This window comes from Maylandia zebra, linkage group LG11 (assembly GCF_041146795.1).
Source record: "Maylandia zebra isolate NMK-2024a linkage group LG11, Mzebra_GT3a, whole genome shotgun sequence".
Lineage (NCBI taxonomy): Eukaryota > Metazoa > Chordata > Actinopteri > Cichliformes > Cichlidae > Maylandia > Maylandia zebra.
In genome coordinates, this window is record NC_135177.1 from 34,969,848 (window position 1) to 35,258,205 (window position 288,358).

At 40.7% G+C, this 288,358-nt stretch overlaps 7 protein-coding genes and 1 long non-coding RNA gene across 10 annotated transcripts; 7 read left to right on the forward strand and 1 right to left on the reverse strand.

The window, feature by feature from the left end:
• Positions 1 to 5,681: 5,681 nt before the first annotated feature.
• On the forward strand, positions 5,682 to 8,595 carry LOC143420975 (uncharacterized). Its single transcript, XR_013100713.1, has 3 exons — positions 5,682 to 5,810; positions 6,639 to 6,684; positions 8,367 to 8,595. It is a non-coding gene; the product is annotated as an uncharacterized LOC143420975 (long non-coding RNA).
• Positions 8,596 to 22,194: 13,599 nt separating this feature from the next.
• rbm8a (RNA binding motif protein 8A) lies at positions 22,195 to 27,362 on the forward strand. 2 transcript variants are annotated; one of them, XM_004568573.4, is made up of 6 exons: positions 22,195 to 22,319; positions 22,835 to 22,894; positions 22,987 to 23,064; positions 23,953 to 24,089; positions 25,691 to 25,827; positions 27,047 to 27,362. In XM_004568573.4, the coding sequence occupies exons 1-6, from the start codon at positions 22,259 to 22,261 to the stop codon at positions 27,093 to 27,095; spliced, it is 522 nt and encodes a 173-aa protein (XP_004568630.1). In that variant the 5' UTR covers positions 22,195 to 22,258; the 3' UTR covers positions 27,096 to 27,362. The 2 variants fall into 2 exon arrangements, with proteins under 2 accessions (XP_004568630.1, XP_004568629.1); XM_004568572.4 differs by having other exon boundaries at positions 22,211 to 22,325.
• Positions 27,363 to 30,908: 3,546 nt separating this feature from the next.
• otud7b (OTU deubiquitinase 7B) lies at positions 30,909 to 78,410 on the forward strand. Of its 2 annotated transcripts, none has more exons than XM_004568575.4 (12): positions 30,909 to 31,243; positions 58,277 to 58,536; positions 59,871 to 60,041; positions 60,858 to 61,085; positions 62,624 to 62,725; positions 63,154 to 63,281; positions 66,248 to 66,354; positions 66,684 to 66,811; positions 68,565 to 68,714; positions 69,762 to 69,876; positions 72,088 to 72,166; positions 72,908 to 78,410. In XM_004568575.4, exons 2-12 carry the CDS (start codon positions 58,452 to 58,454, stop codon positions 74,375 to 74,377), a joined length of 2,763 nt encoding a protein of 920 aa, XP_004568632.2. In that variant the 5' UTR covers positions 30,909 to 31,243; positions 58,277 to 58,451; the 3' UTR covers positions 74,378 to 78,410. The 2 variants fall into 2 exon arrangements, with proteins under 2 accessions (XP_004568632.2, XP_076746358.1); XM_076890243.1 differs by lacking the exon at positions 30,909 to 31,243 and adding an exon at positions 39,604 to 40,275.
• A 4,929-nt stretch (positions 78,411 to 83,339) lies between these two features.
• Positions 83,340 to 122,447, forward strand: mtmr11 (myotubularin related protein 11). The gene is made up of 17 exons (XM_004568576.4): positions 83,340 to 83,880; positions 94,340 to 94,409; positions 104,694 to 104,830; positions 104,991 to 105,060; positions 105,945 to 106,084; positions 106,213 to 106,297; positions 107,989 to 108,136; positions 108,451 to 108,538; positions 108,995 to 109,083; positions 110,420 to 110,547; positions 112,478 to 112,556; positions 112,884 to 112,954; positions 114,659 to 114,831; positions 115,053 to 115,223; positions 115,433 to 115,651; positions 116,259 to 116,585; positions 120,259 to 122,447. Exons 1-17 carry the CDS (start codon positions 83,824 to 83,826, stop codon positions 120,709 to 120,711), a joined length of 2,505 nt encoding a protein of 834 aa, XP_004568633.1. The 5' UTR covers positions 83,340 to 83,823; the 3' UTR covers positions 120,712 to 122,447.
• Positions 122,448 to 122,476: 29 nt separating this feature from the next.
• Positions 122,477 to 125,638, reverse strand: LOC143421127 (uncharacterized). Its single transcript, XM_076890244.1, has 2 exons — positions 125,268 to 125,638; positions 122,477 to 123,390 (listed from the first exon to the last, which is right to left on the reverse strand). The coding sequence occupies exons 1-2, from the start codon at positions 125,348 to 125,350 to the stop codon at positions 123,042 to 123,044; spliced, it is 432 nt and encodes a 143-aa protein (XP_076746359.1). The 5' UTR covers positions 125,351 to 125,638; the 3' UTR covers positions 122,477 to 123,041.
• Positions 125,639 to 131,031: 5,393 nt separating this feature from the next.
• Positions 131,032 to 179,562, forward strand: sv2a (synaptic vesicle glycoprotein 2A). Its single transcript, XM_004568577.5, has 13 exons — positions 131,032 to 131,393; positions 151,331 to 152,123; positions 164,811 to 164,991; positions 165,784 to 165,935; positions 166,130 to 166,263; positions 167,893 to 167,982; positions 168,488 to 168,595; positions 169,733 to 169,821; positions 171,225 to 171,389; positions 171,881 to 172,014; positions 173,982 to 174,188; positions 174,817 to 174,976; positions 175,400 to 179,562. Exons 2-13 carry the CDS (start codon positions 151,514 to 151,516, stop codon positions 175,581 to 175,583), a joined length of 2,214 nt encoding a protein of 737 aa, XP_004568634.1. The 5' UTR covers positions 131,032 to 131,393; positions 151,331 to 151,513; the 3' UTR covers positions 175,584 to 179,562.
• A 2,201-nt stretch (positions 179,563 to 181,763) lies between these two features.
• On the forward strand, positions 181,764 to 183,550 carry bola1 (bolA family member 1). Its single transcript, XM_004568578.5, has 2 exons — positions 181,764 to 181,902; positions 182,584 to 183,550. Exon 2 carries the CDS (start codon positions 182,605 to 182,607, stop codon positions 183,055 to 183,057), a length of 453 nt encoding a protein of 150 aa, XP_004568635.1. The 5' UTR covers positions 181,764 to 181,902; positions 182,584 to 182,604; the 3' UTR covers positions 183,058 to 183,550.
• A 44,003-nt stretch (positions 183,551 to 227,553) lies between these two features.
• On the forward strand, positions 227,554 to 255,439 carry nr2f5 (nuclear receptor subfamily 2, group F, member 5). Its single transcript, XM_004568579.5, has 4 exons — positions 227,554 to 228,770; positions 246,537 to 246,817; positions 249,014 to 249,260; positions 252,876 to 255,439. The coding sequence occupies exons 1-4, from the start codon at positions 228,404 to 228,406 to the stop codon at positions 253,193 to 253,195; spliced, it is 1,215 nt and encodes a 404-aa protein (XP_004568636.1). The 5' UTR covers positions 227,554 to 228,403; the 3' UTR covers positions 253,196 to 255,439.
• Positions 255,440 to 288,358: the final 32,919 nt, after the last annotated feature.

The window sequence follows — 288,358 nt, forward strand, 5'->3', positions numbered from 1 at the left end:
CTGCTGGAGGTTTCTTCCTGTTAAAAGGGAGTTTTTCCTTCTCACTGTCGCCAAAGTGCTTGCTCATAGGGGTCATATGATTGTTGGGTTTTTCTCTGTATGTATTATTGTGGGTCTACCTTAGAATATAAAGCGCCTTGAGACGACTGTTGTTGTGATTTGGCGCTATGTAAAGAAAACTGAATTGAACTGAATTGAAAGTTTATACTTGGTTTGTCAGAATAATTGTTTAATATTATTGCTTTTTTTGCTAAAGGTTACCTTTAATTTGTTACTAGGTTTTTAACATTTAGCTGCTGTCCACCTAGTGTGAGTTACATTTGGAGAGGTTATTTTCCGTTGTGGAAACAGCCATCAACAGACTTTAAATACTGAAAATTGAAACAGTTTTTCCATCTTGTGTCCATGTTGATTCCACATGAATACAAAAAAGTTGGTGAAACAACTTTGCAATTCATGAATTCTAACAACCCAAGAAGCCACATGAATGCAGGGAAATTACCTCTGACTTTCTAAGATGTTTTTCCAACCTGGAGAGGCCACATTCATTTTCCCAGTGGGAAATCCATTTCTCCCATTACCTGACACCAAAAGCACAAACATCAGAAGAAATTTGTTTTTAGTAAAGTAAAAAACTTGCAGAGCTCAGACATACAAGCACAAGCATCATTCCATGTTCACCACCTGCACTCATGTATATATCATGTATATATCTATCTATCTACTTAGCACTTTTAATTCTTATTCTTATTTTTATTTTCATGTCTATTTAAGCTTAATTTATAACAGTATGTTTGCACTGAAGCACCGCAGCAATTTCCTAATGTTGTAAACCCGCTCAACATTTGGCAATGAAACCCATTCTGATTCTGAAGAAGCTCATGGGATAAATACAGATAACAGTAAACATAGTTGTATTTATAATAAAATTAGCTTATAAAAGAATAAAACAAATACTAAAAAAGGAAGACTGTATAGACACATACTCGAGTTTCTTTGAATAAGCGGGCCCATCACTTTAGTTGAGCAAAGGTCTGAAGAAGCCTTTTGCATGAGAGTGAAAGTCTTAAAAAACAAAACAAAATATAAAGCAGTTCAGTCACCTTAGTTTTTCAGCTTCTTGAGACTGTCATCACGTCCAGACATTCAGCCGAGCACAACAGGAAACTCCCCCCCACACACACACACTAGACACACTTAGCTTGACAAATCGACCTCCAAATTCAGAAAAAGCTAATGGCTCAGTCATACGAGAATAAGCAGAAAAATAAAATATAAATATAAAAAATATAATGAAAATATAAGAAAACAAATTAATTTGCAGCTCGTCTTTATAGAAATGTTTTCAGCTGCTTTTTTAATGAGTCAATAAAGTCTGTACAGCATAAAGACACCTTGGTTCCACTGCCTGAAAAGCCCGATCCCCACAGGTTCTAAACCTAGCACGTGGGGCCAACAGCAGCCTCTGACCTGAAGACCTAAGTGCTCGGGAAGAAGTATGAAGTTTCAACAGTTCAAAGACATACTTCACCGTGTAGAGCTCTAATAGTTAAAGCTAAAATTTTTATATGAAACCTAAAATTTACTGGCAACCAATGAAGAGAAGTCAAAACTTGAGTAATATGGGATCTTCTGTTATTGCTAATAAAATCTTACTGCAGCATTCTGTACAGTCTGAATGCAATCTAAAAATGATTTGTCTGTTGCAGCAATCCAAATGAAAAGAGATAAAATCATGAATGATCATCATTTTGTCTGCTAAAAAGTGATTGCTGATGTTTGTATGAGCTTTTTTAAAATTCTAATATATTTCTTTATATTAGTAAATGGGCTTTAGTCAACAGGATGTATGAAGGGGTAATACACAGTGGCCTTGAGAGGTCAGTGCAACTTCAGAAAACATCAACCAATTGAAAATTGCTGCAAAACCACACAAAAACAACAGGGGCTGAATAAAACACAGCAGAAGTAGAAAGAAAATCTGAAAAACACAATTTAAGTATTTTGGGGGGAGACAGTAATGTGAGGAACAGCTGTGAAAATGACAGAAACCAAAACATGTGAAAGACTGTACTGAGAAACAAAGAAGCAGAGAATTATGAGTGTTGTGAGGGAAAAAGACATGAAATATAATGTGTTTTAATGATAAGTCAAATAATACTGTAGATACATTAGCTGCTTACTGTTGGCTTCTGCCACTGTCCTGTCATGTTACGGTCTCCCCAAAAAACACTTCCGCTGTGCTTTGTGACTGTTTGTGCCATTTTTTGTATTTATTGTAGATACAAAAAATATATCAGCTCTCCTTTGAAAAAGATATTCGTCTTCTACAGCCGTATTTCATATACCCTGCCTGGGGTGGGGTACCTGACTGGGCGTTTTGGTTGTGTTGCTCGTCTGCTACCTTGGAGACTGTGTTCCAGGGTGGCTTGGGCCTCTTTGTTGTGCGGTGGGGGCTCTGCCGGGTGTTGAGCGGTTCTGAGAGGTGCAAGTCCCCATCGTTGGCTCACCGTGGAGTGGAAAGCATGCAGTGGGGTCGGCTGCCCACTGCCTCTGGCCCCCTGGTACTCCCACCCTTGACTGTGGGAGCTCAGGCATCAGGACGTGTACCCTCAGATTGTGAGCTCTCCTGGGTGAGAGCTCGGTCTGCAGCAGTGGCCCAGCGTGTCTGTTTGCTTCACCCTCCTCCTTTTCTCTTTTTTGTTCTGTCCCTTTTCTTCTTCTATTCCTCTGCTTTCCTCTTCTTTTAGCCAATCTGGCCTTCACCCCCAGTCCGCTCCAGCATAATATCCCCACAGGCAATAATATGAATAATAAAATAAACTTAATAAATAAAATAGAAACATTAAGAAGAGAGAGTCTACAGAGAGTGTTGGAAAAGCAAATGTGTTTGGCACAACAAAGCATTCAGACCATGATTCTGCCTACAGGACAGGTTTAAAAAATAAAAAATAAAAGACATTTGTAACGTCACCTCCGAAACAGGTTAGTTTGTAGCATAAGTTGCCATGGTGATATACCCGGTAAAAAACTGAATCACCTTCGTCGTACTGAAAACCCGGACTTAACCCTAAAGGTACCCGGATAAGATTAAATCCTGCTTTGTAGTGTAGGCCTCTGGTAGCCTGCTACCACTCAATCAAGAACCGCGACCTTTGAACTGCAGCATCATGTGGTAATAACATCCTAATGTAAAATAATAATATAATATTCCTATCGACTTACAAATATGAGCACACTTCTTGACATTCCCGTTCAAATAAAACTGCCACTAAACAAACCTTCACTGAGGGAAAGGCACTGCTGCTGCCACTTAGCAGGCTTGATAGCTAATTAGCTACTCCGCTGCAGCACAGCTTGAAAACTCGCTGGCAAATGTCACTTCAGTCCGTTTAAAAGTTGTTGTGGCTCTTTCAAAAACCAGAAAGTCTAAACAGAAGTTTGGAGTTTCACACTTCAGCCAACTTTGCTAATATATTTTTCGCTCTTGTTTCCTTTTTCCTGCAGAGCTTTCAGCTGTCCAGCTGCTATCAGTCAAACACTGACTCTTTCGCTAAGAAGTAATGAACAAGGGCGGATGGAGATAAAACCCACCTGTATCCTGGCAAAGACTAAAAGATTGTGCGTGCATGTGTGTTTGTTTGTTTGGGGCGTGGGGACATATTTTGTTGCATATTTGAGATGTGCACATTGATAAGGTTTCAGCCTTTAGATAGTATTCTGAAGTTGTCTTGTATGCATTGATTTTATTCCTGTTTCATATTCCATTAGCTTTGGAACTAAAGCCAGGAGTGGCAGGAAAGTATGCCGTTGATGCAGGCCATGTATGAGGATAGTGAGACAGTAGTGGTGTGCAGTAGGAGTGACAGATGGGGCTGAGGTTACACCTTGCAATAGTGATTGACAGATGAGGTCAAAAAAGGGAGTCTCTGTGGACTATAATGTTCACAGACAACTTTGTGATCAGTTGTGAGATTAGAGAGCAAAACAAGTTTAAATACCTGGGGTCAAGGTACAGTGCACAAGAGAGGTGAGGAGCATGCAGGTAGGCTGGAGTGGGTGGAGACCAGTGTCAGAATGGTAGCAAGAGTCAAAGGAAAGATGTATGAGCTGGTAATGAGACTTGCTATGATGTGTGGTTTTTGGCACAAAGAAAAAGACAGCTGGAAGTGTTCTGTGGGATGGACAGAATTAGAAATGAGTATACAGGGAGACATACATACAGAGGGAGAGCTCATGTTGAACTGTTTGGAGAGAAAGTTAGAGAGGTGAGCCTGAGAAGGTTTGGACATGTGCAGAGGAGGGATCATGAATATATAAGGATGTCAAAGATGGAGCTGCTAGGCTGGGGGAAAAGCGGAAGACCACAGAGGAAACTGAGGGTGAGATACAAACACAGAATCCACTTTTTTCCCTTAAGAACCATAAATCATAAATTGTGTTTATTTTATTTTATTTTTACAATTCTTCTTTATTACAATTAAACGTCTTTTAATGAGCCATGCACTGCATTTATCAGGCAGCAGTGAACACACACTCAACCTCTTTGTAGTGCCTGTCCAAACTGCTCACACAGGACAATGTTATCGTGAATAAATACTCCAGAACAGAAAACGCCATTTCAGCACCTACAACCTTGATCTCTATAAGATCATCACATTTTTCCCCTCCATTTTTTTAAATCCTCTATTGTTTTCTTTACCTTTTTGTTATTCTGGTTATCTTTTGGAAAGTTTCCTGGTTTTAATATTTTGTTCTACTATGAGCCTGGATAAAAGATCCTTTTATATTGCTACTAGCCTGCGATACAGTGGTGTTAACCGCTGGATCTACTGAGGAACTTCCCCTGAACTGTGACAAATGATTGAGAGTAATGTCTAAATTCCCTCCTGGGGAAATCCTAATTGTTATCGTATTCTGAATCTGCATAGGTGAAGTGTTAGATATACACTATATAAGGGAGTGAGTAGCTCACAACTGTACTCAAGTACAGTACTTGAGCAAGTTTACGTTCCCTGAAGTGGTGACTATGTTCAGATTATTGATTCATTAGCTGGTTGATTGGGTGGATGTTTGATGAGAGAGGCAGCAGGTAAATGGTGATATGCAAGGACGGAGCGGTGGATAAGGAAAAATAACAGACAGATGGAGGGGCAGACAGCCTGCCAGACTGATTGTTGCTGTATTGACCATGTGATTGGTCAATACATCGCTCTGTCTGAAACATTATCTGCCACTATCGGGTTTTCCCAAGCTGTGTGCAAAAACAGAAAGACCTCTCAACTTGTGTTTTCAGTACGTGCATGTGGCACGGTTCATATATGCACAGATGTGTCCAGGACGTATCCATGGATTTGATTTCCAAATACCAACAGATTCCTGCCTGATCAACCCGGTCAGGAGCAGGTAACTGCAATATTTCGGTCGAGCGTCTATGCATAGAGGTGCACGGCTTCACTTGCACTCTCCTCCTCCCTGCATCGCTCCGTTTTGTGAGTTCGTATATATATTTGTGTGTGTGTGTGTGTGTGTGTGTGTGTGTGTGTGTGTGTGTGCCTTCGCTCCTGTCAGTCCACTTAAGGGCCTTTGGTTTCAGAGGAGGCCATTGTATTTCCTCCATTGCCTAGCAACCATCACCAAGGCCAGCAGTCCATTGTTGCGGAGGCTGAGCACCTGAATTGCCTGCTGCCTGTTTCTACTTTTCAAAATTGTACTGTAATTTCACAAAGTGGTGTTTCAGCATTAGAGCGAGAGAGAGAAGGAGCAAGAGAGGCAGCCTCGCTCCAAATTGGAGGGTTATGAAAATTAGGGTAAGCTTCGTTTGTTGGTTTCACATCAGGAGCTGCGTGCATTTTGCAAAAGCCCAACAAACATATTGTGCCGGCGAGGAATGAAAACAAACACTCAGTGATTTGTATAGTGTAGTGTGTTCAACCTATAGTGTGTGCGTGTGTGTGTGTGAGACAGAAAGAGAGAGAGATGGAGGCAGATAAAGAGATTGATGAAGACAGGAATGGAAAGATAAAGAGATTAGTTTAGGTTTACTGCAAGTGTTTATGGCCTCCTAGTTTGTTGAAATGCACTTTATGGACTGAGAGGCTGATAAAGCGAGAGCTAAACCCACAAAGATAGTCAGACAAAGAGCGCAGAGATGTGGAGATACAGAGAGAGAAAAATGGAGAAAATGGGAAAAAAATATGAACAGAGCAACATGTAGTGGGCGGAGCTTAAGTGCTGAAAAGGTTTATGGGCTAGATTTTTCTCAGTGACGTCACTTTTACACAGTTTCCTTGAATAGCACCTGTGTGCATGGGGGCTGTCTGTCTGTCAGTCCTGAGTAAAAACATAACCCATACCAGCAAAAACACATCTATCAGTGTTCTCCACTGGGCAATGGAGACAGACTGTGCCTTTTTCCTCAGAGGCCAATACAGACTCTGTTGTCTTTAGATCTCACCGATTGGCCCCCTCAACGCTTCCATTTTCTCAACCGCCCGCCCCCCCAACTCAATCATTTCAGCATCTTTTCTGAGAGCCTTTGAAATTTTTTTCAATTCTCCTTTATAAAGTAAAGGTTTTTTTCACCTTCCTTCTCTTCGTGCAGTGAAATTGCTCTTTTTTTTTTTTTTGTGCGCCAGGAATCGACGCCCTTGTGGATGACCCCAGGTGTCTAATTCAGAAATGGTAAGTGCCACCAATTTTACCGTGAAAGAAATCCGTGTCTCATTACACTGAATATTCTTGTATTGTTTTTCTTATCTTTCGTTTGTCGCTTTTTTAAATATTTTGGGTTTTTAGCCTTTCCGTTGCAGAAATCTAGGTTTGCTTTTCCAAAGACTAATAATTTGTGACTATCTTGCCATTGTGTGTCAATGTCACCGACTTTCTCTTATTGATTTTCAATTGTGCAACTGGTCCATTCTGTGTCTGCATCCTCGCATTTGGCATCAAATTGCTGCACAGAGATGTAACATCCTGACAAATCAGGCTATTCTCACTTATTCACTATGAGAGGCGCTTAAATGCACTAATAATACTGTCTAAGACACACACACACACCTAAGACTGGCATGCATCTTACACTCTGTACATGTATAACCCATACACACTCAAGCGAATCAGGTTTCATTGTATGTATACACACACATACACACACTCAGATGGTCTGGTGAGATGGCAGCGCTATTGGCTGATGTGCTCTCAAGTTTCAGTAAATACTTACTACATTCTCTGCATAAATAGTGGGATTTAAACGTACTTGGAATCAGTTTACACACTGAAATTTTACACAAATTGAAGGGGCAGAAAAAAAAAACAAGATTTGAGCCATTTAACTGTTTTTATCAGCTTGAACTAAAGAGGATAATCTCACAGCAAACGGCTCTCTTTCCCTTGCAAGCATTTAAATATATAGGCTTTTTGCTCTAATATAACAAATAAAGTCAAAGCGATGGTCTTAAATAACACGAGCGTCTAACATGCCCATGTAATTCATTAACCGCAATGTTTCCATTGCTGTAATATGTAATACACATATTACATATGTGTAATATGTGCCTATGCAGCTAAAGCATTAACAAAATGGCAATTTGCCAATAAGAAAAGACCGTCCGCCCTCAAAAGCTGACTGCAGAGGTCCAAAATGCTCCTACTGATGTTAAATTATTGATCATTATCAATGACATTAAAAAAAAAAAAAACTTCCCTGCATCCCGCAGACTTTGTTGACTTTGTGGAACAGAGTGCAGCGTTAAATTAATGCAGTTGGTTGATTCAGGGAGATAAAGGTGTTGTTTTTCTTTCTCATGGAAAATAACACACATATTTTTCAGATTCCTAAAGTATTTAACGAAAACTGACGGAAAATGAAGAAAATCCTGTGGCGACGGATCACACAGCCTCAGTGTTTGCGTTTGTTCCTGCTTTCTTATCGATTAATCTGGAGATTATTTTCTAGTTTGGTCTAAACAATGAAAGAAAATATTGGAATATCCTGTTTTCTATGAATTGTTCATTACGTGATAAGAATAGAAGCTTCATCTGATATTTGAGCAGAGATTTGAAATTTTTTCCTTAAAAATAGACTTAAAGCAATTACCAGGCACACTGCTGCTCTCCTTCACACTGCAGCATTTTACAGTACTCTGTTGTGAAGCTGCTTTTAATCAGAAGGGATTTTTTTTCCAATTGTTGTGCTAAATGTTTCAAATCTATTCATATCATTTCAGAGGAGTCCTTACGTTCTGAAATGCCATTCATTTCTTGCAGTCACATTGCTGATGGACAGCTGAGTTTATTCATGTTGATGTTGGTACATATGAACACCACGCGACAGCTGGTTAGAGGGTGTTTTCTCTCTGTTTCAGCTTGCAGGGTGGTCAGGAGCCGCGCTGAGCCTTGGATCACATAGTTTGTACCAGGCAGATAACCCTGACGGTGACCCCGGGCGCTGCCTCAAACCTCTGTGCCTTCGTCCATCCTTTTAGCCTCGTCCTTTCTCCAGAACATCACGCTCGCAAACACTTAACCCTCCGCTAGTTCCATATTTAAAGAGAGAGAAACTGCAGGAGTAAAATTGTACTTAATAAAAAAAAGTTAGAGTCAAAAAGGAATGAAATTCTGTATTCAAGCCAGCAGAGATGTAAGATGAAGGCTTTGTGATTCCTGCTTTCAAATACGAAAAATGGCAGATGAAAGATAACGGTCACACAGAGATAACTGCAGTAATTGAAATAATAACCCACACAATTTGTCTATTTTTTTTTTTTAACCGTGTTTCTTTTGATACTGGTTTCAAGCACTTTTACAGATGGTTTCTTGACAGGCTGCCAACTGAATCATTTAATCTCTGTGAGCACAAGGAGAAGGCCGCCAAGCACAGCCAGTTCTGCTGTGAAGCTCCGGCCTTCAACTGAGGAAACTTTGGGTTGAAGGTGGTTTCCCTGAAAGCTCCTTCAGCCCGCGCCTGTCTTCACAGGAAGATTTGGATTGTATGTTAGCTCAAGGAGGCCACCTTGAGTATGACCCAAAACTTGGCAGTGACACATCAAGACTAGAAGAACCCAACAGTGTTAACTGTGTTTCATTCAGATGTACTTAGCTGCTTAACCCTGTGATTATTTAACTGATGCTTTTTGCATCAGGAACGAAAATTATTGTATTTGAAGTTAAAGAAAGAAGCTGCGTGATGGGTGAAAGAGGTGAATCCCTTAACTGTATGGATGTGGAAGTCCACAGCAGCATGGAAGACTAGTGATTTTGTTGTTTGTTGTTTAAAAGGACAACAAATCATTGTCTCCCTCATTGCTGTGTGACACAAGCTGCAGGACTAAGTCATGTCTGTACGTTTTTTCAGGGCACGCAGATTTTCTTTTGAGACACTGCATTTTAAAAAAAGTAAAGTCCTCCAGTCTCCTCCATAGAAAGCGAAGCACTCTGATGCCTTACTATTGTGTGCAGCAGACCTATTAGAATAAAAGGAGGTTGTGTAAACCTTTATCCCAATTTAGAAATGGCACAAGTTTGGATCACAAGCTTAATTTTTATTATAACTGGGACCCATACTGTACTGTTTGCAATAAAACTCATTCGTAGCATGCAAAATACCAATGCTACTGGGAAGATGGAAAGGATATCAGCCTTTTTCTTTGCTATTGTCAAGAGTTTATATTCTATTTTGTTTCAGAATGATATCTATATTTAAATGTCTTTTGTATAAGGATTGAGTCCAGGCCCATAAATGGAGGGCGTGTGGAAGGTGATGTATTTTTCCTTCCTTTCTGTTTTGATGTGAGATGATTACAAAGAGAAAGCACACAAAATGTTGTTCACTTAAACTTATTAGAATTGCCTTTTTATCATAAACTGTAGTATTTCAATAACAAACTGCCTTAAGTGTTAAAAATCATTATTGCAGCACATCTTTACAGTGCATTGCTTCGGAAGCTTGTTGTGAACATATTAATGAAAACATTTTTGGTATGTATTTCAATCTAAAACTGTCGACATGAAAAATAAAAACATCTGCTACCTCTTTACATGCTTGTGGAGGAGAATTTTTTCTCTAAACCTAAAGGTTGCTGTGCTTGAACAGATGAGTGCCTTTTTAATTTAATTACGGCTCTAAGGATTGGTCACTGAATCCACAGATGAGGGTTAAAGGATTATTTAAAAAATTTTAAATAGCAAATTGACTCGAATTGACTGGCTTTCAAACCTGTTAATAATGGCGTTCTCTGAGTGGATTAGGAAATACTGTTATTTCTGTAGATAAAATGGCCTTAGTTTAGGTAGCAACACACCTCAGTTTAGGTGGAGTCTAGTACATCACCTGCTGAAGGTTCTCCAGTGTGTTGAACCAGAGCTTTGACCCGATCCTGCAGCACTGCAGTGCTTTGGCCTGTGTGCTAAAGAATATTCAGTCTCTCAACCAGAGGCTGGATGCTGGACCTGCTGATTGTGAGAAATTACTTTAAAAATACGAGTCACAAGAAAGAGAGAAATAATAAGTTCAGACTACAGCGATGATGTCAAGAAATCTGACAACAGGGTGAAAAATGCAGGGTTTTTTTAAAATATATAAATAAAGATCTAGATTACGTTCATTCATTTTACAATGATTTATGGGGTTTACAAAAAGGTCTATAAAATTATAGTATAATGGTAATCCAACAACTATCAGGATTATATGATAAACCTTTTGTAACGTGGGACCCAAGAAACATACGCTGGAGCGAATATGATGACAGCAGAACTTTTATTTAATACTGTGGTTTGTTTACTGGGACACAGACACTCCCGCTCTGTCTCTGCTGTCACGTCCGCTTCCCCCCTCCGACTGTCACTGCCAACATATAAAGAGACAAAATCACTGTCAGATCCTAGCACACCTGTTCACCCTACCCCTGCGCCGCCCCGGGAGCTCACTGCATCACCCCTCCTCTGCAGCTGGCCAGAGACCACACCCACGCCACACCTTTCAAACTGTTTTTTTTCTTATAGTGAGAACCTATCATTGTAGAGACCAGTGTAATGCTGGTAAATGCAGGGGCCAGTTCTTTCATTTAAAAGGGGAATTTACAGTAATTCACACATTAATTATGTAAAAGAAAAGTTGAAATGTAGACGCTGAAATATTGATTGGAAATTTTGTTTCACTTATAAACTGATTATCATATATTATGGTGGATATTTGATCTTCAACCATTTACATCATATGAACTCTGTTGTAATCAGTGGAAATATACATCTTACTATGTGTGTGTGTGGGGGGGGGGGGGGAGTCAGTGAGGCAGTACTGAATCTAGGAGAGATTACATAAAAATGGAAGCACACTGCACAGAATCACAGCAAATGAAAATAAGAAAAACATGAAAACAGAAGAAAAAGACAGTCAGTATGTTTACTTTAACCATACAAGCAATACCATCTTTGTCTAGAGACATACAAAGAAACAGAAACAGAAGAGAAACTCTGCAAGCAGAGGAGCGGGGGACACACCTTTGTCCTTGGTGTTCTTGCACCTATCAGTCCTGGTTAACAAGAGCTTGGTAACAGTGGGGATAAAGAACTTTTATTTTAACAGGAAGACATGTCCAACAGAACCAGCAGTTAACTGTCCATTGACAGGGATGGCAGAAGGGACAGAATACAAACAACAAGGGAGTAGACAGATGTTAATGACATGCAATAGTGCCATTTAAACCTGTGGAGACTGACAGAACTGCCCAGTACATCAATGGAAGTATCCCAGCAGTAGTAGCATAACTAAGAAAATGGTGCAGGGTCACCTGATCCAGCCCTAAATATAAACTTTATCAAAAAGGAAAGTTTGAAGCCTGATCTGAAAATAGAAAGAGCCTGATCATTCGGGACATTTTGTGTTTCAACTCCTTGTTTATACCTTCACTGCAGCATTTTAGATCAACTACATGTTACGTGCAGGCTGTGTGCAGGCAGGAATGGGGGACCCAAAGTGCAGACGCTCGGAGGCACAATGTAAACTCAAAACAGCTTTAATGCTGAACTCAAAAAAGGTAACAAAACTGAGACTCCAAATAAACTGAGACTCCAAATAAACTGAGACTCCAAATAAACTGAGACTCCAAATAAACTGAGACTCCAAATAAACTGAGACTCCAAATAAACTGAGACTCCAAATAAACTGAGACTCCAAATAAACTGAGACTCCAAATAAACTGAGACTCCAAATAAACTGAGACTCCAAATAAACTGAGACTCCAAATAAACTGAGACTCCAAATAAACTGAGACTCCAAATAAACTGAGACTCCAAATAAACTGAGACTCCAAATAAACTGAGACTCCAAATAAACTGAGACTCCAAATAAACTGAGACTCCAAATAAACTGAGACTCCAAATAAACTGAGACTCCAAATAAACTGAGACTCCAAATAAACTGAGACTCCAAATAAACTGAGACTCCAAATAAACTGAGACTCCAAATAAACTGAGACTCCAAATAAACTGAGACTCCAAATAAACTCAGGCAAGCAGACAGAACACACAGCATGGAAACCGGTAGATCGCACCACAAACACAGGGCTTAAATACACAGAGGGAGCAATCAGGGAATGGGTAACAGGAGGGAAACACAGCTGGGGCAAATCAGGCCTAACGAAACAGGGGAAGCAAAACCAGATACATTAACATCAGACATGGACCTTCAAAATAAAACAGGAAACAACACAGACTGAACTAAAGACACAGACTCACACGCAGGCACTGCAACAGAGGGAACCGAGACGTAAACCATAAGACAAAACACAGACAAAGAAACCAAAGACTAGAAATGATAAATAATATAATAAACTCAAACCTCTGGGTCAACGACCCAGGCATCCTAACACTACAGGCTTCTCAGGGGGCTTTTCAAACAACCTGATAATGAGGTGTTGTAGAATAGTCCGGCCTCCAAGTAACAAATGCATGCACTTGTTTTTCAGGATTACCCTGAGGCAGATGTTACTAATTTTATCAATATTACACAGACAAAAGAAGGAAAAAGGTATTACAAATTTGTTAAATGTGCACGGTTATGAAAACATCCTGGCCAAAAATTACCCCAAGGTTCCTCATAGTAGTACTGGAGGCCAAGGCCAAGGTAATGTAAAGGTAAGTTAAAGAAAACCTTTTAAAGAATAACCTTATCCTGTCAGTCTTTGTGAACATTTGAAGTTGTATTTTTCTTTTTTCAATAATCAACATTAAACTATATATTACCGACAATATAAAAATATGCAGTTTTGATTATCTATGAATACGAGACCTGACTAACTTCATTGGTGAGATGAAGTTAGTCACATCTGTCTACTAAACCTGGGACCCCATGCAGCATCATCAGATGATGCCTAAAAGTGTTGAATCAACATTAAGCTCAGACATTTCACTTTTTTTCACATTTTATCACTAACAAAATCAAATACGTATGTTTATCCCTGTGCTATTTATCCATCTTAATTCTTTTGCTGTGAGTTAGCCGATTTAAAAAAGGTACCATCTGTAGTGATATCTGTCTTTTGTAACTGGAAATATATGGAACTTGCAGTGCTCAAACACCATGAAAAATGCAGCAGCAATGTCATTTTTCCAGAAATCAAGATACTCAAATGAACAAACATAAAAATAAACATGCAGCAACCTGTGTGGCGGAAAAATGAAACATCATCAAAGTGCTAAAAACTGTAATTCTTCAAATGCCCACTCCAGGAGCTACCCAGTGTCCACAGACTCAACTTTACAGCAGGAACAGACATGCTTATAGCCCGGTAATTTTAGACATTTTAGACTTCAAATTCACCTAAATGGCAAATATAAAAGGGTTAATTTTTTTAATAACTTAATTGTTTAATTTTCATTGGGACTTACAGTTTGTTATTTGGGCTCTGGAGCTTTGACTGACAGGCGGATGTCAACACAAAGCGCTGGTAAGTCACATCAAAAGAATCAAGATGGGGATATGTAGCAACACCTGCACAAGAGAAAGGGAAAAAATACGGCTCCTTTAATCTCGCTGAATAAATCTTTGGACTGTTAAAATTATTTGTGAAGTCTTATGTTTTTCTTTAAATCCATTGTGCTCCCTTTTTCACCCTTTATTGTTACAGCAGCACGCAAGGTTGGACATACTGTGTCTGTAGTGTCACTATGGCAACCTGCATATCTGCCTGGCTTTGTACCTCCTGATATTGCACTGCACTCCTTTGAGCATAATAAAGTGATTACAAAGAAACTTTCATATCTGTATCATGTAAAAACTGTCTTTGTGATGTTTGCTTGTGTTAAGTCTGATGTGTTGTAGCGCCCAAGATGCTTTGGGTGTTATTTTTTTCTTTCAAACCACATTTGTGTAGAATGACCACTCGGTAGCTTCTTGTAGCGCTGCTTTATTGAACGTGTATCCAGCATGGGTTATAACAGCACAACAACGTGTGTGACAGCCAAGACATAGAACTGGATATAGACAGCCCCCTGCCGCAAAGCAGGTCCTAGTGGCGTAAAGCCGTAAAGCCCAGTACATGACATCTCCCCCCTTTTCATGTTATGTCCAATAACAAACCCCAAATAGAACAGCAATGACACAATGATAACATGCGACACTATAATAGCCTCTGGGCGGTTCTCTTAGGGTCGAGCACAAATGGCGTACTGTCAGCCTGAAGGGCAGTGTCCACAAAACAGGACTCATGAAACATGGCAAACCTTTAAGGTAATTAACTCAACCAGGTAACAGCAGTATTGGTTGCAGCTGAAAACATAAGTGCAAAACAGCAACAATACAACATTCCCACTCCCCAGTCCTTCCTTCTGTCCCATCACCCCAATGTCTATAGATCCAGCCTGCTGACTGGCTTGCGTACCCGGCCGCACCTCGTGCGTAGCAGAGTCGGTACGTCAGCGTGAGTGGGTGCGAGCGTTGGGGCAAGACTAGGGGCCAAATGTGGGGTCTCTGGAGTGGACGCACCAGCGCACTGAGGTGGCGGCTCCTCAGCGTCCACAGTGGGTGTTGGAAGGGGTTGTGGCATAGCCCGTGGAGACGGTTCGAGGCGGAGATGGCGGCGGTTCCGTCGCAGCAACGCACCTTGGGGTGTGGCAACGAGATAGGACCTCGGAGTGACGCTCTCCTTGGAGATGATGGCCGGTGTTGCCCAAGCCTTCTCCTGGTCCAGCTTAGTTAGGACAGCATCCCCTGGATGAAGTGGAGGTAGGGGCTTAGCACCATGGCGGCGGTCGAAGTAGAACGCCTGCTCGGCCTTCTGACCAGTATCCCTTCGTCTAACTTCTCTTTTGTTTGGCCATTTAGGTTGAAGATTCTTCTCCAAGGTAGGCAGGGTTGTCCTGATCCTCCTCCCCATAAGAAGTTCCGCTGGGCTGAAGCCTGTAGTGGCACAGGGAGTAGACCTAAAGCACATTAGCGCTATCAGTGGGTCGTCGTGCCGGAGGATTTTCTTTGCAGTCTGTACTGCCCTCTCCGCGTGACCATTTCCCTGTGGGTGGTGGGGACTAGACGTTACGTGGGCGAAATCCATCTCTCTCGCGAAGGCCTGGAACTCAGAGCTGGAAAACTGAGGGCCATTGTCACTCACCACCACGTCAGGGATCCCAAACCTAGCAAAGGTCGACTTCAGTTTCTGAACAACTTGGCCGCTGGTCGTGGATGATAGGTGAAGTATTTCCAGAAAACGTGAGTAGTAATCCGACACAACGAGATAATTATTCCGGTTGTGTTCACAGAGATCCAGGGCTATCCTTTGCCATGGACGATCTGGCAAAGGTGTGGAGATGAGCGGCTCCTTTGTCTGCGTTGGCCTCTGGGCCAGACATGTGTGGCACTGCAGCACTACATTCTTTAACTCAGTGGAGAGCCCCGGCCACCACACAGATGAATTAGCCCTATCCCTGCACTTGGTGAGGCCTTGGTGCCCTTCATGTAGTTTGTGTAGAATGGCTGTTCTCTGCGACTTTGGAATGACGATTCTGCAGCCTCGTATAACCAGGCCGTCAGCCTCTGATAGCTCGTTTTTCACTTTCATGTACGCTTTAATGTTCAATGGCACACTAGCTCCGTGTGCAGGCCAACCCCTGCGAATGTACGTAATGACGGTCTGTAGTTCAACGTCCGTTGCAGTGGCTGCTTTAATGCTTTCCATTCGGCTTGGGGACGCTGGAATGCCCTGTAACACGGTGGCTATGTAGCAGTCCACTTCACTGTGAGTGCTAGTGTCATCCTCAGCCCGAGTCTGTGGACTCCGTGACAACGTGTCGGCGATGACAAGCGTTTTGCCAGGGACATAGACGGCCTCCGGCTTGTACCTCATGAGCCTCATCAGGAGGCGTTGACACCTCAATGGAACATTGTCAAGGTCCCGGCTATTGACCAGGGGTACCAAAGGTCTATGGTCGGTCTCAAGCCTGAAGCGATCTAAGCCACATAGATACTTATCAAACTTCTCGCAGGCCCAAACACTTGCCAAACACTCCTTTTCGATTTGTGCGTAGCGTGTTTCAGCCTCCGTGAGGCGTCTAGAGCAGTAGGCAACAGGTTTCCACTCTGTGCCATGAAGCTGAAGCAGCACAGCCCCAAGCCCGTAGCTACTGGCATCGGCAGATACGGCTGTGAGTCTGTTGACATCATAGAAGGCGAGAACAGGTGCTGATGTAAGCGCTCTCTTTATGTTCTCGAAGGCTGCCTGCTGTGGGTGATCCCAGGTCCAACTGTTTTTGCTTTTAAGCAACTCGTACAGTGGCTGGCATATTGTGGCAAGAGCAGGAATATATCTGCCCAGGTAATTAACCATTCCTAGGATCCGTTTAAGCTCTTGCACATTTTCTGGTGACGGCAGCTGAAGAATGGCGCTCACTTTCTCAGGGTCTGGCCTGACCCCAGAATGGTCGATCAGGTGCCCTAGGAAGCGAAGCTGGCTCTGTCTGAAGGAGCACTTCTCTCGGTTGAGCTTCAATCCTGCTAGCTCAATGCGCTGCAGCACCTTCTCAAGTCGGGTGTCGTGTTGTTCCATGGTGGCTCCATAGACCAGGATGTCATCCATAAAGACCTCCACACCTTCGAGCCCCTCTAAGGTCTCCAACATCTTTCGCTGAAAGATCTCTGGTGCACTCGTTATCCCAAAGGGCAGCCTCTTAAAGCAATACCTGCCAAATGGCGTGATGAATGTCGTTAGTTTGCAACTCTCGTGATGCAATGGGATCTGCCAAAATCCACTGGCTGCATCCAGCGAGGAGAAGACCGTTGCCCCACTCAACCTGGACATCGTTTCCTCAGGGGTAGGCAAGATATAGCGCTCTCTTTTGACAGACTTATTCAGTTTTGTCAGATCAACGCAGATCCTGGCCTTTGCTGTGGTCTTCTTCAAGACAGGCACCATTGGGGCACACCATTCGGTAGGTTGGGTCACCCTCTCAATGACACCATGGTTCTCCATTCTTTGTAGTTCCTCCTTCACTTTCTGCAGCATGGGGAAAGGCACACGGCGTGCCGTATGCACCGCGTATGGCACAGCATCGTCCCTTAACTGAATTTTGACTGGCTCAGTTTTTAGTGTTCCGTGTTCACCGTAAAGTGGTTGGTTCCTGGTGGGTGTGATCGTTGCTTCATCAATTCTTCTCACCAGGTTCATCTGCACTGACAAGGAGCGGCTGAGAAGGTTGCTGACTCTGTGTCCACGAACCACATACACCTTGGACAGGTAGTCTTTGCCTTTATAACTTATTGTGGCTTTTAAGTAGCCGAGACATAACAGCTCTCCTCCGGGGCTATCTAGAGGGCGATCTGAAGGCTCTAGCGTTCTCTTATGAGCAAGAGTGTGCAACGTGTCCTCATTTATGATAGTGACATCTGCTCCTGTGTCAATCTTAAATTCTATTGGGGCAGAGTCTAGCAGTAGCTGCACAGTCCATGCTTCATTATTTCCGTTTGCATTACACACTGAGCCTAGAAAATATGAGGCCTGCTCTCTTTTCTCTGTCTCTGTAACCTCATTCACTGATCTGGTGTTACGGCACACCCTGGCCCAGTGTCCAAATTTTTGGCATCCATGGCAAACAGATTTTGCTGCCGGGCACCTTTCATCCCTGGCATGCTGTGTCTTCCCACATTTACCACATTTTTTGTCACGCCCCGCCCATTTTGTTTTCGCGGGTATCCTACCTCGCTGTTGTTGTGATTTCCAGTCCATGCTTTTCCGTTTATCCCGTACCTCCTGTACTGAGCCTCCCGCATCTCCCTGCAAGCTGACCTGCGCTGCGACCTCCTCTGACTGTCTGACGATCTGGGTCGTTTGTGCCAATGTGAGGTCCTTCATCAGCTGTAGCCTGCGGGAGAGGTCCTTGTCTCGTATCCCGACCACAATACGATCGCGGATATTTTCCTCTTTACATGCACCAAACTCACAGTGCTCTGAGAGGTCATACAGGGCTCGGATAAAACTCTCCGCCGTTTCGCCTGGCCGCTGGACTCGCTGGTGAAAACATGCTCTTTCATGTATAGTGTTCCGCTGCGGGAAAAAATACTCGTCGAACTTCCTCATTACGACGGCGAAGTCGTCATGACTCTCATCGGCGGCGAAGGTGAGTGACTTGTAAATGTTCTCTGCTTCATTTCCCATTGCGTAGATTAGGCAGCTCACCTGTACCTGTCCTTCGTCTTTGTGGAGTTTCGTTGCGATCCGGTAGCGCTCGAAACGCTGTTTCCAATCGGGCCATTCCGTCGGCTTATCGAAGGGGAAGCCCGTCGGGGGATTAAACTTAGCCATTCTGCTGTTTTCTCCCCTATGGCGTTATTCGGCGATGGTCCGAGCCACTTCTGACACCATGTAGAATGACCACTCGGTAGCTTCTTGTAGCGCTGCTTTATTGAACGTGTATCCAGCATGGGTTATAACAGCACAACAACGTGTGTGACAGCCAAGACATAGAACTGGATATAGACAGCCCCCTGCCGCAAAGCAGGTCCTAGTGGCGTAAAGCCGTAAAGCCCAGTACATGACAATTTGCACTGTGAGAAACTGCAACAAAGTCAGCTGAAGTCAAAATACGTGGTGATCTGGACAACTGGAACTGAACAAATGCAGCTTATCGCACAGAGGATTTGCCTTTAACCTCCTGGGACCTGGCATCCACATATGTGGAAATCACATTTACGGTCATTTATACCCAAATACTCAATTTTCCTCTACATTATACTGCAACTGTTCTATCGAAATTTTAAACAAGTATCCTAATTTGTGGCTCTCATTTTTCTTAGAAACAAAAGCTGTGTAAAAAGAAATCTGGTAATTCTTTGTTTTTACATTCATCAGGCCCCAATATGCCCAAATATCAAAGAGAAATTAAAAATGCATGCTGTGGAAGAGTTCAGGTCTTAGGAGGTTAATGTTAATACAGAGGTAGGTTGCACAAGCTCAGCATCAGAGGTCTAGAAGTTCAGTTCAGGTTTAAGTTTAGGAGGCCTAAAAACTTTGAACCTGTCATAGCCTTGGTTTGTGTTTGAGACTGGAGGTAGCCATCACTTAAGTATGCATTTATTTAAAAAAAAAAAAAAAGATTTGATCTTAAGTGGGACTTTTTTTGCAACAATGTCTATTTTTCACACTCAATTTAATGTCATTACATGTACATTAAAACTTATGGATCACAGTGAAATTATGCTTTCTTTTCAGCAATTTTCACACTTTGCAAAGCCGTCCAAGGCCAGACCGGACCCTTTGGTAAGCCTGCGGAGCACATGTTTGACACCCCTGTTCTACACAATATTCACATTAGTGTACTTAAACGAATCCACCATCTGGCAGATCTTACAAATGCTTTGATTCCACTCTGAGTACTACACTGGACTAGCTATAAAGACTCAAATGCCCTAAATCATATCCAAAAGGAGTTGCTCCCCGCTGGCCCTTAGAGACAGTGCAGGTTAAAGGGACTACCACACTTTCTTTTAAATACAATATATGCTTACTATGGGGCTTTGAAGGGTGGCTGTAGCTCCGGACGTAGACCAGGTCACCTACTGATTTGGTGATTGGCAGTTTGATCTCTAGTCGTTCCAGTCTGCATGTCAACTATCCTTGGGCAAGATACATGAAAGCATAGAAAAAAGTGCTCATATGAGTGAATGAATGAGGCTTGTTGTATAAAGTGCTTTGAGTGCTGTGCGAGAATAGAAACGCACTATATAAGTGTCAGTCCATTTACTAAAGATGTTTATCAGAACTACTTTAATCGTTCTACTATTTTGCTTTTACCCTTTAACCAGATTACACATTGCTTGAAGTCATTTCTCTACCAACACTTGATTTCAGTTCACAGTAAGAATAGCTTTCAGTTTACCATAATGACACCAGAAAACCAACATGAACAGCTTTTATATGAGTTTCAAACACGTGGGTCAAAAGCGCGAGTGGATCCATGACTGCCCCCTGTTGGTCTTGTAACGTTTTTTTTGTTTTGTTTTTTACAAAAACCAAAACTCAAACAAAGATATTCCTAGTTCCTAAAAGTAAAATTCAACAAACTCAACACATAAATCCTCAAAAAAAAACCCAACAACAACAACAACAACAACAAAAAAAGCCTAAAATATGGACCAAGATAAAGAACAATGCTGCTCTTTTCACCTTCGCCTTATCTTCAGCAGCAGACTGTCACATCTTATGTTGTAATTTATGACAGGGAACAGCTATTCCCTGTAAACTGGGTAAGATTACATATGATGCAGAAGTCATATTAGAGCCAGTTCACACCAGTAAGTGTAATATAAGCAGACAAAATTATTAAAATTAAAGACACACATTCATCTCCTGTCTCCAGGTCATACAGTGAAATTAGAATAGCAATTGAAAATGAGTCTGTGTATACTTATGCCAAAGCATAAGAGTAACTGAGAGATAATGGGATGTGTTATCGGAAATCACAGCATCTCTGTCATAGAGACTGAATGAGCATGGATTTTTGAAGATGTGAGTCAAAAACCTCAGGCACACTGTCTCACTATGGATTGTAAGCACAATTAGATGACAGTGTAATAAACACAGGAAATGTTTAAATTCAGGATGTGAGCACAAATAAACAACAATGTTTTCCCTCAAATGTGACGTGTTTAACAAGTCTTCAGATTACAGACGGCAAGTGAGTGAATGTTTCTAATCGTCTCACCAGAATCTAAAAGAAGACAATTTAACACTAAATAAAAAGTTTTCTACAAAATCCTAATGTACTCAGCAACAAATCATTGGAAATGGCAAGAAAACCCTATGATATATGTAAAGTGTGTCTATGTCATGTCCCATTGTTTGCCTTGCTAAAATCAAAGTATTTGATTTTTTTTTTTAAAAACATCATTTTTGTTTTACATGTACAGACTATATGTAATTATTACCTACAGTTCTCAAAGAAATTAAGTAAAAAAAATAATGAGATACTGATGATCACATTCAAAATTATATGGACAAAAATGGCTTTGTAAAGTTATTCCAAAACACGCACCTTTAAAGTATTTAATATTATTTACCACGTGTGCTGAAATATTAGCTGCAGTGTTATAGGTTTATTCTAGATAAATCATACACTCCACTTGCAATGGAAGTGAGTGGAGTCGGGTGGGGTCCTCGTAGATGAATCAGGTTTCTTCTACTATCACTGCAATTTTTGCTCATTGCCTCACAGCACATTGCTGCAGTTGTATTCGAGTCTTTGGGGCTCTGGTGGTTCCAAGAAATTAAGAAGCCTGGAGAACTTTTCCTGAAGACTATTTACACAAATGACAAGAAAGGTGCCTAAGAGAGTTCAACTAAATAAAGGTGGTTACACCAAATACTACCTTTCAAGCTTGTTAGTTGTATAAACTTGTTTTTGTGTGTGTACTGTATTTCCATGTATGTTTGCACATGTTTCAATAAACCACTGCACCAGTTTTTGTTTTTTTTCCAAACAAAATATGGAGAAATGACAAGTTGCACAGGGCTGTAAGTGCAGGTATCTTAAAACTACACCATTATAAACCTAAATGTGCCTGTTTGTGTAAATTTATTTGAGCCTTTTTACTTTCTGTGATAAAAATGATAGTTTTTTTTTTAAAAATTTATAATTATTTTCATCTTTATTTAGTTATTCTGTGTATTTTAATATATTGACTTTTATTTTATACAAACTGGCAACTTCCGCCTGCCTCTCAGCGCTTTTTGCGTACGTACGTTACGTTGGTCAGACGCATACACACAGAGACATCATGGCGGACGTGCTGGATCTTCATGAAGCGGGAGGCGAGGACTTTCCTATGGATGAGGATGGTGATGGTAACACTATTATGTTCACTGTTAGTGGCAAATACTTTACTGTCCCCGCGTTCAAATGATGTGTAATTATTGAGGTCCGAATCGCAGCCGCTATGTTCGTAAACGGAACAAAAGCTAGACTGCGTGGTGGCAGGCCCGATAAATGCTAACATGCTAACGCGAGTTAGCGCCGTATAGTTGATCTATTCAGTCGCTCCGTAAAAGTTAGCGAGGCTACGGACATAGAGATGTTTAAAATTCACCTGTTTCATTTCGAAGGGGAAATTTACTTGGCCGGTGACTTAACTCTCATTGTGAGTGTTGTTAGCAGCTGCTAACACGCTAGTTCGCGGTTAGTGCAGCTAACGGGTAATTGTTTTTGCGGATCGAACTGGGGGGAGCGGGCATGTTAAACATATTCCCAGTCAGTTGAATTAAATTGGCGAATTTTGTTCGTTGTTAAACTTGTAATGAAGCGAACATTGCAGCAGCGTGCGCTGGCTCTGACTTGTTCATCTTTCATTCATTAGAGAGCATCCACAAGCTGAAAGAGAAAGCCAAGAAGCGGAAAGGACGAGGCTTCGGTTCAGGTGAGTGACCCCTGTGTGATGGCGATAGTTTACATAGCCTCTCTTACTTTAGCTATGCAGTACAGTAAGTGTTTCTTTGTCGACATTTCCAGAGGAGGGAGCCCGGTCCAGAACCAAAGAGGACTATGATACTGTGGAGCAAGATGGGGATGAGCCAGGCCCTCAGAGATGTAAGTAAAGAAACAGTTTAACAAAGGATTATGTCACGAACTTGAAACGGCAGCCTGTGGCTTTGCGGTGATATAGCAGAAAGTACCACTGGTTTTCTGGGTAGTCTTACATCATTTGCTGTTAATGTGATAATCACTGCTGGGTAGAACATGTTAGAACATATTTAAATACATGTTCTTAATTGTAATTGTCTTAATACTTAAGCACAAAATAATTTGTGTGTTTGTCCTCGTTACAATTGTGTGGTGCAATTTCTCATGATTATCAATTTATAAACCTTTCACTACAGCACCACAGGCTGTGTTACAGAGTAATGCAAAAGTAAAATGATCAAGTAACTTGTAATTAGTAAAGTAGTTTGTTACTTTTCTAAAAGACAATACCTGTAATGATAAGTTTGGTCAATAGTATAAAGTCCAAGCTACATGTGTGAATAGAAATCTCAGAGTTAATCAACAGCAAAAGAAGAAGGATTACGCTGGTACCATTGAAATCCATTCAGATTTACAAAAAAGCAAACTTGCTTCCAAAAAAGTGTCACTACTGTTATTTATTGACTTAATATCAAAGCAAAACTTTTTATTTTACATTAAATGCTTTATTGCAATGTAGCACCTTTGGCATCACACTATCAACAAGTAGAATTTTTTTTATTTATGACTCAAATACAGTGTTTGTTTGTTTTTTGTCTTTTTTAAGTTGATACACTTGAAAGTGCTACTTGGTAAATGTCCTGTATTTGTACAGCACTTTACTCAGTCATCCACCCATTCACACACACATTCAAACACTGGTGATGGCAAGCTACATTGTAGCCACAGCTGCCCTGGGGCGCACTGACAGAGGTGACTTGATTCATCACATGCTGATTCCTTTCCTTGCTGCAGCTGTGGAGGGCTGGATCCTCTTTGTGACGGGTGTACACGAGGAGGCCACAGAGGAGGACATCCATGATAAGTTTTCAGAGTTTGGAGAAATCAAAAACCTCCATCTCAACCTCGATCGCAGAACAGGTTACCTTAAGGTAAAAAAATACAACAACAAGAACCACATGCTATTATTGTTTGGGTTTTTGTGTGTGTGTGTGTGTGTGTGTGTGTGTGTGTGTGTGTGTGTGTGTGTGTGTGTGTGTGTGCGTGCGTGAGCTGATAACCCTGGCTAGTACAGGGTTGCCGTCTGGTGATACCTGATTCTAGCCCGCTACTTGGAGTTGAACCTCAGTGTGGTTTGCAGCTACACTTTGAGGAATGAGAGGCGTGCGGTTGTTCCGTAGATCTTTCAGACAGGTTGATTGTACACCCCAAACAATGCTACTGTTAAATTGGCTCTTTTTGTTTTGTTTGACTGGTTTTTACATCCATTTCTGTTTGAGTGGAGGAAAAAAAATGGCTTGTTGAAAACATTGCTTCATTCTGGGGTAAAGGTGGTTTGAGCCCAGACAGATCACTGTTGCCTTCCACCTGCATACACAACACCTGGCTGCATAACATGTTTGTTTGACTCTTAACGATGACACCACGATGCCATCCATGAAGAATAAACTCAGAAGTCAGAGCCATGACCATCCACTGAGTCACACTTTAACTGATTTCATACAAAGAGAAGTGCCAGTGTCAAGTTAGTTACCAAAAAAGTAACCAACATTTCTCTGGTCTAATTATTGCGAAACAAAACCCTAAATCCAAAGATTTTTAATACTGCAGATGTCCTTAATGTGTGTAAAGGATTATGTTTTGGTCTAACAATCCCATCTCCTCTGTCTGTGTGAAAATGAAATTATTGGTAACCTGCTTGCTGGTTTTCTGATCAGATTGTTCTCATTTTTAACATGTGATATGGATCAAACTGGAAATTTTACACACAACAAATTTTTACTAAAAGCACATTTCATTGTCCTTTTAGTGTTTTGTTGTTGTGTGCCGTTTGTTTTTGTTTTTTTATCATCTCATAAGTCAGTTTAACAGTGGCTTGTGACACTTTTTTATAGTTGGGTTAACTTAACCAAATTCAAACCAGGAATATACAGATATTACACATTTGTTTGTTTATATTCCACGCAAATGGTAAAATAGAGAAAGATTGTTTATGCAGCCAAACTGAAACAACTGCATGAATGCAAAGGAACAGCTATTTGTAGAGTCCTCATCCCACCATTGTCATTGTATTTCAGCTGTGTATAACACTTATTCCATGTGGGAAAAACACTTGTGCAGAGGATGCATACCTCTTCTCTCTTTTCCAGTTGTATTTCAGGGATGCAGACATCCTTCAGTAAGGCATCCTGAAATAAAATTTATTGGGGGCACAGTCAGGTCTAACGATGGGGAACTAGATTAGGGCAAAGAGGTGCAAATTAAAACTGTTCCTTTTAAATATAGAAACACATCCTCTTTTCTACCACACGGTGGCAGCATTGTTTTTGATGTAAAGTAGGACCAAAGGGAATTCTACCCCAACCTCTTGTCAGCTAAGAATGGAGAACGTGTAAAGTTTTCCTTAAAGGCGGTTTGAAGCAAAAACAGATTGTTGTACAACAAAGTCAGAATGTGTTCTACCAATAACTGAAGTATTTGATTTTACTGTGTACATAAATATGCAATAATTCACACAGTCTTCTGTCCCCAGGGTTATGCACTGGTTGAGTATGAGACGTACAAAGAGGCTCAAGCAGCCATGGAAGGGCTCAACGGTCAGGACATGATGGGCCAGCCTATCAGTGTAGACTGGTGTTTTGTCAGAGGGCCTCCCAAGAACAAGAGAAGGTGAGGGTGGTGTCTTCATCCATCTTGGAGCAGAAACAAGCTCCAGTGTTTGAAAAATCTACAGAAACATACTCTGTACATTCATTTCAGTAGGATTTTGTCATCATAAGTGATCGTTTTTTTCCCCTCTTACCATGCAGCCACTACTGATGACATGACTACTCAAGTTTTGTAGATAAGATATAATTTAGTTTAAATGTCTCTGTGACAGATGACAAAACATTAAACACAGCTCAGAAATAAGTAGCGTAAAGTCGAATTGTTTTAAAAACAAACAAACATAGAAAACAATATCCAAAACACAGTGGTTCAATAAAGTTAAAAAAACAAAACCAAGAAATGAAGGGACTCAATAATTAAAAAAGAAAAAAACCCACAAAAGTCAAATTACGTTAAAAAAAAATCTTTATAATGGCTGACTATAACACATGTAATATTTAAGTAGAATTTTATTATGTAATTGGTGATGAATTTTCCTCTTTCTACCCAGCACTTAGTCTTTGCATTCATATTTGCAGTAATGACAATATAGATGTTACATTTTCTCGTTACATTGTTACTGAAAGGTTTCTCTTCATTTATTTATTTATTTGATTAGAATTCAAATCTCTCAATGAATACAGAATAAAGATCTACCACAAAGAAAGAAAGCACGAGATAAAGCTAATCAAAAAGGTACTGACTGGAGCAAATGCTTATAATGCCAACCCTTTTAACAAAAGATCATTTAGGAAGCAGCTCATTTACAAAAGAGTAAAACAAAACGAACAAACAAACTTTCCATCTTAGATAAGTAAGTAAATTAAATTTCACAATAATAATTCGTAATAATTCGATAATCCACGTGAAACAACCAAGACTTTCTGTATTATTATTAATATTGCTCTCTTCATTCTTGATTAATATATTTTTCTAATACTCTAGTTTGTTTTTAAACAAGAAAAATAAACTACACCTTTTTAAGTCACTGTCACAGCTATTCCACAAGTTACTATAAATATACTGTATTTATGCTGTAGTTAATGTTAAAGCAGGTAAAACATAAAACACAGCTTAATAGGGTAATAAATAAATTACAACAATAAATATATTTTTTTTATGTTACCACCCATATTGAGTTATATGTAGTTATTTAAGTGAAACTCTGATTTTTGAATTTATTTATTAATTAATTAATTTTAAGATTTCCCTTTTTGATTTAATGTGTGTTTTGTTTTAGGGCTGGTGGACGGAGGCGCAGCAGAAGTCCAGACAGGAGGCGGCGTTGAATGGAGGAAGTCATCACTTTGATAACCAGTTAATAGGCTTCTAATGCCTTCCTACGAAGCAACTTTTGGAGTTTTTGTACAATATTTTCAGTAAACGTTGTGTAGCTGGGCAATTGGTTCTAACAGAGAATTTGTGCTTTTACTTTCAGACAGACATGTACATGTTTATGGTTTTCATGAATCCCTCACAGTGCTTTCTGTTTGCTCATTGTAACTTGGATTTTATTTTATATAGCCTAGGGAAAATTAAAAATTTTAAAATGTAAACCTATGATTTGTTTGTCTTTTTGTTTTTAAAATAACAGTTAACAGAGAAATCAGCCTACCAGCTCATTGAGCATGAAATTATAGATAGATAGATAGATAGATAGATAGATAATATAAGCATATATAGACATCATATACATATGAAGAATGTAGAAAAGAACATTTAGGATTTACATATATAATACTTTATGAAAGGGAAAATGATAATGTATAGGTTATCTTTACTTTCGAAATGAGTTAAATTTACCTTTCATGTTAAGTGTGTAACTTAGTGTCGTGGTGTGTAAAAGTTACCTCTTAATTTCTTTATATTTATTCAAGGGTTTGGGTTTTTTGGGGGGGACATTGGCTCCTTTTTTTTTCTTTTTTTTTTTGCCTGTCCCGTTTGGTTCTTTTGCCATCAGAATTATTGTCTAAAGGCAAAGAAAGATGCCCAACGGATTTACTTTACCAAATGGACCATCCCAGCCATGCCATATTGGTCTATTTGAGTCACCTTTGCTTTTATTGTTTATTTTATTTTCATTTGCTGAACACGGGACAGACTTGACTGGGGAAAAGGAAAAAGGAGAAAGAAAGGGGGAAAGAAAAAGAGCGGGGCAGAGGGATGATGATAAAGGGCAAAATCAGACACAAAATACATATATCAATCACCTGTTGAGAAAGAAAAAAGAGAACAAGCAAAGAAAAAGAGCAATATAATAAACAACATCATCTTGATGATCTATGTGAATATAACACTGAATATTAAATATTGTGCAGCACGTAAGATCGACAGCGCAGTGAGCTTTGAAGTAGCAGCCAAAAAGGGTGTAGTTTGTGTGAGCACCTGTGTGTACACCTGTGAGCGTGAGCACGCTTGTATTTAAAAGGTTCCTTCATGTAATGCTCTGCTAGAGGGTGTGGGGAGAGTTATAGCCCCGTCCTCCTGGGCATGAAGCAGGTATGGAGGAGATCAAGGCTCCAGACCAGGCACGTGGGGGGGGGGGGGGGGGGCTAGAGGGGCTTGAGCACCCGCCCCTTTCCTGATGGGTGCCCTTTTGTTGAGGCAACTTTTTAAAAAAAAATTATTTATTTTTTTTAATGTGTGCGTGCGTGCGTGCGGAGTCCTGTCTGTGCCCCTCAACAATAATATTTAACTATTAATCACAGTTTTGCTAAATAAAAGGATCTGGCTTGCATCAGTCACATGATCACATTTAACCAATGATCGCCCTCGACGGCAGAACGCGCTGGTTGCGCGCCGGGAACGAGCTCACAAAGAGCACGCGCATTTTTAGCGGTCCGGAGCTGTAGGAGAAACACAAGTTAACTCAGAGACACAGACTGATGCCACAAAACCAGTAAGTCGGTGTACAGCGCACACTGTAGTGTGTAGCACACAGGAGTATTAGCTTATTACGTACACGTTGGTAAGATGTCTTGTTGCAACTGACGAACTGAAACAAACGAGCGAGCTGTGTGTGCAACAGCGCGACAAACATTACCTGTCCTTTTATTAACTGCACAAGTAGTGCTGGTCATAGCTGCTGGCTACCTGGCTGTCATGGGTCTGTAGCTCTGTCACCGTTTTAGGGAACATATTTAGTTTTAAAGTATTTAGAAACATATTTAGTTTTAAAGTAAGTTTCCGGGCTTTTCCTGCCTTTCTGGAGGGATTATATTTCACTAAAAAACGATCTAATATGCATGTCCACATAATAATTATAATATATTAAAAAACACAAGCTGTAATTTAAAGAACATACATTAAGAAGCAGATTATATTAGATTTATATTTTAAATAAGACAAAATTTGGATTTTACAGCAGTAAAATTATTGTATCTCTACAGTTTAAAAATGTAATAAGCTTTGCCCCTGCACAGAGTGGATAGTGAAACAAATGGAATCATCATAAATACATTATTTCATATTTATTACCCCCTCCTCATTGCTTTATTATTGTAGCTCTAGTAATGAATAATAATGTAAGGATGCCCATAGTATATACAGTATTCTGAAGAAGGTCTAAAATGTCACTGTGTGTGCGTGCATGTGTGTGTTTTATTTAGATGGATTTAAAAAAAATATATTACTCATGATATAACATTGTCCAGACATGGCTGGTAAGGACATGAGGAGGAAACAGCAGGAGCTGTGTGAGGCTACTAAAGGCAGTGCTATAACATTTTTCTGTCATCATTTTATTATAGATTAAGTGCAAGAGTTGTTAGGTGTGGATAATTAGATTATAGTTTATTGCAATAGCAAGTTGTGCCTTGTTCTCACATAGCAAGTGGAGAGTGATATATGAAATGATGGGATGGAAGAAGAGAAGCAAAGAGTGATTCACAGGCAGAGCCTAAATTATTTCTCACAGTTTTTTGTTGCCTTATGGTTCCAAGCGCTGTCACCAATCTTTGCATTTTGTTATTATCTCATGACACTTGTTTAATCAGCTACCATCTCTCCTATGGACTTTTTAATGTCTACAGTCTCAGATCAACACAGCCCTGCCCTTCCCATATTAGATTCTTGATGAATGTGTGTTGTTGTTATTCAGCCTGGTTCAATGTGCCCCTTTTTAACTTTGAGCACCCGCCCCTTTAAACCTCTCTGCACGGCCCTGCTGCTGGCAGCCAGCTGTGCCAGAGTGACTGAGCCCCAGGCCGAGAGGCCAAGGGCACCCCACCCCCGAAGGAGCCTGAGTAAGCTCCAGGCTCCAGGCGCCGACAAGCAGCCACCAGGAGTGAGCCGGTGGGTACCTGGACGCCCATCCCCGGACACAAAGAACCACCAGTGTCTGAGGGCGTCTGCCACTGGTAGGGGAAGTGGTGGAGGGAGATAGGCCTCCATACCATGGAGGGCCTGAGATGTCCCTAGAGAGAGGTGGCGTCAAACAAACAGGCACACACAGATACAAACATCCATTCCCACCCTCATGCTCTCATTGGTTCCTTTTCTTTCACTCAGTTGCAGTGCAGTCCTTGAACCTGATTATTTTCAGAGGAAGCCACTAAACAATCCCCCATGAATCATTCAAGGGCAAGGAAGAGCTTTAAATGTCTTTTAAGAAACCTGGTGAGCTATTCCCTAAAACATCTTAACGAAACACTAAGTTTGTCTTTCATGAGTAGAAAAAGTTTGACATGTACTTCCATTTATTTTTGAAAACAACAAAAAAACGTTTTGCATGCGAAAATTGACATTAATGGTCATGAAAAGTACTGAGACCTATAAAAAACAACTCTTAAGCTGCAAGCAATATTAACCATGCTAAATGTACACGTTTTGTCACAGCTTATTAGTGTTTGTACAATTCCAGAAAAGATGGATTACGGTCGGACGTGTTCCCTGCTGCGTTTTATTTAGCATCGCTAATGACGTAGGGTTTACATCATCCTGGATGACCTCATCCCGGCCACGGTGACGCCCCAGCTATTTTGTTAACTCCAAAGCACCTGTCACTCTGGCCTGAGTGCCGCACTGTCATTGGCTGCGGACACAAAAAACCCACTGGCCTCTCATTTTCTTGCAGCCAATTGGCAGGCGGATGTTTGGCGTTCTCATTTGGTGTTTACTCTAATGGGGAACGTCACTCAAAATGTTCTAGCCCGACCATTGGTTCTGATAAACGTCAATGAAAGAAAACTCCCGCCTCTGATTGGCCGAGTCCTCTCGGGGGCCGTCTGAAACCTTTGGTTGACGTTGTTGTTGTAAGTGGTGGAGAAATTACTTTGTCGCTGGTGGTCCGGTTTGGGATTTTACGCACCGTTCTCCATATGAGGACACTAAAAAGTTAGAAGTCGTTGGTACTGGAAACGTATTTGCTACTTACAAGTTGGCACTTGCTGGAAAACTGAATGGGACGATGAAAACAACATCTGCGAGGCCGCTAAAGGTAAGCAGTAGAGGGATACTCCAGCTCCTAGCGTTAACGTAAGCTACCGTTAGCTTGCTGCTGATTAGCCAGGCTTGAAGTAGCCACTTGCTAGCCAAAGGTAACGGTTCGTTCTAATAACTGAAAAAAATGTACAGGACTTCTTTATGGTGAGCATTCATGCGCATGTCTGGCAGACTTTAAATGGACGATTATAATTACTAATGGGTGCAAATAAAGTTAGTGGGATATGTTTGAACGGTGCATGAACCTCATGCGTTGAACGCCTCAAATGCGTTTATGTAAGCATGTTTATTGTTCCCTGATATTTCTTCTTCAAAGAATAGTTCTAGCCATTAAAAGCTGGCTCAGAGTCAGCAGTGGGGACAAGCCATCATCGTGTGTAGCGTTAGGATTCAGCGCAGAGCAGAACTGGTTTCTGAATACTGCCTCAGCTGTCAGCTAAGCAGTGTGAACACTGATATCAATTTCAGCTGATCTCTTTAGTAGTTGTGCATCTGCCTGTGGAAGTAAGTTAAGTCATCATCTCGTTTTTTCTGGGAGCTTCTAGTCACGATCCAGCTTATCGGAGTCCGCCTTTTATTTAAGGTGCATGTGTGATGTAACATTGACTTAAAAGACCAGCTCACAGGAAATTACCAGAGCCAGCTCTTCACACACCACAATTTCTAACCAAAACAACTGGGTTTATTGAGTCTGAATAAGCATCTAACTCTGTGTGAGGCTCCTGCCTGAGCTGACGGGTCACAGGGTTCACTGCTTTTTACTCATTCTGAAACTAGAACTAGGTTTATTTGGCATATTTTTCTCTACATCACCACAGCGAGAAAGTATTAGGTTGCACTCTGCCTTGAATTATTTAGGTCTTGTAGTTGTGGACTCTTTTGTTTGCAGGGACACCAGGACAGACAGCCTATATGAAAAGTAGGACAGAGGTACAAGTTCTTCAGTGTATTTGGCCTACAGCAGGGGTGTCAAAAGTAATTTTAGTGAGCAGGGTATGTACAGCTCACTTTGATCCAAAGCTTGTTTGACGTATAAAACCACTGGATAATATCCTTTATATACACAAAATGTCTTTGTGTGAAGAAGTATGGGTACTTAGGAAAAACATTTGCAAATGATAAGCAGTCAAGGATCTCTTAGGCAAAAGGAGTGCAATTAAAACCAGTATTTCCACATTTCATCACTCTATTGGTGTTACATGTATTTTAAAATATATAGTGGCTATTTAAAGGCACATGACCTTCACACATGTATTTTGGATCTCAATAACACAAGTATTTTACTTCTGTCTGTAAAAGCAGAGAGAATTGCAAGTGTCTTCTCTGAAATTTGCACGCTTTGCAAAGCCATCCAGAAGGCCAGGCTGGGTGTGCTTTGACTGCTGATTTTGATTAAAAACAAAACGCACACTGTAATAAACACACAGCAGTGAAGAGGAAGCTCGTTGAGAAGTTAGGTATGGTGTAGTAGGAAAAAGAAACACATTCAGCCCTCCACCCATACTCACTGTTTCCAGTGGCTGTGAAGGATGATGCTTGAAATGTAGGACACACAAGCAACTGCTGATCAGTACCAGTGTGGAAAGTTGAATGAAACTACCAGTGCACTTTGACTGTAATATTTGTCTTTTCGCGAGTGACTTTTGCAGCTCGATCTGATCTGATTTGATCACAGCTTTTGGTGTGTTAATTTGATCAATTTCCAAATCTTATTTTCATGTCCCTGAATTTTCAAGTCCCCATATGTACTGATTTGTGTCTATATACATAAAGTAAATATTTTTCACCTCTAAAGGGTGCAAGAAGTCTACATTTAGAGACTGGAGGGGTTGGTGGTGCTGTGAATCATTAGGATGGTTATAATTCAACAGCATTATTTTGATTATTCAAACTGCTTAATTAAAAAAAAAAAACAGAATTAAACTACAGTGGTTGTCACTTCTTTTTAGCTTAGTTTTCTTGGTTGTCAGCATGACTATGCTGGACAACAAGCCGTAGACATGAATCCTTCTTCCTGTTTAAATGCGTCACTCTCAAAGCTTTGCTAACTGTCATTACGAAAGTAGCCCAATTTTTGGCCATGAACGTGGAAAAATAGATTTTCTTCTCAACAGAGATTTTTTTTTTTTTTCAATTTTGTTTTTTTGTTACGTAGTTTAAAATGTAAAGAAAGAGAAAGTGTTGAAAATATAGATTATAAACTTCAAGGTGAGCATTTTAATTGTTGCCTTCTTAGTGTTTTAAAACTGGGCGTGATGTATCTGACTAAATTATGCCAAGAAGTTGTTAGATAACAACCTAAATGATCCTTTTTTTTTTTTTCTAACAATGTCTGTAATTTGAAGAAAACAACTTTGTTTTATTCAGGATGAAATCACAGGGATTCATATGTTGCTGCATTGGTCAACTAATATGAATTCAATGAAGGGAACATTTATCAACATTTTAAACATTTTTATTTTCATAGGTGCAGTCAGTGAAGTTTTTGACCGCACCTCATATTTGCACCCATTATCTCACTGTTGGTAATTAAAGTGATAAAGCTGCCCAACAGTTCATGGTGGCAACTATTTACCATGATGCTCAGTTTTTCTGAGGGTTTGTGTCAGGTTTCATTATACAAGTCCTCAACACTTGAAGGAACATATTATATTGATTCATACAGCAGCAGAGAGAGCACCTCAGGCGAGTATTTTAAGAGGGGTGTAGCATCCTTCTGACTGCAAGACAGTTTCCAAACTGGCAGGGTGTAAAAGTAAAAAAAAGAAAACTGAAAACAAAAAGTGCTCTGCTGCTTTGTAAATATGTGGATTATAGGCACAGGTATGCAGTCTATTAAATTGCCTTCTCAGTGCACTAAACAGGCAGTAGCTCAGCCTGCATCCAGTGGAACAGAACAAAACAAACATTACTGAGTTATTGCTCTTTGATTTCCCTCGAACCATTTGAATTTGGTTGATCCAAGTTTAAATATGTGGTTTGTAATCTGCAGTGTATCATATGCATCAGATCTCTTAACAGGATTCAAATGTTATGTGGTTGGGAGTTCACAGTAGCCTCGGGTCACAGTGACACTGATGGTGCCCACTCAAGAGGTTTTGTTCTCGAAGGGAAATCACCAAGACCGGGGCTAAAATGTTTTTAATTGCTTTTTTCTAAAGTTGGTTTTAGTTTGGCTAACTTTAAAATACATTTTGCTTTATCAAAAAATAACAGGACAATGCTTACATTTATATCAACCAAAGACCTTTTACCTAAACTCAGTACAAAGCAGTCGCGCTTACCTTCATATTGACAAAGGCTTTGTTTGAGCCAGCGTGCTAAACTGTATCTCACTCAAATTTAGTTTGCAAGCTCTTTTATTGTTAATGAACGATTACAAAACTGTGTGGAGTGGGACATGAGCTTTTTCACCTTCTGAAGCATTGCATGCCCTGCTGTCATCCAAAATGATGAGATGTAACTAGACACTTATATTACCTGTGTAACAGGGTTTGTCATGACTCTGGCAACATGAAGTTTTATGAGCTGATGGTCATGGGCTTATTTGCACACTGTTTTGCAGTTACATGTGGCAATAAAGACAGAGCAGCAGTGACTCTTGATTTATACTTCACATGACGGACAGCCAGTTGAACTTGTTTGACTTTCTGTATGACTTTCTTTAAGGTTTTGTGCCAGTTAGTGTGAGAGTGCTGTAAACATGTGTCACACACTTATTTTGCTGAATATCCTTTGTGGCTGTCTTGGTGAATATAATGTTATACAAGCTAACCTGTCTGTTTCAGCCATGCAGAGGGTATGAAAATTTAAATTTTCCTCTCGCTGAGTTCCCCCAAACAGCTGCTCACTGTCAGCGGTGCAGTGTCAGTTACACGGCCAGGCCCGTTTGGCCTACTCCCACAGGAAAACACGGTCAGATTAATAAGTAAGTAGATGAGGTTAGTAGGACAACCAGATGATTTTTTTCCTGTTAAGTGTGCATGTCCCACTGGTGGTAAGGCATGAACTAAGCCTTGTTTTGTTTGGACTCTTTGCAGATTTCCAAAAAAGACTTAAAACCCACATCCATCTGTGCTCTTATATCTTTAAGTAGCACTATTTAGAAACACAGGAAGGGGATAAGATAAAAGGCAAAAACAGTTTTAGTCTCTGCACTGCCACAGCGACACGAGGATCAATAGGTGGCTTGTCTCTAAGAGGTCTCCATGTCCAGACAGCAACTCATAAAACTCTTTGCAGCCCCACCCTCCCCACCATGGCTGGTTGCCTGCCAGTCTTGTGACACAGCAGCTAGCCAGTGCCCAGGGCCATTTGTGTCCAGGATGGGTAGATACTATGAACTGAGGTGCTTACCTGGGTGCCAGCAGCTGCTTTACTTTGAAAACATGCATGTTTGAGTCCAAAATTTGTCATTTTATACCGTTTCTTCGTTTGTTTATGAGTAAAATATTTTTATTTGTGTAAAGAAAAACACAAAAATCAGGCATCTGTTGACACTCATTATATACCGTAGTACACTATACTATAGTATAAACTATATTTGATTTATCCTCCAAACTGGGGAAACTCTGTAGTCTTTGACAAAATAGCTATGACCATTAGAGGAGTTTATAGTTCATAAAGGTGAAGTACACTTTATCAAAACAAATAAGACATTTCACTAAAATAAAAGCTAGTTTGAAATCAAAATAAATGTAATTTATATTTAAATAAAAATACTTATTGGTAATATAATTTATAATTATTATTTTAAATTCACCCAGCAAAATACTAAATGTAGAAAAACAGCATAGCAACTATGAGATGACATTTCAGCCGGTATATGTAACAGTAAAGGTTTGTCTTGCATTTGAGAAAAAAAAGTTTTTATTTATTAAGTGGCCAAAATACAGTGCATACTTACAAAAACTCATTTTAAGCAGGTATTTGAACAGCATTGACATATACATATATTAAATACAAAATTGTTCTTAGGCTACAAGTGCAACTTGGGGATGTCACTGATACACTGGTTGAAACTTTTTACATATCAGATGATATAAGTTAAAAAAATATCAGTAAATAGATGCTGGCCACACAGGTCCTCACCCCATGTTCCAGGTCTCCACTCTACACCCATGTTAAGTTGTAGATAGCAGGATTATGCCCGGTCTGTGTTTAGTTAATTCATGCGGTTGACAGAATAGAGGCCAACGCAAACTAAGGTGTAACAGTTTTATTTGTTCCACCTGAAAAACTATAATCCAATACAGCATGGGCTGCCACTCCCATGAGAAAAGCTGTGGTAGTGAAAGCTTGTTGTATCACTTACTTTGATCACTGTACCACACCAGACTCAAGAATTTATTACAGCTGTACTTGCCAGAACCTCACAGTCTTATCTGTCATCACCACAGTGCTATTTGTCTTTCACTTTTTAAGCAGTGGTTGTTTTATCTATTGTTGCAGATACAACTTTTTCCTTTATGATAGGAATAAATGTTTTCAGCCGATTGGTCTTTGAGGAAGTTTATTATGCTCATTTCTAGCTACATGGTTTTGTTCTTTGACTCTGCAAGGGTAGCTTTGCATGAGTCACAGTTTCAAAAAATCCTCAGTTGTTTTATTGTCCTGTTTTCTCTTCTTTTGGCTGTTCATGGTAAGCAAAGGGCTTTAACAGTGTGTGGGTGGGGCTTGTGTACTCGCTATAATATCATCCAAAGCCAAGTTTAGAAAAATAGTTTGAAATGACTGCCCTATTTGTACGCTGTGTGCGTGTATGAAACTTCAGACATTTTAAAGTATTCTGGATTGTTTGGACTTCTGAAGGAGCTGGTGCACTGCAGCTGATGCATGGTTAACGCAGACCAACATAGAAGTGAATTAAATACATTGGCCCGTTTTAATCTGTACCTAGAGCTGGGCGATATGAGATTTTTTCATATCACGATATGTTTTTTTCATTTCAGGCGATAACGATATCTATCACGATATAAGCCAAATAACTATATTTGTAAGATTTAAATGTGCCGTTGCTCACAAGTAAAATGTGAAATAATCAGCAGCTTGTTTTTATTTAAATATTTATTTCCCATAATAAGTTCAACAGGGTAGATGTACTTAAGGAACATGAGACTTTTTCAGATAAATAAAGGCAAATATTGCAAACTATACAAAAGGCAGCCGCTAAAGCGTTTAAGTTTCAAAATAGAACAAACAAAACAGACTAAATTGTCAATTCCACTTAGAAACAAAATATTAATTCTAAAAATAAATCTTAGTTTGTTTTACAGAAGAACAGACAAAACTGACTAACTTTTGTCAATATCAAATAAACTGAGAACTAAAAGGAAATTCTCAACCTCTCCTTGTTGTATAGCTGAGCTTTTCAAACAGTTTTAACAGTTACTTTAGTCTGACAAAAGCCGAATGACGAATTAGCGCTTCCAGTCAGAGACTGAGGCTACGTCCACACGTACACGGGTATTTTTGAAAACGGAGATTTTCCGTTTACGTTTTAAAAAATAATCCCGTCCACACGTAAAGGCAGAAATGAAGGAAAACGCTGCTATGAACATGCCAAAGCAGCAGGTGGCACTAGATTCCTAACCGTGCAGAAATGTTGGCCAATCAGAAGTCTAGAAGCCTCGGTGGGAAAAAGTAAACAAAGCTGGGGCATAGAAGCAGAACCGAGTCGTATGTGTGGACGGACAGTAACTGTGTGTATATGTAAGCATTTAAACACTGCAGAGAGTAGAATTAACAGTAACAGTATTGTAGAAATTCATTTCACCGAAACAATAAAGTGGCGCACAGTGTGACGCATGCACCAGTTTATTGTATTTCCAGACTTGCTTTCAGCACATTTACAGTGAGGCTACTCTATTTTTTGTCAGACTTGAAATAGCCGAAATACCTTCACACTACGGAACTTCTATGGCTCTTCCGTTCGACAATCTCTCCGGCATTGGAACCATCATCTGTTTTCTCTTCGGTCACGCTCGGTTGATTTTTCTAGTCGGCACACTCATTTCCTCCATTACCCGCTGGCTGCTTCCCAAACAAACACACGTGCGGCTTGGCACTTGTGCTGTATGTAACAAGTCACGCGACGTGACGCTGCAGCTGTGATTGGTTCGGCTCTGCGCTACTTAATTTGGATTGGCTGACCTTTTTTTTTTTTTTTTTTTTTTTTTTTTTTTTTTTTTTTTTTGAGGACAAGAGCGGCGAGGTCTATCGCGATAGCTTAATTTCTCTATCGAGTAAAAGTTATATCGCGACACATATCGTTATCGTTCTATCGCCCAGCTCTGTCTGTACCATATTTATCTTTTTGAGTCATTAGTTAATTTTGGACTTTAAAGTACTGCAGAACCATGCTGGTTCATGCAGCAGTCATGTGTCCTGTATTCCACCTTAGGGCTTCATGACGATATAAAAACATCTATCGTTGTATTTTACACTATCGTTTGTATCGTGGTGTCGCAAAATAAACTGTTTACGGCAATATTTTTTTCATTGTTTTGATGGTCACTGTAGTGGCTATATTCATTTCTTAAAGTTCTCTCTTTCTCTTATATAACCACACGACTGACGGACAAGCGCCTCTTTTTATTCGTTGTCGTTAGCAACAACAACAGTAAAACCATCACGTGTCTGCTTATTTTCCACAAAGTTTTCACAATAAAGCTCAAGATCCTGTTGAGACTTTCCAAAATAAACTGAATCACGTGAAAGAGCATGCAGACTATTTACGGATGAGAAGCAAAAAAGAGCCGTCAGGCGCTAAAAAATAAACCTTAGACTCAAACGTTAGAACAGGCTTTTCCCCGCAGCACGCCGTGTAATAAATACTCACAAAGAAAACGGCGGCCGTTACAACTTATGTCTAAAAATGTATCGTTTCATGCATCGGTTAAAACACTCGACTCCAGGTACACGACGCCCAGCTGTAAACACTTCCTGCAAGTCGAGCTGCCCGAGATTCACAGAACTTTCAGAAAATGTAAAATTTTTGTGATTTATATCGTTATCGGGACGATAGATGTCTTAATATTGGGATATGAGATTTTAGTCATATCGCACAGCCCAATTCCACCTGGTAGTTTACATTGTTAGATCACAGAAAGGCACAGAGGCAGGTGGTGTCATAGTGATTTAGAAACAAACGTTAACTGGGGTTGCACATTATTGTATGGATACAATATGGATAATTAGTTTAACCAGCTATTATTTTTGCTGCTGACTAGTGAGAACAGAGATCATTTAGTTGACTGTTCCACAAAATCTAAAGGTTAACAGGACTCCATCAGGACCAAATGAGGACTTCTGACTGACGGATTCTGGTGTTTAGGTTGGCAGCTGTCTGAAATACTGAAACAAACTCCTAACAAGTGAGGTGATTTCTATTAAATTCTGTCCTTCACAGCTAGAACAACACTAACTGTAAGGTGGGTGGCAGTAAAGCTGGACTCATTGATCAGCATCAGTGTCTTTAAGTGGATGTTCAGTTTGGTAAATTCGGCAGTTGTAGTAAATCACTCAACATGTTCTTTGAGATTAATGTTTATTTCAAAGCATATTATTGGGCATGTGCCTTTTCTTGTGCAGACTAGGGGACATTATCGTCTCCTGCTCTGCCTCGTTGATCCAGGACATCAGGAGTAATCCCACACACAGCCCTAATGAGGAGCCTGTTCCCCCAGGATGACATCATATGGGGTGTGACGTGAAGTCACCCTGCTGTGTATAGCGACTGGCCTGCAGCACGTGGGGATTCACATGAGCATTAGTGCTGCATGCCTGCAGAGGCTGGTGCTTGTTTAGCCGCTGGCTTTAGATCGGGCAGGGCTTGGTTGGCTTCACATTCAGCCTGATTTAGTAGATCTTCACTGTTGTAGGTATTGTACTTGCAAGTCACAGATCCATTTTGTTTCTTGTATTAAGCAGTTTCTAAGCTCTTTTATTTACAACAGTTTTTGTATTGCAGGACTGGAACGAATGTGCTTAATTTTAAAATGGCGCAGCCGAAGATCAAGTTGGAGTGTAAGAAATGTCTTGTATTCCTTGAGGGTTGATATGCAAATGAAAGCAGTAGTCATCTCACTTGCCTTTTAAATGTGAATTATGCAATACTAATTGTTTAGACATGAAGCAAAAAGGATATTTTGGCATCAGTGTCATCCCTGTAACATCAAATATTGCCAGTTTATTTTAAAATTAATGCACGGATCAAAGCAACAGAGGAGGTGATTTTAGTCATCTTTAAGATTGGTTAGGCTTGCCAAAGCAACTTTAGACTTATCACCTTTGGTCAATAATCACAGCTCAAACACTGTAGTATGTGTTATTGTGTAGAAGTGCTTGCATTCACATTCACTTCACTTGGGTAGGACCCACAGGTACAGGGTCATCTAACTATAATTGGCAACGCCCTCTTTTTTTCCCTGCTCTTCTTTTAAAGTCCAGTTGCTGCTAATCATCTACTCTGACCTTTCTCATGTCATGTTTACTGGTAAAGTCTTGGTTACTTGGTTGGGCGGTCCTCCATGTCATTCAGCTGTATCACCAAAGATGAGCTTGTGTCATGTTTGGACATGCACATGGGAATCCTGTGCTATTATTGTAATCATCTTAATTAATTTTCTAGAGGCAAAACACACTTTGTTATTTACTGTGAAAATTTCCAGCCTTTAGAATATTTAGGTAGGCAGTTTTAAGATGGATGCAGAGGCTTGTGCTTCTTCACAGAGAATACAAATCACTGAGTCCACCAAGGCCAGCTGAGGACTTTTGTAAACCGGTTTAGAGTTTAGGATGACAGCTGCAGGAAGCAATTTATCCATCAGTCTCTGTGCTGATGTCCTTCAGAGGCACAGCAGCATTTCTCGCTGGATGTTCAGCAGCACTGGACCAGCATTTGTGTGTCTGTGCACCTCTTTTGGTCTGCAGAGCACAGACTTCCATGAAGTCATGCAGGGGTCATCATTCTTAATGTCTTATTTTGGGTTTCTTTTTGTGTGCGCCTCTGAACCAGTAATGCATTGATGGCAGATTAGCTTCCACTTCCCCCTCTCACTTTGAGGATCAAATACCCTCATTACATTTTCTGCTGTTTCAGTCACCCATCGCACTGACCCCCGTGCACAAAGCAGTGTGGTCTCTGTGTGGTATGTGGGAATGCCACTTATAGTCCCCTAAAGCCCTTTTCCACAGCCGCCTGCTTCATGTGGGGTTGTTAATTATCGCTCCTTGACTGGTGATTACTGAGCCTGACTGCAGAGACATGCCCCGGGCATAGCCTAGGACCCTCTGAGGTCTAGTAAACCATCATAATGGACAGGAAAGGAGGAAATAAAGATTGGCCTGCACCTGTATGTAAATGAGTAATCATAACTATCTCAGCATTAATGCTACATGTTACTATATTAATTTCATGATAACACATGTACAGGTACAGTTAAACTAATCAGTTATTTTCTTGGTTAATCTATTAATTATTTGTCAAAACTTTGTCAGTTACTAAAAGTGAAAAGGTTCATCTGCTAAGGATGGCCTACTTTTTTGTTTTTGGAATATTTGAGTTAGGGCTGGGCGATATGACCCAAAATTCATATCTTGATATTTTTTAGCTGGATGGCGATATAAGATATATATCTCGATTTTTTTTTTTTTTTTTAAAGCCATAAGTTAAGAACAAAAAGAGAGTTCTTAGTCACACTGTGTCCCAGATGTCACACGGGCACTTTTCAGTTCAGTTCAGTTCATTTTTATTTCAAACATTTCAAACATGTGCCTTCACAATCATTACAAAATATCATTCCATTATTTGTTTGAAAAGGAGTAGGCTGAAGTATTTACTTATTTGTCCCTACCCCCTCAAGTTTTACCTCTCATTCGTTTAATTTTTTTTTTTTGTCTTAAATTAAACAAACAACATATGAAACATATAAACATATGAAGTAAAACAAAACATAACATACATAAATCAAAAACAAGAAATTAGCAAGCCCCACCACAGTATAGTTTCTTTCATATGAAAAATACAGAATGTGTATATTTGCAGATACACAAGTTATGGAAAAACAACAAAACAAAACAAAACAAAAAAACATACAGCGTAGATGTACATGAAGAAATTACTCAAAAATAAATTATCAGCATTTATTAAATAATCATGGTCCATAAATAAAAGAAAATGTTGTTTTTGTGCATAACAAAAAGCTCACAATTGTGCAGTCAAAATGTAAACTAATAGACGCTGAGCATAATAACAAAGAGACAGATTTCACAGCTGCACCACGTCTCTGAACAGGTGCCATTTGTGGTCCTTATACACACACAGTACGTATCACTCCGCGAGGCTCCTCCCCGGTAGCCATAATCCTCCGACATCAAGCCGTGCAGCTCCGTAGCTTAGCAAAGTCATATTAAAAAATTTTTTGACAGATTGCTGAGCGCTGTGTACCACATAAAATCGGTTCGTGGTCAGTAAGCACAACCAGAATTCATACATAAGGCGCACTGTCGAGTTTTGAGAAAATGAAAGGATTTTAGGCCGTGCAGCCCCTCCGGGCTGCATGTCGTTAGCGCGGTTAGCTCGTTAGCGCGGTTAGCTCGCTAACACGTTGACACCGTCCAGCCCCACGCACGGGGCCATCCGCGGTAATTCGCTAACGGAGATTTTCCGCTTTCATCTTGTCATTGCCTTGTCATTGTCAGGTGAAGCTATGGGGGAGGCGGAGTTGTGTTCAGTGAAGGAGAGGCGAGGCAGAGTAACGTTGCATAGAGACAAAAGTGGACGAAAGAGAGGCAAACCTGCGGCTCCACAAGTATAATTATAACGTAACATAGACTATGTCGATATAAACGATATTGTCACATCTTATATCTCGTATGAAAATATATCGATATTTTTAAAAAACTCGATATATCGCCCAGCCCTAATTTGAGTCAAGACGTTCTTGTGGATTTAAAGAATTAAATGATTAAACTTTTTCCTTTGTTTTCTTACTGGTTTTGTACATATTTAGTTTTCTAAATTTATGTAAAAGGACCATTCAGGCAGAATCTTAATGACCATGGATCAGAAATCACTTGCTGCTGTCAATTAAGCCATATCCTGTTAAAGAGGAAAATGTGTGCTTGTTTATTTTCATCGAGAAGTTGTTGATGCCACTGTATCCATTATATAAAAATCAGCGCTCACGTTTCTTGTTCTTGTCCACTGATATGTGAGTCGGGTGATTCATGCTGTGGCATTCAGAGCAGTATTTTAGAGGAAAGTGGACTAAGTGAAGTCAAACATCTCTCCTACATGCTCTGCTACACGATGACATCAGCTCTCAGACACTTTGATAAACACTTGTGTTCAGAAGCTAATACTGCCCATTTCAGCTGGCTGGACTTGGCTATTATTACTTTGCTCCAGTGAATATCAGCAAGAGTTTACGTATGACTGAAGAAAAAGTTGAAGCTTTCCACTGACCAGGAGACATTTTGTCCTAAACCATCACTGTACCTCAATCAGAACGCCTCTGTGTGCAGACTACATACACTACATGCACTTTGTGCTTACTTGCGTGGTGCATGTATACAGTGTTGGGAAGGTTACTTTTAAAATGTATTCCATTACAGAATACAGATTACATGCCCCAAAATGTATTCTGTAACGTATTCCGTTACGTTACTCAATGACAGTAACGGATTCTGAATACTTTGGATTACTTAATATATTATCATGCTTTTTACAACAACGTGAATGTACTATTGCTGTGTGATTTATTACTGTTACTGAAGGTCCGCGACTCCGAACTGTAGTAAAGGGACCTCTGACTAATACGGTGGGTTCTGTGTCGGGCTCGTAGCCGAAAAATAGCTTTACTTTGTTGTGTGGGTCAACTTTTATTGACAGAGAGAGGCGTTGAAAGACTGCTCCAACGGAACTTATTGTTTTCGGAGGAAAACACGAACACGGTGTACAGTCGAGTCTTAATAGCTTACTTACAACTGGGCTCGTCAGGCACTCTTCTTGGCTGAAGTGGTTATTATTATATTTAGATGCTTCCAGCTCCCGTTTTTCCTCGATGACAACTCGTACCTTTCCACTCCCCTTTTTCTCCCTCCTCGCGCTCACAGACCCATAACGTGTATGGCAGTCCATTCTCCCTGCAACACGGACTACACTGCCCATGATGCTACATTCTTTACGGTGTGTTCACACCAAACGCGAACAGCGAACACCGAAGCTATGCTTGTAGCATTCTGCCTGTTAGCTTAGCACAACAACAACGAAAAGGCGCTCTCTCACCCAGGAAACACACAGTCGCAGAGAGAGAGAGAGCGTCGCCCTCTAACCATGGCAACCGTAAAGCTGCCGCCTGGAACAACAGAACGTAGCTGTCAAACAAAACCCAAACAGTCCTGACCCGCGACAATATGAAACAGGAAAGTACCGCAGTGTAATCCATTTATTTCAACAAAGTAACTGTATTCTGAATACCACCTTTTTAAACGGTAACTGTAACGGAATACAGTTACTCATATTTTGTATTTTAAATACGTAACGGCGGTACATGTATTCCGTTACTCCCCAACACTGCATGTATATCAACAGGGTAGTGTTGCCTCAAGTCTAACACAAAAGGTCATACACTTAACTGATTTTTGTATACATGCAACGTGTTGGTTTCTGACCAAAACTTATGCTAAAGTCTTTTAAAAGCAACAGTTTACCATGCATGAACAGCAAATAACACCAAAATGTGTGTAATCTCACTACTTTTTACCTCCTGCCTGAAATTTGGTTGCTGGTCCCTCCTCTTAAATTACTTAAATTCTGCCATTTTGACAGTTTAATAATTAACCACTAATTAGCAGATGTCAGTGTCTGTGCATTGTACCTGTACAGATTTGAAACCAAGCTAGCTGTTTGACATAAAAAATCTGAAATGAAAATCAAGTAAATACAGTCATAAAACTTGCTGTAGATATTACATTTGTAGAGGTTGTATTTAGGACCGGACCAAAATCCAAAGAAAACAGCTTTACTGTAATGTGTGGTTGAAAAAAAGGAAATGTATATTGTGGTAAGGAATATTACAGTGTATTGTTGCGTGGTTATGTTCCCATCTTGAAAGCTCTTTATAGGAAAAGGAAAAGTCCAAAAATAAGAGATCATTTTGGTATTGTTAGGCCTTTGTTAGGCCTAAAGAGGTCTTTGACAAGCATTAATTGAGACTTTTCTTTTTAAACAGGAAACTCTGAAGACATGCATTCATACAAAGGAAAGGAAACATAAGCATACTCTAGCTTATTAGGTCATCCACTCTCTAAAAACCTTGCTAACTGGTGTTTTGTGTTTCAGTCAGCTTAAGGACCAGAGAATGATGATTCCTAAGAACAGTGCACTTTCAAAAAACATAAATGGTTTTTGTTAATGAAAATTAGCTCTGAATGATAAAGGATTTCATGCTTTCAGAAGGAGAAGATGACGTCACTGATTTGATTGTCTCTGATTGAAGCATTACACGTTCCTTGGGTTTTGTCCCTGACAGTGTTTAAATCTTAGCCATCAGCTGTTTTTGAGCTCTCGACTGTGCAGACTTTCTATGTTTAAACTGTGATTAGGAGTGGATTATTTTTAGGCTATCTGAAACAGGAGGTTGCTCTAATTCTGGCAGCTCAGATTAGATGGTAACTCTCTGTTTGCATTGGTGGTGGTGCTTACACAGTTGTTATTGCTCTGGTTTAGATGTAAAGATAGACACTCAGAACAAGTGCGCAGCTGTGTAATGGACATTCACGGACCCTGTTTTCATGAACAATGCTAATAGTTGACCTAAATGTCTGTGAATGTGTTTTTCTCCCCCTTATTACCAGTGTCGCACTATTTTTAGACCAGATAAACTGGAGGAATTTCTTGGTTCAGTCATGAAGTTTAAAACGGCTGCAGTGTGCAACTCAAATGTGAAAACTGTGATCAAATGATCTGTAAGTAAATCCTGTTTTCTTCACCTTGTTTTGCCTTGAGCACTCATCCAGGGGAAAAAACAGAGGTTCACATGGATCAGGTTTGCCTGTTTCTGAGCCAGCAAATGGGATAGGCAGGCTGTGAGAGGGACATTAGACTTTGCATATTTTTTGTTTGATGACTGGACAGCTTTTGGACTCATCCAGCTCAGGTGGCACGGCCTGGAGAGGGCGGGCATGGTGTGGAATCTCTGACATCAGCTGTGTGTGCATTCGGGATGGTGGTGTTGTCTTACGCATTACACACACAGACACCCGCAGATGGTGGCTAAGCCAGCAGGGTTGAAATGTGTTTTTATTTTCCTTGCAGGGAGGCTCATCTCGCCTACTTTGTTTAATTTTTTAAATTCCTGACTTGTTTGTAAACATTCGTTAGACCTGACACTTCTTGCAGCGTACTCTTGCAGAGACAAGCCAAGTGGAAGAAAAATAAGTAGGAATGCAGCTATCCAGCTTTTTCAGTTCTCATACCTTGCTTTCTGATCCAATACTGATCCAGTACTAGATTTACATTAAAAAGCTGGATTCCTCACTGAATCATTCTTGTTTATGCAAATCAGCTTTTTTTTTTCTTGGATCAAAATGGGTCTTTGGGTCGTGACTGTACATGAAAGCATGATTGGTCTGCATATAGTTAATTTGTTGAAGTGTATTCATTTAACTGTTCTTTCTGCTCATTTGATCAACTAAAAGTGTATTTTATGATTATTATATTTACCCAAATGCTGGACTCGATTTAAACATTGCTTTGCCAGTGTTGTAAAAGAAACTAACAGATAATTAAGGCAACAAGAAGCGTTGGTCTGGACCTCGCACCTTTGCACCTGTCGGGACTTTATATCAGTATATAGCGGTCTTACAGGCCTGGACTTTTGCCAAGTACTGTTGGCTGTGAAAACAACAACAACTAAAGTCTCCTAAACAGAATGAGGGGGAAATGTGGTTCGGATACTTCTTTAGTTTTAATCATTATTAGATTCTTTAGATTTACATTCAACATCATACTGCAAATTGTTATAGACCCTGAGCAGGTGCTGAAAGCTGAAGCTCTGTTGTGGTGGCACATTTTGCAGTTAAATCACAAAGTACTGCAAAGACATTACAAAAGGTTGTTGGCAAATGAGCTTGAAACTCTAAATCGTTGGTCCTCCTTGCTATTTTGGCTGTCCTTACTGCAGCCAGTGGACTAAAGATACAAAGTAGGATTGTATTGATTAGATCACCTCTGTAGATTGGTTCATTGTCATGGCATCTCATATAACTTTTTAAGGCAGTATCAGAACGTATCGACATATCAGAGTAGTGTGCCTCTAAATAAAATCAATAACCTTATTTGGAAAGACTATAACCCATCTTTCCTGCAGCTACAACAGAGCTTTTGCTGTTTTTAAGACAAAAGACACTGTCTGAGTCTGATGAAGAAGCTTTTTCTTTTCTTTTTTGCTAATGGACTTGAACTGGTCCACTAGTCCCCATAATTCATATGTCAGCAACATGCCTGTGCATTTCCCCCTGAGCTGTAGTTCAGTGGGATTATTGATTTTTCTCCAATGACCAGCTTGCTAGCATATTTCCTTTTGTCCAGGGCAATAGGCACACTCAAATTTACTCTATTGATTTCTGAGATGTAACCCAATAGCAACTGAAACCATACGTCTCTCCCTGAGAATGCAGCAGTTTAAAGTCCTAAATATTGTAATTGAATTGTGAAACTGTTTTTTTTCTCTTCAGTGATAGTAAATTAGTTAAAAGTGCTTCATAAATGAATTAAGGGAAAATGAGAATTGATGCAGACCATGTCTGCGGCAGCCTAGCATTAGCTTGAGGCTGTTTCTGCAGTGCTTCGGCATTATACAAGCCCTTGGAAAGTGATGTGCCTACACTATTCCTATGATGCATCCATTTGCCCTTGAAGATGGGGTCAACGTAGTCGCAAAAGAAAGCATTGCCCGGCCCTATAGAAGGATATTGCAATATAATGAGAGGATTTTGCACCGCTCTGCGCTCTGTTTGCTTTGCTGTGCATTTTCTTGTCCAAGACTGTTGTCTGATAAGGCCATTCTGTTTTTTTAAGCCTTCTACTTATTATGTTGAGGAGACTGAAGCAGCACTTCCTATACACAAGCAGCAGAGCCATTGTGCTGCACCCTTCATATGAGGGCAACTTTGGAAGACCTAGGTGAAGATCTCGATTTTCCTCCATTCCTCAGCCAGGCAATGATCAGCCTCCTTCCCAGCTGTAGCTTTCTTATGTAATGAGCCAGTGTAGGCTGACTGAGCTCAGTCAGTAACCAGATTACAGCACTCCACAGATTCAGACAGCTGAAGGACAGCCATCTCACCACACCTTTGTTTTTCTTTCTGCTGGCTTCCTTCAGCAGCATGGTTGGTGTTTACTGTGATTGATTGTTCGCAGCTTATCCACCCTGTTTCTGAAGCACTTAAAAACTGGCTTCGACTCACTGAGAAGAAATCGCAAGAAAGCCATTGCTCTGCTCTGTTTATATGCATGTGGCTGTTTTTTAAGGACAGTATGCTATGCTTACGCCTTGCAGACAATTCAGAGCTTACTGTGACTGACAAGTCAGACAACAAAAGAGTGATTGAGACTTGAGCACATCAGTCATATGGCTATACAAGTATTTCCTAAAGTATCTCTCTAAAGTCCCCTTGTTAGCTGCCAGGATAGCCTGAGTAGTATTGTGTTATTTAAGCTAATAAAGATCACTGACAGGGTTTTTCCTGGATATATCATTTATATATCAAGGTTTTAGCCTTTTAATTGTAATTTAAAAAACAAGAATATTTTTGTTGATCAAATAACCAGATGTAAAAGGAAAATTCCTAGTTTTCTAAGTGTGTGACCAGTCATGCTTACATATTGAGTCAGGACTCAATCCAAAAATAAAAATCCAGATTGATACCAGAGTTATCCACAGATACACTTCACTTGGATGAACCATGCAAGTATATTAACAACCAGGGAAGTACGTGGTTATGTGTTTTGTTTTGTTTTTCTTTTGTTGTTTGTGTGTTTTTAGTTTGGTGTCTGCTAAACACCTATTCCTGGTCTAGTCAGGTTGCTGATGATGTTGTCTTCTGTTCCATTAAGCTGCTTTCCCATAGAGCAGCGGTCCTCAACCCCCGGGCCTCGGACCGGTACCGGTCCGTGAGTCGTTTGGTACCGGGCCGCGAGAGTTGAGGCTCAGGTGTGAAATGTATGGTTTTCAGGGTTTTCAGCGTTATTTTGTTATCGTTTTTATCATTAACTCTGTTTTCCTGGGTCTTTTCACGTGTGTTATGAATAAATCTTCTTTTTTTCGGTACCGGTACTAGTTTTATTTTGTTGTATTTATCCGCGACACCTTAAAGACCGGTCCGTGAAAATATTGTCGGGCATAAACCGGTCCGTGGCGCAAAAAAGGTTGGAGACCGCTGCCATAGAGGATCTAGTCCCAATCAGCCAGTGTTTCAGACTGCTGCTGACTGCTCTGGTGGTCTGCATATGAACGGCCGGAGAACTGGTTCATGTGCTGTTAACGATGGTGTTGTTTTTGTATTGCGAAGAGTGTTTTTCTGAGGTGCATCAGACCTAATTAGTCATTTCTGCACTTCTGCTGTAGTCACTTATTGGCAGGTGTGTACACCGAAGCAGATGGAACTGCAGTAATCTGGCCGGTTCATCAGTCTAGCTTTAGCTGCTAGTGCTCACTGCTCTGTCCAAAGACTGGAAGTTTTTTCTTTCTATCCCACCATCCCTCTGTGGTCGAGATGAAGCACTTAGTCACACTTGACACTCCTGCTTCGACTCCCACCAGCCACATCGCCTCACCCTGTTTGTTTACCTTATGCCCTTTATCTCATTACTCATGTGGTTTTGCCAGGCGGAGAGGGTGTGTTGTGCATTTGCTGAGATCACAGGAAAGGTTTATGTGATTGAACAAAAATAGAACAGGCACATTTCTAGACACTGTGTTTTATCACATACTGACCATTAGAGGGGAACAACTCGGCCATCCTCATCTGGTGAAGTCTCAACATTATTTAGGTAAAGCATACTATCCTCATTCTTTGTGTGACAGCTTCTTTGTCTCTTAAATGTAGAGCAAAGCTTGAGTTTCACACAATCAAAGAAACCTTGCAGAGGAAAAACATGAGGCGGTGAATCTCCCCCTTCACAGGGTTTCAGTGAGAAAGAAAAAGCACAACCTGTGATGCAAATGTAAATATCAGCATTACCAAAAGTCAAAACACAGAACCTGTTCTGCCTAAAGAAGTGGCTTCACTTAACTAACAACTCACTTATTTTTTGCCTTTAACTTAATCTCAGTGCTTTACTTTGCCAGTGTCCATTCAGGCAGGAGTGGAAAACATTAGTATTTGCATCTGTACTGTAAAAATGCATCAGCTGTTATTTATTTAGCTTTTTACAGACAAACAAATTAGATGAGCGATCACAGTTGTAGAGTAGAATTACAGAAGCACGAGAATGAGGCATAGCTTTACTGAATTCTGTCACAATTGGACAGAATTGTTATGTCGATTATTTAACATATTAATTTATTGCACTTAAAGTGTCTTTCTTAAAGGTATTTTCTTAAACAGTCTTGAATGGCCTTAGGAAAGTTGCAGACTTTTGCAAGTTGCATCATTGAGCTGAAGTCAAAAGCCAGCTTTGAGAATAATCAATGCAAAGATATGTGTGCTAAGAAAAAAAAATCTTGTGAATGATGATTCAGACATCTGGAACCAGATTAGCCAGTCATATGTAGAAATCTCCTCGTTTTGTTGTAATGCTGCTTTTCCTTTTACATATCTTTTAAAAAAAAAAAAAATCATTTGACCAGTATTCATACAGCATTTCTTTCCTACAAATGATCAATTCTCTGCATGTCTGTTAGTGTAGACAGTCAGACTGCTCTGTAGTTTCAGGCCAGAGGAAAACGTGGTTCATAACTCGTGGTTTGCAAACAATGTTGCTGAGCGAGTAATAAGAAGTGAAGGCTTTTGGAGAGTGCGAGATGGAAATTTACAGCAATGAGGGCAGCTCGATGTTTTTGTTTCAGTCGTTTTTGTTTGTCTTACCATAATAGGACTCCACACCATCCCAGCTCTGCCACAGATCTGAGAGATTTTATGCTACATATATATTTTAAAAAGTGCTTTTATCTGTTTGCTTTTTTCAGAAATCAGTTTTTAGGTGTGGCAAAGCTCAGCTTTGTTTTTATTTTGAAATTAGATTTAATTTAACCTGCATTCATGGTAAATTAGTCCCAGTGAAGAATGTGGCAACCATTGTTTCTGGGTTGAGGAAATAAAGAGTAGGGAATAATTTAGCCTGCTGGAACTGGGGAACAAAAAGTGGACAGATATTAGCTGAACAGCTGGAGGGGCATGGTGTTGAGTCTTAATATGCAATCTTAATATTATTTGTTAACTTTTTTGAAAGTATTATGCAGTTATTGAACCTAAAAAACATGCCATTTAAGATTAATTTTAATGTTAATCTATAGGGCTGGGCCATATCATACCGTTCACGGTAATACCATTATAACCTTAGGCAATGATAAGAAAATGAAATATTGTGGTAGAATATGGGTGAACCGCGCATGCGCAGTGCCTTTTTTTTCATACGCACATGGCAGAAAAAGCATGGCGGCGACGGAGAATGAGAAGGGTGAAATAGTTGAATGAAACAGATGAACCAGAATTGGTTTGTGAAAATGCTGCAACTTCAGTGATGTGGAGCTGGTTTGGCTTTCGTCTGTCAGATACACACCAAAGCACAATTTTAGGTAGAGCATGTAAGCGGGCCGTCATTATTACAGTGTTTTTTCTGAAAATACGTCGCTTTTAAAATCCTTTTATTTTCGGAAAAATCGACAGTGCCCCTTATAATCCGGTGCGTGATAATGGTGATAAATATTTTTGGCCATATTGCCCTTCCATATTAATCTATAATGAAAAACAAATCAATATATGAAAAAAGCATTAACACCGTCAATATCCAGTAGGGAATTTTGTAGCCCCACCACACAGTGGCCACCACAGGTCCTCCTCCTCCTCAAGAGAAGTTTATGGTTTCAGACTGTGATGAATTAAAGACGTAGGCAGCACTCAGGAAAACTACCTGGTAGTCACAGCAGGAGTAACGGAGTCAAAAGTATACCAGATGAGAAACAGTTTGAAAGCAAGACCTACTGATAAATTCTTCTACTGAAATATTTTGAGTTTTAAATATAGATCTTTTACACCAAGGGCCCCTTTCAGTCATCTTGTTTGGAGCTGAAGTAAACAGTGAGTGAGACCGAGCTTTTAGGGAAGGACAGAAACGCAGAACTTTGAAGGAAAATGCGAGTATCCAGTAGGACAGATCGAGTGGCAAATGTTTTCCTCTGGATTAAACGTTCTTTGTGATAAAGACAATATTGAAGAGAGATCAGGTGGATGGATACAAAATGTAATTAAATCCATAAAAAGCACCAAAACATGATAATTCAAAATGACAAGATATAGATGCTAGAGCTGCAGTTCTCAGAGTTTTGCCAAAATTCACGCAAAAAAAAAAAACAACAAAGATTTTATCCCAATTATTTTGCTATCATAATCATACGAAGCCAGCATTGATTTATTACCAATTTAATATTGTAACACCATACTACTTCAGGGCTCGCAAAATCGCTAGCCCGACGTCCCGGAGCTAGCGATATCTCTGGTCAGGTGACCAAAATCTATCTCAGCCCCGCCCGTCGGGCTATATGATAACCCAACGGGTGGGGCTGAGATAGATTTTGGTCGCCTGACTGGAGATATCGCTAGCTCCGGGACGTCGGGCTAGCGATTTTGCGAGCCCTGTAACTTGTAATTTCACCATAACAAGTGGATAGTTTGTTTGTTTGTTTTTTGCTCACTTTCCACAGCCCTCGTGTAAAACCATAAAAAATGTGTCCTCCTTAAATACTGTAAAGAACAGCAAAGCAAACTTGCAGTCCCAATCCAAGCAACAAAGTGACCCCCTCAGCCCACCAACGGCTGACGCAGTGGGCTGCGGTGACCTCTCCGTCTCCCTCCGTGATCCAGGCCGTTCTCCTGCCCTCAGCTCAGCACCCACGTGTTGTCAGCAGCTCCTGTTACGTAAGCGCTCCTGCCAGACAAAAGCTCAGCCATCCCTGATACAAATCACTGGCTGGCCCATGTTGGCAGCAGCGATAGTACTGCTCAGTAATCCACGCAGGGTCTCTCTTGTTGAGAATGTTTTTTCCCTGGCTGCCAAATGGAAATTTTTGACAATGTAATAATAGATTTTGAGGGCATGAAATACAAGGTATTTGTTAGACGTCATGTTTTGTTGTTTTAAGCCCGCTATGACCTTAAAGGTGAACTCTGGCTTTGTAATTACCTTTGGGTGTCAAACTCTGGTGAAGTTTCACAGTGTGCGCCAACACCACAACAATTGATGAGCATTTGATGGATGCCATAAACTTATGGCCTCCCACACTTCCTCTTTCCCTTCAGGGTGTTCAGTGTCATAAACATTTTTATTGCGGTCTTAATGACTTTAATTTCCGCCATAATTTAATCCTGTGTTATCACTTTAGTTTTATTGTACAGCACCATTAAAAAGTTTTACAGTTAAGAAGTAACTGTGATCGAAACGGTTGATTCATGAGTGACCTGATGCGCTCAGATCTTATCCAGCACAGAATAAAAAATAAAATATGTGACTTTTATTATAGTGTAATGCGAGAAGACTTGGAGGACACAGACTGTCATTTTTACCAACTTGATCCTGGAAAAAAGTGTTTTTGAAGGAGGTGCCATTTGATGGTTTTAGTTTTACACATCAGCAGCAGCTAGGTTTCTATTAGTGTGCGAGAACATTCTGTCCACAGCCCTCTGTTTATCACCCTTCCACTTTTTTTTATATTTAATGGCTCTGAGTACTTTTTGCCTGTGCTGGGAGACTATACATCACATAATGGCACAGGATTATAAGAAAACACAGATTTACATCGTAACTAGACGACCTCTGTCCTCTGCTAAAGCCATCATAGTTGGTAAAACGTGTTGATGCTGCTGCTAAAGCCATCACTGTTTAGCCATCAGAACTTAAGGTGCAGCCTGTACATCTACTATGCTGTGGTATTGTCACAACTTAGTAGCTTCCTGTTTGTATGTTTTAATCTGCTTTCTCCTTTTTAAACGCTTTCATTTCTGTCATTATTATACCAGGGAAAAAAAAGAATTTGCCAGAAAGCTGCGATGATAATTTGAATAGTTCAGTTTTCTTGCAGTGGGCCTCACTTCATTTACAGCATGTCCCTGTCAGTGTAGCAGTTATAGTAGTTATGCTATATCATTTTTTTTTACTAATGCAATAAAATTGCCCTAATTTGTTTTGTTTTATAACAAAGGCTTGTTAGACAGTGACTCAAAACCTGTCGCAGTGATTCCCAGAGTGTCGGTCGTGGCTTCTGGTCGGCCACGAATGTGCTGTTGGTCAGAATACAGTCTAATCTACGTTTCTGTATCAGTTCAAATGAGATCTCCGCCTGTTTCGTTACACTGCGTGTATGTGGATCAGAAGATCTCACTTAACTGACAAACTGCAAGAATATTGGGAGGCCCTGCAGAGGAGACTGTCGAGCCGCTGACTTTGCAAAGAATGCTCTAGAAATACAGTGCTGCCTGAGAAAGTCTGTTTCTCCCCCGTGTGCCTGCGTGCCTTTAATAATGATAAAGAAACCGAGGGAGGCAGGGAAAGCGAGAGAACGGTGGAGAGGTGTAAGAAGAGTAAACTCGTGACTCATCAGGCACAATGGAAAAGAGTTCACTGAGTCAGATGAAGCAGGAACACTAGGTGGTGGATGAGCCATGAGACTGATGGGAATAGATGACTGTAGGTATTTTATTTTGGGAGTCAGCAGTCACTATAATATATTATTTTGCTCATCAAACTAGTGATTTACAGGCATATAGAGTAACATTTAAAAAACAAACTATCTATAGTTACATTTTATTTCCTTTTTGAACCACATTGATCAGAAAAAAGGGTGGATAATAAGGCTAGGCCATGACAGATCCCTGCTAGTAGTTTGTACCTAAATCACTACTTCATTCCTCCTCCTCATGCTGCTTATCAATAAAATGGAAGTAAAGTGAATAAAAACTCTGCACCACACTACAGTGGATAACAGCATAATTCCCACTTCCTCTTAGTGGTAATTTTTCTTCTTCTGTTACGCATATTCTAGATGATACTGAAATATAATTGAGTGTATTATGACTGTATTATAAGAAAATATATAAAAGAGAAATTGTTTGCCAAATGTTTGGCAAAGACGGATGGAAGCCCTCTGAAGACATAGTAAAGTGCTTACCAGCTCTGTATTTTTAATGTTGGACTAATTCTTTTTTACCTCATAGTGGCCATTCGTGCAGCCCTTCAGTTAATTGTTTGTTTGAAACTAACTGTTGTAGCTCCCCCTTTTGGAAACAAGGTCTTGACAGCAGCTGGATGGAGCTTATGTCTTCACATCCAAAGTTGTGTGGCTTAGATGACCATGTCATGGGTATCTACTCTCACCAATATCATACAGAGCCCAAGAAAAAACAAACACACAAAAAAACCCCACAGTGAAGCATCCTGAGACCTGAGCTTTTGGTGCACCGGGTTTACGTATGCACCCCTCAAACATTCACTAAGGGTGAAAGGGAAAGCATTAGAGATTTTTTTTCTCTTTATTTCGTATCTCCAACTGAATATTTTTGGTTAATTGATCACGTTGGCTACAGCACCAAAACAAAATAGAGGCCCCTTTGGTTTGATTTGGTCCCAAATTACATCCGTCAGACCAGGGCTACTTTGATTCATAGTCTTTGTCTGCTGTGCATCGATTGCCCTCTATATCCTTTATGCCAACGGCCCGTCGATCCTTACTCTGTCTTTATTTCAGTCCCGATGATGTTTCTGTATTGATTTTAGTGCCAAACTGAAGCTTGCTCACTGTGGGTCCTTCGGCTCTGCCATTGAAATTTGAAGACTAATTGATTTCAAATGAGCGAAAGGCACGACGTGTTTCCTCATACCAAACCACTCCCTCAGGCTGTACTTGGATGTGACACGTCTTCACTTCTTTTACCTCTTGCTTTGCCAGACAGTTATTTCTTTGCTTTATCTTAAATTTATCTTAGTCTTTGCTTAATCTACACTCGATGTACAAGAGTAAATATAAAGTACAGATGTGGCAGCACTGGACTTCAGCTTGTTGGTTCCACAGATAGTATAAAAGATGGCAAATTACCAGTTGGTTAGTGAAGTCTGGTGAGACTTCAAGGTGCCTGTTTTTGTCACCATCCTGGTGTTTTGAAACTTCCTTTCTGACTCCTGATGACCATGAAGGCAATTTAAAAAATGCCTTGGGAATTTTATTCAGTAATACCAGAAACTAGCAGTTCAGTAATCTAGTTCTTAAATGCATCGGGGAAAAATGTTTACTGAGAGCATAGTTCCAGGAAAGATGCATGCACAAGTTGTCCATTCCCATCTTTTTAATTTCTGGTTGAACAACACTTTCATAGCAACAGTTATGAATAATTTGGAAAGTCGCCATTCTCGTTTGTTGGTTAGTAGGGATTTTCTTGGTAAAAGCCATGACCTTTTCCAGTTAATGTTTTCAGAAATATTCATACAGGGTGTTGGTGTTGGTATTTCTGTGAACAAGGTTTCCCATTATTTTCTTGACTGCTTGCTGACTGGTCATTGTGGAGCAATCATAGTCATAATCATTGGACTAAACGAGTGGTATGAAGTTTTATATGTAGGTGAAGATGCTGAAATGCTGTCTGCATCAACAACAATATTTTCTGCATTTTACAGGAAATGAATAGCAGCTGACCCAGGGGCTGACAGTTACTACCAATCAAAACAAATCTTCTTTTTACATTAAATGGGAATAAAATTCTTTTGAAGAAACTTTCAGTTAAGATGGTTTAAATGTGAATAAGATGAATCTTTCACATATTTTTTGTTTTACACAACAGCACAACTAAATTAAAAAGTTGGAATAAGAAGCTCTACATGCAGATCAACTCTTTGTCTAGTTTGACACAATTTACATTTGATTGATTTCTTTCTTAATTGCAAACATACAACAACCCTGCTTTCTAGCAGAGATAAGTGCAGCATGCAGGATGGATATATAGATATATAAATTACAAAAAATATATAAATTCTAAAAAGTACTATATTTTTATAGATAAAGGTATCTTTTTTGATGGGCTAGTAAATATCTATAGGGCCAGTAAATTGCTCAATAGCAAAAATGCAGTCTTGGTGTATTGTAGATATGTTGCAGTTGCGCCGTAACAGAAAATGTTGAACAACGTTAAACCAAAGTAAAATTTCCACCAAGCACACCAATCAGTTGTGTGACACTCCATTCTCTCTTTAGATGAGATGCGGAGACACTTCCTCAAATAAATGTAGTTTAGTGGGAAACCATGTAGTAAATTATACTTGGTGCACACTCATTTACTCTTTCAGCAGGTCATATTTGCAGGTGTGATTGAAGCACTTGTCTTGATTCCAGATTTTACAGGGATCATGAGACATGACTTTTAAATTTTTAACTTGTCAGCTTTAATTAAAGAGTCTTCATAAAAGCAGCTGAAACCACACAGTAAAGTTTCCCACATGACAAACATCACACCTCGCAGAGCTACTCGACTTGTCATTTGACTCCCGTTAGTTTCTGTTCAAGCAGTTAGTGAAACCTGTGCTCTTTGTGTCTCTGCTGTTTTCATGGGCGGGACAAGTGACTGTGAAAGGTGTCAAGTTCAAAAACATCCAGGCCACAACAGGTTTATATTCAAAAAGGGGTTGAATAAGGTTATTATATCACCTTTTGCACTCTTTTCATTTCTTATAAGCTGATTAATGTGGATGTTTAAACTCTGATGGGTTTTTACCTGCAGCCTTAATCTTACTTTGTCGTCTTTCCCCCCTTTTTTTCAGGTGTGGCTGACAGACTAGCTGAAGGTAGAGGCCGACTCCACCTTATCCATTCACTTTGCTGCCCTGTCGGGGAGAGCAGAGTACAGTCTTTTTTGTTTTGTTTTTTTCTTTCTCTCTCTCTCTCTTTCTTTTTAATGCCTGGATGCAACCCGCCAACTTGTGAATTCATGATCACATGACCGTGGATATGGACGCAGTCCTGTCCGACTTTGTCCGTTCCACTGGAGCTGAACCGGGATTGGCCAGAGACCTGCTAGAGGGTGAGTTACTGAGGATAGTAGAATTTCATTATTAACAATATTGTAAAGCTAAAGTGATGAATGCAACATGACGTTTCCTTTCCCCTTCCTTAATGGATGTAAGTTCAGACTGAGCCTTAATTTAAAGTATAGTTTATTGTTTAAATTAAGACTTGAACTTAAATATTAAGACTAAACAAGCAGCAGTGTTTTAATGATGTATTTCACGATGTATAAAATAGTTGGTGATAGCTGGACCCAGGCATAAAGCTTGCTTTGCTTTATATTTATGCTTCTCGCACTTGTGGTTTGATGTGATATTTATTAGCTTTTTGACTGCAAATAATTAGATTGAGATTGAATTAATGAGAGCTGCTGTTGTCACTTTTCTTTCACAGTAGTGCGGTGATTAGTGCTTGGTTTGAATCTTCTAACGTGTTGGGAGTTTCCTGTGTGGAGTTTACATGTTTCTTCTGGCCCTGTGCAGATTTCTCTGTGGGTTTTCCAGCTTCCTCCCACAGTTCAAATAAATCCTTTTTTTAAGTTGATTGGTGGTTCTAAATTGGCCAAGGATGTGAGATAAACAAAGTGTGTGATGATTATGGAATAAAGACGTGTATGAATGCGGCTAACTGTGGTCGAAGGTTCCTGGAGTTGTAAGGCTAAAAAAGCCCTATAAATGCCATTTCTGTTTCCTCCACCTGAGTTCACGCTCTCTATCTCAGCACAGCTTTGTTGCATCACCAGCGTTGCGTTCCAGCTGTGTTTTCCACATCATTAGAAAGCACCACTTTCTTCTAGTAGCTTCCTTCAATGTGAAAATACAGATGTAAAGCGAAAACTTATCAGATCTGTTTGTCTTTACACTTTGATCCCTTCTATTTTTAATCTATTAATTTCATTTCTGCTTCAAGTGAACTTAAAAAAAAAAAAGCAGAAGTGGGGATGTAGTTATAGGAAGTTAACTGGAGATGATATTCCAGGCAGTGGACTCAGTAAGTGCTTTTGGCTTTTTACTGTTAATTATGCTATCAAAGTCTAATAGAACGTAGGTATTACTAGTGTCAGCAGGGCTCCTGTTGCCTAGCAGCAGCACAAGTTGCAGATAAGAATATGGGTTAAAATGTAATGCATTGCAGCAACATCAGCAAGACAGCGAGCTGAGGCGTTTATCCAATAAAGGAATGTGTCAGCGGCCTTTGGGTACAACAGAAAGCCCGTGTTGCATTGACTTGTGGTAAATATTTAAACTGATGAGGAATCAGTCATTTGCTGGCCAAAAAGATTCAGGTAGTCCTGTTGGAGCAGTTAACTCAGACAGATGTTTCTGTCTCTCCCTTCCTCTCTCTTCCTAGGCAAGAACTGGGATTTCACTGCTGCCCTCAGTGACTTTGAGCAGCTGCGACAGGTGCATGCTGGGAACCTGTCGTATTCGTTCACAGAAGAGCGAACGTATCTGGCCCCTGAAAAGGAGATGGCCCGGGTAGGACGGCCTATACTCCATCGCCAAGATGAGGTGGTGCAAGGTGAGGTTCTCAGGAAGTGAGTTAGTCCAAAACATGAGTTCAGTTTGCAGTTTATTAGGTGCACCAACTTAATCTAAATGTTTTGACTACAACAAACATGCAGTGACTACATATCAGCTGATAAAGTGACAATTACAGAGGGTTTAAACCTCACAGTATTTTTGTAATCTGGTGCTCGCAATGGAGGCTTGAGGCTCGAGCGTGTGAGTTGGTGCAGTTTAGGAACCCAGATGACACAGGGATGTAACTGCAAAGGTTGGAAAAGATGAGAAGTTTAAACTTTCTGTATTACTTTTTCATGGTTAAACACTGATATATTATTTTTTCTTTCTTTTTTCCTGAATAGCGACAGTGGTTTAGGAGTAGACTGCAGTAGTTTCAATATGAGTAAAAATGGTTGCAGAGCTGGGTTGATGTCACAGCTTCTGTGATGACCACGGTGTAACGCTGACAACAGCACCAAGTCAGCAAGCAGTTTTCTGATAATAAGCCCTGTTGGTGTTTCAGCTGTGATATGCAAAATTCTACGTTACAATTTACATTGGATGTTTGGGCGAAAGTTTAGTTGAGCTGTCTCTTAGTTTAGGTGAGTCCACACTTTTTAAAATGCAGGCATGTCCCCCTGCTGCCAAAAATAATGTATCATTCCCGAAAGGTTACTAATGCACAGTTTCATTCCTTATCAAATAAAAATACTAGCAATTGTCCTACCGCTTAATATTCTGGTCTACCCTGAGACTAAACATAATAACTACAAATCATAATGTGCAAATATGCACTTCGTGCAACACCTTTTTTTTCTCTCTCTCTCTGTAGCTACAGAGAAGCGTTTGTCGAGGGGTATTTCTCATGCTAGCTCTACCATCGTTTCTCTGGCCCGCTCTCACGTCTCGAGCACCGGCGGTAGCAGCAATGAGCCTCTTCTGGACACGCCCCTGTGCACTTTCCAACTGCCAGACCTCACTGTGTACCGGGACGACTTCAGGAACTTCATTGAGAGGGACCTTATTGAGCAGTCCATGATGGTGGCCTTGGAGCAAGCTGGTTAGTATAACTCTGTACCATACATGAGATTTTAGGCTTGACTTGGTTGCAGATAAAAGACAGTTCTTACCCCCCACGTGCTTTTGAAGTGACACGAGTGTTTGTTGTTTCTATTCCAAAATATATTGCCTACTCCTGCATTTATAAGACAACAGATCTACTGCTTCTGTTTTAAATATTTGGATTTAAAATCACGACATGCTGTTTTAAGTGATGTTTGTTGTGACTAGTTCATGTTAAATTACCAACAAGGGTAAAATGCTATTTTGCAGTGGTAGCTTGGCCCCTTTGAAGAACTTGTTGTGGTGTTACTTTGACCCGCCACTTCCAAATGTAAATTTTGTATCCAGAGTGTCAGCTGGTGGTTTTGTGAAATATATTTTGAGACATTTCTTGTTCGGTCCTTGCCTCTCTGTCTTCCGTCTTCTCCTTGTCGTCACCTCGCTGGGCAGGCAGCATGGACAGCTAAGTTTGTGAATGCCATAATTCGAGAATGAGTCGAGCTTCAAATTTATACCATAGGTGTATCTACTAAACCTCTTTGACAAGTTCGAATCTCAGTGACCTAGACCTAAAGGTCAAAGGTCAAGATCCTGAACATTTGTAAATGTGATAACTTGAAACCAAGGTCTTCTAATATGTGTCTTCTAAGACGCTGAGCGGTAACACTGTCGCCAGTATTTTTAATTTTTTTTCCCTTTCTCCAATGGCTGCCCCACCACGAGTCTAGTTGTGCTCGAAGTTTGTTAAAAGGTTCTTCGTTCCCAAACTTGCCAACTGCTACTCAGAACAGATAATCTGGTTATCGAGTAGTGCTGGGCGATATGACGATATATATCGTGTGGACGATAGAAAAGTGTATTTCTTGCCATTTGTCTTCTATTGTTTCTAACCTAATTTTATAAATTATTACATAAAATATATCATTAACCCTTTAAAACCGGTCGGAGCAGTCACACTCCGTTTTGCCTATCTATTTTTGAATCCCTGTAGAACTGGAACCACATAAGCTAGCGCAATAATTTTTTTTGTTTTGTGTATGAAACCGGAGGAGTTGTACTTACATCTTATGCCATTAGCTTTTCCTAGGTCAAGGGCAATAAAATTGAATCACAATTTGTGTTGAATTTCTTATTTTGTGCTCACCTCGTGTGTGCAGCTAGGGCAGGAAAATAGACTGTTTTCAACATCATTATATTAAATTGTGACAGTAAACGTATAACTCATTCAAACAGCTCTGACAGTTGTAGCAAAATCTGAATACCTGTAAAGGCAGAGGTGTTGTAATCACTAACTCATAATTATAGGCTATGACTTTTGAAGGTGAATTGTTTCATTCCAAAATAAGACAAAATGACACACTGCTAAGACTGCTGACACGAGAGGAAAACCTTCTCTGGAAGTCTTTTGACTTGAAAATCACATGTTGACACAAATGACTATCTTTTTGAGGACTTGCACAGCAGTTGTTTTGGATGAATACTTCACCATATTTGTCATGCAAACATGTGAGTTAAACATTTATTATTCACCTGCAGGGCGGCTGAACTGGTGGACAAAAGTGGTTTCAAACTGCCAGAGTCTGCTACCTCTGGCAACAAGCGGAGATGGAAATTGCCTGCTGCATGCAGCCTCGCTCGGTGAGTATCACGGGCCTTTCAAACAAGACCCCAATACAGTGTAGGTTCACACTCCATTAGCATTCATTAAGGGAACTCCAGTGTTAGCTTAAGCACTAATTGCATTTTACAATGTTGCCGTGCACGTTCACTTTGCCTTTACAGCCCACTTAGGACTCCTAGCTCAGAAAATTAATAATGCTCCAACTGTGCAGGCATTGTTCTAGACTTTTATAGTAGGTGTGAGTATAATATTCATGTGCTTAACTTGTTCTCATTAAAAGACAGTTAGACCCTTTAGCCATTGTAAGTTTGTAGTTTTTTTTTTATTTGGGACATGACAATACAGAAAAACCCCTGAAACATCTGCACACCTATATGATTAGATGTGGTTGTACAAAAGATTCTGTTGATGTGTGTTTAACGACCTGATTTTGTTTCTGTTGCAGGTATGTGGGGCTTTCACGACCGAGACTTGATGCTGCGGAAGTCCCTGTACGCGCTGATGGATCACGGGTTGGAGAGAGAGGCACTGAAGCGCAGGTGGAGGTGGCAGCAGACCCAGCAGAACAAAGAGGTCTGTCACAGAGGCTGCACATTAGTCTTGACTATCTTTGTTATTCCCATGACTGTATTAGGGCGGTGCACAGAGAAGTTACTAGGCAAGTTGAGGCTTTTCACATGCCTTGCATGCCAGATAAGTCAGCCTGCATAACATTTGATATTTAACGAGTAGCATGCAGTTCAGAAGATGAAGGGGCAGCGCTAGTGCACAGAATAAGATAAACAAGATGTAGTTTGAATTCTGAATCATTAGAATTTAGTTTTCGTTTTTATTTAGTTTCCTCCACTACTGCTACATTTTTAACTGTAAATACTTTAGCTATGGACAAGACTGTCTTCCTCACTCGAGTTTTGAAAATTCAGTTAACTTTGATTTACAATAATTAGTAAAACAAGATATGGGGTTGCACCAGGAAGGGCATCTGTGGTAAAACTGAGAAAGCCTGTGGTGTGGGAGCAGCTGAAAGGAGTAAAACAGGTACTTTCGATAAATTGTCTTTTGGCCTTCATTTTCATCAAAAGAAAACTTTTTTTTTTTTAAATATATTTTTGTAAACCCCTTACCTTCCTGAATTCACTCTGTTCCTGGTTGTGTTATGTTTAGTTTAGTTATTTAAGTTATTCTTTGTTTTTTTCAGTTAAATTATAATTAAAGTACAAAGAAATGGAAACTTGTAAATCTATTTTCCCGCATTTTTGACCAGTATTTAGGATTTATTATTTTATTTTTTTAATTTATTTTTAATTGTGCAGCAGTACTCTGGATTAAATTCAAACATTTTTAGCAGCGCTGTTGTATTTAAAAAAAAAAAAAGTGGCACTTGCAGGTTTACATATCAAACCAAATTCCCATGTAACTCATTATTGGTTAACTAACTTTTGAAAATTGTTGTTTTTACCATGAAAAGTCACCTTTGTCCTTTTTTTGCAGCCATAGCAACATGACTGACGGCCATATCAAATGCAAACATTGATTCTGAGATGTAACTCTAAGCACAAGTATCTCCACCTTTTTTCTTAGTTGCGTGCTGATAACGCTTTTTCGCAATGTGTCAAAAACAGGATTTTAGAGCCTGTTTTACAAAACACAACTTTTATCCTCATGAAAGCTTAAAATTGTAGCACAGCAAGTATGTTTTTTTTTTAAAAAGTGGATGCAGACAGCATGCACATACCCACAGTAAGAGGAAACCACATGAATGACTGCATAATGTTCACAGCAGAATATCTGAGGCATCCTCAAGCAAATCACTTAAACCAAACACGCTCTAGTGGAGCTGCTCCGTGGGCAGTGCTCGGGCCTGTGGCTGCTCTGTGTGAATTTAGGTCATTGATTTTATTTGGTGGCTGTCAAAACTGGCCAAAAATCAAGTTTGACCATTCATTTAAACAAAACATTTGAATATCGTACTTTGTGCATTAATTCCTCACGAGTACAAAACCAGAGTGAGATATAACTGCTTCTATAGCTTCTATATTTATTTCAACATAGAGATGTCCTTTATAAGCTCTATGTAGCATTAACAAATACAGTTATTGGGTTAAGCTATAGAAGAATGGCCGGTTGATACGCTGAGTAAGCTCTGCTGTGACAAACATGGAATAATCTTTTCCTCAACATAAAATTCAAACCTCCAGGGACCTGCAGCGCTTGAAGTTTTTATCACTCATCTATTCATTACTCAGTAAGAAGAGTTAATGTTCCACTATGCTAAGTTTGTAATGTTTACAGACAGGGCTCTGAGTGTTAATCACTCTGTGTTTAGCAGTGTTGGGTTGTGAACTATTTACCATCATTATCACACAGTTGTTATTGTTACTTCCTGTAAGTGTGGCAGTGACAGAGACATTAACATCTGTAATAGGTCTCTTTAATTTTCTATAATAATAATTTTAATATGCAGCATAAACACGTGTCGTTGTTAAGCAACAAGGTAATACCTCTGTGAAACAAAATGTAATATGCTCTAATTACCTCTGGCTTGCTCAGTTTGCTAATGTGATAGCTTGTCTGCTGTCAGTGTAGACCTTTGTGTTTTTCTTGCTTTGCTCATAGTTGGTTCTGAAGTCTTCTCTCCTTCCTGCATTTTGTTAAAGTGGAAGCAGGAAGGAGAAGAATTTAAAATTATTAACTCCAAGTTTGAAATGAAAGCTCACTTTTACTTGTGATGGCAGAGCAATGCAGACGCACCAGCACAGGTCTATATGCAAACGGCAATGTTGACCACTTATAGCAGGAATTAAACACAGTACTATAAATTTAACCTTTGAGATCAGCAGCTTGGACAGAGTTAAGTTCACATCTATCCCTTACATCTGAATTGTACTTCTGGGTCAGAGCCATGTTATAACCAGAACAGCTTTTTAACCCTGCACCGCAATATTCAACGTAACCTGACGTGCACCTCCCAAGAAATGGAACTACAAATCGGGTCAACGCATACCCTGACGTCTTGAATGGCGTGGAAGGTTGCAGTGTAGGGACAAAAGGAGTTTCCGGTTACTACTCAAGATTTAAAGTCTAAATCAAGCTTCAAGTTTGCATCTAAAGGTCATATGGAGCTTTAACCTATTTGGCATCCCTGTCATTTAACATACTCTGGACGCGTTTGCCTTGAGTTGTTCAGCTGATATTTGTCCTCTTATGTTTCCTAATTGTCAGTTTAACTGCACACTCGATCACTGCTCTCTTCTCATGCCAGCAGCAGTGCAGCTTTTCCAGATTTTCCACAGATGATTATTGATTCTCGCAAACCAATGGCAGTTTAATTTAATAAAATTTAGAATATGTGTTGACAGCTCTGCTCTGTCGCTACTGTACGAGCGACAGTATGTTTCTAAAGGCTCTAGGCTCAATTGTCTGCATGTAACCTTGAGGTGAGATGCCATAACGTCAGTACATGCTTTTGTGACATTTGACACGGCCTCTCTAAATGGCAGTTGTGTTTGTGTGTGTGTGTGCCCTTCTTTTCTCCTCAGTCTGGGCTGGTGTACACGGAGGAGGAGTGGCAGAAAGAGTGGAATGAACTGTTGAAGCTCGCCTCCAGCGAACCGAGAATACACTACAGCACCAACGGCACCAACGGGTAAGGCCTGGCCCGGACAATGCAGTGACTGTTAACCCAGCACACTTAGTCACAGTCATGTTTTTATTCATGAACAGACAAGCACACTCACAGTCACAACTGAGTGACCGGCCCTCATTAGTCCATCTGCTTTTTTACTGTGGCAAAAAAAAGTCCACTGGGTCGAATGCAGTGACTGTAAAGCTATAAAAACCAAAGCCACACTAACACAATGTGGTTTTTAAGTTTTACTGTTAGCCAAAGTTTCAAGTTGGTAGTAATAAACTGTTATCTTTAGTGTAAACAATCATCTCTGATAAACAAGAAACTGTTGCTGTCGTTGTTTCCAGAGTGGAGTCTTCAGACGAGCCGGTTTATGAGAGTTTGGAGGAGTTTCACGTCTTTGTCTTGGCTCATGTCCTTAGAAGGCCCATCGTGGTGGTCGCTGACACCATGCTGAGGGACTCGGGAGGAGAGGGTAAATAAGCCTGAAAAGACTTTTCATTATTTCACTTTCAGTTTAGTTTTATTGTTTTTCAATGTTCCATTTTCATTAGTTTCCATTTTTAACCTGCAGCCATGAAAGTCTGATGAGGGATTGTTGTCAGCCCTCCAGGCGTGCGGCGTGAACACCCAACTTTCTGAGCACTCTAAGCCGAGATCGAGGGGACGTAGGATTTTCAAATTAATGCCTTAGCTACATTTACTAAAACTCTTCGATGTTTGAATAAACCTTTACCTCAAGGTCAGAGGTCAGGTTTTTGGAAAATCTCGTGAACACAATGAGTTAAAAAAAGATGTCACTGTAGATTTTTAGGTTTTTATTAGATGCAAGTTGTAAGTAGTTCAGAATACTTATTACAATACACATGTAAAGATGTCACAGTAAATATACACTCAACTGCCACCTTATTAGTTACAGCAGAAATTAACTAAGTCTGACAACATTTACTGGCTGTCAGGAGTGGCACACAGTGTGGTCCTCTGCTGCTGTAGCCCGTCTTCTGTTTTTTGTTTTTGGACCATCATCTGTAAAAACCTTAGAGCTGCTCGTGTGGGTCATCTTCACTATCAGTGGGTGGGATTGTTGATTTGACCAAACTGACAAAAACTACGGTACAACTAAAGGTGTTTCCTGTATGGTTTTTTTTTAAATTCCCAATGACCCACTGAAGCCGTGGTCTGCACATCGACAGTCTTTCTGTGCACATGCTGCAGCTTCAAGCTAACAGGCTAGCTGAGACAGAAAGCGATGAAAGCTGTTGATGGAAGACACAAAAGTGGTGTTGCCGGCCTCCTTACACAAATGTAGCAGGGCCTGTTTATTTTCTGTCCACTTATACCCAGAAAATGTATTTTTCCCCTTCAAAGATCATAATCTGTCTTCATTTGGATCCTCGAATCTCCAGCTTATGAAAGATATGAAGTCACAGACCAGAAATGGGCTTTTCATAAAGTCACGGAACCAGAAAACATTAGCAGCTGCAGCACAACAATCTCAAAGTGATGTAAAGGCTAGTTTTATTTGTATGAGCAGCCAGTTTATGAAAAACTGTGTTTTCCAGCGTTAGTGGAAATTAGTTGGGTACATTCACGTGGGATTAAGATTCCAGATGAGCTCAGCTTTTTTTAAGACTATTTTTCTGTGAACAGGAGTGTAGATGTTTGTCATTTACAGATTACAAAACTGAGGCCAAACAAAAGCTTTGAACCAGATAATCCGTGATTCATGATTGCAGTATTTCAAATGAACTCTGCCCTTCTGATATCTTAAAGTTAAAACAAACAGTATGAACTCCTGGCAGCCTTTTATGTTTTCCCCGTGCTTCAGAGGGTTTCTCTGGTTACAGCTGGGCTGTGACGGCTTGCCTGTCTCGTCCCAGGACAGGTCTCACAAAAGACTCATCTTAATAACATTAGAGTTTCACTTCCTTGTAGAATAAGGTTAAATAAATATATTGGAGCACTTTGTTTGGAAAAACAAATGTGAAACCAGCATTCTTGGGAATAAACTGAAGCATGAACAGTTTGCTATCTTTTAGTAGCTGTTGTTGTTTTTTGATAATGATCTTTTCCATTTCAAGTAGATTAAAAATCTTCCAACAAGTGAGGTATTGTCCTTGTATATCTTTATTGTTTACTCGTATGTTTCTGTTGTGCTTTACTGACTGAGAAACAGAGCTGAGGTCCCGTTTCGCAGATGTTTAATGTGCTTATTACTCACCCTCCAGCTTTTGCTCCCATCCCATTCGGAGGCATCTACCTACCGCTGGAAGTGCCAGCTGCCAAGTGCCACCGCTCTCCGCTGGTCCTGGCATACGATCAGGCGCACTTCTCTGCTCTGGTCTCCATGGAACAGAAGGACAGCTCGAAAGAGCAAGGTGATGCTCTCCATCATCCTTTAAAATGATCGCATAAATATTGATTCCTTTTTCAAGGGCTGGTAGTAAGCAGCTGATATCTTAAAGCCATAAAGGCGAGTACATCAATCAGGGGAATGCTTATACAAATATTCCCCCAGAGAAGTTGATGAGTTTCTAGTAAGCACTAGGGGTTTCTTTCTTACTTTACAGCTTGGTGCCGCTGCTTGATGGGGAAGTCCTTTTTGCGTATTGTTCTTGATGATTTATTTGGGAATGATGACTAAAGAGAACTGGGCTTCCATGATCCATGGAGCTCAGCTCCAGGTTGGGCTAAAAATACAAGATGAAAGATGTTATCAGGGGTCCAGTAATGATGCTAACTGGGATATTTTTAAAATGTGTTTTTGTGTTGTTGTTGTTTTTAAACAACTGGAAAAAAAAAGATATTATTAACACTAGAGCACCAGCACACTCATGTGTAGATTGGTTTTCCATTTAGTCACAGCTCTCTTCTCTTTTTGTAAGTACTGCACTCTCGCCTGAACTTGGCTAAACTACGGTGAATGCCTCTGACAGTATTTGCACACTAAAAAACTGCCCACAAAAAAACCCCAGTGACCCCAGGAATCCAAGGCTGTGCTTCTGGCTCGGACGTGGCTGGTCTGCTCCTTCACTTTGTGACTTCTTTGGCATGCAGTGAATCTTGGGATAGGTCGAGTCACATTTGTGGGGAGCCTTGTTTATACTACTCCTGATGCAGCCTTGGAAGGATTTGCAATCAAATAAGGACGCAGCCATAGTCTGAATTCCCATGCTAATGTCAATAGCATGGGAATTCAGACCATGCAGTGATTTAATGTTTTCCGATTGCAAGAGTGGAGTCTAAATCCTGATTTTATGCACAGTTCTATACTTGAAATTCACTGCACAGAAAACTCAAAACCATCCAAAGCCAACTGCTAAATATTAAATAGGAGATGAAAGATGCTGTTTGCCCACAGTCCTCACTTATGTAGGTGTATTTTTTTATTGTTTTCTGATGTTTATTCTTGTTTCCACCAGCAGTTGTGATCCCTCTCACTGACTCAGAGCACAAAATGCTGCCACTGCACTTTGCTGTGGATCCAGGGAAGGACTGGGAGTGGGGGAAAGATGACACAGACAACGTGATGCTAGCAAGGTACAAAAAGATTTTACTTTTTTAAATCCAGCTTTGGTTGTCTGTTCTGTTTGGTTTGTCACTTACAAAGGACACGGTTAACAACTAGAGTGGCACATGCTCACTTGTGCGTGCTTGCCCTTATTGACAGCTGTCTCTTTAACACGAGTCTCAGTGTGTAGGGATTGACTGCTGACTCCAGATTAGTGACAATTAGATTAGCTCAGACGCTTCTCTATGAATGAACCAGAGGAACGAGCACTAAAATAGCCGCTCTGCAAAAAAAAAAAAAAACCTTCCACCCTATTTACGTCAGTGAGTGACACCAGAGGTCTTATTCAGATGAAACGGCGGGCTGAGATGATGTTATGTGAGTGGCTGTTAACATTGTTTGAAAAGGTCATTGACTTAAAAGGCCATAGCACAACAAGAGTATACGACAATGAGATGCTTTTAGTGATTTTGCCATTTACTCCACCATTTAGATCCATGTGAGTCTTTACTTACTTTATTTTAACTTTACCTTTAAAGAGCACGTATTCTCATTATTTCCAGCTCAGTCTTTGTACTCGGGGACTCTGACAGAGCAGCTTTCTATGAGTCACTGTTTGGATTAATTCCTTATTTTGTACAGGAGCTTATTTTAAAGTGACTTTTGGTCACACTTTATAATACCCATCATTAATTGTGAGTTGATAGGCAGTGAGAAAGATGGCTTATCTGAGTGAAAGGGCAGGTTTACAAGATGGTAATAAGACCTGCTATGATGGGTGGTTTGGTCATGGTGGCACTAAAAAGAAAAAGAAAAAAAAGAGGAGGCAGAGCCGAGCCAAGGATGTTAAGATTTTTACTTGGAGTGAACAGGAATGACAGGATTAGAAGTCAGTGCATCAGAGGGACGGCTCAGGTCGAGCGAGGCAAGGCTGAGATTGTTTGGACATGTGCAGAGGAGGGACAGTGGATATATTAGACAGATGATGTACATGGAGCTGCCTGGTAGGAGGAGAAAAGAACACCTCAGATAAGATTCATGGATACAGTGACGGAGGACATGCAGACTGTTGGCGTGACAGAGGAGGATGCTAGGGGCAGGGTGAGATGGAGGCGAGTCTTCGAGGCAGATTTTGATGACATGCACACACGGTTGTATATGTCACGTACTTGAAGCTATTTGCTTGTTTACGATTGTAAAACATGGGGGAAAAAAGACATCTGTCTTTTTAATATTTGTAAAACAAGTAATAGTAATATAAATTTCAGTTTTTTAAAAGCCAACCACAATTATATTTATAGATGCACTGCAGTGTTTAGCTGTCCTCAGTCTGTTGTTATGCTGTTATATAATAGAAATGGAAATAATAGAAATATCCTTTATTATCCTCATTAAGGAAATTCATGTGTTCCAGCAGGAAAGTGAAAAATGGAGTATGCAGATTCACACACAAGTAAAGAATAAAATAGAAGAAATAAGACAAGAAATAAGTATTTCCTTTACTTGTTCGAATAATGGTGCAATTAATCAGCATCTCCTCAACATTACACAGGGCAAATTTACAACAAAAGAAAAAAAAATACAGTGAATGTTACATTAAATGGCAAAATTTACTTGTTACTGTTTGTTTATGAGCAATTAAAAGTATTGCCCAGCTTTCTTATGCTTAACGACAATGCTGCGTATCCGAGGTGACCATATTAGAGACATTGTTGCTTAATGACATCATTCAGAACCAAAAATGAAAAAAAAAAAACCCCATCAGAAATTGAACATTTACAGCAGCCTGAACTTTAGGCTCACCAGGGATTACTTATACGTATGCCAACCTCCTTATTTGATAGATATAGCTGTAGATGTAGGTTCACTCTAAGAAGGCAACTGACTGCCATTTATCACATGAAACAACTTATGTTCTGTTTTTATGCTTTCACATCTTGTTCTCACTGTAAGACCTAAATCTCTCTTCACCGCTGTGTTTTTGTTGTTGACTTCCCTTTGCAGCTTGTTTTGTATCTATTTTTCTGCCCGTTATTATGATGCTTTAGAATCCAGCTCATGACTGTTGTCTGTGTAATGACAAAAACGCTGTTACATTATAAAAATAACGTGATCGGCTACCCAAACAACAACAGTAATTACTTTTCCATTAGCACAGGAAGCCCTGGCAGAAAGTTCCCTCTCACTGAACTTTACCTTGTTTTTCTCTCTCTCTCCCTTTCCTTCCCCCTTCGACCCAGTGTGGCTCTTTCTTTGGAGGCCAAGCTCCAGATGTTGCACAGCTACATGACGGTCACCTGGCTGCCCCTGCCATGCGAGGTAAGGATTTTTAATCCAGCACTTCTTGTGAAATGGCTGACAAGTTAGCTGAGGAAGATGGCTCAGAATTGAAGACTTCTTTAATACTTTGCCAGACAAATCTGGTTTTGGGTTATTAGAAAAGGAACTAAATCCTGATGTAATCAGATAAATGCTTCAGGGGTTGGTGATGAATGTTAATTCCTTCAATTATTACAAACAAGAGCAGAATTTCTTTCCTTTTCCTTTGGGCCAGCTCTCCCTCTGACTGCTGTATATGTGAAAACAAACAACAGTGGCCCGTTCAGGTCAAAAAGTCACGCCATGTAAACACTATCACAAAGCTCCTCTTGTGTCCCATGTGGTAACGTCAGGAAGCTCGGACGAGCAAGTTCATAGCAGTTTCATGGTTATGCTACAAGGAATGGCAGCTTACATGAAGCCCTGTGTTGTTAGAGGGAGTTTTTCTGTTTCCACAGGATAGCCACGTGATGGCTTAGTTTCTGAAAAATGGTGCATTTATCTGATTTCGGTCACTGCATCACTGCAGGTCGTGTTTGTAGAAGTTAAATGACATCTGGACATTTTTTTTTTTTTTCAGCATTTGGGAGCAAAAAAGAGCTTCTTGAATCACTGTTTTCACTTTCTTCATACCTTTCTTCTGCCATAAATGTGGTGGACCTTGGTTATATAGTTGTATAATTTTCTCCTACTTGTCTGCAATTTTTTTCACTAGAACTTGTTCTGCTTTGTTTGTTGCAGCAAGCCCCGCTGGCCCAGCCGGAGTCTCCTACGGCATCAGCTGGAGAAGATGCCCGGTCGCCTCCTGACTCCGGAGAATCGGACAAGGAGTCTGTCAGCAGCAGCTCCAATGGCAACGGAGACACAACCACAGGATCAACAGTCAATGGAGGGGGATCTTTGGCCAAGAACAGCTCCTCCTCTTCATCTAGTTCATCCAGCAGTGGATCAGCAGGGAAGGACAAAACCAAGAAGGAGAAGGACAAGGATAAAGACAAGAAGAGGGCAGACTCTGTGGCCAATAAGCTTGGCAGTTTTGGAAAGAGCCTGGGCAGCAAGTTTAAGAAAAACGTGGGTGGGCTGATGCCAGGAAAAAATGTTGGAGCTGGAGGTGCCAAGCAAGAGGGTGGGGAGAAGAAGAAAGGCTCATTTAGAGGGAGGAAGGGCAGCAAGGATAGCTCGCCTTCTGCCCACGCCTCTGAGGATTCTGGGAAAGGCTCTCCCTCCTCGGGCAGCGAGCGTCTCAATGGAGCCGGGAGCAGCATGAGCAGCAGTGGTGGGAGCAGCACTGAGAGCGAGCCCTACAAGTACAGCGCCGATGTGAAGGTCAGCCTCGGCATCCTGCGGGCCGCCATGCAGGGGGAGAGGAAGTTCATCTTTGCCAGCCTCCTCACCACCAGCAACAGGCAGCCCTTCCAGGAGGAGATGATCCAGCGTTACCTCGCCGATGCAGAGGAGCGCTTCCGGGCTGAGCAGGAACAACAGCGCCGCGAGGCAGAGAGGAAAAGCATCGCTAACAGCCTCCAACCCCCCAAGAAGGAGGTGGTTGGTTGTTCAGAGCTAAGTTACCGGCCTTACGAGCCCAAAGAGGAGCTATCGGAGAACTCGTCGCCTTCCTTCAACACGCTTAAGCTGTCTCCTTTGAGTCCCTCTATGTACTCGGCTGTTGTGCCCATCCCCAGGCCCTCCTTCATTGACCAGCCTCTTCCTGCAGCCCCCCTGACCCAGCATCTTCACATGCATAGCTACGTTGATAATCGACGCCAGCTAGCTGGTGGCTCCTCAGCAATCTCTTACCCTGGCCTCCCCTCGTATGCAACCCTCCCCCGGCACGGCCCCACTGCACAGCCTCCCTCCCATCCCCAGTACAATAACTCGCAAGGCCCCTCCTCCCTCAGTCCTTCCCGCCTCGCACCCTCATATCCCCCCGAATTCGACCCACCGGACTACCCCGGGGCTGAACTCACCACTGGGAACTACACCAACGGCTTCCGGGACATGAGCTCCAATCTAGACTGTCGGAACGGGCAGCCCCCTGTCAGACACTACTCGTTGGGCAGTGCTAGCGGATTGGCCGGCCTGCAGTCCAGCCGCTGTCGGACACCCAACTGCAACTACTACGGACACCCCGAGACGGGCAACTACTGCTCCTACTGTTACCGGGAAGAGCTGAAGAAGAGGGAGACAGAACCGGCCATCCACAGGTTCTGAGCAGACCCCGTTGTGGCTTGAATTTGACGAGTGGCCTTTTTCACGACTGGAGCGGATCAGCCTGTGGATGGACGAGGGACAGGGCAACCACCTCCCTCATCTTTTATTCTTAGCCGTGTCATTACCTGTTGAAAGTACCAAGTGAGGCTACATAACTACAGGATACACAAGGTGGTCTTTGACTGCCAGGGTCACGTTAGACCGTAGAGTAAACTGCACTTCTGTTACATTTTGCTGTGGCTCTTATGCAGGCGTTGTGTACGAGTGTGTGTGTCTGTGTGTGTGCGCGTGTGTGTGCGCGCGTGAGAGAGAGAACTGCAAACTCTCCTCAAGTCTTGGAGTTGGAACGCCTTGCTACTATCTCCTCCTAGTGGAGCGAATGTATATGGCAGGCATCATACATGACACTCATCAATACATGTACAGAACACACATCCACACTAAGTAATACTTACACTACAACATAAACAGAGATGCAAGCACAAACGGAAAAGGCGTGAGTGTCTCTGCTCCATTTCTATTCTGTGATGATTGGATTGGTTCATTAAGGGATGTTTGAAGTCACGTCTGGTTATAAGGTGATTTCTGTGTTACAGATACAGATATTAACACTATTATCATTAGATGCTTGTACCTCGGGAAACAGCACAATTAATCCTCGTCGAGTTGCTTTTTTTCCTCTTTTGTCGCATAAAATGCACACTGAAACTGTCGTGTGATGCTCATGATAAGCGTTCTGTAGGCTGCTGCGGTGCTAATGTTACAGAACGCGTTTAAGACGACTGCTCTGCACTGCACTCATTCGGGCAAAGTAACTATCACTTAAAAAAAATCTGCATTTTTGTCCAATGCTGTAAATTGGATTATGAAGATGTCAGCCCCCCTCCCCCCCCCCCTTTTTTTTTTCTCTTTAATATTAAGAGCTATTGACCAGGTCACATGATTGACCGGGCATCATAGATCAAAGACAAGATAGAAACATAGTACGATGGTAAGGTACTGTCCCGGTCCAGAGTATTTCTTCTGTTTGTTGGAATGTTTTTCTTTTTGTACTCGGGTCTTCCTGTTTCCTGTTACAATGGTTGATGTTTGTGTGGCCTCGAGATGCAATAATATGTGAAATGTGAGATGAAACTTAACGTTCAGAACAGCAGATTTTTGGAGACAACAGTCAATAACTTAATTTAGTTGAACATTAGTAAGCACATTTTGGGATTTTTTTAGGAGAAAATTTATGGCTTTGTTACCAAACATGTTGCGTTAATCAGTGGCGATTTCTCTCTCCATGACGCAAACTGACACAAACACTCGCCTGGATGTGAGAAACTGACATGGTATTAACAAATTCTGGGGTTTTTTTGTTGTTTTTTTTAAAATATTAATTTTATAATATTTTCCCTCTGTTCTCTCTGAAGGTTTAGAAATGTAAAACATGTTTTATGTGGTCTCCCCTGAAATTTTAATTAATAAGGTGTTCTGATTAATTAGCTGCTTATTGGTTTGGCTATTTACTGCAAATTTAGAGGTTCTGCTGAAGTTTTTTTGTTTTTGTTTTTTATTTTTGCATTCGGTCTGTCAAAGTTGGTTGTTTTTGCACAAATTTGAGCACTTTTCCTGATGTCTGTGAACTCAGAGCTTTACTGGTTTTTAGTTGGTGCAGACACTGCCACCTCTGGTTCTGGGAAGTCAGAGACCACGGGTCAGACGATTTTTTGTTGCAGGACGCAGAAGATGGTGTCACCATCTCGCTCAGTGTCCCAGTTGCCTTTTTTCAGCATTTGCAAACCAAGAGGCCGACTTCAAGTATCCACTGCTTGCCTGCAGTTTTCACAAATTCTGTACCCAAAACTCAGCAAATTATTTCATGAGTCTGATGAAGTGTTCAGTTTGATTTTTTTCTTCTTCTTTTTTTCTTTAAGACTGTTTTAGTTGTTGACAAATTAATTTCTAATATTTATTATTTCCCCCTGTAATTAAGCTATGGTGATTAACTTTGACAGAGCAACTCTGGTTGTTGTACTCTTGTCCTTTTCAGACGTGAGATACTTGACATCATGCTGTTATTGCTTTCTAACACTGGCGACACTGATGGAGAGATCCACTGTGTACATCCATATGTGCAAAATACTTTACGTCAGCTCGAGAAGTCTGACTGTGTTTAATTCGCAGTCTGAACCGCCACATCAGATTCAGAGAAAGAGGTCTGTCTCTTCTGGACTGAGTAAAGAAAGAAGTATCAAATAAGTAACACAGTCAGAGATGTCGTGACGTGGCTGTAATTTGTGTTTCTGGTTTTCTCTGATGAGCTGAGCTAGTGTCAGTCAATGTTTTCATTTTAGTACAATTCCCACATTACTTACTAAACCTAAAAGAATACAGTAATCCTCACCTGCAGCTGGAGCACAGCTGGCTCCCGCGTGACCGGCCTCAAAAGAAAGCATACCTAAACCTAAACCTCAACTGACAGTTGGCTTCGTAGATTTGCTGTTGTGACCTTTACAGAAAAGGATCAGGGTGTCTGCAAAGGGCTTTAGAGAAGCACAATTCAGTCTGCAATACACTGCCTCTTCCAAACGAGGGCGCCCTTCTTTCGTTTTTCTTGGTTTGTACTTTTCTCTCCTGCAAACCTGCAAACACACAAAAACCAAATGTTTCTGACTAATTTCTTCAGGCTTAATTTCACTCTGTGTAACACAGTATTTTCTCTAATGCTGGTCAAAGGACCAGAATTTCTTCAGCTTTTTTCTTTTTGCTGTGCTTTATAGCTTTAACAACATTAAAACACTGACGTTTTGCTCTTTCCCCAAAAGGCATTTGCTGTGTTTGTGTGTCATCATGTGTTCATGAAAGTGGATTTGTTTTCATTGAGATGAGACCCGACCGGCAAGCGTTTCTCTGAGTGCTGATGCCTGTTTTGTTTTTTGTTTTTTTTAAATTTAATTATTTTTTTATGTGTATGTGTGCATACCCTTTCCTTCCCTCCATAGTAATAATTAGCTTACAAACCTTTTTTCAATTTAATTTTTTTGCAATGACATGGATGCCTCAGAAACATGTAAAACATCAGACTTTACAGGCTACGAACACTTTTTTTGTATTGAAGAAAAAAAAAAAAAAAAACAGTGAGAGGATGTATAAATATGTTCGGAGTTATTTTTGTAAGCCCAAAGTTTTACAGTGTTTTTAAAGGGTAAGAATGTATATTGTTGGACATGAAAACAGGTCGGGATTGTAAGAGGCTGTATTTGGGGTATAACTGGCGTTAGGAATAAAGACATTTTGGCTGTTGAAGGTGACCCCGCAGACGAGCCTTTTCATACTCGAGGCTCTCTCATTGCAAACTAATTTCCTCAATGCTGACCTAATAATTCGAGAATATATATTTATAGTGAGATTTTTTTTTTAAAAAATAGGGTTCCTTGTGGAATGTTTAGTTGAAATGATTTTAGGATGTTCTTTCTCACATGGCTAATTGTCTAGCAGTCTGGCTTTTATTTTATTGCCCTTTTTTTTTTCTTCTTCTTTAATTTGTAAATGAGGTTTTATTTGCTGCAGCAACCATTTCCTGTGCCAGGTGATATTGACCCAGCTCATTTCCTCCAAACCAGAAGAGAAATGGCTCAGAATTAGTTTGGTGACAAAACCGATCCGATTATATTTTTCTATATCGTTGACACTGTCGTTTCTGTGAGAGCAGAAGATTCCTCCTCAGAAACATTAACATGGAATACTTTTGAGTTGCATGGGACTGAAAATGTTGCATGTAAATGGCAAAACATTCTACCAAATTTGTGCATTATCTGAGCTTAATTTCAGCTGTCCTGGTATTTTAGTTGGTTTTATTTTATTTATTTTATTTTTATCGAATAAATATTTTTCTTTTTTCCTTTTAGTTTTGAGAGGAGAGCTCTAAGGCTGTGTGACAGTGCAATCTGGACAGAAAGAACATCAGATTTTATGTTAGGTTGTTATTATTATTATAATTATTAATTTTTTTGCACCGTTTGAATAAATTCTCATTGTATTAAAGAAAGCTTTGTTTTCTCTTTCATGTGCTTTTCATAAGCAAAGTTTCTTTTGTAAAAAATCTCCAAATTCTTTAGTTGTAAAAGGTAAAGCCACAAAGTTTGTGCTATGAAATGAATCCATAATGTTGAAGAGCTACTGCAGAATTGAGTCCATACACCTTAAACCTAAATTGGGGGACCAAGCACAGAACAGTCATCAACAAGTCATTCTCACCTCACCAAAGAGGCGTCCATCCCACTCAGATTCATGAACCACATTAACTGTACAACTGACTCAAAGGGGCAGAGGGTCGTTAAGGATGGTCCCAAACACCTTTAAAGCAATAGAAGTTTCTGGCACAAACCTACTTAAGGTACATAAAGAAGGAAAAATAAGCCAAAACTCTGCAACACTTACATAAAACAACTTATTCTTAGACTGCCCTGTTTTAGCTCGTGGCTTTCATCAGCATGATCAGAAATCATTATTAAAATCAATATTTCTTCTGAGTCTTAGTCAGAAAAAAAAGTGCATTTTTAACATTATTGCGTCACTTTACTGATTGAGCTAAAATCTGGCATATTGTACTCTTAATTGATCATGATTGCAATCACAGAAATTTCTTCTTTTGTATTCTGTCATTAACCTAAGTTCATACAGTCGGGGTTTACGGTTTTCCTATAACTGGGCAGCTCCCAGAAAACATCCTCCAAAAGCAGGGCACCAAATCCCTCCCACCCCTGAGTGCAAGTACAAAAGACCCACGCAGTTTCAGACCACTCACTTTATCAGGAGTTTATTAAAGTAGTTTAGAAGAAACACAAAGAGATTTCACTGAAACAGAATAAACTCAGCAGTTTTCATTGTGTTAATACTTGTGTGTTTCATCTTAACCTTGCTGCATTATACATCACTGAATAACTCCAGCTCAGATGATGCACGGTCCTGTGTCTGGGACTGTTTTATATATCAGAGAAATCGGAGACCCTTATGTAATATTGAACAGTTTCCCATGTGGTAAAAAATCCAGACCTCTCTCTATTATAGTTCACAGGGACACGTTCTCCCCACCTGTTGAGCAGGGCTCAGTGTCGCTCTACACTATTCAGACTTTCCCTGTTCTCGCTGGAAAGGAATTTCCTCTAAATAGGTTTTCTGTTTGTCTGAAAGAGAGACTGACGCTTTATTTGCTCAGGTTTGGATGAGAGAGAAGAGGACTCTGCAACAGGATCAGAAAAGGAAACAAAAAGAAGGTAAACTAGCAGGATTGTTCTCTTCTTTTTTCTGGTTTCTAACAGCAGAGAGATTAATTTCTATTTTTTTTTTTTTTTTAAATAGATGTTGGCTCAGTGGCTCTGCTACAGTTTCCAGACCAAAGAACTTGACAAATGTGATTCATTCATTGTTTTCTTGGAAACATTTAAGGCCAAACTAGTCGAATTTTCTTCATATGAACTTAAAACAGTTTTCATCTGTATGAAAATAAACACACACAGAGGTCAGCTTTGGCACTACTGTGCACAAACACAAACCCTAATAAGAAGTTTGCAATACTGATGTATTTTCTTCTTTTCTTAAAATAACTATTTCTTGCAAAATTACACATATTTAAAGAACAGCTGGTACATTTATAACATGTGTCTCATGGACATACTCCACTGACATGTGTAAACATACACAGTATATAGGCCAAAACTAGGCAGATTTTTTTGTAATTTCTTTAGGTATTCTTTTTTTTTTTTTTTTGTTTATTTTATTTTCACTTACTGAATACGGGACAGACTTGACTGGGGGAAAGAAGGGGAGAAAGAAAGAGGGAAAGAGAAACAGCTGAGAAGAGGGACGGGGGAGAAGGGCAAAAGACAAAAACCAACAGAACAGGCAGAGAAAAAAAATGCATATATCAATCACCTGGATCACCTGCTGAGAAAGAAAAAAAACAAGCAGAAGAGAACAAGAGTAATAGAATAAACAACATCACAATGATATATGGGAATATGACAGTAAATACTAAATATTAAACATTATTGTGCAGCACAACAGAACACACTGTGCTTTGAGGTAGGAGCCAAAAAGGGTGTAGTTTGTGGGTGTGATCACCCGTGTGTACACCTGTGAGCATGGACGCGCTTGTTTTTTGTTTTTTAAAAGGTTCCTTCATGTAATAATCTGCTAGAGGGTGTGGGGGGGCCACAGCCCCGTCCTCCAGGGCGTGAAGCAGGTGTGGAGGAGATCAAAACTCCAGACATCCAGAGGCCCCCAGAACACAAGAGACCAAGGAAGACCAACAGAGGGGCAGCTGCGCCACTGTCCCGGAAAGAGCTGAGGAGAGTCCCAGATGAGGGCTCACTCAGCAGCCGCGGAGCAGAAGTCAGGGGGAGTTGCAGTGACGCGCCCGTGAGCTCCGCCGGCAGCCAGCTGCGCCTGAGTGACCGAGCCCCAGGCCGAGAGGCCGGGGGCACCCCACCTCCGAAGTGGCCCGAGCGAGCCCCAGGCTCCAGGCCCCGACAAGCGGCCGCCAAGGAGTGAGCCGGTGTGTACCTGGACGCCCATCCCCAGACACAAAGAACCACCAACACACCGACACCTGAGGGAGTCCGCCACTGGCAGGGGAAGTGGTGGTGGGTGGAGATAGGCCTCCAAACCTTGGAGGGCCTGAGGTGTCCCCAGAGAGGTGGCGTCTGATACCCAACCTGACATATAGACACAGACATACAGGCACACACAGACACAAACATCCATTCCCACCCTCATGCTCTCATATGCACTCACTCCACACTCAACCAACGTGGAGACAGACATAAAGAGACGCTGTACACACGATCACACTCCCCAAGCGTACTCTACAAACCGGGTCTAGGTACCCTTGCCCCTGGAGGGGGGAATTGCACCCAGACCCAGGTGGTGTTACCCTTTTCCCTGCGGTGGGGGGAGGCAGACCACCCCGACTCCGCAGCAGCAGGGAGGCCCCACACCCCAGACCGCAGTCGGACGGCCAACTCCTCCTACTAGCCCCCCTGCTCCAGCAGGTCGCAGAGAATGGGGGTGAGAGAAGACTCCAAACCTCCCTCCACCCGCTCATTGTAGTGTTGATGCATGTGTGTTTTAGGGTGCATTTAAAACCCAGGAGGGCATGGAGCTACCTGCCAGAGAGCAGCAGGTAAGCGCATGGTCCCTCCTGCTAGCCCTCAATGACTATGTGTATTTAAAATTGAGAGGTGGGCAACGATGCCAGGGGTGGGGTGTACACCCTGATGGTACTTTGGACTCCGTGTATCGTGCCCACCCCCAAGATCCTATATGTATGTGTAATGAGAGTGTGAGTAATGTGAATGTCTAAGTTGTGGGATAAAATTGAGGCAGAGGCAGCCAGAAGGGGACATGGGGGGGGGGGGGTAGCCTCCTCTGCACCCTGGTGACATACCCCTACTCCAAGGCCCTGCATGTGTGGGTGGTTGTGGTGGAGCGGGAAGAGGGAGGCAGCTGGAGATGGGGAGGGAAGGAAGGGAGGGGCAAGTGACCCCTCCCTGGGGCCAGCTCCCCCGCTGACCCCAGTAGGCACCCCCACACTCCGCGACCCGCCAGGGAAAGGGGGCCCAGGCCCATCCAGACCGGGGCCCAGTGCAGCAGCGCCGCCTGGCCCCACAGAGCCCGGGACAGTCCACCCAACCCCACCACAGAGAAAACTTCTTTAGGTATTCTTGAGGAATATTTCTTTTGTTCTTCTTTGGATGTTGGCTGCCTTTTTGTTGTAGCCCTTGTCATGATGACCCCACACTGCTTCCATAATGTTGAAGTGTGGACTCTGGAAAGGTCAATCTGTGGCTGATAATTTCCCATTGTGTATGTGTGTGTGTTTTTTATTCACTGTACTTGCAGTGTGTTTGGGATCATTGTCAAGTTGTAAAACAAATCCGTTGCCAATCAGATCTTTTCTGGGTGGTATTTCATGGCGCACCAAGACCTGTCACTTCTTTTGTCTTCCACTTGCTCAGCTTCCTCAAAATTGACTTTACCATGGTGAGATTAAGCCTTCAGTTATTAGCTCTCTGGGAATCGCCTTGTTGTGGCAAAATATTTTATGTCGGTCTTTGGTATTTTTTCTGCAGATTAAAATAAAGAAATATAAAACAAATTTTGTGCTTTGCCACAAGGTGCTAGTGACAAAATAACTAAAGATACATTTAAAAATTGGTTCTTTCTTAAGTTTACTTTTATGGGTAAACACAAAACTGGGAGTTAGCACACGGTGGTACTGTACACTGGATTTAAAGTAGTCTGGGTACAGCAGAGCTAAAGATAGAATCACATTTTGTGATGTTAGAACAGAGGCCTGATACCATGCTTAGAGTCCTGATTATCATAAAGTATTATAGATACTGTAGCAGTAATGTAATTTATCCCAATGTTTCATTTTTAACAGATATTTTTAGGTCAGTACAGATTATTTTTCCCGCTTTACATTTGCGCATTGCATTTAATTCATTTTAACTTACATAATGCCAGTTCACAAGAACAGATATTAATGAGTTTACAACTTTACAATATTAGAGAAAGAGTCCCAATGATCAAATGTTTCTCTATGAGAAAACACTTGATGGCAGTGGGGAGGAAGAACCCCTTTTTAACCTGAAAAATACCATGGGCCTCGACTGGTTAAGGTAAGAAGTGAAAGAGAAGAGAGAAAAGACGAAAGTATATTAAAATATGATTAAAGTAGTCTGTGAGTCATGAAAAACGAAGTTAAGCGTGTTACTTGTCATCACTTTACTCCAGTTTTCACATTTCTACCGCTATATCTCTGTGTTGAGTTCAAGGGGTTAAGTGAAAGTAGGTAAAACGGTTGTTCAAAGGAATATGACAAAACTTCCTGTCACAGTCTTTCTTCCCTCCCTTATTAACTTTCCATTTGGCAGTAAAGATGTCCTGTGCCTTTAAGAAGCTCCACACCGCTGCTGCGCTTGGCTTTTCTGTTTTTTCCACCGGTGTGTTTCACTATGGCGAAGGCATAAACAAATAGAGCGCTACGCAATGGGCAGCAAAGCCCCAGTTAACGGTGAACACATCTCTCCGTCACGCCACTTCATAAGAGAGTCCTCACGGTCTTAGTTCAGTAGGTTGTGCTTTCGCTTTTTTTTTTTTTTTTAATATTTGGTGTGGTCATAGTCTCAGATGCTGTCAGTGACAACAGCGATGAAAATAGTTTGCGTGTCCACAGTGAACACCTCAGTTGTAGCAGCAGCCGGTGATACAGGCTAGCCGAGCGTAGCTGCTCGCCCCCGGACGTTTCTTTCGCGTTTTAACGACTGAACATGGGAAGAGGAGAGCGCTAACGTCGCGACCGTCAGCTCATAACAACACAGATTTTTTTGATCCACTCTGCGAGCTTTAGTCCGCTCCTGCTCTTCAGTTCAGTGCGAGTTGAGCCGTCGTGAAAAATGTTGACAGGATCTAAAACCACGTTCAAAGTGAGACAAATGCTCCCAGACATCAAGGTAAGGTCACAACGCTCCGGCACGGCTTTGTTATTCACTGATACAGGCTTTGGTTTTTTGATCCTTTCATTTGTGACCGCTCGTTTTCCTTCTTCTGTCTTTCTCACACTCACCACGGAGCTTTTCTACACTTGTTTTGGGCTCGCTCCTGCAGCATGTAGCTTCAGTATGAATGGTGCACGCAATTATCGCCTTGATTTATGATTTTTTTAGAGCAGGTTTGACCTCTTTAAGTTGATCTCGCAGTGCTATAACTCATCAGCACTCCTTGCGTGATTAAACACCTCACAGGCCACAGAGCAGGCAGTGTCATCATGCAGGAAACACTGACCGTCATTCACCAAACTGAGCTATAAATGTACAGTCATGTAGTCAGGTTGCAACCAAAAATCTGCAGTCCCTGCTCAGAGGTTCTTCAGGAGTGTTCACCACTCAGAGCTGGAGCTTTGCAGGGGGGAAACGAGCAAAGGCTGCCTCTGCTTCCCTCTGTGGGGATAACAAGGAGATTTATAATTACAGTAAGGGTACATCGTGTCACCATCGTTGGCTGCACACCTAATTAAAGGCCAGTGAAAGGATGGGGAATCTTAATCACCTCTGGGATTCTGGTGTGGGGATTAAATTGTAGCACATAAAGACAAACGGTGCAGATGGTCTTCATCATTAACGTCAGAGAGCTGTGCGGTGAGCGTTTCAGCCTGCTTTTGTTTACTATTAAAGGTCACCTACAGGGGTGTGTCCACAGATTGGGACATGAGGTGGCCACAGGTCCACCCTGAAATATGAATGTGCCAAAAGTGCTGTAGATACGGGCTTTACAGAGGGTTTTATATATAGAAAAAAAGAAATTACCTTTTTTCTATCTATATGACTACATTATTATACTTACCTTATTATGAATCCAGTCCTGTCGGGGCTGTAAAGGGTCTATTTGTTGCAGTTTCTGTTTTAATCCGTTTTCAAAAAACACTTTTTACCTGGATTAATAAAGGACATATAAAAGTCCCTTTGCCCAAAGCTGATTGCAGCTTCTGGCTTGAGATGTGTTTGGGATATGCTAGAATAGGTTATTTCAAATTCTGTATTATGCAGCTTTTTACTTCTACTCCAGTGTGCTTTGGACATAAATAGTGCATTTTGTACTCAGTACCTTTTATTTGAAAGTTTAAGGAAGTTATTATTTTGCAGATTTTTAAAAATATCAATTTACTAGTATATCATTAATTATAGGTAGCTAAAACGACATTAAAGTACTGTACAGATCAGTAATTATGATCCAATGATGTAATTTAGATCATTCTGAATAATGAGTACTTTTACTTTAGGTAATGCATGTTGATCCTGCAGCCTTGAATCACTTTCTTAAAAATACCAGACTTTTACTTGAATAACTCAAGTACAGAGTCCAAATATGTGTTTATCTGCTTTACAAAACACGTTGTGTGTCCACTTTGTGGTGAGAACAGCCATTAATTGTGCAGGGTGTTGCTATATCTCGTGTACAACCAACATGCAAAATGTCATGTAGCCCATAAGCATGTTGTTTATCACAGAATGCTTATTTCCTGTTGCAGTATGACTGTGACTCAAAATTAGCATGTAAACACCTCCAGGTCCGCACTCTTATCAAGCGTTTGAAGCTTGGGGCAGATTAGAGAATGAATGAGTCAGTTTCTTTACGTCATGGTGCTGGAAATATGCTCTTCAATGAAAACTCAAAGGCTTTGCAGTTTAGCATCGTTGGGCTGATGGAGCTGATTAAAGGTTGATCTGATTAAATCTCTAGAATGAGCTTGTTAACATATAATGCCTGGAAATGGCAGAAATGGCAGCAGAATTGCACGTTAAATGGCAGACTTCCTGTTGTGTTCAGATGATGGCTATGTCTTGGAATTTTACTTTTGCACACATGTATGCAAAATACAGCTCTGGGGCTACTTTGTTGAAATTTTGTTGGGGTGCATGAACTATGTAAATTTCCAGCACTTCTGATGCGTGTGCAAAATTTGTGTTTAGGAACTCAAAAATGGGATTTCTTTCTCTCTTTTTTTTTTTTTTTTGTTACATGCATAAATAATAAAAAAAACAGAGCAATTCCACCATAATTTATGACTGTCACAAAATCAAAAGCCGCCTCATTTGGGAACCGTTGGTTTTAGTCAACTAGGTCAATTCTCTCCACTGTATTTAGTTCTGGCGAAATATTTTGGCTTCCTGTGGCCCCCTTCCTCCTTCTTTGGTCTCCGTTGATAATTTCCTGGTCACGTGATGTTGTAATGAACGGCTTTGACACAGTAAAGGTGAATTTTTTTGATGCTGTCCCCATTTAGGAGCTCTTGAGGGGGTGGGGATTTGAAGAGGCCGTTGGTTTGATGTGCAGCACAAAGCTGTGCGTACACACAGGCAGTATGAATGCGTCAGGATCCGCCTTTTTCCTTCGGGAACAGACTCTTGGCTGTGTCTTTGTGTTGCCTGTCTCTCCTCGGTTATTTTCAGCAGCCGCAGGGGGAAATGGTAACAGATGCCTGTACTCTGCCCTCAAGCGAGGCTTGCATGTGGAGTCGGGTGGGGAGGTGATGTGCGCTGCACAACATCTGGCTGTCACCATGGAGACAGTGGTTTTGCGGTTCAAGACATTTGAATTCGATTACCTCAGAACGAGACTTTCAGGAATCATCACATCCCCCCCGCCTGAACCCCATGTGCCTGAGATTTAGGAAATTAACGTATCTTAACTTCAGCTTCAATGCTTTTATTCATTTCATACCCTCAGCTCACTACTACTCTGAGTTACTGTAATGTAGAGGCTGTGCAGAGGCCACCCACACACTCTTATGTTTCAGTGCCATGAGCATGTGTTAAGATTGGTTTTAAAAAACTGAATCCAACCTGGGCTCATCTCGGACCAGATGGCTTTGCCGTTTGGACGTTTAATCTTCTTGAATCCTGGTGTGTTGCAAAAGGCAAACAAACCGTAATCACACATGGATTTTCATCAGAATTGAGATTATAAATACTTAACACAACAGTGTGACTTTTGAAACATAATGAATTTAACGTTTAAGAAAAATGAATTAAAACCAAAGTGCTTCCAGAGCACTGAATTAAATATTAATGTCGGTTTTCTTGACTTGTGAGGAGTGAGGTTCGGTTTTAGAGGATAAAAGAGCATCTCTGTGACAAAAATGAACAAAAAAAGACAGATGATAAATAATTGTTTGTTTGTTTTTTCCCCAATTATTTTTTATCTTTTCAATTATCAGCTGCTCCCTTATTTCTGAGGGGTCACCATCGTGGATAGATTTGCATATTCAATTTGGTACTGATTTATCAACATGCACTGGGAGTGCACAGGGCTGGCTTTGTGTCTCCTACTGCAGTCTAAGTGGGATCTTTTGCTTGGGAGGAAAATGTGTTAACCAAAGGGAGTTTGTGACGTCCTAATTTATCAACTAGTGCTGGCGATCTCTGGTATGAAGCTGCACTCAGAAACTGTGCTAATTAGTGCAAATATTAAATTTAAAAGTTGAACCAAGAAGATTGAAAGATGAAAGTCAAGGTCAACTTTATATTTCCAGCACATGTAAAACCAGCGTTAACAAAGATCTCCTGTAATTATTAGTGCAGTTTTTAAGTGCAGCTTCCTGTCTAAGGTTTAATTTGACTTAAAGGCTGAAGAGTAAAAATTAATCTTGAGCAAAGACTTAAATGTAGGAGTAGTTTGTGAATTTCTAAAGTGAATTTAATCATTCCACAGATTTGAAAAAGCTCCCTCACCTCTAGTTTAAAGTCTCAGTTTCAGCTCAGTGAAACAGAAAACAACAGCAGCACTTAAATGCTACAAGGATGCGCAGGCCTGCATCTTGACAGAATAACAGGCATATTCAAGCTTGTTTTGGCTGCGCATTCCCCCTGAGTTCACTCTATCTGCATCTCCCAGCCAGCTTTGAAGCAGTCAGCATGAAAGGCACACACCACAAAGCTCCACAGAATCAAAAATGCCAGAGGACGGATCATCTGAGCGCTATTCAGAGTGGCTTAAGATCTCAGCCCCGATAGAAGTGGGCCAAAGCAGTACAGTCACCCACACCCGCTCCCACGGGGCCCCGGCAACACATTCATCACTAGCCTCTGTGCTGCAGATGCTCCCACGGCTTAAACAGAGCGTAACAATGGGTTCCTCTTAACCCCACAGCAGATTTATGGTCCGGTTAGAAGGGGTATTGATCTGGCATTGGGTGATAATTAACTAGCGGCACCATTCGCTAACGGAGAGGCTTGGCTTGTAGAGGCTCGGTCGTTTGTCTCTTTGACTGTATGGAGTGACTGTGATAATGTCACACACGGGTGGTGAACTGTCACACTTGGATAATGTTCAAGTCCAGCGCTGGTATTTCATTTAAGCCATTTGAGACATTAATCTGCTAGAGAGAGACGAGAGAGTGCTGCAGAGACCAGGCGGAGGACGTGGTGCTGCTGATGGGCACGCTGGCCGCTGCGCATCAGACTTATAACCTTTAAGTCACCGAGTCATCTGTCTAGTGGCCATGCAGCCCTCCCCTCCCTTAAATGAAGAGTGTTGTCAGGGATCCTCTGACAGGAAGTGTAGCGACTGATGACATTTGCTGTCAGATTTCATTCAGAGCTTGTGACAGGGCTGCTTCTGTCGTTTGTTCATGTTTGTCTGGTTTCTATAAACAGATATCTGCACAGAGAGATGTTTTTGGTACTGGAGGCTTTCTGGCTTTGCTTTTAGTCCATGTATTGATTGATCAGTCCATTTGGGTGGGTTTTGCTTGCGTGCAGATAATCCTTCAGTGTGATGAGCCCATGACAAACGTGTTTGCAGAGATTCAGTCATGTAACTAAGAGCTATTGTCTGAGTCATTTTTCCTCTTCTCAGTTATTAATCCATTAGTGTGGATTGATTAATTGATCATTTTTAATTAAAGGTGTGAATGTGAGTGCGAATGGTTGTCTGTCTCTCTTCATTAGCCCAGCTGTTGCTAACATAGGTAACTTGTCCCTGTCCTGTGGTAGCTGGGATAGGCTCCAACAACTCTGAAGTGGATAAGCGGGAGAAAATAGATGGGTGGATTATTTTCTCGTACTTCATTCAAACCTATGACTGAAGCATGGAACAGGAAGTGTATCTGCTGACTCCACAGAAGGATCCTATGATTGCTGTGCTCAGAGGTTGAGTCGTCAGAAGTTACCTGGTATCTGATCATTGCCAAGTTAGTGGCATACGGGTGATGGTGACTTAAGAGGTGAATCTTATTGATCTGGTAAAATGTCAAGGACTATCAGTGTTTGTCTAAAGTTGGCATTTAATCTCACAAATCTGTTGACTGCTCTGCTCTCCCATCATAACCAAAGCACTGTTTTCATTTCGTGTGACCTTTGAGCCTCACCGTACCGATCTGACAGTGTGTCATTGTCTGACAGTCTACCACAGCCAGACGGGAATAATGTAGAGGCAGATATAATGAAAGACCATCTGTGTTCTTTTTCTTTTTTATTCAAGCTGAGGGTCAAAGTTCAAGACACATTACAAATCGTAGTGGAGACACAATGGTTTGTTTAAACCAATTACCAACCCGCAGTTCTTTCCAAAGTACAACCGATAGCTGGAAACATTTAACATTAACCTTTGATCGAAGCTCCAGAGTTCACCGCAGTGTCAGGGCATATCTGCACATGATCTTAGTAAAGATGTGTAATCATCGTTTTCTTGGCTAACTGTATCCGTTGTGTAAATTAGCGTTACATTTTGAAGTGCACCGGACATCAGGGCTGGACATCAGCCACAAGTCCAGCGTCAAACATTTTTTAGTCACCGTCCCATTAATGGTAAAAGAAAAAAGTCCTGTGACCGTTGAAATTGAAGTTGTTGGTCTTTCTTGGGCTGCTCAGTTACATCAAAAACCATAATCTCAGTTTAAATGTAGCTGATATTGGAGACAGTCAGAGGCAGCTGCTGCCTTAATGATCCTGATCACAGGCTAATCAATGAAACGTTTCTTGGAATTTACTTGTTCTGTGGAAAGATCGTCTTTCCAGCCCGAGCTCTACTAAACTGTGAGTGAGTCTGAGCTGTTATGGAAAGATGGAGGCGTTGCTGTGAAGGAAGGAGTTGGTTTGATTCAAAAGACAAGAGCTTCATATTCATGAGTGCAGAAAAGGAACAAATTTATCCTGATTTAATAATGATTTCGAACAAAAGTCACAATTTGAATAAAAATTAAAATTGGTTGGCCCAGCTCAGTAAGTGGGCCTCGGACTTGGTGAAGCAAAACAACGACTGAATTGTGAGATTTGCTTGTGGGAGGACTTTGACAGTGCGTCCAATTGTATGCATATGGTTTGTTATGGTACTTGCTTTGTGGGGGCCGCTGTTTGATGTAGGAAATGCATTCCTGGTGCAGGGACACCATAAACACATCGTTATTATCAGTGTTTTTATGTCTACACTGACAGTGTTTTTATATATATAACAAAGTCTTGTTAGCAGACAGTCATGATAAAAGATTTAGAATGATTGCTTCAAGGTTTTCTACAGAAATGGGTTAAACTGGATGTTCACTATAGGCCGACGCATCAATTTCCACATTAAATATTAAATATTAACCACTAGAATGCCCAGCTCATTAAAGATTGATAAATATTGATGTATAATTTAATATATTTAATAAACAGTTTCTCTAATTTCTGTGTTTCCTTTTATTAAGATCAAATGGAGCTTTGGCTGAAATTCTGCTGTTTGTCAGCATTTAGTAAAGGCTTGGTGCATTTCCACAGAGGTTGGTTGCCCTTCAGGTTTTTCCTTTTGAGTGCGATTCTATCAGTTCTTTTGCTTCTGTGGTATCATCTACAGTAAAATATCACAGGTCTAGCTCTAAAGCAAATCCAACGTTCTGTTTTATGTCTGCCGAGAAAAACACTTCAAAGTGGTCCCTGTTTAGCAAAACTGCATCACGTCCTGATTTTTCCTTCCGAGTCACCATGTGACTTCCCTCATTCATGTAAGGAAATGAAAAGCACAATATAAATAAACAGGCTGTGGGAGAATGGTGGCTAAAAGCTAATGTGCGTGTGCTATAAGCCAGGCATTACACAGTGGGGGTAGCTTTCAAAATAGACCCAGGATTGTTCATATTAACAATAGAGTCCAAATTTTAACTGTATGTTTTGGTAAAAGACTGCAAATAAAATTCCTTCTCCACCAACTGAGGATATTTAACTTCAACATCATTGTTTTTGGACTGGTTAGATCGCCATTCAAGACTTTTGGTGAAGCAGAGACTCCTCAGAGTGATGCAAATTAAAATAATTTTTAAGATGCGGTAAGCAGTTTAAATATAGGGAATGAAAATGGAACATGATGAGATGTATGTCTACCAAAAAATAAGTTTGTTCCCTCGTGATTTTGGCCACGTGTTTGGGGAAAGAAGTTTGTTCCCGACCCAGGAACAAGGCACGCTTACTGCAGAAGTCTGGCTGCAGTAGCAAAGGGAAGCCATGAGCAATGGAAACTGCAATAAGCCCTGGCCACAGTCCCCGAGGATAAGAGGGAGGGAGTTTGAGGAGGGCAAAAGTGGGGCAGAGAGGGAGACGGGTGGGGGTGGGCAATGAAAGTGATATAGTAGGGTATTCAAAAGCCACACAATGAAAGCAAAAGTGACATGTCAGCAGAAACACGGCCCTGGAAATGTGGTTTTTAAGTGACACGTGAGTCCGAGATTTAAGGGTGGCCTTACTGTGGTCAAAGTATGTTTAAGTTAAAGTAGACATTATCTCAGTTTTCCTTATCTCTTCCTGATTTGCCTTGGTTGTGCAAAACTTGCTTGTGAAGGTTAAATTCTCTGCATTTCACATGTTCTAAAAGTGGGAATCATTCATTCCTCTCCTCTCGTATCACAGCCGGCGCTTCACCTTGTGTTTTGCTGTGTTATTAAAGTGAGTTTACTCGCCTTTCGCGGTGAGGACATGTAGACTTGAGAGATAAATGAATATCTTTGATGTATTTAAAGGGGAATGTGGGTTTTCTGTGGGTGTTGATGGAGAGACAGAAAGAATGTGCAGACATTTTAAAGCCAGATGGGGAAAAAAAAATGAACAATGCTCTGGCACAAACGAAGGCTTGTAAAAAAAACTTTAGTGTCCTAACTTTTGTTTTTCTCTAGCGAGGTCTCGTAGCAGACAGTTTTATTCATTTTAGTTTAGCTCGTAAAATGGCTGAAAATAATCATATTTATGATCTTTTGGAAAATATTTGCAGGGAGAACTGCAATTAGCTGATTCCTGTTGTTTTATTAGAGATTTAAGAGTCTGGATTTTGATTTCAAAGCAAGAAATTTTCCAACTTGACATTATTAAGTGCTCGTAGTATTTTATTGTTCTGTTTTCAAAACGTCACCAAAACTTTGAGTTAACAGCTACAGTACACGTGCACACGCAGGAGTTTTTCCTGCTGAAGAAATGTCAAAAGGTTTCGGGTTTCCTGAGGAAAAACACCACAGCTGTGATCAAAATATTTACCTTTTTGTAAATAATAGGAACATGCATGTTAATCAAAATAATACCGATAATAAATACTCTTTGACTTGATTATATGGAAAACAGTTGCGCTTACACGCACAGCAACTCCCCGAGCACTCAGTTTGAGCCAGGAAAAGCCTGGCAATAAGACAAGCAACAGGTTTCATTTACTCACCTTAAAAAGTAGTGAACTGATAACACGAAAACGAAAAACCATGTGAGGCTTCATTAGCTGAGGTATAAATTTAATATTTTTTATTAAATGACCAGAAATAACAGGAAAAGGGTAAAACGGATAAATGGGCCTCCCAAAGGCCGATTTTGAATCAGGCAGTGATGACTCTGGTATATACACAATACATCTTAGTGTTCACCAAAAGAGGCTCTGGTCTGCCCCAGGACTGGGTTTTAATTTAATTGAAGCCTTATAATAAACTGTTGTTGGTGAAATGGCCAAAAATAACAGGGAAAGGCAAAGATTTCTGTGAAGTAAGCAAAGTTTATCCCCACAAAGTCAAATCACCAGCATTGTAATAAAAATACTTCTAACCAGTTTTTCCACAATATGTTTCTGTTAACGCAGTAAATCTGTGTAAGTTCACAGATTTACTGCCTCGATTAAAAACACAATATGTCGCGTAAGCGTTCGTAGCCACACCCCCAAAGGCTAACATGGAGCCGTGCACACATGTTACATACGCATGGATTTAAAAGCATCGGTACCAAGCAGCACAATTTGTGGGTTTTTTACTACAGAGACAGCCAGACGCTCTCACAGAAAGACGGAAAAGTCAGAGCCATGATGTGTGATTTTTACAACCTTCACAGGGAGCAAAGGTCCTCTTTGTCAAGCGCTCCCAGTTTCTTCTTTTCATCAAGGCCCACAAAGCTTACAGCGTCAGGTTTTCACGAGCAGGCCGCTAAAACAGAATTCACCACGCTGCAAAATTGTTAGCATAACACAGGCGACTGAGTGGATTCATTGTTATTGTTCGCGCCTCCTTGCTGACTCGGAGTCTTTTCACGATAAAGCCGGTGCATTAAACGGTGATTAATAGTTTCACTGTGCGCCAAACGCAGCCAGAAGTGTTTGGAGAGAAATCTGAGGCTCTGCAATGTAAATTTGGGCCTTTCCTCTGTTCTGTACTATTTTAAAGCTTTCTTTGCCACCTGTATAATCATACCATCCTCTCACATTGCAGACCTCGGCTTATTATGGGCTCTTAAGGCGATAAATGTAAATGGCCTTCACAAAGGGGGGTTAGTAGCAAAGTTAAGTGGAAGCATGTGTGCTAGTAAGCTCACGGCCTGATTATAGAAACCTCAGTGGCTCTGTGGGCTTGGATTCTGCTCCCAGTCCTGCTCAAGTACGTGAGACCAGAGAAAGCAGGAACAAACAGAAAAGCAACATGGAAATTAAGAATCATGGGACTTTGTGCAGTTGGCTTTGTTTCTTTGTCTTTGAAAACAAGTCCACTGAGACTGAGAGTCAGACTTTAATGAGGGCGTCGGCCAGAGCCATGGTTTAAATGTAATCAAGGCCGGAGGTGACGCGATGCTCCCACCAGGAGTCGACTCGCTGTTGTTTTGTCTGCATTTGGATTTCTCGTGTAAACAGTTTGTGGTCGAGGTCAGAAATAGATTATTCATTTCAAAAGTAGAAAACTTTCATTGCCAGTGTGGTGTTTAGGGTCTCTGTAAAGTGTTGGTGAGGAGGGTTATTTGCTTATCTGATTTGATGAACTCTGTGGGCTGAGGAGCTGGTTGGTTATCTGAGCAAATATGGGACAAAGGTTCATTTCAACTAATGAAGGGGTTAAATATAAAATGAGCCTCGTACGTGCAGGTATATTTTTACGTTTGTACAGAGCTTGTTTGGCTATTAAATGATGTTTATGTCTGCTGTCTTTGCCTTCAGGAGAGGATGCTGAGTCAGACCGGGGTAAACGCGAGGAGTCGAGATCTGTTTGGGCTCCGATGCCTACCAGGTAAGATTATGCTTTTACAAACTGATTTTGTAGTTATGTCTAAAGACATCATTGAAATAGTCACTACTGTGGATGGCAAAGTAATCTGATTTGACTTCCAATTAGGATTTTTGCTTTTTTACAAAAACAAACATTGCATTAATTTTCCCTGTTTGGTTTTGTTTTATAAAGCAGATGCTCTGTTTTCCTTTGCAAATGTGTTTGGAAGTTGGATAAAACACGGGGGGGGGGACCCCTGTGTTTAAATTTTGGATCCAGTCACTAGTTTCAGATTATTTTGGATAAAATATAAAGTTCACTTTTGAAGTTTTGCTAATTTTTAGAGTCACAAAATTGGATGTGTCAGTTTGATGCTACATAATGCAAACATCACTGTGATGCCTTCCATCTTTTACATACAGGCTCTTTCCTGGACTTGTTTTGTTTCTATGATTTGGAAAAAAAAAGAAACAGCTGCAACATTAAGCCTAAATCCGAACCACATGTTTCCCTCCCCGTGTTCTCCTCTGTTTATTCATTTATGTTTTTCACCTCAAATCTGCTGAATACTCGTATTACAACGTCATTTGCTCTTGTCTTGCTTTGGACTGATTAAAATCTCTGTCAATTTAGTCAGCACAAACTCCACAATGATTTTCCCCGTAGCTTCAAGGTCAGTAAAAATATCTCCACATAAAGCTGCTGCTGCTGCTTTCATTGTTCTCTTCGGGTTAAAATTTCCATATTACACTTGTAGCCCCGCCGGATGGAGGAATGCCACAGCAGGTGCTTTGCCTTTGATGTAGGAAAACATCTGCAGTGGAAAAGCTTGAAACATACATGAGAGAAATCTGTAAACCTCTATGAAGAATAATACAATACATTAGATAAAATCAGAAAGTCAGGTGGCTTTATTGTCGAATGAAATGTGGTCAGACGGAAGCAGGAAGTGCGTTAGTTTCGCACATGTAAATCAGTTCCTGATGAAGATAAAGCCCCTCGTCCTTAAAGCTGCTGTGATGTCAGTGATTTGGGAGCAGTGATGGTGCCTGTGAGTTTCAGCTCATGCTGAGCAGTGTAGAGAGTTTTGTGTCATATGGGTTTCAGCAGCGGGGACTGATCTATGGTGCACTTACACAGGAATTTAATCCTTTCACAAAACAAGTGTTGCATATTACACTTCTTCTTCTTTTTTTTATATATATATCAGATGTTTTTTGGAGATATAACCTTACATGTGTCAGCCTGAAATCACTTTCTTGTGCCTTCCTCGGCTGGTAAAACTCCTGCTGTGGAGAGAATTTAGCCTTCTAGGTTTACCAGGGGTCAAGCCTCTTCCCGAGGGATAATCTGCTGACCAGTGCAGGACTGCCGGTATACAGTGTGGGTTATTCGCTGAGCCAAGGCCTGCTCATATTCTTGTGTCAGCACTGGAGGTTTCCACAAGAATGGCAGCAGACCACAGTTCCTTGATCTGACGCAGGCTAATCTTTAACGCTGCGTATCAGCAGCTTCTCCCAGCTCAGCATCCCAGAGCAGACTGAGTATAAATGTGTTTGCATGTGTGAGCTGTTTGGGAGTTTATGAGGTCAGGAATCCTATTTGACCCTTTTCAGGTTCAGTGTGTGTGGAATGTTTTGTCCAATTCTTCTCGGTTTTTGTCATTTTGCTCCTTTTATTTTTCAAAGGCGCGATAACAAAGCTGCTAAAGCTAACAGCAGCAATTGCCCTACAGAGCGCATTGACCTGAACCACAGGTCTAATAAACTTAAACCCCTATCAAGTACTTTTTAACCTATGTGTAACTGCTAGTATAAAAGTATATTTATCCTGAGTATAAACACATATTAAATACTGCACCAACCCTATTTTCTCTTTTATTGTTTCCTGTATATGTGTGTCACTGTGACCAAGTGGGGCCTTGGGGACAGCTGATGAGGTGGAAGTGACCATGAAACTGGTGTGTAAATGAGGTCAGTGTAAAGGTTGCAGTTGAATATAGGTGTGGTTTGACAACTCATTTGTGCTGGTCTGATAGCAGTGAAAGGTTTTATATAAGTCTTCTTTTAGTCTTGTGTGTGTGCATGCATCACTGTGGAAAATGAGGACCTGCTGAGGTTCAAACTGAACGTCAGAATGAGGAATATAGGTGATTTAAGAGACTTTAAACGTGGTGTGGTTGCTGGTGCCAGAGGGGCAGGTCTGAGTATTTCAGAAACTGCTGAACTACTGGGATTTTCCCAGACAACCATCTTGTTTACAGAGGATAGTCAGAAGAAGAGAAAATAGTCGGTGAGCGGCAGTTCTCTAATCACTTATTGATGCCAGAGGTCAAAAGTGGATATCAAGACTGCTTTCAGCTGATAGGAAGGTAACAGTAACTCAAACAATCACTTCTTATAAAAGTATGGAGAAGAGCATCTCTGAATACGGCGGACAGGCTACAGTAGCAGAAGACCAGTCCTGCCAGCTAAGAACAGGAAACTGAGGCTACCACTAAGATGGTAAAACGTGGACTGATCTGATGAGTCTCAATTTGTGCTGCGACATTCAGATGATGAAAGCATGGATCCATCCGGGTATCAGTGGTTCAGGCTGCTGCTGGTGGTGTCTGGGATATTTTCATGGCACACTTTGGGCCCGTTATTACCATTTAAGCATAATTTAAACAAGACAGCCTAATAGCTGCATCTAGGAGGTAAAGTGCCATGTCACGAAGCTCGGACCATCTCAAAATGGTTCATTGAACATGCCAGTAAGTTCACTGTGCTCAAATGGCCTCCCCAGTCACTGGATCTCAGTCCAACAGAGCACCTTTGGGATGGAACATGAGATTCACATCACGGATGTGCAGCCAGCAAATCTGCAGCAACTGTGTGATGCTGTCACGCCAACATGGAGCAAAACCTCTGATAAATATTTCCAGAACGTTGTTGAATCAGTGCCACGAGAACTAAAGTAGCTGTGAAGGTAAAAGGGGGTCCAACCCTGCACTAGCCAGGTGTTCATGATGGTGTCCGGTGACTTTGTGCGCTTCCACTGACTGACCTTACACACAAACACAACGCATTGTTTTATCTTTTTTTTTAAAGACACACACTTCCTTAATTTATCTAGCCAGCATAATTTGTTTTCCAGCAGTGAGTGTGTTTTCAGCAAACACTCACCGGACACTGCAAATGGTTGACGGCACACATGTGCACGCACGCACGCGCACACAAGTGCAAAGTCTATTCTTAGCCGTTAGCATTTCACTGTGAAATGTCGAAAGTCTCTCCTGCACATTTTTTCCCCTGCTGGCTTTAAACTTCATCTCCTTCTCCAACAGCATCTTACTGTTCTCTGAAGTCTTTCTTCTCCTTCTCCACCTTCATTCCAGCCAGATTAGGAACACAGCTGTCCACAAGAACCTGCCTTATATTAATAGACAGAAGTCAGATGTGTATTTGGAGCCTTGTCATGATTTTTTTTCTTTTTCTGTTGAGATCTAAATTTTCTGTCCTAAAACTACAGACTTGGATTTCAGGCAGGGGAATTTATCCTCTGTAGAGAAAGTGTTGAGGCAATTTGTGAGAACAAGTTGACTTTCAGACACAAAGAAATCACGAGTTAGTGTTACCGATCTGAGTGAAGGGGCTCACGTTGCACCCGTCGACTCGCTCTTTCTCTCTCCCTGCTTGAATGCATACATGCAGACACTCTTCAGAAGAATGGCTCATTTGTCAACCCTCCTCATGTTAAAACCGTCTCATTGGGTCTCGTGCCACCAGCACAGTGATGTTTTTGTTACTTTGTAGCCCGTCTCAAGCTGTGATTAAAAAGGGTCTTAAATATGTGTCCTCTCAAGCCAGACGCATTGATGAGCTGAAAAAGCAGTTTGTGGAATCCAAAATATATTTGCAGACATTGTCTTGTTCTGTCAGTAGTTAAAGGGCAGCATGAGACATCGATGGTGTTCTCATGTGACACCAGGACACAGGACCTCAGAAACCGAGCCGGCCTGCAGGAGGCCTAAACGGGTCAGGACAGCTCAGCAGCCATAGGTAGATCATGTACCGCTTCAATGCTGTGACTGGGGAAGGGGGGAGATACTGTCCATTCACACACAAAGCCAAGAGGCCAGGACCCCCTTCAGAGCATCTTCACAATCCCCTCTTTCCAGAGTCTAATGTTACTGTGGGATTTAAAGGCTGTCAACCAGCTTTACAGCTTGTTGATTGATGGACAAGAGACCTCAGCATCGATATTTGCATACTTGGGTTTCGATCTCGATGTTGAGAAAGGTATTAAATTTTCTTTGTGTTCGTTGCTTTAGATGGATGTCTCAGTAAAACAGTTAAAAAAATAAAAGGATTTTTCACTTTGATAGACACGATCACTATCACATTATCACATGGAACAGGAAGTTTTCTGACACTGGGAGGCTGAGGATTGTTTCTGTGTCCAGTATTTTCTTTGTCAGTACGGATACCACTGTTTCCAAACCTGAGCTTATCCTCCCTGTTGGTTCAAGAGGACAGAAACCTTTCACTCTGCATGCGTCTAGCTGAAAATGAGAAACAAATGTGCATGGAAACAAATAAAACACACATGGTTCACATGCATCTCAGCTGTATTTTCTCATCCTCCACGTCGTTCTCTCTCATCTAAACTGAAGTTAGCGTGAAGGAAAGCCCCGTATGCTGCTAAAGTAACACATCCTGTACTCAGTCAACAATGTGAGAAATCCTGACAGTCAAAAACTGTTTCCTGTTTGGACTGAATGTTTTTATGCTCTGAGAATAGTCTGAGTTATTGAATATGTACTGGCCTTGAGCGTCCAAACTCCAACCCAACATTTTGTTTTGGTGAGCTCTTCCTCCTGTAATGTTTTCAAAGACTAATTCACCTGGAATGTGTAAAGCTGCTGTTGCCATCAAACAGTTTTAATGATATTTGTCTGTTACATGACGCACAGCTGGCCTGACACCTGGCAGAGCCTCAACTCTTTATAGTCTGTTTCCATCTCTGTCTGACTTTCTTTCTGGGAATTTCAATTTTACGAAACCAGTTGATGGAGGAAAAAAAGAAAAGAAAAAAGGGTGGAGCGGAGTGGCAAAAGATGCTGCCTCAGGCGGAGGAGTTTTATGTATCCGAGGATCTCATTCATTCATTTGGGATGCCAAGGTGAAAAGTGAGCTGGACTGGCATGTTTGTGCTGAACCTTCATTTTGAAGATCGACTTGAGCCAGAATGCGAAGCTTTTGTTCCACCGTCAGCAACAATAATGAGCTATTGCTATCGAAGGAATCGGGTTGCAGGTAGAAGCATATGAAATTAGTTTCCCCTCCTAGTTTTCTAGTTTTTGCTCTCAGTCTTGGAGACATCACGAGGAGCCCAGGATGGATTTTTAAGTCTTAGCACTGAAAGGATCCAGCTCAGGCCTCACTCAGTAAACTGGGTGAATACAACAGATTAGTGCTAAGAGACTAATACAATACTATAATTTCATCAATACCTACACTAACCAAACTTTTCCATTTAAAAAAATATCCTGCTTTCATAGGCACTACTATCATGGAAAATGCAGAGGTCGAGTTGGGGGACTCTAATTAGTGGAGATGAGACCTAACAGACAGTAATGAGCTACAGCTTTCTGTGTGTTAGGGAGAAACTATCCATAGAAGTGAAAACAGTTTTTCTTTTTTAACCTGCTGTAAACCTGACTTTTAATGCTAAAGTTGGACATTTTAACAGTTGAGTCTGTGGTACTTACTTTACGGCACTACTGTAGCATAATTTTCAGTTCTGGGAGGATTGATGGATGCATGGATGCATGGATGCATGACCACCATGACACCGCACTAGTTTTGCAAGTATTTTTTGCCTTTCCTTTCAGTAGTTATGCATCACTCACTCACAGACAACTTGACAACTGTCCATTGCACTAACAGGATACTCATTAATTGTCGCTGCCAGCTTGTTGAATTATGTTTTTATGTCTTCAGTTTTATGTGATTAGACTTCAAGCTGGTTAAGTCGAAGGTCTGAACCCAGGTTTAACTGTTCTTTTACGACATTTGTTACTTACATCGACTCTTTCCTTGGCTTGTATAAACTGTTACAGACTGAATGAAAGTTTTCAGCAAACCACACAAAATCCCCTAAGTATCCAATACCGATAATAATGATTTGTAATTTTTAATGTAAATTGATGAATTTTGTACTTCTAAAAAACGTAAAAGTTGCTACAAGTTGTTACAGCAGTTGTAAAACTGTACCTGGAGCTATTCAGGAAGAGCATAAAAGACTACTGGATTAAACTGTCTCATAAACACCTTCCCTTGTCTAGCTGACTCATGCTGGGATGAATCACCTGCTTACACAAACTTTTTAAATCTCAATAGAGAATGCAAATTCTTCTCCTTTCTCTGCAGGCGTCTCAAATCTGCCAGCTACACGAATGTTTTCGGCTCTGCTGCTCCCCGGAGTGATATTAAAAAGAGGCATGCAAAACCCCAGATTGTCTCTTTTAAAGACTCGTGTTCACTGCCCAAAGAATCCTAAATCTCTGTAGCTGGGTCATGTGTGGTTGGGTTTAATTGATAAGCCCAGCCTAGAGGGTTTTTAATGGATGCTTTTAAAGGCTAAAGGGCATAAGCATAATCACAGGGCATACTGTTTAAGCTCCTCTTGCGCAATCAGCAAATTATGGCTTGTCTTCTTTTTCTTTCTCTCGCGGCATAAATGAGGGTTTTATGTGCAAGGGAAAAGAAATGTCCGTTTCCTGTTTGTGCTTTGGTATGCTCCAAAACATTCATTAAACACAGCCAACATCTCCGCTGTCATTTTTCATATCAGGGCCGTGTTATTGCAGTTCTTTCATTATCCTGAGAAGGAATTCAGTGTTTCCTCAGCACGTTTTTCTTTTTTCAGTTTGGTCTTCCCCCATCTTTTTTTTTTTTTTTAAATTGTCTTTTGAATGAAATGAAAACATTTGCTTTGTCATGGACAAAAAGGCCATTTTCTCCACGTCTACCCAAGCCCAGACCCTGTTGCTATGGAAACCCACAGTCTAACTGGCAGAGGCTTTGTGTTCCTGTGGTAGACTGTTACCTCACTGCTCTGTGTGTGTGTGTGTGTGTGTGTGTGTGTGTGTGTGTGTGTGTGTGTGTGTAATGGTTTTCCTTTGTTCTTCTTTTGTGTTCTCTTAGTGTTTCTGCACATCTGTGTTTGTGTGTGAAAGACTTTTGTGGGTGAAAAGTTTTGTTTTTGGAACTTTGTCCTGGAATTTCAGACGCTTCTTTTCTTTCTTTCCATTTACCCAGAGACATTCTTAACAGGATTACTAGCACACATAAGTACGCTGTTTAGGATGTTATGTGTTATCAAAGCTGGAAAAACGTTCTTTCCTGGGATGATTCCTGCAGACTTTTTGTCTGTGTTGCACTGAACGACTTGTCCAGTGATGCAGTAAAAATGCAGAAGGTTTTCTGATGTAGTTCAAGCTTCTCGTCCTGATCGTGTAAAGGACAAAATGGCTACAACGATCAGAGTTCTGAAGTCAAGTCAAACATGTTTAAGTACTTTGGCTTAGTTCAAGCAACCAGTGAAGTTCAATCATGTGACCATAGCCAACAGCCAAAACATGCACCGCCCCATCTTTGTATTCGCTTTTTCTTTTGGGCTGAGAAAATCGCTGCACACACTTGTTTCAGCTCTATTGTTCATCATCTTGTTCTTGAAAGTTTCACAAAGCAAAGAAGAGAATGGATGGAAAACCATTTTGAAATGAATCTCATTGTTGTTGTGAAAGAATTCAAGTGTTTGTGAAATGTTGTAGTGACTCAGAGCTCTGACTCTACTGTTATTTTCAGATAATCGAGTGAAAGTTCCAGACTTTCCGTGTGTGTGTGTGTGTGTGCATGGAAGCCAACAGTTAGTCTACACATACAGAGATTTAGGCTGCCACTAAAGATTCCCTCAAATTGTAGATCTGAGTTTTAAACATTTTTGACACACTGCTATTTCAGGATGCACCTATATTCATATCTGTTTAAATAAAAATAAAAAAAAGCCCCTGTGGTGTCTTCTTTTGATCGTACTGTCAGGTGAAGGCAGTTTTGTAGGCTTTGCAGGTCTTTTCTTTTCTTTTCTAAAACTTGTGGTCATCACATTATCTTAGACATTTGCAGTCTAGCAAAAAATCTTGCTGCTTCTGTTTGGATGCACTACCCTTTGAAGCAGGTCGTGTTTCTTTCAGATTTTCATACAAAACCTAAATGCCCCAAAATCACATTAACAGCCTCTATAATTGCATTTCACAGCATCAGATAAATATAGCAGCTCATCGTACTGCACACAGTAACAAATGTTGGAGGCAACATGTTCAAAACAGCAACTTGACAGTAACTTACTGTACCGCGGCCATGTTGGAAAACAATTTGAGCTGAGTACACACAGACACACACAGGTATCTATGTTATCACTAGGGCTGCCACGATTTGTCGACTAGTCACGATTACGTCGACTATCAAAATCGTCGACGACTGATTTAATAGTCGACGCGTCGTTTGAAGCTTTGTAAGATCCCAAAAGACGCAGGAATAAGTGGCAGGATTTAAGAGTGTAATAACGGACTGAAACAGAAGATGGCAGCACTGCATGTACAAGGATGCCAGCTGCCGTTAAACCCCGAAGAAGAAGAAGCAGCTGTGTCCCAGAATTCATAGCACGGCCCAGCTCAGTTTCCAACAATGGCGGCAGCTAGTTAGTTTTAATATTACTCTTATTATTCTTTCTGGGTCACAAAATAAACGTTTAACATATTTTCAGCCAAGAATGTAGCTGTGTAAACCTCAAATATCGGCTCAGTTTAGCAGGACACCACATATTTTCAAAAGCGCTCCGACGTTTCGGAGACCTCTGTTACCCACTAGCTCGATAGCTAGCCGGGGGCTAGGTCACTAGCGCGGTGAGAACACCGGACTCCCGGCAAATTGTTTTCAAACCCACCACCGTCTTTCGCTACTCAGGTTAAATATATATGAGTCACTTAGATAAATTAAAAATGTTGTTGTTTGGCTTTTTTTTTTTTTTTTTTTTTTTTTTTTTGTTCCTGAGGAAATCGGTTTGTCTGAGATTAAAGTTATAGTTTTTACACAGCTGAATAAACGTCAAGCAGACAGCTGATTATCAGAAGTGTGAGATGCTGGAGAATATACTCCGTTGTCCTGTTATATTTTAGATAGCAAGGAGTTTATTAAACTTCACCGAAACAATCTGCAAATTTCATTAAAATTGAATAAACTATCATCTTGTCTTTATTTTTAGTTAGCACCTTAAAAGCTTAAAGCTGTAAGCTAATGATAGTTATATAAGAGCATATGCTGCTGGTGCAATAAGCTGTAGTTTTACGTCCAGTGGATGATGATCTGATTAGTCGACTAATCGCATAAATAATCGGTGACTAGTCGACTATCAAAATAATCGTTTGTGGCAGCCCTATTGTTATCACACACAATTAAAATGTTAAATTGTGAGTGTGTGTAATTTGTCTTCTTTAAAGGGAATAAAGGTATCCACAGCACACACTTGCAGTTGTATATTGTGGTAATAATAGTACTGTTTACTTGGATTTGCTTGACCTGTCGATGATATTCAAACACCATCACTTCCTGTGCTCCCAAGCGCTTTCTCTTGCAGGTCATCTGCAAATAACCTTTGCAGATGACCTCTGGACAATTGTTTTGTGTTATTTGAGCAGAAATAGATTTTTAAAGAAAATTGCTTTGGTAATGCCGGGCCATACCTGTGGTTAAAATGATTGTTTATGTGCTTGGAAAAAAAAATCTGCCTCATTTTTTCCCACTTTTTTTTTTTTTAACCAATAAATTGAACCAAAATCTCAGATGTACCAAAAGCGATACAACTTAAAACTCATATATGCAAATTCATATTTCATTTCTTTTCTTTTTTTGATTTGTCAGAATGTTCAATAAACACTTTGGTTTAAAAAAAAAAGTGGCTATTTCATGGTTCAGGCTTTGCAGGGTTCAGTACAGCGTCGCTGCATTCGTTGCTCTTCTCTGTCCATCCAGTCAAGGACTTGCAACAATTCAAGGACGTAACTTGTGGTTTAAGGATGTTGTTACACCCACTCCCTGCAGCCCACTCTCTTTCATACTTCTTGTTTATCTTTTGTATACTTCCTGTTATGTGCAGGAGAGGACACAGTCATGGTTAGACATGTGCAATATTGAAACTTCTGCCTGATGTGTATCGTCGATGAATTCTTATAACACTTGTGCCACATGTCCTCTTTAGGCGAGTGTGTACTTCAGAGAGCTGTTATGGTGAGGAAGAAGTTGACTGCCAGGGAAGGAAGAGGCTGGCTGTCTGGGACCCTCTTCTGTACTCACTTCAGAGTGGCCTTTGTGCCCCAGGACAGTCCCAAACCTGACGTGAGTCCCTACGCTGCACTGAATAAACACTAACACATACAGATGTTTGTGTTAACAGTGTGTTTCTATCTTCTGTTTTAAAAGAATGACCCTTGAAAATGTATAAAGTGCATCTGACATCATGGGAACTTTATTTCTTTGAATGATATTTATGACGCAGGACAATGCAGACCCAGTGCTACTAGGAGACCACGATGTGGCTTTGGCATCTATAGAGAAAGTTGTTGTTGGTGAGTAAAACTTCCTTTTTACTCATGGCTTCCAAAAGCATTTCCATTCATGCTATTGATTGATGTTTACTTGGTAAATTATTGCCTTTGTACAACTTCCAGTCACCGGATAGATAAATTGTCTATCATGTCACTTACTGTGAACACGATGACGCAAAGGTTACTAAAAATAAGTTCAAAGAACAGTCTGATAATGTGCAGATTGTTAACTGAGATATTTCTTTGTATCAGTATCGCTGTCAGGAAGTTCACAAAAAAATTGTCTTCGATTCAAAAGGGGACTGATGATGCTCATTTCCAGGTTCATGCTTTCATCCTGGTACACAAAGTCTTTGCGTGTATCGCAACTCACAATAATCCTTATTTATCATTCACTGAGCCTTGCTGCAGCCCCTCAGTTCATGCTCTGTCTCAAACAAGCAGCATTTGTTCCTCTCCCTTCAAACAGAGCCCCCTCTGTTTAAGTCAGCTGATTGGCTGCCCCTCACAAAGCCTAGCCTGGAATAGAAGGTGGGGAGGACTGTTGTGCTCACAGCCACACAGCTATGTACCTGACATAACTGTATAAGGGCTCACAGGGATTATATGTAGAGTATTGGACACGTTTTATATTTTTGATTTATCATCAGTGGATAATCCACTCTTATTTTGAAAGTTGAGTTGCCTGGCGATTCTGGTGCTCTCATACTGGTGCAGTCTGATGGACTACCATCACTACCACTGTTTTAATAAAGTGAGACATCTTTTCACATACCTTGCTTCTCAAATAATATTTAAAGTTTTATTTCAGTTTGCAGGCTGATTTAAAACTCTGTACTCCAGGACTCCGCTGGGCTCTGGAGTAGTCTATGAATCTAAAATGTAACTTTGCTCTTGTGTTTCAGTGGGCCCAAACAGGACCAAGCTGGTGACACCAAACTCCTCGCTGAAGTTCACTCCGGAGGAGCTGGTGCTTTACTGCAGGGACATGCGAGTCGTCTGCTTCCTTTTTGACCGCCTCACTCCTGAGTCACAAGTCCAAGAGGTGTCTCCTTAGCCTAAGCATGTATCCCTAGAGAAGCTGATCTATGCCACAGCCCAGTGATCAGACACTGTGGTGAAAGCTGACGACCTTTGTCATGTTGATGCACTCACTGTGGTTTCCCTCCTCAGATGACCTACAGCATCGCTAAGACCTACCAGCCTCCCAAACCAGGGTCTGTGTTATCTTTCCAGAACGCCGCCCTCGGCAGTGTAGGTGAGTAGATTAAAGTATACAGCTGGCCACTCCTTTCCTGGCACAGAGACGGTATCTTATCTCCACCATTGCAGCCTGTCTGTCATTCTGTTAACCGTTGGCTCTCCCAGGAGCCGTTTAATAACACTCGTGCTTTTGAGCTTACTTTGTTTTGTTCTCGTCCGTATGGATGCAGCCACAGAAATGCTTCTTGGGGCACTGCTGCCTCATGTGTGCCTGCTGGGATGGTAATGATATTAAAATGACTGCGAGTCAATGATCTAAAGTATTTATTACAATCTGTCTATCATTCTGTGCATATTTTAGCTCTAATGAATATTCATAGGAACAACAGCTCAGTTAAAGTGAGAATCACATGCTGTCGTGAATCAGAAACCCTGCAGGAATGTGTTAGGACACACTTGTACAGATTTAAAGCACAGCACATGACTAAGTGTGGTTCTCACCCATTCCAGCTCCCGAAACAGAATGTACTTAAGCTGTGATCACACTTTATCATTTCCCTCCTGTGACTTCTGCTCATTATCATTTTTTTTTAAATGTTTTGCTCCTGTCGATTTCCATCATCCGAATGTGATGTTGCAGATCCTAAAAGTGGGACGAAAATGAACCCAGAACCTTAATGGTTTCTGTTCAGACCATAATGACACATAACACTCACATCCTCTGTGGCTGGCGAGATTAAAAACACTCCCCTCTGTGATGCCACAGTAAAAATACTCTCTCTGAAAACATATGTGAGGCAATCTTTCATCGGATTCAGCAGAAGTTTATGTTAACAATGATTTAAAGTGTGGCTGTGGGAAAGATTAAACCTTGTTTTATGTTCTTTCCCCTTTTTTTTTCTTAATTAAGCTTCTCAGCTTCAAATGCAAACGAGCCACAATTCACATGTCGTTAATAAAGGCCTGCTCTAAACACCCGCCCTCCATATAGGGACATTTGAGCCTGTCTCTGCAGTATAGTATGCTTAGTGTGCTACATTCAAGCTACGCTAGGCTGGCCAGGCTGAGGATGAATGCCAGTTCTTGGATAAATAATGCAAGCCCCCCTCTGAAACAAGTCATTAGATGACCTACAGTTCACCTCAGCCCTATGGGTCATGTGTGTCCAGTGTGTGGTCAGTTTTTTGTGTTTTGAATAATACAAGAAGAGCTTCACCTCTGCCAGCGTCCACGCTCTGTTTGACACCAACATGAAACGGTCGCTCTCTTTGCCCATGCGCCGTGTCTCCACCAAGCTTTATGATATTATTCAGCTTCGTACAGAGAAATGTGTCCCAGGCATCCCAAGTTTTTTCCCACGGCTGACCCAGAGAAATAGTTTCTCCTGTCCTCCAAAAAGAGTTTTGTTGGAAAAGGATGCAAAAGCTCAGAATAGATTTCTTAAGAAGCCGTGCCTGCTTGCTGAGCAGCCAGTGCTTTTTAAAATTCTGTTTCTGCCCGGTCTTTATATCACGATAAAAAAGGCAAAAACTTATACCAGAGAAGCTAAACAGTAAAATTATAATTAGCTTCACTGCTGGACTCCCATTAAGATTAGGTTTAAATCCTGCCTTTAAAATGAATAGTGTTGTGTTTGTATAAAATACGATTCAAAGCAGTCACAGTATTATCACACTGCACCTGATCTTGCACCTTTAAAGTGCCGCGAGCATCAAAACGAGTGTTTCAATCACTTCCCGCCTACAGAAATGAAGCAGTTTCTAAGCAACCGTCGCCGAGACGCCCACATGAACTGGTTTGAATCTGCCTCGGACTGGGAGCAGGAGCTGGAACGCTGTGGAGCCACTAGCTGGAGGGTCAGCTCAGTCAATGACCGCTTTGAAATGTCAACCAGGTAAATTCACAAGTGTAACCACACATAACACTAACCAGGTATGCAATGTAATAAAACACATAGAATGTCTGTCAGTGTTATATCAGATTTAACACCAATCCCCTCTTTAGTATGCAAAGCAGCACATTTCAGGAATGTTGCTCGTCCTCGATAAGAGAAAGATTCCACGGCACTAACGCCTTAAAAGATGGTGCTCTAAGTTTTTTACATTTTTTTTTTATATGCAGTGACTCATACATCTTCCACTGCTGTTGTAAATTTGCTATTTATATCTCGTCAATAGAACTGAGCACTTTTTTTCTGCTTCCTGTCAGCCTGCCTCGCTTCATCGTGGTCCCACAGAAGGTTTTAGACACCGAGCTGAAGAAAAGCTTCGCCCACTTCAATGAAGGACGCATCCCTGTGAGTGTTCTGGAGTCATGTTTTGTTTTAAATTAACACTTTGCCATTTGTGATTCACCAATTTCTAGGAAGTGTTTGGAAGTATATGCTTCAGAAAATATTCAGCTGGATTTTTTGCAAACACATGCAGAGCTGGGCTGTGGGGATGCTGTTACAATATTCCACATTTGTGTCCAAGAACTCAAGAAAGCACCCAGAAGCACTATTTTCACAGATATCTTCCTGCCTTGAGAAACATTTAAAACTTTTCTTGCAACTCAAATGAAAAAAACAGAAGTTCCTCAGACTTGGTGCCTGTTTCCCAAGTGTCTTTAATATATTATGTCAGAATGATCTCTGAGCTGCAATCATGTGTCTGTATTCGCTGCTTATTATCATTCCAGCGAGACTAATTATAAGATGAATGCTGCAGTAAGAGCGTGTTATTAAAGAGGGTGAAACTGTTTTGTGTCACAGCGCTGGTGTTGGCGACATCCCAGAGGCAGTGATCTACTGCGAATGGCCAGCTTCCAGAATAACATCTACCATGAGAAAGATGACATCAGGTGTGTGTGTTCAATGCTTTGCAAATGGATTCTAGTGCATCAACATTTGACCACCCGCACTTGAGTCTGAGCTGTAGGGTGCAACTTTCACACAGCAAAGTACAGGTTACAGTAAAGTAATAACAGGTCGTCTGCTGGACTCCAGATCCTAAGCTTTAGTCCAGAATGAAGATGCAGACTAAGAAGACTTGGTTCACAGACTTATGAAAGTGTCTGCACATGGCTTGTTAGATACATTTACATTTGAAGATGCTCAGATTCATAATTTTAAAACCTTCTTCTGCTTTAACTCACCTGTGTGCATTTATTTCTATCACCCGAGAAAATCTATCGATGAACACAAAGAACGATTGAGAGAAACAGAACACTTTGAGGTGAATATTGCAAATCGTGAAAGAAGCACGAGGCTGCAGTTTAACGTGTGAGGTCAGAATATGTTGCAGAATCATTTTACACCAACTGTCATTTTTCAGTATTAACTGCGAAGCTTTTGGCAAAATCAGTACAACTTTTCCCTCCAAGCTGAAACGACATTTGAACCAGTTCCTTCTTTCTGGGGAAATAATAGTCTGCTTTGCACCTTTGCTTCCCAAAGGGCCATTTCATAGATTTATATCCATATGTTATGTTGTGGGTTTGAATTCCACGGCACAGAAAATTACACGGTGTCATGTAGGATTCGGGGAATGAATTGGCATGCATCACTGGTCAGTTTCATTATTTTGCGTGTATTATTTCAGTTTTCTGCCTCCTTGATTATTCAGCTGATAGACATTTGTTTTTATGCATGAATGAAGCGCCATGGACACCTTATTAAATGCTCAACAGCTTTAGTACAACGTACCAGTGTGGACACCCCCATCACTGTGTCAGACAAATATCTGAGCTAACTGCTCTCCCGTAGTCCTAAGAGAACTTATGAGATTTTAAGATTTTAATAACTATTTTTAAAGCCCCTTGAGTCCTCAGTCTCTGACCTGTGAGCTCTGTATGTTCCAGTATGTAGAAGCCTTTTGTCCCAGCGGCCTGCTGCTGAAAGAGGGGATAGCTGAAACCATGAAGTAACTGCAAGATTTTTCACACTTTCTGAAAAAATATCTGCATATAGATTTGCATAAAAGAGTTTTAATTAGTATCGTTTTGCTATATTTTTGGTTACTTTATTGCTCAGAAATGATTCATTCAGGTTTTTTTTTTTTTGGGAAAAAGTGAATCTCATCAATGATGTAAAGCGATATCAGCTTGCTTACAAATGTTACACTGCCAGTGACAAATGTTTCACAAAGTACGGCAGGCTCGTTGCCATTCGTTAACAGCTGGATGTGCTCTTGTGTAGAAACCTGGAGATGATCCTGTTTGGTTGCCAGTCCTCTTTGTGTGTGGTGGTGGAGCTGGGCGAGGAGCTGCCCTCGCCTGCCGACATCCAGCTGGCACACAGCCGCCTGCGCGCCCTTTGTCTGGGAGGTAAGGACAGAAACGCACACGTCCACACCTGAATGTGTGTTTACACACAGCACAGAGAGGAGAAAGGAGGCATCACAACTGCCGTTATTGATAATCCGCTGCTCATATAAACCTCTGTCAGGACAGGTGTGTGGTCTGAAGGGTCAAAAAAGGGACAATATTTAGCACAGTGGAACAGTGGTTAGCACTGTTGCCTCACAGCAAGAAGGTCCTGAGTTCAATTCCTCCATCTGGCGTGCTTGTTCCCCCCTTGTTTGTGTGGGTTCTTTCTGGGTACTCTGGCTTCCTCCCACAGTCTAAAGACATGCAGTTAGTGAGGATAGGAATGTAAGTGAGAATGGTTGTTTGTGCATATGTGTTAGCCCTGCCACACACTGATGACCTGTCCAGGATGTACCCGCCAGCAACCCTGAAAAGGATAAGCAGAAGAGGATGGATTGTATAGAAGTCTGGGAGTCACTTCTTTTGTGACTTCAGTAACTAATTTTCTAAAGAGTTCTCAGTTGCTGCTTTAACCTCCTAAGACTTTTGGTCTAAATCAGCGGTCCCCAACCTTTTTTGTGCCACGGACCGGTTTATGCCCGACAATATTTTCATGGACCGGCCTTTAAGGTGTCGCGGATAAATACAACAAAATAAAACTAGTACCGGTACCGAAAAAAAGAAGATTTATTCATAACACACGTGAAAAGACCCAGGAAAACCGAGTTAACGATAAAAACTATAACAAAATAACGCTGAAAACCGATAAAAACCCTGAAAACCAGACATTTCACACCTGAGCCTCAACTCTCGCGGCCCGGTACCAAACGACTCACGGACCGTTACCGGTCCGAGGCCCGGGGGTTGGGGACCGCTGGTCCAAATAACCCAAAATGTGATGTCCACATATGTGGACGCCAGGTCCTAGGAGGTTAAAGACTTATTTGATACGTGATTATCATTTCATAAATTATGGCCCCATTTTGAAGCAGATTGGAGATGAAGCTTTATTCACCTTGAATTTAACAAGTCATGTCTCGGTGAGTTCTTGTTTGTCACTTCTGATTCAGAGCAGAAAATGCTTCATCTATCTTTTCTAAGCAGTCTATGGAATTTCCGTGTTAAGCTTCTGCATTTCTCCTACTTCCTGAACAGTCTTTTGATTTAAATCACACCCTGACGTGATCTGCTTTAGTTTAGTTAAAGTCATGTGTTTCCAGATCATTCTCTCCTGTTTTAAATAGTTGTTCGGGGCATTCCTGCTCAGATCACAACACTCTTTGTGAGACGGCTCTTACTGGTGCTTTTGTCATATGAGCACAGGCAGCACATTCCACTTAAGAGCAGAGAGGCCAGAGGCCACAGTGGTCTCAAACTACTGGAAATGCTGAGCCATCTTTCTAACTGTCTCTCTGTCTGACTCACACACACTCACAAACACACACACACACACACACACACACACACACACACACACACACACACACACACACACAGGAACAGTGTGTAAAGGTCACAGTACTACACACGTTTGTCACCTCAGTGTTTTGTCTCGTTGTGTGCGAGTGTTTCACAGTCCAGAGGATTATTCTGTAGAAATGAAAACTCTGGTACATCTTCACCACAACTAGATTAGAAAATTAGTCTGAACTGAGGATCGTCTTAGCCGGCCAGCCGGCTGTGGCTACAATGTAGCTGCCATCATCAGTGTGTGAATGGGTGGATGACTGGATATGTAAAGCGCTTTGGGGTCCTTAGGGACTAGTAAAGCGCTATATAAATACAGGCCATTTACCATTCGTGAGACATTGATGAGAATACATAATATTTTAAAGGTATTTAAAGCTTCAGTCTCCAAACTGCAGAAATTGATTTCTTCTTTCATGCATTTGTATTTATGATGCTGCCTGAATATGATCTGGTGCTCTTTTTCTGTTTTGACTTGTAGATATCTCCACATCTATGTCGGTGCCTGATGACAAATGGTTATCTACCCTGGAAAGCACCCACTGGCTAGACTACACAAGGTAACGGCTCTGATTGGCCAGACTGGCAGTGCATATCATCCCTAACAGAAGACACAAGTCTAACAAAACGAAGCCTTTTTGACAGTTTGCTGGCTAAAGAATTCAAAAACTGCGTTCAGGGTCCTGTAAAAACGAACATTTTGCAGACAAATCGAAGCCATGAAAGTTTGCAAGCCTCATTTAACAGCATTTAAAAATTGAATTTTATGTTTATAACTTTATAGCTAACACTAATATACAATATGCAAATTGTGTTTGTTAGGTATTGTAACTGTATTTCTTATGTGCCGATTCTGGTGCATGTCACGAACCTGCCTCTGCCTCCAGGTCCTGTTTGAGGAAGGCTTCAGAGGTAGCCTGCTTGCTTCGTGGTGGTCACCTGACTGTGGCACTTCAAGGTGAGTCACGTGACTCCAGAGCCCGTCTCATATTATTCAGTTCATTCATTATTCACAGCACTTCCCTCTCATTAATGCCACATTAGGGCTTACCTTGGAGTAGACATATACCACGGACAATCACACTCCGCTGAGCCTACATGCACACTGTCAATAAGCCCCCATGCAACATGCTTTTAAGGACACAGTTACACCTGCTTGCAACTGTTGTTTCACATGAGGTCAGACAGCAGAAAAGCAATTGGCCTTCTAAGTTAATTATAGCGTTTAATTAATGAGTTCAAGGAAAATATTCTGTGTCTGACGTCGTATTTTGGTGGACTTTTGAATCTCTTTTTTGGTTTAAACTTCTGTTGTTGGCACATGGATCCATTAAGGCTATTTATAGGTGTGATGCGGTGTTATTGACACTTTGTTCTATTCAGGTGCCAGATGACTCTGCAAGGTTTTCCCTGCGTAAAGAAACGTTTGAGGTTTTGGTCACCCCACCAAGGATAATGCCGTTCCCCCTTCCACTGTTACACAATCATGGTTTGGCTTGCAGCTGAAGGACATTCTGTTAAATAAGCTGAAAGACTCATTGTCTTTAGTGTGCGTGGATCGATCAATCTTACAGGCATGTGCAATCGGGCCCTGCTGTGGTGGGAAAGAAGACCTCTGCACACCAAGCTCCTGGATGGATGCTGGGCTAATGTTGCTTTATGTGGCAGGAGGTGCAGAGGGGGTGCGTCTCTGTGTTGCGTCTCTGTGTTGCAAAGAGGAACGTGCTGACTTTTGTTTGTTTGGACCCGAGCTGTCAACTGATCACCGCTCAGCAGCGAGGCGTTTCAGGTGACGAGGAAACGCTACTAGGCAGGCCGGGTAAACCCAAGCATGCTGCGAGGGTGACCTCAGCGTGCCTGACTGGGACTCTGCTTCACAGAGACAGGCTCTGGCCAACAGATGACATGGTTTTCTTCCACAGAGGAATTTTCAGTGCCCAGCAAAGCAGTTGTAGGGTTATTATTTACTTAAATGTAACAGATGTTTTTGTTTATCAGATGCTTAGAAAAACATGAAATCTAAACTATTTCTGTCAAATAAGGTAACACAGACCAGTCTCGCATACTTTATCCAGACCAGTCATGTTTACTTGCACATTAACTGCCTAAAAGGCCCACTTTGAGTGGGATGGAAAATCACTGGATGATTGTGTTGTTGTTGTTCTGACTCCTGACGTTCTCATTGTTTAGTCTCCCACTGACGTTAAACTTTTGTTGGCCTGTGGCCACGCTGTGCATGAACGTGAAGTAAACAAATCAAACAAAGGGGCATGTCAGAAGATGATCATTTGTAATATTCCTTTAGATTTCATTTTGACTCATTTTACAGACATTTGGCGGATTTCTGACCATCTGGTCTGGCTTCCTGTTGCACGCTCAGTGTAACACTACATTGCTCAGACAATGGCCGTTTTCAGCTGAGGATGTTTACTGCTTGCTGCTGATCTTTCACTTTCTCTACCAGCTAGGCTGAAAGGACGACAGAGCCATGCTCAGTTTGGGTCTGCTAACGTTTTCCTGCACTCTGAGTTGAGCATTAAGAGCAGAATTGATGAATCACTTGCTGGATTGTTTGGTTTTTGCTGTTGCTCAGTGACTGAGTGAGCTACTCGAATAGAAGGCGCGGCATTCAGCATGTGCTCTTCCTGTTCTGACGTCACAGAGGTGGAGGACCGGGACATGAGTTGCGTGGTCTCCAGCCTGGTGCAGGTGATGTGTGACCCCCACTGTCGGACAATGTATGGTTTCCAGGGTCTGGTGCAGAAGGAGTGGGTGATGGGCGCGCACCGCTTCTACAGCCGCATTAACTACCACCGTGACAACGACAAGGAGGAGGTGAGCGGCCATTTTTGAACCCATTTATTTTTCCTCCTAACAAACACAGCCACAAGTTTCCAAAGCTCTTGGTTTCTAACCCTAGTCCCACCCTCACCCTTATTTTGCTTCTGTTTCCTCCTCCTTCACCTTCTGTCTCTCACTTCCATCATTCATTCATCTCTTCCTGTTTGTGCTCTAACTTTATTTACTATGCTCTCTCACTTGATCTTTCCTTCAAGGCTCCAGTCTTCCTGCTCTTCCTGGACTGTGTTTGGCAGCTGTGGTCCCAGTATCCCTCTCGCTTCCAGCTGACAGAAGACTTCCTGTTGGCACTGCATGACAGCGTCCACCTGCCACTCTTCTCCACCTTCCTGTCAAACTGCCAGCGAGAGAGATGCAAACGCTCCCAGGTACTGAACGCCCCCCTATATAATGATTAGTTCAAATAGTGGTGAAGTAATTGATTAACATGCAGTTGCTCCTCATTAGTTAGAACAGCAAATGCTGACTCTGATTCTCCAGATGATTGTAATGATGATGATGATGAGTAGGAAGATGTAGACTGCAGAAAACAGACATTTTCATAATAAATGACACCTCCTGCCTCCGCTATACTCAGAATCTCGGGCAGTGCTACACGCCCGTCAACGGCTGGAGAGATGTGCTGCATCCAGATTCTTCCACAGATCCGTCTGACCCTCCACTGCCCCCGGTGTGGGACTGGTCCCTGCAGTACAGCAAGCCGAGACAAAGCCGTTTCACGCAGCCCGTGCCCCCGACTCCTCCGCTCCAACCGCTGCTCAACGGCAACCTCAACACCAACCCCGACAAACACAGGGTGAGGCTGGCTCGTCTACTGCATGGTGCAACACGTCCCCCTAGTGGCCGTGTTTAGAGTCTAGTCTGTGTTAAAGTATATCAGCAGAAATGGGTGTGGGATATTTTTGCTTTTGGTTGGACAGCGACACTTAAGACTTCAGATTGGATTCTACCTAAGCAGCAATTTGTAAACACACAAGTTTAACTTCAGGGCAGAAGAGAAGAAGAGCAGACCACCAGTGTGAGGGTGCAAGAAGAGCTGTTGCAGAGGTTTTCGCATGCATATTTTTAGTAGACTGATATCTTAAGAACTTGGATGTTTGCGTCATACCACTGCTCCTGCTTATGGTACTCGTTAAAGATGCAGCCACTTCAAACTCACTTGTCTTGATTGTCCATAATGGCCTTTAAACTATCTTCTCAGTTTACAGATGTATTATTTTACTTTTATCTAGATAAATGCAAATCAGTGGAATTAACCAGGAAAAGTAGAACCTGCAGGCTCCCAGAGAAAATGTCTTGCGACTGGAAGTTAAACCGCCAAATGTTTTCAGTTCAAATGTACGATTACTGTTGTAGGTGTGTTACAGTTTGCCTGATTCTGACCTCTGACATCTGCCCACCAGCTGACCGACGCCGTCCCGGGCTCAGTGTTTCTGCTCTCGCGGGGCACCTTCTCCTGTCCAACTAACCTGCTTCCGTGGCGCAACAGCAGCAGCAGCAGTTCAGGTGTTTACAAAAAGAGCCACCGGAGGGCGCTGTCCTCTGAGAATGTGCCTGGCCTGGAGAGACTGCTGAAAGCTTGGGCTCTAGTTGAGTTTCCCCAGGCCCTCACATCTACGTCTGGACCTCAAGGACCACTTGACCCCTATGAGCCCTTACTGCCCCTTCTTATGGGCCCCTGCATGGGCCTGTGGAGGGAGTGCTACCTGCGCGGGGCGCTCCATGCGCAGGTATGTCAACAGTCTGATGCAGGCATATAGAAATTATTCATTAAGAATGAGCGGGTATTGTTAGTGAAGCTTCATATGCAGTTTCTCTGTGCATTCGAATGAAGACCACAAAGAGTCCTGAATGTGATGATGTCTTCTGCTTAACACTTAAAGTTTCCAGCTATATTAAACAGAATATTATTAATAATGTAAATATAAACTAAAAGGTCAGTTTAGGAAAGAAAATGTATAAAACACTCAGTTTGAGCTGCACTATTCTAGTTCAAATATGGAGGACTGAAACTGCCAAATTTTAAATGCATCTCAGAGTGACTCAATTACATGTTAATATCTTACAAAATATAAATATAAAATGATTATTGGAATTAATAAATAAATAATTAATTCTGTTTCTATATGTTTATGCATTGACTTATCCATTTTCTTTATTTACAGTCTATTTATTTTTTAAATAATATATTGTTTCTGTTATTTTTACCTTTTAGTCATTTTTACTTTAATAAATTATTTTATTATTTTTTACATTGTTTGCATCTTGCTTGTATATTTATTTATTTATTTATTTATGCTTCATGCAGTTTATGAGCGTTCATTCAAATGATCTCATGAGGTAAACTTTGCACTTGTTTGTTCATTGATGCCAAACTCAAAACAACTGGAACACATCTGAAGGTGATCAGCTGAATAAATGCAGCCAGTCAGGTGTGGCTGTTGTTTTTCTTTTCAAGCGCTGGTGACATTTAAAAAGTTGTAATCTACGTATACACAAAAATAAGTGATTTATAAAATGAAATAACTAAATGAAATAAATTACCAGCTCAGTCAACCAGTAGGTGAAAAGCTTACTCCATGACAGCCTCGCTCATTTGCATAATGAAGCAGAAATTTTGGAAAAAAACAGAAAGAATAGGAGTAAATTTGTCAAACAAAAATAAATAATGTAAACCAAATACAAATATAAATACACACATAAATATTAAATGAAAGTTAATAATGGTAAAAGGAAATTAAAAAAATAAAATAAAATAAAATGATCTTACCATCTTTTTTATAACTCCTAATTTTATTATTTAAATATTTATATAATTATATGATTTATTTTCTATTACTGTACTATTATTATTATTGAAATCTTGGCATATTTTAGGGCATATATGCATAACTTTTTGATGCCAGTAGTTTCAGTCCTCTGTATAATTATTATACTGTATCAAAGTTAAGTGTGTAAACCCGGACGTGGGTACCCGTGAACCTTCCTGAAGCCCCCGTCGCGAGCGCTGCACTCCTGTGTCCCGTGTTACATCCTCTCACTTCCATTCCGCTCCTTCAGTAGATGACGTCCTCTTTGATGCGAAGATTAGTCAGAGCAGTTATGAGCAGCTCCAAATATGGACATGGTTCAGCCTTTGTGATGTCTGTACATCAGCGCGTCTATCAGCGTCCCCATGGTGATGTTAAGAATAGTTGAGCACCGTGTGGGTGGGTGGGTGCCTGCAGCTATTTTAAAAGCACTGTGGAGAAATTCTGTCAGGCTGCTGAAAAACCATTTCAGGTTTCAGAGACAGTTTTGTTTCACACACTGCTGAATGTTCCCTTCAGGAACACGAGTTCCTCTTCTTTCTTTTGTTAGAAGCATGGATTCATTCAGGCATTACTCAGTGTTTGTGGTCTGCATAGTTCACGTATTAAACAAACACCTGTTAGTCTCTGTGTTTTTTAATAATAATAATAATGATAATGCATTTTATTTAAAAAAATAGCGCCTTTCAAAGCACCCAAGGACTGTTTTTATCTGAAGAACACACACTTCAGGATAATTAAAAAAACACTTACTACAAAATTCAGACTGACTAGAAAACCACTCTAACTGGGTCAGTATCTATAGGTAGGGGGAAGCATTCGTTCCTAGGCTTTAGGGCTCATGAGGTCTTACCTTGAAGCGTTCCCTCACCATAGACTGCATATTCAATGCAAAGTACTGCTGATATACTTTACGTGTTTTTGTGACAAAAACATACAAAACCAACAACGCATCCGTCACTCGAAACTTTGCGGCATCTTTAGAGGCCTTTGCGCTGGACACACCTTTGTCCTGAGGCCTGGACCCTGACCTCGCTGGACAGGAAGAACAGGCAACACTCCGCTCCTCCCAGTTTAGCAGCATAGTTATTGTACAACAGCAGGTAGCAGCTCTGTGGCAGGTTTTTCCTACAGTAGGATGCAGATGTTGAACAAGTTTATTCTGGATTTTATTTGGAACCAGCTGCTAATGCTGGTATGTTTTCACTCCTACTAGTAGTGTGTTCATACATACCGTCCCAATTTCTTGTTTTTGCATATTTGTCACATTTATGTGTTTCAGTTCATCAAACAAAGATACGCAAAGTCACACAAAGATAAACGGAGTAAATACAAAATGCACTTTTTAAATGATGATTGTAAAAAATGAGGTTTTTCAAACCTACTGGGCCTGTGTGGAAAAAAGTAGTTGCCCCCTAAACTTAACTGGTTGAACAAACCTTAACAGCAACAACTACAATCAAGTGTTTCTAAAAACTGACAGCAAGTCTTTTCGCTGTGGATCAACGGTGGCTCAGTCTTCTTTGCAGAATTGTTTCAGCCACATTGGAGGGTTTTTCAGCACGAACATCCTGTTTACGAACTATCTCAGTCACATTTATGTCCTGACTTTAACAAGGCCACTTCAAAACCTTCATTTTATTTATTTTTTTCCATTCAGATTAGACTTGCTGGTGTGTTTTGGATCATTGTCCTGCTGCACAACCCGAGTACTTTTGTGCTTCAGAGCATGAACTGATACCTGGACAATGTCCTTCATCAACATGTTTTTTAGCCTTTTTTTGAGGTTTTTTGGACAGCGGTGGTTTTCTCCTTGAACCCTCCCCTGGAGGCCATTTTCACCCAGTCTCTCTCTTATTGTTGAATCATGACCTCTGACTTTAACTGAGGCAAGTGAGGCCTACAGTTTTTTAGATTTCATTCTGGGTTCTTCTGTGTCCTCGTGGATGAGTTTGAATGCGCTCTTGGTGTACTTATGGTAGGCTGGTTACTCCTGGGAAGGTTCACCACTGTTCCAAGTTTTCTATTTGTGTATGACAACGGGATTCAATGGAGTCCCAAAGCCTTAGAAATGGCTTTTTGACCCTTTCCAGACTGACAGATATCAGGGACTTTTTTTCTGCACTGATGTTGTTTCTTTAGGTTGTAAAACTGAACTCAGCTTTCCAAAGAAATGTGATTAATCGGTTATGTCATGATTTTAAATGGGGTTTTGATCTGAAACTGTATGACAAATATGCAAAAAATAAGATGTTAGAAAGGGGACGACTACTTTTTCACAGCACTATGATGTGGTCACAATGTTCTGATGTCTTACAACTGCAGCTTGAAATACTGATACATAAATATTTTCTCCACTCATCTTTTCAGTAAGAGTTTCCTCTGGACAAGTTAGTGTCATTAATGGAAAGCAACAATGAAGGTCACTTTTAAAAAGCAGTTTTTAATACCTTATCATTGCTTTCATGCTTTTTAGTTTGTAGTTTTGGTCCCAGAAAAATGCAGGATGAGAAACCTTCAGATTGAGATGAGGTTGGATTAAAGTTGCTGAGCAGTCCCGTAAGTAAAACTTTCTTCTGCTTTCTATTCTCAGGCGTTCTCTCACCCCCTCTCTGCCAACCACCTCCACCCTGTGGAGAGGCTAGCGCAGGAGGTGCAGCAGCTCAAAGACAAGCTAGAACAAGTCTCCACCAGCACGGATCCTACCCCGCCCGCCGTGACAGCCGAGCCCCGGAGAGCCGACACCAACCTGAACCAGAACACCAACAACGGCACCTTCCTCTTCCCGGCGTCGAGGCCTCAGAGCGCAGGCGCTCTCAGAGCAGCACCCCTCCCTACCTCGGCCAACCAACACACCTCCAGGGGCGCTCCCGCCGCCTCTGCTCCACAATCCAGGCCTGCTCACAAAGACACGGGTGGCAGCAGCAAGCACACATTCCTGTTTGGGCACTCGTCTGTGATTGATGCACATCCTGACCAGCGATACTACTCGGCGTCCAGTAACGCCAAGCTGCCTAAGAGTAACGGACCCTCGCTAGCTTCCTGAGATCTGACCGTTTTCCACCCCGTGACCGGGTACTCTAACCAAATGACACAGACATGTCCCTCAGTGGTGCCACGAACTGAGAGGAGCAGACGTGTAATAACGTGTCCATAAGGCGATTAGAAACAGAGACATTGTGACGGACCACATTGAACTGAAGCTGTATGAAATGATCAGTGCAAGAGCTCTTTCCTCTGCTACTTATCACGTGTACTGTATCAAATAATGTGACAAGTCTTTTGTATATTTGAATAAATATTCCTTTAATTAAATTGCAAAGAAAAAAAGTCATGCCTGAAGGTGCTGAATGCTGGAAGTACACCTCACAGTATGCAGAAACCGTCGCCGAGACTATTTCTTTGTAAACTTCCTGATGTCACCCTTTAAGAAAGAGACAGAAAGCTTGTCGTTTCTATTTTTACCTTCTTATCCACGGGGGGGTTGCACTGACAGGGCGGAGTGGAGATAAATGTGTTAAGCGATGGGTCCTACAGGCACTTTTCAGGACGTGATCTAGAATGGACACACTTGAGCGTTTCAATGGATTTAACCTCTGACCTGTGTGCCCTTAAGGCTCCATGCCTCCAGAAGACTTTTTTTTTTTTAAGTTGGTAACTCTTAATGATTTTTTCTTTGTTGCTGTTTGTCAACGTCAAATAGAAGATTAAATTATTGTTTGGAAAATAATAATTTCCAAAAACCGTCATTTTCTAACTCCAGGCGCTGCGACCAGTTGAATTTAGGGCATGAGCGCTATTTTGGTACCGCTGTGCTCTCATATCTCTCCGCTCACATGCACGCTGCTCGGGAGCAGCGAGAGGCCTATATTCAGTTTATGGTGTTATGTCAGCCTGGAGTTTTCTGGATGTTTCTGCAGTTCCTGCATGATGAAGATCATTTCAGGGCTTTAGTATGATATGTGTTTGTATTGATCGCTAATGGACATGTGGATACGTGTGATTATTTTCAACCAAAGTTGGTATTATTTGAAAATGTTTCCATCATTTTTATGGTGGTGAAAAAAAACAAACATAATTGTGCTCTTTTGGACTTCTGTACCTTGAGAAGGTAGCAGTGTTTGAAGTAAAGGGAGGCTCCGTTCCTCCTGTGTTTACCTTCTATTTGATCTCCTCACATCCTGCCTGCTGCCGTATTAGTATGCAGTCAGCATTTAGGTCAAGGATTTGTCTGAAAAGCACAGAGGGAAGTATTTGGTCCTGCACCTTTAAATCCAAACAGTTTGCATGATGTGGGTGTCGAGTAGATGCACTGGCGTCATTCCCACGGATGAATGAATTTGCACCATTGCTAAAAGGGATGTTTAAAGTATCCATTATCATTATTCTTTCTTTTTAAACGCAGGATAACAGTTGTCAGATGTCCGTCTGATACCGGCCTTCTCTCATGTCAAAAGGTACCTCACTTGATAGCACTATGAATTATTCAATTGCTGTAAATATTCATTATGTCAATATTAAGGCATTGACTTCAGCTACAGTTTCAGAGCTTTCCAGGTGTGATGCCAATGGATTTGCTGGTCTTCTGCGGAAAAAGGGGAAAAAAAGTCATCGTTGTCCCGTTGCATGGAAGATCTAATTTGATCTTCAGCTCACACCTGCTGCTGTGTCTTTGTATCATTTCATGTTTTTGGTACTTACATTTGCCAGATGTACATATTTTTCTTTTTTTGTACTCGCATGTTTTGATCCCTGATAAATAAAAAGAGAAGTGTTACCAGCTCTGATTGTAATGACACGGCGTGCTCGTACACTGTTCACACAACCTTTTTATTTTTTAACAAAATAAATATTTACAATATGATCTGGAACACCTAAAAGTAGCACGGCACTGTACAGTGAAGTCGAGATTTCAAACCCAGCTGCATCAAACATACAGTCAGTGTGAAACGGCTTGAGAATCATGTGCAAAATGATCAGTACTTTCACAGGAAATGTTCAGAGTAACAGCGTCTTCTGACAGGAAATGTTAAATATACAAAATATCTACTCCGGTTCGCTTGTGTTCATCTCGGGTTTGGGTTATTTCTGTTTTTCAGAGCTCAGTAGAAAACCTGATAGGATAGGAAACCTCTCAATGATGTCGTGAAGTCTATGGAGATGCATTTGGGCACTTAAATCTATGCATGTTAATGTCATGCATTCTCAGACGTTTCACCTGATTAGCACAAACAACAGAGCAAGATGAAATAAAGTAGGATGACCACGACTCCAAAGTCAACAGGTGGCTTTCATGGCAGTGAATTTAAAAATCAATCAGGTCACAGCTTAAGAAGTCCAGAGAGTCGGCATCACCCCCGTGAAGCGGCTTCACGTTTACCCCCACTGGCTGCCGTGCTCCTTCCCTGTGTATTGCTCCTGCAGGATGCTGTAGGGTCCATTGAAGTACCCGGAGGAAGATGGACCCAGGCCTCCCAGCTGCCGGATGGACTTGCACATGGGGCAGGGGTAGTCCGACAGACCCTCGATGTCCTCGAAGGCCAGGTTGACGATCTGATCGCAGCAGGGATCGCAGTAAAGATGCCCGCAGGAGAGGCGCTTGAGGCGGGCCTCGTAGGAGATGCAACACTGGCAGTGCGGCAGGTCGGGGCCCAGCGACAGGGAGCTGGTCAGGGAGCTGCTCTCCAGGCTGCCGGCTTGGCTGGAGCTCAACTTAGTGGGAGACCTGAGAGGGAGAGGGAACAGGACGTGAAGACAGCCTGAAAACTACACATTGCATCAAGCTGTTCAAAATAAAATATGATTGTTTAAATCGCAGGTGTAGATTTCAGAGGGATGAGATTTAGACCCCACGTTTGTCCCCTCAGAATAAAAAACACAAAGGCTGCAAAGACCTTACTTAGAAATTCCCCAAATATGGAGGTTTCCTAACTGGTGCTTGATTTGGTGCTTTTCTTTGCACAACAATTCCCCCATGTACTGGTAAAAAAATAAAGTTACAAAATTTGTTTTAAATTAAGAAAAGTAAGCTTTGATTCTCCTGGGGGAGGACATCCCATCTATTATATTTGATACTATTATACTCAACAACAAAGTGGCTTAAATTCTGTACTTTTTCAAGCCAAAGAACTAATATTTGCTGGTTCCAGCTTCTCAAATGGAGCCTGTCTAATTATGTGTTTTTCTTGAGATAAATAAAGACATTTCCATCATAAATGCAAAAAATGTTCCCGTTTTATGATTCCCATTTCTAATATTAGCTTTGTTTGCAGGGTAGAATGAAACATTTGAAGAAGTGACTCAGGATTGCGCTGGTTTCTGAGTCATGTTAATTCATTTTATAGAAATAATAAATCATTAAATACAATGCAACCCTAATACAATAAATGCATGTAAATTCACAAAGCAATGTGTCATTTTCATGGTTCTTCAATGGCTCTTTACTAGTAAAAATCTCCAACTCAGAATTTTTTTTCCAAATTTGCAATGAATCCATCTCTTATACAGAACAAACCAAATAAAACAAGCATATATATTAGACTACACATACCAGAAATACTGAAAAACTACGACAAAAAAACATTTTAATGAAATATATATAATGTAAAGCCAGGTTGTTTTCCTTTGATTCCAAGCGTCCCAGCTGTGGCCTCACACACAACATCATCTCGTTGACCATCTTAATAGAAGGATTCATGTTAAAATAACAAACACGACAACCAATCAAGTTTTTATGAAAGATAAGGGCTGTAGATATAAGTAAATGGTGCTTTGATGACAAACCTAATTTCTTTGGGACTTGGCAAAACAAAAACAGGACAAATAAGTAGATATTTTGGCTGCTGGTTTATTTAAACCAAGACAGTCTGGGGGTGACAACTATTACTAGTCAAAGCCATGAAAACAGGACACGGCAGGTGTGATGGGATCAGGTTTTTCTGGTGCACGCTGAACACAGATGGTGTTGCTGTGCACACATTTGTTCCTTGGAAAAAAACAATAACTGGTAAAACAAGACTTGGTCACAGTTAGGGTGGAGTTAAGAGGATTGTGCAAGAACTTCAGTGTGTGCTGATACAAATGCGTCTGAGCCTCATTCCCAGCCTGAGTGGACAGCTACCTGTTAACCTCAGGTTCTCAGATTAGGACTTCTTCTCACTGCAGAGTGTGGAAATGCAAGCAGAAAAACAGGGTTTCATTTGAAATGTCGCTGGCAGGATTTCCGAGTTGTGTAACATGAACTGGCTTTCAGGAGGCAAAGCTGGAGCGATTCTGGAAACCTGTTGTCATAACAACTGTGAAGGACGGTATATAAAAACCCCACTCTGATGTGATTTATCATCACAGCCTGATTTTAAAACGCCCTCTACGAGAAAACATTGTGCACCAGTGACCCTGTGTGGGGAGTAGTACACGATTAAGGATTAGACAGAGTGCTGAAATTCAGATTGAATAAGCGGACAGATTCGACTCAAACATCGGGCTGTGTTGCAAAAGCACGTCATAAAACCCCGAAACACGAACAGCGAGTGCGGCATTCTGTGGATTTGAGGCTGTGTCCTGTAAACCTGATGAAATTCAGGCTGATCAATCACCGCTCACCTTGACGACGCTGAATCTTTGAAGCAGTCGAAGCTGAAGGCTGCAAGGATCCTCCAGAGCAGATCCATGCCGGTTCCTCTCATGGTAAAATCCAAATTTCATCGACCTGCTTTCTGCCCAGCTTCATGTTTTTCCTTAAAAGCGGAGTCTCTTTAAATTGAGATAGAAACAGTCTTGCGCCACCCCCTTCTCCCTCCACGCGATTTTACACAGACGAATGAAAACGAGGCGCGTTCGTCCTCATCACCATTATCATCATCATGGCCATCCGCGGGCGTCTGAAAGGACGTAAACAACGCGCAGCTTTCATTCCAAGCTGCTGTGCGCGCTGCTTTCTGCTCTCGCTTTTCCTCCTCCTCCGCAGAAAGAGGTGCTTCATTTGCATCAATCAGAGGCACACACACGCGCGCCTGACCCGATCTCACCAATGAGCTCAAAGTGGAGCAGGACACTGAAATGGCCTCAAAATACCTCGGGCTATAAAACAAACGGGTAATCTGGCACTTGCTGCTAAATCTGAACAAAACACATTCTCAGATCAAATCTGCAAACAGCCCCACGTGCCTGCAAGTGCTGCGTTTATTATGTTTATTATGCATTATAAAAATGTTTATAAATTTTTGTCCGTATTGAGCTTGTTGTGCAGTACATTAAAAATGTGCACATTCACAGGAACAGTGTATTTGAAAGCTTCAAATAATTTTTATCTGTTAACTCAGATATTTTATCCATTTATCTTAAACAAAAGATCACATCTGTAGTTTTTTAATTAAAAATAGGTTTTTCTTTGAATTTAGCATTTTATTTAGTGGTGCAATGACACTGCCGGTTTAGTTCATGTAGGTATTCATTGTTTGGGTTCTTTTAGACATTTTCAGCAGGTTTTTGCATTTTTTCAGATTTCTTAACAATGAATACCATCTCCCTTTTCCAGAAATACTCCAGCAGTTCTTTCACTTAAACAAAACTACATTTTAACTGTAATGTTTTGCAGGATTTGGCCACCAGATGGCGACAAATATTTATTCTTAACCTATATGAGTCATACTTTAGTTACTGGTTGTTTCATATTTCATATTTGAGGCAGGCTTGGGGGGAGAACCTCTCCAGGATGCGACAAAGACAGAACATGAAGCGGAGGTCTATAAAAACCTATATAATTCCTTTTCAATATTACAACACATGCATTAAAATAAAATCACGACTGAACTGTGGTTTCACTTGAAACGTTTGCTGGTTGCAGATTCTGAAATAAAAAGGAATTATTTAAGAAAACAGGTGCCTGAATTTATTTTGTCTTTACACAAATAAAAACATCTCCCTCAGAAACTGATGCAGAGTTGCAAGTTGGTGCAGGCTCAGAAAATTAAGAGTCTGGTGATTAACATTTCCTTCTCAGAGCCACCAAATAATTTTGCTCATAGTTTTAAATGTATCAGTTTTCAGGCAACAATATAAAATAATCCAATAACAATTGTCCTGCTTACTTTTAACTAGAGCACCACACTTGTTCTCTAGTTCTACTGAAAGAAAGAAAACCCTTAAATTCTTTGTGACAGTTTGAGTCATTCTGTGGTTAATGAAGGGTTTCAAAAATAGACACAAGGTCCAATATATTCACACAGATGAGGGCTGCAGTCTTACCCAGGCCGCTCATCATAAGTCCCAGTGCAAGCTTGCATAAAGTCTGTGTTTCCTCCTGGAGTGATTCATACAGCTTTTAGTGTAATGAATTGCAGATAAGTGCTGCCAGAAGCACAACATTAAACTGGCCCTGACTGAGTTACTGTGTGCAGGAAATTTGATCCTGTTCAGTAATTAAATCGCACATGAACTGGCATTTTGTTACAGCAGGCAAAGAAGATGGAACTGAACACAGATTCATCAGCTGCAGACAGACACGGACATGCACATGCTCTAGAGCTGCAGCCATCTGCCTTGACTGGTTTGTTCTGTATAAGTGATGGATTCATTGCAAAAAATGGGGGAGAAGACAAAAGAGCAATTTGAGCTTTGGTTCAAAGGCTGGCCTTCATGTTTGAGTATCCACCATTGTGACAGTATGGTCATGTTCCCTGATGTTTGTGTTCCCTGTCTCTGACTGCGTGCTAGTTTTTCTAATATATGTCCAATTCTGTTTCTTTTTTCTACCTTTTCTCTCCTTCCGATTGTCTGCCCCTCTGTGTATATGTAGTCCTGTCTTTCCCTCTGTGTGTCCTCCTTCCATCTGTTGTCTGTGTCCCACATTTCATCGCCTGCGCCACCTTCTTGGCTTTTTTTGTTACTTTGTTTGGACTGTGATGATCGACTTTGTTAATAAAGCTCGTCTTTTATTTTGTCAGTCCGTAATCATTTCTGTCCAACACAATTATTAGGAGAACCTGGTAAATTTCCTAAAGGCTCCCTGAGAGCTCCATTTTCTCATAGATGCACTTCTCTTCATTGCCTTCGTATTATATTCAGAAGTGCAGTCTACAGGCTTAACTGTGACTTCTAGAGTTTCCCAAAGCTGAATGGTAGGCAGAGCCTTCAGCCACCAGGTTGCTGAGAAACCAGCTTCCAGTCTGGATTCAGGAGAGAGAGAGAAACCCTCTCTAAGACCAGGAGATTAAGTACCTCCTAGCTCCTTAAAATCTCACTGACCTCAAGGGAAGGCAGGTAGGAGAATTCATAAGGATTTAGGAAAGACATAAAACGGTGCACTGAGAAACCGGACAACATTATGCTACGCTCCCTAACACCATGATGCCAGATGTGTACTGTTTTGAAACTACACTGTGCAGAAAATGGGCTACAAAATGCCCATTTTACTCACTGCAATGTCCTCTTAAGATATGAAAATACATCTTTTAACCTAAAAAGCTGCTGTATTTTGTAAAAGCGCACAGTGTCACTGAAAGTTGAGCACAGACGTATTTCTGTGGCCGGTCTTATGTCCTATGAAAGAGGAGAATATTTAAACGAATCTTCTTGTGGTGCAAATTTTTGTTTGCACCACAAGAAACACATCTGAAGCCTGACGTTGTTGTGATAATGACTTCTAGGGTTGTTTATCATTTGCCAAGGTGAGAACATCTTATGAGTAATGAGTGTGTAATTGTCACTTTTGGATGGGTGATTCATGGATTTGAGTGCAGTGTTAAAACTTTGGCACTGTCCTAAAACTCTTCCTCTCTCAGTTCTCATGCTGAGGGTTTACAGCCAAGCACCACTGAGTTCTGTTCCTCTGTTGTACTTTTGCTTTCTCTCTAATCCTTCCTCTCATTGATCTGGGCTGCTTTGCTGTTTTTAGAGAGAAAAACATTCCTAAAACCTGAGCTTACACTGGATTATTTTGTTTAGTAGGCCTACATCAGTCTCTTCCTCATCAGGTCTGATGGTGTTTGAGCCTCTAATTTGTTCTGCTTTTAGCAGAATGCTGGTTATTACTGAAGTGGACTTGCGGGGTCTTTGTATATCAAGTAGTAGTGCACTGTTACTAGATCACCCTGCGACTGCAGCATCACAATAATTTACACTGCTTGGTAAATCTGTCCCATATCTGCTGGATAGTAAGCCAGTGCAACTTTTCCTTCTCATTGTTTGGGATTTCTGTCCAAAATGCCATCTAACCCACCATCCATCTCTTATCCCAGGTAACCTTAAAAGTTGCCGTACAACAAGGGACCTTAATAATTCAAACCAAATTATACAAAACCTTGAATTCACTTTGATATCAGTTAATAGTTCACTAGATTTAGAGAGCTGATATAAATCTACATTGTTCATTCAGCCACATTCAGAGTTTGTTCTTGAAATTTACAAATATTTTAGCAGCTTTAGGGATGAAATTAAAAATTCAATTATTTATTTTATTTATTTATTTTTTTTATTGAGCAAAAAAAAATTCAATTATAATTAACATTTAGGTGATGAGCGCCACTTTGTCAGCGTTCACTGTTTTCACAAATGGTTGGATGGGCCGTCACTATGAATTATGGGATGGCATTTGCTCCTCATAAAGGACGATCCCAGTGTATCCTCTGCTAAAGAAGGTATAAAAGGAAGCACTGAAGAATAAAGTCAGGTGAGCTGCTACAGGCTCTCAGACAGCTAGGGGACTTCCCATGATGCACTTAGCACTTCTCGTCCACTCCCATTCGTTCACACTGCATGTGTTCAGAGGCCAGTACCATGTGTCATTAACTTTTGCCTTCTCTCTCCTGCAGTTGCTAGTTTGTCCTGTTTGCTGTTGATGGTCTCTCTGCTCCTCTTTTCCTCTCTCTCTTCTTCCTCATTACCCAGCCTGTCGTGGCAGATGGCTGCTCCTCCCTGAGCCTAATTCTGCCAGAGGTTTTTTTTTTTTGAGGGAGCTCTCCTTGTACAAAGTGCTGTTCATAAGTGATAATAAGATGGGATTCTTTTTCTAATATTGTAAGGCTTCGCACAGTTTCATCACCCTCTACTATCAGCATTAGCAGGAGGAGGAGGGACTGGTGCTGGCAGATAGCAGCTCTTTATTCCAATCTGATCAATAGATGACCCAAACAGACAACAGCAGCTGAAAGCCTGAAGCCAAATGAAAGGCCACATCTGATCTGAATGCTCCTGATGACAATCAGACCACAGCTGCAGCGTCAGTGAAAATCTGACAGGAAGTCAGAAGCACTGAAGGCACAGTGGGGGTGTTACGCACAGAGAGAGCAGGCATGATTTTAGACCAATCAGAGTCAAGGTGATAGTATCCTAAGCTGGGGTGTTTCCAGGATTTTTTAAAAATGGGGTGGTACAAGAACATTCCAAGAACCAGTCGGGAGGGGGGTCATGGGAAATTCTATCAAAAATAAACACCATATCAAACGGACCATAATTCATTAGGTGTGCTTCATTAGTTACACCTGTTCAACGGCTCATTAATGCAAATATATGATCAGCCAATCACATGGTTGTAATGCAATAGATGCATTCACGTAGAATGGTTAAGATGACACATTAAAGTTCAAGCTGAGCATCAGAATGAGAAAGAAAAGTGATTTCAGTGACTTTTAAGGTAGCATGTTTATTGGTCTGGTGTGCGTGGATTTTCCCACACATACATCTCTAGTTTACAGCGTGTCAGTCCTCTGGGTGTAAATGCCAGATGTCAGAGAAGAACGGCCAAATCAGGGTATGCAGAAGAGCATCTAGCACCTTGAAGCAGAAGAACTACAGCAGCAGAAGACCACACACACGACAAGAGAGACAACCATTCACAACTGTGGCCGATTTAGAATCACCAGTTAACCTACAGTAACATGGCTTTGGACTGCTGGAGTGTCCGGAGAGAACCCACAGCCAGGCACACTGAGAATATTTAAACTCCACACAGTAAGGACCCGGCTGCCAATAAATAACATAAAAACACTAATATAAAAATATACTATCTCCAGTAATAACCTGATTTTTTTACAGCTACAAATGTGCAGTATATTCCTGCATTGAACGGTCTGCAGTTTCCAAAACTGGGATTCTGAATTCCTTTGAGATTCCTTGTAAAAATGTATCACATCCTCACAATATTAAAACCAAAAGGTTTCCTATTGACGCATCCTTGTCATCACCCACACTTTTTTAACACAGCCAATTACAGGCACGAGCCCGAACACGTGCAAGGAGAGGCTCGTCTTGCACACTTCATTGCACCAACCATTTGGGGCATATGGACCAAATGACAGTCTGAGCGAGCTCCACTGATCACGAGCGACAAGAGCGCGTTTTCTACCTGAATGTGCGCGTCCAGAGTGACTTCACAGTATTCAAACTCACCAACGGTTGAATCACAGGGCAGAAAAATGAATCACCTTCACTTCACTTCCTCATGTACAAACCAGCGACCCCCCTCTGGTTCGTCAGAGGAATGGTGCCTGCTGTAAGAGAGATGGGAGCACAGGGAGCAGGAGGGGGAGGAAGCAGAGGGGGCGGTGTCTCCATCTAAGAAGGATGCTGTGTAGTAAGTGAAGGGGCTGGAGGAGGGGAGGAGGAGAGTGCAGCTCTTTGCTACTACGTCAGCGTACATCACAGGATCGCACAGGACCTTTTTTTGCTTCCAATAGTCGGGGTGACTTCCTTGCGCTGAAAATCCCGGTCACCCTAAAACCTCCCAGTAAGGTAAGAAAATGAATAATCTGCTCTGATCAGATCATTTTGTCTTTGCGTCACTTCTTTAATTTTCATAACTGCGTTGTTCCCAAAGGCGAATGACATTCGGGAATATCCGTGTATTTCTGACACAAATCGAGATCTATTTTCCACTAAAACACGAGTTTATAGGCCTGCGCTGCGCAATGCGTTGACCCCTACACATGCATCCAAAGACAGTCAATATTACGCAGAGAATTAATAAGAAACATTACAGCTGGAGAGAAATTAAGGCTAATTTGGGAGTAAAAGGCGCCGTCCGCTCTTGTTCCTGCGGGCAGGTCTTGTGCGCTAAGAGCCATTCTCGTCTTCATCCGTCCCGGCGCACAGATTTCAGACATGAAGAGAAGGATAGGAGCAGATATGAGGTTATATTTTATTACCTTTGAACAGTAAAGAAGACCAGCTTCAAATCACTGCTCCAGTCTAATTAGCGGTGTTGTTGGCACCAATGCCCTTGCCCTTCCTGCCTCTCCTGTTCCGCCTTCCGCTACCACTACACGGTCACAAATGTGCCACCTTAAACCAGCTGCACTCTTCTCTCACTATTTAGAAAGTTTCCGAGCTTGAGTTACGTTTAATTTGTGCGATCAGCTCAAAGGTGCCCGTGTGGCCGGGGTTTCGTGCGCTGCGTCGTGCACCAGAATGACCTTGTAGAAACCCAGCGGGAAGAACGTGACGGAGAAAGAGTGATGGGCATTTTTTTTCTGCTTTCCTCTGTGGTTTTGCTTTGCGGTGGTTTGTGTCAGCGGTGCTGAGAGGACTCTTCTCTGAGAGGATGCTGTTTGGTGTTCATGGCCACAAAATGCTGTAAACTGCGTTTTGAAGGCGGAATATTGCAGTTAATGGATGCGGGAAAACAAATTAGTGATTTGTTTATCGTAGATGATGCATTTTACAACTTTGCATGTGTGATGTCTTGTCCCTGCGGCAGCCATCACTGCAGCTCAGTCAGCTTCTGAGCTATTTATGCATCCAGCCAACAGGAGGGGTTGCAGATACTGTTTCAAACATACAGGATTACTGACAGCACTTAAAAAATGTAAATATTTATCCCCCTATTTAGGCTCGAAACACAGCGCTTGTTACAGGATCTATAATTTGTCTTTCATGTATCTGACATCCAATGACGACCAGTTTATTCTTCAGGAAATGTGTCTTCTGTGTGCAGTTTTCATCCAGTGCAGCTTGTTCTGCATGCAGATGCTTTGGACCTGCAGGTATGGGTGTTTCCACTGAAGCACCAGGAGGGGATGAACCATGCTTACATTTCTAGGCAGAGAGGCCCAATCCAACTACTGCAGTCAAATCCAAAGTCAAATTCAATTCAGTTTTAATTATATAGCACCAAATCACAAAAACAGTCACCTCGAGGTGCTTTATATTGTAATTTTAAGACCTAGAATAATATATACTCCCTCAAACAACCTGGCTGTTGTTGCAGATATGCAACAGAAAATGATTGCTTCAAACATTATTAGATGACTTTGGTAGGCACCAGGAATCAAATACATAAGATAACACTTGCTTCCTTTATTTATGGTGTAAGATTACATTCTGACATTTTCCAAACAAAAGACTGATTAAAAAAATGTCAGAATGTAAACAATCTTAATCTCTAAATGGGTAATTTGGCTGTTTTCTGAATTTTTCAAAAGATTTGACAGAATTTATAAAAGCCTATCAAGATTTTGTATAGTTTATACACCGAAGCATCACTCAAGGCTCTATAAAAACAGGCTGAGGTGCAGGTGAAGGTGTTTGCTAAGCTTGAGCCAAAGGAGCAAAGGGAGCTGCTCTGTTTGGTGTTCTCATTTTGTGCCTGCTACCCCTGCTGATTGGGCCGTGCTCCGGTGTGTCCGCTGAGATTAGCCTCATCACAAGTTACAACTCGCCTCTCCCTGCAGCTGGGGGTGGTGGTGCCGGATATATTTGCATAATGGCTGAAAAAATGCATTAAATAAGTAGGTATGACTGTCTGCGGCAGTGTGGAACACAACTACACACCTGTCAACTTCTCCATCCGGGTGTTGTAAAGTTCAGCAATTAGCACAGCTGTTCCACCACTTCAGTGAAACGCTTCATGGCTTCTCCAGACAGATCAGCTCTTGGCTCGTGATGCTGCTGCTGCTGAGACACTACTCCCTGCTGAAGATTTACTGCAAGGGTGAAAGATAATCGATGGCCTTTTCCCTCATCTCCACATGGTGGTGGGGGGAGTTCAAGCAGCAATTAATGTCAAGCACATAACTCTCCATTAACAACTGAAAGTGCATTTGTTTGTTATCGGCCAGAACCAATATTGTCTCTTCTGCTTTTAATTAGCCTTCAGAAGCTCTTTTATTTTTTCATTTTTGATATACAGTATGGAGTTATGTAATAAATGATTGGTGGTAATAAATCTTAGAGTAAAAGTTCCAAACCTTCCATCATAAAAATTATTTCACAGGTTGAATTTATTCATACCTGTCTCTGGAAAGACTGAGCGACTCAATAGTAATAAATCAGACTAATTATTACATGATTTTACAGACGTGACTGCATATTTTAGAATGAAATATTTCTGTCACTGAAATTCTACTAGCTTTTTCTATTACCTCAAACCTGCTGGTTTATTTCTATAAATTTCGGATAAAAAAACCAATTTTTAAAAGAAGCGCTCTTTTAGTCATTCCTGTGTTTTGTTCTCAGACAGAAAGGGAAGCACAGAGTAGAAATATGATATACTTTATTGGTCTTTGTGGGAATTTAATCCATTACAATCATTAGAGGCTGTGGGAAGCCAGTGTACAGTACCCAGGGACGCCAGTGACTTGGTCAAGGTCACAATGACTGAGCATGTTTTCATTGTGGCAGAAACCAGAAGTGCTGGAGGAAACACACAAAAGCACAGCGAGTAGTGGAGATAAACCTGTGTTCTTTATAATCCCAGCAGGGGGGCAAGTCATCATGTTGTATGGAAATTTACAGGAAAATGGGTCTCAGTTCCCTTATGTTCTGACCTCCACATACAGTAAGGGATCTGCAAAATAATAAAGAAAGACCAGAAAGATTAGAGGATAAGAGAGGGAATCCTCATTAGCTAATGACTTTTCAGTTTCAAGTCTAGTTTCAAAACAGCAACATGGCAATGGGGAAAGCCATCAGCTCGAGGATTCACAGGGCTTCACCAACCAATAAGAGACGTCGTGGTGACTACATGCGTCTGTTATAAACGGTCTCTGGTTTGATCCCAGGATCGTGTCCTTTGAGGCAACAGTGCTGATCCTCATAAACACAGCCTGGTATTATTACCTTGTGAGTGTGGATTAAGCAGATATACTGAGAATTAGCAAGCTTTACCGGTGCTGCGTATATTTTGAAGCAATAAAAATAATCCTGGAGGAAATTCTCAGCTAACTAATCATCTTCTGCCTCCAGGTAAATATATAGTTATTGTTATGTACCAGTACTGACCATAACTGTAATAATTAAAAAAATAACTTTTGGTTCCTCACAAAATATTGATATGAATATTTTGTGTTTCTTCATTTAGTTTTGATTTATTTGCCTTTGTATCACTGAAAGTGTTAGTTCAGATCTTCTCCACTGTAATATTTGACTTATTGGAATACATGGAAGGATTATGAAGCAGATTATGAAGAAACCATGGACGCTGTAATTTAGCACCTCTTCTTCTTTCCTCTTGCTACTATAAATACTGTGTCCAGTAGAATAAAACATGCTCTGTTATGAGATGAAACTGTTTGCTGCTCCAGTTTTACACAAATACCTTTCATGTGCAGGGACCCAAGAGCAAAGCTTGTAGTGGCAACAATCTAATTCACACAAGCATGAAAAAACATTGCACCCATTGTTCACTGGGAGAGAAGAGCTACAGCAGAGTATCTGCAAAGTGCACTGCTAATGATATCTACATGCTGAGTTTGGCCTACAGCAGCTTTATAGCCTCCTTGTGTAATCCCTGCAGCATATTCTTGGGTGTTGGGAAGACTTTAGCTCCAGCCACGGTACGGCATCCTGCTGGAGCAGAACTCCACAATGCACACCTTCACAAGGATGATGCAGAGTTCTTGTCACTGGATTCTAAAGCGTAAGCATGCAAACGTCTAGACCCCAGGGGCCACGGACTCCAGAGGTGTCATTTTTCTTCTTTCTAAGATCATCACTGATGTAATGATCATCTAACAAATATTCTCTTTTGAAGGTCACTTGCTATTACGACATGTGCTTTTGGTTGTCATGGTTGCATCCTGTTCCCAAATATTTACTTTTCTGTGACCTCTGATTATACCTTCATACTTACTTCTTTATAACTGCTTGTTCTCACACTGCCTTCCAGCCTAAATTATCTTCAGCACAGCCACATGTTCCCCAGCTATAGGGCTGGATATTATGACCCTTATTTAAATAGCATTGGGTAAATGAAACCTTAGGAACCCCAACTTTTTACCACCCCCTTGCAGAGCTTCCTAAGTGATGGTGTAACGTTGAGTGCACTTAGTTTTCATTCACCTGTTCCAAGGATGTTTTCATCCTTCTCGAAAAGAATTCCATCTTATCATATTTTATCATTTCAATTTCTTCAAGACTGCCTGCTCAGAGGCTCATCATGGTCATATTGTGAAACAAACCCCCCACCCCACCTCACCCTACGGACAGTGGCTCTTCCAGTTCCTCTTGGTATGATGCAGTGGGACTCAAACCTTCCAAAACCTCATCTTTGGATATTTTCCAAGATGTTTTTTGGCAAATGTGAGACAAGCCTTTGTGGTTTTTTTGGTCAGTAGTGGTTTTCTTCTTGAACTCTTCCATGGAGGTCATTTTTGCCCGGTCTCTTTCTTATGTTGAATAATGAGCTCTGACCTTAACTGAGACATGTGAAGTCTGTGGTTCTTTTTTGACCTCTTGGATGAGTCGTCGCTGCAGTCCTCGGTCACTCCTCAGAAGCTTCACCACTGTTCTAAGTTTTCTCAGCTTGTGGCTCTCACCCTGGTTAAGTGGAGTCCCAAAGCCTCAGAAATGGCTCTGTTACCCTTCCCAGACTGATAGATTTCAGCGGCTTTGTTTCTCAAGTGTTTCTTTAGATTGTGGCTCGATGTGTTGCTGTTTGAGATATTTTAGCCCGCTTTACTTTATCAGACAGGTTCTAGTTAAGTGATTTCTCAAGTGATTCCAACAGGTCTGCCAGTAATCAGGCCCGAGTGTATTTATGGAAACTGAACAAAAAAATGTGGTCAATCACAGTTAATTCACCATTTAACAAGAGGTGCAATTACTTTTTCACACAGGACCAGGTAGGTTTGGTTACTCAGGTTATCTTTGTCTAATATTAAAATTTGTTTGAAACATGTGAGTGTGACAAATATGTAAAATGCTGGGAAATCAGGAAGGAGGCAAACACTTTTTCACACCACTGCATCAAATCAATGACTGTGATATTTGCACCTCCAGTGCAGTTTTCATCCCTCCTTGCACCGCTTACAATCACGCTGGCAAGTGGGGCATTTAATGTGCAGTAGGTCTCTTATTTTGAAAACCGAGCAGGTTCTTTATTCTGTTTCCTGTCCTTTTCATCTGCTCTGTGTAGCTGGATGTGATTGTGATGTGTCTGACTGAGTTGCACCAGCTGTATATCCAGGATTAAATATCTCAGTTATTACCCACAGAGGATAAATCTCACAACTTTCCACCCAGCACTTTATAAATAAGTCCAATAAGTGAACATATCATTCGTTCTTCAAGGCCATCAAGTTAAACCCTACCACATTTCACTTTATCCCCCCAAATCAGGGGTGCTGATACTCCTCTACTCATTCAACTGGAAGATCTTATATAGAGTACATCTGTAACCCGCGCTCACCCCAGCTCGCACTTCCATGCAGTTTGTGTCTGAATCCCGCTTGTGTTTATTGTGATAATAGCGGCTCTGTTCTGTTCTGTGCTGCTTTCCCTGCATCAGAGTTTCCACATATGGAAAGTCGTTGAAGTTTGAAAGCAGACACATGCTGACAGATATACTGCAGATGGAAATCTGCTTTTGACTCTGGCAGTATAATACTGCAGTGTGTCTTTGTAACCCCCCACCGAGCTGTCGTTATGGTTGTAGACTTCTAGCTTATCGTGTCATTAATGCTTAATTCGCTGTAACTGACACATATTTGTACATATTTGTCAGTTTCTAACAAACACACATTCAGCTGCACTGAAACTGCAGTGGACTTGTGGAGACGGTGCACCAGTGCTGAATACTAATGAACTAAAATGACATTAAAGTGAGCTGCTGTAATATGTTCATGTTGTCCACACAGCTTTTTCAGGAATTGAGCTGAACCTCTGCAGCTGCCCTGGGTCTGACTCCTCTTCAGTCCATTTTGCAGCGTGGAAAGCCAAAATGGATGCAGAGAGCTGACGTCACAGTGTTTGACACGGTGTTGCTAGCCACTTTGGTGCCACCAGGGTGACGGTGCACACTGAGCAGGGAGCAGTGATGTGAGTCATGTTAGTTGGGCTGCAGATTCTCCCAGAGGGGAATTGTGCATGCACAACCTAGCTTTGGGATGGGGGTGCAATCTAGTCAGTCTATACCAACCAAACATCGCACCCTCCTCTTATGGCTTTACCCTGGATGGGCCCGAGGCCATGCAGGAACGTGGTGCAGCTGAATAGCTGTCACTTCCTGTGTGACCCTGTGCAGATGTCTCAGTGCGGCTGGTGCGGATGAAAAAGCAGGAACTGGACAGAGATGGTGAGAAGTGGTTTATCGCACCAATACATCACTCCTGAGGGACGAGCCGAATCAGGCACCTCTGTCCTTGTGGCCAGAAAACAAGACATGAATAATTGATGGAATATTCACATGGTCTCAGCTGGAGTTCCCTGGATGCTTAGACTAGGCTAGCTGATAGAAAAATGATGAATGAGGAAGGATGAAAAATGCCGGGTGAAGCTGCCTGAGGAAGATTGGCTGGAGCAGGCTGATGAGTAAAAGCCAGTGTGTTTGTGTGCAACACCTTCAAAACAATGCAGATTGTTCCAGCTCACCCTGCTTAAGACTACAGGGCATTTCAGTGACTTTTACAAGCAGGGGACAAAAACACATACATGAGGATTATTATTAGTGGCAGATATTAATGTTGATGATATCAGACCCGTAGAATGAATGAAAAAATTAGCCAATATAAATCACTTTAAACAAAAAACGAGTCAGTTTAATGAGGAGCTTTATATCATTTGTAGTAAGATCTTATTTATGAGCAGTGTTGGTCAAGTTACTTGAAAAAAGTAATCAGTAACTAATTACTGATTACTCCCCCAAAAAAGTAATCCCGTTACTTTACTGATTACTTATTTTCAAAAGTAATTAATTACTTAGTTACTTAGTTACTTAGTTACTTTTTAAAAACACGATTTACAACCTGAAGAGGTGATAAAGTGATAGATCTTTCAGCCCAATTCTACTTTTTCTACATAATCCATCATACAAAATGTAATCAAATGGAAAAGTCTCTTTTTTTAACTTGTTTTATCAGTTTTAATCTTTTAACTTTATGCATCAAGCAAAACATTTAATTATATGCAACATTCTCTGACTTGAATAAATTAGTTTAACATTTAAACCTATTTTCTACACATTCCAGCACATAAAATAAAATATTTTTTGTGTTTTCACTCACTCTTTCAAACAGATGCAAGTAAAACACAGCAGAAAATAAATAAAGTCAAAGACTCAGCGGTCCTTTTGCTCTATTTTCACCTGTAAAGCAGGAGCAGGGTAGGCGGAGGGTTACCCTGGTGCAGGTGTGCTGCGGTCAGTTGAAGAATCCGCGCGAGTGTCTCTGTGAGTTTCCCATCACGTCGTAGCTACTCGGTGCTTGCTCGGAAGTTTAGGGGTTTTTTTCGCTGTAAAAAGAAGTTTTCTTCCCACGCACGATGGACGCTAATGTTTTTGTCACTTTTTATGGAATCAAACTCAAAGTAAGGTCAGTACTTCCACACTTTAAACGCTGCACGCTCATACTCTCTCCCGCACTTGATATATTATCCATTGTTGATCTGCACACAGCTGCTGTCACCAACGTCGCACTTGTTTACGTCACTGTCATGAGACATTCTCACAAAAAAAATCACGGTTTTAGTAACGCAGTGTTCCTACGGGAAAGTAACGGTAATCTAATTACCGATTTTGCAATAGTAATCCCTTACTTTACTCGTTACTTGAAAAAAGTAATCAGATTACAGTAACGCGTTACTTGTAACGCGTTACTGCCCATCTCTGTTTATGAGTGATGATTAAATGGAGTTGGTGGGTCAGGGCAGTTACAGTTGTCATTATCTCTGGGTAACTGTACCAATACAGCTTACAGATTTAACACATTATTGTTCTGGGAAAAGTGTTTTACCTTTAAGGCAAGCTTCTTTATTTAAATCTAGAAGATTCAGATTAAGCAGCAACCTTTGATGCTGAAAAAAAAGTGACAGCTCTTAAAAATGGCAGCTCATCAAAAGTGTGCCAGTTTGCAGGTTGATTGGCTAATTGGACTCAGGTGAGACACATTCAAACAGGGGAAACTCGTAAGTGCGGGGCAGGTGATTACAAGGAGGGAAAACCTCCAAAGCAAAGCAAACAGAGACACAGAAAGAGAGCTGGTGCCAAAACGGAAACAGGAAGTATGGTGAATATCAGAGACACAGACAAAGAAACACAAGCGACATGGACAAGGTGAACAATGGGGAAACACAATAAAAACAAAATAACTTGGATAAAAAGGCAACATTAGACTATCAGCGCCATCTCCACTTATTTTTCCCATAAACTGTCTTTAGATTTTCATAACTGCTCTGTTTGTACAGCCTCCCACAGCCAGTGAAACACATACAGTATATAGACAGTCAGCTGGCACGTCTCGCTTTTCCACTTTAGTGAGCTGATATGAAATGAACCCGTGGCTGAATGTAATCTCCTCCTGTGGTCTGAGCTCATAATGGCAGTGGAGACCGTGCTTTATTATGAGCATTGGTGGTTGTTGACTGAGTATTTGGGAGGGGGTGGGTGGACCTTACTGACCCCACCCAGAATGCAATGCTCCCGATGCACTCAAGAGAGCAGAAAAGACTGTATGTATCTGAGATATCAGTAGGCTGAGAATGAACACACAGATGTCTGTGTGCTCGGGAGGATTTTATGTGCATCTTAATGGGCTGTGAATAATTAGTTAGATTAGACCTGTTTCCCCTTATTTTCCAGTGTTGATTATAAAGAAAAAGTGTCCAGCAAATGATGGAAGGGCACAGGAAACTGGACTGAAAGCTGGGTGTGAGAAAGCACCACTGAAAAGCAGTTATAACGCCTGAGTCGCCTTGATGAAAGGCCTTGGCTTTAGTTCTACTTGTGTTGACTTCAGAGGGGATTGTGACAGCAACTTACCTGGCATCATGATGATTGCAGTGCTTGTTGTTGCCAAGAAACTGAAAGGTTTGTCCTAAAATACCTTGGTACCAATGAATTTGACACCACAACCTCAGACACCCCCTCAGTCTATTAACACCACGGATTGAGAATGTGATGTGTAATTTGAAGGCCAGCCCGTGAAAGGTACACAATATTGTGAAATACACTGAAAATTATATTAATTTTAAGCCGATTTAATGTCTTTTTGATTCTGGAATGAATCTTTTTCTATCTATCAGCATGTCATCTTGATCAAGATGTGCTGAGCCACAGGGACAATCAGAGGAGAATATTCACTACGTGCATCACAGCATGAAATCAAAGATGTCAGGAGGAATGAATTCAGTGCATGACATTACCAGCCATCTGCAGCTTGCAGGAATTACCACTGGGCCGTCTTTGGCTTTTTCACACTGCTTTTTTTTAATCACTCTGACTCTGCTCGTAACTGACATTAACTTGGATGTGGGGGGCGATCTGATCCCACCTGGATCACTCACTTAAGGTCAGGTGTGGAAAAGGCTTTCAGCTCTCTAAGGCTCACCTCTACGTACAAACATTTGCAGCGATTCACAGAGAAGCTCTCATCACTCAGGCTCGTCTCTGTCACGCTTGCTAATTACTGCGTCTGTGCTGTCAAATGCACAACAAAATTCAGTGTGTCAATAAGAGCTTGGGTAATAATTATGAATATTTACTGGGTTCATGTTGGTTAGCTTTTTATAATAAGTTGCAAAAATCGTTGCAAGTTTTTACCTTTTAATGTAATGACTGTTATATTTTGCATGGATTGCCATATTGTGCATTGTGCAAGCTGTGCAACAAGTAACATAAATGCTGGTGAGGGTAGTTTTTTTTTTTAAAGAAGTTTTGATCTTCAGTAATAACTCTGCAATCATTTCACCACTCAAGTGGAGAGATGATGGGACAGCTAACCTTTCAGGTTATAGGATTGTCGTGTTTTAGAAGCAGGACAGAGAGGTGTGGTGAGTGCAGGTGAAGGTTTACGTGTTGATGACGACAGGTAATTAACAATGTGCAGTGAAGGGTGGGGGGTGTTACGTTATGTGACTCTGGAAAACACACGGCTTTGCAGTGAGTGTTGCATGTGCTTCATTGTCTAAATTGCACTGCACTTGTCCCACTGAGTTTTATGACCTCTTGTTGTCTTTCACTTTATCCTATAAACTCACTTATTCATGTAAATTCTGGTGCCAATAATCAGTTTGCATTGGCAGTGCACAACCTAATTGGGGGCTTGATATATGAATCCTTCTCAGGTCACTAACGAACACAGTGCAGAGCCTAAAAAGCCCAGTCCTGTCTGGGTGGAGAGGACGATCAGGTGGTTTATTGTATCAGGTTGAAGAGTATGACAACACTTGTCATAAACAGCTGCTGATTGATGAGAACAAACCAACCAGTGAAGCTGTGGTTCAGGAAACCAAAACAAACTGTTGCAAAGATGCTCTCCAAAGAGCCGAGGGCAACTCACTGCAGTAGGCTGCAGCTGCGATCACATTGTGAGATGGACATCAATAACTTTCTGACATGGTCTGAACTTTGTCCCACACCAGTCTTTGGTTTATAATGGCCAATTTTCAGCCTCTATCTGGGTGGTTCTGAGATCAACGCTTAATAGCAGTGATCTGTGTGCTCAATATTCTTTTTCACTTGTGTAACATGTGTGTCAAGTGTGATGGGATCTGATCGAAGCCAGTCTGTTCAGATGATGTTTTCAGTGTTGTTTTATAAAGTGGTTTAAGGGTGATGCTGCTGCGCGATGAACTCTGCATTGGTTTCTTCTACCTCATCTATCTCCTCTCAGCACACCACTGCTTATCTTTTTCTGGGCCGAAACCTGTCTGCTGCTAAGTGGGTCTTGGATTTCCACAAAATAAAATGTCTCATTCTTATCAGTGCGTGCCACAGCCTGGTGTCAATGACAACATCCATTTTATTAGCTCAGTTTAACAGATGCTTTGGATTTTTTTTTCTCTGTATGAAAGAGTAACTGTTGAAAGCTCAGGGCCATCAGCGAGCGTTATGAATGGTGGTTATACGCTGCTGTCGATAGAAGTGCCTCATCATTTAGACTAATTTAGTGGCAGATGGGAATCTCCAGTGCTCTTTGAAAGGAATATCAGTGAGGCTTACAGTTTAAAATACCACCGGTTATATGGATAGCTGCAACAAAACAGATTAATGATCACATTATCTTGTCTTAACGGGGGGAAAACCCAAAGTCTGGTTTTAAAAGGTCAATTCTCACAGATACAAACAACATTATGCTTCTTCCATTATCCCTGTAGTGGTTTTTATTTGGAGCAGGTTCAAAGGTGCGCTCAGAATTTAAGGGCTGATGTACTTTGTCTGAGATTCATTACTTAAGTAATTTTTGGTCACAATATATTAACACATGAACACTTTATTCTAACCTGCGAATCTGTTAAGTGAAGCAAATAAAGTCACAAAGATTGCAGTTCCTCAAATGGCCACTTGGGGCTTACTTCAAATGGATGTCAAGCTGCATAGGCTTGTTTGTAAAATGCCAACACATTCTTGGTCCCAAAGCGTAACATATTACGCTATGTGACAAGTTGTCAGAAAATGCCTGACTTTAGAACAAAGATAAACAATGCTGATTTTCTCCTACATAACAACAAAAGAAGGTGAATTTTCATAAAATGCAGATTTAAGGTTTAAAGGTATGCATCATTATAACACTCTGCCTTGACTGACGTGTATTTCCGCTAGCTGTCTGCACTCTTCCACCTTAGTTTATTTCAGTCACTGAACTCTTGACTTTGTGGTGTTGTAACTGTTTGGACAAGTTTACCAGCAGAGACCTTTTAGGCAGGCGGCCTGGTTGGTAATGTGCGCGATGTAGTTGTGCTGTTGCGGGAAATGAGAGACCACACCTCACTGCTTGGTCAAAGAGTGAGAGTAGCAAGACTGTGTGAGAGACTATGGCAGCCAAAAATGTGTCTAGATAGCTTAATTTGAGGTAAGACAGTTATCAACCTGCTGCATGCTGTGTTTGATGCCTTTGGAAAAGGTCAAGTTTGCTGCAGGTTTGCATCGATGACTCTGCTCGTCTCGCCATTTCTTCAAATTTGTCTGTGATTATGAGCCTCGGGTCCACTGAGGTATTGATGTTTGTGTCAAAATGTGGGGACCTGTCCATAAATACACAAACCATGTGCGATGTAAGGCTACATCCATCTATTGTATTCTTTCTGTGATTCATACACATTTAGGAACCACAAGTAACAACAGTATTTATGGATTCATGTTTTTGACCACATGCCAACCGTACGTCCAATATCACAGCTCCTTTTAGCTCTCTTTGTCTCCACCAGCTCCTGAATTACGTACTCATTTACCAGTTCTGCAGCTGGTGGTAAAAGAATGAGCTGTTAATGGTGAAAATGTATTGGCCTTGAATGCAAATATGGCTTTCACCATAAGTAGCCTACTGGCATATTCATTTATTAGAACTAAGATCCTCATGTGTTAAGTTGTTTAAGCAGATGTTTTTCTATTTTCTGAAGCAGTTCCTCCACCCGAGTGTGTGACTTGTAACTGTGTGACTTGTGCAGTCTAGACTGCAGTGTAGCTCCAAGACAGCATCATTTATTTAACTCCCATATTTTTTGTTTTGTTAGCATGCTTTTAGGCTGCCGCATTTTATGTTGCATGTGTGGCTGTGTGTAAGGCAGTGCTTCCCAACCCTCTGGCATTGTCTCTGCTCACTGGAAGAAAATAGGATTACATAATTAAGTCTTTCATCAGCAGCCAACGACAGGCGGAGTATTTGCTCGGTTCCCCATTTGACTGTTAATTTATTATCATTTTACACGTCTTCGGAGATGACAGAGCAGTTTGGGAAAATGCTTTGTTTCACAATAATTCTTTGCACGGCACAACTCAGCCAGCCATTTCTGTAAAACTCCCAAAGGCCAGCAAAAGTGTATATTTATTGAAAATCTGTGAACAGGGAGATATTTTCAGTGCTGAGGAAGCAGCCACAGCTGCACACTAACCCTACAAATGCACTCCACCAAACTGTTTGTTATTCATAGGCAGCGAGTCAAGCAGAACACACTCTCATCTCAGCGTCTCCGGCTTGTGAAAGGCTTATCATAAGGTGATGGGATACTTCGTTATATTCAGATGGGCCTCAAGAGTCCCCTGGTACAAAGGTTGTGACCATGGTGATGAAAGAGGATCAGTTATTCGGTTGGCTTCTTAAAGAGTGGTTGATAATAGATTGAGCCATATGCAAACATGGATGTAGAACATTGTGGCTCTATAATGGCTAAAAATAGAGAAACAGACAAACAAATTTGTCATCTGACATGTGACGTAGCTAAGGTGATGCAGGATCAAAAGGTCAGAAATAAGTTAAGAGTTAATGTTACCAACAGTGATAGTAACAGCCTAACACAGTGGTAAGACCCGCCTCCATGTCCTTTTTTGTCACAAGTCATAAAGGTAGAGAGTGGACTGGTTGTTTTGACTGGCTGCTGTCATTTCAAATGACTTCTTCTACTGCAAAGCATTTTCGGTGTTTAGGCAGCTCACTTCATTAGGATGAGTCAGCATTTAAACACTTGAATGCACTGTACTCCAGTCCATTTAAGAGTGTATATTTTCCCTTTCAGATCATCTCTTTGATCCTTTCTAATTTGTGCTGCAGTCTTTACGCTACAGAACACAGACAAAGTGTCTTCCTGCTCTGTCGCACAGTGATTCAGACAGGATGGTGGATAAAAGCTGGAGTCTCAGGTTTATCACTTCTCTCTTTGCAGCCGTGAAATTCATCTTTTTCTGCAGCAGCAAGCACAGCCATCACGGCTGACGTGTTTCTTAATGTGTTCTTGGTAGAATCGCTCTCAAAATTGCTTCTAAAACACAGATCAGAGGAAGTTAAAGCTTTAGACTCAAAGGGGGAAAACCATATACACTTTATACGCCCATCTCTGGCAGTTATCTTCATTATATGAATTCATCCAACACCATCAGGTTGGTGCTAAATTCTAAATTTTATTAATAACGTGTGTTAATTAGGTAACACTTACAAACAGGTTCTGATATTGATGTCGGACAATATGAGACCAAATGGCATTATTTACTTTTTTAATCTTTTGCATATTGTAAGTTCCAATCATATTAAAAATTATACACTAATCAGCCAATTTACTATAGCCAAACCTTGCTAGTACTGGTTTAGACCCACTTTTACCTTCAAAACTGACTTTTGGTTGACTCAACTAGCCAGTTAAGATGCAGGTCATATCCATATTTGTCAGATTGTTATATACAAAAGAGTCTGTAGAATTTAATAAAAGGTCTGTTTAACTGTTTTATGCTTGGTTGTTAAATCTGATAAGCAGTCACTGCTTTCAAATACGAATCTGCAAAGATGTGTAGATTCTTCACACACATCTTCAACCCAGTGACAGAGAAGACCCCCGTTTTAAAGTGTCAGTGTAAAATATGATCTCCACCCTGGCGTCCGGTGCTGCGTTCTGGGGTGGAATAATGGCTAAAAGGATTATTGAATATTATGTCACAGTAAAGCCAATCTTTGACCCTTTAAATGTAAAATGTTATCATGGCATTATTTCCTCCCATTACACATTTGTGTGGACTAACTTCTGAGTTTCTCAGTTTCTTCTGCTTCAACATTTCTAACCTTCTTATTCGTGGGACTGCTGACCAGGCAACAGATTGATTAGCAGCAGGTGAACATGTGAGTCCAAGCTGAGCAACCAAAACAAAGCAGTTTGTTAATATGTCTGTACTGCCTTTATCCTCCGTATGTTTCTGATTCTCTATCTGCCTGCTGTATCTCTATAGAAACGACATTGATGCTTGTTTTGCTTGTTAATAACACATGTTTGAATCTCCTGGCTGGAGCTCCATGAATTGGTCATTCACTTAACACAAACATGCAAGTGAAGACTAATAATGAGCAATGAGCAGGATGAGATCCAGGCTGATGACCAAGCACCAAATGCCTTTCACAGCATTTGCTCGTGCTGTGATGCTGCGCTTCACAGTGTGAATGTGTGGAAAACAAAGATCTCCAGTCTGTTTAAGATAACCTCAGTGCGAATGATGATGGATAGGTGGACCAATAAGTGATGTTGGATGAACTATAAGAATAATTAAATCTGTGCAGCAACCTGAATAGTTTCTGTCAAAATCCATCCAGAGTCTGCGACCTGAGGGACTCACTGTAAGCCAAAAAATCCAAAGCAATAACTCAGCTCCAAATATTTGCTTTTCTCTCACTTGATTTGAGCAGAACTGTTAAGTGAGAAATTTAGTGACCCTGCACCGTACCTCTGAGGCCCAACTAACTTATGTACACAAGAAATCGATGTAACCTCGACTGCTTGTCGCTGCAGTTCAATCTGAAGTGTTTGTGTTTTTGACCCCTGTGTGTTTGTGACTGATGCAGTTCAGCAGTCATTAATCCTTAGTTCTCTGCCTGTATAAAGTACAGTGGTGGGAAAAATACTGGAAGAATCAGCTTCTTCACACTGGAAGAAGCTGAACTAGAACAGATACCTGAATTCAAGCTCCTTAGAAAAGATAGCTCAAGCTATAGATTAGTACAAAGAAGTCATCCTAATTGGGCTTTCATCAGCACAGAAAAGAAGATCAGACACCAACTAGGGAGGATCAGAAAGACAAACGCAACAACACTGTCATCCCCTCTGTATCGGAAAAACTCAGGAGAGTCTTCTCCAAGCACGACATCCCAGTGTACTTCAGGCCCAGCCGCACACTCAGACAAACACTGGTTCATCCCAAAGACAAAACTCCTAAACATAAGCTTAACAATTAGAGTATGCTATACAGTGTAGCAAGGAATGCTCAGACCTCTACATTGGAGAGACCAAACAGCCACTTCACAAACGCATGGCACAACATAGAAGAGCCACCTCCACGGGTGTCCACCTGCATCTAAAGGACAAAGGTCACTCTTTCGAAGATGCCAGTGTTCACATTTTGGACGGAGAAGACAGTTTGAAAAAGGGGTGAAAGAAGCCATCTATATCCACTGTGAGCGACCATCTTTGAACAGAGGTGAAGAGGCGAAGGTAGACATTTGGTGGTCTGCCATCTATAATCCAGTTCTGAGATCCCTTCCCACACGCCTTAATGCCCACTCACATCCTGGTCCATCCGGGGGGACACTCCCACTGGGCTTAAATCTGGGACTCTCCACCATTTGACCCTAAAACTAAAGAAGCTTCTTGAATGAGAGGTGAAACATCTTCAAGCAACTTAAAGAAGTCCAGATGCTTTTCTTTCCAAGCTCCTTAGACAGCTTTAAGGATCCTTTGACTTTTCCTTTAGCGCTGGCATAATATCGGCATTTGTTCTTTTTTGTGTGATGTGTCTACACTGTTGGATGCATAGGGCCTTTTCATGTTAGCATGTAGCTCAGAGCACTGCTCTGTCTCACTGTTGCGTCCTTGTGGGAAGATCTTGGTTTAACTTTATTTTTGACATTTTTCACCTTTCATTCTGAGAGGTACAGAGCATAGACAGGAAAGCAGGGAGAAGGTGAATTTACATGCAGGTGATACAGGTGCCATTTAAGTAGATTTGTATTCTGTAACCTCTGCATTTATTTTGCTGTTCTCTTCTAATCCTGACAGCCAGAGTGAAAGAGGATCTCACTGATGCCGTTTTCTCTCGTCTCCTTGGGTTTTGCTTTCAGCTGGCTCTCACTGAGCTTGTTCTTAGACACTCAGTTGTCCCAGCAGACCTCTGGGTCGTGTGATGTTGGCTCGGCAGTCTGTCTGTTCATCACCCCCGAGGCTACACAGGAAGTTTTCAGGGATTCCCTCCCTCCTACCTTCCCAGTATTTAACATCCTGCCCCCTGTTTTGCATCTGTAATTTTCTTGCTATAATAATATCATTGTGCACTTGTTAACACTTTTACAAATGGGCCAGTGTTATTTATAATGAGCAGGAACAATGATAATGAGGTTAGCTTGGCACTTACCCAGTGTTGTTTAATACTGCCCATCTGTAGTGCCTGACATGTTTCTCTAATTACACTGTCCACTGATTTATTGATCCGAGCTCTCTCTGCACATCTGATCACTCCCTGAACATTCGGGCAACATAGTACACTTTTTATGAAGTCCAATATTTCCCCCCAACAGGAGAGAAGGTTTTCCAGGGCCTTTTAATGTCACAAAATGACAACTTTAAAGAATCATTTGAACCTTTTTATTTTGTTATTACTGGTGCCAGCTTCTTGACTACTAAGAGTAACTTCCGTGTTAGAGCCATGAAATAGATCGTAAAATAATTACACACATAATTTCTTTTTATTTTGTACCAATAATATTTTTAAATATTTTTTTGTGAAAGACAATAACAGGGGACTAAGCGAGGAAGAGAATACTTTATACTTTTTTGAGAACACTTCAGGTTAGTGTTCATAATTAGTGAGTAACTATTACAATTCAGTAAAACAAGATTGTAAGAATTTCAACTGTTGATCATTTTTACCTTTGTGACCTGAATATTTCACACTACTGAATATTTACATCATGGTGTGCTTGTACTGATCATATTCACTCTAAGCAGGCAGATAGCGCTGTTCTTTTGACCTGCTGCAGAACATTCAGCCAGCGTTTGTAGTCGTGACGCTCGGAGCTGCTTGATCCCTCAGGCTGAACGTTGTCTTTCTCTCTCCCACTGAGCTGCTGCTGCTGCTGCTGCAGTTCTCTTTAAAGAGACTGTGGAAAGCTACTAAAATTACTTCAGTGCCTGCTACAGCTGCAGTCGACCCTCAGAGACTTTCTCTCCAAGGACACGTCATCTCTGCCTGTTCTCCTGAGCACATACATGTCGAAGATTTGTCATCGCTGCAGGCAAACAGTAAACAATCTTGGAGAAATTCTGCATGGCGGGCAGATGTCACGGCTTTATTAGCTTCCATGTTTGCTTGTGATTTCTTAAGATGAAGCAATGGGATGGAGAGATTTTGTGTCTCAGAATTATTTGATTTACAACCCTGTTAAACTTTACACCATCACTAATGGGTGTCATTGGGTGCAGCCTTTTAATTAGTAACCACGGCAAAGACTGACACCACAGGAAATTGGAATAAATGACCTCACTTCAGTAAGATGACTAGTTAAATCCACTGGACACTAAATAATTTACAGGGTTAATAACCTGCTCACTAAATACATATTATTATTCTTAGACTATACTAGAGTAGCTTTGCATGATTTACATGAATAGTTCATAACAATACTTGTTTGTCTTACGCTAGGCCTCAGTACAGCCCCTCTAAAACAAGCTTTTTATCAATATTTAAGCAAACTTCTTGACTGCCCCTCATAAACAAAAGACTTGCTATAGTTCATGTGAGCATCCACCATTATAAGAATGGATGTGTGATAGAAAATAAGAAACAGTGAAATAGATCCCATTTGAGGATTTCTAAGGACTCAAAGAGGCGAATGTGTCCAGTATTTAACACAATATAAATTGAGACACATTTTATCTCCTTCTTAATGTGGTGAATCATCACATTAATCCTTCCAGTCGGGAACTGTTCGTAGGATGCCAAATTGATCATACAGTAAATGCTCAGTTTATTATGTCTATTTGTTGAGCTTACAGCCTTTTCCTTTGGCACAGCATGCTCCTGTCAGTAAGACAAAACAGAGCAGCTTCACAGAGACAGAGGTGCCATGAAAAAGAGCAGGCAGTCCTGCTGATACAATCAGGATTGCTAATTATGACTCAATGAGGAAAGACAAGTTCTTTTCTGTACAAACTAAATATTTTATAAATACCTAATGATGTCTTGAAAAGGGAATCCTCTATGTGGGAATGACTCTTCAGACCATTTTGAAGTAGTATTATATTCTGACTGTGATATCATGGGATTGCCTGACTGTTTCAAGTATTCAGTGTCTGGATTTAAAAACAGTACATGGATTATAATCACAAGTGTTCTTGGGGTAAACTTGAATTTAACCCCCACCACGGCGGTACTTTCTGTATATGCTGACCTTTGCTACAGCTCTTTGCTTGTTAATTGCACAGACCTGTGTCACAGCATGGACCATTATATGTTCGGTAGCTCTGTGGTGCACCGCTGTAAATGCCACAGAGTGATTTGGGCTGTAGAGAGAGCTGTGAGATAACTATTAATATAGGCCACTGAGCTCTAGACTCAGTTGTCAGCTTCTTAAAGCTGTCATGTCCTTTTTTTTTCTCCAACCATTAGTGCTGAGCCAGATAATATGTCCTGCAAATGTCAATGCGATGTGAATGCCTGTGGTCCTGTGCATTTCAGTATTAATTACCTTGAACCTAGACTGTTTAAAAATGTGTCTCTGCCTGACAGGTATTGTATGACTCATGCTAACTCTACTCTTTTCTTTGCTTTTCCACAGGATTTATTGTGTCTGAGCCGACTCTGTCCAGCAGCAGCAGCAGTGCAGTGGAGCTGGGAGCTGTCCTCAGTGCTGAATTTATCAGCTCACATAAATACCCATTGCACACTCATGTGCCTGGGCTGCTCCTGATACTTCCTATTCCTTGCAGCAACTGACCAACACCACCTCTACATATCCAAGATGGACGATGACGGTCGCTACAGAGACAGCCGCTCAGACTTCGTCCGTGGCGCCAAGGACATTGCCAAAGTTGCTAAGAAGCAGGTCGGTAAGAAGGTGGGGCGTGGCATGGACAAAATGACAGATGAGTACACCAAACGCTCTTATAAACGATTTGAAGAGGAAGATGACGACGACGATTATGCTGGCGTGCCGAGCAATGATGGCGGATATTATCGCAACGACAGCCGTGCCAATGATGAAGAAGGCCACAGCGACTCCACTGAAGGACACGATGAGGATGACGAGATCTATGAGGGCGAGTACCAGGGCATCCCAAGAGCTGAATCGGGGAAGGCTGGCAGCATGGATGGCGTGACAGCCGCACAGGCACAGCAGTTCAGGGATCTTTCGGCCTATGAGGGCGAGAGGAGAAAAGATCAGGAGGAGTTGGCACAGCAGTATGAGGCCATCCTGCAGGAGTGTGGCCACGGGAAGTTCCAGTGGACGCTCTACTTTGTCCTGGGCCTGGCACTAATGGCAGATGGTGTGGAGATCTTTGTTGTTGGCTTCGTGTTGCCCAGTGCTCAAATAGACATGTGTCTCTCCGAGCCCAACAAAGGCATGCTGGGTAAGACATCCAGATTTCACTCTCTTGCTTGCCCTGAGCTCGCTTGTCAACACTCAGGAGGGGGGATTACATAAGAGCCAATGTCCAACTTTTCTTTCAACTAGTCTACTCTGTATTGTCTCTCTCTCTTTATTTTTTATCTGTGTGCCTCCTTTGGCAGCGTAGGCCACCACTTCACATTTTATCTCTGCCTCATCTTAGCCATTACCTTTGCAGCTTATTCCCTGGTAATTGGTTTTCGACGGCCTCGTTGGCAGTGGAACTACAGCTATTTAAGATTCAACTGCCCATGCAGCTCCTGAACAGCAGCAGCAGAATTTAAAATCGAACGCTCAGCCAGTCCAAACATAGTGTTCTCTGCTTCACTTCAGCTGTTTTTAGCTGGATACAATGTGTGTATTTATGTGTATGCATGTGTGTGTGTGTGTGTGTGTGTGTGTGTGTTCACACTCAGAAAATGAGGCACCTTCTTGGAGTCCAACCGCTTGTTTCTGTGCTGGTACCCTCTAAAGCAGGGGTCCCCAATCCCAGTCCACGAGGGCCGGTGTCCCTGCAGGTTTCAGATGTGTCCTTGATCCATCACAGCTGATTTAAATGGATAAATTACCTTCTCAGCATGTCTTGAAGTTCTCCAGAGGCCTGGTAATGAACTAATCATGTGATTCAGGTGTGTTGACCCAGGGTGAGATCTAAAACCTGCAGGGACACCGGCCCTCGTGGACTGGGATTGGGGACCCCTGCTCTAAAGTAATGATGTAGTACCATGGACAGGGCACACCAGTCTTGAACTTCCTGTAAAATGTATATTTTAATGTATATTCGAATGCACATTTTCTTTGTTTTTTTTCTTTGCACCTTTAAATTTAGAGTAGATAGTTTAAATATTTACCTTTGTAAACCCAGAATATCTGGTCAGGCTCCGAATCCTACCACGCCATCTGTCATTGGCTGTACACCAAAGGCCTGAGTAAGTGAGGGTGAGTATCTGAGGGTGGTGCTGGACGTGTATGGGTACCTCAACACAGTGAGGAGGTGTGTGGTAGCAGTAACAGATGGGTTCAAGGTGGGGTTAGGATTACATCAGCTCTGATGCCCGTATTGTTTTCAGTGGCTGACAGATGAGATCAGGCAGGAATGTTTGTGGACCACAATGTTTGCAGACGATATTGTGATCTGTGGTGAGAACCTGGAGAGGTGTAGGTTTGTTCTGGAGAGAAGAAGAATGAAAATCAGTAGAAGTATGGTGTGAAGATGGTGGAGTTTTAATTGGGAGTGACCAGGATGGACATGACTAGAAATCATTACATTTTTAATCTCATGATGAGCAGTTTGGAGACAAATTGAGAAAGATGTGCAGAAGAAGGATAGTAGATCAGGTAGGAGGAAAACAGGAAGACCTCAGGGATGATTCATAGCTGTAGTGAAGGAGGACCTGCAGAGTGGTGGTATGACAGGGAAGGATATTAGGGATAGGGTGAGATACAGGCAGATGATGTGCTATGGTCGCCCCGAAAGGCAGGAAGAAGAAGAAGAAGAAAAAGGAGAAGTAAATACACTTCAGTGAAAGCGACGCATGATTTTGATTGAAGCACTGCTGAATCCACTAACAGATCCCTGTTAGAGCTCTGCCTGGACTCTGTGTTGTTGGTTTTATTTACTGTAATGTTGATGAGTTGGATGCGTTCTGATTACATAATTTCCTCTCAGAGGGGTGTTGACTGTTCAACTGTATGCTGCTCGATGCACATCGTCGCAGCAGATGTGGATGTTGAATATCTGTGGTGTTTAAAGTGAACATCATGGGTTCATAAAAGTGTCCTCTGTACAAACATTACCTGTTAATTCTGATTGACAGTTCAAGTGCTCAAAGTTTGTTTCAGCATGAAACTTTCATTTCAGATTAATTTGAACTTTTGGTGATGATAGACATTCTGATTAAGTGCAGGATGTTTTTATCAACAGTATTATATGATTGATTAACTGGGCTATGCATAAATCAATGGAAACAGCCCAAACAGGCTTATGAGACACAATTAAATAAAAAGAAATCAGGGCCATGAAGTGAAAATAAGACAAAAAGCATGATGCCACCTGAGAAGGGCTAATTTACCCATATCCCCAAAAGAACATTTCATTCTGTCGCCCTCAGTGCACCAAAACATTGAATTTTAAAGATTTGGATATTCTTGCATCTTAATCAGGACAGAACGTCTTCTAATTTACATAACTCACACAGTCCGTTATCCTCCTGGATGTTTTTAAATCTGCCAGCTTCAAGGACAAGAGGAAGGGTTCCCCGTAATGTCTTTGATTCCTCAGTGATTTTGCAGTATAAGGTTCAGAATCACAGTTAAGCTTCATTTCAATATTTTTTTGTAGTTTTGGCTTCAACAAAATGTCTTTTTCAAATCTAGTAAACATCTTTGTTCTGATTTCATGTTGGTCATATTAAATTATTCAACATGAAATTCTATATCGCTCATGGAGAGCTGTGTGAAACCTTGTTATTGAGTCGATCTTCTGCCAAATTAAGCAAATTCATCATTTTACATTTTTGCTTTCTGATCCAGGAATCCATGTCAGAAAAGTCAATGTACAAAAGAAATTATGAACATACAGCTAAAGCTGGTCTGTACAGAGTCTGCTGCAGTTTATTATAAATGATTAGTGCCACATTTATGCAAGATTATCACTCAGTATGGTAACACCCAGAGCATGAGTTACTGTATATGTGTAATACATGAAAATACATGCTCAATTGTCCAGATACAGAGGTCCACAAGATCACTTTTGTTCATCTGGGAAGACCTTACCAGAAACGTTCATCAAGATGTATGCTTACGACAGCCAATGGTATTCATGAATGTAGCCTGTATATAAAAGATGGAAATGGTCACAGTGACATCACCCATTGGTTCTGGACTTTGTTGCCACAAATAATCATACTTCTCAGTTAACAACAGCAAGTTCTTACCACCGATAAGACAGAGAGGTCCAACTCAGTGATGACGACGAAAAGGAAAGATGGAAGAAACAGGAAAGAGGCGGAAGGGCAAATTATTAAAGAAAGCCAATGAAATAACTACTTGTATATAATTTTTCAAAATATTAAAAATTATTACATTTTTCAAAACATTTTCCCTCCAGCTCTCAGACAAACACATTAGCCAGTGCATATGATGGATCATTCTAAAAGGAAGTGGAGCAAAATTAGAAAACTTGCGACTTGAATTGCTGCCTAGTCTGGCTGCCATCTATACCTCCTTTCCCCTTCTTTCTCCCTCTGGGTTTGTGTCATGCTGGGGGAGGGGCAGGGAGACACGACTGGCCTCCATTCCCTCCCCTCTTCCTGTTACGCAACATTCCTGACTCATGCGAGAGAGCCTCTTGTGCTCGTACCTCTCTGCATGCAGTCTCCTCTTCCGACCCCCATCCTCAGGCTCCATCTCAGCCTATCCTGCTAGCTGCTCTTACCCCACGCAGTGTTCTGGATCATCTGTTTTGTGTGTGCATTAGTATGTGCATGTAATGGGTGACTGCAACAATGTCGACATGATCACGGATCCGTCGTTTGACATTTCAGCAACACAAAAACTAGAATTAAATAAGGATCAAACACAGGAAATGATGACAGATCGAGCGGTCTAAATAAAACCCTGGTGCAGCGTTTCTGCTCGACGAGCTCGACGAAACACATCGACACAGCAGTGAAACAGTGAAGTGGTTGTCATTGATTTGCCCTTGTTGTGAAGCTGCAGTGGACTGTAGCTTTTTTGTCATATAGGAGACGGGAGTTTGTTCCATGCAGGATATGTGCAGGATCAGCGCATCCTCAGCCTTTTGGTGTTAAGAAGTTTTCTCACTGCTCAGCATTCAGTGTATTTCCAGCCACAGTTCTGTTAAATATAGTCTTGAGAAGGTTTTTTAAATCTGTAACCTTTGCTACAATATGTTCACTGCCTCCTCTAATTATTGCAGTTGCATGGCTGCATTTTGAGACAGCGACTGCACAGTTCTCCTCAGGCTAAAAGGAACCTTTGTGTAATATAATGTATCCTCAGCCTTTTCATGGACATGGAATCAGTAACTGAAATCAAGGATGAAGGGATAAAATGGGTGAAAACAGTCAATCGGTCCTGGGGATGATCTGTCAGAGAAAACTGTAGGCAAAAAGATTTGGATATTGTAGCCTGCTGTACATGTATGAGCATCAGAAAGATGTTAAGTTTGCATATCAGTACTTCTCCAATACTAGAAAATTAATATTGAAGCTCCTGGGTTACATATTCATTTGAAAAACACTGAGCTTTGTTATCAAAATGAGCTTTTTCTTAAATTTCATTTGTATTTTTATAAACCACTAAAAGTAATATTTCCAGTCAGTACAGAAACAGCAGTCGTAAATTATCTTTACTACACGCAACACACAAATAAGCCTTATAACAAATGATTCAGAATACCAGAAAAAACACCTGACTTTGTTTACAAAATTGGAAGCAGCGTAAACAGTGCGGAGGATTTGATGAGTGCTGCCAAACAGAGCTGCAGGTAACCGAGCAAACAGCTTATTCAGGAGATATTTCCCCTCTTTTTGAAGGCATTTTAATCAGCTGCTGCAGTGTTTGTTTGGACCAAACACCCTTATTCACACTACCATCACAAAGTGAGACCACTGCAAAGCACTTATAGCATTTATTACTTCAGCTTTCAGTGGTAGCAGTGGATATTTGCTGGCTGACTTTCAGTCACCACAAGAAACTGCAGCTGTATTCTCCTCCTGCGCTACTTTTTATTTAGTTGTTCAATAAAAACAAAGCAGGGGAAGCACCACAAAGGAGAACCATGCTAATTTTTGCAGGTGATATGAAGGAAAACTAGAAGTTTACAGAAGACATCTCAGCTCACTGTGCTTCACAAGCAAATCGAAAAGTCATAAAATCCACAAACAACAAACCACTGGATGAAAAGTGAATTATTTAAATCACACAGGAAAATGAAATAAATAGACTAATATATAATAAGTAGGGTATAGAGGATGCATATGCTTTTTACTGAAAGACTGACCTTAAATGAACTCCTTTTGAGACATTTTAAATGCTTTTCATTTAACTTATATAAATCTTAAAACCCAAGTGAAAAGATAATCGTTTGCTCAACAGTTGAACACTGACTGTCTACTGATATTGGACCTTAATATCTAGAAGACATGTACATGTACCTTTTGCTTCCTGTGAACATATTGTGTCTTTAAAGGAACCCATAATTACCTTGAACCCTAATAATGAACCCTGAGGGGCACATTTGTGTAGATTGTACCTGTAGGAATACAATTTGGCTTTACTGTACCCTGTTTCTGAGACTTGTAAGTTCATGAGAGAAGAACACTGCAGTGTAAGCCATCTATAAATGATCAGTTCTGCTCTACAAGAGCTGCTAACATGTCTCCCTCACTGGATCCTTAAACAAGCCCCGTGTACTCTGCTAGTTGGGGAAAACCTGCTATTAATAGAAGCCTCCTGCCCTGCCCCCTCTTCATGCACATAGACACACAGTCTCGCACACTTTTGTCCATTTCCACACACACACACACATGCATATACACTACCCTGGAGCCCTTGGGAGTTCTGTCACAGCGCTGACTGGCCATCGTCCTCCCCCCTTTCTCACCCCCCCCCCCTCCTCCCCTCCCCCTCATTCAGAGTGCAAAGGTGCTCAGCTGTCTGGAGATTTCTGCTTCTCTCCTTTCTCTTCATTTTGCACCTCGTCCTGCTCACCTCTCTCCTTTTGTCTCTCTTTCTGTCTTCACCACATTTTGTTTCAGCTTTCTCTGAAAAACAAAACGCAAAACGCGTTTCATGAATGATTAAAATGTAGACGAATAGAAAGCAGTGGTTGTTTTGATGTTACTGAGCATCTGCAGCTTACTGCAGCATCAGATTCACTGGAATTCAATGAAGTGTGTTACTAGTGGTTTGAAAATCATGAAAACGTCACCAATAGGAACATTATTTAATTGAATGCAATTCTAGATTCAAGAGTTTGTTGGGAAAACTGTCAAATAAAAAAAATCACAAAGAAATAGTCGGGATCTCATTACTGCTGAAGGATTTCAAATACAAAAGCTCTTGGCAGCAGAACTGTTTTTGATAGGATGCTTCACCTCCACACTGTAGGCTGTAATGGCTTTTCTGTCTCCTTCTCCTTTTATTTAACTGGAATGAGGCTCAAGCTGTAGACTGTGCAGAGTGAATGCAGCCATGAATGTAGCATCTTCTCCAGCTTGGTGTTGTGAACCCAGGCATGATGAAACAGAGGAATTAAATCATATATTGCTTTATTTTCTGGTTTCTTTTCACTGAATCATACTATAGTTTACAAAAGAAATGGCATGCTATATTGAACTAGTGCTTCAGGCTATTAACCTAATCAGGTAAGGTCATTTCCTCATAGAATTCTCTGTGAATGAACTTCTTTGCAGGTCAGTTTTGCCCTTAAAACATCATTTGTTCACTATAAAATCCATATGCTGCCTTTTTGCCATTTCTACCCCATTTCCATACAGTTTACATCATATGGTTCATGTTCTGCTGTAGTCCCTGTTGGTGGTGACCCCATTTAATCCCATAAGGGTGTAGCCAGAACAACCTGCACAAGCATCAATCACAGCATCCCATCAGGCACCACTACTGCTAAGAACTGGGTCATTGCAGTGGTTATGTTTTTTTTTTTTTTTTTGCACTATGATGCTTCCTTATTTAACAGTTTAAAACAAAAGCACAGTGTTGTCTCTTTGGCCATTAAATAATAAACTTTTTTCATTAGCTTTTTGGAAACATTTCTGTTTTCTGCTGATTGGTTTGCAGCTTTTCCCTGTAAAGAGCTCCCTGCTGTGGCCAAAACCAGCTCCACGAGTGTAAAAGTCCACAGGCTGTAAAAAAAAAAGAAATACCTGAAAGAAGCCACCTGTTCATCCACTGGGAATATAGTAGTATTGATTGGTCTTTCGACTGTTATGTGCATCTTTAGGAATTTGGTGAAAAATATTGTTTTTACTGCCAGAATGTATTTTACCTTTAATATTTTAGTTGGTTTCTGCCGTATTTGTCCATTTAAAAGTACATAAAAGCAACAACTTGGGCTTAAATCAAACTCTTCCCTAAGATAATGTTATTTTATTAGTCAAACTAAATATTGATGACATTGTGGTTTAGCTTTAAGGCGAGCTTTGTTAGCCTCTTAATTAATTATTTTATCCCTCAGATATAGAAGAGTGATAAATTGGGACACAATTCATCCTCAAGCCAAAAGCAGCTGCTAATGCATTCTAGCCACATAGACAAGCAAATGTGATGACAGGGGAAATGATAATGACGTGGTTACTGGTCACGACAGCAATCAGGCTTCCAGCTCCCAGCTGGATATGGTGGTTTAGAAAGAAATATTTACCATTTGATCCATCCTACTCACTATGGCTGTCTGTCTGTTTGTTTACTTTGATGCTGCTGCAATGCGGCGACATTTATCATCACCATCACTTGCTAGTTGTTGCTGCTGCTATGAAGGATATTTCCAGGAGAAGTAGCTCACAGCGGTACCGCTGCTTTGGAACACACACAGCTTTATGATTCCTTATCTTCAGCGGACTTTCTGCTGTACTTCTTAATCTCCTGAAGATTTAACCTAATTCTATAGGATGTTAGCAGTGAGTGAAAAGGAAATAAAGCATAAAACAAGTCACCAGATATGATTGGGTGACCATTAATAACACACACACTTGTTCAATGAAGGGAATGAAAGTCACCTTGCTCCTCATTTCACAGCTGCAAAAGTTTACACTGAAATATACAACCAAAGGACAGACAGCAGGAATGAAACATGTGCAGCCAGAAACAAATACACACTTCAATAATTTCATTTAAAGGTCTTTTCATTTAAAAAGAAAAAGGACGCCCACCGTCACATTATTCTAGTTCAGGACATCCATCCTCTGTGTTAACCTGACTTTTCAACCAGCTTCATCATCCCAGCACTTTGCACCTCTGTCAGACTGTTTAATAACGGATCGTATTACCAGATGCGTTTAAAACCTGTGTAGAATTATTTTTTTCCCTGCCTAATTCAGTATTTTTTCTGGATGTCTTACACCAGCGGTCCCCAACCTCTTTTGCGCCACGGACCGGTTTATGCCCGACAATATTTTCACGGACCGGCCTTTAAGGTGTCGCGGATAAATACAACAAAATAAAACTAGTACCGGTACCGAAAAAAAGAAAATTTATTCATAACACACGTGAAAACCGAGTAAACGATAAAAACGATAACAAAACAACGCTGAAAACTGTTAAAAACCCTGAAAACTATACATTTCACATCTGAGCCTCAACTCTCGCGGCCCGGTACCAAACGACTCACGGGCCGGTACCGGTCCGAGGCCCGGGGGTTGGGGACCGCTGTCTTACACCACTAGCAGTTGGCAGGACTGTGTTGTTTTTGTTATGCAAGAAACAATATTAAATGTAACAATGTGATTCCCATGGCATTGAGTATAGTTTGTGCCTTGATTACTGGTACTTGTCCTCAGGTTAATGACCGTTTCAGATTTTCCCCATGAATTCTACCTTGAAATAGCAGTCAGCCTTTTCGGTCAGAAACTGAAAAATCTTGTCATGATAAAACAATGTCATCTCAAGGTTCACTGATACACTTATACCAGGACCTGTGTAGCAATAAATCTATTATAGCCCAGCAGTCCTTAATGAATCTGTTCCTTGGCATTGACACTACATGCACAGCTCATGTTCATGAACTGTGTGCTGAATGTTTCTCAGTAAACCACTCTGCTGAATGGATGGTGTGTCTCTGGCTCTTCACCTTTACTGTTTGCACCTTACCTGAAGGATAAAGCTCACAGGGTGACATTAAAGGATCAGTGTCTGAGCCATGCTGCTTCACAGCGGGAATTCGACAAGACTACGTCTTGGGCCTTGTTCTGTCTTACACATACACTCTGCTTCTTGTACCACTGTGGTGTTGAATTCAGTTAGAAGTTCACAATTCAGTAGAAGAAGTAATTGTCACCTGTCTGGTTGATGTCTCAGAGTTTAAGTCAAACCTGGACAAAATGGTGCTACTGTTCCTCTGGGACAAAATATCTCAGTGAGACCGGATCTGTCCTTCATCACTTTGCTGGTTCTAGTCATAGACTGTACATAAAAGATGGATACAGCCACTATGACATCACCCAGTGGTTTGCATTCTTTAGCTTCCTGGTTGTATTATTTATCAGGTCATTCCATTATAATTACCCCAGTACACAACAACATCAAAAAATATGTTTGAGAACTTCATTTCAATAAGGTGACGCTAACACTGTTATTTGAAGAGACCACGCCCCTATCATTAACAAAATCCAGAAGTACTGTTGTTATGAAGAGCAAACTCAGCAACAAAGGTCAAAGTGGACTGGGATATAAATGCATATTCAACCTCTGAAGTTGGGAATTTTCACAGTGAATGGAGTTTTTAGGGATTAACATTGTCATTATCATTTATCTGCCATAACAATGACACTCATTTCATGTGCATGTGCAGTAGTGGTGCAGCAACTGATCAAAAATCTCACGGATCGGATCAGATCACGGTTTTAAGTTACGGGTCGGATCAATTTTCGGATCAGCAAAAAAAAGAAAAAAGACAAAAATGTAACATTTACTTAATGAAGTATTTTTTGCCTGTTAAAAACATTCAACTCAAGACTCATTCCACGCAATTATTAAAAAAAAAAAATGATACAATATAGGGCAGTGTAGGGCTTTGTATCTACCACTCAATTCAATTCAATTTTATTTATAAAGCGCCAAATCACAACAACAGTCACCTCAAGGCGCTTTATATTGTAAGGTAGACCCTACAATAATACATACCGCTCATTATATCGCACTCCGCTGTGATATAATGAGCTGTCACGGTCACGTAGCTTTCCGTTGCCCTGGAGGTCCACCCGTTTGTAGTAGTTAGAGCAACAGAAGATGCCTGGGACAGTTCAGCCATAACTTTAAACTTTTCCTGCTCATACATGCTTGGAACAATCTTGCCACTAAAGCGGACGCGCAACGGGATATCATCAAGCACGTTCATCATAGTTTAAACCCCTTGTTTTGCACAACGGAATACGGCCTCCTGTCTGCAGCTAAACACCCCAATAGCTTCTGTAATAGCTTCAGCCCGGTCGGACTGGGCTGCTTAAATGCCGCAGACCGCTAGCGCTGGCCATAACTATCGCTTGACAGACCCACCACGCGCACCATACACATACTTTTTTTCCTTCTTTTTCGAATCTTCAGATCACGTGTGTACCGAACCGTGGAGTGGGATCGGTTCGGATTACGGATCAACCGTGATCCGTTGCACCACTAATGTGCAGATACTGTGGAAAGCATAAAGGGTCCCCAAAAACGTGACTCAGTCTAATGGGTTTTTGCAATAGTCAGTAATCAGCAACCTGTGGAGCTCTAGGCATTGCATTATTCTATGCATTTTAACACTTTTTCAAAATTTCAGCATCACAGTTAATTGAGACATTTTCTACTCGATCTTTTGAAATGTCAGATAAAACAGTCAGAACAGAACTGTGACCCTGTGCTCTCAGAGTAATGAGCCTTAAAAATACTCCACAAAATTTAACTAAATCTTTCACCTCCAGGGGGTAGTATTTCACAAAAGGGTGATTTAAAATGATTTTGGATCTGGTTCGATGTTCTTTTTACTTTTTAGCACTTTGACTGTTTTATCAACTGTCTTTGCCACTTAAATTAATCCTTAATCAATAAAATTGACTGAGAATTTTGACTCTAATGCACTAGAAAAAATACATTGTGCTTATTCTCCAATCCAATTGAATATTTTGAGAGCTTTGGGGTTAATTCTTGCCAAAAAATAGTATACAAATGCATGATTACTACCTTTTCACATACAAAAAAGTGATAATGAGAATTTAAATATAGATGTCACAATCAGACACAGTATGGTGAAAAGTTTCTCCTTAAATATTCAGAGTGATCTCACCAATAACTTGTCTCACTGAACACCCTCAGAGTGCGAACACTGTTGACAGGATGTCAATAAGGTGCTGATTGCAGGAGAACAACTGGTGTATGTGTGGTGTGGGAGCATCATCAGTTTTGCAGAGAGAGAAAAGGTTTGACAGACAGAGTGTGGGATATGAGTCATGTTGGCACCTTAAATCACAAGTCGGGTTGACAAAGGTGCTGCTTGTTTCTGTTAACGGCATCTCCTCCCTGGTGGCAACTTCCTGATGCAGAAGAGAATAAAGCAGTTTTATCCACGGGTTTCAGTTTATACTGTTTGGCTGTATAGAGAATTTCATTTGGGTAGAAACACCAGGAAGCAGCCACTAAAGGGATTGTATTGAAGTTGTAAAAGAATAAAATCTTTAGGGGCAGCGAGTGATGAAAAGGTTTCTTCAGATTCAAACAGAGGTGTCATTTATAGGAAAGCAACACAACATGTATACTTATTTTAAGGCTGCAGCAGTTTGTTCCTGTTCTCTGGTTCCAGCCTTTGTCTAAGATTTTTTTATCAGCACTTTCATGTTTTGGAAGATTGTCACCTTTTTGGTGACCTCATTATTAAGCCCAGGTCTTTAATGCATGCTAGCTCATTCAACTTAGCCAGTGTCTCAGATGAGTATATATCCATGTATGTCACTAAAACTATTCAGTGTAATTATATAAACCTTATAGTTTCCAAAACACTAATATTTCATATTATGAATGTAATAAAGCTCTAGTTAAAGCTAATAATCATTTACCAACACCTCTAAAGTTCATTTATTTGATCTGATTACAGATTATACCATATTTGAGCTTGAATATAAGCTCAGCATGGCCCATTTCCTAGGTTTGTGCTAACATCAGCTAATTGCCACCTGCATTTTGCTCCATGCTCCAGTTTTAGAGATTCATCTTTTGCCTGCTCACACTTTCTGAAATACACATCTGAAATATTGCAACAAGGAAACAAGGAAAAAAAATGCTTAACTGTCTTTTGTGTGAAACCCAGCTCTCAGTTACAACCTGATTATACTATAATACTATAATACGTGTGTATTGTACTATAATACACATGGTCTTGATTAAATTTGAGAACCCCTTGAAACCACCTCCCTGTTTAAGTCTCCTGTCTCTTCTCGGTCACTTACTGTTACTCAAACTAGTATTGTCCAGTAATCAGTCTCTCTGGTTCCTTTACTTTGCTGCTTTTTAAAAGAAAAATACATTTATACAATTTAGGGATAGATCAGTGTTTCTTTTTTATTATACACATAGTGAAGGATGATATTTTGCATATTTCACAAAATCTGTTGTGAATAAGATGTACGCCACGACCCTCTCTGCTATGAAATATATGGTTTGGATGATTATATTGCATTAACTTGCTGTTTCATGCTTAATGCAAAATGCTTGAGTCCAGTGAGGCAGTCAGATGAGCTAATTTACTGGGCAGTGGAAGTTTAATGAAAGTGCAAGTGGAGGCTGGAAGTAATATCAATGAGTTTACTGATGAATAATAACTCATTATCTTGCCCTTTGTCTCTCTCCGTCTCATTATCTCTTCCCATGACGTTCTCTTCCATTACTCTTCCCTCTTAATCCCCCCTCCCTCCAGGTCTGATTGTGTACCTGGGGATGATGGTTGGGGCGTTTTTGTGGGGCGGCCTGGCCGACCGAATCGGGCGACGGCAGACCCTCCTCATCTCCCTCTCCATCAACAGTGTGTTTGCCTTCTTCTCGTCCTTCGTCCAGGGCTACAGCTCCTTCCTGTTGTGCCGCCTGATCTCTGGTGTGGGGTAAGGGGATAGATGAGTCACTCAGACACAGCTGCCAGAGCTGGAGATGAGGCAGTCACGACCCACTGTAGTACATCAGTCAAACTGATAAGCAGAGCAATGTCACGTGGCACAGAGCAGATTAAATATGAAGTGGCTATATTTCATTAAAAGAAAAAAAAATAGTGTGCCCTTAGATACTGGTTGTATTTGGTGTTTGCTGTATCTCAGGTGAAGTGTTGAAAGGTACTTTTGGGCCTCCCATTTCCTCAGGTTTGGGCTTAGAAACGTCAACAGCTTCCATAACATGGTCCAAAGTCATTGACTAACAATGTGAACACTGACCTACTGCAACAAGCCAACCTGTCTGTAGTTTTACTTGCATGCAGCATCTTAAGGCTGTTGTAAAAGGATTTTAGTCAAAGCATTTTGTGCTCATTGCTGGTGGTTATAGCAGAATGCCAGCAGAATGACAGCCTGCATGAAATCATGCCCTTTCAGCTGGTTGTAAGAAATAATTCATAAATATTTTTCTGTTTTCATTTTTGGTGAAATCCATTAAAATGATTTGCTGTACATGCTATAGTTAAAAGACACAAACAGAATTAATATCTATATTACAAATCTTTAGAAATATTTCATTTAATATTAGCACACATGCAAGAAAGTATGTATATAATACCAAGATGGACAGTTCAATGAATTCTCAGTCATTCACTGATAAATAAAAAAAATCACAAATGACTGAATCTTTTGTTATGGGAACAGATGCTACCTTTTCTAATTCGGTTACCTTCCGTTTTAACTCCACAGCATTGGTGGCTCCATCCCAATTGTGTTTTCTTATTACTCTGAGTTCCTCGCCCAAGAGAAGCGAGGAGAGCATCTGTCCTGGCTCTGCATGTTCTGGATGATTGGTGGCATCTACGCATCTGCTATGGCTTGGGCCATCATCCCACACTATGGTAAGAAAATGTACAGTATTTAAATATGAACATTCTAAGCTTCGAGATTGTTTCCTCACGCACCAGTAGGCCAGTATCCATTCTAAGCTATGTAAATGCTAATTTTGTCTTTACATTTCTCTACAGTTTTTATTGCAAATGACAAATGCTGCAGTTCTGTCTCACGTCTCTTCTTGCTTCCTTTCCTCATGTAGGCTGGAGTTTCCAGATGGGCTCAGCCTACCAGTTCCATAGCTGGCGTGTCTTTGTGTTGGTGTGTGCCTTCCCCTCTGTGGCGGCCATCTCTGCCCTCACCACCATGCCTGAGAGCCCCCGCTTTTACCTTGAGGTCAGCCTGACAGCTCATACCCCACTTAGACCTTGTGGAAATATATTTTTGAATACATTTTGAATGCTTGAAAGCATAAACAGCCTTAAAGACAAAGTGCTGCTTATGCACTTTTCCAAAACATTTTGAATAACTTAATATGTACATATTTATCGTCCAGGAGAAATCTGAACATTGGAGATTCTGAAATATACATCATAGATTCTGAATTCAGTTCAGTATGTTTTAAACACTGACACAGAAAAAAAAAACTGATTTTTATTTAAAAATGCCCAATATATAAAAAAAAATCAGGCATGTTGTCAGTATTTTAGTACTAAACCACTTTTAGCTAATCATGTTAGCTGCTGGTTTATACCACCAGATGTTCTCACTTCTTGTATCTCCTTGTTTCTACATATTTACTTATTTATTTTATTTTACACCTGCACTCACGTCCCACGCACTTTCATTCACATCAGAATATCTCAGTTTAGTAAATGAAGCTGCAGCTGGTGGCAGACAAAGATAAAACACTGTAGAATCAACAACCTCTCATTTGGCATTTTGAAACATTTCCACGTGTACTGTGTGTGGTTTAGTCTCGATTTGGACTGAAATGTAGTCAGGCTTTCACATAAACATAACTGCAGCACTTACTGAAATTTAACGAAGAATAAGAATCAAATGGAGGGCAAGATTACAGGCAGAGAAATAAATGCAGAGGCAGCAGACTGAGGTAAAATCCAAAGCAAAATGAAAAGGTCATAAAATACAAAACAAGACGCTGGGTGAGGAACATGAACTGACAACTGAAGACTCTGCACTATATATAACCTGCACGTTCTTAATCATCCAGGTCATGGTATTCTGAAGGCTAGAAATAAAAGCAAGTGGATTTCTTTTTGATTCATGAAAATATTCAGTTTCTAATCCAAGAGGCCATCTATGTCCACTGTGAAAGATCATCACTGAACAGAGGTGGTGGCTCACGACACCAGCTATCAGCTGCCCATAACGCAGTCTCGAGATTCTTTGCGAGCCAATTGTGACCAGCGTAACTTTAATAGCTCAAAGGATGTTGAAGTATGGCTGTGTTTCAGAAAGTAGCCACACCCCTGGCTCGCGTGAATCTCAGAACCACCTCCAAGGGCACGAAGGTTACATCTTTATCTGTTTAAGAAAAACAAAAACGTAATTTATCTAAGTGTGCACATTGTTTAATAGTTGTATAAATATGGATTTATCTGAATGTGACTCTAAGTACTGCACAAGATTTCCTATATGCCCAGACCTAGTTTACAAACGGTAAATGAAAGATCTTGTCTTTATCTAGGATTTTAAGTACTGAAGAAACCAAAAAGACGTCCAGTTGCCTTCAGTTCAAATGGTTAGGAATAAACTAAGTTAAGATAACTTGAAAACGAGTGTCACATTAAAATTAAAAATCTATTCATAATAAAACAAACAATGAACTAAAAACAAACAAAACAAAAAACCCAAAACAAATAATCATCCATGATGGAAAGACAACAACACCAAATGAAAACTAATATAATAAATAAATAATAAAATATAAGCTGCGTTAATTTAACTGAAAATGGAAATGAAAGATCTGCTAAACATCTTTTTTTGTGCCCCTCCTAAAAGAATGGCAAACATGACGAGGCGTGGATGATTCTGAAGCAAGTTCACGACACCAACATGAGGGCCAAGGGTTACCCCGAGAGGGTCTTCTCTGTAAGTAACACTCAAGAATGTTAAGCTTCTTTCATGCTAACACTTTTGCATTAATGCAGAAAATAACATCATCATAATAGTTTGCAGTTTGTGGGCTTATAGAGTGCAGCAGGTTTAGAGCTCTGTGCTGCATATTTTTGCATATTAATGAGTTAAAACAGATGCTCTTTAAACTTCTGTAATCTCTTTATGCCTCAGGCTGTACAGTTCATATTAATAATTTAAATGAAAAATGGTGATTCAAAGATGTTTTCTAATCTTTTCTTTGAGTAAAATTATTAAAACAACTTTCTGTTTTACAGATTGTGGTGTTACTGGTCAGCTGTTAGCCTCATAACATGGATACATTGTAATACTAACTGAACTTTAATGGAAAAATACATCATTTTATATGAAGTTGTGTGATTATTCTATGAAACTTTTTTAACAAAGAGATTTGTAAAGCACACTCAAGAGGAGCACGATTAACAATCGTTAAACAGAACAATTAAATCATACCTCCCAGGTGACCACCATCAAAACAGTGAAGCAGATGGATGAGCTGGTAAACCTGGGCGATGGTGCTGCCTGGCACGAGAAATGGAGGATAAAGCTCACCACGCTCTTCCATCAGGTAAGAAAAAACCCTGATTATTCTTTTTTAAAATCAATTTCTTACTTGATACATATTTAAATGAAAAAGAACGAGAATGAAAAGGAGAAAGGATTCAAACTACTTGTGGCTCAGGAGGTTGTCCATTAATTAGAAGGTCTGTTTTGATCCGTGGCTACTCCAGAACCAGGTGTAATGGATAAAGTGCCTGAAATGAATAGAATAAATAACTGAATGTTTCTGTAAATGGTCTCATGTGGTTTGTAGTGTAAAGTGTTCTGAGCAGTCAACAACACTAGAAAAGCAAAACACAATTCATTAACCTTGTTGCTGCAAATGGACAAGAAAATGTGCACAGCAAATTTGTGATATCAGCGATACATTTACATACAGCTACTTTAACTTGAAAACAATCAGTGGATTTGAAAAATTTATACAGTCTTTTGATAACACTTTTTGTTGCTTTACTTAGTCCTACGTCTGTGGAAACATAGACTGTGTATTAACCTCCTAGGACCTGCCGTTCACATATGTGGACATCACATTTTTTACATTCATCGGGCCCCAATATGTCCAAATATCAAAGAGAAATTAAAATGCATGCCGTGGAAGAGTTCGGGTCTTAGGAGGTTAAAGATGGATCTAGTCTCCCACTGGTTTGTGTTGTCCTGGTCTGGAGGCTCAAACGGAACATTTTTTGCCATCGTTGCTTTGATCTTTTAAAACTGGGACGACTGAAGGTTGTGTCTGAGAAGCCAAGAGCCACAGAATCAAATGGCAGCATCTTGTTTTCTGTGACAATCAGAACTCCACTGACAGGCTTTGAGTTGGCTTCACTTGTTAAAATGGACCTGGTCTTCATCTGAAGGAATTGTAACTAAAAAGAAGGTATATTAAAAATCTCACCAAGGCTCTGTTTATCTTGTTAGATCTTATTGTGTGTTTAGTGATTCTGTGTGTTTGTGTTCTCCCTTTTCGGTCTTTGTTTACACTAAAACTGGAAAGGGATTCTGGGAGATGCTTTTTATTTCTCACAGTTGGTGAAAAGAACCCTGTTTTCAGAAATGTCTGAAGTCTATTGACTTTTTAGCTGAGTGTACTTTACATTTATTACTTTCTCTTTGCACATCTCTTGTGTCTGTCTGTGTGTTTCTTCAGGTTTGGAGTAATTTCCAGACCATTTTCTCTCCCGAGTACCGGCGCACCACCTACATGATGATGGCTGTGTGGTTCTCTATGTCCTTCAGGTAGGATCAGGTGTATTAACTAATGCAGGATTTTCTGTGTTGCATAGTGAAATCTGTTTATTTGTCTAAACTAAAAAGAGCAGATGGCTGTTGATCACAGCGGCTTTGTGTTTGTTTATCAGGAGTCAGTTGGCTGTTGGTGATTTAAATGTAAAGGCCAACATTATCTCCTGGTCTAGCTGGCCACGGCAGGTTCATAATTATAATAGTTGGTGAAAGCAGGAATTTATCAGTGAGTATAAAACAAAAAGGGGCTTGAAGCAGGATCTGCGAATGGATGCGATCACTTTCATGTCATTTAGTGTCAGCAGTGCTGCTGAATCACTCAAATGGCTCTTTTTGTAGCTGAGAATGAAAAAGCAGAATCAAATAGAGATTCACCCTGAACCCATGACCCCTCCCACAGGGTTATGCTGTTTTGTTGGCATGAGCACTACAAATCAATACGAACAAAGTCTTGGGCGATCACGTTTATTCTGTGATCATCATTTCTATCCTGATGGGATCTGTTCCAGGATGACAGCACTGCTTTCTGCAGGGTCCAAAGAGTTATTCATGGTGTCTCTCTCATGGCCATCTTGGTGTTCATCATGTTACTGTTGCTCCACAGTCATCGTTACATCTGAAGAATCATGCGGCTGTGATGCCATTGCAGCCTGGCCACTATACCAAAGCACAGCTTGCCCTATTTCACAGAAATATTCATGTATTAAATAATCTTTAACACATATCCTAAAAATGTGATTGTCCTCAGGCACCACTTACCACGTTGCGGAAGGTGCAATAAAATATTATGCCTTATTTAAAATAATGTGAATCATGTGCTGCAATCTTTATAACGATCCACAAAATTAATAAATTGATGTGAATTTATTTTAACGTTCAAGGGCATGCAAGACAATAAATTTTCACCAGTGAACCTTTACTAAGCCTGGTAAACAGGTTCAGTTTGATACAGTAGTTTGCTTAAGCAAAACATAACATTACTTGGATTTATCTAACATTTATTTCAGTTAGTGTCAATATATTATGTATATAACTAATAACGAATATAAATCCATAAAGCCGTAGTGCACTGAAATATTAATTTACTCAGTAACGCTCGTCTTCCAACATCCTTCTAGAAGCCAGTCACTAATCAAATTTCCCTGGACGTTATATTCTATTGTTCCTGAGCAAAAGTACACAACATTATGTTTAATTAAAGGCTTAATCGAAGGCTTAATTACCTCGAGCTCTCTCCAACAGAGCGCTGAACAAACGGCTTGCAAATTCATATTATGTAGATGGTAAAAAAGAAATGACACTTATGTATAACCATAAAGCGTCACTGGCTCTTTTTTCCCTTTTCTCTTAGAGGTAAATTGATCTTTTCTGTGAGAGAATTTTTCTTTGTCTTCCAGCTACTATGGTTTGACGGTGTGGTTCCCCGACATGATCAAATACCTGCAGAAGCAGGAGTACTCCTCGCGCACCAAGGTTTTTGTCAAGGAGAAGGTAGAACACGTCACCTTTAACTTCACCCTGGAAAACCAGGTTCACCGTCAAGGAGAGTACTTTAACGACAAGTGAGTTGTCTTTTACTCCTCATTAGTGTTTGCGTTTTGAATGACAGCGAATCCTTTGGAATTGGGCTTCATGTCAGTCAGATGCCTTTTGGTCCAACGCTTAATGAATGAATTCATTCAGACAGAACTAGCTTGTGGTGGACGGCAACAAATGAGATGCAAATATAAATGAGGCTCCGAAATGTTTTATTCTAAACACTGGTTTGATTGCATGAAAGCCCTGGGGACTTTTTCATGTTCAACTAGCCTGTCTTTGATGTTTCCTTTGACCTTGCCTTTTCAGCCTGAACTCTGCATGTGATTTCAGATGTTACAAATTTACAGCATTATGCTAATGCCATATCTGACACTCTTGTGATAAATCACTTGTTTCTCTGTCTCTTTGCATCTTCCTTTGTCTCTGTCTGCTCTCCACCTCCGTGCTGCACCTGTTCATTTTCTCCATGCCTCCATTCCTTAATTCCACTGTTCCTCCATGTGTTCGCTTGCAGGTTTATGAACCTGAAAATGAAGTCTATGGTTTTTGAGGATTCCCTCTTTGAGGAGTGTTACTTTGAGGACATCACCTCCACCAACACCTTCTTCAAGAACTGCACCTTCATTGCCACCCTTTTCTACAACACTGGTAGGGAACACACATACAAACACTCGCAGGTGTTTTATAATAGGAAAATATGGTCTTGTATAAGTAAAACCTTTAAATTAGAAGCTTTTATGTGTGTTTCAGCAGGCCCTGAAAAAATGCAGAATAAATTATATATGGACATTTATGGTAAAAATGTAATGTTGCTGTTGCTCTGTGCCCCTGTTCTTTCTTTGCTATTTATAGACCTTTCAGAGGTCTCTTTATAAATAACTTCCTTGCAAGTAGTTCTACTGGCTCAGTTTCACTCCTGTGTTTTCTGTTGAAAAGTGACAGTTTGTTGCTACTGTCTAGTAAATACATTGTTACCGGTGAGTTCTGTGCGCTCTGTGTGTTCTCTGAGCAGTTTGGCTGTTTGTCAGACTGCTAAATTGCTTCCTTATTCACCTTCACAGAATGACTGGATCTATACTGAACTGAGTATTCTGGAGCTGCAAAATCCCCTTACACACCGGGGGATTGTTATATTAATGTTATTCTTTCTTCACTGAAAAAGACAAATGATACCACATGTGGAAATCTATATCACACAGTTTCAGATTCAGCAGCTGTGTCCACACATGCAAACACCGCCCTGGTCTCGCTTTGTTGGTTATTTGCAGTCTTTACACAAGTCAAGCCATCACTCAGCTGTGCTATCACTGCTGGCCAGGAGTTCCTTGTTATAATGGAAATTAGAAACTTGTTTGCTTATTAAGGATTAAGGTCTCTTTGGGTTTTCTATGCAGAACTTGAGACTTTAGTGCTAGTTGCCATGGTGCACCTTATTTTTACACTGCAGAATGACGAGGAAATAACACATGAAAAATGCAGCTGGGCTGTACCTCATTTTAGTCTTTGAATGTACAGATCTACAGGTTTAAAAAAGGCTCAACTTTGCACACTTTCATTTTCTAAGGTCTGACATATCAGGAAATCTTTTTAGAATAATAATTGTAACATATGGCTGCATGTACCGTATCTGCGTGAGTCAATCTGAATGAAGCTTAGCATAAATATCGTCACATTTTCAGAGATGATTAACATCTTTATATTTTAAAAAACATCTAATACAATCCCAGTTCTTTTGCACCCAGGTGTTTCATATTCATCTTACATTCTCCATTTGCATTTGTGTCGCATGTCATGTTCAATGTACGTTGCCTATCATCAAAATTTGGATACGCAACAGAAGTTTGTTTGATTCACCTCTAAATACAGACTGAAGAATTGGAAAAGGCACCACAGGTCTGGTAATAAAAAAAATCATCTAATCCTGAGTAAAAATGTCATGAATGTTTAACTTTCACAGTGTTTGACTGTGCCCATAAAAATTAAGTGGGGTCGACATTAAATGGAGAAAAGTCCATAACAATCAGCTCTCAGTTTTCTTCTTTTAGGTTTATTTGGGCTCAGCGTCATGCTTCAGTATGGCTGCATGTGTCCAGCTCCAGGGTAGCAAAATACCCCCAGAATATGGATTTGAGCTACTGTAGTTTAATTTTCTCTCTCCTTTTCATTTCCTCACATTCATCCTTCGGTTGCTTCCATTATTCTCCACTTGGCAGTGAATGATAGATGATTTTCTCTTCTGGGAAATATTTTGGAATTGCTGCTCATCCTATAGGTTCATTACTAGAGAGCTTAATTTTGACAGGACCTGCTCATTGTAATCTTGTGTTCTTTATTTCGTAAATTCAGCACCAAAGCAGCTTTTTTATGCTGCTTAGTGAATACAACTTGTGTGAATTTTCTGATCGACAGATTTTCTGTGACCCCTCTGTGGTCCAAGAGTAATATTTGATCTTGCAAATGTTGTCCTCTTAGTATCATTCACTGAGTGTTAATAAAGTGTCTTGCTTTGTCCACCTGACAGCAGTTTACTGACCAGTTCTTTGAACCTCTTACTCTTTCTGTCTCCTCTCCTGCTATCCTGAACATCGCTCCTTATCCCTTCTTTCTCCTCACAGATCTTTTCAAGTACAGGTTGATCAACTGTAAGCTCATCAACAGCACTTTCCTGCACAACAAAGAGGGCTGCCTGCTCAGTGACATAAGCGATGAAAATAATGCCTACATGGTCTACTTTGTCAGTTTCCTGGGTACCTTGGCTGTGTTGCCAGGCAACATCGTCTCTGCGCTGCTCATGGACAAGATCGGACGGTTGAGGATGCTTGGTATGGGCCATGTTACTCAGTGGTGCTTGAATCAGAAGTTAGGCCTGCTTTGATCCAATTCATTTTTAAATATAAATACAGCACACGTTTAAATATAACTCCCTCTGCACTGTAAATCACTTGTTTTAAAGAACTTTTATCAGCTGCTGCCTGAGGGCATGAAAAGACAACTTTCCTGTGGAAGATTACTTCTTTTGCCGTGTGGTGCTAAAAGAGCCAACAAGCAGCACTGTCCAGATTGTGAAAAAAGAAATCCACAAACCTTATTATGTGTAGTTTTCCTACATTAACCTGCTCATGATAAGATTTCTGGATGCCATCTAGTTCTGTTCAAGGGCAACTCATCCAAAAGCAATATAGATGGAACAATGGAACAATTTTGTTTGGTCTGGAAACGTATCCTATTGGTCAGAATGAGAAATTATAGCTATAGATTTAGATAAGAAAAAGAAAAATAGAGGGAGATAAAGAGAGATCATTTTATTTTATCTGTTTAATAAGTGTTCTGTGGAATAGAGATTTATGTGCAAAGGTGCAAAATGATTTGATCCTCAGTCATTTTCAGCTGAGTTATGCAGGAATCCCATCAGTTCTTCTGACATCATTCTTTCCCCCTCTTTATCCACAGCGGGCTCAAGCGTGATATCTTGCATCAGCTGTTTCTTCCTTTCTTTTGGCAACAGCGAATCAGCTATGATTGCCCTGCTCTGCCTGTTTGGAGGAATTAGCATCGCCTCCTGGAATTCCCTGGACGTGCTGACCGTCGAGCTCTATCCCTCTGACAAGAGGTAGGTAATCCAGGCAAGCCCAGAAATCTCCCTGACACCATAAAGGCTGTGACGTGTTAAGTTATGTCATAACAGATGCCCCTTTATGATTGGTTGGCTTGCAGGGATGGATGACATTGTGGGATTCTGGGTTTTCTTGATTCCAAATAATGGTTTTAAAAGGAGCTTCTCTGGGTTCCACTTTATATTTATAACTTGTAGTATAATATATATATATATTGAAAGTAATATAAAGTAAGAGCACCTGTGTTGTCAGACTCATCAAAGAGGAGCACTACCTTTAGTAGCGTGCCAAACGCTGTTGATTTTTAGGAGCTCTAGCACCACCCTGTGGTAACTCAAGCAACTGTTTTCTCTGCTGGTTTACTTTAAACATGCTCAGGCACCGAAGTGACTCTGTGCTTCTTATCTTTCTTTTCTCAGAACCACAGCATTTGGCTTCCTCAACGCCCTCTGTAAATTAGCGGCGGTGTTAGGCATAAGCATCTTCACTTCGTTCGTTGGCATAACCAAGGCTGTACCCATCCTGTTTGCCTCAGGTGCACTGGCAGCAGGCAGTTTTCTGGCCCTCAAACTACCTGAGACGCGGGGCCAGGTGCTGCAATAATGTGGCACCAACAACTTTCCAGAGGGCAGAAGAGTTTTTGCCACACTGTGAACGAATAGCTCAAGAGCCCTCCAAATCCTGCACTCTAACCTCTCCCCATCTACAAGAGTAAATTGTAATGCAGGTAAATATTAGTAATTATTTGATTGGTACAACTCCATTCCACAAAGAGCTGTAAAAAAGAAAAAGCTAAAGTAAAATCTGCTGCCTGTGCCTCATTGTTACTCTAAATTGGAAAAGATGAAAACACCAGAAACATAGTTAATGACATATTTAGTTATTAGAGTCTGTCTCCCACACTGTAAATACATTCCTCTGGGGTTGGAGGTCAGGGATGGGGACTCTTGATGATGAGCCATGCAAATAGACTCATAGAAATGACCACTAGCCATTGTTGCAGAATTCTCTGTAGTCACCTCCATTCTTCCGAGCAAATCCAACTCACCTTTCCAGTCTTGAGTGCTTTACCATTGTTGGACACTGACTCAAAAATGCAACATTTTCTGCCTTGATTTGAAGCATTTTTGACTTTGCGAGGTAAAACCAAGACACTCTTCTCTTGGCTTCCTCCTTAACAAAGATCTGTCGTCATTCTTTATCTCCTGAGGTCTTGTGTTGGTGTACAGACTAACTGCCATTTTTTTAGATAATAGAACATTCCAGGTTTGCTTTTGTTGCGATAAGGAGCTCCATTGAGCTCCTCTCTCCCTTTATTGCATTGCTATAGTGAAACACCGCTCACCTCCAAGCAGCCATAAGATCATACATACACATTTCCCACTCAAAGGGAAAACTGCATTCTACCATGAAACCCATTTAAATCACAAAGGTGAAGATATCTGTTGAAATGTACATGTAAAGCACAACCACTTGTCAGTGTGAGTGCCCCTAACATTTTCCTGACTTGAAGAAAATGTTTAGAATCTCACACTCAATCATCGTTTCCAGCCACTCTGTATATCCCTTTGTGAGAAATGCCTTTTTAGTACTCTTTCTCCCAGACTTACAGTATGTTTGTCTCTTGTATGCTTTGGAGGGTGTTCTGCATGTCACAACGTATGTATGTAACGTTATGAAAACTGAGAGTACAACATGTAAGCAGCACATGTTGCATCTGCCCATCAATTACTCTGAATTAAGTTGTATTTTGATATTTTTTATCCATAAAAGACAGCACAGTGCTTTTATTCTGATGTAGGGATCCAATACTTCTGAACTGTTCTTAAAGCACATGCCACAGATTTAATCTGGTTATTACACATGAAAAAAAAGAAGAAGATAATAGAAAGTTTTTTAAATGTTACCCCACAAGCTAATGTTTTAGATGCAGCCATAGATTGTGTTAGATGTGTAAGCTGACCTAAATACCTTTATCTGTTTGAGCTGAATGTTTTCATTAATGTGAGTGTGCTTCTTGGTGCAATATTGAACCTCTGTGCAATATTGAATATTTTGTTTTTATTTATTTATTTTGTCTTCTACCATTTCACAAATGCAACTTTGATTTGTGGATGGATGTGGAGTAACCTATCTAATATACAGTAGATAACTAACAAGGCACGATAACATACAGTACTGGACATGATTAAAGGACAGTTCAAACCAAATCAGATTTGCATGTTTTTTTCACCCAAACTCCACAAACCTCGATTTGAATAATGTTACACATAAATAATTTTCTCTCCATTGTCTCCACCTCCCCACCAAAAGAAGTTTGCAGCGAGTTAACATGGCAGCAGTATTTATATCCTGTCACTCTGTCATTTGCACATCATGAGCTTCTCGTCATGTGTAGATGAAGAGCGATGCTGAGTAATACCACTGGCTGGTGTAGTTCAATAGAAAAACCAAACCAAACAAAAGAAACAGGAAAATATTGCAACATCTCATTTGTAAGCCTGTCGTGGACCACAGTCAGCAGCTTTAACCTGGACACGCCCAGGGTTCCAGCACAGTCCTCTGTAGGTTTGAGAGCCTACAGGTGTGAGGCAGAAACACTAACCACTGAGCCACTGTGCTGCCACCTGAAAATACTGAGTAGCTAGGTCATGATTTCTGTAAAGATGCTATTGTTGATTTTTGGGCACTTGGTGCACGCCAACGCAAGTGTCATCTGATTCTCTTAGATTCAGGAGAGGGAACGATGCTTTCCACAGCTTACACCGAAGCAAGGTGGAACAATAGCACTTTAAGTCAGAGAACAAAAAAACTGTCCCTTAATCTGTCTTTTGCTCTTGAAACAAGAAAAAATACAGTTCAACAGTTGGAGAGTAAATATTTGAGCTGTTGTAAAGTACTTCAGGCAAAGTAAAGGACATGTGATCGCACGAGAGTTATTCATCTTAATTGTTCTTATTTTGGGGCTTGTATGTTCTTTAGGCCTGTTACAGGATTTACTGCATTTCAAGGGGATTGTTATGCTGATGAGAGTGTGAATTTTGGACATTGTGTTTAAGTCTGCTGTATGGTTGAAAGGTATCCAGATATAACATGAAATTCATCATAGAGAACTCACTGCCAAGGGCTGACTGTCATAAATTCCACACATACAACAGCACAGAAAATATTGCCACATTCCCCTGATCCGCAAAATGATTATGATGTGTTCACATTTGCAATGTTTAAGAAAAACAATCATCGACATGCCAGATTAACAAGAATACAATCCTTTTCTCCAGACTGCCATTTTCTTAGGATAGCAGCCATACGTAGACTCGAGACAGTCGAAAACAACAGACAAACCATTGCACTAAATGAACACTGTCATAAAGGCACAGTGGAGAATCCCTCGATTCCTTCTCGACACATCTGGATGCGGCCTTGCTAGAAAGTGAAGTGAAAGACAAGGTTTAGCAAGAGCACAATGACCAAAATCTACCAAATGACAATTTTGTAATTGTGAACATGAGGTGCTCACGCAAACCCCCCCTCCACCAGGACAGTGACCTGCCCTTTATACATTTTCCCGTCTCACTCTGATCCAAATCTGACATCGGACCCCTCATCTATGAGTGTGCCATGAGACCACCTCTCATTAATTATTGCCAAATATTTCCTATGCCCTGAGTTTACATATGATACCATTAATTCTCTGTTATACATATGAAGATATGTAAATAAAAATAACTAATGTAACTAATAAGATAAGCCTTTCAAACCAATGTTGCAGTCAGTCTTTGCCACCCGTCACATGAAACAAGAACATCTGGACTTTTCATCTTTTCACGACTCTTAACAAATCTGACTTTAAGGGTTCAGATGTTCTTGTTGGAAATCTGCAACAAATAACATCTTTAGAAGCCCAAACGGCCAGCGAGCCTGAAAATAAAATTAGCCAGATCCTCCCTTAAGAGCACACTGATACACAAACGCACATTCACAGCATAAATATAAATGCCAAGCGTTAGCAGTTCAATTCTCTGTATATCGTCCTGTATCACCCATGAAATTAAGAGCAAGGATGTCAAGATAATCGTTGTATTTGTTTAGCATGGTACACTGTCAAGACGCTAACATGTCTCGGTGACTCGGTTCACGTCAAGATTGTCTCTTGTAGATACATATCCTAGCTTATGTTACAGGGTTTTTTCTATAATTAACGTGTGGCCTGAGCAACAGTCAATTGTGAGTGCAAAAAGTTATCAAAGCAATAAGTGTTTGGATATTTGTCTTTTATTCTCTCCTTTGAAGTTATTGGGAATCGGAGCACATTAGCTATACGCTGGCCTTGTCCACGGAAATGCTGGTTGTTGGCTCAATAATGACACAGAAATAAACAGCTGACATTTGTGTGTACTCTCTGAAGCTACCCTAAGTCTTGACGCCTTTGTCAATAAAATTGCATTGCCATTAATTAAATGTAAGGAAGAATTTATCACCCTTGTCACTGTACTGTGCTGTAGAAACTGTAGTTGATTGTAAGTTTAGAAACTGTGGTATCATAAATATTAAAAAACAAAAAGCTGTAAAAAAAAAAAAAGCAGTGTAAATGAACAATACTGTATGTTGTCTTTGATTTTATGTATTTTGTAAATGAGAATGAAACACAAGTAAATACATCAATGTTAAATACCAGTTATAAATCATAATTAGAGTAAATATGGCGGCATCATTTCTGTTTAAAGGTGTGTGAGATTTTTTTTTCTTATATTTTCTCATTGTTGATTTTTGGGTTTACATTTTTCTGTGACCCTTTGGAATCACAATGGATAACAAAGAATCATGATGAATAAACAAATTAAAATAATTATTTTGTTTTTTATATTACCATTAAGTATAATGGGATATTCACTCGCCCTAGGTACTATTGTTCATCCACTCATTGCCACAAATATCTAATAGACCAATCAGATGGCAGCGACTGAAAGTATGTAGACAAGATTACCTGCTGAATTTCAGGCTGAACATCAGAATGGGGAAGAAAGGTAAGTGACACTTACTTAATACAGCTGTTGGTTGTCAGACAGGCTGTCTGAGTGTCTCAGAAACTGATTGTCTACTGGGATTTTCCCCGTCACAGCCATCTCTAGGATTTACAGACAAAGGTCAAAAGAAGAGAAAAATACCCAGTGAGCAGCAGTTCTTTGGTCAGACAGGAATGGTCGGAATGCTGTGAGGTGATAAGAAGGGCAGAATAACTCAGATTACTACTTGTTAAAAGCAAACTATGCAGAAGAGCATCTCTAAACACACAATACATTGTACCTGGAAGCAGATGTGCTACAGCAGCAGCAGAAGACGACACTGGGTTTCATTCCTGCTAAACCAGCTAAGACCAGGAACCTGAGACTATGTTGAAAAAACAAACAAAAAAACCTCAAAAACATTGCTTGGTCTGATGAGCCTCAGTTTCTTCTGCAACATTTCGGATGGCATTATGGACTGATGATTTCACCTTATATTTCCTCCAGCGTGTGTCAGAATTTAGAGTAAACAATATAAAAGCATTGATTCACCCTGTTCCATGTGGTAGGACAGGAGATTCAAATCATGGATGAAGAAAGTGACAACTCTGCAGCAACTGTGTGATACTGTCAGGTCAATATACATCTGAATCTTGGAGGAATGTTTCCACACATTGTTGAACCTGTGCCACAAAGAATTAAGGCAGTTCTGATGACAAAACAGGGTGGAAATCTGCATTAGCAAGGGTGTACTCAGTCAGATGCACTGCCTGAAACAGGAAAACATAATGCAGGGTGATGTGTTATTTGAGGGAAAGAGTATTCCAGAAGATATTCTCTTATTGGGTGTTTTGATGAAGGTAATGGACAACATGGTTGGTTACACTGGTTGCTTAAGCAACCCTACACATTTACTTAGGTTTAGATGATTCACATAATCATCATAATCCTTGAACCACCTGGTGTCCAATGCATGTGCAAACATACTAGTTTGATTTCTTGTATGTTTGTTTATATGTTTGCCAGCATACAAGAAATCCAAAGACGAAGAATACAGCCAGAAACGGCTTTTCCTGCACAAGAAGACTTATTTATCCAAGATAGGCTAAGACTTTGTTAATATGGGCTTAGGGGTGGGTTCATCTTACTGGCAAAATCCTGATAATAAGTGTGAGTGAGACGACTCAGAGAGACTCAATCGTGAAAATGACTCTCCTCAGAGTGCTTTTTAAAAATGCCTGGCAGCTGGAGCCCTGATGCTACTCTTCACACCATGCTTAACCTGGACAAATTTGATTACAGAAACTTATGGAACGTCTACATGACTGTGGGCTGTTTAATAAACTATAAATATAAATGCATTAAAAATGGAGTGGGTGTGCAAACAATAAATGGCAACAATATACTAGCGATGCATCCAGTATGCTCAAACTCAAGAAGAAGCAGAACAAATGAAATTGGAAATAAAGGTAATAATACCATTCAAAGAAGAAGAAAACGGCGACAATGTAACAGCAGAGGGGGGCGAAGCGGGAGATGATACACCCTTATTCAGTATACAGAAAAATATTGGTAAAAGCTTATTTATTTTAGAAATATGAAATCAATGGTAGGCAGAAGGTAATTTTAGTTATTTTATTGAAAAGTCTTATCAATTATGGAATGACAACATTTTTCTTTTTAAGAGAGACAGACTTTTTAAGAGAGTCTAGAGATGAAATATAAAATGAAGTAGTTTGCTGTGTGTAGAAAACCTTCGTGAAACAGGAACTTCCCATTTCCTGCCGCAGATTTGCATTTGGGGGTGTTGTGTATTTACTCCAGCCCAGCAGGTGGCAGTAACACGCTGGTTGTCAACATCCAAAGCCAAGTAGAACAACGAGACAGCAGCAGCACTGAGCATACTTTGCTGGAAGGTTAGTAGCCAAATTTACTTTGGTTAATTATTATCTTGTCAATTGTTATAGTTATAATATTAAAGACAGAGTGTGCGTGTCTTGTGTGAAAATGTTCGGTGTAAACACAGCTTCCTTCTCTCAGTTTTTACTATGAAAGCTGGAAATCTCAAGCTAGCAAGCAACGACTTCATGCCACCAAGCAAACAGTTACACAACCGTCCTTTCGGTCGGTGTACCTTTGTAAAAGGGACAATGGGAGAGCTGTGAGGTCTTTATTAAGTTGCCAGGGTAATGCAGTCTGTAAAAATTAAATGCGCATGTGTCATTTTAATCCATGCATGAATGACTGACTGCATGAAGTCGGTTTTGGCGCTGAAGCTGCTCTCACGGCAGCACAGTGGCTAAATAAGAGCCTCCTCACCAAGCTAACAGATATTTTCCTGTTATATGGTGAATCAAAAGCATCCTAACCCAGACATGATAAAGACACAATACCCTAATTCTTTTTCAGAGATAATTTGTGCCTCAACAGAAGAAGATATCTGTTTATTGCTTTTATCATGTAATGGGCATCGACTAAAACTGCTTTTTCACCCCAGCTGAAGCCCTGAACATGTCTTTACTTGATTCTCCAGATGTTGTCCTGAACACAAGTATGTCACATTACCTTACATGTCACATGTTTTTATGCCTTCCTAGTTGGTCAACTGCTACAGCTTGATGCTTCCCAGCGTCCTCCGCTGTGCTCGGCCCGTATCCTCCCATCCTGCTTTAACCCGTCCCTTTGCCCACTTCAGACCACATATGGACCCAGACCCCAGCCGGCCCGTTCAAAGGGCTATCACAACCAAACTGACCGACGCGCTGAAGCCAGACCACTTAGAAGTCCAAAATGAAAGCCACATGCACGCTGTGCCCCCCGGTTCGGAATCCCATTTCCGTGTCCTTGTTGTCAGCTCCAAATTTGAGGGCCTGCCGCTGATTCAGCGTCACCGTCTGGTTAACGAAGCTTTGAAGGAGGAGTTAAGTAGCTGTGTTCATGCACTGGCGATCCAAGCAAAGACTCCTGAGCAGTGGCAAAGTAACCCTACCGTGGCTAAGAGTCCGCCCTGCATGGGAGGTTCGAAAGGTGATCACACAGTGGAGGAGAAGTTAAAGGCTGGGCGAGAATGAAGTGTTGGACTGTGAAGTAGTTTCACTGTGCTGAGGGACTGAAATGTGAAGACTACAGGAAAATACTTGACAAGTATAAAGAGCAGCATTTCCTCTTTTATTTGGAGATCATTTTGTTGTGGTCTTATTTCTAAATCTTTTTTTTAATTCATTAATAATGCAAAATTTGGTTTGAATGGTTCTGTTGTTATAAAACTGCATATAAATTATTTGATTTTAGATGGTCACAGGTGTTTTTATCATCCAGGTGCTGCATGAATACAATACAGGGATGCACTCTTCTTCTTTAAGCTACTGTATGGTTTTATTTTTGTTTGATTTGTGCTCATAGCATTTAGTGATTTTCCTGAAATCTAAATTTCAGGAAAGCCCCTATTTGCCTGTATACTTGCATTTACTTAGTCACCTCTTAGAATAAAGCAATGCTTGCATTGCTGTGAGTGGCAATAAAAAGTTCCATTTGTGAGACTTGATAATTAAAAGTTTGAATGAAGTTATTCGAGTAGGTATTGGGTATTGAGTATTGGGGATAATACGTGAGTGCAGTTTAGTGTTTCTTACTATTAAGTCTGAAGAAACAGGTCTTCTGTGTTTGCTCAACCATTAAGTTACAGTTTTCCACAGTGGTATACTACAAAGTGGGTACAAAAAGGCAGATTTTCTTTGTGTTGGAAGGCTCAACATCTGAAACCCCAGTAAGAGATGGGGTGAAGTCAGGGTTGTCTGTGCACCTTCAAGCAAACGGTAGATATATCAGGTGCTTCTTAGCAGCAGTTCTGGCAGGATGAACTGTGAAGAGTTTGGGGCTTTACTCTGCTCAGATTCAGCAAAATGCTGCAAAACCAGTTGGATAGAGCTTCACCGTGCAACTGTATAATGAAGCGAACTGCAAAAGCAAATCAAGAATTACTTAAAGATGGGATCTCTGCCCACCAGAACATGCTTTCAGTTATTAAATGCAAAACTGAATGCAGGAAGGTTGTTCGTCCAAGTATTAAATGCAACCAAGTGTTTCAAACATATGTTCATTTTAGCCTCTGAAAATGGGGCCTGTGTGTAAAACTGTCTGCAATTCTAAAGTAGTTAGTTCAATACTTTTGTTAAAGCGCTTTAATTAAAACTGAAAGTCTGCAGTTCAGTTACAGAAGAAAAAAAGTTATTGTCTAAATGCTGTGGACATAAAACGAACTCATGAGATGCTGCTGGTGTTCAGGGAGATGACGGCAGTGTTGCAGTTTCAACACTAGAGGGCAGTATGTGTGAACAAATCGGATTATTTGAATGGCTAAATCAAAAAACAACAAAAACGTTGACCTAGTGTTGGATATCAGTTATTGTGCTGCTTTTTAATTTTCTCCTTATGATTATGCATGTAGTGATATTAAAAACACAAACTGGTATAATGCTCAAATCCCAGGACTAAGCTAAGAGAAGCTTATCAACAAAATACACTTTAAGACAAAAATGTGTTTATTTAAATAGAAGTATTTTATTGCTAATTTGTAAATTAGATGTATTTTGAATTATAATTCATGTATTTTTGTTCTCAGAGTTTCACATTGAACTTTTACACAAAAAGTACAAAATGGAGTTTCTGCTTGTTCTCAGGATGATGCATACTTTACAGTCAGTTTGCGTGCGCTGTATGTGGGTGGGCGTCTATTTTTGAGTCGTGTCACTGTAAAGGTCTTCCTGTCCTGTCCTCAACCCTGATGATGGCCAAAAATCACCTCTCACGCCTGCGAAGGAGATAAGACAAGAAAAATAACTGGAGGGAGTCTGACTCAACATAAGGTTTCATTCAACTGAAAGATTCATTTGAGTTTTGTTCAGATTACGTGTAGGACAAAAGCAGCAATGCCAAGCAGATATCACCGAGCCAAAGCAAGCGTTAAACGCTGTGCTGCAAAACTGTTCAAAGTTATTGTTAGCTCAAGACAAGTTGCTGAACTCAGGCCTTTGGTGGAATGTGATGTCACCTCAAGGTAATGCGTGTCATCTTCTACAATCATCCCCTGCCTGGAATTGACAGCCTGTCAGGCCGCACAAAAGGCTTCGGTGAGGAAGGTGAACAACTGGTGTCACTGGTTTGGAAAAAGGAAAAACAGAAACAACCACTTTATGACCCCTGCTTGCCCATTAGAGTCAGACCTAAGGGTGCAAGAAATGAAGCTGGGGCTGTGAGAGAAAGCCGTACGTTGGGCTGCAAGGCCCCGGGACCTGCAGACTGTCTCTGCTGACGTGATTTATTGGTCACAATTCCAGGTGCTGTTATGGATGGAGAGGGAAAAGACATCAAGGATGATGAGGTGGAGTGCAGGGACTTGTTTTGCACTTAAAAGGTTGGACTGTTTTACATGCGCTTCTAGTACATCACCTATTCAGCCGTGGCAGTTATACGGGAAAATAATAGGGTTGCTCGGTCACTGTTTTGGCCAGAGGTGCAGTTCTAAGTGTATCCAGAGGTCAGTAATTTAGCTTTCACTGAAATGGCTGTTCATTAAATAATTGGGTCAACTAGCTCAGCTAGGAAAATAAAATTTAAGAGTTGCCTGTAGCAGTACAATTAGCGTCCAGTCAGATGGAGACTCCACTCATGGTTGTTTGGAAGGTGACAGTTCAGTGAGAGTGAGCGTTCATTACTTCAGTTTAAAAAGTTTTTTCTTTTTACATGTTCTTATTTTTGTTTGTTTTTTCTTTCTTACTGTATTTAATCTTTACAGTCAGCTTGGCACATTTGGTCTAAAGACTTATTAGGATAGTCTAGTATTTTTCCCACATTTTTAAAAATGCTGAAGTAGAGACATCAAAAGAAAGAGACATGTAACTCAAAGGATCCTGTAACTTCCAACTGAGAAATGTCTTTTTTTCTTTTGATCCAAATAAAACAATTAAAACAGTTTTTATTTTTAGCCAGTTATTCCACAGCTGTTCTTTTTATGTCCTTTTCGCCTTTAAAATTAAAGTTAATTATTAAATGCTTCAAAATAAGTAATAGGAGATGTTTCAGGGTGGCTGCTGAGTGGCTAGAGTTTATGAAAGGGCTTGATTGATGTTTGGATGTGCCAAGTTAATGTAAAGACGTACTTTTATGAGCAGTGTTTTATTCTATTAGTTATAAAACGCCAGTTAAACACCAACTTCGCTAAATATATGCAAGGTGTATTTTATGTATTAATTTCTGCAGGTACTCGTCTATCAGAAATTCACTGTAAAGCTATGGTTTTTATGATGTAACTGACTATAGTTTACCATAAGGAATTTCTGTTATTGTTGAAAATGGGGTTCATTCTTCCCTTGTATCAGCTCATTCTCACACAGAACTACTGTTCACTAGATGTATACCATGCCTCTTCCATCATCTCCAGACTCCAGCAGTGATGGATCTGTCTCCGGTCTCAGATCTGGCCTGCATGGCCTGGGGTCAGTGGGAACCCACCTTGGCAGTTCTGTTTCTGCGTCAGAGGCCTGGGACAGATGGTGCCAGCCTGGGCTGGGACCCCGGGCAGGGCAGGGTTCCCGCGATGAACAGTCCCTGATTTACGCTGCGGCTCCGGACCGAGGGCCGGAGTGCAGGGGGCTCCCTTTGCGCAGCTGACCCTGGCTGGCCGCAGGGTCATCCATCGGTAGGGACAGAGAGGGGGGAGGTGGGGTGGGTACGACAAATGGGTGTCTGAGAAAGGGTGGTTTGTCTGTCTCGAGGGACTGGCGTCTTCTTTTGGCCCCCTGGGCAGCTGCAGGATCTGTGCAGCATGTGTGGAGGAAGAGTCGCCTGTTAAACACATTTCATTTAAACCCCTCTAAGAACAACACTCATTACATTTACTGCCTTTAATGCCAAACCTGGTGTACTGCACAGTACCAATAGCTCAACAAAAGCACCCAGTTTGGTCCTTTAGTCTTTGGTGTTAATTGGAACAATTCTATATCACAGACTCAATATTAGCAAAAAGGTCTCAAAATGATCAGTCCTACTTACAATTTAATAATTACCGAATTACTTTTATGAGCTCCCGCGCTCCTCTGCTGGTGATTAATCTTTAGCTTGTTTCATGTTGTAAAAAAGAAAAAAAAGAGTTGAACTAAAGGTGATGGTAATAGGCTATTAAGGCTTTTTAATTGGAAAGCCCCCACCCTCACCAACTCTCTCACACCACACCGCTGACTAATGAAATCAGTGAATAGCTGCCTTGAAAGGAAAGGACAAAAGCAGAGATAGGGAGAAGACAATATCCTTGTGTGGGAGAATTAGTTACACTCGGTAGTCTAAGTATTCAAAGCGCAGAAAAAAAAAGATTTGGGGGGTGGAGGAGGATTAAGAGAAAAGTCTACACAGGTGGGTTGCTGGGAGGGAGGAGGGGTCACATGACAGCACATTACCTCGTTTGATAAACAACAGCCGGGGCCCACAGGAAGGAGGAAGGGAGTTATTTTATAGGCGGAATTAACTGCTTCACCACATCAGGTATTCATTATGGTAAATCTCCCAGGTGTGCTGTACATGCAAGTAAAAGCAAACAACTTAGGAGGTTGGACTAGATGCAAAACAACTTGTGCTGATAGGTACAAGGTTTGCTGAATGAACTGATACCTAATCACAGCTGAAGTGTTAAATGTGATTTCGAGAAACAACCCGCTCCCCCCCCCCCCATCCTTTTATTGTACAAGCACTCACTGCCATTTGTGCACCTTCATTATTGCCAAATGTTTAAGACTGTGCCAAAAGTTACATGTAATTTACTAGATGAATGAGATAAAGTCATTAAAGCGCTCATGTACATAAGCAAAACCACATTTTATGTTACAATAGAGAGAAGTGTTACTAGTTGGCTACAGATGGCGATTATTTATATTAGATAACTAAAAATATTAGTTATCTAATATAAATAAGTATAAAATAATCCAATCAAAAAAGAATAAATAACTGAAAGTAACAGATGAAATTTAGTTTCCTGAAGAAAATTTTCAGTGTAAAATAATCTTTAGTGTCTCAGGAAATAGGTTGGTGATTGTAACTCTTAAACTTAATAATGAGAAGAAATTAAACTTTTATTTATATTTTAGAACGTCACCTCATAGATGCTCATTCCACTTTCATGAGTTAAAAGTCCCAGTTTTCAATGATTTTCGATAATTGCTATTTAATCACAGACTGTATATAAGAGATGCATGTAGCAATTGTGACATTACCCATGGATTAACAATGTCCTGTCTTGCATTTGAGAGCTGAGCGGTTTTCCGTTGCTTTGCTGGTGGCTTGGAAACTACAGATGTGAATCTGACTGAGAAACTGAGCACACTGCACACTCTTCACTTCACAAGATAACCCACCCTAAATTAAAGCCTGTTTAATACTCTTTTTTACTTTAATGGGAGCAGTAATGTACAAAATAAACATTATGTGGTCTATTCAGTACGACTTCAAAATAATGATTGAGACCATAAACTCATCAGAAAAATGTTTACTGAAGTCATAGAAGGAGGGATGTACTACCAACAAAGTTCAACAAAGCAGACTCTCCTTTAGTCTATCGTGGTTGACAAAACCTAAAACCCAAGTCACAAGTTTCATGTTGGTGGTTATTGACTTTGTCTTTGAACCCAGGCTTTCTATTTCAGGCTGTGTGCGTGTTCACATAAAAAGGGGTGTGAGTTTTGCCTACTCTGATCAGTGACATTATCTGCAATTATGATGAAATATACGAAGACCACAGAGAATGTAACAATAAAATGCAACACTGTTGCAAATATGAGAAGAGATCAACGCAGCAGAAAATTACTAATCTGGTGTTTTAGCGCACAGAACGGTAAAAAACCTCCAAACACTTTAATTGCAGTTAACTATTTTAACATTGAGTGTGCTCTAAGTGGTGACAGCTGCTCGTTACAACTCTGAAACTTTAAACTGGTTACATTTAAATATTAAAGGTTATTGTTTCACAACCTAATAAGGGAAACATGGAAATTGCTTTGTAACTTTACATTTATTTAAAAAAGGAAATCAATAAAAAACACTTAATTTGTGACATTTGTGAGGTATGGCTCAACTTGAACATATAAAACATTTTCCCCCAGCAGGAGGTTGTATATGTACATATTGGGAAAAAAAACGAAGTCATGGTTGACCCGGCTGATTTTAAAACAAAACGGAACATAATCCGCTCCTGTTTATTAAAAAAAAGTTACCATGGAGACTAACTTGTCTCACAAACCCATTAATGTTGCTAACTGAGAAGAATGTAGGTTTAAAGCGCCTTAAGATTAAATAACATTTATATAAAGTCTTTGGTTGAACTCATTTCAAAAATCACGCTTTTCCATGAATTAAAAGGTTCATCTCCAAAAGTTGAATTCGTTCATTTGGACGTAGCGTTTTGTGGGAGAAATGTTTCGTCACTCATCCAAATGACTTCTTCAGTCTCAGCTGACTGCAGGTTTCCCCAATCTTATAAACAGTGGGCTGGTTTCAGTCATTATGCAAATGTACTGTTTATAAGATTGGGGAAACCTGCAGTCAGCTGAGACTGAAGAAGTCACTTGGATGAGTGACGAAACGTTTCTCCCACAAAACGCTACGTCCAGATGAACGGATTCAACTTTTGGAGATTTACTTTCCTGGATGATTGAGAATGCATTAAAAGGTTCGTCATTCATCTGGGCTTGACTAACAAAATGTGTGACAAATCAGCTGACAGCTATGGTGAAGAGAAAAGCGAGAGAAGAAGAGAAAGAAAGTAACATCTTTATCTTCACTGACGTGTGACACCCTTTTTCCTTACTCTGTTTTTAGTTCCCAGTGTAGAGCTCAGTCAATCACATGATCACAGCAGTAAGTCACGGGAGTTTTTCCTGGGGGTGTTATAGCATGGAGCTGGTTAGGCTAGTTTTTGGGCCAGAGTGCACAGGCCAATGCCTTAGCCCTAAGCCTTGTGCACTCAGTAACTGACACGCATGCAGCTCCCCTTCCCTCCCCTCCAGGGCACTAACCAGAGGAGTGTGCATGTCAAGACAGATGGGTCACAGATAAGACTCTTTCAAGGCCTTCTCTTGCGACTCACTCATTACCCTCTCCCAGCTCTCCCTCAACCTTTTTGCTCGACATCTGTGATCTTCCTACTCCTGCTCACAGACTTCAAACCTGTGTCTCATTCCTGTTGCACCTCACTTGCTGTCAATCACATCATTCTCAGTGCAAGTCATGACCCAGTTTGCACACTTGGGCTAGCTGCTCCTTGCCTTAAGTGGCATTCTCCTCATAAACTTATTTTGACCTCTCTTTATCAGCTTTCATTCAGCATTTTAAAGAGTGCTCCTTAATGCTGAGCTGAACATGCTCCGTGTTCCCTCTTCACTCAGCCTCTCTGGGGTTCCCAGGTATTCATGACTGAACCCTGACACAAGACTTTCTTTGCCTCTATTTCCCACCCCATTTTTTAGCACTATGTCTCAAGGAGGGTTGCATTCACTTAACCCCCTGGAGTACTCTACACTCTATATGATCATGTTTATATCTCATGCACAGCCTGAAGCTATTATCATATTATCATATCATATCACCATATTATATTATCACCTCTCCCTTTGGGTATTACTCGGTGCTTATGTTTTTAGTCAAGAGGTTGTAAGTTATTCAAACACCAGTGTTTAGAATATTTTGTGGGATTTGAGTGACAGCCGGTGTGTAAGAACGTTCAGCTGACCAACAAAGCTCATGATATTCACACAGCTGCTTTTATATTTGCTGCAGAAAGACACATAAACCTGTGCTCATAAAGCTCCACTCCAATAAGTTTATCATCATAAAATCAGAGTGAGAGTTAACAGACACTGGTCACATTTATGGCTCAGCTCCAAATATCATAAACGGAACTGATCAGCATCGAGTTTTCTCTTGTGGTCATTGGTGTCACTCTGCACCTGCTGCACATTAGTTTTCGATGATGGACGTATGCATTAGCAGTGTTAGGAGTATGTAGGGATGTCTGTTGGACAGTCAGTCTAATGCTTTGGTTGACAATATCTGTAAGTACTGACTGAGTGGTTGGCACAGTGGTAGCTATAGTTTTCCTCCACAATCCAAAGACATGGACGTTAGCTTAGTTCAGAGGTGGGCAATTCCAGGCCCCGAGGGCCGGTGTCCTGCAGGTTTTAGATCTCACCTTGGGTCAACACACCTGAATCACATGATTAGTTCGTTACCAGGCCTCTGGAGAACTTCAGGACATGTTGAGGAGCTAATTTAGCCATTTAAATCAGCTGTGTTGGTTTAAGGACACATCTAAAACCTGCAGTTGCCTGGAGTTGCCCACCCCTGGCTTAGTTGGTCACTGTAAATTAATTCAATGTGATTCAATTGTATTTATAAAATGCCAAATCAAAGCAACAGTCACCTCAAGGCACTTTATATACAGAGAAGCCCCAACAGTCCGATTAGATTTGATTCTGGATTTAACTGTGAGAAAATGAAGAGAAACCAATATGAGAGAAATATGCGGATTACTGGCACGGAAGTTGCCTCGAATGCTTGTCTGTCTCTGTGTTGTTTGCCTGTGATGGGTTGGTGACCTGTCCATTATCAGCTGTGTTAGAGACCCTGGCCTTGTGACCCTTGTTGGATAAGTTTTAGAACAATAGATAACTGACTCTTGGATGCCACAACAGAGTGCTACAGAGGTAGTGCAACCTATGTTAACATCACTGGTTCACTCAACAAAAAGCCAGTTTTCTCACATAATAAGCTCTTTTTGAGCGTGCCTTGCAGGTAAAAGTCTGTGTGGACAGTGAAAGAAGAAACCCATTTGCTGAAATCCAATCTCGGCTCCATCAGCTACAGTCTGAGTAAGATTCATAAATAATAGCCAGCAGGCGGAGCAGGACGTCTTAAACCTGATATCCACAATTTGGATATCCCAGATAAACCAGCAGGTGCTTATTCTTGTTTTGGCCAGTACTATCATGATTAAATGTTCATTTTTACAGGGGTTCTCACTCTGGCCTTGGGAGGGGGACACATGCACATGCAATGCAGACTTTATCATTAGACAGACAGAGTTGTGTATCAGAGCAAGAGTTTTGGACTCAACATTAAATGATCTTTAACTGGAATCTTCACTGTATAAAATCATGTAATGTAAAATGACACACATTTGAGAATAGCCAAAGTAACTGTTAAGTAAATAGATAGTGGGTCTAATGTTTCCTGCCTGCCTTCTGCACACTCTACCCAGACAGCGCAGTTGTCAAGGCTCAGATCTAGACTCAGACACAAGACACTGAAATAAAAGTTTAACAGATTTATTGCAGGCATGGAGAATAAACAGGTATTGCAAGGCAGTAATTTTGGAGCAGATGGTCAACTGAAACACTCTCAGTTTATCTTTGGATGGTGTGGTAGTGGAGAGCAAGAATAGAGAATGGGGGAAGACATACAACTAAGGGCTCCAGGCCGGACTAAAACTGTTGCATTTCAGCCTAAGGAGATAGCTATCTGCTCAGTCCATGAGCTAAACTGGCACCCTGCTTTCAGATTCTTGTTCTCATGGCTTCACAGAGGTAAGCCAGGTTAGATCAAGGTAAGCAAACCCAGTAACATAGCCCATACGGACCATAGAAGTCAAACAACACCATCACAGCAGCAACAACGAGGCATTTCTTTAGACTTGAGTAGCAGGTAGGTTAATGACCAATTGTACACAGGTTACTTGATTGCAAACAGCTTTCAGGTGTGTCAGTTGTGCAGGGAGTGCAGGGAAATCCTGTGTCTGAAAGGCAGCATAAACCCATAATGCATACCGACAGGAGAGAGAGGGAGAGAAAAAACAAAGTCGAAGGACAGAAACGGCAGGTTAGCATCAAGGACCAGAGGACCACAACAGGCATGGCAAAGTTTTTCCACTGGTGGGAATGCATCCTGAGCTTCTGCTGCATGTTCCCTAGACACTCTTTGTGATTGTAAATTATCCTGAAAAGTTTTTCAGAAGGAGTTGTGCAGTAAACAAACAAATAAAAAAAGGTATCTGCTTCACTCAGGTTGTCGGTTGTGGTCTAAAGTAAATCGCATTGGACACAACCCCCTAAATTTAATGCCACTGCATTGGAAATAGATTTCCAAAGCTGTTTCATCCTCTGACAATCTGTTTTGCAGTAGGATCTGTACAGATTAAGTGCAGCCTCAGAAAACCAGTGGTGTGCCTTTCACGCTTCCATTTTGATTCCAACTGAAAACAGCCAGCTGTTGTAATCTCCTAAAAACATGCAACACTTTTGTAGTTTTTCAATCACGTCTAAAAAGGATGCCCCCTCTATGGGGTATCTTTAACTTCTATAATATCCCATAAGCAATATTGTTAAGGCTGCAGCTCAGGTCAAAGGGGTCAGCCATATGCAAGGCCAGCAAGCACAGGGTTAATCTTGGCTCTTCCAGATGTACTCACCAACTCAAAGGACCTGCGAACGCTCTGGTCGGACTTCCACAGAACGTGATCTATTGTTCGTCTGTCAGCTGCTCCGTGATATATTCTATCCTACTCTCGTGGACAAAACATATCTGAGCGATTATACAAGTGAGGCCATTTGCCCTGCAACAACGGCAGCCCGGTGACTGTGGACACCAGGCAGCTTGACCTCAGGGTCTCGCGCTTCTTTGTTTCCTTTGACCTATGTTTCTTTTACCCCCCTCTGAACCTAAAACCTCTGTCCTTCCAGTTCTCTCCCCCCGCCTCTATTCCATGCCCTTTTCTCCCACAGACTCTTCACACACATACAAATAAAGAAATGGGGCCCCCTTCAGTTTATTTTATTAGCACTTTGAAACCCGGGCCTTTTACAGGGGAAAGGACGGAAAAATAATAGGAAAGAGGTTTAATTAGGAGAGTTGTTAGGGTTCAAATAAAACAACAGGGTCAGGGGGAAGTGTTGGGTCAAATAGGAGTGTGTGGGTGTTGATATGAGGACTTTGTCATCTTTGGGTTTGACCCCCATATCCACAGAAAAAGGAAGGGCAACACTGAAGACCTGAAGAGTGTCTTAAGATAGGGGCACACTTTCTCTGAAGTGTTAGCAAGGCCACGGGCAATTCTTTTACGAATCCAAAGTGAGAATGTGAATGAAGGAGTTCAAGGTGTTGCACACTTTCTACTCTCTGAGGATTTACATTGTTCCTACAAAAGGATGGCTGCTCACCACATAAAGCAGTATGTACAGTTTCAGCTGTGTGTCTGTGTATACATATGTGTTTGTTCAGTACCAGGTGTGCCGTCCCCTTCCTTTGTGATCAGCCCATCTGTGGATTGTGACATGGAAACCCCTGCAATTTCCTTTACTCAACTCTTTACCGGCTTCCGACTCCCTGAGCGTACGATCCCCTTCTGTCCCCCTTCTCGCGTTCCCTCTCCTCCATTTCCCCTTCCCCTCTTCCTCTCCTCCCGAGTGGCCGCTCCCTTCGGCTTTCTCGCTGTTTACCAAACATACCAACGGCCTCCTCCTCCCTCTTCCCTTGCTCCTGCACATGCATGTCTTTGTTTGCGCTCATCTGAGTAGAAAATGCTTTCCAACTATTGGTGCGGCTGCAGTGTGAGACAGAAGGCCTTAAGTGGTGCTCGCCAGGGGGGAAATCGGGGGCTCTGGATGCTGCTGAGTGCTAAGACACTCCATCCACCTCCTCCAAGGGTGTGCAGGGGGTGAGGGAGGGTGAGAAAGGATGATGCAGAGGAGGGGAATCCCCAGAGCTTGGCACAAAGAGAGCCTGCACTGTGATCAGTGAAGTCTTAACACCATATCATCAGAGGCAGACAAAGAACATGATGAATATATTGCAAAACTTTGTTTGTTTTTCAAACCATGGCTTCTTGCCACTGTTTCACAGATGAAACAGTCTAAACATTTCTAAGGTAAGAAATGGATCTGTATGATTTTTATATATGTATATATATATCTATATATACATATAGATATTGGTATATCAATCTTTATGCTTTTTGCCAGTGGTGGTGTGTTTTTAAAGGAAGCATTCTGTATCTAATTTTATGTGAGCTTTATAGCTTGTCCCCACATGTGAAATCATATGACAAATCCCTAGAGATTTGGATTAAAAAGGAAACAATGCATTTCCCGGAATTCTGTAAGCGGTACAATATTCGGCACAAAGGGATTAAACCTTTATCTCTAAACTTTTGCATCAGTCACAGTCAGATGTCGCTGCCAAAGAGCCCTGCAGATGGGATGATGAGCGTGCTGCTCGGTGAGATGTAGGTATTATAAGTGGCTTGCTCCAGGATGACCAAGTAGGTCAAGAGAATCAAGGCGGGAGTGAAGGGGCTCACAAAGCTGTGAGGGGAAGGTCAAGCGTGAAATCCCTCCCTCCTTGCCGCTGTGACCCCCCAGGGAGGATCTGTGGACAAGCAGTGAGGTTTGTGCGTTTGTAGCTGTACTGATGTGGCAGTAGTGCCAGTCAAGCAGAGTCCTGAAAAATCCATGTTACATAAGTTAAACTACCTGAAGGACCTATTTAGTGGTACAAAACAACCTTGGCAAGGTTGTTTTTAATAAAGTCCTTTCCTTCTTTCACAGTTTAAAGTGCTTTGCTGTATCAGCAGCAGCTATTTTCAGGACATAGAACAAAGGAGTATCTCATGAGAAGGCTGTCCAGCTGACCTTTAATGCAGAAATGCCTTTAAGTGTAGCAGGTGCATCTATTGGAGCACAGATACTCCAGGTAGGCAGTCCTGGAATGTAGTCTAAAGTAAAGTGAAAAAATCAGCTTTATACAAGTATGTGGGTGTTGGCCCCGTGGTTATGTGTGAAGTTGAAGAAAGTGTTTGAAGAAGCAAATGTTGAATTTACTTACTGTCTGTTAATAAAGGTGATATATTGATATACTTATATTTCAACTAATAAAAAGACAGTCACAACTCTACATTTATCACAGCTTTAAATCTATTTAATTAGAATCAACCGTTTCAACTCAAGTGCCAATGACTCGGATATTCTTTGTGATTGACAGGTGGTATCTGTTTTATTTAAACCTGTGACATGTTTAGTCTGGCCTCATCTTAGTTATTGGACAGTGATCTAAAGGCCAAAGCCTCAGAAAAATTCAAATGAGCCTGACAGGGTATTTAAAAAGATTTCCAATTATTTATTTTAATAAATAATTCCACTGTTATAGAGCTAAAATACAAGTGGCAGAGATTTCAAGCAACGTGTCAGTTCAACATGACCAGCAATTTCAACCTTAGAGTAAATAAAATGTTCAAGAACCCCAACAGTCTCATCACAGCATCTTTGCAGCTACTGGTGCATCCATATGCAATCAGAAAGAGTTTTACAAATTTGATTTTCATTTAATAAATTACTGATAAGATCATGTTCCTTTTGGTTGTATTCAGTTTTCTTTATCTGGCAAGACAACTGCTTCTTGTTCAAATATATGTAGCTTCTTTTTCATATATCTGTATATATAAGATACTCATGCATGCAGGCTTCATCTAGGGGCTCATCTTCCTCCAGCCAGATTGTGTTAGCATGCACTGCCGCCTCCATTTTTGTCCATATTTTGTTGCCTCGAATGCTTGTCTGTCTCTGTGTTGTTTGCCTGTGATGGGTTGGTGACCTGTCCATTATCAGCTGTGTTAGAGACCCTGGCCTTGTGACCCTTGTTGGATAAGTTTTAGAACAATAGATAACTGACTCTTGGATGCCACAACAGAGTGCTACAGAGGTAGTGCAACCCATAAATGTTTTACAGGTGAAACTGTGAGTTTACTGGCATTAATTAAGAATTTATTTATCCTTCAAAGAGTCACTAAAGTTGCAAACACTGGGCTCATTGTGTTGTAATTAACACTGTTAAGGCTTTGCAATGTCATATTGTCTGCAGTAACATTAAAGTGCCTTATCAGGATGTCAGTTACATAGGGGTACCATGTCTTGATGATCCCTAATACCAAGACAAAAGCAAGAAACCCAGGCATGTCCGACAGCGAGAGCTGTATCAGGTCCGGATGGTAACAAAAAATGGGAGCAGCTTCAACAACTTCCAAACCAGCACAATGCTACTACTGCACATTCACCTAATGTATATAATATATAATGTTTTTCCTCTCTCCCCCCTTTTGCACAAGTCGAGGAGCGTGTCAGGTTACATTTCACTGCGTGTTATACTTGTATAACTATGCATGTGACGAATAAAGAATCTTGAATCTTGAATGTTTTCAAATTATGCAAGAAAACTGTCTCCGCTAAACGTGGAGACAACATACTTGTTTCATGCATGCAGTGGGAGATATGAGCAGCTGGTGATGGTCTGAAAGCAAACAAATGACTCACCCGAGGAGGAAGCTTTTGGTGGAGCCTGTGATATTTGTGCTCGACAAGCAGAGCCCTAGAAAAAAAATCCCATTTTCAGTATTATTATTTTATTATTATTAATTATAGTTTTATTATTTATGTGACAATATTGTGCAGGGTCCTGAAGAATTGCATGGTTAAGTCACTTTTATGTTAGACTGAAGGCTTAAGCAGTTATTTTGTACTTTTACTTGAAATTTACAAGGAAAACACTACAAAGATTTGGCTTCTGCTGTGTCACTATGATTGCACCACAATGCTACTGCACTTTGTGGCAAGTGAGGCCACAATCTGAAATAGTTAGTCTGTCAACAATGACAGAAGCTCATTGGAAAAGAAGGATAGAAAGTCCCTTTCATTTTGTTTTCACTAATAAAAGCTGTTGCCTCCAAGCTGCAATATCAAATACAGCAAATTTCCTTGAAATTGTTATATTGTTATATAATTTGGATGTTATATTATCCAACCCTACAGGCTCCTTGGAGTGGCTGACGAGCTGGACAAGTACACACTGAAAGCATGATTGATTAATGGATTACATACGTTCATAACTATACTAGAAACAATAAATACTAAATAATTTTCCCACAGTGTTTTATGGTTGATACCTGATCTGTAAAGAATGAGTAAATTAGGTTATCTTATTACAAAGTGGTGCCTTTGATGTACATGTTGAGTATATGTGTGTAGGTGTGTCATTGTGTGAGGAAGATTCCTTCTTGTGTGCCCTGCAGTCGGGTTGCTTATCCTGTCACACCCTGTTGCCTTCATGTCACTCCTGCACGGTGCCTGCTTTTCTCACTCTCTCTCCACCTCAACGACCAGCAGCAGAGAGACCCCCCCACCCCCCAGTCTTCAGACTTCTATTTGTCTGAAGACTGAAAAATAAAATAACTTCTTAATGAGTTGTTTAGATTAAGTGTGCACAACTTTTACATTTCACTTAACATTGGAATGATAAAATATGATTACATGCTGCAGTTTCCATTAATGAAGCAGAGTTGTTGCTTTGTGATGTAACTGTTGAACTTTAAATGGATCCATAAAACAGAAAGGCTTTTAGATTCTTATGAGACGAGGCTCTGTGGTAAACATTATTAAATTAAATGAGTATAAACTGAAGAACTACTGCTAGCTTTGATAATTAAATATGTGTTTATGTGAACTAAATATGAATTTCCATGACAGTGTAGACAAGCCTCTAGGTGGAACGACCAACTTTTCTGGGCTCCTGGTGTCAGCATGTTGTCTGGATAACAGGTAACGGCTGTTATTTTTCTTCTTTTTATGTTCCATGGGCTGGTTGTTAATTACAGATGCATTTTACAAAGTGTAATTAATATCAGATTACTCCACGAAAATCACTCCACAAGTGGGATAGAAACAGAAGGTAGAAAACTCCCACTATCACAACCCTGTCCTTTGCCATAGCTGTTTACAGAGGGCAGCTCGGTGATTGGTCGGTTCCAGGTTCCTCCCACAGTCCAAAGACATGCATTTAGTGGGGTTAGGTTAGCTGGCGATTCTTAATTGCCCATAGGTGTGAACGTGGGTGCGAATGGTTGTCTGTGTCTATGTGGTAGCCCTGCAAAGATCGGTGACCTGTCCAGGGTTTACCCTGCGTCTCACTGTATGATAGCTGAGATAGGCTCCAGCCCCTCTGCAACCCTGTTAATGATGAGTGGAAGAGGATGGAAGCTTACAGAGGTTTTGACCATTACAAACCAAACCACCTTACTCTGAGAAATCTCTGTTGAGATAAAGTACAAATTCATTAAGGACATTAAGGCATAAAGACAGCCTGACTGATTTTTCAGTTTCAGATTAAAAGACTATAGGTGTCATTTGTCTAAAGAATATAATGCAAACATTTACACATGTAGAGCTCACCAGTCTCTTCAAATCTCTACAATACTCAGGAAAGGAAATAATTACTCAGGATTAAAATGGAAACATGACTTAAAGCCCTGAGACCAGGCTTCCCAGGAAGTATACACCGGGACTGGGAAGGAAGGAGGGGAAGTTTCCCTCTTGAGACCTCTAAAGTAACTGCGTCAAAAAAACAAAACAACTTTCTCTACCATTAATTAACTTGGAAAAGCTCCTTTCACTGGCTTTAAGTAATTGAGAATTTAAAAACTTAATTGGTAAACTAACCAATATGCTTTTGTTTCTATGGCAGCAATACATCATCATCACAATGACAGCAGAAAGCCTGATTTCCCTTGTGAGGAAAGATGTGCAATGCATCAGGCTTAGATAATGAATGGCAAGTAACTTAACTGAGGCTGAGTGACTATTGGCAAGTGATGACTTAAAGGTTTCCTTTAACATGCTGTCACAGAGAATAATGCAGCTGCCACAGAAGAATGTCCAGCTGAACGCTGGTGTTTTCGTTTGCCTGAATTTTAGGTTGGAAGACTGTTATTATGTTGAGTACTTTTCATGACCCCTTAGGCACGGAGTCCTTTCCAAAACAGGTAAAGGTGGTGAGGTTTGTTTCATCTGTCAGCAGCCCTCAGCACCATGTGTGAGGTGAGAGGGAATGAAGTGCACTCCCAAGTGCTCCCTAGCACATCAGCATTACAGTTGTTATAATCTCTGGTGCATGTTTCATGCAGACGTGAATGTGATTGTGTGTGAAGAATGATTGATAAATTTTACATACGTTAGGTCCCTGCGGACCCCAAGAATAACTTATTGCAAGAAGCAAATATAACTGTATTACATTACAGTTAATTTCCATGTATTGTAAAATTAAAAATCTTCACTTTTCTTTACTAAAACTACAACTTTAATCCCAAGTACAATACATATGATTTCTTAAAAGGTTATTTACCATCCTTTGATTTTTGTATCACTTACTTTCAGCAAAACGGTGTGTGCTGTATTTATATGAAAAAATCAATCTGGGTCATTTTGACCCCAGTATAAAAGTAAATGAAATAAAGACAAGCAGGCCACCAGCCAAAGACATAACTTCTCCAGCAGGTCCCAGGCCTGCCCCAGGGCCTCCATTACATGCTAGAAACACCTCAGCTTATCAAACAGGTACATCCTGCTCAGGTGCTCCAACTACGGCTCCTTTCGATGTGGAGCTATAGTGACTTTACTCTAAGACCCTCACACATGATTAAGCTCTTTACCCTCTCCCTAAGGCTTAGCATAGGAATGTAGCTCAGCTGGTAAATCGACAGCTTCACTTTCACACTCAGCTCTCTCTTCACTACAGGCCAGCACAGAGTTTGACTGCACCAATCTGTCTGTCAGCTTCCTGAAATTTTCACTGATCTTCAACATCAAAATGAATCAGGATCTTTAATTTGGGACAGATACATCAAAACATGTCTGAATACTGGCTTGGTAAAATATGAAAAAAAACCTGTCCTTTGAATTCAAATATTTTAGCTCGTGCTAAAGAAAAACTTTACAAAAGAAAATTGGCAACAATGTCTGAATGTTATATAGTTACAGTTCACAAAAGTAGAAAAGCAAAACAAAAAAACCCCAGAATACGTTTTTACGTGAAATTCTCAAGAAAATTAAGAAAATGCTATGAAAAAATAATAATAATATGGCAAATCAATTAAGGGGAATAAAAAAAGGATCATCTAATGTGAGTAGTTTTGCATAACCGGACTGCTGTGTCCACATGGTGCAACTGAAGATGCTAACCTTAAACCCCTAATCCTAACACCTAACCCCCTAACACAACCAGAGCCAAGCAGGGATCAGGCAGTGAGTATGCTAACTGTCTGAATGACTGCTGCAAGAATTTGCATATTTTAAACTCCAGTCTTTCATCATTTTTCAAAAAGATGCATTTTGGAATATATTTGACGTGTGAAGTTAAAATTTCACAGGACTCATTCTATATTTTCAAGCCTTTTACCATAAACTTTTTATTCAAGTCAGAGATGGTCGAGCTGAAAATGTTCTAAAAAACTGGCTGATTTGAGATATAGCGAACCTTTGGACAAAGTAACTAAAAGTGTTAAATAAATCTAGTCAAAATCATTTCCCCTCTGAAATATGGTTACTGTAATACTGCTCCATGCATGCAAACAGTGAATGCATAAGAGTGAAAGTTTGTATGTGTGTATTACTGAGTAGGAGGCGGGCCTGTTGGCGGATTGGGTCAGCAGGTAGAAAGGCAGTGGGCTGAGCCGGGAGCCACAGCCCCTCCCACGGGTCAGTGCAAAAGAGGATGAAACCTGTCATTAGGGAGGTGTGGGGAAGAAAGCTCTCAGCAGGGAGGGCATTGTCCTGGGGGCGGGCTGGTGGGACGGCTCTTTAGTGCCTCAAATAACACGGCCCCTGGCAGCCATTGTTACTAAGTGAAAGGGCCCAATGGGGGGGTCACAGGGGTGAGGGGGCTATTCTCAACACTGGTCAGTGGGAGAAAGGACTCCGTGGGTGAGGTGGCGGAGAGGGGTGGGGAGCGAGTGGGGGTCGGGGGCTTTTATACAGTTGTTTTCCTCTTCTTTGTTGACAGCTCATCCAGAACAAGGTTCCTGTGGTTGTCTCTAGCTGCAGGAGATTCATCAAGTGTGTGCACTACAGAGTCAAATATCAGTGTATAAAACAATAACTTGCATGTGCAGTTTCCTCTTTTCTTATTTATCAGATTTTTAGATTTCACGTGTATTTCTGTTTATTTCTGCATGCACGTGTTTGTGCTTCCTCTTCCTGCAGTGAGGGTGCATCAGCGTGCCTGCTGAATAGCAAAGGTTGACATCTATGCTAGAGCTCAGTGCAGAGTCAGGACCTTTCACTCTTTCAGAGTGTTTTAAGGGGATGGGTCACACAGATAATGGTGAACCCGAGAAAAAGACCAAAGCTTTCCTCTTTACTGGAGGTCGTGGACAGCCTGTCACTCCTCTGCACACCAGACAACAAATAGGACACAATATATCTAGATGACAGCTTAAGTTGTGAATTCATTTGCCGGCAATTCTCTTTCACGTTTGGAAAGAGTTATAAAGATTATATTAGCGTGGAATCATCAGAGAGACAAATAAATTAGCCAATAAAATAAGCAGATGTTTGTGGAGGTGAGAAAAAAACTCAAACTGTTTATTTTTGGCTGATTTATTTCTAACTGTTAAACTAAGGAATCCAATATAGACAATTTACAGAAGCCGGCAGTCTTAGCTGACATTGCTTTTGAAAAGACAGGAAACTATATACATGCATTAGTTTTTATAGTGGCAACAAACCTGAAAATATTTCTTTTAAGATTTTTTTTCTGAACAAGGTGAACTTTTTGCACTTTAACCCATGGGGCCACTTCTTTGCTAATGATGTATACTTTACTTTATATGTCAAAGCTGTTTCCACAGCCAGAGTACCTAATAAACCGATAAACTGGACCAATTACCAACTTCATTAGTGGGCTTTCATCCAATCACAAAGCACTGATGACTTTAGAGGGCCAATAAATTTGCTAGGTTGTGACCTTAACGTTAAGGGACCTAAACAGAACGAGAGGGGACAGATGGGGGTCAACAACATCTCACACTTGTCACACCCTGGTGTGAAAGTGTGTTTACATCTCACTTTTGTATGAGCTTTGCTCACTTTTTTTTTTTAAAAGAGAGGCTAATTGGTCAAAAGGAAGAAAAGTTAATGGAAAGACTCAGTTTTATTTTTATATTAATTCATTTAGATTAATTTGTTCTTGGAATCAAAAGAGTTTTAAAGATTTACTCTGCAGGAAGCAACATAAATAACAGGATATGTTTGTTAATTAATAAGATTAATATATAAATACATTTGTTAAGCTGTTTGGATTTCTGGAGTAAAACAAAAATATTTAATTAGACTGTTTTTTTAATTTTTAATTTTAATTTGCTCCTGTAATTATTTTACCAAGACCTTGAATGTTTTGAGAAAAGAAACAATGCTCTGTTAATGGTAATAATTGCTGTTTAAGTAGTGGCGAAATTAACTTTTTAAATTGAGTTTGTTCACGGTGTTTCATTTACCAGCTTTAAGAAAATTTGCTTCAGTCGTACATTAGGGAAGTGAAGAAGTTAGCAGCAGGCCCCACTAAAACTGTTACAACCTGTTTTTTCAGGGGAAATGGAGGAGAGGTGGAGGAGGAGGAGAGAGGCAAAGCTAATCACTTTCCCTGCTGACTTCACATGATGGAGGGAGGTAAAGATCACAGCTCTACGAGCACATTGCAGCCGTCCTCCTCTCCTCCCTCCGCTCCTCCCGGCCTTTTGAAGGAAGGCCTGGGGTGCCTGCTTCGCTCCCTCTGCCCACTGGGCTATTGAAGGGAGTGATGGATGGCTTCATAAGGAGACTAGATCCATCTTTCATTCACAAGCCTTCTCCTTCTTAGAAAGGCTTTTTCATTTTCCGTTCATCACTCCGTCTCCTTGCAGTTACTCTGCGTGGTCAGTGATAACAGTCCTCACTTTTTTTTCATCAGGTCCAGTTTCTTTTTCTTTTTTTCTTTCTTTAATCCATCCATCCTTCCTATGTATGAAGGAATGTTTCCCTGTCCATCATATTCCTTCTGTCGTCCTGGTGCTGGGGACAGATGTAGAGGCCTTCTTTTCCCAGCATTCCCTGGGGAGAGTAGGGACAGGTCTTAACACCCTTCTGGTGAAGGGAGGGGGGAAAGGCAAGACGCCAGGGCAGTTTGTTGTTCAAAGGGTCATGTAGTGGGAGTCAAGTGATGCATAAGTAATGCTTTGTTTGGACTGATCATGGGGAAGGAATTTTCTTAATTTAGTTTTAATTTGGTTATTTTTCTTTGAAATGCCTTTTGAAACAAAGACTGGGGAGGTGAAAAGGCTCTGAAGGTTCACCAAACTCTGAACGGTGTCAAAAACATCATTTTTCATTACAATTACTCAACCAGCTCAAAACTGTGAAATTCTGCAAAACTCCCACACTTGTAAGTCATAAAGAGGAAAACAAATATCTATGTGGTGTTATTTCTACATCATTTCAGGGCAATATCCATCCATCCTCTTATCCATTTTTTTTTTATTATCAACTACAATTCAATTCAATTTAATTTAAACACACACAGTCACAATAACAGTTGCCTCAAGACCCTTTATATTGTAAGGTAGACCCTACGGTAACACATACAGCAAACCCCCCCCCCCCGAACAATCATATGACCCTTTATGAGCAAGCACTTTGGCGACAGTGGGAAGGAAAAACTCCTTTTTAATAGGAAGAAGTCTCCTGTAGAACCAGACTCAGGGAGGGGCGTCCATCTGCTGATCAAAGTATCTGTTTAGCAGCAATCTGACAGTGTTGACCACTGAGCTGCCCAGTCTGACTACATCACGGATACAGCCCTGGTAGGACGTACAACCCACTCTGTGATGCTACAATTGCAAATCTGGCCTGATAATAATAATTTTTCTAAAAAGAAAAAGGTTTGCCAAAGTTAGGAGGTTTCATCTAATGCTCAGCTTGATTTCATGTCACTCCATCCATTAGTTGTTTGGGCCACTGTGTTTGTGGTGCAAATTCTTAGTATGGCTTGCCCAGTTTATAATTTAAAACTACAAAGAGGAACTTTTCGTACATTCTTTTAATGATATTTCATCTTATCTTGACAAGAAGGGGAAAATTAAATAACCCCAGGTGACATGCCTCAATCCCATGCACATTTTGGACAGAAGTTGCCAGGGCTATGATTTTTTTTTAGACATTTACCTCCCCAGTGCTGAGCACTAAGCAGCATGCTACTTATCGGCTCTTTGCTCCACAAACCAGCAGTGTGGTCAGTCTGTGAGGATCCATTCAGATCTTTCAGGCTTCCTCAGTCCAGGCGTGAAAATCGGCTACATTTAATCAGCCACGGTGGAGAATTTAAAGAAAGGGATCAAGAGAGCTTTGTCTTAATGGATTGGCTACAGTTTAGGGGTCCGGGAGACTGAGTTATACCTAGTTAAAAGCACATCACTTTCTAACAATATAATTCATACCACATGATGTGTCCCTGCAAGATTCTCGCATTCAGAATGATATAGAAAAAAAAAGTATGGTTTTAATATTTTTCTTTGTTATTTGACATTCAAGGGCCAAGTGAATTTGTGCAGTTTAACTCCAAAGATGATTTTTGATTGATTGTTCATTCAATTATTCCATCAATGTTCAAAAAACAAAAAATGAAAGAATAAACCAGCTTTTGTGTGCTGGAAGTACATCAAGCTGAGTCGCTCATATAGTGGGTCAATTCTTTCGGTCTGTCTGTACATTAGAATTTCAAGCTTACGGCCATGGCAATTCTTACCAATACAGTAAGGCCATACAAGACGGAGGCGACATTCAGAAAAGGGCCAGTGCAGTCAAACAAAGCAGTAAATCAAGTGGCTTGACACATGCTCACCAGACAGTTTGCCATTTGTCACAGTGCCTGAATGGAACTAAAAGCAAAGTTGTGGACGCATCGGGGTGATCGGCATTGCTCAGATACTGCACAAGAGCCCTTTTCAGACAGCTGCAACACTGATTACATTGTGTGAAGGCCAATCAAAGGGGAAAATGACGAGAGCAGTCACGCCGGACACACACAATGCACAAATGGCAGCGGTCAGATGGTGGAGGAGAGAGGTGGTGCTCCAGAGATTTTAAAGGCGGATTTTGGGATACAAGGCCAGGAATATTGAAAAGTCTCTCACAGCCAACATGCAGTATAAACAACTTCATAATATCTGAGTTAGACTAATTCAACAAGTGGAAGTAAATGTTTTAACCATTCTTCATGTTCATGTGTGATCAGTCCAGCTCAGTAATCAGTTCATCACTAAAGGTAACAAAATAACATCAAACCCATCCGAGCAGTGTCAGTTCTTTCTTTGTTCTGTGATTTGTGTTTACTTGTTTTTGTCAGTTGTATGTATGTCAGTAACAATTATGTCTCCATTTTAAGTGGAAAGTTCAGTAAAATTACAAGAAAGAAAGTACCTTTGCAATATTTCATACAAGCATTGCAATAAAGACATTAATTTATTATAACTACTTGCTTAATTATTCGACAGCAACGTGTTTTAATCTCATCTGCTATCAAGTGCTTCTTTAAACACTCGGGCACCTTGTAGCACACTCACATTGACCATTTCATCATATTTTACCATATCAACTTCACCTTGTTGGTGATCGTTAATCCGAACATTAACTAAACGTTAAATGCGATGTAATAAAAGACAGCAAACTAGAACCAACTGAGTTTATGGACAGACTGCCAGAGCTGCAAACAAGCGATGCCACAGTGGCAGATTATTGGTTACTGCGTCAGCATTATGAGGCCGCCGGATACAGTTACAGCTCGGTGCATATTGCATTTTGTTTCACGGAAGGAATCTTTGTGCAAATCAATCGGCTGTGTTCATATTGATTTGTGTGGAACACTTGTGAACGTTACAGTGTCCGGTGCAAATGGAAGAGAGCTTTGATAGTACATTCCTCTACGGAACTATGTAGTTGTACTAATGCAGCTGCACTTTATTTAAGTATTTCTTTGTTATTCCACTTTCTTTTTTTTCTCCACTATATTTTGGATGCAAGTTTGAACACGCAGCTTTAGTGCTCAACTACTTTAAAGTTTTTTTTTTATTTAAATCTACCAGTAAATAATTATTTTTATGGATAAAGCTACTAAGTAGCATATAAGTCATTGAAAGTGTCTTAAGTATATTCTGATGCTAAAACATTTGTACTGTAGGATTAGGACTTAAATATTCTAAATATTTACTTCACCACTTTGGAAAATAGTTATTGAGTACACAAAATTCATGTTTTCTATTCCTTTTTACAAAATGTAAATACTTCTAATCAAATATTCTGATTACCCATAAATCACACTGCCTTGTGCTCCTTGTGCAATTTTTAAAACTCTCAAAATCAGATGTAGCCAAAGTCGATGGGTTAGCTGAAAACCATGTGATTTCTGTCACTGTGAGTGAGCAGCAGGGCTGTAAAACTTTTTAACTAATCCAATTGTGTCACCTTTGCTCAACACACCTGGAGGCAGTGATACTGTTTCTTTATAGAGATGTAAGTGTGAATCATATTTAAAGCCAGAGGGAGCCTGTACAACAAGACACACAACATACCGTTTCCTTATCTGACTTACGCTAACATTGCCAATTTAATCATTGAGTACCTACACGTGTATATTTGTATATAGCCAATGCTAATTTCCTACACTTGCCCACTTATTGCCATTAATTGACTGAACTGTTAATAGGAATGTTGTGTAATACCAAGTAAAATGAATATATAAAACAACTGAAATAAATCAAAACGAATCAAAACTACATTTATAGCATGACTTTATGTAACTAGTTAATGTTAGGATTGTATGTCTGGACTAAACTGTTTTACAGAGAATCTGCTTTAAACTGGCAGGTAGAGAATTCCAGCAAGCTGTGTCTTTAATTGAGACCACAGTTTGTGCAAAGGAAGGCTCTAAAGTTTCCTTCTGATATATTATCCCAGAGAGCAGTCACACAAAAGCGGTTATAAGCTTGTTAAGTAAACCCAGGGTTTCCCACTCTAACTATGAATGCATTTATGTAAAACAGGCTGTTGGCAGCGTTTGATCAAATGCAAACATTTGTGAGTCTTACAGCAGAAAAGTATAACTTGGAGAAAATATGAAATGGTCAAACATATAATCTGATCTGCGTCCAGCGCAGCAGTGTGTGAGCAGAGTGTGTTAGAGTCAAGATGGCAATTAAATCAATTAATTGACTTAACAGCACAATGACTACACCTGTAAGACGTTTTTAGCCTTATTTTGTTTCAATAGTAAAAAACACATAGATGAAAACAAACAAACAGCATTCAATGCAAAATTTTCAAAAGGATTCAAGGAAACAATTCAAAAGGCCCTCTTTTGAATTGTTTCCTTGAATCCTTTTTGAAAATTTCAACAAGTATGAAGGGTTAGGATCCCTGTTTAAGGATGACACTGCCTTTTTACGGCTAGTTGCTTAAAAAAAAAAATCAAAGACAGTATCTATAAACCATTGATCTTATCTGCACACTCAAGTCCACGGGATCTTCCAGGAACGGTGACGTGATGTTTCAAGGAATTGACTGATGAATAGGCAGCAGTTTTGTACTTGTTGATCTCTTATCTTGCTGCAGAGCAGGTTATGTTACCTTGCTAAGCCCCAAATCCTACCCCATAGTACAGACCGCATAAATGTTATTTGCAGATATGCAAAACACACACTCAGAGAGACAGGAGCCAAATAACAGAAACATATGGCTGTGCCACTCTCTCTTTCAGTCTCTTGTTCTCAGCTGAGAACAATGATAAAAAAAAGTATGATGAAGATGATGGTAGTAATAACAACAACTGTCTGTTTGCTTTGAGCTCCTTTACAAAACCCTCAAAGCTTTAACAGCTTTAATAGCTCAGTGGTGTCTTTGCAATGTGAAACATGCACTGAAGGGGTTTAAAAGTCAAAGTTTCTCTCACTGACCTGTTCTTTCTGTTTGTTTCATGACACACACACACACACACACGTATTTGCTACCTACGTATCAAGAATCATTTTGATCATGTGCCTCACGGGAACCAGAGAGAGTGTTTAGCCTCAAGGCATCCCAAATGGGAATCCGTGTGTGTGCGCGTTTACTGTTTGTGTGTGTGTGCCCGTTCATGCGTGGGAGGGCTGCTAGAACAGGAGATTTTTTGTGCTGGGGAAGAGAGAGGCTTGGGCACTTCATCTTCTCTTCTGTGCACTGCCAAAAAGGGCAGAGGTCAAAAGTCAGGGCGATTGGAGAATTCCGCGCTGCATGCCGACAGATCGGGTTTCAGGGGTGGGGGAGGGTCACGGATCAGCCTGGAGGGATAGGTGCTTGTGTGCGAGCATTTGTGAGCGCGTTTGCATGTGTTCATATATGCATGTATCTGTTGTGAGGGTGCACATGTACGTATTTATGACAGGGCTTGTTCAGGCAGCACTTTTTAAAAAGACATCTCACCAGAGCTTTAATGCTCAGAGAATCCGGAAGTTGCTCTTGATGTTCGTTGCTTTGCAGGAGTCACTGGAGGAGACTCACCCATCACAAGACAACACCTAAACTCAGAAGTCAGTTTTAAAACATCTATTGAAAATATGCTTTAGATCCATTTTGGTGTATTTGTTCATTTGTTTGTCACCCAGGAAAAAATCTGAAACCTGTTCTGATTGGTGGAAGCAGAACTGCTATTAGTTAAATTTCAATAATCATTTAGTAATATTTGTTTAAAGTAATAGGTCCTTATTGTTATCATAAGGCACTTTCACTGCTCAGACAGAACTGATTTGTGGCTGTTTTGGGTAAATCCATTTTTAATTGACTTGAATCAAAGATTTAAGGCCTAAACACTAGAAATATTGTAGTCACATCCTGCTGTTGATTTTGGTCTTATGGTTCTGCTTCATAGAACATAAAAATAAAATTGTGTTAAATAATAGTTTATGTTAAAGTTAATATAAAAAAAGCTTTAAAGAAATCATTGATTGTTGTGATTCTCAAGTGGCTTTACGACTAACACGAGTTAGTCTGAGTAAGACTAGAACTCCATCAATCCTTAGGGACGTGTCTTGGGTTTAAACATTTAGCAGAAGGTGGAGTCATTGAAATGGTTTGATATGTAAAGGGAGTACAGACCTCAGCAACTAGCAGCTCCAACTGTGGCCTTTGTATGTGATCATTAACGAACATGTGCTCTGGGTATTCGCTGGCTCCTGGGGAGCCCGGACTGATCACCACAGCTGTGTTTCTATTGTGCTTACCCGCCATGCTGAAAAATAACACAACACCGCAGCTCTGGCTATGTGCTGGAATTTATTGTATTTACTTTCCAAGGCGTAAAAGAAGCAAAGGTTGAAAACAACCCTGCAGTGGCCCAGCACTCAGGAAACATTAAGACGGATAATGGGAGCAATTTTATGAAACCGAATGACGGAGTGATTTATGCTGGTGTGTGCTGGGGAAAGACTATCTTACATGAAATACTGACAAGGAGGTGTAAAGAAAAGTGGGGTGTAAGCTCTCTAGTTCTTGTAATGTTTCAGTAGCTAGGTTTAAAAGCCTGAGTGGAATAAACATCCTGTGTGAACACCTCACTCAGAATAAAATCGCCCAAAATGGTGAAACTGTCTGGAGTAAACTAAAGAGAAATTGCACCATATAAACAATTCAGTGGTTATTGCATACTTCCTGCACATGCCCTTTGCTATGTGTGCATGTGTGCTGTGTTACCAAAAGTACACAAGGATGTAAATGTATGTCCTTTCAAAAAATTGTGACTTCAGAATTGAATTGCTGTGTTGAATGAATAATAGATATCTGTCCTCGAGGAACTGATCAGACGTGCTAGAAAAAGGATAGCATTCACCATCCATGCAAACAGCCAGGAATTTTCAATTAGAATGAAAAAAAAGTGTTCAAACCACTTACTGCACTGCATGTGTCCCATCCCAGCACAATCTTGTAGAGAACTGGTTCCCAGTAGTCGTTCCTTAGAATTGTTAGTCCTCCTGCCTATCGATCCCACTTATTGTTTCCACTTGCACTCGTGCTTCAGTCACCTGATTTCAGTTGATGTGTCAGAGGAGGAAATGGGGGCACAGTCTCCAGCGTGATATGGACATTTTATTTAGATTTTGTTGCACAAAAGGATGAGATCATGATGTAACTTTGGCTCTTTACAAGCATCCACACAGACAGCATGCTAATGCTAAGGTAGCCAACAATCCAGAGTGATTTAAAGCTGAGTGAACAGTTAACAGGTAACAAGGTGATGAGCAGTTAGGCTCCAGCCTCCGTTTCTTCCTGTTCGTGTTTCTAAAGAAGAATCATTGTTTTAAAGTTTCTTTGTGGTGGTTTTATCTTTGCCTTGTGTTGCCGGCTTTGTGTTCGTACCTTTATTTTGTAAAATGGTAATTATGTGACATTTTTCTGAGAAACATGAAAGTAATGTAACAAGTTGTGTAACAAATTACTTTCTCCTGGAAGTAGCTAATTAGCTGCATTACTTTTAAGAAAAGTGTTTTGTGTTATATGTGTAATAATTACTTTTTGAGTAATGATCCAAACATTGATCAGAACTAAGAGGCGAAATACCTGCAATATGCATGAACATTTGACCAGACAGCATGCAGTCAGTTTGCACAGATGTGATGTCTTTGACATGCTGCTTAACGATGATGGTGACTGTCAAAGAGGAGCCAATGAGAACCCGATGAGAACTGATAAGGAATCAAATCAATAAGTGATACTGATAATGGAATCAGAATTGCTTAATTCATATCAATTTCCATCCCTAGTTCTGGGACACTGACACCTACGCATAACACTTGCAGCAGCTGCTCAGCCATAGAAATCCATGCCATGAAGCTCCTGGCAGTTTCTGTGCTGATGGTAGCACCAAAGGAAGTTTGGAAGTCTTCAGTCACTGAGTCAGCCGAGCATTGGCAACTTTCACCTCAGTACTCAGTGATCTCGTTCTGTAATTTTGCCACTTCATGGCTGAGTTGCTGTGCTTCCTAAACGTGTTCACTTTATAATACTACCAATTTGTTTACATATATGAAGGATTAAAGCAGTGCTGCAGGTTTTTTACAAAACAGACAGATTTCTTAAATTGAATGAGACTTTTATGCTTTTGAGTTTCATGAATGTGGTTTGCTTTTCACTTTCAGTGTGCATTCGCAACTGTCTGTCTAACTTTTTAGAAAACGTCAAAATATGTCAAACAAGGTTAAAATCACAAACTGTGTAGCTAATGACATAAACACCAGCAAAATGAGAAAAAAAAGGAAAATTAAAAAAATATACGGTGCCAGTTTTGTTGTTTCCAAGGAAACTCAAATAACTATTTGCCAAAAACTAGGCATATTTTGGCAGGGTTTGCAGTGTGCCCTTAAAATATTTGAGGACACTAGATAAGTGAGCAAATGAAAAGTATCTAACAGCCATCTTAGTAAAAGGCAACAACCTGACCAAGACCTTAGAGCTGGATTAGAAATTTTGATTCAAACCATCATTAATATATATAGAGGAGGTCAGAAGACAGTTACAGCAGCAAGTGTCTATAGTGATCTGTAAAGCAGAGTGGAGGCTCTGTCATGATTTCAGTCAGTGGTCTTGGGGATCTTATCACAACTGATACAAATATGAATGAACAAAAGTATCCCAAAATGAAATCACTGCCAGCATCTGGCTGACACTAGCTATATTTTACAGCATGACATGGATCCCAAACACACTGTCAGTGCAGTAAAAGCATACCTGGATTGGACCCAAGACCTCAAGGGGTGCAGATCATCTCGACAGAAAACAGAACAAAAAGCAAAAAGCATCTAAAGAAGGACTTTGAATGTCATTCATGAAGCCTGGAGAACTATTCCTGAAGACTACCTAAGAAATTACAAGTGAGCTTGCCTAAGAGAGTTAAAGCTATGTTAAAGAATAAAGGTCGTCATACCAAATGTTGACATTAATGCTCATTAAAATTGTACAAACTCTGTTTTTGTCTTATATTCTGTATTTCCATGTCTGTTTTTACACACCTCAAAAAAGAAAGAAAGATAAGAAAATGAGGTCTTGCTCAAGACTCAAGACTTGAAAGTATTTAAAAAAAAACCTGGATACTGGTATCTAAGTTGGGAAGCAAAAGATGTGGAGCTCCATCTTCTATCAGTTATTCATTGTTATGATACAATATAAATTTTAAGACCATATTGAAGCACACTTATTTTACTTTATATTCGATTTTGCTTCACTACATTTGCAGAGCTGTGCCTTTGGCTGTTGTTGTGGTGGACACAGGAAGTTTTTTTTCACCAGTGAATTCTGAACAAAAGGGCCTCTCTCTGTGGTTTCCACGCAAGACACCGGGGCCAAAGGATCAGCTCAGTCACAAAAAACAGATATTGTACGACAGTACTGTATGCAAATTCGTTTAACCCCTCGCTGGTTTGGACACCAGTTTATAGAGATTGACAGACCACGTGACTTTCGCGCGTTGCATTGTGGGTACCAGTGGCAACAAAATCAAAACACTGCATCAAGCGCTAGCATTTCCAGCACAGGTAATCATTAATTCTGCGGTTTTAATCACTACTTGCATTTTATTTGCCCCAAAACAGTTATGTAGAAAACAACGGAGAACACGGCAGGTCCACACAAAGACAGACGTGATGAAAAGGCAAAAAAAGTAGGAGAAAAACATCAAAGGAGTGAAAGGGTGAGACCCATACGAGCATACAGAGTGGAGTAAGGACGTTAGCGTGCTGCCCGACTTTCATCACGCACATATTTACTATTATATGATCCTAAGTGTGAGTGCATACACTCACAAAATGTTTAGTAACGTCAGATCCCTGCAACAAGCCCAGGTCCAGTTTACTTTGGTGATTTGGACTATTCCATTTCACAGCTGTTGTTAAGTTTTTCCTTTATCTCCTGTACAGGCAAACACATCTATTTGTTGTTTCAGGTTGTAGTGTTACACAACATTTTCAGATCTAATAGAAATATAATAAGTGTTTCATAATTCACTCAATTTATTGTCTTTATTTATAACTGGCATTATTGTTTCATTCTATTATAGAATCTTACAAGATAGAGGCAAATTTGTATTCCATTGTGCTTTATTAGCTGCTTTGGTGAAAAACAAATCAACAATGCAAAAAAACAAAACAAAAAAACATTTCAGAACAACATACTGGAAAACAGTTATTCATCACTTGCTTGCTTCAATACAACACTTGGGCACGTATATGTGTGACTTTTCATGGCTGTTTTGATCTCGCTCTTTCTCTTACCCGATCAAATCTGGCTGTGGTAGCAGCTTTAAACTCGGTCTGACCCAGGTTGATAGAGGGGGCACAGTCTGGATCGCATTCCAGCATTTTGTAGGCTGGTTTTCCTACAAAACACAACAAACATTAGCTCGCAAAGCCACAGTGAACAACGCAGTATAGCGCAACGAATTCAATTCAAATCAATATAAGACTTATTTGTAACCTACATCAACTATTATGTTATGATAAATTACGTAATAACTACAACAGAAGACTGACCTTTGTGGAAATGCTTGGAGCAGACTAACATGTGAGCTGGAGTGTTCTGGGACGTTACATTTGGTCTTCGAATGGCTGCAATCCAGGCCATCCGTCGGCTCTTTGTTACTTCGGAAACATGGCTTGAACAATTTCTCTTCCACGGAATCCGATAAAAACCATTAGGCGTCGGCTTCCCGTGGCTGTCATGCAACCGGCAATTGCAGTTAATAATACAACAGCTTCTTGCCATTCTTTGTGTTTCTTTTTATCTCTGTGTGACTGTTTTCATGTGAAAGCCTGTGTGCGCTAGTACCGCTTGCCACTCGTACCTACAATTCTTTGCGGTTTTACCCCGGAAATGGAAAACATTATTTAAAATTTCTGTTAAACTTTCCAAAGAGTTTATATTTGTTTGACTGTAACAGCCAAGGAATACTAATGGTGATTGTGCGATTATTTTTGCTGAGATTAACCATAAAAAATTATCATTAAATTACTGAACAATGATTAATAATGAATCTTCTTTTATTACTCACCACAACCCAGTCAGGTGATTTTAAATAATTCTAATTTTTATTTTAACAGATGATGAGAAATTAAAAAAATAATTTATTAAAACATTATTTTATTATTATTATTCTTTCATTTAATATATAATAATGAGTGAGTAGGTAGATTTAGCTGAACAAGGACTCGTTAGCTGCTTATTCCTATTTCCAATCCAGTTCCAGGCCTGGATTTTAGCTTATAGCTAACACTGATCTTCATTGTCCAAGTCCACATGCATTAACTTAAAGTCATAATTTTTCTTTATCAGTCTCTCACAGAGTTGTGGAGAAATTTTAGCCTGCTCTTCTTTACAGTATTACTTCAGTTCATTGAGGTTTGCTAGCATTTGTTTGTGCACAACTCTTTTAAGCTCCTACTTAAACCATTTCATTTGATGACCATGATTTGACCATGATGTTTCAGACAAGCTTTAGCTGTCAGATGGATGGTCTCATATTTGAGACTAGAATACTTTGGTATTCAGAGGAGTTCATAGTGACTACAAAGTGCTCAAGTCATTAAAGTTAAATCATCATCCCCTTAACTGCTGTACTTGAATTTGAGTTGGTATGAGATGTTTGTGCTAATATGCTACATTTGGTTTTTTTTGTCAAACCTGGCACTGTGCATATTGGCCAAACATTTCTATTTGGTCACCCCTATCCAAAGAACATTGTTCCAGACGTCTGCTGATTTCTTCAGATGGACCTCTGCAAATCTAAGCTGTGCTGCCACATACTCTGAAGATGGTATCCCCTTGCAACCCTTGCAAACAAGCCAGACCTGCTTAATCTCTTTTAAATGTATTATCACAACATTTAATATTAAGCATGCTAACTGAGGCCAGCAGAGTCTTAGATGAAGCTACTGATTTCTGTAAGCATTCCACAGTTAGTTTAACCTCGGAGTGAATTTGCTGGGATGTTCACTCCTGGAAAGATTTGCATCTGTCTTCGATGTGAAGATTCTTTCTCATAGTTGAATGATGGACTTTAAATTGACCTTATAACCCTTCCTAGGTTGATGGGCAGTGTTAATATCTTTCCCCTTTGAGACAGCGTTAAGGCACAGTTGAGTTTTGGCAGTTTGCTTCAGAAATAGACCTGCCAAAATTTGCACTTTCATAGAGTTACTCATACTTGCTGGTGACTAAGTTATCAGGTACATTTGATTAGCAACCTCTGAATGTTATTTACCCCCCATGGAAACAGTAATCTTTCATATACTGCTGCATTTAATCTTTCACACATTGCTTCTGCCTTTTGGCTGAGCTTGTGTTAAATAAAAATTACACAGATTTGTTTGGTTGTTCATCTGAGGCTGTAATTTTGTAAGATTTTGTAAAAAAACAACCAAAAAACCCCCCAAAAAGCTGGTTTCAAACTCTAGAGTTTGACAAGAGTATTACACCACAGCCACTACCTGCTGCCCCTAATGCAGATTTAGTAGCTACTCTGTCAATTTGGACAATTAGTCTGAGCACTTTTTGTATCTTTTACAGATATTTTGCCACTGTTTTCATGCTTTGCTGTGGTTTATTTTTCCTTTTTGACATGCCCGGGGTTCATGAAAGAGTGCAAATGAGTCAATGATGAATTGGATAGAGCAGTCTAAATGTGGGGTTGATCTCCCTGCCCCTCTCTTTTTCCACTCCCCGGGCTGTTTGAGCAGAGTGTTCGGATCAGGGCCGACTCTCGGGCCCTAATGGAGGCAACTCATTTCAAGAGGGCTTGTATCTTTGATGCGGAGCTGGTTAACAATGCATCCTTTCTTTCACTGAGTTAGAACTCTCCAGCAGGGTTCCAGAGAGAGGGGAAAATGTAAACTGGGGATTAGCTGGACTAATGGCCCCAACTTGTCGTTGATGTTAATTAGTGTTAATTAGGACTCTCTTCATTTAGCAGGTGGGACTGAAAGTCCAGGGCAAACTTTTGGTGTTTTTGCAAATGTCCTGGAACATTTTTATGCACGTATGGTCAAATCCTCGTACACACATTTTCACACTTGCACACAAGCCAGAGCCCCTTCTTGTTAATTTCAGCATCCCGTCAGCGCTAGCACTTGTACACTGACGGCTTTCTTCTGTTTGTTCTTTCCTAGTTGTCAGAGGCCATTTGCTTTCGGCACAATGACTCCCTTTTACTGGGTTTGATCTTCACAGCTATTCAACCTCCTCTTTTCTAGTGGTCAAGATAAGACTCCACCATTTCATCTCTACTCTTTGCACAGCCTAAAATCTTACCATATCCCCTCCCCCTTCTGTATGTTTGTGTGCCCAGTGATCCAAGAGAAAGACAGTGGTTGGATTTGGAATCTTTTCTGCTTCCAATGTCCTGCTACTGACACATAATTGACCACTTTGTTTGGTCAGTTAACCCTTTATTGTTCCAGAGGCCCTTTGGAGCCATTGAGGTTGCCAGTAGTGGACCGTTGTGCATCATATGCATGTGCAAACACATCTACATACATTCAGGATATGGGTGACCCTCTCACACGCACACACACACACACACACACACACACACACACACACACACACACACACACACACACACACACACACACACACACACACACACACACACACACACAGAGGGCATGTCCCAAACTCTACTTGAGGGGTGTTTTTACTTTGACATGCACGGCCACCCCTTCTAACAGGCTCACTCTCAGGCTTGATGTCCCAGCAGGATTTCGTGGTGTGAAATGGGGGGCCCAAAGTTTGTTGCTGGTGGGAGTTCAGAGAGAAGAAGGGGGAAATGTTTCTCTCTGGCCAACACCTGGTATCACTTTATTAACCCTTGGCTGCCTTGACCCCTATGAGCCAAGAAACTGCAGGGCCAAAGGGGGCCACAAGGGAGTAAGAGGCAAGGGGTGGAAGAGGAGAAGGGGTGCAAGGGGTGTATGGACGTCACTGCGCAGCCTTTGAAGGCAGAAGCGATGCCCCTGCATCGGAGGCATGGCGATGACTTTACCACTACTGTGACCCCCCTTGACCCTGCCCCCTCCCCACCCCGTGTACACCCCAAACCCCACCCCCTCTGATTGCAGCTGCTGGATCCCATTGGACTGCCATAGACTGCCGTGGCAGCGGGAAGAAGAGAAGGAGAGATGGAAGGAAAGAAGGGAGTGGAGAGATAGACGGGGAACAGCAAGATGGGCCTATGGAAAAGGTCAACTGTTGGTCAGAGGTTTTTATTGGGATTGCAAGAGGGAGGGAGTGGGAGAATGTGTTAAAGACCACCGTCTGAGATTTTAACAACAGGGAGGGGAATTTGGCCTTTTTCCACCCCTACACACGTTTAACTGTTAGATGATGGCCTCTCAGTAGATCTGTGTGCAAGTGGCCTAATGGTTAAGTATGCAGAAGTTGGGTGCACCTCTGGACACTGCTGGGTTGCTTTCAGCTTTCAACTTTTGGGATATCCTGCATCTTGACTGGTACTGTACAGCAGCCAGACAGAAAACTTCAGTACCAGCACAGAGGATGTCCTCACACCATTTCCATTGCTTATTAAGAGTTATCCAAGATCTCCTGGGTCAAGTAATTATAAAGGGTCTAGTAGGCCGGTGGAAATTCCATCAAAGAGACATCATACTGGAGGATTTAAACTTATCCAATCAAAAGTTATGATCAGTCCGAGCTGAGACAGGAAACCCTAAATGAGCCCCTGATTAGTTACTGGCAGAGTCAACAGGGAGTGATGATCCACAAATAGAACCTGTAGGAACAAGTTAGCTCCTCTGACCTTTCACAAAAGTTCCATCAAGTTGCTAACTTGCTGTTTGTCTTACTTGTATTCTAACCAGCTGCTGCACATTTATAAGCAAAAATACATTTTGAACTCTTAAACTTGTAACTTAGAGGCAAATTATTTTATCTGAACATTTCATAGATTTTAAGGTGACCAAGTTACTTCATTTCCCAAAGAAACAAAACACAATCTCCCCTCTGCTCAGGAATATTTTTTTTGATTGTAGTATTACTTGTTTGACTGGCAACATTTTCAGAATAATGTGTACTAATGTAGAATTTTAACCTTTCAGAATGGGTATACTTTTACTTTATACTTTTAGTAACTGGACAGCTTATGTTGTGAGCCATTTACTGTACAGTATGGAAACACTTAAGGCCTGTTTGTAGACAGTCTGCTGTCACAAGTCTTGACATTGCATAAAGAATGGTGGTCAAAATGCTTAGATATTCTGTCACAACTGCCTCTGCTTACATGATCACTTACATCTTTGTATGCATTGTGAGGGGGGAGATATTTTCCTCCAGTGGTCATGCAGTGCAGTAAACTACAGTAAGCAGAAAAATCCTGGAAATTTGCAAAGCGTTACACAAAACAAAGCAAAAGAAAAACGTATATACGAGCAAATAAAGCATTGGCACTATTACAGTAACAACAACAGTGCTAGGAATCACTGGACTTCCTGACGTTCTTCCACTTTTGGACACAGATTCTCATCCCCCTTAAAGCTGACCTTCTACATCTTCCTATGTCTTCTCTATGCTATACATGCTTACAGCTCTTCTTCCATTGGAAGGTGTTTCTGGCCTTAAAATGTTTATTTGAACAGGGTCTCAGTGACAACTATATCTCAGTTTTCTATTTGTTTAACAACTTCTTATGTTAGCAAGTTAAATTGTAACCTACACATTTATACTCCACTAGGTTAACCCTTTCTTGGGCGAGGAACCATGTTTGCTCACTTCACTGACCTTGATTTGCAACAGAAAAATAAAAAATGTTGAAAAAAATCAATCAAATAAAAAAGTGCTGTGATATAATTTAATAATACTTGAAATGTTGAATTTCCATTCACTCAGTAAGTGCCCTATAAACGGTTAAACCTGTTATACATCATCTTATTATACCTTGTCCTTGCCTCTAAATTCATATTGGCTCTCCAAAAACCTCTGAATGGTGTAAGGCAATATGTTTTTATCTTTATTTGTGGAGTGGTGAGTTCAATTAAGTCATGACATTGTATTCTTCTAAACACATCTGAAGTTGATCTTTAATTTAGGATAAAAATAGTGGAAAGGTTAAACCAACGTGGCTTTTTTTGCTCAACATAGACAAATATTCAGTCATTAAAATAAATTGGTATTTATAATTCTATCTACAAAAAGAAAATCACTTTTTTTTATGATCAAAGCACTTTTTTGGTTCCAGATACATTCATTCATGAAACTGCAGACAGATTTCCCCACTCTAGGAGCCACAAGATGACTCCAAACTACCCTCACTATCTCCAGCCTCTTTGCTGTGAGCAGACATATTGCCTAATTTTTACTGCTCCCCCTATCACCTCCTGAGCTGAACACAAATATGACATCTGTCCAAAGACACAAGTCCTCAGTGAGCCTCTTTCTGTGGAGGGGGCAGATTAGATGCTTTTTCCATGGTCTAGTTGGGCCTGCATCCTGGCTCTAGTGCATGATCAGGAGGTTGTCTCCTGACTCAACCTCTGCAGTGTCAACACTGTTCTGTTGCAGCTCACCTCGATCAGGGAGTCACAAGGGCTCCGGCTTCAGCCAGGGTCCAGAGATTAATTTATGGCCTGACTGCAAGACCACTGTTTGAGAGCCAAAATGGCCACAAACACTGCATGAGGAAGGTGGAATAGATAGATAGATAGATAGATAGATAGATAGATAGATAGATAGATAGATAGATAGATAGATAGATAGATAGATAGATAGATAGATAGATAGATAGATAGATAGATAGATAGATAGATAGATAGATCTATCTCTCCTTTTTTCTCTCTCTTCCTTTTCTTTCTTTCCCTCTTTCTCTCTGTGGGCATCTTTTTATGGAACTGACATTCCTGGAGTGATCGAAACAGAAGCCCTTGTTTAGAGGCGAATCCCTCCCACCCTAACCCCCTTTTTCATCTTCCTAGTTTTGGAGCCCTGGGTCAGAGGTCAAGACCCCCTCCAGCTTCAGAGACATGCCAGGTCATGCAAGCCACATAGTATTCCCTGTATAGTCCCCCCCCCCCCCCCCCCCCCCGCCCCCCACACACACATACACCAGCCCACCACACCACCCTGCCTTCCCTTCACCTCAGCAAAAAGGCCTGATGCCTCTTAACACTGACTAACACGCTTACACAAGAGGTGTGACACTATGTTTGACTGAGTAAGTGCACGCGTGACATTTTGAGAGATGCCGAGTACTACAGATAGTGAGTACATGGGATCACTTGTGGATTTTACATTGGTGAAGATGAGTTTGGGATGTCGTGTGATAACGTTTTAAGCTTTCAAATATGACGCGTTTCAAGACAAAAAGCTGTCTAGTTAGGCAAGTCGGTAAAAATGTATTAACGAAGCAGGGAAATTCTACTTTAGATCTGACCTACTGTGAGTAGAAAGGGAAACATCCCTCTATAGAATTTTGTTTGCCCCCGATAATATGATAAATGTAAAAACCAAAGTAAATAAACAGAAGATGTCATGTCACAAAACAAATTGGTGATGTGAATAAATGTGCTTAAAACAAATCCTTTCCTGAAATGATAAGCTAATGCTTCATCTGCCAGAATTTTAAACTCTCTTTCACCGTGTCTGTGAAAAGACGCAAGCACTTTAATGAAATAATACAAAAATAGGAAATAAAGGGTAATAAATTAAAGCCCAGCTGAATTAGAACTGTCAGGAAGCAATTAGGAAAACACCATAATTCCTCTAAATGGGGCCAAAGTTGAACAGATAGCAAAATGTGTTAAATGAAAATAACCAATTTTGGGAGCGTATCGCTGCCAAATGTTAAAGGTCACGAGACTCGGTGGGGCCTTCACTCGTGTCCTCTTCGCTTAGTCAGCAAATGGAACCAACGTTGAATCCCACAAGAAACAAGATGAAAAATGGGTTTGAGATGCACAAACAGGGCAGAGATGTAGTGCAGAAAAGGGTGACCCCTTCCAACAGATAAACAAATAACTAAATAAATCCTGGGGACACTGGGGGTGAGGGAAGCTACCCCCGAGGGGTCAGAGCAGGAACAGATAAATCTCCCTTAAAGACGCCATGACTCTCCACAGTTAACCTCTTAATCAACCCCAATCGCCCAAAGGAAACAGCAGTGACTTTCAAAAACTCAGCCCAGTGTCTTTGCAGTGAGTAAACACACTTGTGTATTTGTGTTCCCTAATAAATGTATAGAAATAAGGAATCATTCGCTTCAGTTTGATGACAATTTAATCATAAAGAGCTGTAGAAAAGGGGAAGTTCTGTGGAGTTCATTTCCAGCATCTGAAGGAAATTTAGATTGCACATACCTTTTTAGTCAACGTGATCGTTTTTTCATGCACAGAAATACATGTTCAGGCAAACACACTCATTTCCCAGTGAATCTAAATTTCACTTCTTCCTTGTCTGTCTGTCAATACTCTTTTCTGAAGCACCACACAAGCAATTAATAAATTGTGCCTCTGAGCACAAAACACTCAGATACTATCTTTTCGAGGGTCATGCAAGGCACAAGACGTCATAACAAACATGTCATTCTTGCCTTTGAATTTCTATTTCAGTCATGTGCTCAGGTTGCATACCTGCTCACTTGATGGCTTCTTTCCTCAACGGGACGCATTTAGCATCAGCTGAAGTGCAGTTGCATTGTTGGCACGGGTGTTGTCAGGTTGTCCATAAATTAACAACTAAACCAGTGGCCCTTGCATTTCCTAGGCCATCCGGTGCGGTCATGTTTACCACCCCTTGCCCTCAGCCTGACACCCTCATGTGTCAAAGCCTCCTGAACCAGTTGGTCCAGCAGTCCTTCATGAGCATCAAACAGAAGAGGCAAACTGTCATATGTGCTGGTTTTGAGATATATCTGGGTATGAAAGGGGAAAGGTTACCCTGATGAGGGCAGATATCCTGATACTTAATTTATTAAACACTACTTTTTTATGGTGTTTGAACACCATGACCCTGCTATATGGCCTTTTGCACCACTACAAACTTTCAACTAGTGGCTCTGTAGTGGTGTGCTTTACTCATTCACCTAACAAGTGAGAGATCTCCGGTTATGGAGTTATGTCATGAAGGGCATCCAGTGTAAAAATGTGCCAAATCAAACATGCAAAATGACCCCTTGTGAATAAGAGAACAGCTGAAAGTAGCTTCTTCTACAGTTCTGAAACAGGATGAATCAAAGACATGTAACAGGACGAAAACAAACATTTTCAAGCCAATCACTAAGACAGAGTTTGATCACACATGGCTTCTTTTGTACAAGCGCATAAGAAAGAGACATTTTTTTCTAATCTACTTCAACTGAATGGAGACAAAATTAAGAATCTTTAAAAGTATGTTCAGATCAAGTTTGTATGGTAGCTCAGAAAGCCAAAATCTTGATGTTCTTATTATTAATTTTTGACCTGTGACACTTTTACTGTCATTTCAGCACAAAGATGATACTATGACCCAAATGACTAACCTGGGAAATTTTGTGGATATGTGAGTGTTGCATTATAACATGCCAAGATGGAAACAGTGCTTTTAAATTTTTGCTATGTCCTTGTTTCTTCAGATATTTTTGTCACCTCTTTACATCCAAAATATAACTGGTGACCCACTTAGGATTAATGTTAGGGGTAGGATTTGGTTAACACCCTCTTATATTGAATTTTCACCTTTCTGGATCACCCAGATGGATATGATTTTATCATATAAGTTTGAATACTCAAATACAACATCTGCTTTGTGAAAAGCAGGACACGTGTATTTGTCTCCTCCAAACTGAGAAATCACTAAGAAAAAAACATTACTCAGTGCTCAGTACAATAACTCTGACAGGGACGGGACTTTATTCATCAACAATGGGCCTTTTCTTTAATTTACAGAGTTCATACCACCACTAAATCTTTGGGAGTAAATTATAATTATCTTTGACAAACGCATGCACATACACACAGAACTGTGATCTCAGTCATCAGCTGCATTATTATATTCCAGATAGTTCTGCCATAAATGGATGCAGAAAAGCTACGTACTGACCCAGAAACATTAATCAGAGTGCAGGAAATGAAGTTTAAGATTTCCTGGGGAAGGAACTACTTTCAATTAATGCCCAAGCCCAATGCAGAAACAAAACCTACGCCCATGAATTTACAGTAACTACCCGTGATGACCGGCTTCTGCTTGTGAAAGCATCACAGGATGTAAAGATCAACAACACTCTGCTCAGCTGAGCTGCAGTGTTAGCTAGCTCCAAGTTCATTTGGTTAGGACCAACAGAAGGTTGAAAAAATAGGTCCTAAATTAAACTGATTCAAAAATTATTGATTTTACTTATTTACTGTATTTTGAATAAACTGATCACAGTTCTTTTCTAATATATTCTTTTGGAGCTTTGAGCACCCAGATATCATATATAATATCAGTTATATCAGTTTATCAATAAAAGTTAGCGATCTCTACGTCTTATATCCAACAAACTGGGCAACTCATGCTAAAAACAGTTTAGACAGATATATACATCCTCTGGTCTATAATCCTTTGATATTACAGCCCAGATATAAAATGTGCAAATATAATTACAAGTCATAATTTTATCTCATTTTCTTGATTTTTAAACTTTCCCTATAGACATTAATCTGTTTGTGAAGGTCTAAATCAGGAGTGTCCAACTTGTTATAGTTCATGGATCACAATCTGATTATAATAACCTGTGTGGAAAAAACAAAAAAACATATAAAAAAGTAAATGTACATTTGGTAAACTGTGACATTTTCACAGTTCATAAACCATCAGTTTAAGAAAAGATCCTAAGATTTTTTTTTAAAGAAAAATAGACATGTAGAGTCGTAGTTTGTGTCTTTTGTTTCACATCAGTCTAAAAACACTTGTATACACATATTTTCACCACACCGGAAATTGTAGCACATTGAACTGAAAATCACCTAAGGAATTAATGACGTCACTATAATTTTTAACACTCTCCACACAAGTGGACGGACCATGCAGTGGGCCAGTTCTGGCCCCTGGGCCCTATGTTTGACACCCTTGGTCAACATAAGAATTAAACCACGGTTCACAAAACACGTCTTTGTTTTCATTTGGTACAATGTTATTACTCAAAGAAGGCATGTAACAATGGCCTTTTCTCGTCTTAATGAAAGACTTAAAGAAGAGTCTCTGCACTGATGTGGTCTTAATTGAGGGATTAATGAATGGATATTACGTACATTACCAAACCATATGCTGATCCTCGTTTAATTAGACTCTTTTCGTGAAATCCTGGTCAAATTGATCGTAAGCCGGGTCGAGTCGAGTTACACTCTAATTATTAGGCCCCAAACCCTGAGGTGCCCTTGGTCACTGGCTCTACAGCTCATGGGATCTCCTAATGGAGAGTCGCGGGGCTAATTGGGACACAGGTAAGGTTACATGTGACAGCAATTAAGCCGAGCAAAGGGCCAACTGTGTGGCCTCCGGCGATCCCGGCGCAGCACTCGCGATCCCTGAGTGCTGTTTTTGTCTTTTTAGCGCTTTTTTCTTTTTTGGGAGAAGCAAAGCTGAGAAGTTTCCCCCCTTTAGTCTATAGCAGAGATCAGATTATGTAGAGAGCCTAAATCCCATATCGTTTTCAGCTACTCTGGACATATAAATTGCTAAAACGTTTGCGTTTTACTTTGTTTTTAGTTCACTTTTCCATTTTATTTTATATATATATATATATATATATATATATATATATATATATATATATATATATATATATATATATATATATATAAAAATTTTATTTAACGCACACATGTTACGACGTTTATTTAAAGACTTATATGTAACAAGAAACCTGGTTTATTCAATTTCATCGTTTCCATTAGATAAACAATTATTTTCCCAGAAATCAGAGACAACTATCATGTAAACTGACAGTAAGAAAACCAGAGACTGTAGTTATTGAAAGAAAAAACAAAAGCCAAAACCAAAAAACAGCCTGCGTGTTGTCCAGAGGGGAAGTGCGAGAGCGTGTCTAAACGCATTATCACTTTTCAAACCTCGGTCTCATGCAGCACGGGGCGGTGGGACACTCGACCCCCTGGCAGCGGTGTTGCTGGAATTACCTACACATGACAAATCAAGACCATATCTGGGAAAATAATCGGGTCCCCGCTGCGTGAAAACTCCCATTAGGGAACAACACTGCCACTGTTAATTACCGAAATGGGCTTTTGTTCGCTGGCAGAGACTATAACTACAACACAACAAACCCGAAAAATCAACACTTTCTCCATTGCTGGCCGATTTAGCTTGGTGAGACCTTTGGCACCTTTTGCTCTTGTTGACTTTGTGGAGGACACGGGGGCTGTTTGCAAACACCGCCAGCATTTAAGATATTCAGTTATTATTCTGCAAGTTTGCCCGCGGCGCTGTTTTTACAGTATTTAATTGGTGGATAGGAAACTGCACGATTTCAGTGATGACCAGTTTATCAGGAACCATCTGGAGTGTTTCGTCCACGCCGACAGTTGGTCTGAGATTGGTCACAAGGCTGTGGCGTATAGATAAAACAGTTGGCAAACCATGACCTCTAGTCGTTCATTAGTGGGAAAAACATTTCCAGAAAAATACCAGAAATATGTTCTAACTTATAATAAGAAATAACTTATGATTTCAAGAAACACACAATTTCCTGATTCTTAAAGATGCTCCTTTAATATGGCAAAAAGCTTTAACGAGTCGAATAGTTTTTTAAATCCAAAACTTTCATTTTAATAAAAAAAAAATCGAAACTTCACTTTAGTTTTAAGTCGTAGGCAACTGTAAATACTGAAATATTGTTCATTCCAAAAGTTTAGTAGGCGATATTTCTTCCGCCTCCGTAAACTACATCGTTGTGCATTTGCGCTGTGGGATTCAAACCTTTGTAAGACTCATATGCATTAAGATTAGTTTCCAAAGTAGATGCAATGCCATAGACGCCTGCTCATTTGTGCACTTCTTAAACTGGGAGTTAAGTTGAACACGGGGCTTTGAGCCCCGCCGGAGTGGAATGTGAAAACTGCCCTCTCGCCTTCAAGCATCTAAATAATGACAACTAATGGGCTTTTATGCGGGTAAGCCACTTAAAATGTCTCTCACTCCCATCATTAAGGTTTAACCTTTAAAAGACGTAAAATCTTTTTAAAGAACAAAACTATTTGAAATTATTAGAGAAATCTACAAAGCTACCACACGTGTTCAGCAGCTTCTATTTTATTAACTTCTTAAAATTGCTTATTGGTCATTGGTTATAATGCACAAAATGCACAGTAAGCTTATAATTTCTATTGGACATTGATGGAGCCCACTTAAAAGTACTTGTATCGCAACAAGCGCCACTGTCTGTCAATCCCATCCAGTCATACGATGTCCAATCAGGTTGCCCCTTTTTCCTTTTTTCTTTTTTTAACCACACTTTTGGGGCCTATCACGCCGGGCCCTCAAGCTCTCACTTCTCCAGCTGAGGGGAGGGGATACGACCTTATTTGGGATTTATGACCTTATATGGAGCGCCGCCAGTGGAGGGCAGCCGTAGGAGGCAGCCTTGCCAGTGACACTTTGCCGAAATTGTAGCTTTGACTCTCAGACAGTCGAAGGGTAAAGCGATAGTACAGTCGAGCGGCAAAGCTTGTTCAGCGAGGTGTTTCTATTTAGACTCTTCCACACTGACGATCATCCAGAAGACACTGGAGATATTTCGCCCGTGTAGTTGGTAAATAAATGTCAGAGCGCCCACTGACGTCGCTTTCCAAATCGTCACCTCGGCGCGCAAGAAAAAGAGGAACAAGGATTGCGTGCTCCCCGGGACTTGCGCTCCATGGGCTGCGTTATCCAGAAGCTTGCTGGGACTAAATACATCGAATGATATGAGCATGTAGTCAGTGTTAATTCTGCTTTTCATTCAATTTAGACGTAGTGTTGAGCTTGTGGCTGAAGAAAGGCGCATGAGGCAACACGTTTTCTTCTATATTCAGTTTCATTTGTCCAACTTTAAATTCTAGAGGCAAGCAAATAATCAGACGGCTTTTAATTTTGACAGCAGAGACTCTGACTTACTGGACTGACTTTCCCGAGAGGTTACGCTCTGAAGAACAACGTGTTTATGGATATCTGCGCAGCAAGGAACATCGGGAGTTGTAGGCTTTGCACTTCTGAGTCGATCATGTTGATACCTTGCTTTTACTGTAAACTTTGATAGATGTTTACAGGAAGATTTCGGCGACAATAAGAAATCACAGTTCTGATACGCTCAGACTGACCTCTGGGGAAAGTGGGACGCGCTTTTTCGCCCTCCCTCGTTTTTTTCTCCCGAGACGTCAGGACGGATCTCTATCACGCAATCTGACTCTGCTTCTGTGGTTTAAACAAAGACCAAGTGTTTTGGGATAGCATGGCAATGGTAGTAAATCAATGGCCAGAGAACATTTCTGCAGATCCGGGGTCTCAACTCCAGATATGCGGCCAGGAGCCCGGCGGGGCACCTGGAACACCAAACGGTTCTACCCCAGGGAACGACGCACTTTCCGGGGACAAGATCCCCAACGTGGACTGCATGGTGTGTGGGGACAAGTCCAGTGGGAAGCATTACGGTCAGTTCACCTGCGAGGGATGCAAAAGCTTCTTTAAGCGTTCTGTGAGGCGGAACCTCACTTACACCTGCCGGGGGAACCGAGACTGCCCCATCGACCAGCACCACCGGAACCAGTGTCAGTACTGCCGGCTGAAGAAGTGCCTCAAAGTCGGCATGAGGAGAGAAGGTAAGGCTGGCTGCTCTCTCTCTCTCTCTCTCTCTCTCTCTCTGCGTGTGTGTGTGTGTCGGATGTCAGACTGTATTTGTAACACTGCAGACATTTATTTACAAAACGTATTTATGTGCGTAAAGCTGTGCGCAGTATTCTCAGTTTTTAAAACAAGAGTGCCATTAAGTCTGGAATTCAGTCGTAAAAGATGTAAATGTTTCTCTGGTTTCACTTGTTTCATTACTTCTTAAAAACACATTTGAAACAAGAAAACACGAGTGCAGACGAACCCCTATCAAAAGCAGGCGAAAGAAATCAATAGACAAACCGAAGGCAGTCTTCACTTTGACAGATTTGCTCTGACTGCAAGAAAACAATGCATTCAAACCTAAATTCATGTGACGCTCACACAAAAAGATATGTGTGTAAAAGAAAACCTAGTGCCATCTTTTGTTTTGCATGCACCCTGACTGGTTTACGCGTCTTCACTTTTTAGTTATTATTATAATCAGCATGCTTAGACCTTCTCACACTTCACTTTTTTTTTTTTTACTGAATCTGAACCATTCATCCCAGCGCTCTCTGTTCCGTGAAATCCTCCCTTTGTCACGCAGTTTTAATTATGCTGTTTGCACACCGACACCCCGAGCCGCTATAAGAGGATGCCGCTACATTTGTTGCATTGTGTTGGATTAACAACGGGTCAGTTAGTGCCAAAGAGGAGCGGAGCAAACGTGCTGGAGAAGAGCTTTCCCTTATGTATTGTCATTCGGTAGCGCTGCATCGAATCAGGAAGCATGAGATTGTGCATATTTAAAATAAGAACCAGCATGTCTTCTGGTTGAGTTATAGATTCATTAAAGTAGTTTCTGCATTTTGGAAAGAAAATAAAGAAGAACGGGGTACTTTTAATTTGACCGATCACTATAATGGAAATGTCATATTACTATTACGCACGATGTTACACAAACTGTGCACATAAGCCATATGCGAACAGGTGAGATATGAGCAGTTAGGTTTTAATTATACCGAGTGAAAAAGTGGCGTGACTTCAGCGGTCCTCAAGAGACTTTAATGAAGATGTCACACTTCGCCGTTTTTTATTTTCCCTCTCAGAGGACAGAATAAGGTCAGCAGCTGCGTCACCGTGAGCAGTCCTCCAAAGGCACTAGGCAGTGGAAGTTGAAGGACAGACCCCGCCGCCTTTTGCCACAGCCAAAATGTAAATAGCAGACAAAGACGTTGGAAATAACCCGCTCTCCTTAGAGACGAGCTGAGAGGAGATGATCCCTCAAGGGTTAGTGTGATTGAAGTCTGTGCCTCTGGCAGTGTATGTGTGTGTTCACTGTACACACAGTATTACCTCATGTTAAGTACCCGCAAGCCACACCAACTCAGTCATGCTCCATACCGACTGAATGAACCCGAGGAAATCTCCTGACGCGCCGCTGCGTGGAGAATAGCCAGTCCTTCTGATTCAGTCTGTAAGAAGGAAAATGTTAAAGAGCTGAAAAGACATCAGTGAAAGGGAGTTTTGGTCACAGTTTGCACGAAAATATAGTGAAATAAATACATTACAAGAAAGCAAAATATTAATAATTTAAGCGTAACATCTTAGAAGGCGTTTATGGGAAATGAACTGTTTTACAGCCATTTTTTAAGAATATTTCTTGGCGAGGCTGAGACATTAAAATTAAGCATTTTCTCATCATCTGTAGAAATCACAGTTTTTTTTGTCTTTTGGCACAAATAGATTCTTCTAATTCAGTCGGGCAAAAACCAAAAGTTAAAAAAATGTTTCTCATTTAAATAAAACCTGAAAATATCAGTCGACTGAAGAAAGAGTGTGAAAAAAATCACGAAAGGTCTCATTTTGAAGGCAGTTGCTCATTTACTTGTTTATATTGACCATTTCTGCAGTGTTGGTTTTTAGTTGTGTGCAAAAGGCTTAAATGTGGAGTAGGTCAACTTACACTGGATGAGCTCATCTGTTGGTCCATTTGGGGTCAGTTGGATTAATCGCTGTCTTTAAATCCTCTTTGTCGACAGACTTCTGTTTATCAGCGATCATTTGTCTAGTTAGGACCATATTTGCTAAAGCATATTCATTGTCGGGGAATTTTTTACTGTGATTTTAATGGCAGGACGATTTCCAAATACAGAAGGAAATAGAAGTGAATTAGACGTTTCAGGGGCGTTAAAAACAGCTAAACTGCGTAAACACGATTTTTCATAAACATTAAAAAATAAAAAATAAATCCTGACGTCTAACTTTATTATTCAATCGCGCATTAACCAGCCTAGAAGTTAAAGATGATGGGTGTTAAAGAAAAAGTTTAACGAGTTTTAAATCATATGTTCTCTCTCACCGTAGAGAGCATATATAAATATTGTTTTCTTCATATTTTTTCAACAGGCTAAAGTTTTCAAACAGATGCACATTTTTAAATTATGATTTACACAAGACATCTGCTAAATTCCAAAGTTTGACGATACTTTTAAAATAAAGCAGCAGATGTGCATGAAGATGTAGTTTGTTGAGCTGATTTGTCATTCTGTTAATTATTTAGAAGCCTTTTCACTTCCCTTCAAATGTGCTCGGTGATAGCATGTAGGTCATATGTGGGTGCAGTTGGCTAGGACATGTTATGCAATTATTATATAACATGGTTCACCGGCTTCATAGATGGAGTATTAGGATATGGGAAGATTATGTTTTTGGATAGCAGAGGAGAGTTGGTGATTAACCTAGTTTTCATCTTCACGTCATTCCGCCTCATGTAGAAGCAAGAGAACGCATGCTTCAAGTTCATCAATGACAGCGCTTCATGATATTTCTGCTACAATAAATAAATATTGATCTGCCTGAGAAGTCGTGCTAAAAGTTTTATGAGTGGATTGTGGCAGATTCTGAAATTCTTTGCTTTCAAGTGAGTGGTATTTGTTTCCCAAAGGGGACATTTGACCTCTTTCTGTAGACTGCTGTGTTGAACATAATATCATTTGTTGGAGACTCTTAACCAGGGCACCTTTCAGCAGCATGACAGCAAACATTTCACTGCTGGCTTCAGTAGGAGTCAAGCCCCTAAAACCTTGGCAGCGTTAGTGTCATTGTCTCACCAGGCAGCTACATAGAACCTCCACTTGTTCCTCTGTCAGTGCAGTTTCTAGGATGACTAGGAAGCAGAGAGGCAAAAAGAATCAGCCTGACAGTTCCTTTGAACCAGAGTGAATGTTTTAATTTTGAAACACGCTGCAAGGACGAGCCACTGACTTTAGTGAGGACGGAAAAGACACGTGGGAGTTTACTGCTCTGATTAATTCATTCATACACAGTGATAAGGTCATCTTGTCTCTTGTATGTGTCTTGAATCAGCTGTATGCACGCAACATTTGTGGACACACGCACAGCTTTTGGAGTCTAGTGATAGTAAATAGTCTCAACATCCATTTGTAGCACAAGAATCTGTAATACCCAAACTGAACATGCTCGGTGGGGAGACTGCTGCCTCCTCTGACCCACAAAATGCCAACAGCAGTGAAAAATATAGGTCAACCAAATCTAAAACATTAATAACACACAGGCTGAAGTCAAAGTCCAAAAGTGTGAACCGTCAGGGGCCTCTACGGTGAATAAATACCCTGCTGGAGTGCTAAAGTCTAACACGGTATTAACTAATCCATCCTCCACAGCGAGCAGGCAATTTAACACCAAAACACTGCAGTTTGGCCTAATTTTGGCACTAAAAATCTTTACGTATCCCAGTTGTTTGGCTATCGACAAATTTAAACACTTAACCCCTGTAACTAGACTCATGAGCTAAGTCATTACCAGAGAGCTCTCAGAGAAAAATGACTACCAGTCAAATGGCAAAACCACAGTTTTCTCCAGGGTTGAAAAATGAAGCAAATGCAAAAGTGCCAAATACTGCAGTTCCTCAGTTAGCCAGTTGAGACCGGTAACAAAAAGAAAGTAATTTCCCATAGATTCCTATTCTACGCCATGAATTTTAGTTTTACAGAGAAAAAAAACACGTCACCCTACTTTTGGGGAACTTGGTGCTCCTTGTTTATATATGTTTAAAAAAATGTTTGGAACTCTATGAAACAGAGGTGGATGTCACGTTTCTGTCATTTGACATTTGGAGTACCGTTACATCCTGGTACCTTACTAGAGATGGACCGATCCGATATTACGTATCGGTATCGGTCCGATACTGACCTAAATTACTGGATCGGATATCGGAGAAAAATAAAAAATGTAATCCGATCCATTAAATATCACGAAAGCACCTCACAAAACTTGCAACACGCCGTAACTCGTAACACTTGGAGCAGTATGCATCACGTGATAGAGCGGCTGTGGCATGCGGGACCTGTCGGTGGTCTGGATAGCTAGCAACCTGGCATTTCATCTCCGACAAAGTTATCCCCGAGAGAAGTAAAGCAAGTGTGTAAGTCCATCTCTGAATGTAAAGCATTCCTGCGTTAAGCTTAACGAGCGACTGCCTCTCGCTCTCCGGCTGCTACTTCAATCGTGAAACTGCTTAACGATCAGCTGATCGGCTTTTCTGTCGCGAGTCCGTCTGTCTTGTTTGTTTTTGGCCCACTTTGCACCAGAAAGAGCAAACCAGCGGCTGAACAACAGCAGCACATTTAAGCTTGATAAGCTGTTGTTAGAATTTATTTAATATTACTTTCTACTCGAGGATCTTTTTCTACGTAGCTGACGCTGGTAACTGTGCAGGGGCGGATCTAGCAAAGTTTAGCCAGGGGGGCCGTAGGGCATTAACTGGGAAAAGGGGGCACAAAGACATACTTTTCTTTCTTATTCTCATTTAAAATGTCGAGCTTTTAATAAATAATTATTTGACACCCAAAGTTTTAATTTGATGTAAAATGAATAAAGTCAATTACTGTATATAGTGACTATTAAGTCTAATATATACACCCTAGTAAGCTATAGTACTTTTTCCTTTGGGAAGGTACCATCTGTGCAGTCTGCAATTTTGTTGAAGAAAGATGTTGAATCTATTTAATATTTCTTGAAAAATAATTGATTTCTGTGCATTTTTTTCCACACTTCATCAAATTAAGGTTGATTACTTCGATTAAGCATCATGAGGTGGAGCGTGAGGGGTGGTTCCCTATTTTTTTTTTTTTTTTTTTTGTTGTTGCTGGGAGTTGGAACCCTATTAGTTAGGTTTCTTAATATTTACGCTAAGTACTCTTTAAAATACCAGAATAGTGAGGATGGTGTAGGTTTAAGTTTATTAGATTGATCAGTATTGCTGAACTATGAAATATTTTTTTTGTATACAGGTATAACAGAATAGCTTTAGTGTAGTTGTTGTTTTAAACTTGAGTATGAACTTGCAGACTTGCAAAATGCAGCAAGATATTTTAAAAAACAGTTTTGTTGATTAAAAAACACTATATCGGATTCATATCGGTATCGGCAGATATCCAAATTTATGATATCGGTATCGGTATCGGACATAAAAAAGTGGTATCGTGCCATCTCTATACCTTACATCTCCCTTCATAAAATCTTGATTCTGATTCTGCGATCCTCTCGTACCTGCTGTCACTCTCATCCAGTTTCCTGTCCTCACAGAGGGAGTGACCCTTACTGTCCAATCAAATTCTTTCCTGTTCTTGCCCTCATTTCCTGCAACTTTTTACATGCTCATTTTAGTGCATGATTTGATCGCTTACACATCCCATCACGTCCCAATCCCTGCTCCAACACACCTGATTCAAATAACCAACTGGGTATTATGTGCTACAGCTGTCTAAATCCGGTGTTTTGCAGTACTGAAACACCTAAAAACCTAAAACAAGCTGTCCCGAGGACCAAAATATAGAACCACTGCTTTACTATTATTGCCCAAAGAAAACTGTCCTAACTAACTAAAAATACTTCTTCACATTTTCTTGAACTTGCATGTGTTTTTTAAAATATGCTTAGCTCAAGTTAAACATACAAAAAAAAGATTTTGTTCTTAGCAGTCGCTAGCATTCTGTCACATGCACATTTGACTCCTGAAATAATTGCTCCACCCCAATGTCAAAGGCCAAACCGTCTGCTACTCATCATTTTACTGAACACTGAAGTGTTTTGTGTCACAAAATAAATAAATACATGGGGATAGTATGATCACCAAAAATTTGGTTTGCTGCCTGAGGGCAACACCATGGCATAGAAGGTTATAAAGTCCAACTTCAAAGCAGAAAAAGGATGTTTACAGCTGTTTTTCGGCACTATAGCTAATTTCCCCTCTCAGAAATATTGTAAGGGGATATTTTTTAATAGCTCACCCTTTTAAACTCCAGTCAAGTTTGAATATTAGGAGTGCGTCTGATTTGACTGATGGGTGAGTGACGACATATGCAGATGCCTGTCATGGTTCGACTGCTAATTTGAGTCGCCTCTCTACTGTGTGTGAGTCACTTCTCTACTTGGTGCCTTTTGAAGCATTTTTAATGCAATGAATTCATATGACCTGCTGTGTGGTAATTATATTAAAAGCTTAAGGATAAATCCGTGTTCCACTTTTGGTGAGTGGAACACGGATTCTAAGGTTTTCTTTAAAATCGAATGTGGTCCTGACCAAAATCTGAGTGTTAAGGCTTCAAAAGTTAGCTTCATAAACCAATGGGTGATGCACGGCGGCTACATTCTAGTGATGGGTCGGTCGCGAACGAAATGGCTCTTAGAGCTGGGTCTTTGACGTGAATGACGCGAGCCGGCTCCTTATCGCAAGCTGTGGTTTTTTTTTTTCTTTCTCTCACCCTCTCTCTCGCACTTATTTCCGCTTCACTCCGCAGGTGAGCCTTGTGCTTTACGCTGGGAAGAGGGGGGAGGGGCGGTAGTTACACTCAGTTGCACAGGAACAGAGCGGGAGGGAGAGAGAGAGAAAGAGAGCCAGGGACAACAAGGTATAGTGATGATCCACAACTATTTTCAGTTGCAGATGATAAAGGATTGAGAAAGTTTATTCATGCAGGTCCATATGACAAAGAATATGCATGTTCTTTTAGTTTTCATATTATAATTTACATTTAATTGTGTTGTGGTTTGCAGTGTTTTGTGTTGTTTCACTTTAAATTTGTAAAAGGAAAAAGCTGAAAACTTAAATAGTTAAAAGTTGAAATGTTTTTGTATTATATGATTTATTTATTACATTTTATGTGAAGTGAATAAATAAAAGTATATTTACAGTGGCCCCTACAGACAAAGCACATACAAACTTCAAATCACGTACGAACCCTGGAGCACGTACAAACTCCAAAACACGTAAAAACTCAGAAGCACATAAAAACTCAAAACACGTAGAAAAGACAACAGAAGTGCTCCAGGATGCTAGCGGCAGTGTTGAACTTTTGTTACCTAGTGGCTACACAAGCCAGCAAGTACCAACGACCGGATTTGGTGTGTGGTAGTAACAGGTAAATGACCTTTTTTTTTAAATTTGACTATATATGAATGCTTGTGTATAAATACACAAACGATACACATATGCTTTCATGCTTTCAATTGTGTAATTTAAGTGATCTAGGTAGCTCTGTTTTGGAAGTTCAGAGCTACCTAGGTCACTTATGCTAGAAATGCTAGAAATGCGTTTTGGAGTTTGTACGTGTTTTGTCTCTAGGGGCCACGTCATATATTTATATATAAACATATATAAATATAACAACTTTTTTTTTTTACATTAGTAATTCCTTTTGTGCATAATTTTATATTATTGTTAACAATAAATTAATTAAAGCAACAAAACAACCTGAAGAGCTGGTTCGGAGCCGAAAGAGCCGGCTCTTTTTAGTGAGCCGAACCGAAAGAGCCGATTCTCTAAAAAGAGCCAGAAATCCCATCACTACTACATTCATCTTTTATAGGCAGTTTATGAGCAAAATATATTTTAAGGTGTTACAATTGTGCCTATAGTATTATCTCCAGTGCTAAGGCGTTGTATTGCTGTGTACTACTGATGGAAAGGTATTCGTATGCCATTTCTTGCTCATCCCACAGAATCACCAATGCAACAACAGCAAACGTAATGTGACCTTTCTGGTCCATTCACTCAGTCACTCCAGCAAACTGACTCTGAACTGTTTTGCTTGCAACTGAAGTAGCTCAACCTGTTTTCATGTGTCACTCAGGTCACTTGTACTAATGCACAGTCGAGAAAGAGTCATTAAATATGTCAGTCTGTGCGATGTGAACACCCCAACAGCCTTCTCCTTTAATCTGCCACACATGTGTTCCCTAACATAGCACTACTGGGAAGCCATGAACATTTATATTTTAGGGGCTTAGCTGATGATCTTATTCATGCCCGTTGGGTAGAAGTGTAGTAGAAGTATTTATAGCCGTACCAATAAAAGTTGGAGATGAAGCTCTAATGCGCCATAAACAAATGCACCTTTACATGATAATAATTCAAGAGGGACATCTTAGTCCTGCTGTGGCTCGCTGTGTGGTAAATAAAGTCAAGAGGAGGGGCGTGTGGAAGTGTAAATAAGTGTAACATGAATCAGACCCACTGGGCTGAATTCACTTTGCTAATTAATTTAGGAACTGCCTCATCAAAGTCTGAGAGAAAGAATGAGGCAACCTCGGCGATGCAGCAAAGCTACCAAACTTCCTCACGCAAAGCTCCTCTCATCCCTCCACGTCTCTTGTCTCTCTCTGTCTGTGTCACCTCACTTCTCTGCCGCTCCTGCACTGCCTCCGGTTTTTCTGCGCTCCCGTTCTGTTGTGTCTCTCACGTTCGCTGCATACCTCAGCTCCTTCATGATGTTTGACAGACAACTGGGGACACAGCCAGTCCTCCTACAGCGTGCAGGTGGTTTGTTCTCAAAACATTTCTCTTAAGATGGAACCAAAAAAAGGGTAGTGAAGTTGAGTGAAGAAATACTATTATCGACCAACTTTTCATTTGTCTACATTTTATTTCTTTTTGAAGTGTTGCATTCATTTATATAGAGCTTTGTAAAACCAAACAGTGAAGTGCAGGAGGCTTAAGATCGCTTTCAAGTGTTGCAGTCAGCCATGACTGCACTGCAGGGTACAGACACCTGCATTTAGTTTGCATACTACCCTGGCAATTAGTAACTGATATTTTTACAACCTGAGCCAGCTTAAACGTGTTGCAATCACAAGACTAACATATCTATTTCACGAGGAAGGAACAGGCCTTCACACATTTTGATAGTGAATATTGGATTGGTGAGGATCAGTGACATGCGTGCTGCAGTTTCTTCGATTTTGGAAGCCTCGTCCCCGAGAGAGAGGGAGGGGGCACGGAAATGAAAAAAAAAAAAAGGTGTGTACAACAGGTAGGCATTTATAGATGCATGGCAGGAAGGCTTGCGTTTGAGGCGTGGTCCTGCTCCTGAACCTTAGATAAAGTTACTTCCAGCTTATGGAATTTAGCAACATTAGCATTCATGTTTGTTTCTTATGAATAAAAGTCTCTCCTTTTAACTCTGCCCTTCACCAGCTCCTGAGAGTAAAATCTGTCTTTAACTACCAAATGCTCCACTGTATTTCCTTGCTGTCTGCTAACTTTTTCATGCCTGACAGGGTGCATGCACTGTTATCAAAGGTTAACATCATTATGTATACAAAATGGAAGATAGAGGAGTACAAGCAAACCAAAATAGTAAAGCTGTGGGCTGACACATTGAAACAACGACCCGTAAAAGTCACACAGCTCATCGGAGCTGAGGGAAGCCGCTCTTTAGGTCCAATAAATGTAAATAGGTTCACTGACAGCTGTGAAATCCACTGTTGTTCTAAAATTTTGTGTCACGGTCATTTTAATAAAGAACTGTTTTGTGATTTCCTGAAGTGCTGGATAAAGTGCTTCATGGTGTTTGTGGTAGCTAAAATATTTCTGTGAGATAAACAGAAGGAATAAAAAAATAAGAGCCTGCTATTGAACAATACCACTCCATGGGCTAGGTGAGTGAACCATGGACCACACAGCACAATATTTGTAGATACCACATAAAGGTCATTCTTTGGAAGAATTAGCACAAAACCCCGAGCTACAGTGTAATCATTATAGAAATAGCTGGCTCAAGTTTTTCTTAAAAAATATGAATGAAAAAAAAAAAAGCCAAAAGATTAATAGCAGTGCTTACAAGCTCCAAGACCGAGAACTGAGAATGAATTCCAAATGAAAGTTGAAAAAAACCCCCTGTCTTCGCTTCACTGACCTCAGGTCAAATTTGGGCGAAAAAAATAAAACATTCCTTTTTCTGCTCGGTCACACATGTTCATGTGCTGAAGCATATAAAATCCTTATTTTAAACTGCCCAGATGCATTTCTATCAGATGAGATTTGGCGTCACAGCTAAACATTTAATTATTTCTTTTTTTTAAACTTTGCTTTAATTGCAGGAGTTTCGAACGCCTCACGGACACAAACACACACGTGACCTCTCTCTGTGACATGACTCAGGGACGCAGTTTCATTTTGGGAAACGTGTTTATTGTTTGCTTGCCAGTGGAAGTTTTAGAAATGGAAAAGCTACTTATTAAATGCAGCTATTAGACTGAGACAAATCTATAATGCGTCTGTGTTGCCCCGGCACTGTGACCTTTTAGTCCAAATGTTGATAGGCCTTAATTGTATTTAGCTGCTGTAATTCCACTAACAGTCTGACCCAGAGGCTAATCCAGGGCAGCCAGGCAGCGAACTGTGCTCTCTGCCAGCTGCCATTTGCTGAAGTGGCATTTTGAAAGTCGCAGCTGAAATGTCCCATGGTACCTCTGTTTGCATGCACTTTCCTCCTCTCCCTCATTCTTTTGCCCTCATTTCATGGCCTACCTACACAGGATGCTGTTTTGTTTGGGGTTTTAGGGATGTATTTGCCTTTTTAACTGCTTTCTCTGCCCTCAATTTGGATTCAGATTAATTTTATTTAAGAGAAAAAAACAAAAAGTGTTTATCTTTTTAAAGTTACTATCTGACAAGCTCAGTCAATTGCATTAAGGTCAAGCACAGTCCACCAATTAAAAAGCCGGAAACGGATTATGGCACAAACTCAAATCTGACCTTATACTCCCATCCCCCTTTTAATTCTCTGTTTCCTTTTTTTTGTCCCCGGGCATCTGTTTCTATCTAATGTCATTTCTGTCTCTTTTGCTCTCCCTTGGCCCATCTCCGTGTAAATATATCACATCTCTTTGTCTCTGCACTGGCCTTTCTACCTCTCCATTTCTTTGGACCTTACTCCAATCACCCTTCTGCCCTTTCCTTTTTATCTGTTCCAGAGTCTTGTACAGCAGCTGTAGGCGAGTAAAAACAGAGAGCGATGTGTTTTAGTCAGGCGTACTCAAGTGCTCTGCCTCTCAGGCACGAGTGACCCCCACAATGAGGCTTTTGAAAAGTCAAGTGGATCAAGTAGATTCACCAACATCTGCGGGATTAACCACTAATCAATATGAGAACATATCAATAGCTGTGAATTCACAAATAAGGGACATAAGGAGCAGGGGCGGATCTAGAGAAATTTTCTTAGGGTGGCATAGAAATCAAATGGGGTGGCAAAATCGAAGCCCTTTTTTTCATACACTTATGCAGGTGGTTATATATGGTTAAAATAATCCAAATGCAGTAAGCATACACGTTTTTCATATAAATAAAGTCTATAACTTAATTATTGTCTGTAGCCCACATAATTAAACACTTTAGCTACATAAAACATGTGAGTTTTGATGCTATGTACTGTACAGCCTGTGTGATGAATAAATATGTAGCCCAATAAGTATAAAATCCAGAGAGCTACACAACATGGGGCGGTTCATTTACAAATGCAAGTCTAACTTAGGTTTACACTGTTTGTTGTCAGAAAACAGTCACATTGTTACAGCTTAAATTACACAAAATGTCAGAAATCTGCACTGTCATGAACAAAAATTGAAACCTAATTTTTTCATGATTTGTTGGATTAATCCACTGAGGTCTGAAATACAACCGGCAATTTCTGACTCCTTTTGAGTTTACGTTTGTATTTCACCCTCAAATTGTTTATTTTTTATTCTTTTCCCTTGCCTTGTTTGGTATCTTTTCAGCTCAACTTAATTTAGTTGTTTTGACTGACATACTGCATTAGTATTACTGACCTGAAATGAAATCACACAAATAACTTAAAATCCTAGTAGTATTTTTTTACTGCAAAAAAAAAAAAAAACCCCACACAGACATGTTGAGTAAATTTTTATAACTTGAAATGCAAATATAAAATGTACATTTTGTAAACATATACAACTATTTATCTAAAAATGCAGCCAATACACCTGCTGTTGTTTTTTCATTTTGTATAGGAATTTGTAAAATATTACTAAAACTAAAAGGAGAGAACAATCAGGTGTCGCAATAAGATGCCCCACAAATGATGTGTGCCAGTAAAAAATAAGTTTGTCCACCAAAAGACAGGAGAACAGCACAGGGATAAACCTGCAGCCCTGACAACAGGAGGTGTATCACTCAGCTGGTTTTCTAGTGACAGTGTTTACATTGCAAATGTGCCTTTGTGACATTCATTAGTGCCCTCACCGACACACAAAACAAAACAACCACTACACAACACAACAACTACATAACACAACACACTAAGTATACACTCCACACTAAACGTTACAAATCTGCCACATCTAAAAACTCACTCTCTCTCACTCGCTCTGTCTCATAAACATGGCTTGCTATGGGCTGAACCATTTGTTAATGGTGCAGGGGGGGAACACTATGCAATATATTCAGTTTTAGCATTTATATTCACTGTTGACTGTAACTACACTCAAACTGTTAATGCTATCTTATTTTAATAAATAACACTGTCATATGCAAAACTGGGGTGACACTTGGGGTGGCAAGGGATCATTTTAGGGTGGCACTTGCCACCCCATGCCACCCTTCTAGATCCACCCCTGATAAGGAGCAGCGGGGTCTAAAAAAAAAAACTGTTTCTTTCAATTTAAATTGTGATGAATTTAATAAATTCCTCTTGGAGTTCAGGCGCACTGTTTTACAATTTACTCAGTGCATAAAGGGGAAAGTCAAAAGTAGTTAAAACCAGGTTGTTCGCAGTAGAAGATTTTTTTTTACATGAAACCAGGACAGAGTGACAGATTCAGGTCACAGAAGTGCTCTGACTTAGATATGGACCAAAGCGCCTTTTGAGTCTGTCTCCCTAAAGAAGTTACCAGACAGAGTCTTTTTAAAAGTGCCCTTTTTGGGATCTGCTACAGCATTTTTATACTATAAGCTAAATAAAGGATGCATGTCACCTGCTGCTTTGTAAAAGGCCATTGTGTTTTATTTTATTTTATCCTATTTTTTATGCTGCAAAAGACACGAAAACCATCAAGAGGTCCAAATTCAGTGCTTAGAATTAGCTGTAGTGAAGGTTAGCTACCAGCAGCAGCTGCCTGTGTTGGCAACTGCCTGTCAGTTAATGCATACATTTAAGCCTTTAGAAAATGTATACAGTACATTAAAAAAATCACCTACTGTGCATTGGAATGAAGGAGGAAGTTAGCCACATGTTAGTTTCATCTCTGAAGTTCATTATAGGATTCTGTGGGGTTGACTCACTTAACCCCATGTGGTCACTGGAGAAAGTGCAGTTTTTAGCATTTCTTTTTAGCCTTTTTAGCTGTATTTGGCTTTTAGAGAAAGCAACTTTATTCACCTTAATTTAACACAGTTCTTGGTGAACAAATTAGGAAGTCAGCTGATGTTTTCACAGAGAAAAAGTTTGCAAAAGACAAGTTCAGGAAAGCCTCCCAGTAAACTGCAAATATGAACATATTTCTCAGATCCATTCTCCTTTACCATCATCAGAGTCACCCTTTAACCATGTTGTTATTGATTCAATCGCAAAGTTAAAGATTTCATAATCTTTGAGAAGTACATATTCCAACCTGAACCCCAATGTTTCCTGTGTGTCTCTAAGATGTCTCTGTGCAAAAACCTCACTGTCAGATTATATACATACATATATACACAGATATATTTTTCATTAAGGGATTTTGAATGGTTTTAAAAAGGCAAATAAAAAAATCTTTGTGTAAGAAGGAGTTATAAGCAACATTTTCTCTAATCTGGAAAATCATTCACAAGCCTGTATTACAATAAAATGTCTGACTGAAAGGATCAGCAGTGTATGATTTAGCAGTCTTTCACTTCACACTTAAAGCACCTCAGAGTGACAAAAAAACATATTTGGCCAGGTAATCTCTGTGGAAATTGCAACGACTTGCTCTCGGAGCACTTTCACTCCTGCTGCTCAGAGTGCAGTTTTATTTTCCCTTGTTTGTGAAATCCTGCAAAGACAGATGCATGTGGCTAATCTGACAGCCATCTTTTGCAAAGCGAGACAGGAGCCGCTGGAGTGCAAGCGACGAGGAATGTCCCGTTGTGCAACATTGTCTTTGAGACAGGCAAAACCTCTTCATAGCTCAGCAAAGTGAGACTGCGCTGTTTGCCAGAAGAGATCACATTCTTTTTTCGGGCACACGGGTTGACACAAGTTCACAAGGAAAACTAGTACTTTGAGGTCAACACCTTTTGTGCAGAGGTATTTTTTTCTGTTAAAAGGACAGGCTAGAATTAAAGGCATTTTTATAACTTATGAGTGATTTGACCTCTCGTTTTTCAGACGTGCCATGGTGCGTTCAATTGGCACAGCTGCTGTGTGTGAGGTGACAGGTGATGGAGAGTTAAAAAGCATTTTCCAAGCCCTTCGTCCTCCCTTTTCTTTCACCCCCTCCCTCCACCTGTCTCTTTATGTAAACCACAGCTTTCTATCTGAAGCCCCATCTCGGGCTATATTCAAGCACATTGAACTCTGAACCTTCTCTCTCTTTCCATCGCTCCACTCTTCCCCAGACCTCGCATCGCCCCCATCTCCCTTTTCTCAACTTATCACCTTCCACTCACTCTTTCTCCTCCTTATCTCACCATTTCAGCCTTTTGCCTCATTTTTTCAACCCCTCTTTGCATTTTCATTGCGTCTCTCCTCTCGCTTGCCTTTCTCGCTGGCTCTGTGTAACTGAAGATGGAGTTATTAGTCAGACAGTGGATGACTGAACAGGTGTTTTCCAAATGGGCCTTTGAGCACTCGCCGCATCATCATTGCTCCACACCAGAGGGGGGTGGGGGTGGAGGTTAGGGCTTTGTGTGTATGTGTGTGTGCAAGAGCTTGGCCTCTGCGTGCCCCTTTCACCTCAGGCTGGGCCATTTGCCAGTGCAGGGACTGAGGGAGGGGGTGTTACCGTACGTATCCATGAGTGTGTATGCATGTGTGGGTGCATAACATATGTAGGTGTGAAGAAGTGTTATATTTTTACCAGCTGCTGCTTGTCGTTACTCATTGAGGCACAACAGCACTGTAGAATAGCCTTGGCCTGGCCACTTTCCATCCCTTCGCTGAAAAGACGAGCGCTGACACTTTTAGGGGTACGAGAAATGTTGTGTTGCTACACTTTTCAACCCACCATGAAACAGTTTCAACCTATTAACAGCAAAGACCTGGAGGACATCTTAGGTCAACTGAACTCCTCCTCCTGCTGTTTAGATGTCCTGCCAACAAGTTTTTTCAAAAAGGTCTCAAAGACTTTAGAGTCAGACCTGTTACAGATCGTCAACTTTTCTTTATTATCAGGTGTGTTTCCAGAATCACTAAAAACTGCTGTAATCAAACCTATACTGAAAAAGGACAATCTTGACAAGACACAAATGAACAACTACAGGCCGATCTCAAATCTCCCGTTTTTAAGTAAGATCATTGAAAAAGCAGTTTCTCAACAGCTCAGTTACTTCTTAAAACAGAATAATTGCTACGATGCCTTCCAGTCAGGTTTTAGACAGAACCACAGCACTGAAACCGCTCTGACCAAAGTGTTTAATGACATATGTCTGAATACAGACAGTGGAAAAATGTCAGTCCTAGTTTTACTGGATCTCAGTGCAGCATTTGATACAGTTGACCACAACATATTACTCAAACGACTGGAGAACTGGACAGGTCTTTCAGGAACTGTACTAAACTGGTTCAAAACATACGTAGAAAACAGGAAATACTTTGTATCAATAGGTAACTTCACATCTGAGCAGACAAGTATCACATGTGGAGTTCCCCAAGGTTCCATCTTGGGACCCCTTCTGTTTAACATCTACATGCTCCCACTGGCACAGATTATAAACAACAACAAAATAAACTATCACAGCTATGCAGATGACACACAAATATATATCACAATGTCACCAGGAGACCGAGGCCCTGTACAGGCTCTTGGTAAATGCATTGAGGAAATCAATGACTGGTTGTGCCACAATTTTCTCCAGCTAAACAAAAACAAAACTGAGGTAATGGTCTTTGGCGCCAAAGAAAAACGATTACAGGTCACCAGAGAACTTCAATCTATACATCTAAAAACCACAAACCAGGCGAGAAATTTGGGTGTAGTGATGGATGCAGACCTAAACTTAGAAAAACACATTAAGACAATAACAAAGTCAGCTTACTATCACCTCAAGAATATATCAAGGATAAAAGATCTGATGTCTCAACAGGACCTGGAAAAACTAGTCCATGCATTCATCTTTAGTAGGCTTGATTACTGTAACAGCATCTTTACAGGTCTACCTAAAAAATCAGTCAGACAACTACAGCTCATTCAGAACTCTGCTGCTCGAGTCCTCACTAAGACCAAAAAAGTGGACCACATCAGTCCAGCTCTGAGGTCCTTACACTGGCTGCCTGTCCGTCAGAGGATAGACTTTAAAGTTCTGATGCTGGCCTATAAAGCTCTGAATGGTTTAGGACCAAAATACATCAATGACCTCCTGACCCAGTATGAACCATCCAGATCCCTCAGGTCATCTGGATCCGGTCTTTTATCAGTTCCCAGAGTCAGAACCAGACACGGAGAAGCTGCATTCAGCTTTTATGCTCCTTATATCTGGAACAAACTCCCAGAAAGCCTCAGATCAGCTGAAACACTCAGTTTATTTAAATCCAGGTTGAAGACTCACCTGTTCTCAGCTGCATTTGAATAAAGCACCAAATCCACACTTTAAGCTTAAATTTCAAAACTTACATTTAACTACTGATTTTATCTACTGTTCTGATTTTATCTGTTTTGATTTTATATACTGTTGTTTGTTTGTTTGTTAACTAGTTAGTTAGTTTATTTGCTTGTTTTATTCAATTTTAAATCATGCTTTTTATTTGTTCTTGTTTCTAATGTCTCTGTAAAGCACTTTGAATCACCTTGTTGTTGAATTGTGCTATACAAATAAACTTGCCTTGCCTTGCCTTGCCTTGCCTTAACCCCCATCCTGCCCCCCCGATCACCCGGCACATTTGACATGCTCAATTTGCTTCTTTCTTCTCTGTCTTCGTCGCGTCTCCCTTCTGTTACTCCTGCAGGTTTTTAGGACCTTGACCGTGCAGCGCCCCTTTGGATGTAGTAATTCTGTAAACTACTATAACAAGCTTGCTAAATGATAAAAGTTTCATAACAAACTGATGGAAGATTGCAAAAAACACAGTTCTTGGCCTGTCTTCCAGAAACATCCAGCGGCCTGCTTCCAGAGGAAACAGTGGATCTGGAACACAGATATGAGTTTATATTAGTGTGCTCCAGTCCCATTTAGTCCTTAATGACTTGTGTAATTAAATAAAAATGCTGAAGCACTGTTAAAAAGTCTCAGGTTCACCCAGATAAAAGTTCAACTCATCCTCTTCTTTGTTTTCAAACAGCAGTACAACGAGGACGTACATCAAACTCCCAGAGCAGTCCAGGGCAGTACCTGACCAATGGCACCGACCCGTACAACGGCCAACCCTACCTGTCGGGCTTCATCTCTCTGCTGCTTCGCGCTGAGCCGTACCCAACGTCTCGCTACGGGGCTCAGTGTATGCAGGGGAACAACCTCATGGGTATCGAGAACATCTGCGAGCTGGCGGCCAGGCTGCTGTTCAGCGCTGTGGAGTGGGCCAAGAACATCCCCTTCTTTCCTGATCTGCAGCTCATGGATCAGGTGAGTGTGAAGAATGACCAGAGTAGACCAAACCTAATGAGAATGAGACCAGGCCAGGCTAACTGCTTTCTACTGTTTTCAGTCTTTATATTGGATTAAGTCACACAAACATGAGAGCGGTATCTGTATTTATTTTCATCTAACTCGCAATAAGAAAATAATTTTATATCTATATATCTATATATATATCTATATAGATATATAGATATATATATATAGTTCTACAATGGTAAATTGTTCCTTAATAGATCATGCACAGAGAAATGCCAGAAAACAAAAAAAGTAAAGTAATAACTCATAGTTCAAAACACTATTTTCAAGCTACTGGCTAAAAATTCATAAAATGTCATCCCCACTTACATTTTGAACAGAACTAAGCTAATAAATATTTGAAAAACACATTAATATTTTTATTCCTCTTTTGTTAACCATCATGTCGCAGCACATCTGTTTTGGCACAAACCTCAACTCCCAACATTTGGTTCAGATCGACCTGACATCAATCATGCATATATAGATTTATATCAGCTATAAAGTCTTGGCACAGAGTAATCCCCTGACCTATAAATATTCACATGCACCTCTGACAGACATAGTCATCACAAATATGTCCGCTGTATCTGCACCAAATCATTAACATATCATTAATGTCAAGTTCACATGTTGAATATTTCTGACCTGTAATGTCAGCATGCACTCAGGTGTTTTCTGCAAACCCCACTCTTTTTAGACATGTTATCAAAATCCATGTAGGTTTTCTCTTTTCAATATCAAAGCGCTGATATTGTGTCAAACACTGTCTCAGAGATACACAGCGGGTGCCCTTTGGCATCTGTGTGTGCAGGTCTGTCACTGTTCAATTCAATTCAATTCAATTCAATTCAATTCAATTCAATTCTATTCAATTCAATTCAATTCAATTTTATTTATATAGCGCCAAATCACAACAAAAGTTGCCTCAAGGCGCTTCATAGATACAGAGAAAAACCCAACAATCATATGACCCCCTATGAGCAAGCACTTTGGCGACAGTGGGAAGGAAAAACTCCCTTTTAACAGGAAGAAACCTCTGGCAGAACCAGGCTCAGGGGGGGGCGGGGCCATCTGCTGCGACCGGTTGGGGTGAGAGAAGGAATTCCACATGTGTAAAGGACCCCTTTGGATCACATTTAAAACTATATGTGTAACTTTTCCAGCATCCAAAGTTAGTGGTGGGAAACATGCAAAGTAGAACTTCAAGTCTAAACCTAACCAGTAAAAAAGAAGTAAAAATAGAAATCCCCAAATGGGACACAAACTGTATTCTCCTGGCAGACAAACTTGTGACTTGCTCCATCGCCCCTTTAACCTCCTACTTTGTGGACTTTGTAGCTTTTGCAAGGAGAACTATTGACACTCGCCATTCAGTGTTACTGCGGCTGGTGCAGAGGGCACAGATGCTAAAGGACACTCTGTGCTTATCTCGGTTATACCGGCCAAATCTGATAGAGCAGCAGTATTTGATGCCCTAGGATGACAACTTGTTGGGTCACCTCAATAAATTCTAATTATTTTTTTAATGTTTAACCACATCTCCAAACATGTTTCTGTTACATAAGAAAAGTTTAATCCTCTTCTACCTGTCACAGTGCATGCTTTCTCACCCTCTTGTATCCTTTCCAATCTTTTAAAAGTAACAATAAACACCTCATCAGACTACCTGTCTAATTTCTGACGGGTAGGCGTGTCAGGAATGTTCTGTCATTCCACCGTTTCTGTGTGCTTCCCTATTCTGTAGTGAATAGGTACCTGTTTGAATGAATGAAGCTCTTGTATGTAATTTGCATTAAGTATTGGATAATGTTACCAAATTCATATCATCTCCAGGTGATATGTGGTGGTTTAAATGACCGAATGTTAAATATACCCTGTGTCCTTCTTCGCTCTGGATTAATGTGTATGTGTTGCTCTCTGGTTACATGTCAGTGATGGGTGTAAATGCTGTCTGAAGCCTGCTGAACTCTAACTGGAGGGCACTCAAAGTGCTCAAACTCTGAACAATTCTCAAAAGGGCTGTCACAGTTTTAGGCTTCAGACACATTTTGCCTTTATTCATTTTATATTTGCAACTAAAAGCAGAAAGGCCAAAGCCAAATTAGTCATCCACATGGGTAATCTGAACAAAAGTAATAATCATCCTATACCGCTTGTTTCTAGGTGGCTCTGCTGCGAATGTCATGGAGCGAACTCTTTGTTCTAAATGCTGCCCAGTGCTCCATGCCGCTTCATGTGGCTCCTCTGTTGGCAGCGGCCGGCCTGCACGCATCACCTATGTCAGCAGAGCGTGTTGTGGCCTTCATGGACCACATCCGAGTCTTCCAAGAGCAGGTGGAGAAGCTGAAGGCCCTGCAGGTCGACACAGCTGAATATTCTTGTCTCAAGTCCATTGTGCTCTTTACATCTGGTGAGTTTAAGTGAAAAAATGGGAAATAAGTAGACTTAAGTAAAGTAATATATGGAAATGGTTTGCACATTCTCTAGAAATGTAAAAACAGCTGGATTACCAAGTTGCCACTATTTCATATCATTGCGTGAGCTTTGAACCGTTGAAAGCACCTCTGATCGTCCTTTAGATCAGCTGAGAGGGTATAAGACCGATGCCATCTGTGTCCTGTGAGTATGTTTTGCTCAGGGAGGAAGAGAGGAATTAGCATCCTGCTAATCTGATTTCTACTGGCACGATAGCATTGTGTTTACTGAACATGTAAGCTTACAGTATCATGTTAACAACATAACCTGAATTAGATGGCCAGTAGCAGGGTTATTACACACATTTAAACACAGCCAAGGCAAACATTTGATCACGATGTTCTTAAGCAGAGAGAAAAACGACCAGTGAAAAGAATAAAACAGCACATAAGGATTCCATTATATTTTTGTCATGACAACATAATAGTGGTGTAGATTAATTTAAATGACAACTATAAATCATTAAAATGCTGTGCAAAGGTGCTACCTATACCTGCTACCCATAGGTGATATAAAAAAAATGCTCAGATTCATCCTAAAAGTTGCAAATACAAGCTTTAAGAAAGAAACAAAAGGTTTGTTAACACAAACCCCTGTACGACATACACCTTGTCTGAGGTGCATTTGAATGGAAACCAGTACTATGGCTGACTGAGAGGTGACCTCTAATGCTGCAGTAGATTGTGTCTCATTGGCTCCATATGTAAATGCTGCTGTTAGTCAGTCATGGTCTCTGCCCTCCATGAATTTGACTGTAATTTGATCACTTTGTCATACTGTAAAAGGCAGCTCTTGACCCCTGTGAGCTGCTCGTGCCTCACTTGAACCTCTTTGTTTTGCTAAATAGAAGAATAAGCTTTCACTACGCATTATAAACTTTGCATTTGTATTTTGAATTCTGTCCATTTGTGGGAACGACTCTTTGAAAAGCAATTTATTTCTTAATTTACAGTAGCAAAAAGAATCTGTTTATATAAAGTTCAAGAAACAACAGATTCATTATATTGTATTGTTGCATGCCTACTATTTGGACCCAAAAATCCAGTGTTATAAACCCCTTATTATACACAGTACAGTACTCGACAACAAAGAAAATGCCTTTATGCTAGAATAGATTTGTCGGTTTGCATCCAAAGCTTAGAAAAACAGGGCTCTTGAGCCTCACAACCTTACATTATGTGGCAATATGTCCTCCCCACTGAGTGACAGAGAGAATTAAATCAAAATATAATAGTTTTACTTCTTGGCAAAACCCCTGGCATCTGCATTGTTTTGATCCTGCTTATACACAAAGCCTGTTGAGGTTTATCCCAGCAGTCACTGGGCTCCAGTGTCAGCCAAAATACTGTCACATCTGGGATATTTCAGAGAGAGATCATGCTTTGTGACCCAGGGGGAAATGGATGGTGAAGAAGCCAACACTGAGATGTCTATCGTCTGTGTTATTTTACTGCTTTTTCCCCCCTTTCCCATCTTGCATGGCTTGTCAGATTCACTCTCTGCCTACTGAGCATCTTCACCAAGCTCTCTGTATGTAGGTAGCCAAGGATCCTCCTCTCCCTTCTTTTGCCTGTTTTCATCAGCCATCTCGCCTTCATGATCCCATCTATTATTAAAACCAGTCATCCACCCCTCCTCCCAACGCTCCCCAAACCCTAAACTCCAAGACCAGCACAACCCAAGCCCCAGGACCCCTGCCCCCACCACAGGAGTTGAATTATGTATGGTGCATTTCAGTGAGAAGGAGGATTCGCCATGACCTACATAACCCCTATAGCCCTAAGCATCCCATGTGACCTCCCTATATGCGCAGAAGCACATGTATACACATTAAAAAGCTGCACATCTTGGCAAGACCCTCGAACAGGATATTGTATGTCTTTGTGAAATATTCACACTTTAATGATCAAATCCTGAATTTGATGTAAACATGCACACACCGTAAATAGACCTGTTAATAAATCTGACCCTTGCAGACCTGGTAGGATGACCTAACAAGCTCAGACAAACACCAATTGTCTCCCACCTCCCTCTGAGTCCCCTCCCACCACTCCCCCTGTGAAGCCCAGTCCGATCAAGCTACATCAGAGAGCGGGCATCTCAGTCCTGCCACCCTGATCCTTCACCCCCAATGACCCGGTGAGTGCCCAAGGATCAGACAAAAGAACACGGCACTTGGCGTAGAAGGGCACCCACAGAGCTGTCGCTTCAGCACACGAAGTGGTTTCAGTCACACAGACAGCTTCGCTAATCCCGACCGGGCAGTGACTGCCTTGTCACGAAGGACTCCAAAATGGTCGGGCTGACAAAAACGCAGTCCATCTGCCTCCCGAGTGGATGGAAATACAACCAAAGTGGGAACAATTATTCACCCGGAATGATGAGAATAGCGGCTGCTGGGCGGGTGGGGAGGGATTGACATGCTTGATTAAAATATGAGGTGAATTAATTATTTTTTTGTGGAACTGAGGCAGGGTTTTACACAGGGGACAGATCAAAGTGTGAGAAGACAAAGGAGACCTGTGATGCAGGGTGACGGGTTAAAACTCACGGGCCAACGCCTTTTAACCGAAAGACTAAGCTTGAGAATAAATAACCCTCATCGAATACCTGCCTTCAATATGTGGGTTCACGCAGGGGGCAGGGTCAAAGAGCACTCCCACTTCTCGTACAGTATGTGGCAGAGTACAGTAGAATGCGTCTTTGTTTTGAGTTCACACATCTCTGACCTGCTTTGCAAAATCCCCTGTGATCTCCGCTCCACACACAGGGTGTGAAAAGCACCGCGTGCTGCGTTACACACTCTTGGTTGTGCGAGACTCTTGCCCAAGGTGGGGGCCGGTGAGACGAGAGGTAGAAGGAGTTGGAAGGCAGAAAGTGTCTCCCCAGCTGAGGAGAAAGTGAACACAGACCACAGGGGTGGAAGTAGATCTCCGCTGTGACAACCTTGATTTTGTCAAGTTGTAGCCAGATTTCTCTGAAAGGAAAATGCCCTGTTACATCCTGGTTCTTTCTGGCAATGAATAAGTATTAGGTGAAGACACCACTCTGCCACATACTAAAAGGTTTTGTTAAAATCTTGCACAATTGAAGCTTCTTTCACTAAGAACAAATTTCATCATATGCCAAACAGTATTAGCCTAACATAACATTAATCCAGAACATTAGTAACCAAAATATGGTATGAGAAGTCATTTTTCTTATGCAGTTATTCCTCGTCCTGCAATTCTGACTTACGTTTTGACACATGACATACTGGAACCCGCAGAACACTGGTTATTATTCCATGGCTAACACCTGATTTATCCTTCAACATAAAATCTACACAGTAAGCTATAATGTAGCCGCAAACCCCTCTGACCCATCAGTCTAACCTAGCAAATGCAAAGCAGCCCACAACTACTCTGGTTGGCCTAAAATTAAATGGAAGTCAGTGTGTCACAAAACTCACCTTAATGTCATACAGTCATTCTCACAAAAAGACTACTGCTTAAGTTGGATAAATGCTTATATCAGTTCTAAATCTTCACTTTGTATTCCTTTCTACTAGACGCCATGGGCTTGTCAGACGTCGCCCACGTGGAGAGCATCCAGGAGAAGTCTCAGTGTGCTCTGGAGGAGTATGTAAGAAACCAGTACCCCAGCCAGCCGAACCGCTTTGGACGCCTCCTCCTCCGCCTGCCGTCCCTGCGCATTGTCTCCTCTCCAGTCATCGAACAGCTGTTTTTTGTGCGCCTCGTCGGCAAGACTCCAATTGAGACGCTCCTCCGTGACATGCTGCTCTCGGGCTCCAGCTACAACTGGCCCTACATGCCCACAGTACAGCGAGAGCGACCGATCTCTCTCCACTACAATGAGAATGGGCCCTGAAGTGGAAGGACAGACCAAGGAGAAGCTACGGGGGAAATTACGGTTGAAGGCTGACCTGACTGCTCATCAATCCATCTCTCCTTCCCTTCATTGTCTGCGTTCAACTTCTCAGCTTCCCAAGAAGAAGTATCTCCCTCACCATTCCGCTTTAAACACCGACATTGACACACCATCATCCCAGTTACACAAGCCAGGCTAGCTTTCACTATCGCTAATACAGAGACTTTGTGGCCCGTTGCAGCTCCTCAGCCGAGTCTACATTTGAGATGTGGCGTGAGATGGACAGGTTGGTAGAATGGGTTATTGCGCAGTTCACCAGCAGGTCTGTTGGACTCACTTCAGATGTCATTCTCAAAAACCATGCAAACAATTTCAGCGAGCATTTGCTTCATTTTCGGTGATACACCTACACATACGGAAACTGTGTGCTAGCATCTGCGTACGAGCATGGAGAATACTGAGCAAGGGCTTTACCAATGGGACAGCCAAGAGCACAAAGCCTGTTGTAAATATACCAATTTTTAAAAAGAGAAAACCAGAAGCCATTAAAAAAAGACAAATGCCAAAATGTCTTGAACTTTTGCAGAGGATGTTTTATTGTGTGTTTGTATTAGCACTGTTTATATGGAGAGAAAACCCATGATTGTGTCCATATGTACAGTATATCATCGATTCATAGACATCTAAGGCATATTAGGGTTCAATTGGGGAAGCTCAGGTTCAGAGGGTGGGCAGACGGGCATGTCAATATCAGAACAAAAAAGACAAACCCAGCAAATTTTACACTTATCAGCAGCCTGTGCCAAAGCTGACAAATCATACGGTTTGGAGTATTTTTGTGATAGTGTTGGCTATTAAAAGAAAAGTTTGGTTTGTCTATAATTTGACTTGTTGTGGGGTCTGAGGGGCGAGAAGGAGTTTGTAATGAATACAAATAAAAGCGTAGGCACTTGCATTGAAAAGTAGTCAGTTTGAATCTGCAGAATCACAGCACTGGTAGATTGTTTCTACCCTTACCCTGTTTGACTGAAGTATATTTTTTCTTACTCTAAAGACCCATGGTGTTAACATCGGGGTGGCAAAGCTCATCCTCCTTATTGTCATTACTTTTTTTTTTTTTTGTCAGTATTGGACCCTTTAGACAGGGGAGTGGGAGGGTGGTATGGGCTTTTACAAAAGTAGCTGTACTTGCCTTAGAACAAAGATTCTGTCACTGAGCATTTATCTTATGACTGTGCCATAATCTCTCGTTACCTGTTATAACAGGTATTATGTCCTGTCAGGATTGGAAATGAGTTTGCATGAAGTTAAAATGTGATGTGCAACATGTCATTGAAGAGTCATGCACAATCCAAATATTTTAATTGAGTTAATGCAGAATCCCTTCTGCTTTTTCTTATTATACACACACACACACACACACACACACACACACACACACACACACACACACACACACACATATACATATATATATATATATATATATATATATATATATATATATAATTTGAATTTGTATATGTACTTCCTGTCAGCCAAAAGCCCGGGCTTCAGACAGTTCAAATCAGAAAGTCTTTTCCTCCTCTTCACTCTGTTTAATCAGTAAATTTCTAATATGGTTATCTCAGACAGAGCTCTGGCTGTGAGAACACAAGTCCTACACACCTGCTGTTCAAACCTTTGTTTATGAGGGTCAGCCAATCAAAAGACTAAGGATTAACTGAGCGGCTGCACTGAGGCCCAATATAAGATGAATAAAGATTGCTCTGATTTCCCTTTGCTGGGAGAAGGCACAACTGAACCATTTTGACATCTTTCGCACTTTCTGTTTTTAGACCTCATGCAAGCTCTTTCGATATCCTGGTGATATTGTTGTGTAGGGAAACCCCCTCGATTCATGTCATTTGAGCTTATCGTACCGATACCATAAAGTAATGTATCACTAACCTCTGAAAACCTCAGTCTATGTTACAATATTATCCCCAATGGACTTATGACTGTGACTTAGCTTAGGACTATTTTAAGTTGGTTTTTATTGTTTGACAACTTGTCTTGCATGTCCAGCACGGCACCCTAGTGTCAACCACCAGTGTTGATACTGAAAAAGCCACCTTGGACTGTAGAAAGCTGTTTGTTGGTGAATAAATTGACAGAAAGTTTCTATGAATTGTTTTTATCCCCTCTACTTTTGTTTGGAAATATGGATTATCCGTTAATTAAAATAAAATTGTTTTGTTCACACTAACTTTTCTAATGTCTTTTACTATCATCTTAAAGTAAATGCATAAGAAAAAATGCAAGCCATTCCGCATTAAGCTTTTTTTGTCCCCTGAGCTCTTTAAGTTTGAGGAACACTAGCTCCTAATAATGCAATTTAACAGAAAATCTTACAAAGAAGTAAATATTAAAATATTTTAAACATTTTTTTAATTCCTTTGGGTCCTTTGGTGACCCTTCAGATATCATTTCTATGCAAAAAATGGACTCAGAGGCACAGATTTAATCTGTCATAATTCAGAACATTTTGTTTGTTTGTAATTTTCTAGTTGTCAAGTGAAAAGAAATCTTAATGTGAGTAGACAAAAGCTTTAGAATATATCATAATTATCTTGGCACTGTGGCTCTTAGGTAGAGACCTGCAGAAAATAAATCTTAGCTTATTAGTGATTGGATATTTCTTGCCTAAACCTTACATCTTCATTGTTTCAGGGTAAAATAAGTCACTTGGTTGAGCAGATGACCCATGAGCTGTAAAGCTGCAGGTCATTCTGCCTTGTGCATCCATCTCTGCTCTCCAATGCCCCTGCCAAATAGAGGCTGAAAATAGCTTTTATCTATCCATATCTCATCAAAGCAGCAGGACATTACCACTCCTATGAAAAAAAACAAAGAATTAATTGTTCACATTGTCTATGCATAGACAATGCAACATGGGAAAGCCTTTTATTTGCATGTAATCAACTAGGTTTCACCTGTTTTACAAAGCTGTAAGACCATCATATATCTGCCTCATATAACTGAGCTGACAGAGACTGTCTTTATATCAAAGATGGGAAATTGTCAGTTTTATGCATCTGATGTATCTAAACTGACCATTTTAATGTTTGATCTTACTTAACTGATTTTTTGGCGCTAAAAGCAACAAGAAGATGAATACCAAATAATCAATTATGCTAGTAAGCCTGACATAATTACCTGCTAATTAGTGCTAAGAACAAAATAATAAAATCCTAGAATTTCACCAAAGCAGAAGAGCGAGGTTATTAGATGGGTTGCTGTACAGGTAAGTGTGCAGCGAGTCATTATTTGTTAAAAACTCAGCTAAGAAGTCCAGGATCAATTAGCACAGGTAAAGCCATCAGAGAGCTACCAGCTTCAATCACCTGTCAGTCAAATCAGTCAAACCTTTGGTAAAGCAACTTTTATAAAACATAAAATATTTTAAGCACGCAAAGATAGAATTCACCAGTTGTTATGAAAAGTACACTAGAAAGAAAATTTATTTCTGATGTAACAGAATGAGCATTTCAACATGGGAGTCCATGAAAAGAACCTCTTTTTAAGCCATCTGCTAGCAGACATTTGAGTCAACTTCAGGTTTTGGAATTTCCAGGTGGTTTCATTTTTTTCATAAACAGATGAACTGATGCTTTAAAAGCTTGGGGTCTGTTCTTTATTTTATTTATAATGCTTGGCCCATGTCTTGTACAATCCAGACACAAATGGTAATCTTTTGATTCTAATACATCCATATGCTGACTTTGGATTATGTCCTACCATAGCAAAAGATCAGACGTTTAAGTTTTGACAACACACACAAATAAAACATTACCTGTCACCTCAAAGAATTTAGGGTAAATCCATTAACTGGTCAATTATACATAAAATACTTTGATTCAAGGAGGGAAAGAGACACCAATCAATACTGTGGATCAATCAGTGATTTTAAAATAAATAGGGGATTTTGTGTGCTCGCGTTAGGAAGCAGCTCAAATGTTGATAGAGGCCTGGTTGATGCATGACAGAAAGTAAACAAAAACTGTGACCCAGAGCACACATGCTCTGTGACCTTTGGGTTCAAGGTGTGTCACCAGGTGTATGCACGTGTGTGGCTGCACATGTGCTCAGGTTTGAGCACATATAGCTGCTGGTCAGCTCTCAGTGTTCACATCGGACAAAGAGGAGAGAAAAGAAAAATAGAGCAAAAACGGCTTGTAACTTTAACATGTCAAGTTCTCTTCTTCCCACCGCAAAAACACAAGGGCTCACACAAAACACACTCCCCCACATGGTAACCTTGTGCCCTTTACACCCAACCTCCCCTCCTCCACCTCCCTCTTCAATCCTTCAATCTCCGCCCTCTACCCTAACCACCCGCCGCCATCTCACCTCCCACCCCAACCCGTGTGTGTGCGTTTGTGTGTGTGTATGGAGAGTAGCCGATTGACTTATGCCTTCATTTCAGAGCTGTCACTCCTGGCCAAACACCATGACCCTTCAACCTCCATTTTGGAGCTGCACATTTTTTTCGTTCCCTCACCATATGAATATAAAAAACACATGTGGCCAAAAGGTGTGTGTGTATGTGTGAATGTTTATGTGCACAGGTAAATCAAACTGACAGAGCTCCTTTGAATGGCAGGAGCTGAATTACTTTTGCACTTCAATTTTGCACACCTGCCATTTATGGCAAACACTAGGCCCAGCATAAACCATAAAAGCAAAATACGTTGCTTCAAGATACAAATCAGAGCCAGTAAATATCACAACCTCCAGAGCCAGCTGCAGCAATTACAGTCCTTTTTTTTTTTTTACTCTGAAGTTAAATTACTTGGGATATTAGAAATTACTGAATACTACAGTTGGTCTACTTTATAGGCTAATATGTAAAGACTTAGTTTTTCCTTTGAACAGAACAGCTGAAAATATTCTATAAACAGTTTGTGTCCCTTTTAGCACAGTACATTCATGTAGTGCACTACGTGTAGTAGTGACTAATGTGTGAATTTTTGGAAAGAAAGCGTTGCTCAGTTTTAATCCTACCAGATACGACAGTTGCAGTGTTAGATTGCAGCTGCTGAACATTTGCAACTTCTATCAACTTGCCTTTGTAGTACTAAACTCTAGCTAACATCATCACTGGTGCTGATGATATACCCTACTTCTACTAGGTTAAAATTGGTTAGTGGTCCCTTCTTTTGCACTGCAAAGCCCAGATGGAACTCAGTGAGGGTAACAACGTTATACTATGAGTGCACATGCCGGTACTTAAAGTGCACTTTATGTACAGTAGCCTTGGTTGGCAGCACGAAAAAAAACTACATTAAAAATTGATGAAGTTTCTGCGTGTAGAATTAAAACACCTTCAAATGACTGTTGTGAAAAGTTTTTCACAGAACTGTTCTGCAGCCCTGTGAAAAGCTAAGTACCCTCACTGTTGCCACAATGGGGGTAAGTAGCAGCCAGGCACTGACAATCAAAGCATTTGATCAACTGATTATCAGCAAGTTATAAGAATAGAATTTTGTGAGTGCACTCGTCTGGAGCATTTACGTGGGTGTTAACACAATACCACAAAAACCTAAGAGCTATATCTCAGACTCTACTTGAGTTCAATTTTAAAGTTCATGACTGCACAATCAGGAAAGGACGGAACAAGAAGAATTCTCCTTGTAAGTAAGAAGGCTGACCAGGAGGACGCCCCTTCTCTTGAACATGGCAGCATGGTGAAGATTTGTAAATTAACCACAAGACCTGTGGAGTAACGTCTTTTGGACAGATGAGACAAAAGTGGTGATGTTTGGTCATAATGCACAGTGCCATTGTTGGCGAAAACCAATCACAACACATCAGCACCTCTAGCACAAACACCTCACACAACCTTCAAGCACGGAGGTGGAATGGTTTTGATTTTGGCTTGTTTTGCAGCCACAAGTCCTGGGCACCTGGGCACAGCCATTGAGTCAACCACAAATTCATCTGTATACCAACGTTTTCTGGATTCAAATGTTAGGCCATAGGTCCAACAGTTAAAGTTGACCCAAATATTAGAAGCAACAGCTTAGACAACAGAATTGCTGAAAATGCACAGAATCAAGGTGTAGTTATGATGCAGTCAAGGTCCAGACCAAATTGCTTGAAATGTTGTGATGGCACATCATTGGAGCAGTGCATACAGAAAATGAATAGTTCAACTTATTGCTGCTGAAGCTGGCTCTAAAGAGTCCTGTAAAAACATTATTTTTAATGTGACTGGTTTAAATTTGCAAGATAAACATAAACCAGTGGGTCATCTCATCGTGTTTACATCCATCTTTCATGTGCAGTCTATAACACACACATGGCTATGGATGCAAGAATGCATTTTGAGACACGGCTAGTCACTAATTGACTAATTTAAACAGTTTTTTAGGGGGACTATTCAGCGTTAATCTGGTATTTGTTTCACTTATTTTCTGTGGTTTCTCTTTTCAAAACATCTTTATTATATCAACCAATTATTTAATTGTATAACCTTTTAACTTCACTTCAAGATTTTTTTCACCTAAAACCAAGTGAGAGTCAATTCAGTGTCAGTGTAGTGCCACACTATATTTACATTTACACATACACAGAAACAATGTATCCATCTGACTTGTCTGTAGGTAAGTGGCCATACCAATCAGGTCCCAGCCAGAGGTCGACATGACAAACACAATAAGGCAGCAGATTCATCACCCTGTGCGCTCTGACAGTAATTGTCCTGTGTCCATGTCACGGTTCCACCTTGTTAAAAATACTAGGGATGCTCCTTTGACAGAGATGACATCGGCCCCAGTCACATACATTTAAGCCAGACACCTTCGCCATTTGTTATGACACACTTTCAATTTAACAAAAGGGCCCCACTGAAGATGAACAGTGCCCTACGTGGGAGGAGAAAGGCCGATGAATATAGGGCAGTGTGTGTGTGTGTGTGTGTGCGTGTATAATTTAGTCTTTGGTAGATGAGGTGAGACATCTGGAGGGATTTTGTTTAATAAAAAGGCACATTTCGTCTTGTTGCTAAATGTGAATGTTAGCAGCACAAGAGCAAGCCAGACGTCCATCTCTGGAGAATACGGCAGTGCAGATCGATAGGTGGGATGTCAGATTGAATTGAGGTCACTCTTTGTCTCCCCAAAGAGGTGCCACTTACTGGCAAAATAAAGCGGGTATTAAGTTAAGAGTGTGGGGGGCGGTGGGAGTGGTCGACTCATATCTGTGACCCCTCTCTTGTCGGCGTGGTGAGGCTTTTTGTGCTGCAACATGTTCATTCTCTGTTGTCTGGAGGGAAGGTGAACATTTGACACCGAGAGAGTCTATTCTTTGAGGGATCAATAACCTGATGGATGTGGTGAGACTGCTGTTCCTCAGTTAGACCCGCCACCATAGTCGACCTTAAAATGTTGACTCTTTTATTTTGCACATTTTTAGATTGAGTAATGTGGTGGACTGGTGGTGTGAGGCAAATGGAGTCACTGCAGTCTGGGGCTTTATTGATTAGTCAGTGGAGCAATCATTTGTTTGTCTGAAACCATTTCTAATATGTGTTTTAGTTATGTTAAGACGGCTACAATTGAAATACTAAAAGTTTGTTGTTTTCTTCTGCTACTCATTGCTACAATAGCTATGGGTTTTTATGACTGCCCAGACAGTATAAATCAGTGTAAGGACTGGCTGAGTGGTGGAGGACACACACTTGGAGGCAGAAATGATCTTCGACTTGATTTATTTACAACTCTTACCAGACAAACAAAGCCATTCAGGGTGATTTTAAAAGAAAAAAAAAAAACTAGGAAAGCTGAAAAGAACAGAAGAAAACGAGCAGTCAGACAAAAGAAAATCCATTGGAACTATCTTAAACTGTGTAGAAAATTGAATATAGACCCCATGAATCCAACTATTTTATGCTGAAGTCCCTTTGTAAAGAATGCTAATATTGGAAACCTGGCATGTTGAAAGAGAAGTGACACTTCCTGGGAAACCAGAGGACACTACACACTCATATGGATGTGACCTGTTAGCTCAATCATGTTATATTCAGTAATACTTTAAACTGGTAACTGATCCCACAAATTCATCAGTAAACTCTCAGTTGCGCAGGCCTAGAGACCAGTCAGTGACACCCCGGGCAACCTTTGGTGAGATGTTGCAAAGGTTTCTGTATATTTGTGAGTGAAATCGGGTGCAAATAGGGTGCTGCACTAAATAACTTGTTGTGATTGTTTGATTACTAGCAGATTGTTGTGGTCACTGAACGTAATCCTTGTGTACCTTGTAGTTCTGGTGTGGTTAAGGGAAGATAGCATCTGGGAAGGTATCTGGCAGAAAATGTTTGCCAAAGCAAATATATGAATTACCACAAAAGTTCATACCATCGGTCAGGGTTTCAGGTTAACAACAACAGCCTCAGGTGTTGTTCGCCAACAGGGTGCTGGTGGAAACTGTGCTACTGTTGGCCAAAAAGGGGGAGGGATATGAGGAGGCAGTGAGAAAGCAGAAAAGGAAGAAATGCGTTGATTAGAGGAGGGAATTAAAATGTAGGAACCATGACTGCCATAGTGAGAGAGATGACTAATAAAATGGAATGTGGGGCAGGTATGGTGTTAAGGAAGGAAATGTGGACGAACAGTCAGTGGTGGAGTTTGCTAAAAGAATGGAAATGGCTGTGGTAAACACATATTTCAAGAAGAGGAAGGAACATAGAGTAACATGTAAGAGTGAAGAAAGGTAATCACAGCTGGGACTACCTACTATGCAGAAGGTGCAATCTGAAAAAGATTGCAAGGTGGTGTCAGGGGAGAGTGTAGCTATGCACCATCACATGGTAGGCTGTAGGATGGCTTTTGAAATAAAGACGAGGAAGCGAATGAAGCAATAAGCAAGGATACAATGTTTTTAAGTTGAAGAGAGATGAATGTTGTTCAAATTTCAGGGAGGAATTGAGACAAGCTTTAGGTGTTAGGCAAGTGTTACCAGATGACTGAGAAAGTACACCTGCCCACAAGGTATTTGGTGCATCCTCTGGACAAAGGAAAGAAGACAAGGTGACTTGGTGATGGAATGATGAAGTACAAGAAAGTATTCAAAGGAAGAAGTAAGAAATTTAAAAAGTGGTATAGTCAGGGAGAAGAAGAAAGTAGACAGGATTACTGGGACACCAGGCATATAGCAAAAAAGAGAAAGGTGGTATATGTGACACTGGCCACTATGTATCAATTGGCTAGACAGACGGAGAGATTGAGTTGGAAAGGATGTTAGAGTGATTAAGGATAGATATGGAAATGTACGAGCAAGTGAGGAGAGTGTGCTGAGAATGGGGAAGGAATACCTCGAGGAGCTCATCAATGAAAAAAAATGACAGCACAAGGAGGACGTGTGGAGGACACTCACTGAATAAGGAAATGCAGACGATAAGTAAGGAGGAAGTGAGGACGGCTCTGAAGCAGCTATGACATACCTGTGCAGGTATGGGGATGCCTAGGCGAGAGCGGTGGATGTTTTAACCAGGTTGGTTAATACAATCATGGATTGTGATTGGATTGGATAATTGAGAACTGGATTTTCAAGAATGAGTGTGACGTGCAGAGCTGTAGTAACTATACAGGGATAAAGTTAATGAGCCGTACCATGACGATGTGCGAAAGAGTTGTTGAGTTAGAAAGATGAAGCTGGGATGGTTTGGAAATGTGCAGAGGAGAGACAGTGGATATATTGGATGAAGGATGTGGAACTTGGAGCCGTCAGGCAGGAGGAAAAAAGAGAAAGAAAGGTTTCATTGATGTAGTGAAGCAGCAAAAGCAGAAGGCTGCTGTGATAGAGACTCCCTAAAGGGACCAGCTGAAAGAGGAAAAAGAAAATCTGTTAAGCCCTTTAATGACTTTCTTATTGTCTGCTTTTATGTCCCCCCAACTATAGTATTTTGTTCAGTCGCATCAGTCTCATTGTGGCGTCATCTGTAGCTAAACGCTCTAAACACCTAAATGACAACACGAGGGATAAGTGACGATCAAAGCAGTTAGCATCTAAAGAGCTAGACATTTCCCTGAGGAGGTACTTTAAGCTACATGATAATTAAATATACTGGACTAAAATTGTAAAAAAAAAAAAAGTTAAAGAAAAACAACCAAAATTAAAGCTAACATTGTTTTATACATAACTTGATCTAATAAGGCGGTAATACAGTAGGGCTGTCTTGTATCTAATCATGAGTTACATGTTCATTTTTACTTGTTCGGCTGCTATGTCACTACAAAAAAGCTTTGACTTTTGTAACCTGTATTTTCACGGAGCTCGACAAATGCAGCTGAAAATCTCAACCACCAGTGTATGCTGTGTAAATGGTTTATGAGAACAAGACAAAGTCAAAGTTCATTTTTACTTTCATTAATTTCCTCACTTGTTCTGTCTTTCTGTGATTTATATCTGCATGCATGAAAAGGGCCAGGCCTGAAACTCTTTACTGAGCACACCCTCCGGACACTTGATATACCGTGTAGAGCAATGCATCTCCAAAACTAATATTGTAATAAATTGGATCTGTGTCTACGTGTGTGGCCCAACAGTGGACTGTTTGTGAAGATGTCCCAAAAGCAATACCTCCATTTCCAGAATCAACAGACCCCAATTTAGCATTCCCAGATCCCCTGAAATGAAACTTTCATTTTTTTCCCCACAACCATCATCTCCGGCAAAGCATTGCGAGGGAATTGGATCTGTCTCAGCACAACCCCTCTCCACTCAGATCTCATCAAGCGTGGGTTGGAGTCACCCCTCTCCCACGGAAATTGCTCTGAACGGCAGGAAAATGTACATCATTGAGGTGCCGACCAAAAACGGCTTCGCTCCCCTTCTCACACAGACAGCAGCCCCCCACTCAGCATTCGTCTTATAAATCCTTAAAAAGGGCCCTGACTCCAATGTATGGCAACACCATCAATATTGATGTGGGAGAAAGTTCTTCCAAAGCCGCCTCAGTCACAGAACATTAATATTGATAGTGTTGTGCACCAGCCCGGACGCTCGGTGTGACTCTAAAATGGTAATGGCATCTGGACCGAGGGTTAGAGGCCAATATCGTTGCTGAATATGGACATAGCTGTTTAGCTGCAAGCAGGACAGGAGGCCATGCCAATCACTGCGTCCTCTTCGTCAGCCTGACCAACCCAAGAAAGCTATGTCGGGGTTGCTGACAAACTTTGACTTTTACTTCATTTGATTTTATTCTTCCAGCGAACTTTCACATCGTGGACAGGCCCTGTGGGCTTACAGATGTTTTTTCATAAGGGGGATTCAATTAAGGTGTTGCATTATGGCACAGGCATTGACTGTGTCAGTGATTAATTTACCTTTTTTCTCTTGTGGAGTGCTTCTAAAGCACACATGTTACTATGCACATGGAGTGTTTAAAAGGAAACCAGTGCAAAGGTACTAATGGGCAGTTGAGGCTGGGTGTAAAACTGAATTAAGTGTCACAGAGACCAACATACGATAGAATAGCTTCATATTGTCATTGTACATGTACAGTAAAACAGTGGGTGCTTCAGACTAGCTGTGCAGGAAATTTAGATTTAAAGCATTAAAATCAGCCTAGTATAAAAACGGTTTTCGGTTTTATGGATAGTTTCATCCTTCATAACAACTGCACAGTAGTTACATTTTTATATCATTTTATTTTTTACACTAGACTGTACCCGTTATCCTTGTATGCGCTGGCTGTCCGCTAGGTCGTACCTTTTCTAATCCAGTTCCAGCTCCAAGCTGTTACTCCATTCATTAAAGCTGCTGTCCCTAAAATAATCAGGGGTCACTGTCGGCCTCCCTGGCTTTTTATTAGAACTTCATGTGCAGCACGTCTTTAAGCTCAGTTTTTAAAACCATATGATGCAACTGCAGCTTGAACACTCACAGTTTGCCACCAAATATTTGAAAAGTTCAAAAAAGCTAAGTGTGATTTCAATGCGTACATGAAGCTCAGGTAGGATCAGGAATTTTTCATATGAATCATTCAAACCACACAGCAGCATATTATTGACTAACCTTATGTTAAGGATGAATCACTTCAGATGTTCTCGTGTCTGAAGTTTGGTCCATTTTCAGAAATAAAAGAAATTTGAACCCAAAAACTACTACTAATGAACTAATACTAATAAAATGCTAATAACTACTAATGACATAAGACTCAAGACGCTGGCTGAAGTCATTGAACTGGACTGCTCCAATCTCTCTTTGGTGTTTTTACATAATTATTTGACAAATAGTAAGACTAAGGGCAGCACAGTGGCGTGGTGACTACCACTGTTACCTCACACCAAGAAGGTCCTGAGTTCGACTTTACCATCTCAGCAGGGCCTTTCTGTGTGGAGTTTGCGTGGGTTCTCTCTGGGTACTTTAACTTCCTCCCAAGTATTTGATTAGTCTGTTACCTAGCACTAATTAGAAGACATACTTAACCTACATAACCATGCACCTGCACAGTCTCTAGGTGCAGGTTGCTAATCCAACTTATTAACATTAGCGAACTTAGAACTGCAACTCCAGTCTAACGCGTCTAGCTCCAAATACAGCTTCAGTCAGAACACTAATGTTAAGACTTTAAAATGCACAATACAGAAACTAGTGGGCAAGTTTATGGATTTTATGCCGCTGTATCCTTTTTTTTTTAGCATTTGAAGATGCAGACTGAATCATGATAAATGTAGAGTGCATTTTCTTCAGGTTGAGCCGTTCTAGGGCTCTAAAGTCATAACACTATGCCCTGATTTTGGCAATTTGTACTTTATTCTATTCTCCTTTATTTCAAGAATGTAGGAGTAGTTATGGCTTGGGAGAGCAGTCATCCTCAAGTCAGAAGTTTGGTAGTTCTATTTCTAGCTCATTCAGTCTTCGTGTCGATGTGTCTTCGGGCAAAATACTGAAATTCCTAAAGTTTACTCCGTGTGTCAGTGCATGTGTGTTGTATATATAAAAAGTGCTTTATGAATAGTTGAATGTGACTTTGTAGGGATGCAATATCCTTTAATGTTAATCACTAGACGACCCTCTGAAGAACATTTTACAGCAAATACCTGATTTAATCATTCACTGCATGATTTTATCAAACTTAAATAATTGATAGACATGCTTTGTTTGCATGTGACTTCAGTGCATTTACCTGTGATGCATACTATTAAATATACTGTGCTTTTCATAATAAGAAATAGCCCACTGGCCCCAATGATATCATGGCTCCATGTTGTGTCCTCTGTTTGTGCAAACATTAGATTATGCTGAAGTTGTTTTCTGGGTCAGTAAGTTAAATATTTCAGATGGTTTATTTTTAGCGCCGTCTGTTTCCACTTTGTGCATGCTCTGCACGTTTGCGTGTTTGTGTGTATGCGTTGGTGCATCTCTTGCTCTGTCTGCAGGCTGCATTTGACCCAGTAAGTCATCTTCACGTGCCCCTGGGGTTTATCAATTGAGTGTTGTATGCAGAAACAGGCCATCACAATTAGTGGCCAAATAACTGTTAACACCTCTGATAGGGTACAGTGGGGTAACAGAACTCTTGAAACATCACATAGATCTGTACAAAGCTACTTGTATTTATTGTTGTTCTGTTGCTTTCACCAAACTAGTGCAATCACAACGCACCTCGGTATAAAATATCCAGTGTGCTTAAAGCAGTGGGGAAACCAAATCCCATTAGATCACTTGTACATGGCATTGAACTGTCACGGTGCAAAGAGGGCACTGTAATTGCTGCACAGACGAGTGGTCATTGAACTGTAAAAAGCAGGGAGGGTTTTCCACAGATTATGAAAAACAGAATGATTGGAAACTGCCCAGAGGCAGAGCTCCCATGATAATTTCTGACCCTACCATGTATGTGGAATCAATGCAGGGCTCTGTTGTTGACCTTTGCTGTTCTCTGCAACAAATACCGTTGCTATGTTCTGTAAAGACAGCCCTCCTACAGTATCTCTCCTACTCCTTTCTTTTCTCTTCTTCAGCTAACCTTTCTCTGACTTTCTTTGTTTGTAGTTGCTTTGATCCTTTGATCTGTCTCACTTGAAACTTTGTGGAAATCAGGTTTTGTATCTCTCTGAAGTACACCTCTCTTATCTCTGTTCATTCTATTGGTTTTTTTTGGTTTGTTGGGTTTTTTGTGTATTTGCAGTGAAGGAAACAGTATTGTTTCTGTGGCTTAAAGTTCAGAACAATGTATTGATTGTGTTGGAATATTACTTAACAATTAGATTCTGCTATTGTATTTTTTATTACTGAACAATCTGAAAGAAAACACATAAATAAAAAGGAAAAAATGCTTTGGAGCAAATTTAAATGCAGGAGAATGACTTGATTTAAGGGCTTTTAAAAACACTATGGAGTTAAGTATGACAACACTGTATATTTGCAAAAATGTTTTAGCAGAAATGAGCATACATATGTTTTTAAAGGGCAACAGAAAAAGGTTGTTTGTCCCACATTTATTCTGGCATTCTCAGCACAGGTAATCCCTGAAGTCTACATCATAATTTGTTACTGTGACTTTATAACACTAACTGTGCATGATTCAAAGGTGAAATAATCCTGGGTGTACATCTTAACCATTAACAATCTGAAATGAGTTCCTCCTGCTTTCAGGTCACCCTCCCTTTACACCAGCTTTCATCTCATTGGCTGTGCTTTAAAAACAGAAGGATGAACAGCAGTTAGGTTTCCTGCTGTACTCAGAGAGAGATTTGTGAGATACCTGAGATAGCGATGTTAGCAATATATTTATTCGCTCTTATCTGAGTTCGTGCACATCTAAGAGTAGAAAGTAACTCTCTGAAACAAGCATTAAGAGCAGTCAAGCTTTTGGCTTCCAGGGATTGTTAGATACATAGACTTACCTCATTTTAAAGTTTAAATATCTTCCTTTGGCCATTTGTTACAAATGCAGTGAAATAAACTGATATCAAGAAACCTCGAATGAAGCTGTCTGTTCTTAAAAGCCCTGTTTCTAAAGTAGTTCTAGCTGAGCAGTTCTTCTGTGAATGGCCTTGCAGCCGTTCCAGGCGATGCCACAGGGCTCCATTGTGCCTCTGCCAAGCTGTGACAGAACCATGTCCAACTTCTCACCTGCAGCATTGTGCACCCGGAGAGCTCAGTGCAGAATAATTGGGAGCTGAGATTCCAGGACAAGTTCCTTTTTGTCCATTTTGTGGGAATTACTGACCCGGAAGTTTGAGGTCACAGCTGTGGTAATTGTTGTTGGGTGATGCAGCTGTGTGTATCTGTCCCTACATGTGTGTTTGTGTGTGTATACTTCCATCTGTGTACTATTTTTTCTACATTACACAGGGTGTGTATGGACAGTATTAGCAATGCAGACTTTTTTTTAGATTGAGTTTTTCCCAGATTTGCTGCATCTGTCTTTAATCTGCAAAGATGGGAGCTGATTCTCTTTATGTGACATGCTACATTTTAAATTCAAGGAGAACCAGCAGCGAAGTAAATTTGTTCCACTAAATATGATGCGATGTACAACACAATCACTTCTTTATCCACTCAAAAGTGAACAGAATGATGAGAAATTAGACTCTTAATTATGGGGAAAATCAAAAACCGAGCCTGGCTCTTTTCCAAACGGTGTCTTCTCCATCTGCGCTACTGAGTGTTACTCTGCATGAAGTCACACTCGCAGCAGTGAAGGACACTCCAGATTAAGGTTAAGGGTATAAATAAACAGGTACTGTGGGGCACACTCGCTTACTATTCATCATGAGCAGGAAACAGTATACTATAGACATTCACGGACTCCTTGACTTTATTGTTATTCATTTTTTCCTGCTCATACATGTAGATTAAATGCAGGATAACAACATTTGGGGTTTCTTTAAATTTCTTGCACTGTACAGTTAAATGTGTTGTTGTTCTGCACTTTTAAACAATTTAAACTGTTCCTTAACCTCATCCTTAATTCCTTATTGTACATTTTAGTTTCCTACACTTGTTTGATCTTGTCAGCACTGGCTGGATATTTGTTCACACTAGTTTGGCAGTCTTTTTTATGAAATAGTGGCATTTTCTCTGACTGTGTCCAACAAAAGACATACTAGTGATGCACAAGTGTCATCAAAATCCCAGCTTGTTACCTCTAGTGGCCCTGTTATACTATTAGCACCCTTATTCCTATTGTTCAGACTTTGGTGCTGTTAATGTGGTACTTGATGTCATTAAAACTCCCCCGTGTTTGAAATAAGTAGACAAAAGTGAATAATCTCCATGATTTGCATGTAAGCAGCTTTAACATACATGAGACACATTGTAAAGTTGACTTTTTAAAAGTCATGCATTGTTTGCATCCAGTTATTGGCTTCCTCACCTCCTTATAATTATATATGATTAGATTTCTTGGCACATTACTGCCACAAACTGTCAGTCTGAGGAACAGCACAAGGCCAACATCAGGATTGGGATCATGTTGTGCTCTGGTCTCATTATGTTTGATACAAAGAAAACAGATTGTCCTAGCAAAAACATCGTTTGATGACATTACCAAGAGTCAAAAGGGTTATAGAATACCTTTAAATACCTTTCATTTCCACACTTTGGCAAAGTTTGAAAATTGATCCATGAAGACGCTGCAGCCAGCTAACTGTTTGGCATAAGATGGATGGCCAAAATCCCTGTTTGAGGAACTGGTGTGCCATCTGTAAAAGAGAAAATGGGGCCAAAGTAACATCATACAACAAAAAAAGAAATATACATAGACATATTCCAAATGATGAACAGATTAATTAATAATTATGGTGGTTTATGTGTTAAATCTACACAAATCAGAAAGTGTATAGATGGATTAGTGAAAAGTTTTCTATGAGAGCTGCATGGTTTTAACACAGTGGAGAGGTGGGTGGGCAGAGACAACCTCAAACTAGCCTCTCTCCAGGCCCCAAAGCATGGGACACCCTGGTTCTGTAGGTGCATGTGTACCACTGATGATATTGCTAAAGGTCTGTAGGTCTGGAAACAGACCACAAATCAACAGTAGGGCAAGTAGAAGCTGTCAACAAAAATTATACACATGCAATTGAAGCCATCTGTTAGCACAAAAATGTTGCTTGACGATGGAAACTTCTTGGACCTGGACGCACTGACCCCTCTTTGGCCCTGGAGGTGAAACCCCATCCCAGGTCAGGATAGCTGCTGCTGACACCAGCCTCCCCCCTGTCAGTCTACATGTAGCCTGGGTGTTCACTGCCTGATCTCCTCAGCAGTTGCTTGCATTAGCACGGCTTCGGGACACCACCACCTGTCATGACCTAGGGGAAAACTAAATACCGCTTTATTTTTAATTTCAACATTTTGCCTATAAACAAGCATCTCGCTATATGAGTGAGGCTTTGCTCTAGAGATGTTTACAGTAAAAATCTGATTTTACTTGATTCAAAAAGATCTGTTCAAAATCCTGTACTGAGAAAAAGACACGATTTTCTAGGTATAGACTAATCCACTTTACATTATGGGATCAGGGTTTAACAGGGGGTATTGACCCGTGGATGGGTCAGTTTACCTCGAGCTGTCAACAAAGTTGCCAGGTCACTGCCACTGACAGGCAATCTCTGTGCTCTGTAAAGTAATAATGGAAAAAATGCTCAAAAAAAAGGAACCACTTTTTGAAAGGTTTCATCACATGATAAATCTGACCAGCCAAAACTATTTAATTTTGATCTGCAGTGACCCTTCCCTGTGCTATAGAAGTGGGAAATTAATTTCCCCACAGAGCTACAAGTACATGTTGGTATATGTTTTTCCTTTATTTTGACACCTATCTGAATATTACAGCTGCATCATGTTAAAATGTGGTGATTAAGAGCAGTGTTTATAAAGGCTGAGGTACTCACAACATGGTGCCAGAAAACAGTAACAAAAGAAAAACAAGGTAATTTTCTGCAGCAGAACCATCGTGATTACACCGAAGACAGAAAGGAAGAGGGATACTGATGTAGCACTCTCATGTTAATGGACATAATACATTACACAAAGGCTATTACGCATGACTGGCAATTTGAAAAGGGCATAATGTAGCGCAGTCAGAGGATTTTAGCTTAGTGCAGTTCACAAAACAAGGAAAAAGCTTGAAAATATACATTTTTATAGTTTCTGGTTTTTTTTTTTCATGGATTCTGGGATTAATTCAGTTAAAATATTCATGATATGGTGCATATTTAAAAACACTTTGGTATTAGTATTGTAGCCTGTGGATCCACCGGGCATTTTCCCGGTGGGCTGACAAACTTTTGGGCCATTGGCCCGGCCCGCTGTGCACCGGCCGTACAAGCACTGACAGCAGCTCATTGGCTCATTTTTATTAGTGACACTGTATTCTCCAATCTGATCTCTTAATACGAACGGCCTCTACCCTGCCTGCACTGTGCACTAACACAGGTTGCAGAAAAGGTTTAATGTGGAAGAAGGTGGAGCTGAAAATCTGAGAAAAAACAATAAAAACTAAAAATAGATGCAGCAAAATGTGTCAGATTAACAGACATGTTAGCTGTAGTAACAACAACAACTAGTAACCTCACAGTCAATGTAGGCTGCTGCTGCTGGTACCAGCTGTGGAGAAGTGAGGGAGATGAAATTAATGCAGTACGAAAATAGATGAAGGGACATAATCAGGAAGGGAGAGAGTCAAGAATTCAGGTAAAATGAGCCACTGCTAATAGCAAAAGTCTAGCTTTTAATTATTGTCACATGCCGCAGTGCAACTAAGAAATAACCTGAACCAGATAACTGTACCAACCTGATTAAAACCTGTTTCAATATGTGTAATCAAACAAAATGAAATATATACTTAACATGTGTCTGCATTATCTATATAGCATTTAAGGTGGGCCACCTGGACGGAAAATGCCAGGGCTCTGACACACACTGTCAGTCTATAAACAACAGGGTCTCCCGGCCATACCTCCAGGGATGGCTCGGTGACCTTTTCACATACAATGTGTGTAGTCGCACAAGTAACACAACTTGTTCTGGCAGAACTGATGGCCTCCAGGCTGGACACCAGCATGAGGTCCATGTGTGACACACACACACACACACACACACACACACACACACACACACACACACACACACACACACACACACACACACACACACACACACACACACACACAGACATGCTGTCACTGTCATCTCTGCATCTCTGGCTGACACACTCTGTGACCTTAGAGGAGACCAATGTTAATGCAAAAGACAAGAGATCAATGGGAAACAACTGTCTTAATAACCATGTGCACGAGTCTGAAATGCATAATATCCTTATGCTCATTAGATCTAACTAATATAATGTAATCTACGGTTGTCTAGACCACACAAACCCTTACAGTTTAATTAGCTTTGAATATTGTTGAAAAATGTGTGTCTGCTTCTATCTTAGGAACGCAGCCACAGTAATCATTTTGAATTGTTAGGTTTTTATTTTTGTTACTATAATTGTGTCGATGGCAGTAATGTTATTGCACATCTTAGATTTATTTCTCCACTATAGAGAAACATGTGCCATTTATTTGTCTAGTACCATAGATATCTGAAATGCTACACTCTAACAGTAAAGTGTTAGACTTCACAATTTTAAAAGCCATAAAAATTAATTTCTCATTCCTGGTGGACTCTTATTGCCCATCCTACTTAATTATTCACATTTATTCTTATTTTTTTTTAACATATCTTTTCTAAAGTTCTTAATTATCTTGTTTTTTGTGTTTTATTGGTAAATCGTATGACAAAATAACTTTTATTTACATTATTTTCAACATTTAGCTTTTTGTAAAGTATATATTTTGTGTTTTCATTAATAAATAGATCCTAGGTGCATTAAGATACACTGACATTACAAAGATGTGGGATTAAATGATAGGTCAATGTTTTATGAGGTTTAATCCAGTGTCTGTTCAGGTGTGTGCAGCGAAGTACAACTACTTCACATGTACAAGTAAGACAATGTAATTGAAAGCCATAATTCAATGGATGTTTATGTATTTTTGACTTCCTTAAAAAACATAAAATCAACCTTGCAGGCTGACAGAAGAGGTGAGTACACCAGGAAAACAGCTGACTCAGACTCATCTGTAACAAAAGCAGAACAAAAAGCAACATTTTAAAAACAGGTGGCTGGGAATGCAGTTATTTTAAGCTCTTGCACTCTGAGTGCTGTATTTGTGCATGTTAGACTTCTCTGTTTCATGGGTAGATGTTGAGATGGCAAATACTAGAAAGCTGAAAACGCTCAGCGCTCAGCCATAAAAGCTATAAAAATAAAAGAGTTCTGAGACATTTTACTGAGCGTGAAAGCCCATCATTGTCTTTTGATTTTCCTGCAGAGCTGACCTTATCTGAAGCAGCTGGTATGAACATTAGTTAGTCCTACCCCCGGTTTCGTTAGTCTTGGAGTGATGGCACACAGATGGGATAAAGCCTCGATCGCCATTGGATTATTAAGGTTTAAATTCCAGACAGTTTTTATTTGCCCACAGGGATATTAACTCCGATAAAATTAACTAACTAATAATTTTTTTTTCTTTACAAAATAATTTTAAGACTAATCTGCCAAACCTATCTTGTCCTGATTGCCTTTCTTCCTTTTTATCTCCTTTCGAAACACTTTGCTGTGCTGCTGAGTGTTACTATTCAAATACACTTGCACTGCCTCTGCACTATAACCAAGGACATTATTTCTGTCTCTGGAACAGCTCTGCCTCTAAGAAATGTTTGTATAACTGAGATGCCAGTCTGCCCTTCGACAGCCACCATCAGGATGCCCTTGACCTGCCAGCTGCTCAACTGGAGCTGGACACCAGCCTGCAGTCGTGCACTGTGGTTGTACCGAGCAGCTCCCTGGAGTGAATTTGTGTAAATGTACCACTGCCAGGTATAGTGGTCCTTAAAATGAGCATGCATGCTTGAGAAAGCTGTTCTCCGGGTAAGGGTTGAACTTGAATTACCATTTTCTTTTAAGGTCCATTTGTTGGAATATATACCTCCACTTTCGTCCTCGAGTTGAACCTCCGGGATATAAAATCTGTCATTAGAGGAAAGTCTTATTTTGCCAGTCAGCTGAATACAAAAGTCAGGTCACTTCTTGTTTCAGAGAGTAAGGTGAGTCACTTGTATGCTGTAAGAGGAACCCTTTGATATATTGCCACATTTTCTTAAAGTTTGCTGTCTGTCAAACAGAGAAAGAGAACATACCACAGAGCACATGTCACAGAGTAATTTTAATTCAAAATATTCTAACCAAAATTATTTATCATTTATATATTTCTCCTGTACTTCTTATCTAATGCAGCGCCAGCATTAAACGTCAAAGATCTGAAAATAGTGGGAAAGAAGATTATTTATACATATCAGTTTTAATTAAGTAGCAATAATCTGATGCAGAATGTAATTTTTATAAGTGTTAAAACGCTACCAACAGGTTTTAATCAAGGAAAACAGAAGGTTTTTTTCTACCCTGAGCTATATTCATCACTCCTCTTCCTCCCTGTCTCTGTCTGTCTGTCTGTGTGCTGGGCAGAAGACAGAAGTGGGATCATTATATGGTGTGGTGGCCTGTCCATGACCCCACAGTGGAGTGCTGTGCCCTACTGGGTGTGCCACGGGGGGTGGTGGTTAAAGAGCCAGCGCAACCTCTGAGATGTCTGGTGGAGTGTTATGTTATATGTGCAAAAATGTGTGTGTGTACTTTTTTTTTTGTTTACACGTATATTTGTGCGTGCGGATCACACGTCTTTACGTTCAGTGTGTTACTTTTCTACAAGTTCACAAAGCCCTATGGAATAACATGTACCAGCTAAAAAAAAAGGCATGCAGGGTGAAGGTCACGGCTAACGTGCGTGCAGTGAGGATCAATATGTGGATGTTTGGGGTTGTTTTTGTGCCTGTGTGCAAATTAAGTGGAACTGGAATAGTTTTAAGTGGATTTGTTTACGCTACAATGATGATGAGGATAGAATTATTGCTGGGTAACACTGTAAAGTGTGTGCGCTTATTGTCAGCTTGTACTGGATGTGTGTGACTGTTGTGTTGTGTGTGTGTCTGAGTGAGCATCATTCTGTGGGCTAGCTGCCGCAGTTTGTAGCTCCCAGGGAGATCTGTGATGCTCAAGTTTAGGGTTCATCTTCAGTTCAGAGAGAGGTTCAACTGCCGGTCAGCGGGCCACTGTTAAAGCTTGTTCTCTCTCTCTGCTTTGATTCCCTAATACCAACACCCCCCCAACTCCAACACCACCACCACCACCACTGCATACTTTCTCTCTCCCTTTCTGTACATGCAGCTCTCTGTTTTATTCAAATTCCTCCCCTCTCTGTTTCTCTTATCCGATAATTTGCCTTCTGTTTGAACCAGGTTGAGGGCCAATCAGTGGGCAAACTAGCTCAACAAAAACAAGATGATGCATTTTGTTAGGCTACCTTCTTAGCTGAGATCCTAAATGCTGCCAGTTTGCTTCATAAGGCGATAGTCCAGATTTGCCTCGTCTTAATATAGCAAATATGGCTCTTTAAGAAAGCAAATATGTGCGGGTCTCATGCACAAAGTCCTTCACTGCCAAGTTATTTGGTAAATTAAGTGTATTTGTTCATGCCTTAACATGTTTTCACTCTGACTTGCCCTTTTCGGTACATAAAGCATAAGCATAAAAGCAAAGTGCTTTTCACCGAAAGCCAAAGGTTTTGATTTGTTGGCTTGAATTGACTCAGCATTAATCCCTTTTTTCAGGTCATTTATCCACATCATACAAATGGACCTGAAAGCTTTTGTTTTGGTTTTATGATTGGAATTTTGATGAGGACATACAGTCCTTTTCTGCTTCACTAACATGTGCCGTGAGCCCGATGACCGTTATGTCTGCAAAATTTAATCAGAAACCCCTTTGTCTCTCATTACAGGAGCTGACCTCAAACAAAGTGCAGCTGAGAGTGTTGAGACTCGATTTGTGGGCTGAGCCACGTAAAGTGGCTGACCGGAGCTGGCTCACAAGATTAAAGCCAAATGGAGCAAATCACTTTAAAATACTGCGAAACATTAAAATCTATTCAACTATGTGTTCTCTACTTATCTCTACTGATTCTGTTTTTCACTTTGCAGGGTGTGCTTTGTTGGTGTCAGAAGCTGAACAGGTGTTGCCCTTGTTGACTTTATCGGTAAAACAGACTGGTTTTCACCTATTTCTCCTCTTGATGTTAACGCAGCTTCTGCCCAAATGCAACCGCTCTATGTGCAATAACCAGGTTCATTATTTCACAGCAGCTGTTTCCAGTCTGAGCAGAAATGTTCGGACAATTGCCGTTATCTCAGACCCGAACACAGAATAAAGATTTAATCAAGACTATTGTTCCAAAGCATATAACATGAGAGCACTTACAGAACAGGACCCAATTAAATCATTTTAATTGGTCAGGTGTTTTAGAGATTACTTAAGACAGACGACCTAGGTGCGTTTGAATGCAAAGCCTTTTGGAGATTATCTATTATGTCCTGACATTTAACCTGTCATCTGGCCTTTTCTTTTGGACAAATTGAGCTCCACTATGTTGCTCTTGGGTGAATTTTATCACCACCCCTGCAGCTGAAAAAGTACTCAGTGAAGAACAAAAAGGAAAATCTAATTTATGTGTCTATGTTTCTCTTGTCAGTAGAAATGCCTTCCTTCTCTTGAATAGAAGAGAACTAGAGGTCTCTTCTGGTGCTTAACAAGTTTTCTAAAAAAAAATCCAAAACTTTTGTTGTGAGCAAATTTGCATAGGAACTATTTCCTTTCTATTGAACTACACCTGCAAAAATCCAGAGGTTAAGAGGTCCCTGGTTGTGACAAGATGTTTTAGAAATGTTTCACTGATGCTTTGAGCACAATTCAGGTGCATTATATTCAAAACTCATTCCTATCCCTGCCACCCCCAGTTTTTGCCTTTTGAGAAAGGCCAGTGCTGTTTCAGCTTCAGCAAATCACAGCTAGTATCACAGCCAGTATCACAGCGGGCTTTGCCATTACATACAGTGCATATTTGCTTGCTGTGCTCACCCTTCACCTCACCTCTCCACCCCTCCTGCCTCCTGCTTTTCTGCCCTGATGTGGCCTGGCTTGTTAAACCAGCCCACTGGCTTTCATCCAAGAGGGATAATGCCAGATTGAGGGGGTGAGAGGCAGGGTAAGAGTTTACCACATGATACAGCCAAGATGTGACAATGGACAAAACAAACCCAGTCTCACATTATTGGCTTAGTTAAGATGAGATGCTGGACTCTTAATGCAGCGCACTGTGGCACTAGTGTGCAAAACAAAGAGGGAATCATACAAAATATTCAATACACTGGTTTATTTTCAAAGGTAAGATATACAAACAACAACAACAATAACAATGCCCACCAAAATATAATATACATTTTGGCATGATTTTGAGTTGACAATTTTGAATTTTAATGAAGCATAACATTACATCAGCCAGGGCGAAAAGTCATCACAAACCAGCTGATTTCAGTGCATGCCAAAATCAGCTGACGGCTCAGCTACACATTCATTTAGCAACCTAAATGCTAACATTTGACATTGGTTCAACTTAAGTTGCTTTAATCTGCAAACTGCTTTGCAACCTACACCCACAAGCTAGTTCTGACTTAATGTCAGCTACACCACTGATCATTGATGTTTGGTATATCCTTTGCTCGTGCTGCAAACGATTTTTAAAATATTGAAAAAAAAGATTATTGATAAATTATTTTATGATAATTGTGCGGACAGACATGGAAACTTTATAGGGAGATTTCTTTAAACATACATTTTTAGTTCAGAATGAATATTTCAGAGTTTTAGGCATGCAGATTTTAGACAACATGCAAACATTATTCCAAGTCATTAATTCGACCACCTCTATGCACAGGCAGCATTTTGTGGGGTTGGATCAAACTATGGGCTCAGCATTGGCACCTGGCGATGGCGTTGAAGCCATCTTATCAGAGCCCAACCTCTGCTGCCTCTGCTCTTTGGCTCCCACCGTGATATCGTATTGCTGAGTCTCACTTTGCATGAGAAATCGAAGTGCTGTCCTGTTCTTTATGGCTGCTGCCCGCGACCTTTTTCAGCCCAGCGAATTAACCTAGAGGCGTATCAGCTGCACTGGCCCTTTTCTCCTACAGCCCGTCCTATTAACTGAGTGAGCTGCACGGTGAGGGTCACACTTAAGTAACCTTATCTTGTAATTGGGTTCAAGGTTAAGTGACCCTGGAGCATGGAGGTCTGGGGGTTAAGGTCACAATGTCAGGCAGAAGGGGGAACTTTTAATCACTGATGGGGCTCCAAATCAAGACCCGGGCTTCTGCTATCTGGGTAAGCCTGACCTGCCACCCCCGTCCCCTCAAGCCTCACCCTCACTCACCCATGTCCCACACAAAGATGTCCATGCACACTGGAACAGGATGGAGTTTAGGGGGGTCGCACAGAGCAGTTGCCAGGCAACCCATATTTAAACCAAGGTCTCACAAGCTTTTAACCTTAGCGCAAATCGATATAGACAGCAATTGGTCTAATATTCATCGAGCAGATGGGAAAATTAGGTGCAAGTCTGCCTGCAGGAGAGGAGACATGCTGTCCACCCAACGGTCACTGCATCGTTCAGTATACTCAAACTGAATGTTTCTGCAGCGAAAGAAAGGTTTAGAAAGGATGACAGCATGAAGAAGATGTGACATGCTTTTTACTAACGTGGCATCTCATCGGGTTATTTTCTTTTTCTCCTAAATTGTCTTTCTTTTCATCATGCATATGACTTTTCTTACATCGCCCCTTGTTTCTCCCTCTTCTCTGCTGTTACAGCCTCATTCATTTTGTATTTCAGCTTTCCTGTTGAGATTCTATGAGATATCCAAGTTGTTCTTTTTTTCTCTAGGTGAAATTTTGCTTTTTCACAAAAATTCAGAAAGGATTAGCAATAAATCTGAGACTAATTAATATCTAAAACCCCCCTCATTTTTACGTGTTTTAGTTTTCGGTTCATTCTGCAAAATTGCTTTGTGAGTATCAGTCAACTGCTCTCTATACAACATTTCACAGCTGTCTTTAAATTTTTCTCAACCACACACTCGTCCCTCCTTCCCTCCCATACCTCTCACTCCCTGTCTTTTAAAAAAGGAGATGGATGACCACTGGTGGAGGGGTTCATGCAGCGTGACCCACAGACCTATCCATTGCCAAGGGCGAGGAAATCGCCCAGATTAAAGAGCTTGTAAATAATGGCCCATAAACATCTGCCTGTTAGTTTGGCCAATCCATCTCCGTCTCCCATCTGGTCCTCTCTTTCTCTCACACTCACACTCTCTTTTGATTTCCTCACTGTGAATGGTCCACAGGGCAAATGCATCATCAGACCAAAGTCAGTCATATTCCAGTACAAACAAACACTGAGACTGACCCTGGGGTCAGGTACAGTTCACATCCCCACCAGTCGATGCACCCGTGACTCAGCCCAAAGATAACAACACAGAGGATTAGCTTTGTTTTCTTTCCTTGGATTTCCTGTGTATGTTGTTTTGTTAGAATAGCTCATATGGTAAACGTGGATGCATGCATGTATTTATGTGCAACTAATTATTACTGCATGATTACAGTTATTTTTTTAGTCCGCCCTACTCTTTGCCAAACCTTGACTGGAGGCCTTGTTAACAGGGTTTCATTAGAACCCCACCCTAATTAGTAATTAGGTATTGTTAATGTCTGGATCCCAACATCTGCCTCAAGGACTGACCACTTCACTCTCAGTTCACGATGCAATCTGGCTCGAGCTGTGTGAATAAATCCCCAGCACAGATATTAACTACCTCAGATGTGGCCCAACTGCAGGTGGCAAATTAGACCAAACAAAGGGCAGATTGCCCACAGACTGAGGCTGCGTTCCAGCCAGTAAATGCTTTGCCTTTTCTGTTGCATACAAGTTCTGAACAGTTTCCCAGCTGATTCAAACATTGTGTTTTGTATTTTTGTTCAGCAGGGACTATGTCAAAACAGGCACAAAACACCAACAGCTATTTGAATTTTTTGTCCAGTCTTTATTGGGCGGGTAAACAGCTCCCTGTGGTATGTGTATGCTAACAGCAGTTGCAAAGGCCATTGATGCTTTAACAAATAAGTCAGCGAGGCTCGCATTATACTGAGCATTTGATTTTGTTTACAGATGTGCCAGTGGGTCTGTGGGGTTGTACTCAAGCACACCACTGACCTAAACGCCAAGGCAATGCTTGGATGTTACAACAATGACAATGATAACATGCTAATCTTTAGCAGGTGTTACATATTTTGGTTTATGGTTTTCTAACATCTGCTGTCTAACACGTAACACAGTATAACTGAGGGCGATTGCAGTTGATGGCATTCATTTTGCAGGTGTTTGTGGATCATAAACCAATGTGGGCAACATGAATGTCTGCTCCAAAGTTCACACTAATCCTAACAGATCATTGTAACACAATGCTGCAAACACACGGGTGTTTTACAGTGATATAGCATTATCTGATATTACAGTTCAGCCTATTTTAAAAGTGTTTGTTTGTAATCACTTATTGCAAACCACAGTATCCTTTTTGTAAAATGTAAAATAAGTTTCAGTTAGCTGCCACTACAACCTCAGCATTGCAGTGTCACAAAAGAAACTCATTAACATTGGGGGCCACAGAGACACACTGTCATCCTCAGTGGGACCAGTAAAACTCCCCTTTCTGTCAGTGTAAATAGGTTTAGCTGCACATTTAATCTCAGTAACCAAAAGAAGTGCAATTTCAACAGCACGCCTCCGTTTTACTACATGATAACGAAATGCTGCTCTGATGTTCTGGTAATTTACTGCCCAGAGAAAAAAATCTTATCTATTTATTTTACTGTGGACACATCATAAAACACTGAAAGTTGTGTTGAAAAAACATAATTTTTTCTGTCATTGTTTATCTATTACACTGTGGAGTTGGAAAAGCTGTTAATTTGATCAAAATACAGTTAAAAGTCCAAAATGTATGCCCTCCACCTTTTCCAAAGGTGTCCAGTTTGCCGGGCTGATTCTGGCCCGCAGGCCTTACGCTTGACAACCCTATAATAGAGTAAAATCACATCCAAAGTCCTTTGACAACCATCTATGACTGCATCTGTGTTTGCAACAGTTCATGAGATATTTTATACTGGACCAAATAACCAGCCAATATTTGTTGCTGCTAGTGTGGTTGAAATTAAATACAAAGCTATAAATTAGTGGACGGTGTGTGAGATAAAATTTGCATAAAATACGTGTCACCTTACATCAGTGCCATGTGCATGTGCGTGCACACACATGCAGTTATTGTGCTTACACTGGCAAAGCAGCTCATTGGCATTGGAGGGGAGTGGTGTGGAAGTAAATGTGATCTGCAACGCATGCAAAATTGAAAATGAGTGAAATGCAAGCTTGGAGAATCATCAAATAATGTATTGATCTCACTGAACTTCTTAATTGTAAAAGAAGCAATCTTTTTTTTTTTTTTTAATGGCTCAGCAAACGGTGTTCAACTCAGTATTACATGTTAAAGACACTTTTTATCTGTCCTGTGGAAGAACAGTTATCTGACCTAGGCTAAATACATAATCTAGAATTAGATGTTAATTTCTGTTTTACTTCTGTTAAGGAGCTTAACAGGAACCATGAAACCATGTTTCACAAACACCCCTCAGTAGTTTTAGAAGAGCCAGCCACTTATCATTCTGCTCTCTGACAGTCAATGTCACAATTGACAGCACACACTTACCTCAACAAGACTTATAAGTTTGAATGGGAGGCAGATTTTCCAGGCAGGTGAGCTGCAACTAAAGCTTCATGATCTCACATCACTGAGGGGGACACTGTCCTTCACTTCTCAAATGAGCCCTCTAACCTCACACTGTCAAAATGACTGATATGGCATCTTAGCTCTGGGTCTCACCCAAGGTAAGGTGTCCAATGATGACATCTTATGTGTCTTGCCTTTATTCAGCTCAAAAACTGCACAGTATTCTGCTCCAGATAGTTTAACTTTTTTTTGAAACGTCATCCAATTTTTCATTGTGAAGCTGCTTTCTCCTCCAAAGCCCCATCTTCTCACTTCCCTCTTAAAGTCATGCTTAGCTTCAATTTATGAGGTGCCATTCGTGACCTAGTGAGTGACCCCACACCTTAAACACATTCCAAAGGAGCTAACACATTTATTTGGCAGATAAATCATTGCTTACCCAATGCTGGTTGTGTGCAAGGTCACAGTTGTGGAAGGGGATAAAAATGAAATTATAGAGACAGTAGGTCAAGCTGAGTGCCAATATCAACGTCCTATGTGTTGGTGCTCATAAACAGTTTAGAAAGAGGTTTGATCCTCCCACTCTTTTCTATGGATTTAAACAAATGAAGCTAACAGCGAGCAGGTCATGGTCGGTGTCCTGTTGTAGAACTGAGCTTCATACAATAAACGACTACCGTATTGATCTTGATTTGACTGCACGAAGCAAAATTAACACATTAATTCCTGACACAGGCCCATTTTGAATTTTCTCCTGCCCAACAGTCAATGTGACTGAACAATGGACTCTAACAGTAACTCTTTAGTCTGTTTCATATGAGAGCTATATATAGTTCTAATATAAAGACATGTAAAAAAAAAAACAAACTCCAGATATTTTAATTAATGAAATTACAGGAGATATATATGTAATCAGGCACATAACACATAATTTCCAGCTGCAGCTAGGGCTGGCTCTTGAAAACTCCCAGTTTCAGCCTTATTTGCATTTTTCACCTTGGCTCTCTACCATCACCTGTCTTACTGATTAATATTTTTCTCGGTTGCCATAACTCTGGTACTCTGATGATTTTCTAATGCCAGTGCTGTTTCCTGCCGTGACTCAACTACCCCAACTTCTTTCTCAGTCATGAAGCAATTTCTGCCCTTCAAGGGAGCTCTGTACTCTATAATTGTTTGTAATAAATGGTTGGTTGTTATAAAGCGTCTCTGACTGAACTGTGGGAGGAGGTGACTAAGAGTTTGATATCTAACACATTACAGTTGCTGTATAAACTGCACTGTTTTTCAGTTGTTGTTCTTAGGTTTTTCTCACAAGTGAGGCGATTGATCTAAGACGCTGTTCACAGAAGGTGGGCCTGGCCCAAAGCAAACACCTCATTATTATTTATTTGACTCTTAATGTTTACACAATTTACAAAATGAACACTGTGTTCTATTTAATAACATTTTAAACCAGCGACTGTCGTACATCAAGTAGACAGTAGGGTCTTTCCCCCATAGACTATCTCTTTTATTTGTGTAACCAAAGCCCCCCACCCACCCTGTTTGGCCATTTAAGGCACTTCCATTTTGGCTTATTGGACCTTAAAGTACTCGCTGTATTTAAAGCAAGTCACAAGCTACATAATGGGAGTGATCGTGGCTCAAGAGTTGGGAGTTCGCCTTGTAATCGGAAGGTTGCTGGTTTGAGCCCCGGCTTGGACAGTCTCGGTTGTTGTGTCCTTGGGCAAGACACTTCACCCGTTGCCTACTGGTGGTGGTCAGAGGGCCCGGTGGCGCCAGTGTCCGGCAGCCTCGCCTCTGTCAGTGCGCCCCAGCTATAATGTAGCTGCCATCACCAGTGTGTGAATGTGTGTGTGGATGACAGGTTGTGTAAAGCGCTTTGGGGTCCTTAGGGACTAGAAAAGCGCTATATAAATACAGGCCATTTACCATAATCATCTAGACTTCTTTCCATAGCATTTTCTTCTTGTCATCATTTCTTCTCTTTAGAAATTTTTGAACTGATACTTGATTGTGAGCTTTACAAGACTGCTATGAAGCAATGCTAATTGAAAAAGACATTGTTTCCTTGTCATAAGCACAGCATTACCCATGATAGTAACTGGTTGCATAATTATTATGCAATACTTTTTTTTTCTCGAAGTCCCATGCTGTGGTTTGCGTGCTGTGGTAAGCTTATTCTGACACTTGTGAAAGTAGATCATCCTCTTCCAGGGACAGAATGACAAAGCGAGTAATCCTATAGCTTTATACATTATCCTGTGCTGGTAAAAACCCTAGACTACAAATAGTGTTATGTCTGAATGATTGTACCATTCTCGGTAGAGCTACAGATCAAGATCTACATGCATGAATCCACCTCACCTCATTCTTCCTGGGTGGCGGTTTGGGGCGGGATCACCAGTGAATGCTAATTTGATTTGTCTGACCAATCACCCGACAGCATGGCTTATCCATGACCTCTGAACCAGTGAGTTTTCCAGTTGGCTGATCACCCCGACAACCTTCACTTGACCCGCTTTAGCCTGCATGGTAAATGGTATACTTGGGGGAGGGGCACTGATCAAACTGGGTCAGTGCAGCAGAAGCTGAAGCCCAGTAGCATAACTCAATTTGGGAATGTCCAAGTAACATGATGTCTGAGAAAAGAACACATTTTTATTAATCTGATTAAAAGAATTTCAAAGTGCAAAACTGCAAAACTATAAAATGATTACACATGAGACTAATATTAGTGATTTAAAAACAAATGTTAAAGAAGATTGGATATTTTTGCCATATGACATGCTGCAGACATCATGCGGAAAGTCCTGTTTAAATGCCAGCATGCTTCTAGTTTACGTACAGCCACAAGCAGCAGTTAATGACCAATCTGTAAACTTATCAGCTAATCAGCTGACTCAGCCTCTGGGAGAATGGCTGGAGAACAAAGAGTAAATATCCATTTCAAGACTTTCAGAATGCAAATAAAATGTAATAAAAGGCTAAATTGTTGTCAGACACTAGCTGATGGTTTCCAGATTCAGCAGAGACTCTGGCCAGAGTCATCCCTTGCACCTGATTTGTACTGGCCCTACAAAATGTAGCCTCAAAGCTAAATCCCCACCATGCATCTGATATTAAATGCATTAATGTAGTTTTTGTTTTCCTTTTTGTTTTACAATTTGTTTTGTTCTTTTTCATTTGCTCTTTCTGTTTGTTTTCAGTCATTTTTTCACAATAAAAAAAAGTTTTAAATACGCCCCTTCACAGAGGTCCCTTGCAAACCTCCACATATGATGAACTGGGGGTAGCAGACACCTTTCATTATTGCCACAACTTAATGTACATGTCAGCATCTGCATAAAAAGCAAGAATCTACTGCACAAAATACAGAGATGTCTACTGAGGCACTGGAAATGAGAACTGGCTGATGCAGGCTACGGTTAAAGCTACAATATTTTTTCTATTTGCAGAAGACTGTACTGAAATAGGGGAACTGCTGCATCCAACTAAAAAATACCAAAACATAACCATAACAAAAACACATTATATAGGCACACAATTGTAAGCACAGACAAAACAATGGATGTGTTCGAGGATGTGTATAATCCTCTGCCCGGTATCGCTGATGATCGCAGGTATACAGTAAGAGGGATTTCCTGGTCATAACTCCAAAGCCCTGAGAAAGCACGCACGGCTTTACATGGAAATGCTGCGATCAGAGTGCTGGCACTCAATTAGCTACTGTTGTGGGTGGGGGTGGAGAGTGAGCAGAGGTCCAAATCCTCTCTTGCAGGCCCAGCTGGGGGGATTAAGAATGGTTCCTGTCCCGTGGCTGACCTCTTCAAAGCCTGTGCAGATGTCTTGATCCCCCCCCACACACACCCACACCGCACTCAAAAAAGCCCTCTTCTTTAAGCTTTCCCTCGACTTCTCAACCAAAACAAGCACTCAGGTGACACCTCTTATCACCCGGTGTTTGTGTATCTAATATCTCATCTGCTCCCACATGTATCTTGCTCATCAGTTCATATCAATTTAATTCAAAGATGCTTTTTTGCCCGGGATGCAGACATTACATTACTAAATTAAGCATATAATATTTTATATACAATTAAGTAAAATATAACCAAAAATGTAGACTTGCAGTTGAAAGGATGCGAAAAGAAATAATTAAAAACAATATAAACACTGAAAATATGGAATTTTTTATGTATACAAACATATTTAATGATAGGGTTGTTGTTTGTTGTTATTTTTGTGTGTACAGTAAGAATGGCCATGATTGATTTCCACTTCTTACAGTGGCTGCACATTTCCAGGGTTAAACTGTTGAATAGTTTTTATTTTCATTTCCTATCAGTTGGCCTACCCTGAGCTTTCTCTGCCTGTTTCTGTCACAGCTTGTGTTTGGGAACTTATCACAATATCAATTGGGTAATTAAGTTGGAGACAACAAAGATGGACGGGCTGGGAGGTTTTTTTGGGGGTTTTTTTTGGAAGTTTACTTTACTTATAGGTAACAACAAAGTTCTGTGTGATACAGCAGAGTAATCCAAAACACAATAAAATCCTAAGAGCAAATGAATTGAAAATAAATAAATAGATCTAGCAGCCAAAAACCATAAGAGGAACTCAAGAACAAGAAGCAGCTGACTAAATACACACACCAGGGAGTGGGAAAATAAGATATGGGTGCACTCGAAGTAAAACGGAACAAAGGAAGTAAAAACACAGAAGAAAACAAAAACTAAGACCTCTACAGAAATCCAAGGAGAGTGAGGAATTTGGACTGAATGTAAGAAGCATGAAAAAAATAATCAAATATCAAAAACACACAGATGATAAGCACAAGCAGTGGCAGTATTGGGTAGTTTTCCTTGTAACACATGGTTTCACTTCACTCTGAAGAAGTTCTTCTATCTTCTGACTTTTGCTATCTCTGCAGCAGGGGCTAAGGTAAAGGACCAAGCACAAACATATTTGGACACTGCCCCCGGTGGCAGTACACAGCTACAACATTGAGACAATGGTTTGCTAATGTCAGCAAAGGACAACAAACACACAACCATCACAGGCTCTTAAGAGTCTTTCTGCAGGAGGACGATTCCTTTCTTTTCAGTGAGTTAAATTTTAATTCTCTCTTTTGAAAAGGGTATTTAAAAATGTAATGGGAGTCAGAACTTTCAGTGTTCTGGCCCCTCTTAAAGATTAGGGTATAAACTTTCATTACTGATAAAGTTTATTGTTAGGATCGGCTCAGGTGACCCTGAATCCTCACTTAGTTCAGCTGCTATAGGCTGGGGGCTTCCTATGACACTCAGAGTGTTTCTTCTTCACTCACATTTCACTTTCACTGTGCCTCCCTGAGCCTGGTTCTGTGGTTTCTTCTTGTTAAAAGGGAGTTTTTCCTTCCTGCTGTCACCAAAGCGCTTACTCATAGGGAGTCGTATGATTGTTGGGGTTTTCTTCGTATTGTTGTAGGATCTTTACCTTGCAGTATAAAGCACCTTGAGGTGACTGTTGTCTGGATCTGGTGCTATATAAACAAAACTGACCTGAAATGAACTGAAAATGGAATTGAATCTGTATAACTTGTAGGTATTTTGTAAATTAGCTTGTGAGCCTCTGACCTTGCCCCCAAAAATAAAGGAAATGGAAACAGGTTCTGTGACTATACTCTAATGTTATAAGCTAGTTTGTGATATCCAAACTGATGATCCTTTAATCCAAGGATCAGGTTTTGTTAAAGTAGTACAAACTTTCTTTTTCTTGATCCCTTTTTGTCCCTCTCTTCCCAAAAGAGGTTCCTTCCGGCCTCAGCTGTCCTTTAATACTGAGCATGGTCAGATTTCTCAATGACTGTAGCATGGAAATGAGTCTGTCACTTTCAATACACTGCTGCCCTTTGGTTTAAGTGTGTTTTCAAAAAAGAAGCCAAGGTCAAGAGGCAGTGGCAGAAACACTGAGTGATGCTGAAGGGCACATCTAGGAAATAAACACTTTCTATGAAGGTTGCTGAGTGGCCCGCTGAGATCAGGGGCTACGGTCATATGTTTACCAAGATAATGACCACCCAATCGGAGCGCCATTTAACACTAAGACGGACACAATGAACAATGAATGGATTTAATCCCTTTTGGGTGGCGTGGGGGCACAATCCCAGATTACTTTAATCAAAAGACTCTCACGAATCTGAAAATAATCCAAATGTGAGATTAGTTATGTAGAAAATTATATTTCGTTTAAGTCCCTGCCTCGATGGGCTGAGACTTCAAAGATGGCGCCGGTGAGGTCGGCTGCCGTCACGACTGCTCCGACCACTTTTTCTTTTTCTTT

Coding starts and splice junctions, on each gene's coding strand:
- rbm8a (XM_004568572.4), top strand. CDS start 22,259: ATGGCGGACGTGCTGGATCTTCATGAAGCGGGAGGCGAGGACTTTCCT. Junction 22,895..22,986: donor AGGACGAGGCTTCGGTTCAG/GTGAGTGACCCC, acceptor CGACATTTCCAG/AGGAGGGAGCCCGGTCCAGA. Junction 23,065..23,952: donor TGAGCCAGGCCCTCAGAGAT/GTAAGTAAAGAA, acceptor TCCTTGCTGCAG/CTGTGGAGGGCTGGATCCTC.
- otud7b (XM_004568575.4), top strand. CDS start 58,452: ATGACCGTGGATATGGACGCAGTCCTGTCCGACTTTGTCCGTTCCACT. Junction 69,877..72,087: donor GACAACGTGATGCTAGCAAG/GTACAAAAAGAT, acceptor CCTTCGACCCAG/TGTGGCTCTTTCTTTGGAGG. Junction 72,167..72,907: donor GGCTGCCCCTGCCATGCGAG/GTAAGGATTTTT, acceptor TGTTTGTTGCAG/CAAGCCCCGCTGGCCCAGCC.
- mtmr11 (XM_004568576.4), top strand. CDS start 83,824: ATGTTGACAGGATCTAAAACCACGTTCAAAGTGAGACAAATGCTCCCA. Junction 106,085..106,212: donor CTGAGTCACAAGTCCAAGAG/GTGTCTCCTTAG, acceptor TTCCCTCCTCAG/ATGACCTACAGCATCGCTAA. Junction 110,548..112,477: donor GCGCGCCCTTTGTCTGGGAG/GTAAGGACAGAA, acceptor TTTGACTTGTAG/ATATCTCCACATCTATGTCG.
- LOC143421127 (XM_076890244.1), bottom strand. CDS start 125,350: ATGAGAGGAACCGGCATGGATCTGCTCTGGAGGATCCTTGCAGCCTTC. Junction 123,391..125,267: donor AAAGATTCAGCGTCGTCAAG/GTGAGCGGTGAT, acceptor TCTCCCTCTCAG/GTCTCCCACTAAGTTGAGCT.
- sv2a (XM_004568577.5), top strand. CDS start 151,514: ATGGACGATGACGGTCGCTACAGAGACAGCCGCTCAGACTTCGTCCGT. Junction 166,264..167,892: donor GCCCCCGCTTTTACCTTGAG/GTCAGCCTGACA, acceptor CCCTCCTAAAAG/AATGGCAAACATGACGAGGC. Junction 174,189..174,816: donor CGGACGGTTGAGGATGCTTG/GTATGGGCCATG, acceptor CTTTATCCACAG/CGGGCTCAAGCGTGATATCT.
- bola1 (XM_004568578.5), top strand. CDS start 182,605: ATGCTTCCCAGCGTCCTCCGCTGTGCTCGGCCCGTATCCTCCCATCCT.
- nr2f5 (XM_004568579.5), top strand. CDS start 228,404: ATGGCAATGGTAGTAAATCAATGGCCAGAGAACATTTCTGCAGATCCG. Junction 228,771..246,536: donor AGTCGGCATGAGGAGAGAAG/GTAAGGCTGGCT, acceptor GTTTTCAAACAG/CAGTACAACGAGGACGTACA. Junction 249,261..252,875: donor CATTGTGCTCTTTACATCTG/GTGAGTTTAAGT, acceptor CCTTTCTACTAG/ACGCCATGGGCTTGTCAGAC.